The sequence below is a fragment of the Monodon monoceros genome, unplaced genomic scaffold (assembly GCF_005190385.1).
Source record: "Monodon monoceros isolate NGI ecotype Baffin Bay Population unplaced genomic scaffold, NGI_Narwhal_1 Super_Scaffold_11, whole genome shotgun sequence".
Classification (NCBI taxonomy): domain Eukaryota; kingdom Metazoa; phylum Chordata; class Mammalia; order Artiodactyla; family Monodontidae; genus Monodon; species Monodon monoceros.
Genome location: NW_021703767.1, coordinates 65,571,296 through 65,859,653, shown reverse-complemented (window position 1 = coordinate 65,859,653; position 288,358 = coordinate 65,571,296). Strand labels below are relative to the sequence as shown.

At 38.6% G+C, this 288,358-nt stretch overlaps 3 protein-coding genes, 1 non-coding gene and 1 pseudogene across 5 annotated transcripts in view; 2 read left to right on the top strand and 3 right to left on the bottom strand.

The window, feature by feature from the left end:
* Positions 1-98,074, top strand: part of GSK3B (glycogen synthase kinase 3 beta) — a 197,517-nt gene extending 99,443 nt beyond the window's left edge. The window contains exons 4-12 of one of the 2 annotated variants that reach the window (XM_029215532.1): positions 20,198-20,308; positions 22,368-22,498; positions 29,745-29,851; positions 32,609-32,706; positions 56,400-56,495; positions 65,681-65,719; positions 68,487-68,673; positions 83,159-83,257; positions 97,897-98,066. In XM_029215532.1, coding sequence (XP_029071365.1) covers positions 20,198-20,308; positions 22,368-22,498; positions 29,745-29,851; positions 32,609-32,706; positions 56,400-56,495; positions 65,681-65,719; positions 68,487-68,673; positions 83,159-83,257; positions 97,897-97,964 — 936 coding nt within the window. In that variant the 3' untranslated portion in view covers positions 97,965-98,066. Of the gene's footprint in view, positions 1-20,197; positions 20,309-22,367; positions 22,499-29,744; positions 29,852-32,608; positions 32,707-56,399; positions 56,496-65,680; positions 65,720-68,486; positions 68,674-83,158; positions 83,258-97,896 lie in introns of both variants that reach the window. The other variant, XM_029215533.1, reaches the window with a different exon arrangement.
* LOC114891320 lies at positions 4,010-4,831 on the top strand (annotated as a pseudogene).
* An 8,618-nt stretch (positions 98,075-106,692) lies between the features above and the next one.
* On the bottom strand, positions 106,693-113,929 carry NR1I2 (nuclear receptor subfamily 1 group I member 2). Its single transcript, XM_029213717.1, is given in 12 exon segments — positions 106,693-106,837; positions 108,034-108,139; positions 108,499-108,624; positions 108,826-108,959; positions 111,010-111,020; positions 111,022-111,254; positions 111,603-111,633; positions 112,130-112,317; positions 113,547-113,598; positions 113,600-113,646; positions 113,649-113,686; positions 113,790-113,929. Coding segments are annotated over 12 exon segments (1,251 nt in total).
* A 31,114-nt stretch (positions 113,930-145,043) lies between these two features.
* On the bottom strand, positions 145,044-287,996 carry MAATS1 (MYCBP associated and testis expressed 1). The gene is made up of 18 exons (XM_029215154.1): positions 287,774-287,996; positions 274,608-274,684; positions 273,947-274,104; positions 272,891-272,974; positions 271,738-271,794; positions 257,714-257,895; positions 239,619-239,796; positions 236,032-236,189; positions 233,860-234,042; positions 232,813-232,955; positions 196,479-196,595; positions 194,952-195,023; positions 193,620-193,766; positions 190,912-191,133; positions 187,108-187,256; positions 186,461-186,552; positions 166,237-166,389; positions 145,044-146,291 (listed from the first exon to the last, which is right to left on the bottom strand). The coding sequence occupies exons 1-17, from the start codon at positions 287,895-287,897 to the stop codon at positions 166,238-166,240; spliced, it is 2,295 nt and encodes a 764-aa protein (XP_029070987.1). The 5' UTR covers positions 287,898-287,996; the 3' UTR covers positions 145,044-146,291; position 166,237.
* LOC114891357 lies at positions 165,985-166,115 on the bottom strand. The gene has a single exon (XR_003792469.1). It is a non-coding gene; the product is annotated as a small nucleolar RNA SNORA31 (small nucleolar RNA).
* Positions 287,997-288,358: the final 362 nt, after the last annotated feature.

Genomic DNA, 288,358 nt, shown 5'->3' with positions numbered 1-288,358 from the left:
CATCTTCTCTTGATTACTTAATTTATATAGCTTTCCCTGGATAAACAACAAGGTCATATTGTATAGCTCAGGGAACTATATCCAATATCCTGTAATAAACCATAGTGGAAAAGAAAAAATATATATATATATACATATGTGTGTGTGTGTGTATGTATGTATATAGCTTTTCCTGTATGCCAGGCACTGTTTTAGTGCTTTACAAATACTAACTCATTTAATTCTTACGAAGATAAAGAGCAGAAAGGGAAGCACAAAACTTTTGAACAAACCTTTTCAAGACTACCTTTTGTGGTAGCACCTAAAGGCTTACCTGTCTGGTTTTGGTTTGGTGGAAGCCCCCATCACAATCTGCCCTTACCCTTACTTAATCCTGCAGGAGTGACGATGGACTGACTGTTATCTGTGTACCCCAGAGGATGATTTCCTCCCTGCTGCTATTCAGAGCTGCTTATTTATCTTAAATGGTCTTACAGATAAAGAGCAATTGAGAAGTCATTAGGGGAAGATAACCGGAAGGACAATGCACTTCTCTCTATTATAAAAAAGAAATACATATACTTTCTAATATTTCATTTATCTCAGAACTTTCTCTTGAGTGTTGTAAGTTTTCCAAAGTGAAAAAAAAGACCCCTTTTAATCTTGCATAGCTCCATTAAGAGAACAGAAAGAAAGGAAGAAAACTTGTGATGTGTTGCTGAAAATAATGATCCTCCGTTGTCAAAAAAGGGAAAGCTTTCTAAAGATATGCAGAAGTATATAGGTTAAGGAACTTCCATAATCTTCCAGCCACCAAAATGATAATTTCTTCTTCCCCTACTCATGATCTTCACTTCCTTGCTTCTGAATTGTTCTGGCAGGACTAACATCACTCAAGAGACCAGGTAGTAAACTAATATTTCTCATATGAGAAAATGGATTCTGCTCTAGGTTTGAGAGCTCAGGTTTGTTAGTTCTAACTCTCCAAGAGTAGGTTACTGAGAGTGAACTCAGAGCTGCTGTTTAGAAAGGGATCTAAATGTCTTGTGAAGGGCATTATATATTGCCTATGTATATATATTAGAAGAGTTTAGGGGGAGGAAATAATAAAGTAGTAGTTTGAAATGCCTCTGGGATATGCAAATAGAGAGATGCCCAGTAGACATATACATGTAAGACTTCTAGGTGGTGGTGGTGGGACTCTAAGTGGAGAGATGACATTGACAAGGTTGGGCAGATAGGGTGTGTAGTCATGTTGTAGAGCTCTTAGGAGTCAGGAAGGAGGGAGAGGTGATGTTGTTTGAGCAAAGAGCTAGCAGTTTATCAGTATTGCTCTCTTGTCCTAGAATATGTTGAGGGTTGAAAGCAGGCTTCATTTGAGAGAGGTGCAAGGAAACCAGTGCCTTTGGGTTGGATCCAGGTTTTGTCTAGGGCAAGGCAGTGAAAAGAACCCCTCTTTGAAGAGACTGGGGTTTGAAGCTCTGTGAAGAGTTTCTTTTGGGGTTTCAGATCGCTTAGGGGAAGCTCTGAGCAGGAGATCTCTGGTAAGAACATGAGCCTAAAGGAGGTGTGAGGAGGCCATTAGAATGAGTTGACAGCATTGTGAGTATGAGAAAGAGAAGATTTCAGTGTTTCATCATTATAGGCATGAAATTCTTGTTAGGTTCTGTGGATATGTTTAAATATAAATGGGAATATTTTTTAATCCTCTCATCATCTTCATCATCTCTGATTCTCTTTCTTCTCTATGATTTTCAATCACTCTGTTCTCAGCTTTTTATCTCCTTTTCCTTCAGTCTCTGTCCACATTCTGGGTTTCTGGCCCTTTCACTCTGGGCTCTTTGTCTCTTTCTGTCTCTGGGTTTCTATCCCATTCTCTTGGTCTGTGGCACCCCCTCATATTTCTTTCCTCTTTAACTCTGGTGTCTATCTGTCCATCTGTTTCTCTCTCTGTAGGCTACTTCTTTTCAACCTCTTTCTCTGGGTTTCTGTACCCCTAATTCATTGGGTTTCTACCCATCCTACTCTCTTTGAATATTTGATCCTTTCTACATTTTTGTGTGGATTTCCATCTGTCCTGAGCCTTCCTCTTTCACTCTCTTGGTATGTCTTCTCTCTGAGCCTCTACTACTCCTTTTTGGGAATTTTTTAAAAAAGGAAAAATTTTCACTCACTATCCTGGCTTTTGACTTCAGTACTACATATCTTATTCTGTATGTTCATGTTCTACATAGTTGTATGAATAACTATTTTTAACCTTGTTAAGTATTCAAAATCTCATAAAAGCTTTCCCTTTTTGCCTCATAATATTTTTAGTTATTGGTTATGTAATATTCCTCTGGGTTTTTGTACTACATAATACTCTTAACTGTTCCCCTATTGTTATTTTTAATTTTAGAATTGTAGCTAAGCTACCCAAAAGTCTCATCATAATTTTTGTCCATAAGCATTTTCCAGCTCTGGGTTCAAGTAGGATGGCTGTTATATTTGACAGATATGTCCACTGACCACAGTTTGACTGAATGGTTATACCTATTTTGGTGACCTTCTCTTTATTGTACTCCACCCTGCCATTTTAAAGACTGTTTTTCTTTAGGAATTATACATAATCAGCTTTCAGCCTATAATTGTGGAAGAGAGTAGCCAATGTAGCTAGAAGAAGGAGGAATTAGTCAGGACAGGGACTAGAAATGTGACCAAATTAGTCCTAGTCATTAGTCTTCTGGTTGGAATTATTAGTATTTGCTGTAATAACTGGAGCATCATGTAGTCAATTAGTATACTCCAGGTTAACCAATAGATTTTATTAACTCTGATTTAGTTCAGAGTAATTAGTACTCTTTCTCCTTGATCAGAGAGAAATGGAATTTTTTAAAGGTTTTGAACAGTCTGGGCTTATAATAGTTTTGTGAATTCCAAGTATCTTAGAGAATAGTGTTTTTTAGTATTAATATTTAGCAATAGGAACCTTTCTCCCCCTAAATGAAATTTATGAAGAATCCCTGTTCTACAGGTAGAATAGATAAAAAACAAAGTTGTTCTGGTTGAAACTGGGATATGGGACCAGCTGACTTTACCTTCCCTTGAGTTGCGGCTCACCTTTGTAGAACCTTGGGTCTCTGTAGGAGTATGGAAATCATATTTTGTTTTTACAGGAGCCTTCAATTTTATTTAAATCAATTAATAGTTTTCTGTAAGAAATATTTCTCTAAGTAGCCTTACATATAAAAATGTTTTACCTGTGGTTCATCATAGATTGATTACTTGAGTGATAAAGGCTATCTTCCTTAAATAAAACTCTCCATTTGTATGAGAGACAGTTTAAATAGCAAGGTTTGCAAATTGATTTTATTCCTCATACCAGCTTTTCTATTGAGAGTAGCTGTGTGGAGGGCTGTGTTCAGAAAGTGAAGATTGTACCAGTGCTTCTGGGATCAGGGAGAAGAATGCTGTGCTTGATTATGCCTGTTTGTCACTAGCCCTGGAGAGGAAAGGTTGGGGTGAATCCATTCTGAAAAGTAAAGAGCTCTGGCTTTGTGTCCAGAAATATTTGGGTTTGCATCCTATTTGTGCCACTTGATAGCAGTATGACAGGGCAAGATATTTACCTTTGTAAACCCTTTTCAACCCCTGTCATCTGTACAGTAGGGATTTTGTAAGGAAAAAATGTAATAATGTTTACTAAGTGCTTATCATAGCACGTGGCATATAATTAACACATTAACTTACTATTTTACAAATTATTGTTTAATAATAGCAAATATATGTTGCACTTGCTATGCATCCAGACACTTAAACCTCACTGCAACCCAATGAAGAAAGGGTATACTGTTATTATCCCCATTTTATAGAAGAGGAAACTGAGGCAGTCACAGTTAAGTTACCTAAGAGTCCTACAACTACAGAGTGTCAAAGTTAGGAGTCAACTCCAGAGTCTGTGTCTCCAGAGTCTGTGTAATATTGCTATACCATTTAGCATAGAATGTAGATTTCTCTAGAAGCAGTGTGTTAGAAACGTAACACTAAAAATGTCTTAGTAGAGCTGCAGCGTTGGCGGCAGGGAAGAGTGCTCCCGCGGACCACTCTGCTTTCCCGCGCGGTGCCGCTTCCCGCCGCGCCTCTGCCTCCTGCTGGGCCCAGCCATCGGCTTCCTCCTCCCCAGACTGCCCTCAGCCCGCTCGCCGGCCAGCTCCGTTATGGCTCCCCGGAGCCCCAGCGTCGTGATTAGTGATGATGCACCAGGTTATGACCTAGATTTATTCTGTATACCTAATCATTATGCTGAGGATTTGGAAAAGGTGTTTATTCCTCATGGACTAATTATGGACAGGACCGAATGGCTGGCTCGAGATGTGATGAAGGAGATGGGAGGCCATCACATCGTGGCCCTCTGTGTGCTCAATGGGGGCTATAAGTTCTTTGCTGACCTGCTGGATTACATCAAAGCACTGAACAGAAGTAGTGATAGATCTATACCTGTGACTGTAGATTTTATCAGACTGAAGAGCTACCGTAATGACCAGTCAACAGGTGACATAAAAGTAATTGGTGGAGATATCTCTCAACTTTAACTGGAAAGAATGTCTTGATTGTTGAAGATATAATTGACACTGGCAAAACAATGCAGACCTTGCTTTCCTTGGTCAAGCAGCATAATCCAAAGATGGTCAAGGTTACAAGCTTGCTGGTGAAAAGGACTCCTCAATGTGTTGGATATAGACCAGACTTTGTTGGATTTGAAATTCCAGACAAGTTTGTTGTAGGATATGCCCTTGACTATAATGAATACTTCAGGGATTTGAATCATGTTTGTGTCATTAGCAGAACGGGAAAAGCAAAATACAAAGCCTAAGATGAGAGTTCAAGTTGAGTTTGGAAACAGCTAGAGTCCCATTGAAATCATCAGGAAAATTATCAAATGTTCTAGTTCTATGGCCATGTGCTTAGTAGATCTTATTGCATGTATCTTCTTAAGAATTTTATCCGTTTTGTACTTTAGAAAGGTCAGTTGCTGCATTCCTGAACTCTTTATTTGCACTGTGAGCCTATAGACTATCAGTTCCCTTTGGGTGGATTGTTGTTTGATTTGTGAATGAAAAGTCTCTTAAACCACACCACTATTGAATGAAAATATTGAAATTGTATCTGTAAGAAACATTGAAAGAGAAAAATATATTCGTTTTTTAATTGGTATTTTAATTTTTATATATTCAGGGAAGAACAGAAGTGATTGAATATTGTTAATTATACCACTGTGTGTTTAGAAAAGAAGCAGTCAGTTTCATATCGGTGACAGCATTTAGAGGTATCGTTATGTCGGATAAACCATATGTCCTGGAGTTATTTTAGTAAGTTTCAGTAGTATTAACTGTATTTTCCCACTTGTTCAGATTATTTCTGGCGAATCTCTGTCAACAGTTCCTTTTAAATACAGGTCAATAAGTTCTGAAAACCTACCACTTTTTGAAGTCTTCAATGTAAAAATCCTTAAAATAAAGGCTGTCTCTTTAAAAGAAAAAAAATGTCTTAGTAATGATTAACAAGGGGAGATTGTACAGTGTCTACTTTGTAGAACTTTTTTAGAAGAGAATAAATAGCCTTTTGCTGTATGATAGTAATAGTACTAATAGTAAATAGTAATACTAATAGTAAATAGTAATACTAGCCCAAACTTATATGGTGCTTACTATATGACTATAACCTAAACATTTTACTTACTCTTTTGTTTTTTGTTTTCTATTTTTTTGGAAGAGCTTTTGAGAGGATTGTTGTTAATTCTTCTTTAAATGTTTGTTAGAATTTGCCATTGAAACCAGCTGGCTTTGGACTTGTGGGGAAGTTTTTGCTTACTGATTCAATCTCTATTTGTCATACAGGTTTGTTGAGATTTTGTATTTCATCTTGAGTCATTTTAGTGATTGGTGTGTTTCTAGGAATTTATCAGTTTCATCTACATTATCTAATTCGTTGGCACACAGTTTATCGTATTCTGTTTAGTCCTTATTTCTATAAGGTCAGTAGTAATGTCCTCACTTTCACTTCTGATTTAGTTATTTGTGTCTTCTCTCTGTCAGTCTAGCTAAAGGTTTCAACTTTGTTGATCTTTTCAAAGAACCAACTTTTGGTTTTCTTGAATCTATTGTTTTTTTCTGGTCTCTTATTTTATTTCTGGTCTAATCTTTATTATTTTCTTTCTTCTAGTAGTTTAGGTTTAGCTTCCTCTTCTTTTTCTAGTTTTTCAGGATGTAAAGTTAGGTTATTGACTTAAGATCTTCTTAATGTAGGCATTTACAGCTGTAGATTTCCCTGAGTACTGCCTTCACTGCCTCCCATAAGTTTTGGTATGTTGTGTTTTTGTTTTCATTTATCTCTTAAGTATTTTCTAATTTTTCTTGTTTTAGAGTATGTTGTTTAATTTCCTTTGACCTGTTGGTTGTTAACAATGTGTTGTTTAATTTCCACACATTTGTGAATCTTTTGGTTTCCTCTGTTATTGATTTCTAGTTTTATTTCATTGTGGTTGGAGAAGATAACTTTGTATAATTTCAGTCTTTTTAAACTTATTGAGATTTGTCTTGTGACCTAACATATGACATATTCTGGATAACATCCCATGTACACTTGAGAAGAATTTGTATTCTTCTGTTTTGGGGTAGAATATTCTATATTAATCTGTTAGGTCCAGTTGGTTTACAGTGCTGTTCAAGTCCTCTGTTTTTTTTATTGCTCTTCTGTCTAGATGTCCATTATTGGAAGTGGTGTATTAAAGTCTCCCAGCTATTGTTGTAGAATTGCTTATTTCTTCCTTCACTTCTATCAATATTTGTATCATGTATTTGGAACTCTGTTGTTTAGTGGATATATTATATAATAGTTATATCTTCTTGATGAATTGACCCTTATTAAAATATAATGTCTCGAATGCCTTTTATTTCTTTTTCTTGCAACTGCCCTGGCTAGAACCTCCAGCATGATGTTGAGAAGAGATGAAGGCAGACATCCTTGTCTTGTTTCCAATTTTAGAGAGAAAAAGTATTTAGTCCTGCATTTTTAAGTGTGATTTTTAGCTGTGTTTTTTGTAGATGTCATTTATCAGGTTGAGGAGGTTCCTTGCCATTGCTAGTTTGTTGAGCGTTTTTATCATGAAATGTTGTATTTCTTCAAATGGTTTTTCCCCCATCTGTTGGAGTTTTTGTCCTTTATTCTATTAATAAAGTATTTTACATTAATTTTTTGAATGCTAAACCTGCCTTGCATTTCTGGAATTAATAACATTTGGTCATGGTGTATAATTTTTATATGTTGCTGGATAGTATTTTTTAGAGGATTTTTGCATCTGTATTCATAAGGAATATAAATTAGTCATCTTTCTTTCTTTCCCCTTCTTGTGATGTCTTTGTTTGGTTTGGTATCAGGGTAATACTGGTCTCATAGAATGAGTTAGGAAGTGTTTTTGTCTTCTATTTTTTTGAAAATTTTTGTGAAGAATTGGTATTGATTCTTCTTTGAAGGTTTGGTAGGTTTCTCCAGTGAAGCCATTTACAACAGGTCACTTTTTGTGGTAAATTTTAAATTACTAATTCAGTTACTTTACTTGTAATAGGTGTACTTAGATTTTTTTATTTCTTCTTTTGTCCATTTTGGTGATTTGTTCATTTCATCTAAATTATCTTATTTATTGGTATAAAGTTTATACTTTTGTCTTAAAATTCTTTTTGTTTCTTTAAAGTCAGTTGTGATGTCTCGTCTTTCATTCCTGGTTTCAATAATTTGAGTCTTATGTTTCTTGGTCAGTCTAGCTCAAGGCCTGTCAATTTTGTTGATTTTTTTTTTTCAGTGAACCAACTTTTGATTTCATTAAGCTTTTAAAATTGCTTTTGTATTCTCCAGTTTATTTATTTATGTTCTAGTCTTCGTTATTTTCTTCCTGTGGGTTTATTTTGCCTTTTTTTTCCCCTAGTTTTTTAAGCTAGAAGTTAAGCTTATTGATTAGAGATCTTTCCTCTTTTAAATGTCACTTATTGGTCAGAGGCTATGCTTAAAGTCCCATTAGCCAGTTATATTTTTATCCTTTACCATTGGATGTTTGAGTGGCTTGGGTGCTGCTATCATAGTTCAGGGAGTTCATATTTATTTGCCACATGTTGAACCAGGGACTAGTAGCTTGGACTTTCCTCTCTGATTGCTCCTGAGAGGGTACAGCCTTGGGCATTCAGTCTTTTTGACTGCCAGGATGAATGTGATTCTACTTCCTGGGAGTTGCTCTTGAGTCAGTTTATTGTTTAGTCAAATGTTTGGTCAGAGGTTGCTTGTAAGCCCCTTGTGCCAGTGATGCTTCTGCTGTACGTTGATGTATCTGTGTGCAACTTGGGGAATGCTTCAAGTTTGTCCTGCATGCTGCTCAGCTAGCACCTGTACACATTGGGGTTTTTTGGGGGGTTTTTTGGGTTTTTTTTTTTTGCAGTACGCGGGCCTCTCACTGCCGTGGCCTCTCCCGTTGCGGAGCACAGGCTCCGGACGCACAGGCTCAGCGGCCATGGCTCACGGGCCCAGCCGCTCTGCAGCATGTGGTATCTTCCCGGACCGGGGCACGAACCCGTGTCCCCTGCATCGGCAGGCGGACTCTCAACCACTGCGCCACCAGGGAAGCCCTGTACACATTCTTATCGACCTCCAGAGATGACTGTAATCCCAAGTAGGCTCTTCTTGGCTATCTCTGTCCTTGGTTCTATTAAATTTCTGGTGCCTTGCCTTGTTTGTGTCATGAACCTACCAGCCACCTCTTAATTGCTCTCCAAAAAGATCTCCACTGTTTTTAGGCAACGCCTATAGGCTAGAGTTCTTCCTACTATATTGCAAATAGTCTCTTTCAGCAGAGCACTTAGCCTGCCTTTCCCTCTGGACAGAGCCCCTTTTCTACTGCCCTAGAACTGGGGTGAGAACTCACTTTTCCCAGAGTAACATCCCCACTTTATGTAGGGCACTGGAGGAGGCGCAGTGCAATGGCAACCCCTGGTCTTCACAAGTTGGCCCTCTCCAAGTGGGAGATCTTCCCTGTGAGCAGATTGAGAATGAGGCTCTCGGGGCCGTAGCCTACTCTGCCTGGAGTAGGCCTTCTCTGGCTTACTAGTGGGGACTGAGTGGGGGAAGGGAGACACAGTTCTCTTGGCTGGGATAAGTCTTTTGCAACTTGGGATGCAGCTTTTCCCTCCTGGGGTGAAACCATAGTTCCTGATTGGTTGCTGAGCAGAGAGGGTGCTGTCTGGATTGAGAGTGCTGGGTAGACCTTTCCGAACATGGAGGTAGGATGGCAGGGTAAAGGAGCAGGTCTGTGCTGAAATGCCATAGACTCTTGCAGTTCTTACCAAGATTTGCTTCTTCACTTGCTGTGCGCCCTTAGAACAATTTCCAGATACTTTACACGACTGTTTGCTAATCATTTTATCATTTTGCTTTGCTGAGGAGAAAATTTGAACTCCTTGTGCTGCTATTTCAGAAGTCCTGCTCTCCCTCTTACTATTTTCTACACTTTGTGGACTGCTTAGTGAAATTGTTATTCTAGATAGAAAAGATGAATAAAAAGAGGCCTCCAACTATACTGGGTGCATACTGTAGTGTAGAGGGATAGACTAAAAAGTAATGACTGAGCATATGCTAATCGTCTATGTCTGTTTACCTCATTAGCTAAAAAAATTTTACGTAAACACAAAAAATTAGTACCTTTTACTAATACTTTATAAAACATATACCAAAATAAATATTTTAAAACATTAAATAAATATATCCTATATATAATTTTTATCACATTCAAATTCTCAGAGATATTCTTTTGGTTAACTGTAGAATTACATAATGTCTTAAATCGTGAATAAAAATACAAATTTTCTTTTAAAATTTTATGATTTATAAAGTGCTTTTTTTAATGCACTTTTGTCATTTAAGCATCATAACAGTACTCTAGATAGATAATAGTACTATTTCGTTAGTTTTATCATTGGCAATATTGGAGTCTTGTGTGACTAAAGAATTTGTCCAATGTTGTATAGTTAGTTAGTAACCATGGGAACCATTTTCAAACATAGATTCTTCAACTATAAAGTCTGTGTTCTTTCCTACCTCCTATTCTCTTCACATTGTAAAGTTTACTTTATTTCATTTTACTGGCACTGTGTAGTGTTTTAGGTACAAAGTATAAGATCTGTCTAAATGAGTTTGAAGAAGGACAAGAAGAGAAATAATACTGCAAAGTGATACATGGAAAGACAGTTATTTGTACTATGAACAGAAATAGGATGGAGGAAAGTAATAAATTATCCAGAGGAGTCAGCAAAGGAATTACATAGGAGAGGTGATGCTTATTCAGGGTTTTGAAGGCCAAATAGGAGCTATTTTGATAACTAGTGCAGAATAAGTATGTGTCAATTTAGAAGTCCAGGATGTTTGAAAAGTTTATTGCAGTTAAAGAGCATAGTCTGTGTAAGGAGATACAGGTATTTCGAAATTTCAGGTATATGAAGTTAGGGGAGTGTGGGGACAGTAGTGGGAGGTGAAGCTGAGGAAGTAAAAGTGGATTCATAATTGTTTGGGTCAAGGTCAGCCTCCCTATATGAAAAGGATATTTTGTTATGTTGTTGTTTTAAATTAAATGAAACCCTGTTATAGAAATGACATACATATAGAAATGGTATACAAAGTTATAGCTAAGTGTATACATGGCCAAGTTTACAAAATAAACCCCCATCACTTTTTTTTCTCTCACCTTTCTTACTGTGTGAAAATTATTGATAGCAAGGAATTTTATTCACGTAAATAAAGAGGTTGCCTAAATAAGGCCAGTTTTGTATCTTCCTTAAAATTTTATGGTGATTTCTACTAAAGTGGTACATTGATAATCTGGATGAAACTTTTACTGATGAAATGCTGACATTTTTATTGGAGTGTGACCTAGAGAATAAATGTATAGGTAATGTAAAACTCCTGCAGTGGATGAATTGTCAAGACCTCCTCATAAATTATAAATGTTACTAACAGCAATAAGATGCTAACGATCATCTGCTTGAAAATGTTAATCTAGGAGTTTCTTGTTAATGTCAGTTATTACCATGTTTTAATGTTATTTTAATATTTTACTAAAACTAAAATATTATTACATTCATATTATAAAAAAATTGAGGTAACACAGAAGGGCAGTAGACAACAGTAAAATCTTCTTTACCCTAATCCCTAACTCCCCAAATCCCTTTCCACAGAGGTAAATTTCCTATGTGCATTTATGAGCACATATATCATAGGTTAATATAACAGCATAATAATATGGCCTTTATGTCTGTGTGCGTAGACACTGCACCCAGTTTCCTCTGTTGTTAACATCTAATGTTAGTATGGTACATTTATTATAATTAATGAACCAGTATTGATAACATTATTATGTATCCATAGTTTATTCAGATTTCCATAGTTTTTGTCTGTTTGTTTTTTAATATTTATTTACTTATTCGGCTACACTGGCTCTTAGTTGAGGCATGCGAGATCTAGTTCCCTGACCAGGGATCAAACCCAGTGCCCTGCATTGGGAGCACGGAGTGTTAACCACTGGACCACGAGAGAAGTCCCAGATTTCCTTAGTTTTTACCTAATGTCTTTTTTCTCTTCCATGATCCTGTTTAAGCTACCATAGTGCATTTAGTTATTATGTCTCTTAGGCTCCTCTTGGCCCTGGCAATTTCTCAGACTTTCCTTGTTTTTGATGACCTTGACAGTTTTGAGGAATGCTAGGTAGAGATTTTGTGGACTGCCTCACTATTGGAATTCATCTGATGTTTATCTCATAACAAACTAGGGCTATAGGTTATTTGGGAAAAGACCACAGAGTGCTATTTTCATAACATCATATCAAGGGTATGTGCTATCAATAAGAATTGCTATTAATCTTGATTACCTGGCTGACCTTGTATTTTTCAGTTTTCTCCACTGTAAAGCTGCTCTTTTTCCCCCATTTCCATGCTGTATCCTTTGGAAGGAAGTCACTATCCATAGCCCACAGCTAAGAAGAGGGGAGTTATTTTCCTTAAGGGCAAAGTTGCTACATAAACTATTTGGATTTCTTTTGCGTGAAAGATTGTCTCTTCTCCCCCATTTATTAATCTGTTATTTACTTATATCAGTGTGGACTCATGCATATTTATTTTATACTTTGGGTTATAATCTAATACTACTTTATTTTATTAATCAAATTGTTCCTGCTTTGGTTATTGGGAGCTCTTTGCAGTTAGCATCTCTTCTCCTTTGACATACCTCTATTAATGTGGGTCTCAGTTTTGTTTTGGTTTGTGTTTTTGAGCATGTCTACTTTCTGGCATATAGAGTATTTTAAATTTCTTTTCACAAATCTTCAATCATCTTTGTGTGTGTGCATGCACATATACATAAGCGTACACATATGGAATTGTTTTCATAGACTTAGTTCGTAGAAATGGCATTGCTGGGTTGAAATGGGTGTCTGTTCATCTTCACTTTGGGATGAATATATTAGCCCATTGACTTCCCAAAAGATTGCAAGAGTTGGGACATTCACCAGAAGTGTATAATGGTGCATTTTGGACAGTGACACTGTTCCAATACTTAGTTCTCTCAGATTGAATTTTCTTTTCCAATTTGATATATAAGAAATGGTAGCTGATTGTTATTTTTATTGCATTTCTTTAATTATGAATGAGGTTGAGCATCTTTCTGCATTTTTGTTTGCCATTTATATGGCTATATATTTGTGCCCCTTTCCATTTTTTTCTATTAGAATGTTAGTCTTTTGTTATTGACTTATAAGAGCCATTTGCATTTTGTAAATTTATTTTATTTATTTATTTATTTATTTTGGCTGTGTTGGGTCTTCATTGCCACGCGCGGGCTTTCTCTAGTTGCATTGAGCGGGTGCTACTCTTCATTGTGGTGCGCAGGCTTCTCATTGCGGTGGCTTCTCTTGTTGCGGAGCACAGGCTCTAGGCGTGTGGGCTTCAGTAGTTGTGGCTCACGGGCTCTAGAGCGCAGGCTCACTAGTTGCGGCTCATGGGCTTAGCTGCTCCGCGGCAGGTGGGATCTTCCCGGTCCAGGGCTCAAACCCATGTCCCCTGCATTAGCAGGTGGATTATTAACCACTGCGCCACCAGCGAAGTCCCATTTGCATTTTAAACAAAAACAAGTTAGTTCTTTGTCGTGTGTAAGCAAAATTTTTTTCCAAATTGTCGTATTTTTATTTGGTTTGTTCTGTTATTTTTTTAAAGTAGTATAAATATTTTACATTTTTATGTAATCAAATTGGCATTATTTTCCTTAATAGCTTATAAATATTTTGCCCTACAGTATTTGCAAACATCTTTTGTTCTGGTACATTTTTATGTAAATTTGGTATTTATTTTCTTTGAAGGTGTGAGATAAGGATGAAGCTTGCCATAATCATTGTTGTATGCTAGGTTCTCATCTCTTTCCCCATTCTCTCCCTCAGTCTCCCAAGCAAAAGAATGTTTCTCTTTCCTAGCCCACACCCACTTTACTGTTAGTATTATTTCCATCTTTAGCCAGCCTGGCACATTCATCAGGCAACTGCTTTGAAGGCTATTCTGCTAGTGCAAGTTCCCTAAACCCAATTCTGAGGAGAATCCAGGTCTATCATGATACTTTGTTGGATTTTTTTTTTTTTTTTTTTGCGGTACGGGGGCCTCTCACTGTTGTGGCCTCTCCCGTCGCGGAGCACAGGCTCCAGACGCGCAGGCTCAGCGGCCATGGCTCACGGGCCCAGCTGCTCCACGGCCCAGACCGGGCACAAACCCGTGTCCCCTGCATCGGCAGGCGGACTCTCAACCACTGCGCCACCAGGGAAGCCCTGTTGGATGTCTTTTTACTGGGTTCTCTTATATGCTGCTTTGCATCCCATCAAATTTTTAGAATGCTAGCATGGTTCTACTTAAAACTGCAGCTTCAAGCAATTTTGTTTCCCTGACTTGAAAAATTATTTGGGGGTAAGAACATCATAGTAAGTAATGTCTGTCTTCCAATGGATGAAGTTATCACAGCTTTTGCTGAGTTTTTGTTAGGTGTGATCAAAATTTTGTCATTTAAATTTCTTAACTCAGTGAACAGTTTTAGAGTGGAGTTCATAGAGGAGGGATTATCAGCAGTTAGAGAATAGTTTATTAATAAAAATGATAACTGAACCATTGAGAGAAATATTCCCGAAGTTGTACATCATGTAATTTGGAAGCCTAGTAACTGTTCTCTGAAATAGTACTTTCTCATTATGTTAGTAGACTGTTTTCAGAATCTCCAGCTAAATGATACTCTTTATGTTGTATTTTATACTTAGCTTTTACAGTTCACTGCTAATCTGTGAATATTCAGGCATTCTGTTTGATAACTCAAAAGAGAGAGATTACATTAAGAAAACAGCAGGCCTGAGATTTTCCAGAAAATTACAAGTGATAGAAATGCAGAATCCTGATCCTTCTTTCTTCTTGAAATATTAGTGTCCTCAGTCTCATGAATTATCTTTTACGTAAACCTCCAGACAAAGCTACTTTGGAAACGTGAAAATAGTAGTTTCTCTGCTGTGATGACATTTCCTAGGAATGGGCACTTCCCCCTCAGGGATTACTCCTGATGCTGTTAAATTTACAGCAGAACATCTGTAGGTTTAACAAGAGCATTTAAAGAATATGATGTTGAGCCCATTTATTTCAAATTGGCATTGGTGGTATTACTTGTTGTTAGTTTTGGTTTTCAGTCTTAGGACCAGTTGTATATATATATATTTTTAAGTGGATTTGATTTGAATACAAGCACAGAGCCATGAATTGAAGGGTTGTTCAAAGTGCCCTTGAGTATAGACACCTCCAGTGTCTCAGAAAATGAAGATAGTCAAAATGACAACTTTTAAATGTCAGAGAGACAGTTATACTTACAAAATGGACAGACCTCCTCTATGGTGCTAAAGAAAATTGACAAGTTGTTGATTAGTTAATGGAGTGAATAAATAAAATTTATTTGAGCAAAAAGATAAGCTTATATTAATCTGCAAAGTACTGCTCCAAATATAATTTGAGCCTCCATATTTCTCATAGTATAATAAATGAGAACTTTTGACCTATCGCAGACATGGTTTCGATAACCTTCTTTTGATGTGTTTTGTTTTGTTAATATTATGAATAAAATATACTGCCTAAAAATGGATATCATCAGTACATCAAATGAAGCCTGAACTGTACAAAGTAGAGTGGAATTATCTTTGTTGATCTGAACACAATACTTCTGCTGTAAACTAATACTGAATCAAATTTTTTCATTAGCTGCATCTCAATGTTGATAACTTTTGAGCTCTGTTCAGTTACACCTATCATTTATTTTCCAGATGAATTACTAAGTCTTAATCTGTCATTCTACGTAATAAATTGATACTTCGATTTTAATCATAGGGTTTTATATTTATCTTTGTTAAGTTTTATTTTGTGGGTTTGGCTTAGCATTCTAGACTACTAGATATATTTAGTCTTCCATTTTAAGCCATTCTTCCTAGGTTTGTGGCAATATTAGGTGGTTGTGTTAAAGTCAGAAAATTGTAAATTGACTGCCAGATTCATCCTCTGATGTGTTTTATTTTGCAAGCACATTGTTAATTTTTTTTTTTTAATTAGAATGCTTTTAGTTAAGTCTTGTACTATCTGATTTACCAACCACTGCCTCTTACTGCATTATACATTTTGGCTTCACACATTTACATTTGTTGTTTAGCCATTTGCTCTTGCATCCCCTAATGAAGGAAATCATTTACAATAATTTGATTAGGACAAGGGAAGAACAGAGTTTGTAGCCCTACAACTAGAAATCTTCCTTGAACTTAGTATTCATTTTTTAGTCTTTTTATTCTTCACTTTTGGTATGATTATTTAGCAAATGAATTAAATTACCATACATATCTCCAGGTCATTTATAAATATATTGTGATTAACTTTGTCAAGTGATTTATTAAAATCAAGAAACCTTGTAATCAAATAATAGTTAAAAAAGAATAATTTTGGCATCCGTATTAATGATCCTTCCAAAACCCAAGACTTACCATTCCTTGGGTTCTACTTACACAGCAACCCCTTCAACACCAGTTCAGCATTTTCTATTTGTTTATTCTCTTTATCAGACCTCACCTTCACTTGGAACTAATTCTTACCTAAATCTTGATCTTTGAAATTTTCTTCCCTTAGCCCTAAGCATTGCTTTTGCTACCCTCAGTTTTACATATAACCTATCTCTTATTTTACAAGAAATAGGGTCATCAGACATACATTCATTTTATTTATTCTTTCTAACACCTAATCACTTATTTTAGATGTACAGGGGGAAAAAATGTGGTATCGTTCCTTTTTAAAGATGATAAAAGTTAAAATTAAGTATTATGTGCCAGGTAATATGCTTCAAGAACTGTATATGATTATTTCTAATAATCTCATGACAGTCTTTTAAAGTAGGTATCATCATTAGCACTATTTTACAGGAAACTGTGGCTTCAAGAGGTTAAGTAACTTGCTGTGGTCACATAACTTGTAGTAGCAGTGTTGGGACCTCCGTGTAGTTTGTGTGACTCATGCTAACCTTGCCTTTTAATTACTACATGGTATAACTTCTCTGTGTTCTTGTTTTCCTGTTCTTGTGATGTTCAAGAACCTTGTTTCATCAGTTGTCCCTTTTCTTTTGTTTCTTAAAACTTTTCTGTCTTTATCCAGTCAGCATACAAATAAATTTGGGTCTCTTAGCCACTAAAAACTACAAACAAAAAGCACATTTAAAATTTTTCTTTGACTTTTGTTTCCCCTCAAGTTACCAGCTCCCAGCTCTCTCCTTACTTTCACCACTAGAGATTTTGTAAGAACAAACTAAATTAACTGCCTCCTATTTCTTACCTGCCATCTACTCACTCATGAACTCAGTACAGGTTGGTTGCTATTGGCACCATGGTCTGAAACTGCTCTTTCCAACAGCGTCACTGAACCATGGTATACCAGATCCAACAGCCTTTTCAATCCCATCCTTCCTGCCATTGAAACACTTTGCTGTTCCACATCTCGTCATTATTGAAACTCAACTTTCGATCTTTCGATGCTAGTCTTTCCTTGCTCTTTTATGCCTCTTAGTTCTCATTGCTGAGTTGTCCCCTAATGTCTTAAGGGAAATTTCATTCTTAATTTTCAAGGATCTTATGCTCAGTCCTTTCCTCACTCTCTTACTGTGTACACTCTTCTTAGGTGAGTGATTCTTGTTCTTACAGTTTCAGCTATTGCCTAAAGCTCTAGCTATGCTCTACTCTTGTTTTCTGAGTTTGACTTGACCAACCACCTATGTATTTCCAACCACCTATGGAACAAAGCTACTTAAAATGTTCTGATATTCATTAAATAAAAGTTCAGCTTTTTCCCTCACACCTTTTTGCTCTTTTTACATTCCTTGTCTCATTACCTGCCTAGTTGCCCAGGTTTAGAGACTGTTAAATTAATCCAAACTTCTTTGTTTCTCAGGTTCTCTATTACTCTCTTGTTTAGCTAGCCAATATACCTGTCTCCCACCTCCTTTTTTAAAAATCCTTATTACCTATGCCCTAGTCTAGGCTTGGATCCTTGTAGAAGGTTTCCAGCTGCTCACACTGCTTTCATTATCATCTTCCCAACTTCCCCTTCTGCCTTTAAGTCCAGGCTAGTGGATACTAGCCTGGACTTAAAGGCAGAGGTCCCAGGATATATATGAATTTGGGAGTCATCGGTATATAGTAGTACTGAGCCATTAGACTGGATGAGTGGGCTTACACAAAGAACAGAGGTCTGAGGACTGAGCCTTAGGATCCTCTATTCCTTAAGAGATAAAGGAGAATAGAAGGAACCAGAAATAGAGAGCCAGAAGAGCTGTCTTTAAGGTAGGATGAAAACCAGAAGAGTATAGTGTTCTAAAACCCAAGTGAAGCAAGTGTTTCAAAGAAGGGAATGTGATCGACTATGTCAGATGGTAGTGCTAAGTCAAGTAAAAGAGAGGGAAAGATGATGCCTGAAAATTAGCACTGAATACAGCAACAAGGAGATTATTGATCTTGATGAATAATTCTTGTGGAATAGTGGTGGTGAAATTCTATTGGAGTAAGTTTTAGAGAGAATGAGAAGAGCCAGGTATTGGAGAAAGTCAGTTCAGACATCTCTTGAAGAATTTTGCTGTTAAAGGGGCCAGAAAATAGGATGGTGGTGATTAGTGCGATTAGAGAATTTTTTTAACGATGGAAGAAATAACAAGTTTATGTGCTGATTGTAATGCTCTCACACAGAGAGAATAATCGACAGAGAAAGAAAAATTACTGAAGCAATGAGTGTAAATAGGAAAAGCAGAGTAGTTTGTTTACATGCAGCAGAGTTTGCCTTAGAAGGGAGCTTGGTCAGCTTATCTCTAGTTAGAGTAGTGAAGGAAAAGCATCTGGGGGTAGATGCTGGTAAATGGATACATGTAGTGGTACAAGCAAGGTATCAGCTGAGGGTGAGGATGGGAGAAGAGTTTAAAAACAGGCCTTTGCTATTGTTTACTAACTCCCTTGTTAGAGAGTGAGGGTAATGTTAGACCATGGAATTTAAGCTGGATATGGAGGGAAGAGAGGAGAACATGAAAGACTGAGGGAAAGTGAAAAGGTAGTAGTGTCAATGGCATGCTGCCTCACTAAACTGTTTCCTGAGATCTGCTCTGTTCTTTGACCTCACATCCTGTTTTGTTTTTTTTTTAATTTATTTTTGGCTGTGTTGTGTCTTCATTGCTGCGCGCGGGCTTTCTCTAGTTGCGGTGAGTGGGGGCTACTCTTCGTTGCGGTGCGCGGGCTTCTCATTGTCATGGTTTCCCTTGTTGTGGAGCATGGGCTCTAGGCACGCGGGCTTCAGTAGTTGTGGCACGTGGGCTCAGTAGTTGGGGCTCGCGGGCTCTAGAGCGCAGCCTCGGTAGTTGTGGCGCATGGGCTTAGTTGCTCTGCAGCATGTGGGATCTTCCTGGACCAGGGCTCGAACCCGTGTCCCCTGCATCGGCAGGCGGGTTCTTAACCACTGCACCATCAGGAAAGCCTGACCTCACATCTTGAATACAGTTTTCTCTCTGCCTGAAATGCCCCTTTCATACTCAATTTAGATGACATGTCTTTTACCTGCATCCTTACTTCCTCTGCAATGACTACTGACATAGAAAATGCTCAATAAATGCTGAAAATTGAAATTATTCACTTTAGTTTGGCAGGTAAGATGATTTCAAACTGGGAAGATTGTGAAGTTTTACCTGAAGATTTTCCTACTCAGTAGCCAGTTCTAGACTTGAACACAGTGATTCTCAACTTTGTGTTCTGCTTCAGTTTGCTTATCTGATATTATTCACATGAACAGGGTGAGGGTAGCACTCTCTTCTTCTTTCCTACTTGGTACTTAGTTGGAATTCCCTTCTTTCTTTCCACTGATCTTGGATTGGTGTCTTTATGCTGCTGTGAATGGATGTTTAAACATATGACCTGCAGTAAACTTGTGAGTATGGTAACTCGCTGCCTTATAAGTTATTCTTTTTTTTTTTCAGTTAATTGTAGAAGACAAGTGGTTATTTTACTAATTATAGACTAATTAACTAATAGAACTAATCAAATAACCATAGAATCTTTTTTAAGGAGAAATTTTGAAGTCCAACTTTTCATGCTATAGTTGAAGAAATGGAAGCTTAGAGAGATTAAATGGCTTGCATACATCAGTTAGCAGAGCTAGGGCTAGAAATGCACATTTCTTAGCTCCCAGTTCAATACTTATTTTACTACCATGGCACCTTTCCTGATAGGATATAAGGGCAATGATTCTCAAACTAGAAAATATGAAATTTTGTGACAGGTAATATCCTCTAAAATCATATAACCAAAATAACAGTTTAAATATGACTAGGAATCTTAACAGTCTTGAAATGGCTGTGTTTTTCCCATGAAATTGTTAGTAAAAAAAAATGTGGTAGATTTGTTTTTACTATTATGGTTATATTCTGAATTAATTTTGTATAATTAAAATTGAACACATGAATCTTTTCTTTAAAAATCTGAATAAGTGAATGTATAGAGAATTTACTCTAATTTGAATATTTAAAGACTAGTTCTTAATCTTGTTTTTTTGGTTTGTTTGTTTTTAATAAACTCTTTCAGAAAGATGAGGTCTATCTTAATCTGGTGCTGGACTATGTTCCGGAAACAGTATACAGAGTTGCCAGACACTATAGTCGAGCCAAACAGACGCTCCCTGTGATCTATGTTAAGGTATGTAAAAATGGAGCAATTTACCATTTTAGTTATTATGAACAAGCGAGAGTGCTGGGTGTATTTTAACTATATTATTACATCTCATTCTGAGGGGGGAAAGCTGCAAAGTAGGTATTGCTAGAGTTTCATTAAATTTTTGTACAGTTTTAAAGCGTGAAGTCTTCCCTTTTTAAGCTTTCATGACACAGGTGTTAAAGATACTTGTCATCTTTCTGACAAATGAACTTTTTCACAGACAATTATGGGTTTTAATTTTGCTACCTATAGCACCTTTTAATTTAATGTCTTATAATCCTTATTGTGCCACAGGCTGAAATAGGAACAAGCATATCCTATAAAATTATAAAAATATGGTTATAAATATTACCAAATGCAATGTTTCATTGCCATTTATAGATACAGTGTGTCCGTAGCTGAAGTTTAAACTTCTCGTAATTTTAAATATGCACAGACTCTATTAAGGTGTTATTTAATTTTTGGTACCTGATGTCAATGTCATCTTTTTTATTTGATACAACTCATGTTAGAGTGGCTTGCAATTTATCCAACATAATTATAACTGAAGTTGTGGTAGATTATTAGAAACAGATTATTATTTGTTTATGACATTGTGAAAATTAACTAGGAGTTAAGTTTAAAAGTTCAGCTTTCTAAGTATAATTTTTTGCATTTTACCTTTTATACAAATACTCTAGAAAATAAAATGGCATTGATTCTGAATGTTTTGAGTATCGAAGTTTTTACTTAATAGTTATAGTTTTAAGCTTTATAGTAATAAAATGGATTTTGCTGATGGGATTACTATAGTGGTGTTAATATGTTCCTCTGTCCTCAGTATTTCCTGTAAATTGGTGATTCAGTATATTTTTGTAGGAGTCAAGACCACTTCATATGTAGATGATACCTTATGTCAGTGCTTTATCTGACTTTTAACTCTCTTTTTGTTGTTTTTCACCAAGATACTGGTATCTTTGATTTGAATCATTTCAAAAGTTCTTTTCATGGTATATAACTTTGGAGTAGAGGTCAGAAGGTGAGGAGTCAGAAAAATTTATAAGTGAACCAGAACACTGACCTTGGAACAAATAGAAGGTTTAAGATATACTCACTTTCGGGCTTCCCTGGTGGCGCAGTGGTTGAGAGTCCGCCTGCCGATGCAGGGGACACGGGTTCGTGCCCCGGTCCGGGAAGATCCCACATGCCGTGGAGCAGCTGGGCCTGTGAGCCATGGCTGCTGAGCCTGCGCGTCTGGAGCCTGTGCTCCGCAACGGGAGAGGCCACAACAGTGAGAGGCCCGCGTACCACAAAAAAAAAAAGAAAGAAAAGAAAAAGATATACTCACTTTCTTCACAAAGACTGTCTCTTCGCCAGTCAAGAGTCTTAATTCTTTCTTCCACACAGACCCAGTTTCTCACTGTATGTTGTTTTGTAATAAAATTGAAATAAATATTCTTTTAAATTGATGTCAGTAGTCATCTAGGATCTGTTTTTAAATGGCATTTTGAAGTCTACTTAATTCTGAAGGATATTAACAGGAAGAGTGGTGTTGCTATTAATAGATTTACTGATGTCTTGATAGATCGTTGATAACAGATTTTCTCAGTTCACGTGTGAGTTTTCCCAGACCTCTATATCAATAACCTCTGGCCCTGACAAAGGATGATGAAGCCAAGAAGACTTGGCTTCTGGTCTAAACATTGTTACTTGTTAGTCACATGATTTGGAATACCCCTCTGAGTTTTTACATCTGTGTTTAGGGGAAAAAAACAGGTTTGTGGTGAGATGTTAGTAAAATAAAAATTATAAAAGCACATTGTAAATTTTCCTTTTTTAAGTTATTAAAAGATGGTACAAATATAACATTGATTAACTAAGCTATAATTAGCTAATGGATAGAGAAATGACATAAAACTTGTTTAAGAAAGACTGCGTGCAAACAATCCCCAGCTTTTCACTATTCTTTTCTGGAAATCTGTTACTTTGTTTCCTGTGTAAGGACTCTGAATTGTTTGGGATAGAAAGTAAGTATTCAATGAATTTTTACTCTTTATTCCAGTTGTATATGTATCAGCTGTTCCGAAGTTTAGCCTATATCCATTCCTTTGGAATCTGCCATCGGGATATTAAACCACAGAACCTCTTGTTGGATCCTGATACAGCTGTCTTAAAACTCTGTGACTTTGGAAGGTAAGCTAGTTCTCTTTTCTTCTCCCTCCCTTCCCTCCTCTCCAACCCCACCCTCCCACCCTGTATACCCTGTATACTCAGAATTTTAGTCTTTCATCCAGCAATTTAACTCCTAGGAACTGTTCCCTTACAAATACTCACACATTTACAAAATATTGTATATACCAGGATTTTTATCATAGAATTGTATATAAATGTCTGGCAGTAGGAAGATTACCAGATAAATTATGGTACATCATACATATAATGTAATACATGCAGCTGTTAAAAAAAGAAAGGGGAGGCTCTCTATGAATGGAAAGTGAATGATCTCTAAGAAGTATTAAATTCAAAAAAACAAGGTCAAGAATCTATATAGTATGTTCCCTTTTGTATTCTAAAAACACAGAGTATAGGCATATGTACACAGATGCATAGCTTATTTTTGGAATGATATAAATTCATAATATTGATTGCTCCTAGGAGCAGGTCCCATTTGTTTATTTATGGTTTTATTTCCATTACTCTAGGAGGTGGGTCAAAAAAGATCTTGCTGTGGTTTATGTGAAAGAGTGTTTTTCCTACATTTTCCTCTAAGACTTGTATAGTGTCTGGTCTTAACCTTTAGGTCTTTAATCCATTTTGAGTTTATTTTTGTGTATGGTGTTAAGGAGTGTTCTAATTTCATTCTTTTACACGTAGCTGTCCAGTTTTTCCAGCACCACTTATTGAAGAGGCTGTCTTTTCTCCATTGTATGTTCTTGCCTTCTTTGTCATAAATTAGGTGCCCATATGTGCATGGGTTTATCTCTGGGCATTCTATCCTGTACCATTGATCTATATTTCTGTTTTTGTGCCAGTACTATACTGTCTTGATTACTGTAGCTTTGTGGTGTAGTTTGAAGTCAGGGAATCTGATTCCTTCAACTCCATTTTTCTTTGTCAAGATTGCCTTGGATATTCGGGATCTTTTGAGTTTCCATATGAATTGTAAAATTTTTTCTTCTAATTCTGTGAAGAATGCCATTGGTAGTTTGATAGGGATTGCATTGAATCTATAGATTGCTTCGGGTAGTATAGTCATTTTCACAATATTGATTCTTCCAATCCAAGAACATGGTATATTTCTCCATCTGTTTATGTCATCTTTGATTTCTTTCATCAGTGTTTTATAGTTTTCTGAGTACAAGTCTTTCACCTCCTTAAGCAGGTTTATTCCTAGGTATTTTATTCTTTCTGTTGCAGTGGTAAATGGGAGTGTTTCCTTAATTTCTCTTTCTGATTTTTCGTTGTTAGTGTATAGTAATGCCAGAGATTTCTGTGCATTAATTTTTTATCCTGCTACTTTACCAAATTCACTGGTTAGTTCTACTGGTTTTCTGGTGGCGTCTTTAGGATTTTCTATGTATAGTGTATGTCATCTGCAAACAGTGACAGTTTTACTTCTTCTTTTCCAATTTGTATTGCTTTTATTTCTTTTTCTTCTCTGATTGCTGTGGCTAGGACTTGCAAAACTATGTTGAATAAGAGTGGTGAGAGTGGGCATCCTTGTCTTGTTCCTGATCTTAGTGAAAATGCTTTCAGTTTTTCACCATTGAGTATGTTTGCTGTGGATTTGTCATATATAGCCTTTATTATGTTGAGGAAGTTTCCCTCTCTACCCATATTCTGGAGAGCTTTTATCATAAATGTGTGTTGAATTTTGTCAGAAGCTTTTTCTGCATCTATTGAGATGATCATATGGTTTTTATTCCTTAATTTGTTAATGTGGTACATCACATTGATTGATTTGTGTATATTGAAGAATCATTGCATCCCTGGGATAAATCCCACTTGATCATGGTGTATGATCCTTTTAATGTGCTGTTGGATTCTGTATGCTAATATTTTGTTCAGGATTTTTGCATCTGTGTTCATCAGTGATATTGGTCTATAATTTTCTTTTTTTGTGATATCTTTTTCTGGTTGTGGTGACAGTGTGATGGTGGCTTCATAGAATGACTTTGGGAGTGTTTCTCCCTCTGCAATTTTTTGAAAGAGTTTGACAAGGATAGGTGTTAGTTCTTCTGTAAACGTTTGATAGAATTCGCCTGTGAAGCCATCTGGTCCTGAACTTTTGTTTGTTGGAAGATTTTTAATTACGGTTTCAATTTCATTACTTGTGATAGGTCTGTTTATATTTTCTACTTCTTCCTGGTTCAGTCTTGGAAAATTGTACCTTTCCAAGAACTTGTCAGTTTCTTCCAGGTTTGTCCATTTTACTGGCATATAGTTGTTTGTAGTAGTCTCTTTTAATCCTTTGTATTTCTGCAGTGTCAGTTGTGATTTCTCCTTTTTCATTTCTAATTTTATTTATTTGCATCCTCTCCCATTTTTTCTTGATGAATCTGGCTAAGGGTTTATCAATTTTGTTTATCTTCTCAAAGAACCAGCTTTTAGTTTTATTGATCTTTACTATAGATTTCTTCATTTCTGTTTCATTTATTTCTGCTCTGATCTTTATGATTTCTTTCCTTCTACTGACTTTGGGTTTTCTTTGGTCTTCTTTCTCTAGTTGTTTTAAGTGTAGGGTTAGATTGTTTATTTGAGATTATTCTTGTTTCTTGAGGTGAGGTTGAATTGCTGTAAACTTCCCTCTTAGAACTGCTTTTGCTGTGTCCCGTAGGTTTTGGGTCATCATGTTTTCATTGTCATTTGTTTCTATGTATTTTTTAATTTCTTCTTTGATTTCTTCAGTGATCTCTTGGTTATTTAGTAGCACACTGTTTAGCCTCCATGTATTTGTGTTTTTTACAGTTTTTTTTCCTGTAATTGATTTCCAGTCTCATAGTGTTGTGGTCAGAAAAGATGCTTGATACTGTTTCAATTTTCTTAAATCTTCCGAGGCTTGATTTGTGACCCAAGATTTGATCTATCCTGGAGAATGTTCCAGGTGCAGTTGAGAAGAAAGTGTATTCTGCCACTTCTGGGAGGAATGTTCTATAAATATCAGTTAGATCTATCTGGTTTATTGTGTCATTTAAAGCTTGTGTTTCCTTATTTATTTTCTGTTTGGATGATCTGTCCATGGGTGTAAGTGGGGTGTTAAAGTCCCCTACTATGATTGTGTTACTGTCGATTTCTCCTTTCATGGTTGTTAGCATTTGCCTTACGTACTGAGGTGCTCCTATGTTGGGTGCATAAACATTTATAATTGTTATATCTTCTTCTTGGATTGATCCTTTGATCATTACGTAGTGTCCCTCCTTATCTCTTGTAACAGTCTTTATTTTAAAATCTATTTAATCTGATACGAGTATTGTTACTCCAGCTTTCTTTTGATTTCCATTTGCATGGAATATCTTTTTCCATCCCCTCACTTTCAGTCTGTATGTGTCCCTAGGTCTGAAGTGGGTCTCTTGTAGACAGCATATATATAGGTCTTGTTTTTGTATCCATTCAGCCAGTCTGTGTCTTTTGGTTGGGGCATTTAATCCATTTATAGTCAAAGTTATTATCGATATGTATGTTCCTATTACCATTTTCTTAATTTTTTTTTTTTTTTTTTTTTTGCGGTACGCAGGCCTCTCACTGTTGTGGCCTCTCCAGTTGCGGAGCACAGGCTCCGGACGTGCAGGCTCAGCGGCCATGGCTCACGGGCCCAGCCGCTCCACGGCATGTGGGATCTTCCCAGACCGGGGCACGAACCCGTGTCCCCTGCATCGGCAGGCAGACTTTCAACCACTGCACCACCAGGGAAGCCCTTGGGTTTGTTTTTGTGGGTCTTTTTCTTCTCTTGTGTCTCCACTTAGAGAAGTTTCTTTAGCATTTTTTGTAAAGCTGGTTTGGTGGTGCTGAATTCTCTTAGCTTTTGCTTCTCTGAAAAGCTTTTGACTTTTCCATCGAATCCTGCCACTCCCTTCTGGCCTGCAGAGTTTCCGCTGAAAAATCAGCTGATAATGTTATGGGGATTCCTTTGTATGTTATTTTTTGTTTTTCCCTTGCTGCTTTTAATATTTTTTCTTTGAATTTAATTTTTGTTAGTTTGATTAATATGTGTCTTGGTGTGTTTTTCCTAGGGTTTATCCTGTATGGGACTCTCTGTACTTCCTGGACTTGGGTGACTGTTTACTTTCCCATGTTAGGGAAGTTTTCAACTATAATCTCTTCAAATATTTTCTCAGACCCTTTCTTTTTCTCTTCTTCTCCTGGGACCCCCATAATTCGAATGTTGGTGCATTTCGTGTTGTCCCAGAGGTCTTGAGATTGTCTTCAATCTTTTCATTCTTTTTTCTGCTCCTCAGCAATTATTTCCACCATTTTGTCTTCCAGCTCACTTATTCATTTTTCTGCCTCAGTTATTCTGTTATTGATTCCTTCTAGTGTCTTTTTCATTTCAGTATTGTGTTGTTCATCTCTGTTTGTTTGTTCTTTAGTTCTTCTAGATCTTTGTTAACCATTTCTTGTATTTTCTCAGTCCATGCCTCCATTCTATTTCCGAGATTCTGGATCATCTTTACTATCATTACTCTGAATTCTTTTTCAGGTAGATTGCCTATTTCCTCTTCATTTATTTGGTCTTGTAGGTTTTTACCTTGCTCCTTCATTTGTGACATATTTTTTTGCCGTGTCTTTTTTTTTTTTTTTTTTTTTCCCTAATGAGTGGGATTGTGTTTCTGACTTACTGGTTGTTTGACCTGAGACTTCCAACACTGGAGTTTGTAGGCTGTTGGGTAGAGCTGGGTCTTGGTGCTGGGATGAGGAGCTCTGTGAGGTCTCACTCCAGTGAACGTTCCCTGAGGTCTGAGGTTCTCTGTTAGTCCAGTGGTTCAGACTCGGAGCTCCCACTGGAGCTCCCACCGAAGGAATTTTGGCCCAACCCTGGGTTCGTGAACCAAGGTCCGGCAAGTTGCCTGGGGCAGCAAAAAAAACAATAACAAAGTAAAAAATAAACAGATATGTTAGGAAGAATATAAAAATAAAAGTATAGATGAATCAAGAGCCAGAAGGCACATCAGTACCATAATAGTAAAAAAGAGGAGGAGGGAAAAGAAAAAAGAAGAGAAAAGAGGTGGGCGGGGGGAGGCCTTGGCTGTGGAGGGCAGGGCCTAAGCAAGGGTGAGGTTTGGGCGGTGGGCAGGGCTAATGCTCAGGACTGACAGGGCTGGAAAAGGCCCTGGGGACTGTGGGGGGTGGGGCTTAGGCTCAAGGAACAGAAGGGACCCAGGTTTGCCCCCCAGCCCTGGTCTCAGAGGGCGGGGGACCTCACAGGGGAGCCCAACAATCTTCCTGGGCTCTAGTGGGTGGGGCAGTTGCCCTCTGCTCCTCTCCCTCTCTTCCTGGAGGGCCCCTCCTGCCTGCCTCTCCTGTTCTCCCCTAGGCCTCCTTCCTATGCCCCCAAGGACCCACGAGACCTGGAGGGGCCTTTGGAGGGCAGGGGATCGGTCTGGGAGCTCAGCAGGCTGCCCGGGGCCCCAGTGGGTGGGGCAATCACCCTCTGCTTCTCTCCTGTCCCTCCTTGGATGGCTCCTCCCGCCTGCCACTCCTCATCTCCCCAGCCTCCCTCTTATGTCCCCAGGACCCACATGGCCTGGATGGGGCTGTGGAGGTGGGGTACTGGCTTGAGAGCTCAGCAGGCTCCCCAGCCCAAGTGAGCCAGGCGATCACCCTCTGCTCCTCTCCTTCTCTTCCCAGAGAGTCCCTCCCTCGTGCCTCTCCTGATCTCCCTGACCTCAGGGGCACAGATCCTGTCTGACCTCCACTTCTCCTCCCCCCTCAGTCCCCCTACTTCCTACCGGTTTACTTTGGGGTTCCTACTATCTCCTTGGGCGTTAGTGTCCCCCACCAGCAGCTGGCAGGCACACTAGTTGTGGGGAGAAGCTAACTTTGTGTCTTCCCACACCACCATCTTGACTCTGCCTAGTTCACTTTTAATAGCTCTGATAACAAAGCTGCCTTTTTTGTTTTTAACGGCTAGTTTGAGCAAGTAGAGTTTGGGTTACACTTTGAAGGTAGCTCTATCAAGTGGCATTTCTAATATTACCTTCTTTATCACTGAATTTTCTGACTAAATAATTGGAATCCGTCTTGTTAATTTAGAAAATTCTTTATAAGGTAAAAAGGTTTTATCAGTTTTACTGAAAAAGTGTCTTAATTTTCATGCTAAAAACAGGGATTAGTGTTTATCAATTTATGAAATGGCTGCTGTATGTCAAACCTTGGTGAGAATGTTAAAAAATAAACTGCCTCCCACCTTCAAAACTTGTGATGAAGGAAGACCAGGTTATGGTCAGACTTATCATTGACCAGAAATAAATGGAAGAAAAGAAAGCCCAAACTGAAACCTTTGTGACTACTTTCATCTATCTCTACTCTGATTTTCCCGTACCTTTACCTAAAAGTTTTTTTTTTTACCTTTTCTGACTTACTTTTTTACTGTTTTGATTTTGTTGTTTGTATTTATTTCCTGTATTTATCTTTCCTATTATTGTATGTCAAAATGGTTAGCTTCTGTAGCAGTTTATTTATTTTAGTGTGTCTTCAAGTTATCTTGAGAGGTACTTCGAAAGAAACTAATTTTAATATTTAAAATACATGCCACAAAGTATTTGGGAAGGAAAGTTGGATTAAGAGAATGTGTGATTTAACTTACAACAGTGGAATTAGAATTCATGGACTGTGAATTATCTCTGCCCTACAGGAAAGGGCCTATCTTTTTTTATTGGATAACGAATGCTTAGACAGTTAATAAATTGACCAAATGGTGGAAAAACATAAAGTAGATTGGTGCAAGCTTTGGGATACTTACTCTGAGTCAGAAGTCAAATTTTAAGAGAGTGGCCAATTTCTTACCTTTTTCAAAAACATATTGGGTAAGCAGTATTCATTCTTATAATCTATTACTGTGCTTTTTGGTGACGGGAAGTACCGCTCATTTTTCTGCCCTTTCTTCTTTGTATTTTAAAGGTGGAATTCAGGGAACAAGAGCAGAAGAAATTCAACATTTATCATTTTGTGATTTTTTAAAAAATCTTTTTCCTCAGGTGACAGTTAACAAATGCATTCTTTAAAAGTTACTGTTCTTTTTTCAGAGTGATATGTTAAAATTATGTTTGTTTTGTCAGACATAGTTATGGTTCATATTTTCTTTTTCTTATATATTGCATGATTGGAATTATGGGAATCTTAGATAAACATTGTGTTGCGAATGCGAATGATGCAGTTTACGATAGCAATGATACGGTTTAGATTTCATTTAAAGAATTTCTGCTTTTGATTTTTTTATTAGTGCAAAGCAGCTGGTCCGAGGAGAACCCAATGTTTCGTATATCTGTTCTCGGTACTATAGGGCACCAGAGTTGATCTTTGGAGCCACTGATTATACCTCTAGTATAGGTAAGTAATGGACCCAAATATAATGACTTGTAATTATTTATTGCATCTTGTTTTAGTAATTTAGTATTACTGATCTGTTCTTAAATATAAATATACCTTGAAATATATTTCTTCTTAAAGATTGATATGCAAAAATGTATAGAATTTAAGATATATTTATTATTCTACTTTTACGTTTCTTGTATTATAAGCTACTCCTTTGTGATTTCTTTAGGAGTACAGTTATTTTTAACTTAAAATTGTAAATAAATTCTAAGTATACCTTTTCTAACTTAAAAAAAAAATTCCCCTGAAATATTCCCTTCTCAGCTTGATTGCCAGTTGGAGAATTTGCATCAATTAAGTTTATGATTAAAGTGGTAGGATGACCATATTACTGAAACTCCTGCTGTGCTGTCTCAGTTGGTTATTTAAGTCTGCTCAAAAGGAACAATCTGATTTTTTCATTAGTAGTTTGGACAAACCCACCAATTCTGTAGAATTTGTCACCAAAGATCTTTAATGATAGAAGGAATTGAATAGAGACAGTTTGCTTCATTCTTCATTGACCTCCTCTTCTACCTCATTTTAGCCCACTAGTAGTAGTGCACATACAGAGTATGATCAGCTGGACATGAATAGGAAGCTAAGAAAGGAGCAACCTTAGGGTGGCATGCAGGTGGAGGTCAACTTTATTTTATTGTTATATATTGCTTCTGAAGAGAATTCCTTAGTCCAAAAGCATACAAAACAAACAAACAAAAAATAAATAAATGCGGTTTGCCTCTTTTATTTATTTTTTATTAATTTTATTTTTGGCTGCATTGGGTCTTCATTGCTGCATGCGGGCTTTCTTTAGTTGGAGCGAGTAGGGGCTACTCTTCGTTGCAGTGCGTGTGCTTCTCATTGCGGTGGCTTCTCTTGTTGTGGAGCATGGACTTGGTGTGCGGGCTTCAGCAGTTGTGGCATGTGGGCTCTAGAGCGCAGTCTCAGTAGTTGTGGCGCACGGGCTTAGTTGCTCCGTGGCATGTGGGATCTTCCTGGCCCAGGGTTCAAACCCATGTCCCCTGCATTGACAGGCAGTTTCTTAACCACTGCACCTCCCGGGAAGTCCTGGTTTGCTTCTTTTAAAAAAGTCATGATCATATTATGTGACATATTAAGGCATGTTTAACATAAACCTTTAACCCTCTTAAGAGTATATTACTTCTATAAATGTCCATGTCCCTAGCAGTTCTTTGGGAATACTTCTCACAAAAAAGGCCAGTGTAATCTGTTTCCTCTACTAGGAATCAATTTTCTGGATATTATGAGTACCTGCTTTCCAGTAGCCTCCTTTGCATGACTAAAACCAGATTCTGACGTCCTAGGCGTAGGACTCACCATAGGCCACTGATTCAGCTGGGACCTTTTGAACCCTAACAAGCCTAGATTTGGCTTTCCCTTTTAGGTTTAGGATACTTGCTTCTTAAGACTCTGGAAGATTTATAAATAAACAAAAATAAATATATTTAAAAGTGTTCTAATACAAATATATTTTGGAAATATTTTTAACAATGGTATTAAAAGTGAAAGAGTAGCTGGACAAAATCAACTTGAATTTCTTAAATGAATTTTCTGTCATTATTTTTCCAAGCCAGTAAAATGTAGTCATTGGAGCAGGGATTTCTAATTCCTCTTTTTTTTTAATTTAATTTTTATTTTATATTGGAATATAGTTGACTTACAATGTTGTATTAGTTTCCAGTTCCTCTTGTTAGTGCATCTTACCACATCAGACTGATTAAATTATTTGTTGTCCCCATGCCATTCACCATTCTTCTCCTTCCCTACTGGTAGATGGAAAACCCAGCAATGATTTATGTTCATCTCCCTAAAACACTTGTTTGGTGATTCATACAAAACCCAGGAATCCAGAAACTGAAAATTAGCTTTTTCTTGCAGGAAGTCTTAGGTAGTGGGCTCTAAATAGAGTGCCCATATAATTTATCTTCTCATTTGGTAATACTTTTAAGAGAGAAAGGGGATGCTCTTCATAATTATCCCAGGACAGTCATCTAGACCAGGACTATCATGGGTAAGCCAGGATGTACGCTTTATTTTTTTATTTAGTAAATTTATTTATAAATTATTAAAAATTATTAATTAAATTATTTTTTAAAGTTTTCTCTCAAGATTGAGGTTTCTGCTTTGACTTAAAAGTGAATTAAAATTTGTAATTTGTAAAATAAAATGTATTCTTCTCTCTTTGCATTTTAAAATATTCATATATTTAAGCACATTTTTCTGTCATATTACAAGACAAAAGTTTAACCATTTAAAGTATTAAAATTTTTTCTCAGAAATTTTCATTGGCTTACAACCCTGTACATAGGACATTAAACCCTTGCATTCTGCTACTCTGTATAAGTACCTGCCAATGTGAAGAGATTGTATCACTTTGACTTATTTTTAAGTATAATAAGTAAATAATCATGTGCTATGTTTTCATTCTATAATCCCTGTCTTGGTTGTTGAAGACTTTAACATCTGCTATTTGATAATTAAATAGATATTACCCTTTATTAGAATATTCTTATTGTCCTGTTTCCTGTAGTAAGTTTAACACAATTTTTAAATGCATTAAGGATAGTTTGATGACTTTTTCCCTCTGTTTTGGATTATACAATCTTTTCCTTGTGATATTTTTCTGACCAAAGTAAAATTAGAAAATGTATACAATTTAATGCAACTTAAGCTACAGAGTATTAATAAGCTTTTTTTTTCTTTTTTCTTCAGATGTATGGTCTGCAGGCTGTGTGTTGGCTGAGCTGTTGCTAGGACAACCAATATTTCCAGGGGACAGTGGTGTGGATCAATTGGTAGAAATAATCAAGGTGAGAAGATGGGATCAGAATTTTTGAACTGGAAGGAATCTTATTGCTGTTTTCTAAGAATCCATATCTCTCACACACTCATGAAAAACTGAGGAAATGGAGAACGTGATCTAAGATCACATAGCAAGTTCAGCTGTGGAAGAAGTATAAGAACCCAGCTTTTGCTTTCTAATTGAGTTATTCTTTTGTTATGTGATACTAGAAAAGCTATTTTGGCTATCTGATACGAGAAAGGGATATATCTGTTATTTAAAGTACTTAAAAGCAATAGATCACTAAAATGTATATAAACTGAATAAAAACCCAAGCTATGTCTATTTTTGCTCACCATGTGCTCTCTGCTCATAATACTCTGCTGAGCACATAGGAGATGCTTGTATTTAGTCAATATTTAAATATTTATAAAATGAAAAAGTGAGTATATATGACTAGATCACTTGATAGAAGCAGAATTTTTACTTATAATTTAAGGAAGTTTTTATTTATAAATTTACTTATAATTTTATTTATTAGGTCTGTCAACACCTTTATTAACAACATCAGATCCAAAGTATTATTATTTTGGAATTCATACTGTCTCTTAAGAACAGCAGCACTGACATTTTCAAGTTTTTAATATTTGAGATCTTAAATAAGTTCTCACCTCCCCCCCCCTTTAGTAATATCTAGTGTCTCTGTATTTAGACCACTAGATTGGTTGATTCTAAGGTTATAGTTTGTCCAAAGCAACAACACCTACTGTCTATTAGGCTTTATTCTTGATTTTCCAGATGTTTCATGGAAGTGGAAAATTGAAAATCTCCTTAGAGGTTATGTAGTCCAATTCTCTATCCAATGAAAGAAGCTTCTTAGTTACATTCCTGACAGATGATTTTTCAGTGTTTTCTTGAATACTTCCAGCATCAGGTCGCTACTTTGGAATGCAGCCTGTTTTGTATCTGGACAGCTTGAATTTAGTTTTTATTGTGCTGAGCCTCAGCAGCTTATTTATTTATTTATTTATTTATTTTAAAAAATTTTGTATTTTATATTGGAGTATAGTTGATTAACAATGTGTTAGTTTCAAGTGTACAGCAACGTGATTCAGTTATACATATACATTATCTATTTTTCTAAATCTTTTCCCATTTAGGTTATTACAGAGTATTGAGCAGGGTTCCCTGTGCTATTCAGTAGGTCCTTATTGGTTCTCAGTAGCTTTTTGTAGTTATACACAGGATGGTGATTAAGTTATTTTAAAATCCTTGTACTTAATTTATAAGAATGTGTTACTTTTTTTTTTTTTTTTTTTTTTTTTTTGCGGTATGCGGGCCTCTCACTGTTGTGGCCTCTCCCGTTGCGGAGCACAGGCTCCAGACGTGCAGGCTTAGTGGCCATGGCTTACGGGCCCAGCCGCTCCGCGGCATGTGGAATCTTCCCGGACCGGGGCACGAACCCGTGTCCCCTGCATCGGCAGGCAGACTCTCAACCACTGCGCCGCCAGGGAGGCCCAGAATATGTTACTTTTGATAAAATGATTTTGCTAGGTATCAGTGTGTACAAGTGTGGTTGAAAACACCCATGTGTAATCAAGAATCTTCCTTACTATCTATATAATTTCTTATGATTTGCACTTGAGATCACTGGTATTTTGCTGTCTTTTTGTAGTAACCATCTTTTAGTTTCAAATTGAAGCTTTAAACTTAGTTCAACAGATCTACTTCCTTCCTGATTCCCATACTACACTCAGATCTAAGTTCAGATAGTTTGATTTCCTTGTTTCCTAAAAGCCTATGTATTCTTCATTATTATTCAAATTAGTATTCTAATACAGGAGTTGGCAAACTTTCTATAAAGGGCTAGATAAAACATTTTAGGCTTCATGGGCTAAAAGGAAAGTTAGGGATGTCTGAGATATATTGGATTGGGCAAAAAGTTTGTTCAGTTACTAAACACATTGTTCAGTAAAGTTCTTCATGAAAATGAAAAATGTGTCTTTTATTTGTACTTAAAACCGAACGAACTTTTTGGCCAACTCAATATAACAAAAAAATTTCCACATTTTTCATTGATGAAATTCAAGTCTACTAATTAGAGGAATGGATTTCTTTTGAGGGGGCTATAACATTTCTCTTAATTGGGGTTCAAAGTCAGTGTTTTGTATCATCAAATTGATTGCAAATGTTTATCTGTAAAATCAATTCTTAGTTCCTGGGCCCTTCCTACATAAACAGAGATTGGGCCATAGTTTGCTGACCCTTAGTCAGTACAACCGTTCAGCATTTCTTCTATCCCCAGGCTTTCAGTTGTATCTGAGTTTACCATACTACAATTCTCCTGGCGTATTGACATCCTATTTGTCATATATGTTTAGCTTATTAGAACTGCATCATTTCTCTACTGATTATAGTTTAGAACTGTGTGATGGTTTATTCTTTGTCATTAATTTTAATGAATTCATACAGGACACAAACGAAATTGCTTAGGAAGCTAAACTGAATATCTGTGATAAATCCTATATCTCATATCTTATACACCTTTAAGTCCAGAACTTATTTCACCACTTTTTGTCAGTCCTTGTAATTCAGTTTTCTACTAGTATTGGTCTGTGCTTATTTAATTTTAGTAGAAACTGTCAATTTGTTATTGATGGTTTAAGACTTCATTTTCATTTAGGGCTTATTTGTTGCAAGTTTGTCCATGATTAATTTGTTGTAGTAGGCCATCTCTAAAACAAAACACTCTTTTCATTTTTATGTTATCTTGTCATCTTGCATTTATACATAGTCATCACCTACTGAAGTTCCAAGATCACTTTCTATAGATGTTTTGAAGATGATATAATGGAGTTAACATCCCAGGACAGTTTGGGATATCAAGCTTCTCAGTCCCTTTTACAGTTTTAAGCAATACTACCCAGGATAAATGATATATCAGTATTAGTTTACCACCCATTTGGTGACCTAAAGTTATACATTACACTAAGGTTAATTAATAGACATTGTATTGGGGTGTGTGTGTATGTGTGTATAGTATAGCTCTAAATCTTATTGCATGGAGGTTAATAAACTTTGTAGGGATTTTGTGTGTTTAAGTTAGCTCTAAGTCTTGTTGATCCTGTCTGTGTACTTTACATGTTGAATATCTGTGGTGTTTCATTGAAATAAGAACTCTTAACTAATTATGATATAACTGTTCCAGTTTTCCTGATCTAAGTTGTATGTCAGAAAAGAGTTGTATAGGTTAGCTTTCAAAGTTAAATGTATTAAGACATTTTATATTTTAAGCAAATATTGTCATTTCTGCTAATCAGGACTTCAAGAATAGATTTGAGTTTTCCGTGAAAAGTGGTCTCGCAGTTGCCCAACTCAAGTCTCAGTTTTTTTGAGATGTTAGGCATGCACCCTTAGTCCTTTCGGTAACTAGGGAATCTATGTTACTGTTCCTTTCTGCTCTTTCCATTTTCTCTCTTGAAAGCCTCATGGGTATTCCTCTGGAGTAACTGGAGGTAGCTGACGCAGCCCCCCACACCCCTGCCCCCGGTACGATAGGTACTCTTCTCTCTGATTTTGAGTTTATGCAAAAAGTGAACAATCGTACAGCAAACTTCATAAATTATAAATGGTAGAATTACCTAATTATTTTATAAACTTTCTGAGCAGGGACTTTCTTTTATTGTTGTGTTTTAATATCCAAGGACACCAAAATAGTTTTCAGTAAGTGTTTAAATTGAATTAATCTACTAGATCATTGTTCATTCATGAATTTGGAATTACCTGGGAATTAATAAGAAAAGTTAGTGTGATTGTTGTTGTATATGTTGTTTACTAAATTTTATTGGCTTGGACGTCCATGCCAATAATTTACAGAATGAGTAACACAGAGTATTATTTAAACTGAGCTAATTTAGCTTAACCGTAACCTCCCTACTTACCCTCAAATAAGGCTTTTGAAAAATATTTAGAATAAAATTAAAATACATCTTCAGAGTAAGTTAAAAGTGTAAGGCAGAATGGAATAGAAAGTCATGAGAAATCATTTTTAAGCATGAAAAACACTTAGCTTTCTGAAGTTGATTTCATACATAGGATTATCAGATCAGAATCTCATTATGCCGGTTAATCTCTGAGTATCAAAAAGTGCTTGGATTTTCAAAGCATTTGTAAACAGAGAGATTCTGTTTGGGACTTCTCAGATAATAAGATTTTTTTTCTTAAATTCTTCCTTAACAGTACTAGTTAAAATACCCTTAAGGAATATTTGATGTGGTTTCAGATACCTGGATAAAAATAAAACATTTTAGGAGAATATCTGTCAGGAATTTCACAAACCATAGGTTCAGTGATATAGCATTGTCCTTTGACACCTCTGCCATAAGTCATAGCAGTGGGGTTAAAGAGTCTTTTGAAGACTTGGAAAAGGTAGTAGTTTTTAATATGATTACTTTTTTATAATTATATATGCTATAATTTTATATGCTTAATGCAGAAAATATACCCAGACACAAATGCAAAGAAAAGAACAAAAGTAATCACTTTCTATTCTGGTACATCATGAAAAATAACTTCTGTGAATATTTTTATACACTTTTCTATGCATATGTATGTTAAAACAAAAGTGCCATCTGTTTTGTAGACTTTTTTTTACTAAATAATTAAATGTATTTCTCATGTGAAGAAGTGTATGTTGACTAAGTGATTTTTTTAATGACTGCATAGATTCTATTGTAGGTTCTATTCTGAATTACATAATTGATTCTGAAAAGAATAATATAAAGTGATAAACTATTGCTTTTGAAGAGAAATTCCATATTTAGCTTCTCAAAGATTTGATCATTAACTTCCTTATATAAATGACAGATGTCCCCAAAATTCCGCAGATGGATTGAAGTTGAAGCAGTCTAGGAAATTCTGGACCTGGGAATGCTGTAGGTTTTACTAATAGTTTCTTTTCCCCCTCCAAATTTTAAAATGTAAATTTCAAGTAAGGAAAGGCAAGCTTCAGTCCAGAGTTGAATTTTTGGATTAAAATATCACAGAACTTAATATTTGAAAGAAACCAACCATTTTGTAGAATTTCAAGTTTTAAATGTAATAATGTTCCTAGAGATATATTTTGATTTATTCCATAAACATTTACTTATGCTTTGTAATAATATGACCCTTTCTTTCTAATGGAAGAGTTTTAAAGGCAGAAGTAGTTAAGAGTCCACCTCTAGATGATAGAATTTCTCTATAGCTTTCATAACTGTAGTAACTAGCCTTTTAAATTTGGATATATCTCTTTTAGAAAAGCATGGCATTAAACATGTAGATCGTTTTTTCTTTAATTTTTTATTTTTATAGTTGATTTACAACATTGTGTTAGTTTCTGGTGTGCGGCAAAGTGATTCAGGTATACATATATATGCATATCCTTTCATGTTCTTTTCCATTATAGTTTATTACAGGATATTGAATATAGTTCCCTGTGCTATACAGTAGGACCTTGTTTATCTATTTTATATATAGTAGTTCGTATCTGCTAATCACAGACTCGTAATTTCTCTCTCCCCCATTGGTAACCTTACCTCTTTGGTAACCATAAGTTTGTTTTCTGTGTCTGTGAGTCTGTTTCTGTTCGTAAATAAGTTCATTTCTGTCATATTTTAGATTTCACATATAAGTGATATCATATGGTATTTGTCTTTCTCTTTTTGACTTCACTTAGTATGATAATCTCTAGGTCCATCCATGTTGCTGCAAATGGCACTATTTCATTCCTTTTATGGCTGAGTAGTATTCTGTTTTTTGCATGTGTATATACGTACACCATATCTTCCACATCTTTTTTATCAATTTATCTGTTGATTCCATGTCTTGGCTGTTGTAAATAGCCAAGGTTGCTTCCATGTCTTGGCTGTTGTAAATAGTCCTGATATGAACATTGGGGTGCAAAACATACTTAAATAATTTGTTATAAGGCAATTAAAATTACACAATTTCCCTTTTAAAACAACTTTACTAAGCTATTGTTTAATTTTCTCTTAGCAATAATTCAATTTAGATATTTGTGTAGATGGCTCTTACACAGGTAAGAGCTAGTAAAATCTTATCTCTAGCAGAAACTTTAGAAATTTGAAAGTAAAAAACAGATCCAAATAATCTTTTGATTATGTTATTATAGCTAAGTAAGTGGACTTCATTTCTTGTGATGCCTATCAGTAGAAAAAGATTTAGCAGTGGAGAGTGGGATTAAGGAGAGAGAGGGAAAAAAGAGGATTTTCACTTTTTACTGTTCTGTGATGTTGATTTTTTTTTTTAAACAGCTTTTTGAAATCCCAGAAACTATGGAAAAAATAGGTGTTTTCAGTTGTTTTGTGCCAGAATCTTTTGTTAGGAAACAAATAAAAACAGTTACATAGAGTTAAAAGAGCTGCATTTTATTACAAATGTCTGTCTAAATCATTGTTTTCCTGGTCTTCCAGTTTGACTGATGGCTCTTTGCAGTATAATTTATAGACAAATAGATCAGTGATTATCTGGCCCCTCAGAAGTCTACATTTTCTAATATTGGTAAAATACTGCTAATTATAAAAGCTACCACTCAGTGAGAACTTCCTCTGAACCAGGCACTGGGCTAAGCACTTTACATATATTACCACATTTAATCCTTACCTTAATCCTAGAAGGATGATAATGACAAAGATGAGCACCACTACTGTATCTGGGAGGGGTTGGGTGGTAGGAAAATCCTGTCTGATTCATCTTTAGCTAAATTGGTGTCCTCTATTCATGGTATTTTGTAGCTCTGGGGAAAACAATATGATACTTAATGTCAACTTGTTTTCTAGAACCCATTAATTTAGTATATTTTTTAATATATTTATTTATTTTTGGCTGCACTGAGTCTTCGTTGCTGCACGCGGGCTTTCTCTAGTTGTGGCGAGCGGGGGCTACTCTTCGTTAAGGTGTGCAGGCTTCTCATTGCGGTGGCTTCTCTTGCTGCGGAGCATGGGCTCTAGGCGTGCGGGCTTCAGTAGTTGTAGCACGCGGGCTCAGTAGTTGTGGCTCACAGGCTCTAGAGCGCAGGCTCAGTAGTTGTGGCACACGGGTTTAGTTGCCCCGCGGCATGTGGGATCTTCCCGGACCAGGGCTCAAACCCGTGTCCCTTTCATTGGCAGGCGGATTCTTAACCACTGCGCCACCAGGGAAGTCCCTGAATTTAGTATTTTTAAAGTATGACCACAAAATAAAGGAAACAGCCCCTAAATCTTATTGTAATGAATATACGAAATCAGATTGTGATGTCTTTGGACTAGATTCAGTTGTGCTTCATCTAAAGCAATCAAGGTTGTAATAGTGGATTCCTTGCTTTTAAGTACAGCTCAGTGTCATTTTCATCATCTTTGTTTAGCAAATAGTTTAGCTTTCAGTTATCTCCGTATTATGAGTTGTTTAGCACCTGTGTGTGCACTCTCTCCTGGCTTAACATTTTCACCATTAAACAGTCTTTCAGACAGAGGTCTCAGATATTAATAACTAAATCAGAATTTAATGAGTATAAAATACTTCTTTTCCTAAGTTTTTTGACAGCTCCATGACGTATCTTTGCTAACATGCATTTGGAGCTTAATCATATGTTACCTGGTGATATTTCTTGTGCTGTCATATTATAGAGCTTTTGTGTTGTTAACAGACTGCAGGGACAGCATATTAAATTTAGTTCTCTCTCCTTTTTCCACTCTCCGGAACAAGTAAGCACACTCCATTACACATTGTGGTACACATTTTTACTTGTAATGTATCAATATAATATGCAATATATTAAAAAATTTTATTGCTTTTTTCATTCTTGTATTATTTGTTTAAATTTCTGACTAGAGCAGCAACTTTTAGTAGCTTTTGGATCATGGGCCTCTTTGAAAATCTGTTCATAGCAGTGGACTCTCCCCCAGAAAAATGTAGTCATGCCAGAGTTTTGCATATGATATCAGGTGAACTTTGGACTTTCTGAAGCTCATCCAGAATCCCTAGCTTAAATATCCCTATACTAGTACAAGGAACTATGGTTACAGTTTATAGTAACCGCCTGCAGTATAAATATTATGTACATAATGTCAACGTTTTAAAAATAAGTGAATGAGGGCTTCCCTGGTGGCGCAGTGGTTGAGAGTCCACCTGCCGATGCAGGGGACACGGGTTCGTGCCCCGGTCCAGGAAGATCCCACGTGCTGCGGAGCGGCTGGGCCCGTGAGCCATGGCCGCTGAGCCTGCGCGTCCAGAGCCTGTGCTCCGCAACGGGAGAGGCCACAACAGTGAGAGGCCCATGTACTGCAAAAAAAATAAATAAATAAAAAATAAAATAAAAGTAAAAATAAGTGAATGAGTAAATGAGTATTAGAATAATCATTTTAATGTAAAACTCCTCAACTACATCTTTACATTAATATGTTGTACATAGACCAGAAGAAACATCAAGTTTTAAGTAACTACTATGAAATTTTACTGACTCTACAGTAATACTAATACTTGGTTAAATCTCTGTGCGCTTATATGTAAGTGTGCCCAGGCACAGAGAAGCCGTTTTCTGGCAGTGTGGTCTAGTTTAGCTTTTGACTTGAGAATAATGACATCCATTTGAAATCTTTAATTTCCCCAAAACAAACAGTATAAAATGATTTACTAAGTTGCCACGATATGTTTTATTTATGCAAAGAAACTTTTTTCACACAGACCTAAGTTTCATGACATTGTGACCTCAAAATTGTTGTACTGATAATTACATTTTACAACCTGACTCAGAAGACCATGCACAGAATTACTCTTTGTGGGATATAATACACTTCACGTGTCAACTGCAGATTCTTCCACATGGTTGCATTTTTGAGTTCTTTGGTGTGTTTGCTTAATTTCAGGGTCCAATATAAAGAAACACTGGAATCTTGTAGAGGGGCATTTATTTTGTTAAAAGCATACTGATTGATATTTCATATTTATAAAACATAATTTTTATATTATTGATACATATATAATAGAAGGAAAACGAAGAAAATCTTGGCATGTGGTGCTATGAAGAACTATAGTGTTAATGATTCTCAAAAGAAGCAAGAGCTGGGTGATGTGTGTATAAGATGTTTACGTGTCTCAAAGCGGAGTGTGATTTTTAAAAGTTTGGGAAATACAGTGAGGTTTTTTTTTTTTCTTAACCCAAGAGATTCTAATCCCACCCCTAGCCCCTTTTCTGTTTTGTACTCCTACCTTGAGCATACCACTATGGCTGAGATTCACCTAGAAAAAAAAAGGCCTTTGACTCCTGTGAATATGTATTAACCAAGAATGACTTTTTTACTTTATGTTGAATAATTTGCATAATCAAAACAGTAATCACCTTTTTCAGGAGGAAGGAGGGTACTTGTTGCCAAATATAAAATTTTATTCAGGAAGAAAAAATGAGAGTCAAAACAATCTTTAAAAAAAAGAGTAAAGTCATACTTCCCATTTTTGAAACTTACTATACAGCTGCAGCAATCAAGACAGTGCATATACAATGGAATATTATTCAGCCACAAGAAAGAAGGAAATCCTGCCATTTGTGGCAACATGGATGGACCTTAGGGCATTGTACTAAATGAAATAAGCCAGAGAGAGAAAGACAACTACTGCATGGTATTCCATGTATGTAGAATCTAAAAAGAAAAGAGTCAAGTCATAGAAACAGAGAGTAGAAAAGTGGTTACCAGGGACTTAGGGAGGTGGAGGAAATGAGGAGAGGTTGGTAAAAGAGGACAGACTTTATAAGATGAATAAGGTCTGAGGATCTGACGTAAAACATGATGGCTATATTTGATAACACTATTAAATGTTCTCACCAAAAGAAGGAAGGAGGGAAGGAAGGGAAGGAAGTGTGAGGTGATGAATATGTTAATTAACTAGATGGTGGAAATCCTTTATATGTATATAAAATCACCACTGTGTACATTTTGTATGTCTTACAATTTTGTCAGTTAAACCTCAAGAAAGGGTTGGGGGAAGTATAGTACTGACATGAGTGTAGGCATGTAGATCAATGGAGTAGAATTGAGAGTCTAGAAATAAACCTTTACATTTATGGTCCATTGACCTTTGACAAGGGCAGTTCAACAGGGAAACAATAGTCTTTTTAACAAATGATATTTGGGCAACTGGCTATCCATATGCAAAAGAATGAAGTTGGACACCTACCTCTTACACCGTATACAAAAATTAACTCAAAATGGATAGACCTAAACATAAGAGCCAAGACTATAAAACTCTTAGAAAGAAACATGGGTGTAAATCTTTGTGACCTTCAATTAGGCAGTGACTTTTTAGATATGGCACAAAAAGCACAAGTGACAGTAGAAAAAACATACATTGAACTTCATCAAAATTTAAAAATTTGTGTTTCAAAGGACACCATCCAGAAAATTAAAAGACAGCACACAGAATGGGAGAACATTTTTGCAAATCATATATATGATAAAGGACTTGTATCCAGAATAAGGAACTCTTACAACTCAATGATAAAAAGACAACCCAATAGAAAAATGGGCAAAGGATCCGAATAACATTTCTCGAAAGAAGACATACAAATGACCAGTAGGCACACATACACAGAAAAGATGCTCAACATTGTTAGTCATTAGAGAAATGCAAATCAATACCATAATGAATACTACATCACATTCATCAGGATGGCTAAAATAAAGACAGACAATAACTAGTATTGGTAAGGATGTGGAGAAATTGAAATCTTCATACATTGCTGGAGGGATTGTAAAATGGTGTGAACAAAAAATGGTTTGGCACTTCCTCAAAATACTAAACATAGAGTTACCATATGACCCGGCAATTCCATTCATAGGAATGAATTGAAAACATTTATCCACACAAAAACTTGCACATAAATGTTCATAGCAACATTATTTATAGCCAAAAAGTAGAAATGTTTCAAATATCCATCAGTTGATGAATGGATAAAGAAAATGTCAGACACAAAAGACCACATGTTAATGTGATTCCATTTATGTGAAATGTCCAGAATAAGCAGATGTGTAGAGACAGAAAGTAGATTAGTGGTTGCCAGGAATTGGGGAGAGTGGAAATGGGAGTGACTGCTCATGGGTGCAGGGTTTCATTTTGGGGTGATGAACATGTTCTAAAATTAGATAGCAGTTGATGGCTGTACACCTCTGGATATACTAAAAAAAATCAGTTCTATACTTTAAAGGGGTGAATTTCATAATATATGAAGTATATCTGAAAGATTTTTGTTCTGAAGACAAGAGTGACGGCACGTGCCTACAGAACTTTTGATCAGGTCGTGTTGCTGTTTCCACCATATTTTAAGAAAGGCAATAAACTCTGACCATAGTTTTGCAAAGGACTCAGATCAAGTTAAGTGACAGATGGCACAGGATTAAATGGAGTACAGCATGGACACATAAAGGGACCCTCCTGTACTAGTTTATCCCCTCTAGGCTGAGGAAATACTTCAGCCAAATTGTTTAGTTGTGTTCAAATAACATGACAACTTGATGCTCTTTTCTTCACAGATGTTCCTAATGGGATTTTAAGATTTGTATTGCTGCACTTTTTTGCCGGGGAAGGGGTGGGTGGTGGTTCCTTGCCTTTTGGAAGTCAGTGGAGAACCCTGAGAAGGAAACATTGCATACACCACCAAAAAAAAAAAATTCTTATACCAAAATTTCACTCATATATTGTAAGAAAGAGGTAGATGGAAACTGGATAAAATCTGTGTGTGTTGAGAGTTAAGTATTTTGGCTACCTACAGAGGACATAGCATTTTATATCAATCCTGTGGAAGTGAAAATGTGTAGAAATGATTCCAGTGTCAATAGAGTACTAATACTTTGAAATAGAATAGCTCAGTGACATCTTTTCTAGTTTTCTAATTAGAGAAATTTGTTACATTTATGATATAGGCAGCCAACTTGACAGTTATGCAATTTGAATAAACATTTCTTTTATGCAGAAAGGAAATAAAGATGTTTAATTATTCAGCCATGTCACACGTAATCTCTTTTGCTTCTGTGTTACACAGTTTTTATCTGCTTATTTAAAAAGCTTTGATTGAATTCATTATGTATAGCCTGGGTCATGTATCCTTTTAGTCTTTCAGGGTACATACCACTAAATCAACAACATGTTGATTTAGTGAACTATCTGGGCTAGAACATCGAGGGTCTTTGCCCTCAAGGACTTCAGAGACTCATTGAGGGGAGGAAGGGAACAAATGAGGGCAATAAAGTAAGGCAGGTATGATCCCAGAAGTCTGAGCAGAGTACAAAGGCAGGAGCATTCTATTTGGAGGTAAATCCTATCTGGAAAGACTTCATAGAAGAGGTAACTCTTGAGCTGACTCTTGAAACATGGAAAGATATTCACCATTTAGTGAAAGGACGAGAATGGAGGACATACGTGCCAATTTGGACAAGGATGCTTAGTGAAGTCAGGTCTATTGTGTGTTGCTTTATGGTTTGAGCCTAAGGTTCTGAATGGTGGGGATAGAATATGAGTTTACCAGGAGAGAGAAGGCTGGAGCTGTGGGCAGTGGCCAGAACACATTAGTATGTAAGCAGCTGGAAGCCACTGTAGGATTTTAAGCAGAGGAGTAACAGATTTCTAATAGAATTTCTTTTATTTCACGTTTGCTTTAAAGGCTGCACATACAGCTCTATTGCTAAAGTTTGGCGACCTCTGGTGTTGAGCCATTAAAACGCAAAGCTGTGAAAGAAATGTATTTCAGAGCTTTTGTCAGATGATTCTTGGCTGTGTTTTATTTCTTTGAAGACATAAATCGTAATTCCTGACTTGATATTTATTGGTGTTAGCTAAATTTGCAACTAAATGAGTGAAAAAAATGTTAAAACAAGCATGATGGGACCGGGTACAAATGAAATGATTGATTTAATCATAAGGGATGAACAGCATCCCCAAAGGGTTGTGACAGGCTAATCTCTGGTACTTTGAGTCTTTCCACCACCTACTCCACATGATGTTCTAGGACAATGGACTTAAAAAATGCTTTTTTGCAATAAATGGAAAGATCTTATTCTAATAACAGATAACTCAGAGTACACACGTCCCAATGGTGTGATAATTTTGAACGTCCGCCCCTTTTATTGTGTGAGAGATATACTTACAGAAAAGTGCATAAAACGTTACGTGTAGTTTCGTTTCCTTTGAGTTGTGGGGGACTCAGTTTTTAGGAAATCCAGGAATAATAATTATTTTTTAAGTGTACCCTTAGTCTAAAAGTTTTGGGAAAAAATTACTTTTCCACCTCTTAATATTTGGGGAATCCTAAGACTTGTTTTGTGTCTGAAGTGATGAAGTCCACATCAAACATGCTTTTTCTTAATCTGTAAAATGAAAAAGTTTAAGTATATGATTTCAGAGTTTCCAAATATAAATCAGCTGAAATAAATCAGGCGGAAATACACTCTGAACCTAATAGAAACAACATAAAACTTAAAGATATACTCAGAAGTAGAAATGGGATAGTTGATGTATTTAAATGTTTTATATTTGTGGTATTGATTGCAGATGGTGATGCATTCAGAATCTTGCTCTTCATAATCTGTCACTTGTTTACCTTTTAGCCTTTAATGTTGCCATCCATCCATTTTCTAATCCTTATTTTCTGTTAGCACTCAACTGTTAACAGTTATCCAGATCATGCTGTTCTCCACTTGGTACCTAGAGCGCATAGAATGCGCATCTGACTCGCTTGCTTCCTAGATTCCTTAAGTAAAATTAGCTCTTGCCTCTCCTTTCAGGATCCTTTCCTGAATCTTTTCCTTACTTCAGTGCATTGTTAGCACTTTCACCTTACACATTATCTGTGCTTATTTTGTTGTACTGATCTTGGCTATTTGAACTTGATTTATAATGTACAAGTCTCTCTGCCCTAGAGCTCCTTGAGCATAGGAACTTTGTTGAGTGAGTGACTTACGGAGGCTGAAAAAAATTTTTAAATGCCTCTCAATTATGTCTAACCTTTGCATTCTTACATTCCTTTGCATCTTAACTCATACCTTTGCTTTCTTAAAGACTAAACATACTGTATATAAAATAATTCTGATTTTAGGGTTTGACAGACTCTGATAACTTTTAATGCTAGCCTTAATATAGCAACAGAAGAAGGATAAACATATGGTTGTATTTAGGGTAGTAACGTCATCACAAATTACATAATGGTCTGTTTTTTACTTTTTAAATTAATTTCATAGAGATGTTAACTTACATACAATAAAACGTAGCAACTTTAAATGTACAGTTTAATGAGTTTTGACAAACATATAACCACTATCCTGGTCAAGGTTTAGAACATTTACATCACCCCAAAAAATGGGGTGACCAAATGTCCCAGTTTGCCCAGGACTGAGGGATTTGTCAAGAGAGTCCCAGGTAAACTGGGACAGTTGATCACCCTGTTTGTATACCTTTCCTGTCTCCCATCTTCTGTTTCAGGTCACCATAGGTCTGCTTTCTGTCACTGATGATTAGTTTTTCCTATTCCAGAATTTCATATGAATGGAATCTCATAGTATATGTATATTTTTATATCTGGCTTCTTTAGCTCAACATCATGTTTTTGAGACTCATCCATCTTTTTATTTGTATTACCTATTTATTCTGTTTTATGCTTAGTTGTATTCTATGCATATACCACAATTTGTTTATCCATTCACTTGTGGATGGGCATTTGACTTGTTTTTTTGTTTTGGCTATTATGAGTAGAGTTTCTGTGTTTGTTTATAAATATTTCTGCAGACATGTGTTTACATTTCTCTTCAATAAAGAGCTAGGACTGAAATTGCTGGTCATGTGATAAGTGTATGTAAACTTTGTAAGAAATCATCAAACTGTTTTCCAAAGCAGTTTCACTATTTTTCACTCCCACCAGCAGTGTATGAGAGTTCCAGCAGTTTACATTCTTACCAACATACGGTATTCATAATAACTTTAAGTTTAGTCTTAAAATTGCTTTTATCATTAGGAAATGTCCCTCTTTGTTTAATTTCCTTGTCCTGAAGTCTACAATTTTCTGATATTAATGTAATAAGCACTCCATCCTTCTTATGATTAGTGTTTGCATGGTATATCTTTTTGCATCCTTTTACTTTTAATATATGTGTCTTTATATTTAAAGTTCATTTCTTACAGACAGTATATACATAGGTCTTCTTTTTTAAATTGTCTGATAATTTCTGCCTTTAATTGGAGCGTTTAGACCATTTACATTCAATGCAATTATTAATATGCTTGGGTTTAAGTATTCCACCTTGATATTTGTTTTCTTTTTATTGTTCCTTCTCTCTCTCTTCTTCTCTTTTACTGCTACCTTGTGGCTTATAATTGAGTGTTTTTTATTTTCCCTATTGACTTTTTTTTTTTTTTTAATTTATTTTTGGCTGTCTTGGGTCTTCATTGCGGTGCATGGGCTTCTCACTGAGGTGGCTTCTCTTGTTGCAGAGCACAGGCTTTAGGCACGCGGGCTCAGTAGTTGTGGCTCACGGGCTCTAGAGTGCAGGCTCAGTAGTTGTGACGCACGGGCTTAGCTGCTCCGTGGCATGTGGGATCTTCCCGGACCAGGGCTCGAACCCGTGTCCCCTGCATTGGCAGGCGGATTCTTAACCACTGAGCCACCAGGGAAGCCCTCCCTATTGACTTTTTAAGCTATATCACCATGTTGCATTTTTTTTTTAGAGTTTGTTCTAAGATTGAAAATAGGCATCCTACAAATAATAATTTACCACTTTGCATATAAAGTAAGAACCTTACAACAAAGTATTTCCATTTTCCCTTCCTGTCCTTCGTGCTCTTGTCAGACATTTTTTACTCCTACAATACTTTATTATTTTGCTTTAAACAGTTTTCTTCTAAAGCAATTTAAAAGCAAAGGGGAAATGTCATACATATAGCCCATATTTACCAGTTTTGGTGGTCTTTATTCCTTTTTATAGAGAGGAATGTCCATTTGGAATCCTTTTCTGTCATCCTGAAGTATTTTCTTTTAGTGAAAATCTCCTGGTGACAAACTCTCTTAGCTTTTGTTTGCCTAATAATGTCTTTTGAAGGATATTTTCACTGGATATAGAATTTCTTGGTTTCCAGTTTCTTTTATTAGAAAGGTCTCTATTTTCTTCTGGCTTGCATTGTTTCTGCTAAGTCAGCTGTCATTCTTATTGTTGGCTGTATAAAATGTGTCCCTTTGTTTTGGGAAAGATTTTCCCTTTATCAGTAGCTTTTATTAGTTGATTGTGACTTGTTGTGTTATTTTCTTTATTTATACTGCCTAGGTTTCACTGAGATTTTCATCAAATTTGGAAAAATGTTGGCCACTATTTCTTCAAATACTTTTTCTACATCTTTCCCCCCATTACCCTACTCAGACTCCAAACACACATACATATGTTTTTCTAGCCATTTTACCTCTATGCTTCAGCTTTGGTAGTTTCTATTTTTTGTTTTTCTTTTGTTTTTTAAAGTTCACTGATTGTCTTCTGTGGTGTTAGACCTCCAGGGAAGTTTTCATTTCACGTGTCATACTTTTCAACTGTACAATTACTGTGTTGTTGTTTTTTTTTAATCCTCCATGTGTCTCCTCATTATAATAGCTGTCTTATAGTCCTTATTTGTCAATCGTGTCATCTCTGTCATTTTTGGATCTGTACCTGTTGACCAGTTTTTTCCCCCCTCTTCTTTTTGGATCATATTTACCTTTTTCTTTAAAGAGTATTTTGTCAGTTAGTTTTCTAGTTATTTACTCTAGAGAGCAATTCTAGTATCAGTTACTTAATAATGACTAGAAGGAGAAGTCCATGATAATTTTTTTTTTAAATAATGCAAGCCTTTGCCTGACATTCCAAATTTATTGAACTACTGATGCCAGGTTATGCAGAATTGTACTATGTTATATAAGGCTTTTAGTTTACATTAGACCACCTTAAAGTAGTTATGGCTCCCTCCTAGGTGTGCACAATATTTATACCCAAAGCAATTCCATAACAATGGTTTCTGTAACTTAGGCCTTGAGATTAAAAATTCTGAGCAATAGAATTACTTATAATGTGCACATCCATGGGACTTGCCCATCATTTAACATTCCAATCTAAATTCTACATGTGTGAAACAATCACTTACATACAAGGTACTAAACTTATATGTTTGGTATTGCAGATATGCTTAAGCATGAGTAAGCATGGGATTTACAGTGAAAATCTACAGCTAAAGGAGCCTGAAAGTGATTTATCAAGATTGCTCAATTATTAAAAGAATTTTTACAAAACTTTATAAAATAAGTTTGAGATTTGTTACACTTTTTGATCTTGTTTAGCCAAATTGATACCTGTATTTATTCATATTATTCTTCTGTTGCCTAAAATCTATAATCCATAAACATTTCAAGATATTCCTTTTATTAAATTGATATAGTTAGATTTTACCATGATACAGGTAGATTTTATTTAAATCATGTTTTTTTTTAAGTTGTCAAGAAAAGTCCAACTTTTTTGTTTAACTTTTAACTATAGCCTTGTGATCTTATAAAATCTAAATATATTCCACATGACTCCAAAGAATTCAGGTTTTAGTTTATGGTATAACCAATGGAGTTTAAGAAAGTGATTTTTTAAAATTATTATTAGTTTTAAAATAAATTTATTTATTTAATTTATTTAATTTTGGCTGTGTTGGGTCTTTGTTGCTGCACGTGGGCTTTCTCTAGTTGCGGCGAGCAGGGGCTACTCTTTGTTGCAATGGGAGTGCTTTTCATCGTGGTGGCTTCTCTTGTTGTGGAGCACGGGCTCTAGGCACACAGACTTCAGTAGTTGTGGCTTGTGGGCTCTAGAGCACAGGCTCAGTAGTTGTGACGCTTGGGCTTAGTTGCTCCACGGCACGTGGGATCTTCCCGGACCAGGGATCCAACCCATGTCTCCTGCATTGGCAGGTGGATTCTTAACCACTGTGCCACAGGGAAGTCCCTTTAAATTATTTTTTAGAAACCTTTTCTTGTTCCTGCCCTTAATATTAGGTAGACCATTTTAGGGAGTCAACTACACGTGCATTGAATCCCATATTTACTATTGGCAGACTGTAACTCTGAGAAGTCTGTTTACCTCAGTGAACCTTAGGTTTCTCTTAAGTGTGAAATGGGGTAATAGAGTATCTGTAAAGTTTAAACGAGAAAAGAAAATTAATATACCTAGCACAGAGCTCTTAATACTGGTTACTCGGTAAACATTTCTTCTTTTTGTTCTCCCACTTCCCTCACTGATGTACCTTTTAAAAGGAGAACTTATGTGTGCTGTCTTTACTTGCTCATTTCAGATGATTATAGTCTGCTTGCTCTTCTCACGACTAACCTCACCAAGGTCAGAAAGGAAGTCTTCATGGCCAGCATCAGTGAACACCTTTTGGGCTTTGTTTTACCTGGGCTCGTTGTGTCAGATACCCACCTCTCAGTCCTTTAAATGTTCACTTTCCTTGTCCTCCATGGTGTCATCGTCTGTAGGACCTGTTCCAATCTCTTAGGCTTCTGTCTCAACCTTTTTAAATTTCCCTTTTTCCATATATTTGTGTCTTTTGAGTCCCCATCTTTAGCACTCTTCTTCTTCCATCTGCTTTGCCTCTTACTCTCACAACCACCTAGCGTTTGTGCATCAGGTACTACCAAAGGGGTTTTTCCATCCTCAAGCTCACCTCTAAATGATATACTTATATCCATCACTTGGTGGAGAACTCCTCCAGGTTCTTCTTGACTATCTTAAATACTGTTTTCTCCTCCAGCTCTATTCCTTCATGCTTAATAGCATCAAAATTTTTCACAACTACCAACATTAAAAGCTGAAATTGTTTGTCCTCCAACCAAGTCAATAAACAGATTCTTTCATACCATCTCCTAAAATTGGTTTGCCACTGATGAGATTTAAATATTTTTTTTAAGATTTGTCTTTCTTATGTTAGTTTGTTTGTTTAATATTTATTTGGCTGCGCCAGGTCTTATTTGAGGCACACAGGATCTTTAGTTGCAGCATGAGGGATCTAGTTCCCTGACCAGGGATTGAACCCTGCATTGGGAATGTGGAGTCTTAACCACTGGACCACCAGGGAAGTCCCAAGATTTAAATTATGTTCTAGCTCTGCTTCTGATTAGTTCTGACCTCTGAAAAGTTGTTCTTTCTGGGCTTCAGTTTTTCTTATCTCTAAAAATGTTTAGACTAGATTAGAGGTCAGCAACTAGGGCCAGGGACCAAATTAAGTCTGCTGCCTATTTATTTATGGCTGCTTCGTGCTACAGTAGTAGAGCTGACTAGTGACAGAGGCTGTATGGCCCACAAAGCCTAAGGTATTTACTCTCTGGCCCTTTAAAAAAAGTTTGCTAATCCCTGGACTAGTGGATCTCCCATCTACTTTTCATCTCTGTTAGCCAGCCTGGGGAGAATGTGCTTTCAAGATTTAAAAGTGAGAAGAAAAAGAATAGAAAAATTATTATAGTAGTTGAATATTTGGCAAGAGAAATTAAACATAGAACAGACTGTGACATTGGAATTTCGCTTTCCCCATCTAATGGCCTTAGTGATTCAAGGTCATGTGGCAGTAACAAAGGAGTAAGGAGATCTCTGTTGCCACTTTGTGGTAACATGCTAGTTCATTTGCTTAATTGCTTTTAAATAATTGATAGTGAATATGTCAATGATTCCATTTACTAGTTAGTAATTAAGTTTCTTAAAAGTCACAAATATCCACATTTTGAAGGTAAAGAACACAGTTAAACTGACCACTAATCAGAAGTGTAATTAAGAATCTTTTTTATATCATAACTATTCATCAAAGCAGATTATTTCCCGTTGTGATAAAAGATTTTTTTCCACATCCATGCACCTGGTGTATATCGAAGGAGAATTCTAGGTATGTAAAAAATGCTTAGAAGAAAATGCCAGAAATATTGAACCTTAGTTAATTATATGTATGCTGACATGTACTAGTGTCTGCAACTGACTTTCAAATGTATCAGAAAATAAGGTGGATCGATATATGGATTGAGGGGTGGAAATGTGATGAAACAAATATAGTAAAATATTAATCATAGAATCGAGGTAGTATAGATGAGGGCATTTTCACTATTTAAGAAAAGGTGCAACTTTCTCATGTTTGAAATTTTTCATGTATAAAATTTTGGATAAATGTTTAGATCTAAGTGGCTGTGAGACACTAATCCCTGGACTAGTGGATTTAGGGAGAATATGAGAGTGACTATACATATGCACACATATAGTATATCTTCTTGCTTTCACATAAAATAAATTATTAAAATTTGTATGTTAAGCAAACCTTTTGTACATGTCATAAGTTTCTCAGCTGTTTTAGTGTATATTTCACAGATTTTCTTCCCCTGGGAATATTCATAGGCTATAATAAAAACATAAGAATTGAAACTTCAAGGAGCATCCTGCCTTTTAATTATACAGTGTGTAAATATGGGACAGTCAGCCAAATGGCTGATAAGTTCATGTGATCTGTGTTCATACAGTAAAAAAATGTATTTACTAGTGGGTAGCATACAACACTCATTTCTTTTGGCGTTCTTACCAGCTTGTAGGGAGTTAGGACCGTGCCTTGTGTTAACAAAGTATTGAATAAATACAGGGAGACTGCGCAAAAAATACCCACTGATTTGAGAGTGGGCATTTCTTAAGTGTCATTTTGTTTATTGTGAAACGTATCATAATGCAAAAATATATTAAGTTTAAAGCATAATAATAAAGTGGATATCCATGTAAGTACCACTCATATTAAGAATTAGAATTAGAAGAACTACTTAATGCCCATCCCACTCACAGTCCCTCCTCCTACATCCTTTCTAGTAAGCTAAATAATCTATACTTGATTTTTCTAATGAATAGTCCCATGCTTTTGATTTAGTTTTACTATGTAAACTAAAATATAGTTTAGTGTTACCTGTTTTTAAACTTTATATAAGGCAGTTATGCTATATGTATTCATTATTGAGTGAAAACTCACCACTGCATGAGATTCATCCATGAGGTATGTGTAGCTCTAGTTCATTTATTTTCATTGCTAGTTAGTATATCATTGTATGACTATACCACAATTTAATTTATTTATTCTACTTTTGTATTTTTGTTTTTGCCTGCAATATTATATTATTGCAGATTACATATATATATATTACAGACTACATATATATATTACAGACTATATATATATGTGTATATATACATATAAAGAGATTCTCTAGTTAGAGTATATGCCTTAAAATGGAATTAGTGGGTTGTAAAATCATTAAAGGTATGCATTTCATTTTTTTAAAATTATTTATTTATTTGACTGCATTGGGTCTTAGTTGTGGCACACGGGATCTTCGTTGTGGCATGTGGGATCTTTTGTTGTGGCACGTGGGCTTCTCTCTAGTTGTGGCACTTGGGCTCCGGAGTGCGTGAGCTCTGCAGTAGTTTGTGGCACGTGGGCTTAGTTGCCCCGCGGCATGTGGGATCCTAGTTCCCTGACCAGGGATCGAACCTGCATCCCCTGCATTGGGAGGTGGATTCTTTACCACTGGACCACCAGGGAAGTCCCTGAAGGTATGCATTTTAAATACTCATGTTTTTTCAAGTCATTGCTGTTGTTTTTCTTTAGAACTTAAAAAAATCCAGTGGAGTTGCATTTAGGAGGTAGAATTATCGATAAGTTCACTCTCCCTTCTTTTTCACTCTTTTCCCCTTTTCCCAGTACATGTTATACATGTACACCCTTCATCAAGGGTCTAATTTAGAATATAAGTGCTTGCTTTATTATTTAAAAATAAAAACTTTTATTTTTCATATTTTAAGTATGGATAGCTCCTGACTTTTAAATATCTGATAGTTACAACTACAAAGATCAGAGATTTCCCTTCTCAATACACCTTGCTTCTCTCTGTAAAGCTGGAATTCTACTACAAGAAGGAAAGGAAGTTTATAAATATTTATCACCTCTAAAAATTTCCTAGTACCTCTTTGTAATATTTGCCTCCAGCTCCTCATAACCATGGATCTTCTTTCTGTCACTGTAGGCAGAAAATGTTCTAGAATTCCATATGAATTAAATTATACAGTACAGTAGGTACTTTTTTCATCTGCTTTTGCTCAGTATAATTATTCATCCATGTTTTTATTATTATTATTATTACTGAGTAATATTGCATTGTATTAATATACCACTATTTGTTCATTCACCGTGTTGTGGACATTTGAGTTATTTCCACTTTCTGGCAGTGGCAAGAAAGATGCTATGCACATTAGTGTACAAGTCTTTGTATGGACATATGCTTTTAATTATCTTGGGTAACTGCCTAGGAGAGGGAATGATGAGTATAACTTTTTTACAATTCCACCAGCACTGGATGAGAGTTTCACTTGCTCTACATTCTCAACAAGACTTTGTATACATAGTCCTTTTAATTTTAGCCGCCTTAGTAGGTAGTATCTTGTAGTTTTAGTTAGCATTTCCCTAATGATCAGTGATATTGAGCGTCGTTTAATGTGCTTATTTGCCATCTCTGTGTCTTCTGTGAAGTATCTGGTCATATCTTTTGCCCATTTTTATTGTGTTGTCTTTCTGTTTTTGAATTATAAGAGTCCTTGTATATTCGAGATACAAGTCCTTTGAATATGTTTTGCAAATGTTTTCTCTCAGTCTATCTTACCTTTTGTTTTCTTAAGAGTGTCTTTTGAAGAATAAAACTTTTAAATTTTGATTAAGTTCCGCAAGTTTTAATGAAGTCTACAGAAGTAGAAACAACAACAAAAACCTGAAATTCTTACTTTGCTGTGATTATTCGCCACAAATCAAGTACTTATCATTACATTCTACTCCTTCTGCACAACTATCCTTGAATTGTAAATGGCTTAACATTTTATTTTAACAAACTTGTTTTATATCAGGCCCTAGAGTTATAGAGATGGGCAATAAATGTCATCTTTCTTCAAAGTATTCATTTTAGTATTTAGTGTTTCTTCCCCGTCATCTACTTTGTGCACTCAGGTCCATATACTTTCCTTTGTCTGGTGCCTAATACAGCTCTGGAGGCAATGAAGTACTTGATATATTTTCATCTTGTATTATAGTTATACTTTTTTCCACACACAAATAAGTAAGTTTATCATAGCAGGAAATCTCTTGTTCTTTGTATCCTTCATATACCATAGTGTAGTTCCTGGTACACAGAGACACTCACTTAATATTCAGTGATTGAATGGAATTATTGATGACCATGTTTGACTAAGATCCTCCTAAATATCAACAGTTTATTAATAATAAAACCTTTGGCTTACTTTACTAAATGAATAAAAGATACTCTCATTTCAGATGCCATCATTGCAATAGATTGTTTTTCTAGACAGAACGAGGATGCCTGATTTTTACTTGAATATTTTTGAGTGATCTTTCTTTTACAAGCCTGATTTAACATTACTATTATCATAAATGTCTGTATACGGTAGTATAGCATGGGTTCTGTAGTCAGTTAGAAATTAAAGTCTTTTTATAAAGTCTGCTCTATTTAATGAGCTGTGTATTTTATAACTTTGGAATTCCTTTTTCCAGTAAAACCAGTACATTAAGACATAAAGACTATATTTGTAAGTACATAGAAAAATACGGCAATAACTTGCTTTCTTTATCTAGGTCCTGGGGACACCAACAAGGGAGCAAATTAGAGAAATGAACCCAAACTACACAGAATTCAAATTCCCTCAAATTAAGGCACATCCTTGGACTAAGGTGAGTCAAAAGAGTTTTTTAAAAAGCACATTAACCAGTAGTTAACTAGAAGTTGGATTTCTCTTTGTTCTTAAAGTAAACTATTTCGAGACTAGATGGCTGCCAGAGTACAAAGTACAATAGCACTTCTGCACGTAAAGATAATTAGATAGCTGTACTTCAGTGTTTCATTGACCGTATAGTTTCATCCCCACTGACTTCCTATAGAAAGTTTTCGGCCTGGGTTTTTACTTGTAGGATCAGGACAGTACATATACATAGCATTCAAATAAAGAATTTCATTAGGAGCAGGATCTTATATATAAATTTTGACTACTTGAAATTCAGAAGTAATTTCTTTACATAGTTAGAAGTGTTTATTATTCAGTATCATATAGCATATGAAAATATACATTTTATATATTTTTATTTTTTTAACTGTTAATATATAGACCATATTATAGATGATATTTTGTGTTCTTTTGTTTACTTTCCTATTGGTGTTTTGGGAGCAGGAATAAAATGAAGATTTGATCATACTAGTAGTATACATTGAAAGCAATTAATATGTCAATAGCGTGTCACTAGCCGTTGGAAAAGCCTAACCACAACATTTAGACGGAACCAATTCTAAGAGCCATAAGTACTAATTTATGAGAAGACTTTATTTTTTGCTTTGATACTTAATTGAGATGATTCTAGAGAGATTTTATTACGAAGTTGTTTTCGTGTCAGTTTGATTTGTGAGATTGTATGCAGAGGGAAAAGAAAAAAATCTCAATAGAGTTTATAGCTAGAGTGAATCTCTCATTTTATAGATCCTGAAACTCTGGCTAAACATGTCAAATGACTTATCCAAGATTTCATAGGTGGCTGTGACAAAGCCAGGATTAAGCTTCTTCTCGTGTGTGTGTGTGTGTTTAATGCCTGGTCTTTTAAACTTCTAGTTACGTGCTATGCATGCATCGCCCTTCCCAATTTACTTACATTTCATTATATATTTTGTGGGTTGGAAGTTTTCGGCTTTTTAATATATTTCAAGCAGAGACTTTGTATATTTAAAAATGTATATATATAACATGTTTTGATCATTGACAAGTTCATTTAATTGGTTATAGATCTTTTATAGTAAGAGGTGAAGTAATTTAGGGCTAGGTAAAATAATTTACATTTTTAGATTAAAAGTAGGTCTCTTGGGCTTCCCTGGTGGCGCAGTGGTTGAGAGTCCGCCTGCCGATGCAGGGGACACAGGTTCGTGCCCCGGTCCGGGAAGATCCCACATGTCGCGGAGCGGCTGGGCCCGTGAGCCATGGCCGCTGAGCCTGCGCTTCCGGAGCCTGTGCTCCGCAGCGGGAGAGGCCACAACAGTTAGAGGCCCGCGTACCGCAAAAAAAAAAAAAAAAAAAAAGTAGGTCTCTTTCTATAAGTTGTATTATGATTCAAGTTACTTTCCTTCGAGTTAATCACTATCTTCACTTCCCTTCACTTCTCTTCACCTCTCTTCACTTCAGAAAATCCTCTTATTACTTATTATTTAGAATCAAAGACCTCAGTAATATTTTAGTGCCAGAGCTATAGGTTGTAGCTTTCACTGACTAAGATGTTGCCCTCTCCCCCACCCTCTTTTTAAGTTTACAATAAACACTAAATATTCTGAGGTAAATCATTCTTTGGTCTTTGCACTTCAAGTTTATTTTGAATCTGGGTCAGAAGATATTTAGGGTCTCTCACTCATTCTAAACTCAGAGAATCCTAGGTGGCCTGTTTGGATTTAGAAACTGAGTTACAGTTTGAATCCAGCAAAGTTACTCCAAGTTAAATTGTTTGTAACAAGTGATTTCAACCATGTTAAAGAGAAACAAAAAGCAAAGAGAATTCTGTGTATTGAATTAATACAGGGAAATATTCCAAAATGCTAATAGTAGTTAGGGTAAGAAGAGTGTAGGTGATTTTATTTTCTTTGTTCTGCATTTCTATATTTCCATATTTTATTTAATAAGCATGTTATTTTTAGGAAGAAAGAAAAGTAAAATTCTTTTTGGTTGAATCTAATCTAAGTATTCATCACATGTATAGAGTTTCTGACCAATATAATGCTGAAACGAGGTCATGAGATCTTATTTAGTAGTCCTTGTCCTCAATTTTTTTTTTTTAAATCAAGACTGACACCAGTATTAGTGTGTGTCATATTCTGCATTTTTTTCCCCTGGATTATATCTCTTCAAGTATTAGCTGGGATGGTATGTGGGGAAGATTTATTATAATTACCATGCAGGCAATTGAAGATTTGTGGTGAATTTGCATGCTTTACCTTTTGCCTTTTGGATTCTTTTGCCTTTGTGGATTCCTGATGTTTCTATATCTTACACTAATGCTTTTCAAACTTGAATAATCTATACAAAGCCCTTTTACTTGTTTATTTTATTTAGGCTTCCATTCCTGTACCATGTGTAGAATAATAACTCAATTCTCCCACCTATTTTGTCTCTTCAAACTCTTGTGAACTCTTCATTCATATATGTAACATAATTGGGTTCTCACTTGGTACAAATGCATTTATTATGTAATAGTACACTTATGTTAATTTCTTAATAGTGCACACCATTAGGTTGCTGTTATTGTGGGTGTAAACACAAAACCAAATTCAGACATAGAAATTCCATGGCACTACTCTGTCATCCAGGTGATCCAGAATATATTGATTTTTAAAAGTAGATTATTATTGGGGCTTCCCTGGTGGCGCAGTGGTTGAGAGTCCGCCTGCTGATGCAGGGGACATGGGTTCGTGCCCCGGTCTGGGAAGATCCCACATGCCGCGGAGCAGCTGGGCCTGTGAGCCATGGCCGCTGAGCCTGCGCGTCCGGAGCCTGTGCACCGCAACGGGAGAGGCCACAACAGTGAGAGGCCCGCGTACCGCAAAAAAAAAAAAAAAAAAAAAAAAGTAGATCATTATCAACATAATAATACAAAATTTTAAATTTCTAGAGGTAACTCAGTCCCCTCTCCCCTGCCTTGTGATAGTGAACACCAACTTGAGAAATGATCTCTTATGCTAGGCAGCCAATGGAGTTATTTTTTTAAAACATACAAAATGTTCTCTAAAGAGAAGAGCTTTTTGCCTTTGGAGGGCAGGTAAACGGGAGTCTGGAAACAAAACCTGCTTTGCCTTTATTGAGGTCTTCTGTTAAAACCCACTTTAGCCCCATTTCCTGAAGCTGTGAGCATGTAAACCCTCCTTTCCTATGCGGCAGTGTAGTAAAACTATATCCCCAGATCTGGGAGCTCTTGTTCTCAAAAAATGTAGGCAGATAAAAAGATCAAGGGATAAAATGTCTACCGTGGAAACATTGAGGTGAGGGTATTAAGATGTGTAAGAAAGATAGCAAACAGAAGAACAAAACAATGAAATAATCCTAGTGTGATATATAGCGGGAATCTTGAGAATTTAGAAATCCAATAAGATGGCCTTGACTATTACTTAATAGCCATAACAACCTAATTCATTGGATAAGCATTTGAGGCTTAAGTTGGAAAGGAAATATGTTCTAATGTTTTGAAACAGGGACCAATATTGAGAGTGAGGATGGGGAGGATAAATACCTCCCCACTGGTGTATGGTGTACACTTAAAAGAATAAAAGCCAGATGGGAAGCAAAAGGAAGTGATAATAAAAGTAAATTGAAAAAAAAAAAAGGAAAAAAAATAACTTGAGAATTAAACAGAGATGGAGATTGGTTGGAAGAAGACAAGAAGCTGAAATGTTCTGCATTTGGTACATGGAGATTTGGTCAAATGACAGTTCTTTTAGGTATGAAGTAATGATCTAGTTTAAGCACTTCTCCCATTCTTTGTGCTTAAAATTTTTTTGTTTTTGTCTTTTTTGTTTTGTTTTGTTTTGGTAAGATAGCAATTAGCTGTTGTGTCTTTTCTCCAAATTCTTTTGAAAACAAAGTATGCATATAAAGGATTATTTCATTTTAGTTCAGAGTAAATGTAAAGATTGTACCTCCAGTGTAGTTCTGTGATTTGTCCTCTCTATCTCCACTGCCCTGACTTTAGTTTAGCCCATCATCGTATCATAGAATTGTTAAAACAACCTCCTACATCCTAAGTTCCCTCCTTCATATCTTTCACATCCTCATTGCTGTCTAAGTCAGCTTTCTTAAAAGCACATGTGATACTGTCACTCCTATTTAAAATTTTTCTGATTCCTCATTGCCTTTAGGAAAATTTGACATACTATGCACATAAAGACAGGAGTGATCGTGTGTCCCAATTTATGCTTGTCCAGTGAAATTATTAATGCCACGTTCCTTCACACTCTTCACTGTCCTAGTTTGGGTGACAGATTATCCAGTCACTCTGCTCCTAATCATTTCTCCTTTTTCTTTCCAGAAAAACAAGAGATTTAGTTCTTTGTCCTGCTCTTAACCTTTTCTGAGGCATCTAGTCCATTAAACCCAGTCTTTCCCAAGTGCTCCAACTCCTTCACCCTTAAATGCATACAGTTAAGCAATGAATTTAAAAGCTTAGTGTTTAGTTAGGGTAGATTAAGGGTTTCTAATAAGGTTACATTGTAATAGTTATATAAATTTCTTACCTATTTTGAGTAACGTTTTGTTTAAAGTTAAAACAAGTATTCCCCTTTATCCCAGTAATAAGTAATCCTGTGAGGTCAGTTAGATAACACAGATGTCTGTATATTCTTTCAGAGTAATGAAATTCATAAATGATGTATCTGGTTAGTAGAAGGAAGTAGATTAGAATCCCAAGGGCCTTGGTCTCTTTCTGTTGACCTATTGCTGTTTAATATGTTAGCTACATATGACAGTGTTGTCCTCACTTTGAAGGGATCATGCAGTCATGCTGAATTTTTTTGGTCTAATCAAACTGTTCTCCTAATGGTTCCCCAGAGAAGTCACATTCGTTTCTATCGCTTCCTAGTGGACACTTAGAACATTCTTTTTTTCTCTGCTTACCAAGTCTTGACCTTCTGTTAAGACCTCAAATCTCACTTCTCCCGTGAAACATTTTCTAATTATCCAAATTCTACATGATTATTCCTACCACATAACTCCTGTAGTACCTATCAATTCATACCATATGTATTGTAGCAGTTTCTAATTTCTCTTTTGTAATGGTAGTAATAAAATGAATATCTATTCCCTCAAAATGTTTGTTGCTGAGTTTTTGGCATACATGAGTATGTATGCCAAAACTTAATATTAAGTATTAAGTTTACTTAATACTTGATTGTCTTTAGGGTATGTGAGGACCTTGGATCATTGGTTAAGTATCCTAGAAAGCCTTATCTACAAAAATCAATCCTTACATACTTGATTTCTTAGAACACAGTCCACATGCTGTGAAATGAATGAATACTAGTGTTTCCAGCTAGCTAATAGAGTAAGCAGAAAATTGAGGTCATTTCAGCCATCAAGGACTCAGACCGGATGAACTGCTTATTATATGTATTATTCTCTATGCTTAAAGCTAAACCAAAAAGCCCCACTATAATATTTTTTAAAAGACTTTTCTTCATAATGTTGGTTTTTATTCCCTGAGCCTTTGAATACAAGATTTTTCCCTTGGTAAACTTACCTGTTCTAACTAGTTTCACATGTTACCAAAAATGTCTTCAGAGGGTCTTAGTGCAAAACAAAAATTGCTGTCAAACTTTTTTTTTTTTGCAAGTCCACTCTACCTTTTCTGGTCTGTTTGCCTTGTTTTGCTCACATGTATTCCAGAAAGCATAAAACTGTTTTGGGGATTTCTATTGGTTCCTAAGTCTGCCACTTGTCTGTTTTGTTCTATTGCTTAGGTAATCAATTTGTATATTATTACTCAACCCCATCTGCATGCTGACCTCAACTAGTACATTATCAGTTATCTCATAAATATACTACGTTCTCTACTGAATTTTCTACCTACATCACCCATTTTCGTATGTGAATAGACCTCCTCACTTTTCTGTTTATACTGGCTTTACCCCTATTTCTTTGGAAACTTGCACATTAAAATCCAGCTACTAGTGTGGCTAGTCCATATGTGGGAAGAATAATATAAAAAAGAAAGAATGCTAAGACATAAGTTTCAAGATCACTTGTGGGGAGCAGAGGATAGGGTTGAGGGTGGATTGAAAAAGAAGGCAAAAATCTGTTTCTGACTTAATCATTTGTTCTTTAAAACACTTATCTCCTATGTAATCAGTGCTGTGCTGGCTACCATAAAGGATGCAAAAGAGCTAAAATATATAGTCCTCCTCTTTGAAAAACTTAGAGATGATATAACTGACTCAGTTGAAGCAAGTATTGAATAATATATAACCATATACTTGATTATGTACTATTAGTATTCAAAGTTGTTTCACATACTGTAGGTATTATAGGGAAGAGTTCCAGCATGCGTGGTGGAGGGGAAAAGGAAGCCTCCTTTAAGGGTGATAGAAGGGCTAGGGGGAATGAGGGTGGGTACTTTTGAAGGAGGATTTAGATTTGCTTAGGTGTCACTAAAGTTAGGAATTGCTGTAGTTTAGGGGTATATCCCTTAAGATAAGGAGGTGTGGATGAAAAGAAAATATTATATTCTTAGGAAGATCAAGCTGACTATAGTAACCATTTTATGAACAATGAAAGATTAAATTGGATAAGTGGACATTTGGTAATTCACACTTCTATAGTATAGTACTATTTTATCAGTAAATGAGATTAGAGGGAGAAATTTCATTTCATAGTTAAATGCTGATATCAATACACATATGATATTCCTTATGTGTATTAGAGCTCAGGAAAGCTCCATAAGCCTTTTAATTAGTGCAGCTGAAATGTATTGAATACTGGCTCTGCTGTGGCTAAGGAAAGGATGTTTTTGTTTCTTATGAATTATGTACTGCACATGGGCACTTCAGTAGACTTAAGTTCTTTTCTTAATTAACTTGATTAATTAGCATAATTAACTAGTCAACAAATCCATGGCATTGTCTCACTTTTAGTCCTGTATTTAAGGCTTACAAATTGCAAATAATTTTATATATTAGGGCTGCTCTTCAGGAATGTTCATGGTGTATTATCAGTTTTTAGCATTGGATGCTTGTGTATTTTGTGTATGACCAGAGAACAGTGTCGTCTGTATTGTACATTTATCACAATGAAAACTTGGGAGGAGTAGCTGTTCGAAACAGGCACAGTACTTGTTCTGCATTCTACTTAGATTAATTAACATTGCTCATAGGCATTCTTACATTGCTCTGGTTGGCTGTTTAATACAGTGGAATTGTTGAAAGCTGATGCTCTGAGAATCAACCATAGGCCTTGATGTGGTATATATGACCATTTATAAATGATAATTTTAAGGGGCTTATGATTCAGTCATAACAGTTAGCTCCAGGTTGAAATTTGACGTTTGATGGCAAAAGTCTATTCTAGGACATGTAAAGGAGAAAATTACCTCTGTCCTTTCTGAGTTATCCAAATACAAATTTATTTTGAATAATTCTTCTGTTAAGGACTCATTTGCATTTGTTCAGTACCACAGATAATTTATTTTGGAAAAAAATGAATTTTTTCTCTCAGTTTCTTCTATAGACTAGTATTTGTGATGAGAGTTTGTTTCAATTTAAGAAAATGAGTTGCTGCACAGGTGAGGTAGTATTTGAATCACTTAAAAGTTCATGTCAGTGTTTTGGTTCTTTTCAGTTTTTCCTTTCTCTTTTGTTTTCTTTCCTTCTTTTGTTTATTTATTTTTTGCTTTGTTCTGTTTTGTTTTATTTATTTATTTTTGGTTTTAGTTTTTACAGGGGGTGTTTTGGGCTCTTCATGGCCTTGCTGACATTCTTGGCTGGCCATATTTAGTCTGCGCACTAATTATTAGTTGGCCCAGTTGAGTCTTACTTTGTGCTCTCAGTTTTTTTAGTCTGGTTTTCTACTTTTGTCCACCTGGTTGTGTTTTAAGTTCATGAGAGATTTTTATCCTGATGGGCCGGATTTTAATCCGTGTACTAAATTTTAGTCTGCAGACTAAAAATAATCCGCGGATTATTTATTTTTGCAAAATATTTAATTCCCCCACTGGAAACTATCCTAAAAGAATGTTAAATTCTCTTAGAATAGCCAAGGGAATTCACAGCTACTGGTGAGGTCTGCCATTTTTTGTTCTCAATACCTAGACATAATAGACCCTACTACCTCCCTTTTGCATAATTGGCTCCGTTGTGCCTAGGTGTTGGTGTACATTACTATGCATGTCACCTATAACTGTGACTGTCCCTTAGTTGTATTGTTCATTGTATATATTTTTGTTTAGCTTTTGGTGGGTGAATTGGGCATATTTGCAGATGGAACTGTGTTGAATTTGTAGTGCTCAAAGATATAGAATTTTTTTCAGTGAGTTTTTCCAAAAAGAAAGAATGTTCATTATTTTTCCTAAGTAATGGGTGCAAGGGTATCAGGGGGCAAAGCCCACAATAGAAAAAGTAAGTTTATACCCGCACTCCTGAGGTGATATGTCAATTTCCTGAAGAGTCCTCTAAGATAATGAGAATGTCAGTAAACATCTCTTAGCAGGGAAGTCAATCCAAAATGGAGAATAATCCGCGGTGGCCTGATCCTTCTTAGCTCACACAAATTGAAAATATCTGGCTTGAAATCTATAGTAATATAAATTAAATATATTTATTACTTTTCTCTCATCACTAATAATTTAGCAAAAAATGTTTATACTGTGTACTGAAATTCATTAATAGAGAAAATTAGCAAATTGGGAACTTGTATCTTTAAAAGCAGTCTGATATGCCCCCTCCCAAGCCATGTCAATGGACAATGAATCCAGGTCGTAGAAGACCAAACACTTTACTTTGGGAACTTTACTTCTAGATTTCATTTTGATTTTAACTTTTTTTGGTTTTGTATTTTTTTAATAAACGCACTGGCATCGGAACATAATTAACTAAAATTAAAATGTTTCTTTACTGTGCCTCACCATTGCGCAATCAAATTTTTTTTGCATACACTGTGGTGAAATAATTTTTAAAACTTGGACTTGCTACTGTGGAGACTGATGTTTAAAGTTTATAACTGTATAAACATTTTCTATGTCCCCCCCCACACCATGGATTTCTTATAACATTGGATATATTTTTCCTTGCTGGACTATTCTCTTTTGGATTGACTTCCCCTGTTTGGATTATTTCACTGCATTCTCATCTTTAGGATTCGTCAGGAACAGGACATTTCACCTCAGGAGTTCGGGTATGTACTTAATTTTTTTTTCCCAAAATTTCAGGGCAGGTCTATAAAACTAGGGGGAAAACTTTTTTTGAAAGGCTAAATAGTTATTCATTCTTGAAATGTAATAGTAAAAACAAGGTAGGTAGCTGTGATTTCTGTTTTTACTCACTGTATGGTATAGGTTTTGCTTATAGTATATTTAGATTGTCAGTTTCCTGAGTGATTTATTGACATCTAAGCTGAAGTTTAGGAGTTGAGGGGTTTAAAAATTATTATTTTTACAAGAATAAATATTGACAAAGATCCACAGAACCAAAGATTCCGAGTGTTAGGCAATTTAAATGAGTAAGGAATGAAAAGCAGCAGAAACTAGAAGCCAAGGACTTCCATGGCAGTCCAGGGGTTAAGACTTTATTTCCACTGAAGTGGGGATGGGTTCGATCCCTGGTTGGGGAAGTTCGCATGCTGCGCATTGCGGCCAAAAAAAAAAAAAAAAAAAAGAAGCCAAATCTCAATAGTTACTGGTTTCCTTTTCTTTAGACACAGACATAATTCAGAAGAGCTATTTCTAGTTTGGCCTGTAATTTTTGAAAGTTGCATGCTACCACACCCAGTCTTATGGTCAGAAATCTGGACTTTGGGTACACTGGGTTTTGACCCCACATAATTTTCCGCTTAACCTTTATCCATAGATTACTGAACCAAGACTTTTCTCATCAAGAATCTCTCAAGGCGTTTAAATTAATAATGGATACATTTTTGAAAGGCGGGTTAAGTCTTAATTTTAGGCTCTTGGAATGAATTCTTTTCTTTATTGTTTTTAACTCTTTGATACTGTGAGTTAGGCAAGAATAAGCTAATATGTGTCTTAGTACCAACATGGATGGTCACTTGTAGCCAGTAAGAAACCAGAAAGATGTGGATGACTTTTTTTTTTTAATAATCAGAAATAAGCTTACAATACTGATTTATTAATAGCAATAACACAAATTTTTTTTTCATTTAAACTACACTCACTGTGTAGCTACCCTGCATTTGAATGTTAGAAGATATTTATTTCTGCTTTTGGTGGTGGTACTTTTAATTCTACTTATGTGTTACCATATTGGTGCAGAGACATTTTTATTAGACTAGCTAGCAAAATAAGTCCATATGCTGTCAAATGCAAATTGCCCTCAGGGCAATGTCAGTAGTGCTTAATATTTTTATGAAAAATTTTCTAAATATTTCCACTGATTATTTTCTTTCACACTTTGATTATGGTTCTGGCTGGGGAGCAAGAAAGGGGAAAATGACTAAGAACAGTGTAAGATCTAAACATTTCAAATAATACAGTAACTCCTTGACTGAGGCAAGTCAGATTACTCAAAAGAATAAAGATAAAGCAGTTTTTGACCTTAGAGAGAGGGTTTTCTAACAAGCCAAATAAATTAACTAAGGCCTTTAATATTCGGAAATAAATTTCTAATATCCTACCCAAGCCAATCTCTCAATTTCCATGGAAAATATCTTTATTAATAATAAACTTTGTGTAAAAGCAAAAGGAATAAGAAAAGATTTTCAGAGTAGAGTACTCTTATAAATAGTCTCTTATAACCTAAGGAGTCTGTAGTAGTAACCAGTTCTGCTTTCAGCCTAGGTGAATAGACAAATGTTACATGAGCCTTTCTCGTTAGGAAAACTTAAGCCTCCCAGGCTCCTCTGTGCCTTGTCACAATCTACATGTTCTTTCCTCACTTTTAGGTCTATTTCCCTCCATTTTTACACATCTCTTTCTCTTTATGTGTCTGTCCACCTCCACCACTGCCACTACTACACCTTCTATTTGATTCTGTGTTCTTCCTGTCAAGGGGTATATGTTTCATTTTTCTTTAGTTTCAAAGGCTTTCTGTTCGTTTATTTGTTTTTCCCCTTCTGCTTTTATTCTTTAACTGTCCATAATTTAGAACACAGTATATTTTTCATAGTTTCATGTATTTATTAGACATAGATGAGTAGAAAGCTTTCTATTCCTTTAAGCAAATTTATTTATTTGCATTTTGCTTCAGTATAGCTTTCAGTTTACTTTTTCTGTGAATTAATAGCTCTTAATGAAAAATACATTCCTCTATTCCTGATTAAAACCCTAGAATATTTATTCAAATGAGGGTAAACTGGCCGTGTTCACGACAACAGCTACCTGAGAAAACAGTTTTGGACATTTTGCGAAGTTCTGGATATTCAAGAATTTCTTCAAATAATAATAGTCTCTGCTTATTGAAGAATTAATACCAAATCATTAATATTTATAGACTAAGAGTAAAACAGCTTTTCTTTTTTAAAAGATATTAATTGCCAAAATTTGAACAGTGCTGTCCATTATCCATAATCGTTCTGCTAAAAAAATCACACAAAAGAGGCAACGTTTTGTCTATTGCCACAGCAGTCAAAACTTTAAAATTAATTTTGTATTCTCCTAGTTGCGCTTGCCTCCAGAACCCAGGCTTTCTTTTGTGCCTGTCACATTGTGTGTGCATGTTTGATTGTACTGCTTTATGATTAGCATATATAGATTTTTTTCCATTTCCCCTAGTTTTTTCTCTGAGCTTTTCTCATATAGTCTTTAATTAGCAGTTCACATCACTGTGGTAAATCATGTGCAGTTAACTCCTTTCATTCTAGAAGGTTCCTTTCACAAATGCAACCATGTTTTTGTACATGGTGGGAATTAACTCAGTACTCAGAGGATAATTTGCTAAGATTCTTACAAGGAAACATTAATTGTACCTTCTCTTTTTTTATACCGTAGGTCTTCCGACCTCGAACTCCACCAGAGGCGATTGCACTATGTAGCCGTCTGCTGGAATATACCCCAACTGCCCGATTGACACCACTGGAAGCTTGTGCACATTCATTTTTTGATGAATTACGGGACCCAAATGTCAAACTACCAAATGGGCGAGACACACCTGCACTCTTCAACTTCACCACTCAAGGTAACTCCTAACACTTAATTCTTTTTTTTTTGCAGTATGTGGGCCTCTCACTGCTGTGGCCTCTCCCGTTGTGGAGCACAGGCTCTGGACGCGCAGGCTCAGCGGCCATGGCTCACGGGCCCAGCCGCTCCACGGCATGTGGGATCTTCCCGGACCGGAGCACGAACCCGTGTCCCCTGCATCGGCAGGCGGACTCTCAACCACTGCGCCACCAGGGAAGCCCTAACACTTAATTCTTTTACCATTTCTGGGAAAATTACGCATGTGTGTGAAGTGACACTCTGTTAATTAAATCTGTGTAGGATAAAAGTAGGCATATTAAGTACTTACGCAGGTAGGAAGCATCCTATCTAACCACTTATTAGGCTATCACTTGTATGGTTTTGAACAAAATAATGGCAGGCAAAAAGTTTCAAATAGGCGTAGCTTCTCTAATTTTTAGCAGATCATGATAAATCTTGGTACTGGAGAAGTTATATAGAGATTTCACTGAGTGAGGTTTATCACTAGTAAGACTAATGTATAATTTAACCTTCAGCTTTGTATATGAAACTTAGAATATTAAAATTTCTTGCTTCCCAAGGATTTACATCAAGTTTTTTTAACCTGGGAATAAATTGGTGGCTGTATTTTTATAATTTTAGACATTATACAGATGGGGAAAACTAGAGTCCTATAAACCCCTTCTTGGAACTTAATATAACTTTATATATAAGGCATGTAGAAGAGAAATTGTCATCCCTTCTGGGCTTGGCATCATTGCTGCTGAGGAAACACTGATTGGAAAACTAAGTTTGTGCATTGGTGGTTTCTAAAAAGCCCAGGGATAGTAATTTCTTCACCATTTCTGTGTTCATTTTTCATTCATTCATCAACCACACTGCCTCTGATGATATGATTTTCTTCCTAAACTGAACATTAAATGTGTACAATTCCCTATAGATAAAACAAGGAGTAAATAGATTGCTTGTTTTCATTGATTAGTCAAGCTAAAAATATAGAAGGGGGATGGAGAGCTTTCTGTGATCAGGAAATAGATATATTTCCTTTATTATAAAGCCAATTTTCCCCCCATATTTAAACTTTTATAAAACTGATTGTGGAAAAATGTGCTGCTTAAACTTTAGATTTGGAACATCTAAGTTGCTAGTAAAATAGACCTGGATGATTCAGTTGACTGTAATCTTAAGCTGTCACTATTATGTAATGCTGGCAATGCTGACGTAGTCTACGTTCATCTAAGAAAAATGTTCAGGTATCCTGGGACTATTAATTTTGACTAGGGCTGATCAGAAATCACTTGGAATGTTGTTTTAAGTCCTGACTATGCCTCTCTAAGAAGAATGTTAATGAATGCCAGGTAGGGTATACAAAGGAGCAGAATTGGATATAGAGCCTGGAAAAGTGAAGACTTAAGGGACTCCTGAGAAAAATACCTCAAATAAAGACCTCAGCCCCTGGCATAAATAGAGACTAAATAAAATTATTGATGAATCAATAAAGAAGTTTTCAACTGGTAATAATGGAACAAGCTGTTTTCAGAATATTGATCTGTATATCAGGGAAAAGCTGGATGATGTCAAATATTGTAGATAAGATGATTCCGATTTGGCAGAAGTTTAGACTGGGAGACTCTTGGCCTCTTCCAGAACAGAAATTCATTGATTCCATGTCATACAAGTTTTAGACCTCTTGAGAAAATAAATTTTATTTTTAATTCTTACCGCTTTTGTTTTAATCGAGTAATACATGTAGATGGAAGAAAATGTTGAAAATGCAGAGGAGGTAGAGAAAATTAAAATCACAATCCCGAAGTAATTACTTTTAGCCTTCAAAATACACTTTTAGCATTTTATGGTGTAGCTCTTTTCAATCTTTTTTCTAATGCTAAAGCTGTTAATCCTTGAATATAAAGTGATCCTCTATTTTCCCATTTAGAAGATCCCAAAAGGGTTCTTTTTGTTAACTTGAATATATTGAAAATTATATATTATGTAAAGTTAATATTAGGTTAGGAATTTTTTTTACATCTCAAATTTCATAAAACAATTTTTTTCAAACTCTATGCATCTTTTACATCTGTGTCTTTGTTATCAGTAGAGCTACTTTTTGAACCATCTATATAGTTTTTTAGGTTACATCACCTTAAGTTTTTAATATGAAGCACTTTTTGAATCTATCTGAGACGGCCATTGGAAATTCTACATGTATCCATTTACATAGCACGATACATTTTTTTCCTTTTTGTACTGTAGGTATATGTTTATTGTCTGCATAATATAATTATTTAGTGGATTGCTTTTTAAAGTGGTATCTAAAAGGCTTTTGTATACAATGACATCCAGTGGAACTATGGAGTCTTGACATCAGAAACTACTAAGTCAGTGCTAAATTTCTTTACCTCTTTTTTTACCATTTCTGTCAGGTAACTTTAAAGTTTCCCAAATTTTGAAGGGAAACTTGATTGAGTTTTTTCCCATGCTAAGTATCTTCTCCAGCAAGTACTTTGTTTCTCAGAATACACAAATCAAGACAGCCCCTTGTCAAGTGAACAACTTGGTAGAAACTCAAATGCATACAAGGTGATATTTATGATGAATACATTTTGGAGAATAATTCTCCTTAAATTGAGACATATTTTGATACATACTCTTCAATGTGTGTGTGCACCTGTATGTGTTGATTGAAAATGAGATGCTGCTTAAACCTTTCTTTGATCAGATTTTAAAATCCAGGATTCAGTTTCACTGTTCCCATGCACCATTTTTGAAGTAATTACATTTAACTCTTTAGTCACTGGCTAATAATTTTCTATTATTACTAAAGAAAATAAAATTTAAAACAACTAAGTTTGTTATTTTATGAATTTCTAAGCTTTTTAAAAAACTGAGATAAAATTCACATAGCATGAGATGAACCATTTTAAAGTAAACAATCCAGTGGTGTTTAATACATTCACAGTGTTGTGCAGCTATCACCTCTGTCAAATTCCAAAACATTTTCATTGCTCCTGAAGGAAACTCCATACCCTTTAAGCACTCAGTCTCCATTAATCCCTCCTTCAGCCCTTGGTAGCCACCAATCTGCTTTCTGTCTCTATAGATTTCCCTATTCTGGTTATTTCATATGATGGAATCACATAATGTGGGATTCTTTCACTTAGCATGTTTTCAGAGCTCATCCATGTTGTAGCATGTATCAGTATTTCATTCCTTTTCATGGCAGAATAATATTTCATTATATCATGTCTTAATCAGTTCAGGCAACTATAACAAAATACCATAGACTAGGTGGATTAAGCAGCAAACATTTATTTATTTTTTTTAAACATCTTTATTGGAGTATAATTGCCTTACAATGGTGTGTTAGTTTCTGCTGTATAACAAAGTGAATCAGTTATACATATACATATATCCCCATATCTCCTCCCTCTTGCGTCTTCCTCCCACCCTCCCTATCTCACCCCTCTAGGTGGTGACAGAGCACCAAGCTGATCTCCCTGTGCTATCTGGCTGCTTCCCACTAGCTATCTATTTTACATTTGGTAGTATATATAAGTCCATGCCACTCTCTCACTTCGTCCCAGCTTACCCGTCCCCCTCCCCGTGTCCTCAAGTCCATTCTCTATGTCTACATCTTTATTCCTGTCCTGCCCCTAGGCTCTTCAGAACCTTTTTTTTTAGATTCCATATATATGTGTTAGCATACGGTGTTTGTTTTTCTCTTTCATTTCTTTTTATGGCTGAGTAATATTCCATTGTATATATGTGCCACATCTTCTTTATCCATTCATCTGTCGATGGACACTTAGGTTTAAGCAGCAAACATTTATCTCTCACGGTTCTGGAGGTTGGGAACATCAAGATCAAGATGCCGGCAAATTCAGTGTTCGGCAGGGGCCCACCTCCTGGTTTGCAGATGGCTACTTTTTGCTCATATGGTGAAGAGAGATCACCTCTCTTGTGTCGCTTCTTATAAGACCACTAATCCCATTCATGAGGGTTCTACCCTCATGACCAAATTTCCTCCCAAAGGCTCCACTTCCAGATACCATCACATTGTGGATTAGGGCTTCAGCATATGAAGTTTAAGGGGACACAAACCTTCAGTCCATAGCATAGGGATATACCACATTTTGTTTATCCATTCATGTACTGATGGACATTTGGTTTGTTTCTACCTTCTGGCTATTGTGAATAGTGCTGCTCTGACCATTGTGTACAAGTATGAATTTGTTTGAATACTTGTTTTCAGTTTTTTTTGAGTCATATGGTAATTCTATGTTTAATTTCTTGAGGAACTACCAAACCATTTTGCACAATGGCTTGCACCTTTTACATTCCTACCAGGAATGTTACAAGCGTCCCCATTTCTTCACATCCTCACAAATACTTGTCTTCCTTTTTTTTTTAATAGCCGTCTCAGTGGGTGTGAAGTGGAATCTCATTTGATCCTAAGGCTTACTGCAGTATAATGATTTAGAACCTGGTAAATGCTATTTACCTGTTCTCTAGTAAATTGTGTTCATAAGGCAGATTAACATGAAAATAAATTGGCTTAGATTTTAGAATATGGTCTCTAAAATATTGGAAGGACTTTTGTGAGTGGGCAGTTTTCATATTGTCAAATAATAGAATCAACTAAAGTAAAGAAAAGGCTCATTTTAAAGAGTAAATAATTTAATTCAGACTTTGTTCACACATACCTAATTGTTATAAGTTTTAAAAAAGGAATGAAGAATGTTTTATTTTGATATTTCAACTTTTTATATTTGCCCAGGGTATCAAACATAAATATGACTCTGTGTATGTCTGAATGTGCATATGACTTTGAGGAGTTGAAGAATATGTGTGTACATGGATGTGGTATATGTAGACATGGCATGCAATCTCTGTGGCTGTCAGACTCTTTATGTGATTCTGTGGATATCAGTGCAAAGGATGTGCATGAATCTTTGTACCTCTTCAAATGGACCCTGTGAATATATCCTTGAAATGGTTTTTCATAAAACTCAATGTATTAAGTTGAACATGACATCATTTTGTAATATGACCCTTCTTTATTAAAGTTGTTAAATGCTGCCCTGTCTTAGCAGCCATTCTGAAACTAGGCTATGATCACTTAGTAGTACTTTCTCCCTATCCTTCTAGATCACTATTATACTTGAACAGTGTTTCCATATAAGGACACAGCTGTCCAGGAAAGAGGTGCTACTTGATGTCAATAATTTGTGTTATTTCTGTTTGATCCTCCCTGTTCTGATTTTGGAGCAGTTTTTGCAAATAGTCATCTTATTTACTAAGGCAAAGATGTAACTGTTGTGCAGATGCAACTTTAAAGCACATACTAATTAATAGCAGTTAATGGATGATCAGAATAAAACTGGCTAATTCAAGAGAATGAAGAAGGAGAACTAACTTTCCAGTTGGTTGTATAGCTAGAGAGAGTGCAGAGATAGGAAACATGGGGGCAGAGGTAGGGGGGGATGGAGGGTGTCATTAGTGAGGTTCTGCTGTACCCTCCTACATCCTCACAGCAAATTTTCAGTGAAGTCTATACTATTTTCCCCAGATAAACTAAAGGTAATCCCTGATCTACATATAGTAGGTGCTCAATGACTGTTTGAGTGATTGATACCTGCCACTTTAAATACACACAGTATTTATTAATTCATGCAACCTGTACTTATTGGGCATTTCTAATGTTCCCTCTAGTTGTTGGTACTGTTGTTTTAATTAGTAAAGTAAACCTACCATATGAACAGAACTATGAAGATTAGACACTTGAGTAGAATATAGTAAAGCTTATAGCTAACTACAATTTGATGTTTGTTACTGTGCCATGAGTAAATAGCCATAAATGTTAGTTAATATTACTTTCATATAATCAAAACAAGTGTTTCTGTGATCAGCTAGAGGGAGAAGAGAGGTGAACAGATATGGGACAGAAAACTTTGAGATCCTTCTGACCTTCTGGATCCATAACTATTACACCTCTCTTTTTTTCTGGCACTGGGGTTTCTGTGTTCTAGGATCCCCTGACTGACAGTATTACCTGCCTCCAGACATTGGAAACCATGACAGACCTTTAGCATACCATACCCTTCTTTCCCTTTCCCTCAGTTATTGGATCTCAAAGGTTGGACATAACTTAATCAGACCTTAGGAATCAAATAGAATCAGGAAATCCCAACAGAGATCGATATTCTCTTTGTTTACCAATTCCTTACCTGTTCTAAGGCTGGAATATACTGGAAATAGGTAGTTTTGTATGTTTAAAGATGAGTCTCCAGTTAATTCCACCACACACATTCTCCAGTTCCAATTTTCTAGCCTGATTTTATGAGATTTTACCAAGTAAAATTATTTTAGTAAACGTCCCCCTGAGGGCATCGAATAGGATGGGGGTTGGGCAGGTGTAAGTAAAGATTATCAACTATTTACATTAGTGTGACTTAGTTTGAAGAGTCTACTGCTCTACCACTTAGCTGGGTTATCTGAGGGAATGATAGTTTTGTGGGGGAACAAGGAGGAAGAGTGGCTTATTGGTTAGGCCAGAAGAAGGGGGGACTGCTTAAATGAGAGTTAAAACAGGATATTTGGAGCATTCAGAAAACAGCATGCAAACTCAGGCAGACTATGGATGTCTTGGGATACAGGGAAAAGAGTATCTGGACATGAGGAAAACAGTGATGAGACAGCAAAGGGGTTCCTGAAATCAAGTGGAAAAAAAGACAGTAAAAGGAAGAGTAAGAGAAAACCGAAGGGAATGGGGGAAGGATCAGAGAAATATTTTTTTAATGCATTTAGGACTGTGTTAAAGAAAAGGAAGTGATGAAAACAGGGTCTGAGGACAAGTTGGGGGTGGGCAACAAAAGCAAGTGTTACAGAAGGCCAGCTTACCAAAGGGTTATACTTCTTCATCTGAAAGCGGTAGACTACTTATTTATAAAATCTGTTGTAACTCATTATTTTTGATAATTAGGAGGCTCCATATCTTTATAGCAATGATTTTTAAACCAGTTTTTTTGTTATGAAATAGTGATACGCATAAATATGGTCAGCCCACCTGCTTACCTAGCTTTCTATATCCTGGGTATTTTCTTCTAGCCTGTCTTACCCTCAGCCACATCTAAAGTGGACATAGTATATCACAACATTGTTAATCGGCTATACTCCAATATAAAATAAAAAGTTAAAAAAAAGTGGACATAGTATTTCAACCACCTTAATTAAGGTAATGAAGTATCTTGTAATATTCTAACCTTGACTAGGGTCTTTTTGGTTTTAGATTTATTATCATTTACAATAGCAAGAATAAATTTACATAAGATAGGAAATCTTGATTTATATGTAGGATATGAATCAAATCCTAAATAGGAACTCATAAACTGCTCTCATTTGCAGTGCCCCTCTTTTTTTTTTTTTTTTAACTAAAACAGGCTATCCCTGTTTTTCTACTGTGTTCTTCTGGGTGAAAAATGGCTATAAAAGATCTTGATAAATGGACTTGATGAAATTTGGGTATAAATAAAAGGATTATTCTAGTAAATAAATGAGAGATGGAGCTGTTTATACTTATCAAAGGAATTGGTGTCAGAATTATTCTTTAATATTTTATGAATAATTTAGAAGAGTAAAATATCGAGGTAAGGTGTACTCTTCTAGGTATTGAAAGCTAAACCAAGGAAATACACTGCAAGGGAGAGCTTAGGAAATTCGTGAATGCCAGTAAGAGGGGGCAGGTTAGTTTTAATTCAGGCAACTAGAGTACTACTGGCATACAGTATTGGCTGTATTCAGAATTTTAGGATCTAAATTATCAATTATTTATGAGGATTATTTTCCTTTCCCTGAGATTTGAGTGTCTCTGCTGCCTCAACTGTACTATTGGAGAGAATGTGGAATGTTATAGGAACAAACAATGAAAAACTAATGTCTGGACTTAAAGTTCTGTGTGTAGTTTGGACAGATACACTTCCAGGAAGACCAGAATACTGGTGGTATGTGATGTATAACCAAGGCAATAAAGATATGCAGTATTGCATATGGAGTAAGTCAGACCTAAAGTCTCCTTCCCAGTCTCTCTCTAACTAGGTGCAGATCTTGGCCAAGACACTATCTCTGAGTTTACTAATTTAAAAAGATGAGGTAGTTGGATTAAAGGATATTCAAAGACACATACAGCTGAGTAATATTACATTGTATATATGTGCCACATCTTCTTTATCCGTTCATCCGATGATGGACACTTAGGTTGCTTCCATCTCCTGGCTATTGTAAATAGAGCTGCAATGAACATTTTGGTACATGATTCTTTTTGAATTATGGTTTTTTCAGGGTATATGCCCAGTAGTGGGATTACTGGGTCGTATGGTAGTTCTATATATACAATGGAATATTACTCAGCCATAAAAAGAAACGAAATTGAGTTATTTGTAGTGAGGTGGATGGACCTAGAGTCTGTCATATGGAGTGAAGTAAGTCAGAAAGAAAAAAACAAATACCGTATGCTAACACATATATATGGAATCTAAGAAAAAAACAAAGGTCATGAAGAACCTAGGGGTAAGACGGGAATAAAGACACAGACCTACTAGAGAATGGACTTGAGGATATGGGGAGGGGGAAGGGTAAGCTGTGACAAAGTGAGAGAGTGGCATGGACATATATACACTACCAAACGTAAAATAGATAGCTAGTGGGAAGCAGCCGCATAGCACAGGGAGATCAGCTTGGTGGTTTGTGACCACCTAGAGGGGTGGGATAGGGAGAGTGGGAGGGAGGGAGACGCAAGAGGGAAGAGATATGGGAACATATGTATATGTATAACTGATTCACTTTGTTATAAAGCAGAAACTAACACACCATTGTAAAGCAATTATACTCCAATAAAGATGTTTAAAAAAAAAAGATTCTTTTCAAAACTCTGTCAGAAAGAATAAAATAAGAAAGAACGTGTGTTTTAAAAAAAAAAGACACATGCAGCTCCAAAATTCTGATTGTAAAAAATGAGTTGACTCCAGAAAAAGAAAAAATGAGAAATAAAGCTAAAAACATAGAGCATGAAAAAATGAGAAATAAAGCTAAAAACATAGAGCATACATATCTTACATAAGATATGTAAAATCATGGTGTAAATGGACACAAAAAAAACACAAACTGGTTCCTGCAGAATTCAACATAAATGCTATACATTTCATCAAGAATGGAGTTCTAAGATTTTCAGGTTACTAAAGCTTATTCTTTTTAATCACCAGGACTTTAAAAATACTAACATGTTGCTAGATAACTTGTAAATGTATCATTACTATAAATGTAGTACACAAAATGCATTATGTAGTACACAATGCATTACTATAAATGTAGTACACACCTTTTTGGGTGACTAGTATAAATTGTGATGCTCCCTCTTGGGCAGTTCCAAGGCAAAGTAGTCATGGGTTTCTACAGGTATCATGTAGTTTGCGCATGAAACGTTGCTAATATTACCAAGCAGCAGGAGCAAGCCTTGTAATTTGTTTACTATTTGTCTGATCTTCTGATTAGTATTTGTTTACTTTTCTGAATGAGTATGGAGTATGTAGTCAACGTTAGGAACTTGGTCAGAGATTTCCTGGGCACTTTGAAATTGATAGGAGAGAAACAGTTGTAATGGGGTTACTTGTTCATCTAAAAAATATACATCCAAACAAGCAGCATTAGAATTCAGTGTGTAAGATCAAGGTTCACCATCCTAACATTTGAATTACTCCTCAAAAAAAAAGTACCATGCCATTGTTAAGTCATTTTCTGTGAATAGGAAAAAAAAAATAGCAGTTTTAACTATATAGACAACCACGGGCAATTTTCATTTATTCTTTTTTTTTGCGGTACGCGGGCCTCTCACTGTTGTGGCCTCTCCCGTCGTGGAGCACAGGCCCAACGGCCATGGCTCACGGGCCCAGCCGTTCCACGGCATGTGGGATCTTCCCGGACCGGGGCACGAACCCATGTCCCCTGCATCGGCAGGCGGATTCTCAACCACTGCGCCACCAGGGAAGCCCCAATTTTCATTTATTCTTAAGAGACCTGATACACACATGAAAACCTCAAACTACTTATAGAAGATAAAGAAAGTTTGCCTCTTGTAGTGACTCCTTTCTGGGGGTCTGCATGTTGAGCCCTTTCAAAGATAACAAAGAAAGAAGATTTCCTTCTAACTTATGACTGTAAGAGGTCTAGTTAATAAAGGGTTGATCTCTTCCTTCTGGTTTGTACATTGATTACTATTCTCAAACTTATCCTCAGCTTTCACACAACACAGTTTGAACAAACGTATATACCTCTTCCCACCCTTACTCCTATCCCCCACCCCTGCAAATTAAAAAAAACAAAAACCCGCCCTTTCTTATTAATAAATTTGGAAATCTTATATTTGGAAGAAGAGAAACTTTAAGGGAAACTTCAGGTTTCTCCAAAACAACTAGATTTAGGTTCTGTTCTTGTTTTTAACATTTAAAAAGATTGCTTAACTTACAGTGGTCTTTTCATGGGAATTTTTCTTCTATAGTTTTTAGTGTCAACAGTGCAGCAAAATTTATTTAAATGAGTTTGGTTAACCTTTTGGTTGGTTGATACCTTTCTTGGTTGGCTTATTGATAGCTATTTTTAAATTCATTTGCTTTTGTTCGAATTGTGCATTATGTTTTGATGGTGGACCACATAATGATTGATACACCATCAAAACATTCATAATGTTTCCTCATAAACTACTATGTGATTTTTTTTTAATGAGTAGTTTTATGGCATCTTCAATTGGTTGTAGAAATCCTTGTCATGCATGAAGTTTTCTAAAACATTCTGGAACCTGTTGCCATTTTGTTTGAACCATGTCTCTGGAGTAATGCGGTCTCTTATTCTTCCCACCTCTTTTCCATAGCTAGACCCACTTTTATATTATGGGCTTCCTTGTTTCCTTAATAATCTCCCCTGCTCTCAAGCCTCACACATACATTTAGTGAATAAATATTAACTTTTCATTTTCAATCTCTTCTACACTCCATCATATTCTCTGCCTTTAAGAATACATATACTGGGAGTTGCCTGGTGGCACAGTGGTTAAGAATCCACCTGCCAATGAAGGGGACACAGGTTCGAGCCCTGGTCCAGGAAGATCCCACATGCTACGGAGCAGCCAAGCCCATGTGCCACAACTACTGAGGCTGCGCTCTAGAGCCTGTATGCGACAACTGCTGAAGCCCAAGTGCCTAGAGCCCGTGCTCCGCAACAAGAGAAGCCACCGCAATGAGAAGCCCACGCACTGCAACGAAGAGTTGCCCCGCTCACTGCAACTAAAGAAAGCCCACGCGCAGCAATGAAGACCTAACACAGCCAATCAATCAGTCCATAAAATTTAAAGAAAAAAAGAATACATATACTTACCCTGATTCTAAAAATGTCTGTTGCTTTGCTCTTTCTGTCCTCCAAAATGCCATCCTTTTTTTTGCTTTCTTTCAGTGCATTTTGTATGCATACTCATTGCCTCCGTTTCCTTACTATTCAGTGCCATGGGTAGACAGGGAGATTGGGAGTAGGTTGTAATTGTTGCATGCAAAAAAACAAAAAACAAAAATTGCAAGCATTTTGGACTACTTGTGACAGCCCACAGAAGTGCCCATAGTCTCTCCTCACAAAAGGGACAGACTTGTAGTGTAGAAAACAGTGCTGTAATACATGGAGGCTTCCTCATTCACACAAGCAAAAGCTGTGACAGTTAGCAAGCTCTCTGAAGTGGAGAAGAGCTAATGGATGGAAAGCAATGGACCTGAAGGAATACATATAATTAAGGAAGAGGAAAAGGACAATGGTGTATAGAAGTTGGAGAGATAATAGAGCTATATGTGGCTGTCCAGTTTAGAATTTCTTAAGTTTTTGGGTGTGTGACTCAACTTTCACAAAAGTTCTCCCCGCCCCCAAAGGCTATCCACTGTTCACTCTAGGTTAAGAACTTAGTCTTTTAAGTTGTTTCATGAACCTTACTTACCTCTCCCCTGTGTCTTTAGATGTGGCAAAGCCTCCAGTATCCCATAGCTTCCTTTTTTTTGGTTATCGTCGTCTTTCCTTGCTGTTCCCTTTCACTTTCATTAGTTACCCCTCTGCCACCTAGTGAAAAAGAGGATTGTTTTTCTCAAACCCTGCAACTGTGTGTGTGTGTGTGTGTGTGTGTGTGTGTGTGTGTATGCATACATACACCTTAACCAGAATAAGACGCAAAACCACCATTGCCCTCAATTGGACATGCAGGTACCACAAGGATAGGTGATCTGGTAAAAGAGATTGAGTGCATGGGAGAAAATGGACAGCATGTGACCACAGACCACTGATACTCAGTTTATTTTAAAGATTATCTCAATTGTAGCTCTGTCAGAATGTCTTATATTAAAATCTTTGGTCATCTTTTCCTTTTTTGGGTTTTCTTTTAGATGTTGGGCTCATAGTCATAGAGATCTTTTAATTTAAAAGTGTCCCAGTCTCGAATCGATTGAATGCCTTTCTTGCCAGCTTATTTGTGTAATTGTCCTTCCATTTCCTATTTCTGTTGAACAGACAAAGACAACCATCTTTTTATCTGTCTATCCTGGGACCTAACACAATCTTTCATGCTCAGTTTTGTTAGTTGGATGAGGGTGTGGGTGGGTAGATGGATGGGTGGATTTTAAAGAAGCTTTTCTATTTTAGGAGATTTTAATCTTAATTGGGATGGTAAGTCTGACTTTCTTTTGGATTACTGAAGAGTAACTACCACATCTTACATTAATTTTTATTCTTAGAACCATAAACTCATCAGCCATGGCAATTATCAGTGATTCTCTTGTTTTTCTAGGTGTAAGGTTGTGCGTTGAAATTGGACTGATTTGAAGTAAAACTACATTGGCTCTTTCTGCACCTCAGTGAGAACTGAAACAGCTACTAAAGCTGATTATGAGAAAACAGCATCTCTTCAAACCTGATCATTAGGGCAGTGATTTTCCAACTCAGGGAAGGTTATTATTTGATGAGCTGACCTAATAAGTCTTCTCATTTAAGGGGAAAAGATAATGAATAGTCTTCTCTCAGTTTTGAGCTTTTCCTCCCATTCATTTTTCATATATCTTGACGTCAGCATATTGCTTCTTTTTACCAGAACCTGGTTATCATTTAGAATCTGATTTAGTACAAAATTTAGCTACTAAGGCACCGAGTTGAATAAATCAGTATTGCCAGGGGCTTTGTAAAGTACTGCGTTAAAACGATATTTCTCTTACTAGGGGCTGGCGGGAGGGATGAATGGCGAGTAGTTGCTTAAAGGTTTCCCTTTGGGGTGATGAAAATATTTTGAAACTAGGTAGAGGTGATGGTTGTACAACATTGTGAATGTACTAACTTCCACGAATTATACACTTTAAAATGATTAATTTTATATTATGTGAATTTTACTTTAATTTAAAGAAAATACTATTTCCTAACTTTTTTTAGTCCGTGCCGTAACTGTGAATTGCTTGTAGCTCAGAGGATAACATCTTTCTTTAGCTAGTATGGTCATATAATTATTCCTTCAAATTATTGGAATAAGAATTATTAATAGCGACACTTATTAGAGTGGAAATAAGCACTCACTAGTTAAATGCCAGAACTACAAGAATAAACCAGGGTTATCCCAGGCAGACTAGAAGAAGTCGTATTATCGGAAGTTAACACCAGATACTTTTATGTACAAGCTCACCACCATGTCTCGGTAGTTGTTTACATTATTAAGTCCAATATCATCTTTTTCTCAAGATTCATATACAGAACTTAATTCTTTAAAGAAAGCCAGTTTGTATACAGTTGACAGAGAGAAACTTTCCACGTGCAGATAAAAGCGTATTTCAAACTTTTAAAAAGTAATAATCTTACTAAGTTAAAAAGCAAAGTAGAATGCAGTAAAGACATTTTTAATAAAAGCAATGAGAATTTAAACAGATGTTCCTTAAATCCCGTTTCCACTACTGTTTGGATAAATCTTACCTGCTATCGAGTAACTTGGTCTGTGCATGCCGAAGTACAAACTGCAATTATATTCTCTTTTCCGTGACACTGTCACCCTCAATCCCTGCAGTCAAATACTGTCAGAGCACCAAGGGAAAACCTAGTATATTTAAGTTAATAAAAGATGGAAATATATCTTATTATTATGCTTACCCTCAAACTTTTGACCAGTACCTTTCCCCGGCCTATCTTTAGTTCTCAGAGATACCCTAATTTTAGCAGATAGTGCCTTTGTTATGTATCACACCATTTCTGTGGACTTTCTCTATATGTTAATTACTAGCTTATGATTTAGTTTCAGATGTAGGTTTATCGTGTCTTTTTTTTCTGTTAAACCAATGTTTTAATGCTGTATCTTCTGTTAGTGTTACCAATAAAATAGTTTCACATAAAATTTAAGAGTGGATTCTAACACATGCGTCTTACCTTTTCTCTAGAACTGTCAAGTAATCCACCTCTAGCTACCATCCTTATTCCTCCTCATGCTCGGATTCAAGCAGCTGCTTCAACCCCTTCAAATACCACAGCAGCCTCAGGTGAGAATACATAAGTCTCTTCTATAAAAACGTATTTTGTTTTTGTCTTCATTTTATCTCATTTGGTGAATGTGAACATTTAGTGCCTTCCAAGTATCAAAAACATAGCATAGCCAAATGATTAAATGGGAATAAAATGTTGCTTTAATTTCCAAAAAGCATAAAAGGACCCCATAAATGCTTTATATATGAGGTATAAATATCTTATAATAATGTTAAGTGATGTCACCATAATTGTTATTTTAAAAGTCATGCTTTCTGTATAATTTCTTGATTAATATGTCAAGTGAGATGCTTATAGCAGAAAGCAGTCTGTACAAATGTAATATTATTGAAGATAATTCACTTTAATTCCATCACCCTGAATATAAATTATATTAATATACTAGAGAGGCAAATTTTCAAGAAGTATGAATATAGATTGGTGTAATTTAATCATTTGAAAGGGCTAAAACTGCAATGCCAATACATTTAGCTAAGACTTAGATCAGAATATGACTAAATCTTGTCTATCCAAAAAGAAAAGAATGCCCACATGGCCTCCCAGCTTAGAGCTCAGCTACACTGCTGGTCCCATAGCTAGCTAATGTTGGGACCTGATTTAGTGAGAATTACTGTCATTTTACAGATATTCTGAAAATACCCAACCTTGAGTGAATTGAAGGTCCTCGGAAGGTCAGCTAAAATGAAGTTAGAAATATAGTAGGTAGTACAGTTGGGCTCACAAAAAATTTGGTATCTTCCCCTCAACACCCCACTACCACCACCACCACCAAAAACGCAGATGTCAGGAGCTGACTCCATTTTTATTTAATCATCTGTTTCATTGAATTGAGTTGGGTCAGACCCATTTTTGCCAAAGGGCGTTTATGCTCCAAGAGAGAAAATCTTGCATTACTAGTTCTTAGCATTCAGCAGTGAGGTCAAAATCTCTCTCATGTTGTCTGACACAGAGTTGTTTGTTCCTGTCCGATCTTATTCTTTTAGAATGTTGCTAATAAGGATTTAAAACATTTCATTCTAATCTGTGGCCTGTCTTCATTCCAGAAAAAGTTTGGAAAGAAAGATCTTTTTTCTAGTTCTAGTTTCATCAGCACATGTTAACCTTGAGAAAGTCATTTGAACTTTATTAGTTTTAGTAATGTCTTATTAGTTTTCTCAATCTGTAAAATGAGTGGCAGTGCTCTCTTAGAGTAATATGGTACAAATCAATTATGTACTGAAATGTGCTTTGAATTTTTTAAATGTAAAAATATAGAGGTCGTTTTTGGTTTTGTTTTTAACTATGACCTCTATTTAGAAGGAAGACAGAATTACTTAGATGAGCTATTAATAAACTTAATAATTCACTGGCCAACGTTAGATTACACAGATTGTTCAAAACATTAAATAGGCCCTAACCCCGAACTAGTACACTTACTTGTTGATCTAGTTTCTAGGAATTGTTTTAGACTGTGAATAACAATGAGAATTATGATTGGTAAGTTTTGAGTAATTTTAAATGATTTTCTAAATGTGAAATACTAAACTAGTTAATGATTGCAACTAAGGTTTTGGGCAAATTGTCTGCCTGGTAGGATCCTAGTATGTAACCTGATTTTGATGTTGCTTTGATACAGGTTACAGCAGTCCTCAAAAAATATTTTATTGTGGTATATACATTTTATAGCTGTTGAAATCGAATTTCAACATAAATATGGAAACTGACATTAGACTTTGATCCTGAGAATTTACTTTAAAGTTGAAATAGATCAGGGTATGAGGAATTTAATAGAGGAATAGTAGGCTAAGGGCAGAGCTAAAATTAAAGGAATGTATGCCTTGAGTATCTTAATAGTTATCAGAAAGGATTTCACATATTTCTCTGAGCCTCCTAGTGGCTAAAGTAAATAAAGAAATGATATCTGTTAAAAATTTCCATTGGGGCTTCCCTGGTGGCACAGTGGTTGAGAGTCCGCCTGCCGATGCAGGGGACACGGGTTCGTGCCCCGGTCCAGGAAGATCCCACAAGCCGCGGAGTGGCTGGGCCCGTGAGCCATGGCCGCTGAGCCTGCGCGTCCGGAGCCTGTGCTCCGCAACGGGAGAGGCCACAACAGTGAGAGGCCCGTGTACCGCAAAAAAAAAAAAAAAAAAAATTTCCATTGTTCATTAGATTAAAAGCACACTGGTGGCTTAGGAGAAGCAAAGTGTTTCTGACTCTGCTGTTTAGAAATACTAAAAGTATTTCTCCTTTAGGGTCACAGATTTGGTACTATAAGAGATAAGAGTAAATGAAATTCTCAACAATAAAGTTTCAACAATAAATGTAATGGTGAGTTCCATTTGGATACTTTCTTAAGTGCCCTTCATGCCCTTCAGTGTAAGACAAAGGCATACCACCACAGTGTAGTTAAAGGAAAACAGTTTCCTTTGGGGCCAAAGTAATGCGAGCCAAAGTAAATGTCACCAAACATACCTCAGGAAATGCTCATCTAGATGAAGGGATTGACTGTATGACCTTAACGGCCACCTGTATTTATGTAAATATATATGTATGTGCGTGTACACATATTTTAAATAAGAATTTGGTAGTATAAGTTATATTCTTTAGTAACACCTTAAAATATACATGCTCTTTGTTGTCTCTCTTAGCTTCAGTTTCTTTATCCATAAAACAGGAATAGTAAATACCCACTACATATAGTTGTGAGAAGTAAGATATAAAATGTACAAAGTGCTTAACACTTTGCCTGGTCACATGGTAGACTTTCAGTGAAAGGAAACTGCTACACTATTTTTATTATTGTTATTGCCAAGTAAGGACAGATCCAGAAATGTTAAAAACCAGCCATGTGAAAGGCAGGTTGACATCCATCCTCTTATGAAAAAGGATCATTCTTATGAAAGAACCTGTGACTCTCCTCACCTGAATAAATAGACACCCCATCTCTCCACCCAAGCAGTGAGGGAATGAATGCCTGCTGACATGGCTGAAACTTTCCTCACAAAGCATTTCCAGGTCTGTTCCAAGGTATGAAGAAGTAAACTGTTAAGCTACAAAGCTTCAGACCTTGAAGATCTGAACCTGGAAATTTTTCTAATTTAAAATTATCAAAATCAGAATTTCTAATCACCCACCCTAGGTGCAGCACCACAATAGAACCCAATATGTCTTTGGGTGAATTAATTGCAATATGTACTTCTAACTAAACAATTGGCTTACTTAGTTTAAGTCAATTTAATGGAGAATATACATGAAAATAGGGCCACTTTTAGTTTAGGACAAAACCATATCAACAAGAAGCAGAATATCTACTTTGACTAGCCTGAGAATGTGCCTCCTAGTCATCTAACATTGGATTTAGATCACTAAGAAACAACTTCGGAAGAGAAGCATAGCCCTGAAATTATCTTCTGATCTGTTAAAATACCATTTCTGCTGATGCTCCGCACCACTGAAGTTCAGCTTCTGTCACACATGTTTGTATCTTGAGCAAGATCATCAGAATACAGAGGCTCCTAGATGACTGCCTCAGAAGCTTTTGTGTTGTTTATAGCTGGCTTAAATAAGAATGGAGTTCTGTGACATTTATGTTGTTCTGGGAGCAAAGCTAAATCCTAAAGTAGGTAGGATAAAAGCAGAAGAAGAACAAAGTAGAATGATGAAGATGCCATCAACCGTGATCATACTGACTATATTATCATGAAATAAGCTTTAGATTTTAGTCAATTTCTTTTGGTAGCCAAAGTTATTAAATGGTATTCAGATGTTAGGTCTTATTAAATTTTAAATACATTGTAGGCAGAAATCTCAATTTAGTCTCTATATTGCTACTTCTGGAAAAGCAAAGAAAGTAAACCTTTTCTTATCCAGATTGTGGCCTAAAGGTTATTATTCCATGGCCTAAAGGTGAGATTACTCTGGGAATATATGGTTGTTATTCTCTAGCCTCTCCAAAAGAACCTTGATCAGTACAATAGAATATCACAGTAATAGCTATTTTTCTCACCTTTCTTGAAAATAGTAAAGATAGCTTCGATCAGTTTAATGAGATTAATACTGAGGAAACTGTTTTTGCAGATGTTTCAACTACTTTTTCCATGTGTTGTATTCAAGGTTCCGGTAGTGACTGCAGATGAATGGATAAAGACCTGTTGGAAAGCATTACTATGTACAAGAGCTAACACAGCAGCATTCATACTTTTTTATTCACTAATCCCACTTTAGGGATCTTAACTTCAGGGTACATCTAATAGAAGAAAAAAAGCTACCATGTACAGAGATATGAATAGGAATAATTATATAATAACAAAAAAAGAGAGCCAATATGATCTGAATGGTCAACAGTAGGAAAATGTTTCAGTACATTATGAAATCTCCATTTGTATGTAACCATGAAAGACAATTATGAAACTTACATTTGTGGAAATATCTTAATTTATGTGGAGAAAACTTAAAAATCTTATGTACCATGTTGGTAACTGTGCCAAAATATGTATTTGCATGTGGATAGGAACTAGATACAAATATACAGAAATTAAAACAGTTGTGTTAAATTAGTGGGTATGGATGTTGTTAGTGGTGGGGAGTTTTTTTCCCTCAAAAACTTTCATTCTTTTAAATTGTTTTTAGAATACCTCAGTGCCTGGGGGCATTATATCTGATTGTGGCTCTGATTGACACGAGAAACTCCTGAAAAGTATACATACCACTCTCAGTCCATAAAGTATAATTTCTTATTTTGATATTTATACCTGATTTTTCTCCACACCCCCAACAGATCCTCCCAATTATTCCATTTGGGAGACCATTCATCTGGACCATCTAGAGTAATACATCTTGAGGAATTATAGTTTTGCTAATCAAATATGAACCACTTTAGAGATAATCTGATCCAGTGCCACCTGAGTTAAGTGTGAGATGTGGTTGGGAATTTCAGCTAGAGCAGTTTTCTCTCTGCTTTGTATATTAGTCTTCTTCCAGTGCAATAGTTCTGCTATTAAAACAAATTTGAAAACCACTGATTTCACCTTTCTTATTATCTACTGAGAACTAGTGTCTCATGCTTGTGTATATTCAGTAACTGGAATATTCAGTAACACATTCCATCTTTGTATCACTTTGTTAGAAATCCTCTTTCATTCAGTGATCCTACTCTGGGATTATAGAAAACCAACCCAATTCTTACACGCAAAAGTCCTTCAAATTTTAATGATGGCTAGCATCCCCTCCATACTAATGAGGATTTTAAATCCTAATCCTGAATATGTTCTAAAGTATCAGGATGTTAGGTTTTCTATACAATTATTTGTCATCTGCACATTTCATAAACACATCAATTTTTTGCCTCTATCCAAGCAACTAATAGAATATATTAACCAGGACAAGTCAGAGCCTACTAGTTTTTTGTTTTGTTTTGTTTTTTTGCCTTTACTGAAGTTACTGATAAAATAAGTTAAATGGGACTATGCAACGCTTACTAGGGATTATTCTTCTGACAGTCTCTGAATAACTGGTCTCTTAACTACAGACCAACCTTACAATACTCATTTATATAATAATGTTATGAAAACTAAGTTAAATGCTTTGCTGTTGTCAAGAAAACTTTCAGATTTTTTCCATCAAAAAAGAAACTCTGTTAAAGATGGAAATGAAATTTTTTTTTTTTAAGACTTAAGGAAATTTCTAGTGCTTAAATATTTGTAAACTGAATTTCTGTAATCCATTTAAGAATGTGTTTGTTGGACTATAGATTCTGGGTTTAAAGACATTTAAAATGTATAGATTTCCCTCACCTTCCTCGGGCTGCATTTTGTTTATTAGGATTTTTGTTATATCCTTTCCAGGTTGAAAACCCTTCTAACAGAAAAGGGAATCATGATAAGAGTTGGACAAGGTCTGTCTTCTCTGTCTTTTTACCTGGTCAGGGGGCTTAATGTTTTTTGATCTTGCTTTGAAACCCTTTGCTGTTACCTCATTTAAACCAAATCTGGCCTGTTCTGACAAGTGCACATTTTTATTTTCTATTCTTCCTGGGATGTGTGCCCTACTTTTTAAATTATGAGCCCATCAAAGAAAACCCTTTTAGTTGGTTTCTTTGGTTCTTCTCCTTTTACTTTGCATTGAGAGTATGTGCAATTGTTTGGTTGGTCAGAATTTTGATTTTCATAATTTTCTATTTCTTGTCAGTTATTAACCCCTTTTGAAGACTGTAACTACAAAATCATACCTATTTGTTCCCTGAACTTTTTGAAATGCATTTTGCTAAAGTCATGTTTCAGTTTAGCCAGGGCTAGTGATCCCTTTTTCTTACTATTACAGTTATTTTTACCCCAGAATTTCTGTCACCCTGTCACCTTCTACATCACCAGACAGTTTTTTCTAGCTGGGCAGAATTAAACCCAGAGTAATTTCTCCCATTGTTTGTTTCCACTGATTTTGATAAATAAAATGTTAAATTAAGTCAGTGTATCAAATACTTACTTTCCTAAAATAATGGTTACCATCCCTTTATCCCCCCCCACCCCCCCAGGTATGATTATCCTTTGCCTCTGTGGCACTTGTATAGTGTGCTCTGGGAAAGCTGCACCCATACCCTGTCTAGCTGCAGAACCCACAGTGTTGCCCTCAGGTGTTCATCTTCCAAACTCTTTCCTGTCTATTTTCTCTTTGTCTTAACCTAAATGTATGTGGAATTTTATAAAAATATATAACTTTTTTTAAAAACCCAAGGATTTTTCTCTGTTAAAAATACAGTATATAATTATTTTAGAAAATAAGACTCTCCATATTCTCGCTTCCAAAGAAAATCAAAGGTAACACTATTTAATATATTTTAGTCTAGTTATCAGTGGACAGAGATAACTCTGTCCCATTTTTTTAATGGGCTTATGCTATTTGGGGGAAGGGGAGTACATGACTTTAGTATTCAACCAGTATTCTAAGCCTGTACCATAATTTCTTTAACTAATTCCTTATTCTTGGACATTTGGGTTGTGTCCCAGTTTTTAGAAGAATTCCTGAGTCAAAAGATATAAGGAAGTTTTTTTTAATACATATTGTCAAATTGCCTTCCAGAAAGTTTGTCCCAGTCTACAATGGTAATGCACATATTTTTTCACTTCTCTATTACTTCAACACTAGCCAGCCCAGAGTGGGGTGGGGGAGGTGCAGAGTGCATGTGCACACGTGTATTTTTATGCATTACCAACTTAGCAGATGAAAAAGGTGTGTGTAGGTACAGTGCTATACCCATTTCCTCCTATTGGCTCTGTGTTTGAAATACAGACTTCCATCCATATGTGCCAGTTTGACAAATTCACTGACACCAATGAGACTATATCTACCCTCTGTTAGAATTTCAAGTTCACTTAGTGAGTTTGTGTATAGGTACCTAAAGTCAAACCATCTTTGTCGTTATTTTCACCAGAGCAGTGCTAAGTATCACTTCTAGGAAATTGCTTCTTTTTATGTAAAACATGTTCTTTCCTATTAAGTCAAAAATTTTACCTGGGTTTTTCCTCCTTCCTCCAAAAGTAATGTAATAAAACCTTCTTGATTAAGTTGGTGAGTGTCCTATAAGACATTCTTCCCGGTGTTCTTCAGGTGTTCCTCAGTTCCTTACCTGAAGTTACCTGTTTATGTTCATATGCCTTTTCTTATTCTTTGTTCCTAAACTAAGTCTTTTAACTTAAAAGATGAAAATATATCCTGTGTCCCCATCGCCTTCAGTTTTTTTACCCTGAACAAGCCTCTTAATTGAAATGTGCTCTGCCCCTGAACTCACAGCAGCTAAGACCTCTACTGCTGGCACATCAAGTATAAACAGTGTTGTTGATAAGCCCTCCAGGTTTGCTGCTGGATTGATTGGCTCACTAGCACCTGAATTTCAGTTCTATTTTTTAAATGACTGAAGCCACCATGGAGTCTTGTGCCACACCTTTTCCTTGGAATAATATGACGTGAGAGGTGATGGTGCTTTGCTGAGGAGTGTTGCCCCTCCCTCTCCCTCATTATGACACACACAAAATTGTCAAACTCATAGTAGACAGTATAAAGAGAAAAGTGAAAATTGAATCCTTTTCCTTAATAGTGATACTACTTTGATTTCATTAGTGTGGATTATGATTTCGGTTTAAATATAACTTTGGGGTATACCTTTAATTCTCTCTGAGTAATGTTTCATGTGTTGTTTGTTCATGTGTCAGTTAATAACATGAATGTCTGAGACATAGTTTTATAGTAAAGGCATTTCCACTTGGAACAGCTTGAATAGCAACATCCTGAGTTAGCTACACAGTACAAACAGCGTGGCACAGGCCTCCAAAACTTTATCTTTTAGAGGAGTTGACCTGTCATGAGACATTTCTAACTTGCTATAAAAACAGGATAGCTGGCGAATAGAAATACATAATATAGGCTTGGGAGAGCATAATAAAGGAAATAAGGAAATAAAAGTATACTTAAAGTTCCCAAGTATACTTGTAAAGTACATGTAAAGCACAAAAAGCATTTGATATATCTGAAATACGCTCTTCTACTAATATGCCAATAATGATTTTATAGCTTTTGAGAATCTGAAAACGTGTTTAGGGTAAATAAGGAACTACATTTTTATTTTTATTTAATTTCAATTAAATTTAAATAACCATATGTAGCTAGCAGTCATCCTATTAGAGAGTGCAGATAAAACATTTCCATTATTGCTGTTGAGCCAGACAATGAACACTTGTATCAATTAGAAGGTTTTAACTTTTATAGACCCATAGTTCTGGAATACTGAGCAGAGTCTTAGGAACCCCAGCTCCTTTGTTTATTCTCTGTCCTTTCCTCCTGACCTGTTCCCTTGTTTTCTGCTTTTCTATTTAAACCTTTTGGTGACAGTTTGTAAATGTGGGACCTTCCATTCACTCTCCTTCCCCTCCCCATTTACACATTTATCAGACACATTTGGAGGGAGAATGGACAGGACTTGCTGATACATTGGCGGGGGTGGGGGAGTGAAGAATCGAGGTAAGAACTTTTGGTTTACTGCCTGAACAACTAGATGATGCAGTTTCCTCGGAATTGAGACAGCTACCCATCAAATCCATGACTCGATTATGTAGCAACTCTTACAGATCTTTGAGACTCTGAGAATAAAACTGTGAATCCTCTCCTGAAAAATATATGTATCAGATATGGAATTTTGTACATAAAAACTTACTCTAGGACAAAAATCGCAGCCTGGTGGACTCTGTTGGGAACTTAATACCTTAGAGCTTCACCCTTAGTTTCACTATGGGATTGCCCAACTTGTCATTTTTACATCTGAAGTCACACAGAGTAAAATTGGTCTCAATACAGTACATGCACAAATTCCCTTTGCCATATCCAATACAAAAGTCATAGAACCATAGACTCTTCTCAGCATTAGGGAAAAAACAATTGAACATCTGATGCAATCTTTCTTGCTTGTACAGTTTATTAGGAGCATACCTAATTTTGTAGAGGGACTTGGTTCATGGGCTTGTGAACACAAACCCTAACTGGCATTTAAGTTATTTGACCTATATGTATGCATTAGTTATCTGTTGCTGTGTATCAAGAGACCCCAAAATTTAGCAGCTTAAGAGTAAACATTTCGGGCTTCTCTGGTGGCACAGTGGTTAAGAATCCACCTGCCAATGCAGGGGACACGGGTTCAAGCCCTGGGCCGGGAAGATCCCACATGCCACGGAGCAACTAAGCCCGTGCACCACAACTACTGAGCCTGTGCTCTAGAGCCCGCGAGCCACAGCTACTGAAGCCTGAGCACCTAGAGCCCGTGCTCCACAACAAGAGAAGCCACTGCAATGAGAAGCCTGCACACCGCGATGAAGAGTAGCCCCTGCTCGCCACAACTAGAGAAAACCCGCATGCAGCTACGAAGACCCAAAAGTAAAAAAGTAAATAAATTTTTAAAAACGAATAAAAGACAAAAAAGACATTAAAAAAAAAAGAATAAACATTTAGTATCTCACACAGTTTTCATGGGTCAGAAATTCAGAAGCAGCCTAACTGTATAATTCTGGGTCAGGATTTCTCATGAGGTTGTAGCCAAAATGTCAGCCAGGGCTTCAGACATCTGAAGGCTGGTTGCCTGGGGCTGGAAGCTGTACTTCCAGGATGGCTCATTCGTGTGGTTAGTGACTCTGAGCTGGCTGTATGCAGAAGGCCCAGTCCCTCACCACGTGGACCTCTCCGTAGTGCTACTTGAGTATCTCACATTGTGGCAGCTGGCTTCCCCTAGGCCAAGCAATCCAAGGAGGAGAAGGTGGAAGCCACAGTGTCTTTTATGTCCTAACTTTGTAAGTCACGCACCATTATTTCTGCAATATCCTGTTGGTTACACAGGTCAGCCCTATTTACTGGGGGAGGGGACTGCATGAGGGCATGGACATCAAGAGGTGCATGACTCATTGAAGTCATCTTCGAGGGTGGCTACCACAATGTAAAAGAACGGTCTTATACCTTCCTCCCCCAAAACTGATTATTCTCTCCTTTCTCCCTCAAGTCCATTCTTCATTTGGTTTGTTGGTTGGTTGGTTTATTGTGCAGCAGTATCAGAAGGGTGGTAATGAGCATTGGTTTCTAGGAATGTTGGAAGTCAGTGAAATATCAGCTCTATAGTTGTTTCCAAAACACTTGTATCTCTGTATACCCCATAGAGACTGTTTGAAAATTAGATAATAAAATAGCCATCCTCTTAATTCTTCATATTATAAATTCACCTGTTTTAATGTAGTAACTCTTTAGTTAATAGAAATAGACTTCTGGAAATCACACTGGATTATGTAGGGGTTAGGTCTGAATGAAAGTCCTCTCTCTCCCTTTGCTAGGAGATCTTTTCTGCTTGTCTCCTATAGGCATAAAGGTAATCATATTCTTCCTCTGTTCCCTCTGTGCTCAGCTCTCCACTTGTTAGCTCTGTGACCTTAGACACATTATCTCATCGCTTTGTGCATCCATTTTTTCCCATTTGCAAAATGGGTGCAATAATTGTACCTGTTTCTTGCTTTGTAGGCTAAATGACATGCTTGCAACATACTTAGTATGATGTCTAGCACATTGGTAAGCACCCAGATGTCAATAACTGCTACCACTGATACTTACTGTGGTGGTGATGGTGGTTATTGCAGTCACACTAAACTATACATCTGTGTATTTCTAGATGTTTCTTTTACCTTTCCATTTATTGGACAATTACTAAGCACTTCTTAGGCCTTATTACATAGATGGGTGGTATTATCACCATTTTACAGATGGGGAAATTGAGGGTAGAGAGGTTAAATAACTTGTTCCAAAATCACACAGTTATTAAGTTGTACAACTTTGTGAAATTGGATTAGATTTAAGGAAGATATATCACTGTGAACTTCAGAAGAGCATCTCAAGACTGAAAACAAGAGACTATGTAGTCAATCTTTGACTCTTCATAGTTGGATCCTTTATAATCAAAAGATCTTAGTTTAAATCATAATGCCAGGTTGCATCACTTTTACCAGTACATATGTAATGGGAAGGGAATGAAGGAGAGGCAAAATGAGCTTTGCTGCTTTTAAAGAGTTACTGTTTAGACATAGAGAACAGACTTGTGGTTACCAACGGGGAGGGGTGTTGCGGGGGATGGACTGGGAGTTTGGGATTAGCAGATGCAAACTGTTACATATAGAGTGGATAACAGCAAGGTCCTACTGTATAGCACAGGGAAGTGTATTCAATATCCTGTCTGATAAACCGTAACGGAAAAGAATATTTTAAAAAAAGAATGTCAAAAAAAAAGTTACTGTTTTAAATGCTTGAGAAGAAAAGTTACAGAAATTGCAGTAAACATCTAAGTCTAGTGACAGTTTATCAGAATTTTAAATTAATGAACATTTTTATTATAGAGGGTCCATATTAATTCGGATTCAACTCTGTAAAATAAATTTACAGACTTGACAGTGAGATCAAAATAAGCATGTACCAAGAAGAACTTTAAAAACATAGTTTTGCTCATTTAGTAAACCAGGCAGTCTGTTGGAGCTACTATTGAGTTTATGGAGAGTCACGTTTGTTTGTTTTGCTTTTCTCCTCCCTGTGCTTTGTCTCCCTCTGAAAAGCAGAGAACTCTCCTTTCTCAGGAAAGACATGTATAATTTGATTTTAAGTAGAGTTCATTGCACAGGGCATAGGGTTTTTGTTTCTTTGTTTTTGATGAATGAGTCCAGTGCTGTGACTTTATATTATCCTGTGATATCAAGGATAATTGTAATCAAAATAATTAGCTGTTAAAATTTTACTCATTAGGTGATTTGGAAATAATTCAAAGAAAAATAAGAGATCATTAAATTACAAACCTGAGGAATATGAATGTTTTTTATTATTCAGAACGTGATTTTGTTTCTGGTTATATGCCCACTTAAAAGGCTTATGCTTTTTATTATGATCATACAAGCAGCCTTTGAATTTATCCAAGGAAGGGAAGACTAGTTTTGGGAATGTCATAGGCTCATAGGTAATAGCCGCTGAAAGGACAATAGCACATTAGTAGCTAAATAAGATATTGCCAAAGAGTAAATTAATGTAATGGGCTGGCTGGCAATGTAGAGGAGCCTTGGTGAATGTTGGCCAATAGCTAGTGGCTGCTATAGCCAGAGCTGCTAACACTGCTGGTATGTGTGCTGATCTCTTAAGTCCTGAGGAAGACCAGAATGTGACAGTTTTACCTGTCATCTTCACATGTTGAAAATGAGAGGAAAGTGCTGTTTGATGATAATCATGCAGGTTCTGAGTGTCATCCAAAGCATGAGAAATGCTGCAATAATAAGCATGGGTTTGTGAGGAGCATTATAATTCTGAAATATCTCTGTGCCAATATCTCTGTGCCTTCCAGGCTTTCTCAGGAGTGTTGTTTTTAATGTAGCCTGTGCCTAAATTATGAAAATGAACATTTTTCCTGAAAAAGCCTTTATAGGAACCTGTGGCCTGGATAGGAATTGATGTTAGGTTATTGATGCACAGAATTGGGATGATCATTGAGAATAAAACTCCTGCTAAGTAGGGCGTATCCAGGAAAAACCAAGAGTTAATGAATGAAGTATTAGTACAATTACTGACTGATTATTGGGAAAGGCTGTTTGCCTGCCTTTGGAGACTAGGTTATATGCTATATATCATATACCCTCTCTTGCCACCTGTCCATGTGCCATGCAGATAAGTTAACATGATGCCATGCCATGGGCAATATGAAACTAACGCGTGGATCCTGATGTCATAATGTCTGTGCTTATTTTCATGAAAATAGTGCTATAGATGTTTTGAAGGAAGTAAAATGAATTAAACACAACCATTCTTATTAAGAGATATAAACATTTTTTCCCCAAAGGCTGAGTTAAATGTATGTAAGGGTAGATTGTTTTGAGGAACAATTGGGAATTTAGGAAGGAAGTATAGTTTTTAACGAGTGGCTATCAAAATGATAAACTGAATAGCTAATCCTTAAGAGTTCCTTAAGCTACAGTTGCTGTGTATCCTTGGGGTCTTTTGTTTCTTGCTCAATTAAAAAATTCAAAGTAGAAAGATCCAAAGACCAAATGTTGCCTTCAACCATAACATTTACTCTACTCAACATAGGATCCAGGAGAGCTACAGTCTTGAGAGAGAGACAAAACTTCTGTTTTTTGGTGTCCCTAGCCTTGATAGCCAAGGGTGGTGGACTTCTAGGGCGATGGCTCTTGGAAGTTGCCCATCTCAGTCAAGCCACCTCCCTTCTTGCTCAGGGCTTAGTGTGAAGTTTTTGAGAGAAAATTTGCCTAGCAGTATATTCCCAGTCACATGTGTGATGACAGGGATGCCACTTGACAAGCCACTGAAACAGCAGTATCTTGCCTACCCAAGATGGAGAGCCAGTCTGGACACAGTTAAATGTCTGTGTAAATGTTAATGGAGGCTGTGAAATAATAATGGACCTTAAAAAGTGTGAGTGGGGGGGGCAGGGGTTCAAGTTAGTTGTAAAGTTATATGTATTTTTAAAGGATTAGGTAAAGTAAGCTCAAGTGCTAAGACATTTGACTATAAGATGCTTTATTGAATTGAATAAGGGAATTGGTACTACAATGGCTGAAATTTCCTTTTTGCTGGTTGTCTCTTCCATTTGTATGAATAACGAAGGGGGACTGTACCTAGAAAGCAAGCAGCTGAGTTTGATTTATGCTTGGTGCTTCTCCCATCACCACTGACCCATATTACTTTCACTGCCCCACTCATTCACCCACTTAAGCAGATGGCATATTGTAACACCATTCAGAATTTTTAGCAAGTTTTCACAGCTGTACACTGTTCATTTATTTTCAGGTGAGCTAGAGTCCACCTGAGTATTCATGCTCTGCTAATCCCAGCTGTGGCAAGAGCTTTGACAGAAATGGTCTCTGGCTCCCTGAGTCTGTAACTTACTCAAAGATACCGTCTTCTCTGTACCAAGACCTGGCCAACGCACATACTTAACTCTAAGCAGAAGAAAATTCAGATTTCATAGTATTGGCCATATTCAAAACAACGTTCCAGATACAGCTCTCAGCCTGCAGTTGAGGCCACGTACTTTTCTCTCTGGGGTGTTACAGCATTGTTCATGCTCTCTCTTGGGGCTTTTGATTTGCAGATGCTAATGCTGGAGACCGTGGACAGACCAATAACGCCGCTTCCGCATCAGCTTCCAACTCCACCTGAACAGTCCCGAGCAGCCAGCTGCACAGGAAAAACCACCAGTTACTTGAGTGTCACTCAGCAACACTGGTCACATTTGGAAAGAAAATTAAAAAGAGAAAAAAACCTGTTCATTTTAGTGTTCAATTTTTTTATTATTATTGTTGTTCTTATTTAACCTTGTAAAATATCTATAAATACAAACCAATTTCATTGTATTCTCACTTTGAGGGAGACCCAGGGGTTGGGAGGGGTCGTGGGGAGGGGAAAGCGGGGCACTAGAACACACAGTCTCTCTCCCACGACAATCTTTTTTTTATCAAAAGTCTGCTGTTGTATACTTTAAAAACAGGACTCCTGCCTCATGCCCCTTCCACAAAAGAAGAAAACTTTGTTCTGTGCGGAAGTTTTTTTGAACTTTGTTTTCTTTTAAAGTCAAGTGTAAGACTTGGGTATAGTGCACAGCTTGAAATTGGTTGGGAGCTTAGCAGGTGTAACTCAATGGGGACTTAAATGTCACTTGTAAAATTAATCCATATCCTCGGGTACTTGAAGACATGCCTTTGGCATGTTGATGGCAGGTGTGGCAGACAAAAAAGGAAATGTGTGTCATTTGTAACCCTGGAGGTCAATAAAGTTTGAATTTATAAGGGGAAAATTCTTAATTGATTTGTTAAGGTTTTATTTTGCTCTTAATCAGTGCTAGTGGTGAAGAAACTTAACGTAGGAAGCTGTCAAAGGAGGAGCGTGTGTGCTCTGTGTGTGGATCTTTGTTTGCCTGACCAAAGGTTCTCTATAAATCTTAGTACAATTTTAATCTAGTGACCTAGGAGGAGACTAAAAAGGGTGCTGAGCTGGCTCCTCTGACTGCAGAGGTCAAAAGCTGACGAACCTGGAGGAAGGGGACAGGCCAGGGGCAGGTCTCACCACTGTGGATGAATTTGTCCAGATTTTTTCTAAAGTTGCTTCCCTTGGAAAGATACACTTGAGAGGACATCATAGTTAAATAATGTGAACTATAACAGTCTACTGGTTTATTTTTCATATTTTTTAATTGCAAAATGAGCTTGCAGAAAGTGCCACATTCTGCACCTAGTTCTGATTTTAAATCCAAATCTAGAATCTGTATTTAATTTCAGCCTTTTTAACCTCATGCTTTTTAAATTTTATTTATTGACGCATGTGAGATAGACCATTATGATTTTAGATGGTAGGAATATTAAAAACTACACATCAAAATGATATAAACAGTCACTTGTACCTGCTGACTTTATAGGAAAGCTGATTATATAAATGTGTGTATATATGTTATATACATAGATTCAATACTGCCTTTAGTTTTGGGTTTTTTGTTTGTTTGTTTGTTTGTTTGTTTTTGTCCACAGTATCAAAATTGACTGGTTGAAGCATGAGAAGAATGTTTCCCCCCAAACCCAGTTAAAAATTTTTGTTTCTGTTTTTCTTTGTATAATCAGTGAACAGTGTAAGAATCAGTCTCTGTTTTTGAAGAAAAAGCAATATTCCTTGGAAAGCAAGGAGAATTGAAGGATTATGTTGGCAGTGAGGAAATAGATTTTCACAACTAGTTTGGTTTATATGTTTAAGGTTGACATCTTTGCGGGCCTTATATACTCTAAAATGAACCTTAGTCACCTTGGTGCTTATGGGCCATTACTTGACCTAATGAATCTTTAAGGCACAATCAGTTGTACTTTACATTTAAAGATCACTTGAGTGATGGCCGCCTTTCCCGCCTACCTTCCTTCCTTCCCCATACACCTTCCAAGGTTAGCTGATAACTGTAGGGCTGCAGAGCTGAGCCCCAGATTGTGTGTAACCTCCTTTCACCCTCCTTGTTGCCACCTTAGGACATGTTAGGGGTCTCGCCCTCCAGGTGATTTGGAAGTAGAGTGTCTTGGCAGCCCTCACGCAGGTCCCGGCACCCTGTCCTGCTTCTTAACAAAGTGTGTGTGACTCTCCAAGAGAGTCGTACTGCCTGCTGACATGAACCAGTACCCAGAGAGACAACGGTGAGCCATCTTAGTTTTCACTCACTGTCTGGCTAAGCTCTTAAGCCACAGAAGCGTTTCTCAAACCTCTGGTTATATCAGAGTTCATGAGAAGGGAAACACACTCAGTCAAACCAAATCAAATTGAATTTTACTTTGCATAATGAGCTTCCGAGAGCAAATTAAGATTTGAAAGAAGTCTGAATCAAAGTATTTGGCAGCATAATTCCTAAAGGGAATGGCTTTGATAGACCATTTTCAGAAAAGATTTATAAAGAAGCTGGACAGCAGGTCTGTGACAAAGGAATGGACCTACTTTCAGACCAAACTGCCCAGCCAAACATTTGGACACAGACACTACTCTGGACTTGGTATACTTGCTAGAGTCCATAAAAATCTGTGCTTGTTTTAGAAAACACTTTCCCCCCACAAATGGGGTAAGAGAAGAAGAGAGAAAAGTCAGATGCTTTTCTCTTATTTTATTGTGTGTGTGTGTGTGTGTGTGTGAGGGCTGAGGTGCATGATTTTTCTTTCTCAAGGATCATGGCGGGATCACAGAACTCTTTTATACAAGTGAGATCCAGGTCTCTGAATATCTTTTTGTAAATAATAATAATAATAAAAAGCTCCTCACCAAATTCAAGCTTGTACATTATATTTTCTTTCAATGTTTTTAAATTTAAGTTTTATTGTTTTGTATGTAAATATGTGGACCCAGGAACTGTTATTAATGAGCAAAAAGTTACTGTTCAGGGCAGTGATTCTGTTTAATAATCAGACAAATTGTAGACGAGCTTTTTAAAGCCATATAGTTTTAACTCTGTACAGTAGGTACCGGCCTGTATTATTGTAACAATAACTCTAGCAATGTATAGTGTATCTATATAGTTTGGAGTGCCTTCGCTTCCATGTGTTTGTTTTTTTGTTTTTCATTTTGGAAGTTTTAATTGGTTTCTCTATCCATGTCTCCCTGTCCCGCCCCTTTCCCTTTGAAATAATAGCTCACTCATAACACATTATCTTTGCCCCTTCCACAGTTAATTTCAGTGATACCATGCTCAGGAGTGGAAAGAGGAAACCATGTTCATAATCTCATTTCATTTAAGCCCTGCCTTTGATTTGGTTCTGAACATCTGTTTCCTCCTCAGTTGCAGTGACCAGTTTCATTTCACTCGGTCCATCCAGGGACTTAGTGTAGTGCCAGGGAGCCCTAGAGCTGGAGGATATTGAATAGATTAGATTTTGCTCGTCTCTGTCCCCAAAGCCTAACCATGGGTCTTACAAACAGCAGATTCCAGGAGACTTCCACCCTCTCTCTTTCTCTCCTCCTTGTCTACTTCCCTCCCAAATGAGAGAAAGAAATAGAGAATTAGATTTATGAATCAAAGTTTCTTAATGTATCAGTTTTGATACATGAGTGGTCTAAAATGCTGTGGTGCAATTCCTAGTGGCTGCTGCACAATTGCCGCCCGCGTGATGAGGACTGTTGTTTTCGCAAGGGAACTTTCCTCCCTCCTGCCACCTCTACCCCTGTTCAATGAAATGTCATTTTAATTTATCTTTGAAAAAAATCAGTTTAATTCTTACTGTGTGCACATCATGAAGGCCTTTTTCGAAAGAAAAAAAGTCAAATTTGTTTTGCCTCCAAGTACTCCATATGTCTTGAGTAGAATAAAAAAACTTTACCAAACCAAAGGTTGCTATTTTTGAAATATCACGTGTTCATTCCAGCAAGGCAGAAGACTGCACCTTCTTTCCAGCAACGTGCTGTGTCCTTTTTTTTTTAAGTCCTCTTAATTTTTAGACACGTATTTTTGATTTGTGTTTTAACAAAGCCTGCCTAACCAGTCATCTTGTCTGCACCAATGCAAAGGTTTCTGAGAGGACTATTGTATTCTCTATCCCTGTGGATATAAAGACACTGGCATTTCATTTCTTTTTCCCTTTTCTTTTTAAGGGATTTAACTTTGGAATCTTCCAAAGGAAGTTTGGCCAGTGCCAGATTCCCAGAAGTTTGGGGATTTTTCTTTGTTTTAAACCAAAATTGTATCTGATTCTTCTTGTTCATGTTAGTGATCATCTAATCACAGAGTCGAACACTTTCTCCCCTATACAGAAAAATAAACTAAGCATGCTTTACAATAAAATCTGTCTTTTCTGATAGAAACCTGAGCCACTGAAAATAAGAGAAACAACTAGAAGCAGAGTAGAGTCCCAGACTAAGGTCTATGTTTGAGAGGCTTTGAAAGTAATCCCTGGGGTTTGGATTATTTTCACAAGGGTTATGACATTTTATTCAAGTTTGTTGCTCCGTTTTGCACCTCTGCAATAAAAGCAAAATGACAACCAGTACATAAGGGGTTAGCTTGACAAAGTAGACTTCCTTGTGTTAATTTTTAAGTTTTTTTTCTTACTATATCTGTCTACAGGCAGATACAGATAGATGTATGAAAATGTGCTTGCCTGTAAAATTTGCATTCATAAATGTGTTGCCGATGGATCACTTGGGCCTGTACACATACCAATTAGCGTGACCACTTCCATCTTAAAATCAAATCTAAAAAACAAAATTTATTATATATATATATATATATAAAGGACTGTGGGTTGTATACAAACTATTGCAAACACTTGTGCAAATCTGTCTTGATATAAAGGAAAAGCAAAATCTGTATAACATTATTACTACTTGAATGCCTCTGTGACTGATTTTTTTTTCATTTTAAATATAAACTTTTTTGTGAAAAGTATGCTCAATGTTTTTTTTCCCTTTCCCCATTCCCTTGTAAATACATTTCGTTCTATGTGACTTGGTTTGGAAATAGTTAACTGGTACTGTAATTTGCATTAAATAAAAAGTAGGTTAGCCTGGAAATGAAATTAAAATTCACAAGTGTGTGGTCTTTATTTCAGTACCCAACCTTCTTTTCTTCACCCTGCCTATTCTGCCACTGCAATATGTAGACACATCACCACTTCGTTCCTCCAATTAGAGAAACATGAATCTTTGTTATAAAAATCAAGATGTGAACACTAGTTCTCCTTTCAAATGATCTTATTCCATTGTATAGCCCCAACAGGTGTGGCTTCCATCTTGGAAACCTTTGGCTTTGATGTAGAGGAAGCTTTGCAGACACTGCTTTGAAAAGAAAGAATACATCCCTGAAAGGGACGAATTTTTAAAATGTGTATAAGCTGCTGTCTGATTACTGTGTTCATGGTTTGGTGTAGCTGTATTTTCTTTTAACTTTCATCCCATTAGTAATGGTCTTTGGGAGTATCTGTGAATTATATGAACACCACAAACAGTGGGGCTGTACCTCCCAGGTAACCAACACGTTGTGTTTGAGTCTGCTCATTTCCAATACTGGATGATGTATGTAAACATGTTATGTCTCTTAGTGCAAAAAGAAACATCATTTTTTTTTTTAGGGCTGGCTCACTCTGTCAGGCCTAATCTAAAGGCTAGATATAAAGTCATGTGACTGCTGCTTCAATAAAAACAAATTTATATTGGATAAAGTCTGGTCCTCTTTATTTACTTATTATTATGGTGGTGTGCTTAGCTAATATTTGTAAACTAGTTTAACATGTTTACCAGTTGCGGGGATTTGGGGGGAAGGGTGGGGATCAGCACAAATATGCAAGATGTCACTTGTGGGATCGGTCTCCTGATGGCATTGAAGTGCGTTTGTTTGGGATATACTACTATCTTATTTCCTGCTATATTTGAATTGGGATTGAGCAAGATATCTTTTTAACTTAAAAACTCCTGAAAGACTGCATCGTTAATTTCTAAGGTCTTCCAAAATGTTGTGACGAACCAGTCCTTCGGGATCATGTCTCAGGAGAGCAGTGATGCTGGATGCCAGTTGAGAAGGTGCTCTAGAAGTGTAGTTAGGAAAGGGAGCGCTCAGGTTGCAGCTCCCCTTCATGGAGAAGTCTGTGAAAGGAAGGGAACAAAAGTGATGGGGCTGTCACCCCTCTCTCAGGTGCAAAAATACTTCACCCACCCACTAGCACCTTCAGGTCTAGGAGAGCTGCAGTTAAGGGGAAAACTAAAACAGTTGTAGAAGATGGCATGATGAGGCCCACAAGTTGTCAGAAGCTGGGAAGGGATGGTCCATTAAATGTATGTTTCTCTTTACATCCTCTTTTCTCCAGAAAGGAGAGGACACCCTGGGCCTTCCCACAAGAGTTGTTGATGTTAAGGCTTTAACGATCCTTAAAGTCCGGGCCAGGTAGAGATTGGTGGCAGAGGGCTCTAACAGGGCAGCCAGAAGGTAAGCAGTAACTTATTTAGAAGGGCTTTTCTCCTGAGCTTTGGAGACTGACTCCATCCTCACCTGACTGAAGCAAGACCTAGGAAAAGAATGGGGGCCACAGGGATGCCTAGAAACTGACATTTAGTTCAACTGCTCAAGGGCTCAGCGAAGGGAGTATAGGGAAATTCAAATGTTTTGAGAGTAGGAAAGTTGAATCTGGCTCCTAGCCCTACAAACTGGAGATGCACAAAGCTGCCGAAAGGAAGTATCCAGTGTGGGCTCTTTGGTGCATCTAACATTGTATCTTAACTGCGCTTGGACTGCACTTAGTTTTTATAATATATGTAATTCATATGTACATATCAATTCAATGTTTGTGAAACTGCCCAGGTGTCTTTAAAATCAATACTGGGAGATGGGAGTTTACTCTACATCCCACCTTAATCTCACCTTGCTCTCACCTTATCGTAGTCTACGTTTAACAACCATTTCAGGCTCTTGAGTGAATAGCACACTCAAAATTATTTCAATGGGAAAGAAGAGATGTATATATGAATACAGTTAAATGACATTTATATTTCCAAATGAGTATAATTAGACACAATTACTGGGGGCAAAATCTGCATTCATTGTGTTTGGAAAGAGGAGCTCCTTTCCCCTCAGTTTCTTTTCTAAAAATGCGTGCGTTCTATGTCCCCTTGATGCAGAAGAGGCTGGAGGGATGGCAGAGAATATGTTCGTTTGCTTTGATTTATAGTCTCAATGATTTATGTTCTCCAAGTTTGGCCTTCCTGTAAAATGGTAAAAGCTAAGCCAGTATCTGTTTCTTAAAATCCAGTTAACTTGTAGCTTCATTTGCATCAAAATATTAACCATTTAAAATTAATTACTACATTTTAAATCATTCTTTTTATACAGAATAATTATGAGCAAACCAAGTTAAATAATGCATTTTTTCAAAATAAATTTATTTATTTATTTTTGGCTCCGTTGGGTCTTCGTTGCTGCGCACGGGCTTTCTCTAGTTGCGGCAAGCAGGGGATACTCTTTGCTGCGGTGCGCGGGCTTCTCATTGCGGTGGCTTCTCTTGTTGTGGAGCACGGGCTCTAGGCGTGCAGGATTCAGTAGTTGCAGCACACGGGCCCAGTAACTGTGGCACACAGGCTTAGTCACTCCGCGGCATGTGGGATCTTCCCAGACCAGGGCTCGAACCCGTGTCCCCTGCACTGGCAGGCAGATTTTTAACCACTGCGCCACCAGGGAAGCTCAAATAATGCATTTTTATGTTCTCACACCAACAATCTTCAGATATGTAAAGGGCAATAGTAAAATAAGTAAAAATTTAGAAATATATACAAATATATAATATCTCTGTTTCACCACCCCCACATTTCTTTTTTCCCCCAGAAAGGAAGGCCAAAAAAGGCTTAAATCTAGCCAAAAGTTAATTACTGAAGTCCTCTTGCCTTGATTTGACGTTAACCACAGGATCATATTTGCTAAGCCTGGTTCTTAGGTGTGTGATGCCCTATGTAAAGTTAGTTGAAATGTAATTTTCAAAAAATGCAGCAACATTTTTACTCAAAGTGGTTACAAACAAAGCAGACACTTTCATACTCTTCAGCTCTGCAAACAGGTGTGTAAACAGGAACACATTTATTAAGTGCCGTCAGTACAGCCTCGTCACAGAGCCTTCGGCGTTCCAGCCTCAGGAGCCACCCAGCCCCAGGTCGGTTGTGAAGCAAACCTGCACCAAGTCACACACATGTATAACCCCTTCGAGGTCAGGATCCATGTCAGTCAGCATGTATTCCCCACAGCAGGTTGCACATTGTTGGTGCTTAATGATGTGTTTTAATGGATGCAGAGACACAGAATGAGGTGCCCAGAAGGAGGGAAGAATAAACACAGAGACAGGTAATGACAAGCTTGTGACATTTGGTGCAGGCCTTCTGGCCTCTCTCTAAAAGACTCCCTCAGACGCTAATGCACCTGCTGGTGGACACAGGCCTGAAACCCACAGAGCAACTCAGGACAGGAGGCTGTGGGTTGGGAACGGCTGGCGAGTGGGAGACAGGGGTAGCAGACGTAGCAGTGAAAATACCCAAGAAGCTAATGAACTTGGGTGTGGGCATAGACCCTCAGATGCCCCAGCTCCGGGCACCGTATCCCCTATCCCCTCTCCCACCATGATACTAGATCCCCAGACCCAGGGCCTTTTCTAAGGGGAGGGTGCCCTTGCCTCTCGATAGGCCTGACCGAGGGGCCAGCATACTCTTCATGTAAGGCTCTAGGGCTTGGCTCTCCCCAGGCTGAGCTGGGGGCTGAGGAATGCTAGCCTGCCACCCTCACAGCTGTCTTTGTGAGTTCCCTGGAGAGGCAGGACCTGCCCGGCATTGTCAGTGTCTGTCTGTGTGGCCCCAGGAGTGGTGGCTCTGGCTCCCAGGGCTCTGGCTCTGACTGCTGTGGGGCGGCCACTCAGCCATTTGTGATGCTGAACAACTTCTGCGTGAGTGGGGTAGCGAAGGGGTGAATGTCCTGGATGTGCAGCAGCCACTGGGTGCGCTGGACGTTGATGCTGCGGACCTCGGTGAGCATAGCCATGATCTTCAGGAACAGGAACCTGCCGGCCAGTCAGGGGAAGGGTTGGGGGTGTGGCCTGCCCTGCCCCCACCCACCAACACTGGGGCCCCTCTGAAATTGAACACATTTGACGGTTTTCATCTCAGGTTTTCATCTCATCTCACAGGTCAGCCAAGAGACAGGCTTGGCTGAATTCCTTAAGCTTCCCTTTCAGCCTGCAGATGAGGGGGCAGAACAGCCTGGGCCCTGCAGGTGTGCACCCGCCCTTCCCACTCGCACCTCCTCCTCTGGGCTTGAGTCCCTGTACACAGGGACGTCTGTGGGAAAACCAGGCATTGCAGGCACCACGTGAATAGGTCATTCCGGGGGTACATCACTGCCGTGGCTAATGGACGGGGGTCAGGATGGGGTGGAGTAGTTGTGGAGGCACGGGCCGCAGGCAGCAGTCCCTCCCTGGATCTAGCCTGGGATCTGGTGTCTGAGACACACCTCGTGCCTCAGTTTCCCCATGATGCCTCCTGGCTCTGTACAGGGGAGGACTGAGCAAAGCAAGACACGGCCACCCCCAGCATCCCAGGAGGCCAAGCTCAAAAGCCAGCTGCAGCGGAGGCCAAGTAAGGACTTGAGGTTTTATGTTCGCACTAACACACCCAGTGCTGGCCTTCCCCCGTCCAGCCCGGGACCATGGCACCAGGTCACAGGGCTGCTGAGGCCCAGTGAAGGGGGGTAGCCTCTATCTGGTCAAGCCCTGAGCAGCCTTCCTCCTTCGGGTTGTGACCAGAACTAACTAAGGAGTCTCCTACCACGTTATCTGTTGTTTGTCCTGGGAGGTGGTTAGGTAGTTAGTGCTCAAGGGTGTGGGCTGTAGACTTGGCCCGCAAGGATCCATCTCCAGACTCCACCTGCCTGGGGCGGGACCCGGGTCAGTCGCCCGGAACCCCCAGTCCTTTACAGGATATGATGGCACCCACTGCATGGGGCTGTTTTCAAGATGAAAGGTGATATGCATGTAAAACTGCTTGGCACCAGGGCTGGCTCTTCTCAATAAACAGTAGTTGTTCTAGGTCGACTGGGCAGGAGGCCTCAGTGGAGGTCACAAAGCAGGGTCCCAAAGCCCTGATAATTAGAGGCTGCCCCAGGAGCAGCTGTGGTCTGCGCCCCCAGAGAGACCCAGAACAGTCGGGGGCCTGGGGGCAGGGCTCACACCCCCTCACGCCCTCTCTGCTTGCTGCTCACCGGTAGGCGGGCCAGGGCCGGTTGCACTTGATGTAGGCCTTCAGGGTAATAGCAAACCACTCCTGCAGCTGGTCCAGCAAGCGGCACTGCCCCACACCCGGGCGGTCTGGTGGGGAGGAGAAGGTGGTACGGTCCCCGCAAGGCCATGGGGGCTGAGACAAGCTTGGTCCATCCCAGAGGGGACAAATTGCCAACCACCTTCCAGAGCCAGGAATTCCCAGGCGAGGAAGTGAGGGGGGCGCTAAGAGGGCTTTGCATCACCCCTCTGACCCTAGGAGAAAACAGCCAGAGTCCCCATCCTGGCTGAGCAGTGAGTGGAGGGCGAGGCCATCAGTTGGGACCTTCCCTGGGGAAGGCAAAGGAGGGGCTGCTGCCTCCCTCAGCTGAAGCTGATAGGGTGTGAGCAAGCCTGGAGAGGTGGGCGAGGGGCACGGGGAAGCCAGGTAGGACAGGTGGGGTTATCACCTGGAGAGAAGAGGGAGATGGCCTGCATCAGCACATACTCCTCCTTATGCAGGTGCACCTTCTTCCGCATGTAGTGGAATTTCAGTACGGGCTCCAGTAGAAGCTGCTGGAAGCCACCTGTAGGGTGGGTGCAGGCTGGAGGAGTAAATTTCTCAGGAAGCTGACCCAAGACCCAGACTTCCCTCACCAAGGTCTTTTTTCCCATTGCCCAATCTTATGCCCTGCAATCCCAGGACCCATGTAACCTGGCGTGGCTCCTCTCCTCCCTCCACGGCTGTTTCCCACCCTCTGCCGGGGCAGACAGGCATCTCTCGGGCACCTGCAGGGTTTCCAAGCAGTAGGACAGCTGACCACACTCCCAGGTCCTGGTCTCTGCGTTGAACACCGTGTTGAATCTCAGCTGGCACAGCTCAAAAGCGGCCGCCTTCAGCAGGGAGATCTGGTCCTCGATGAGCAGGTCCCTGGCAGCAAAGGATAAGGAAGAGATGCCGCTTCCTAGGAAACTGCCACAGGCCAGCACCCCGTCCCATAGTCCAGAATCAGGGCGGGAGGGTGGTGAAGAGGAGAGGGAGGATGGGCTCCTCCCCCTGCGGATTATTGCAGGTGCCTTCACACTGCCTCCAATCTCTCCCTGTCCCAATCCAGCAAGCAGATTCCTCCTCCCTGCCGTCTTCCTCTGGTCTCCTGCTACCTTCAGGGACTCTCCACTGCTGATGTAGCTTGGTGTCCAGGCCCTTACAGCCTAGCCCCATCACCTCCAGATCCCTGCACAGCCACTGACCCCCCAGCCGATGCCTTGGCTCCTGGTCCTTGGCCTCCTGCTTTCTGCCTCGGTTTCCCCACTTGGAATGAGTACCCCTATAGCTTCACTTAAGTAGACTCTGCTAGTCCTTTGGGCCAAGCTGTCCTTGTGCCTCCTAGAGGTCTTTCCAGACTGCAGTCCTTTTGCAAGTGCCAGTCCTCCAGCATGAGTTCCATGCGGCGGGGCTATTTGCTTCCTGCCGTCTGTTTTGGATTTGCTGTTTCTTCTGTTTCTCTCCAGGCAGCCTGGATGCCCTGAGCTCCACCTGTAGCACTGAGCACAGGCCCAGCCACAGTGGATGCCTCTAGTATTCACAGTTAGACTGACACCCCTCCCAACCTGAGAGGGGCCCCCATCTCCCCACTGATGGAGGCATTCCAACTGAAAACCCAGGAGGGAGCTCTTCAGGAGGACCTTTGCCTGGCTTTGGTCTCCTCGGGAGTTCAGTCCCTTCTTTTAGATCCACAGCGTTGAGCCACCAATGCCGTGAACGTGATCTTTTCCTTCCGTGTGTCCCCGCCGCCGCCCTCACCCCCCGCCCCGCCCAGCTCCCAGCCCAGGACCGGGCAGGGGACCGGCTCTGGAGGCTGTACTCTGCTTCCAAAGCTGGCCCCTCTGATTAGCTGCGATCCCGCACACGTGCCTTAACCTTGGTTTTCTATCTGTGGAATGAAGGTGAGAGCAACTCCTGCCACCTGGGGTGGCTGTACCCCAAACTGGTTGTCATGAGAAATGAGTGGCCTCCCACCCTGGTGGTAGGGTCTGGGTCATGAGATGTTGGTGGGGATCTGCCAGGTCTATGTGTGGAAGGGGGCCTTTCTCCCTGTTCCCTTGACCTACTCTGCCGCCATCTGAACCCCACTCCAGCCTGTGGCCACCGTCACCCCAGTAAATAAGTCCTACGTGTCACCCACAGGGCAACCTGTGGGATCCTGGAAGAGAACCTGCCCTCTGCCTGCAGATGAAATCAGGGCTCCTCAGGTGTGATTCAGCTCCACCTGCCCAGGCCTGGCAAGGCCAGTGGCTGACCCCAGGGAAGACACGCCCAGTGCCATCTCCAGCCCTGACAGGCTCCATATTGTGTGGCTGTGGTTACCACCACACCAGAAGGGTCCAGGGTCTCTCATTCACCCCGGTTGCCCAGTGGTTGCTGCCTTCACGCCTAGCTCTGGGGCGTTCCGGCCCCTTGTCCTCCTTCTCAGCCTTCTCTGGGCAGCAGACTGCCAGTGACCCCGCGTCTGTTCCTGGCCCTTTCCTTCTTCTCCCTCTGGACTTCCTTCCTTTTCCTTCCAACTCTTCCTTTGCTCTGGAACTGTCAACTTGTGATTCCTGCCCCTTTGCGGGGAAATGGGGAGGGGGATTACTTTCTGAACGTCCCCTGTGTATGTGATGAATGCTCTTCCAGATATTTTCTTATTCCACACAACGGCCCTGCAAGGTAGGCATTATTAGCCCCTGTCTAACAGATGAAGAGGCTGAGACACAGGTTAAAGGGCAGGCCACAGTCACAAAGCTAATGAGCCATACAGACAGCGAGGGCTCCTTTCCCCAGCAGGACCAGCAGGACCAGGTGGCCTGGGGGCAGAGGTAAAGGAGGGTCTTTTGGCACCAACGTCCCCCAAATTCAGAGAAATCTACCCCAGACCATTTGAACCTATTGGCCATTTCCTGCTCCTTTCCACACCATCCACCCGGCCCCTGTGTCCTACCTGAAATAGGAGAATGACTTTGGCAAAGTTGATGATGCCTTTGAACACGTAGGTTGACGTGTCAGCCACGTGGGGCAACAGGGAAGAGATCTCTTTCGCACTATTGTCGGCTGCGGGCTTGTAGTTCCAGATGCTGCCGTCTTCCCCCCGCAGCTGCAGGGAGACCTTCACTGAACGTAGATCTTCCCTGATCTTGCACCACTTGGCAGCTTCTTCATTTGACTGAGTCTGCAGAGACTCCAAATCTTGTGGGCACGGCTAAGCACCTCTGGCAGCTGGGACATGAGCCGGGAGGGGGAGAGAAGAGAGGAGAGACGGCATATATTCCCCCAAACAGGTTCTGACACAGGCCCCAGACAGGCACACACAGCCACAGCTACACCCTGAGTGGCTGCACGGTGGCAGGAGTGTACACCCCACCTCCACACACAGCACTTGTTCCTTCTTTTTGGTCTTCTCCTATCAGGTGGATCTATTAATTCATGGTCCCTCACATCCCTGCCTGGTCAGGGGTGTGTCCCAAGCATCCCTGACCTTGCACTCAGGAAACTCAGAGAAAAGGATCTGGGAGCTAAATATGGAAAGAAACAGACTTTGGAGGCCACTGGCTACCAGTTCTCTGAGCTGGACGGGTCACCGAGATACCTGTGAGCACAGGTGGAAGAAGGCACTGGGATCAGACACGGCTACCATTGCTGAGATCACTGGAGTTTATTGGTTCAGTAAAACCAGTTCACAAATGTCATGCCCCCTGCAGGTCCTGCCCCTGTCCTCATAAAGCCCTGAACGCCAGCAACCCTGGGGCAACTCAGCTGTCCATAACTCCATTTATGGCGCAGACTCAATTTCTACCTGCTGCGAAAGGAGAGAGCAGAGTTCCTGACCTGAGCGTGAGTCAGAATCACCTGAGGGGTCTTGTCAAGGCACAGACTGCTGGGCCCCCAACCTCAAAGTTTCTGATTCAGGAGATAGGGGATGATCTGAGATTTTGCCTTTCTTACAAGTTCCCAGATGCTGCTGCTGCTGCAAGTCCGGGGGCCACTCTTTGAGAACCGCTGGGAATGAGATTGGGGTTCTGAGGAGCTAGTGCAGGAGCTGAGCCGTCTCTAAAGCCTCATACCCGGAAATTCTTGAAGTGCGTGAAGATGCCATCAGCGGTTTTCACCTGAGCGATTATCAACTCCCTGATCATCACCTGCTGCTCTTCAGTCAGAGCCTTGGCTCCAGGGGTCTGAGTCCCAATCTGTTCTCTCTTCTTCCTCCTGATAAAGGCCCGCTTCTGCTCCACGGCCGTGTCAGACGTGATCACTGCAGGGATAGCCAGAAGCAGCCTCAGGTGCCTGCAGGGGCTCGGGCAGCAGCAGCAGATGGGGACATGCTCGTGACAAGAAACCTGCCTTTTTCCAGACTCTCAAGGACTCTGGGCTCCTCTGAAGAAACACTTGGGGAAGGACGGGTTCAAGACAACTTCGTGGAGCGATGGGAATTGCTCAGGCTTCTGGATCTTAAGGCACCGGCTTGAGTGACGGTTTTGCCAGTTTCTAGTGGTGACCTTGACAGGCTCCCTAACCTCTCTTGCCTTCAGTTTCCTTCTTGGTAATCTGCAGTGACAGTGCTCACCTCACACTGCTGCGAGGATCAGACACTGCACAGGAAATGCCTAGTACAGCTCCTGGTACATAATAGTTGTTCAATAAATGCACTCGATTATTCTTTTATGGTGGATCAGATACCAACAAGACTCCTCAGAGGCCCCCAAGATCTCTGGGACTCCAAGACCCCAGAGAGCTGGGACTACTGCTTAGCAAGAAATATCGACTCCAGCCACTTCCTATGTAGCCGGTAGCCTTAGGGTCTTCCCTGGATTTCTGGGGCCCACTTGTGTGTGCAGAGCAAAGCTGTGGGAATCCTGGCAGGGAGGGGACGGCAGGGACTGCTGGTCTGCAGGAAAGGCTCTCTGCCCAAACGCCCAAGGAACTTGGCCCCTGAAAGGCTGCCCAGGGTCTCGGGTCCCTCTGCGACTGATGGAGAGAAATACGCTCTGGTAGCTTCCAGCCTTTTCCCCATGCGCTTTAATCTCAGAGTCCCTGGGAGCACAGTTATACCAAAGCTGGACAGGTGAAATGAGAACCCCCCTGTCGCTGGCGGCACACAGTTCCTCGGAGGACGCCGGGTCTGGGCAGCTGGTGGAAGGCGGGGGGTCATAGCACACCACGCGTCTCCAGCTTCCCGTCCCCAATTCACCGCCCCCAATTTGCCTTAAACAACTGTGAAGGGAACAAAATGAATCACACAAGCGCAACAGAGGGGAGAGGCGGGCACGACCCTGGCCAGAGAGAACCTGGCCTCCCAGAGCAGAGAGCGCAGACGCGCTCCTCCCCTCCACCCCTCCAGGAGAGGCAGCTGGCCTCAGGCCGACGCCCGCCCGTCTGCGCACGCGCCCGCACACATCCCGCGGCTGCGCACGCGCCCGCACACATCCTGCGGCCCGAGCCTGCTCGGGCTCACGTGCCCACGCCCGCCTGCGCGGCCTGTACTGTCTTTCCTGCAGCCGCTCTCCAGGAACTTGCGCAGGCGGCAGGCGGCAGGCCCGGCACTGCCGCCGTGTCTTCCGGGTGATCTCGTAGGTGCCTTCTGGACAGGGCACCAGAGCCGGGCGTTGCGTTTCATTGCTGTGCTGCGAGAGGACAAAGAGCAAGAGGTAGGCCGCGTGGGGCACTGGCTCCCAGTCCCCTCCCGACACGGACACTAGCCACACCCTCTGTGGGCCCTGCCTTTGCCTCTGAGTTGGGTCGGGGCCACAGGAGGGGTACAGGTGGACGCTCTTCAGGCGTCTGTCGGTGGGTGTTGGGCTTCCCCAGGGGCCCCGGAGCCGGCTGGAGGAGGGGAGCGGGGGAGGAGACTGTCCTGCAACATTCATGCGGGAGGTGGGCACTGCTTCCAACAGGGCCTGCACCAGAGCCGCTTTCTGGGATGCTTCAGCGCCAGGCCGAGCCTCAGTCTTTCCTGCACCCTGCCCTCTTCCCCCTCACTCCCAGGCGCCCCCAGGTTTCTGTGGAGGCGGCCTCTTCAGGATTTCTCCTTCTTGGAAGAGGGAGCCGGAGGAAACCTGTCCCCAGGAGTATAGAAGCTCCCTACCTTCCCCAGTCCCCATTCTGGACTGGGGGGTCAGGGGCAGCCAGAGGACCAGGTAGACTATGGGAAGCTTTCTACCTCACTGGACAAAGGCTTCCCCCTTGGAAAAGCAGATTCTCCTGATGGACCTAGGGGAACAGAGAGGTTCAGAGGCCCGTAATAGTGGGGTGAGCGTGCACTGCACCCACACGTCCCCGCACAGCTGTGCCAGGAGGGAGACAAGGGGGTAGATGCCTTTTAGAGATCTTAACTGTCTTACGGCCTAACCCGTGTCTCTGTCCCTCTAAGTGTCTACACATGCTGTGTGCGCAGAACTCCTAGCAGAGCCCCGTCAACACACAGGAGCATGACAGAAAATAAAATGGTGGTTGGTTTAATTTGTAAGTTTGGGGGAGGTTTGTTACTTGGCAAGAGATCATGGAAACAGACGGCCTGGAGCTTTGTTAGATGTCGATCTGGACTGGGGTCGATGGGGTGCCAGCCAACACCCCCAGTCTTGATCCTATTCCACTCTTACATCAGCCCTTCTTACAGAATGATGCCCTGTGGGCAGGAAAATGACAGTGACTAGGTGACTGGTATGTGCCAGCCACATCTCTCTTTCATGTGAATTTAATAAGACCAGTTAGCTGTGCAGTTTCAATTCATTCCAGCTGTATTTACTCTGAGGTTTGCACCTGTTCCTCACTGCTTGGGAATGTGTGAAATCTAGCCAGCAGAGGGTAGAAATGATCGCCTCTTAAATTCCATGAAAGTAAAATACTTCTTCAGTGAGGCCTTTGCAAAAATAATTAATTGTAAAATCCAGTATTTAGTCTGAATACCAAAGATGGGAAAAATTCTCAGCAAGGAAGAGCCATCAATAAATGAATGAATAAATTAATAAACAGTGTTTGTATGTGACTGGGGCTTGCTGCCCTGAGTGCACACATCCTCACCCCCTCTGTGGGCGAGTGATCAGTTGACATGGCTTAGCTAGTAGGAGGTGGAGCCAGAATTTGAACCCATGTCAGTCTGACTCCAAAACCTGTGTTCTTTTTTTTTTAATTAATTAATTTATTATTTGGCTGCATTGGGTCTTTGTTGCTGTGCAGGCTTTCTCTAGTTGCGGCGAGCAGGGGCTACTCTGCATTGCAGTACACAGGCTTCTCATTGCGGTGGCTTCCCTTATTGTGGAGCACGGGCTCTAGGCGTGTGGGCTTCAGTAGTTGTGGTGCGAGGGCTCAGCAGTTGTGGCTTGCGGGCTCTAGAGTGCAGGCTCAGTAGTTGTGGTGCACGGGCTTAGTTGCTCCGCCGCGTGTGGGATCTTCCCGGACCAGGGCTCGAACCTATGTCCCCTGCATTGGCAGGTGGATTCTTAACCACTGCACCACCAGGGAAGTCCCAAGACCTGTGTTCTTAATTCAACATTGTGCTGCATCCTTCACAAGACGCGTTTCTGAGTGAGTAAACCATTTATTAAACCTCCTTCGTTTCTGTGCAGACTTGTTCCTAGGCAGTTCATTTCACACAGAGCCCTCCATGTCATGTGAGTCCTTTGGGGTAGCTCTCTGTTCTTGGGCAGAAAGTGATTCCCCAAGGTCCTCAATTCTTGCCATCTCAATGCTGGTTACAGCAGAAGGGACCAAGGAACTTTGCTGTCACTCCAGCCATATCCAGAGGCATCTGGCCCTGCACTCTGGAGAGCTGCGGGTCCTCCCTCTCACAGTCAGAGGAGCATGTGTCAGTCCACTGGCTCTCTTGAGCAGTTCCAGGGAGGCTGCATCTGTGTTCCACATCCTTCACTTTCTAAGCAGAGGCTCATGTGAGCAGATGGCCATACCACTAAAAGGACCTGCAGTTTTTCTGGGGCTGATGCTGCCTGTTTTCTGCAGATTCAGTGGTTCTTAGCCTTTGTATTTTCCTCATTGTTTATGTTGGAGCTTTTTCTTTTGTTTCTCACCAGCCAGGGCCTTTTACTAAGCCCTTTAAAAAAAACAGCTTTGGCAAAGGACCTTTGGAGAGCTTTGGGGTGGCTGCACATTCAGGATGGTTCCACAGTGCGTGCTGCCTAAGAAATCATTGACATTGTTGAAGGCTCAGTCCTGGGTGCATGCAGCAGTGGCCTGACCAGGCTGATGTAAATAAATGCAGTAACTTCGTTTGCTAAAGTTCCAGGTCTCCTATTAAATTAGGGAGAAGGGAGGTCTTCCATGAATGACATACATGGGGGTACACAAGGGAATGACTAACTGTGACCAAATAGGACCCAGCTATCCTACTGTCACCTGAGGTCCGAGGACTTTGGGTTTTGCTCCCTGGGGCTGGAGATGTGGCAGGTACTGTCCTGCTTTCACTGTCAAGAGGGCCTAGCCCCTGCCACTGGCCTTTGACTCTCTCACTAACTTCTCTGGTGCTCAGGCTCCTCATAAATAAATGGAACCTGCTGGAAGAGGCCAACATGGCCTTCAGCATGAAAAGGAAGAGGAGAGTGTGCCTTTCTGGGGATGTTACCAGCTGATCTGTGTCCATCCACAGGCTGATCTGGCAGGGAGAGAAGTGGAGGAGGAACTGTAGAGGCACGTGTCCCTCAGAAGTCGGCCCAGAGGGAACCACTGTGGGTGGAGAGCGTGCTGTTCAGGGAGAAGATTCCAACTTGGGGAGAAAGAAAGGAAGGAGAGTGGTGCATACCGAGACCAGAGGATAAGGGGGTAAATTCTAAAGAAAATGTGAATTGTTTCTGCAGTAGAAGGAACAAGGATCCCCGGGGTGGGGGAGAGCAGAGGAGAGGAACGGAGTGGGGAGGGAGGGGAGAAAGGAGAGTAGCACAGGGTGCTACTTTCATGGGTGAAAAGGGAGCAAGGAAAGGACTGCAGAGGCATCCTCAAGGATGGGAACTAGATGGAACCCAGGGGTGAGCTGGGAGCAACAGAGAAGGATGACAGGTTACAGGAGGCTCACAAAGGGAGCCTGGTGCTGCGAGCGGACTCAGCAATTTCAGGTTCCTAAACTAGGCTGAATGAGACCCTGCTTCAGGACCCGGGATTTCCTGTTGCTCAGGGGATTAGGCTGTGAGATGCAGCACCCTCAGCATGAATGATACGGGATAGGTGGCTGATCTCGACTCCAAACTAGAAAACATCAGAAAAATGTGTGACATGCACGCTCCTCTACTACAGAAGGAACGTGTGGAAGGGAAGGAGTAGAAGGAAGGTGCTGGGAAGACTTTGCCTGGGGGTGGAAATAGGAGGATGGGAAGCCATCAACTAGTGACCTTTGGAGTCAGGTATTTAGAGACCACCGGAATGGTGCTGTGGCTACATCCAGGCCAACGGGCCAGAAATCAGGTATTGACATGGGAATTGGTTGGCTTTAGGTACAAGAAAGAAGATGCCCAGTGAGAGGTCCAAGGTGCTGCCTGTTAGGTTTTGAAATTTAGCAGAGATGTCATTCTGGGCAGCCCTAAGGGCACATCCATGTGCTGCATTTGTTGGGAAAGTGACTCTCCAGGGCCCAGACAGAAGGAGGGTCACTGTGAGACACCAGTCAGCTCCACTTAGCACTCCCTGGCTCCCCTGCTGGCCTGTGAGCCCACGGGTCACTCACCCCGGCCAGCAGTAGACTCTCCCCAGCTGGCAGTGGGAGAGATTCCATCAAGTTCTCAGTTGAGTCAATGGGTGAGTAGAGGTGCCCATGTGTCGGCTTATGTCGGCTCATGTGGGGTCTGAGGCATATACAATTGGAGGAGTCTTATGTGGGGTCTGAGGCTTATACAATTGGAGGAGTCTTCTTCACAAAAAAGAGTACAAAGTTGAAAATACATAATTAGGTACCAAAGAGAATATGTATTTTCTCTCTATGTGAGAAAGAATGAGAAGTGAAATCACAATAAATAACAAATACTAAAAAGGACAAGTAGCAAACATCATGAAATCCAGAAAAATAGCCTAATATTTTAATTAATTAACTCCCTGACACTCCTCTGTGATATCTTGATTGTCTCCTTGTGGGAGACAGAATAATGGCCCCCAAAGACATCCATATCCTAATCCCCGGAACATGTGAATATGTTTCCTTATATTGGCAAAAGGGTCTTTGCAGCTGTGATTGAGGTTGCAGACCTTGAGACGGAATTAGTTACCTCGAGTTATCCAGGTGGGCTCCATCTAATTACCAGAGTTCTCAAAAGGCTTTCCTGGGTTTATTCAGAGAAAGAGATACGATGATATACAGACTGCCAACAAACACATGAAAGAATGCTCAACATCATTAATTATTAGAGAAATGCAAATCAAAACTACAATGAGATATCATCTCACACTGGTCAGAATGGCCACCATCAAAAAATCTAGAAACAGTAAATGCTGGAGAGGGTGTGGAGAAAAGGGAACACTCTTGCACTGCTGGTGGGAATGTGAATTGGTTCAGCCACTATGGAGAACAGTATGGAGGTTCCTTAAAAAAGTACAAATAGAACTACCATATGACCCAGCAATCCCACTACTGGGCATATACCCTGAGAAAACCATAATTCAAAAAGAGTCATGTACCACAATGTTCATTGCAGCTCTATTTACAATAGCCAGGAGATGGAAGCAACCTAAGTGTCCATCATCGGATGAACGGATAAAGAAGATGTGGCACATATATACAATGGAATATTACTCAGCCATTAAAAGAAACGAAATTGAGTTATTTGTAGTGAGGTGGATGGGCCTAGAGTCTGTCATACAGAGTGAAGTAAGTCAGAAAGAGAAAGACAAATACTGTATGCTAACACATATATATGGAATCTAAGAAAAAAACAAAAAAATGTCATGAAGAACCTAGGGGTAAGACGGGAATAAAGACACAGACCTACTAGAGAATGGACTTGAGGATATGGGGAGAGGAAGGGTAAGCTGTGACAAAGAGAGAGGCGTGGACATATATACACTACCAAACGTAAAATAGATAGCTAGTGGGAAGCAGCCGCATAGCACAGGGAGATCAGCTCGGTGCTTTGTGAACACCTAGACGGGTGGGATAGGGAGGGTAGGAGGGGGACACAAGAGGGAGGGGATGTGGGGATATATGTGTACATGTAGCTGATTCACTGTGTTATACAGCAGAAACTAACACCATCGTACAGCAGTTATACTCCAATAAAGATGATTAAAAAAAAAGAACCCCAAATGGGGCTCACATTTGGCTTCTGAGCTGTAGTTTGCGAACCCCTTGTTTAGACTAAGTTTATTATATAACTAAAATGTATTTTAAATAAGTGCTTTTGTTGTATGGGAAAATAATCTTTTGTATTAACCAACTAATTAAATAAGCTGTAGCCCCTGGGGCCTTGCTTAGAATATTTTAGACTCTGGACATATCTTTAGAGACCAAACACCCATCCCAGTGGAGATAATCCATTTACCTTGGCCATCTCGGTGGTGACCATTGGCCTTCCCAGCAGCAGAGTCGCACAGCCATCCATGGGATGGCGGGGATAGTGCCTGCCGCACGTGACTCACTGAGTCAAGGTTCAGTGGCCTCAGAGGTGACTCCTGACCATCCCCAGATGTGGAGTTGCCTTAAAGCAAAGTCTCTGGCCATAGGCTCAGCCAGGCTGGGCTGTGAGGTGGGGAGGAGGGCTTGGTGGTGCTGACACCTGTAGGAGAGGCTCGGTTCTATGGGACAAGGTGCCTCTCCTGGCAAGTGGAGACAGAAAACTCACTGGGGCAAAGCCAGTGCAGCCCCAGGGCTGTGCAGTGTGTGGCAGGCCTAGGAGGGACCCTCACTGAGGACTTGAGGCCCTGTGACTGTCACGCTGCTTTGTCTCAGCCGTGGTCCCAGGGTCTGCCAACGCTAATTCAGCAGGCTGAGCGGAACCAGGGCTGGGATGCTCCTACTGTTTAGCTCCCACAGTCCCCAACCGTGGTATCTTCTGGGTCAGGAGGCTCCAACTGCAACAGAGAGTGGGCTGAGTGTATGTATGACTCATGGCGGTTCATTACGGTTGAGGTTTCCACTGTGATTATTTCTCTAGGAGGCAAGTGCAGGATCAGGAAGCATTATGAATGAGACTCAGTATTAAGTGATTCCCTTCATGATTTTTTCCACCCCAGAAATGTGGAGAGCAGCAAGGCCAACACATACACATCCCACAGCGATGTTGACCTCAAACTTAAGATACATTTGTGTTCCCACACTTCTTTCACATGGAACTGGGGGCAGCAGCAAAAGAGAAAGAAAAACCATACCTGTTAGGTGGTAACTTCTTTGCTGTGACTTCTCCTTTGAGGTCCACTTTGAACAATCAGGAATAAAGGATCAATCAAAACATCAATATCCCTGAAGTAGTTGCCTTGTTAAAGACTGGAGCATTAGCTTAATCTTTTGCTTTTCACAGGAGTGAACAAACACTTCACTTGGGCGAGAGGCTGCCTCTCTTGTCAGGGCAGTGCTTCCTCTTCCCTGTGCTGTAGTCATAGGTTATTATTTCCCAGGATCTGAGCCAATCTTGTCTGTCACCCACATTTCAGTCCAGGTCAGAGGGAGGCTGTAAGTGCCCCCCATCTGGCACTACTAAGTCCCAAGTCCAGTACTTGAACTTGCAAGTGACCAGATTACCGTATTTACTCTCATTATGTGCCCCTGACTTTTTCTCTCGGATGTCTTCACTGTAAAACACAGGAGAAGGGGAGGAATGTTGCTAGTATCTGCTTTGTCTAATTAGTTCTGAGCAAATTTCATGCATCTGAGGGGCTCTGCACTTTAGCCCCCAGGGCAAAGTTAATTCGAACTTAGATCTCCAAACACTTCTTTCTTTGTCTGAGCCACCTTCCTGGATAGGGTTACTTACTTGAAACTGCATGTTTGTGTAAGAGAGAGAAGCAGGCAGGGAGAGGGAAGGAGTCTGAGATGAGGGGTCTGAGCACAGCTCACAAGAGTGTGACCTGTGGCTCTGACCTCAGGACGCTGGCTGACCAGGAGCAGGGAGCATGGAGCGTGGGGAAAGGTTCTCAGGGTTCTTTCCTCCACCAGGCCCTGCCAGCAGCCAGCAGCCCCGCGTTCCTCAGCCTAATCCTTCGGGCTCCCAGCAGCAGCTGCCGATGGCTGTTCTAGCTCTCAAGGGACAAAAGGAGACGGAAGCCCGAAGTGGTGAGTTTCACAGGATATGTTTCTCCCACTTGCTTTGTTCTTAAGGATGCTTTATGGCAGATGTAGGGAGTGGGCTAGATACATGTTTCAGACAACAGTAAGAGGGTTCTGGCCACGGAGAAGGAGGGGGAGAGGAAGGGGAGAAGAACTATTGATTAGATGGTGGTGGTGGTGGGGGGGGGATGCGGGGGAGAGAACTAGGGATTCCCAAAAAATTATTGTGGCAATCTTCGTGTGAAAATTTCAGATTCCTTACACTTATTTTCTGATTTAAATTGTTTTTGTTTTGAATTCATGTCTTAATCCAGCCCTCCTGATGAGAAGAGCAAGAATATCTAAGTATGGTTTTTGTTTGGTTGGTTGGTCTTTAGTTAAATTGGTTTGTCTCTTCTACTCAGTTTGCCCCTCCCAGGGGATAAGGGGGATTTGAGTCTGGGACTTCCTAGGGGTCAACGTTTCTCAAGTGCTTGCTTGCTTTGCTCCTCCCAGCCAAGCGCAGAGAATAGGGCAGCTCACACAGCCCACTGCAAGAGATCTGCAGCAGCAGTGGTGACTGGGACCCCTGGGCATGGAGCTCTTTTCTTTCAGTCAAGATTCTGACTGTCCACGGGGGATTCTGCTAAGACTGGGAAGCACTGAATTATACATCCCACTGGTTGGGAGGTTGACTTGGGCCTTGGACAGGAAGAACCTAGAATAAGTGAAATACTGGATCCTGGTCCCAATGGAAGCAGCCTCTCTAGTGTGCCCTGGGGGCTGCATGCTGGGCCCCGTGGCACCTCTGGTACCCTGATAAGCTATGACCAGAAGGTCATGACCACAGCCACATGGGGTTGGAAGGCTGAAAATGGTTAGGAACTAATCCCAGGAGACTTTATTTCCACGATTCAAAGTAGGTCTTTCTGGGAGCTAAGGAGATAATTAGGGCAGTGAAAATAATCTTGTAGGACACTATAATGGTAGGTACATGTCATTATACATTTATCCAAACCCATAGAATATACACCACCAAGAGTGAACTCTGATGTAAACTCTGGACTCTGGGTGATTATGATGTGTCAATGTAGGTTCATTGATTGTAACAAATGTCCAGTTGTTACCGAGTCCAAGCTCGCTCTGCTGGGTGCACAGCAGGCCAATAAATCGGAGACGAGGTGTTGAGGTGAGGAGTACAACTTTATTCAGAAAGCCAGCAGACGGAGAAGATGGCAGACTAATGTCTCAAAGTAACCATCTTGCCGGGGGTCTGGATGCCAGTTTCTTTTATAGCATAGAGAAGGGGAGGAAATGAGGAAGTAAAGTAAAAAGGCCATAAGTTTTGCAAATATCCCCTGGAATGGCCAGCCTCCGGGAGCGGATGTGTTAATTTCTTCTTTCTTGCAGCCATCCACAGGTGGACAGGGTCAGGATGCCTCCCTGAACAAAGGCACTTTGGTTTAACATTCAGGCAGAGGGGTAGGGTTCCCTGAGGCAGGCCATTGTGTATAGACAGTATCATTTTAGTGAACAAAAGCAATGGGAAGCAAAGGTTAAAGTAGAAGAAACAGATCCAACATGGAGTCAGATTTGGCTCTTCCCTGTTACACCATTTTGGTGGGAGCCTGTGCAAGTGGGGGTCAGAGAGTATATGTGGACTCTGTACCTTTCTTTCAGTTTTGCTGTGAAACTAAAACTGCTCTAAAAAAAACCGAAACTAAAACTGCTCTAAAAAAACCCAAAGTCTTAAAAAAAGTAGGCCCTTTTGTAAAGACAGGCATTTCTGTGTCCAGGAGAAAAAGGCAAATCCCAGCTCAGGTAAGGCAGCTTGCCAGAAGTCCTTGGGTCATGGGTAAAATACATAGCTTTCATCTCTCAGTCCTTCCTGGCTCACAAGGGCCTGGTCTTAGCTCTCTTGTAAAAATAGCAAATTATTTACAGTAAGGAACAGGGAACTAAGAACAGATAATAAAACCACTGAGGCAAAGAAACTATTCTCAGGTTTCTGCAGGGATCTTCTGGATCCCTTTTCCTTTGGGTCTCTTGTGTGGTCAGAAGACAGGAAAAAGGCTGCAGGACTGCCAGGCCTCTTGAGTCTATAAGGGCAGTTTTAACTTTAGGCACAGCTCTAAGCTAAGAAACACCCAGAAACTACACTCTTGTTATTAAGAACAGCACACTGATGTCCCCAGATGAGTCAGCTTCAAGCACAGCTGAAAAGTAGAAGTTTTGAGTCCCCGACCTATATTCTACTCTTTTGCAGCAACCAGAAATGTGAAGCTCTTAAGCTGCTGGTAACAGAAAAGCATATATGATAAACCTAGGGAGTTTCCTTAGTGTGAATCCACTTAATGTTTTACCTCCCTCTGAGGAATATTTGTATTTTAAAGAAGAACAGAGAGAGTCAACTAAAGGAGAAATGTGTGGACAGGGAATGTTGCTCACCATCCCAGGTCTACAAGGATCAGGCCATGAGCCACTGTAGCAGTGCCCCCTGAGGGGAATTCCGGATGGAGAAAGATAGCAAACGTCCTGTGCCCTGGACACTGGCTCTTGATAGTTAAGATGCATATCTAAGGAATAATTTCAATGAGTCTAGACTCTTGCATCTTCCCATACATAGAAAAGCACTAAAATCATTAACTTGATATGTCTGTTCTTTGTGATTCACAGTAATCTTTTGATGTTCGACCACATGTTTGTTTTGTTTTGTTTTGTTTTTCCAGCCCCCAAACTCTTATATATCCTGGCTCCTCACCTACTCTTCAGAGTAGTTTCTCGGAGCATCTGAGAGGCCATCTCCCAGTATATAGTCCTCAGTAAGATCCCCAAATAAAACTTTTCCACTAATGGTATAAATTCAGGTCGAGCCTGAGGAAAATAGATGTTTATCAACTAGATGGGTATCCTTCTCAAAATCTCTTAAGATTCCCCCGGGGTGTACTCTAGGAGACCCCTGGAACAGGGGGCAGCCAGGGCAGGACACATGGAGGTGCAACTCTGACCCACGTGAGGCAATCCTAGAGGCACCCTCTCCCTTTTTGTCCTTGGGTGGAGATAGAAAAGACCCAAGAAGACAAGGAATAGGAACCTTCTCTTTGAATGTGGTCCCATTTTTCATAAGTGGGAGCAGTGCCAAGAATCTTCCCTTCCTAGAAATGGCAGGTTTCAGCAACTGGGGGAGCTACTAAACTTGAGTTTCAGCTGTTCCAGACCCTATAATTGCTCCAAGGCACCATCAGTCATACTTGTGGTTGTGAAGCCGAATCCAGCCTCTGTACCCTGACACTGAATTAAATCTCAGAGACAGAGTTTGGAGTGAAGTAGAAAAGAATAGTCTTATTGCTTTGCCAGGCAAAGGGGGCCACAGTGGGCTAATGCCCTCAAAACTCTGTGTCCCCACCTGGAGGGGGTAGTGAAGAGTTTTATAGTAATGGTTCAAAGAGGGCGTGGTCAGCTCATGGACATTCTTCTGATTGGTTGGTGGTGAGGTAAGTGGGTGGCAGCAGCATCATCCTTCTGGTTCCAAAAGGTCTGGGGTGTATGTGCTTGTGGGCAGCATACCGTTAACTTCTCCCACCTGGTGGGGCTTCCCTATCTGCACAACAGCTCAAAGATATTGTTATGTATATCCCCTGAGGCGGGACCAGGACCCTGCCCCAAGGCTGCACTATTGTTCCTCTTGACTGCTGCTCCCTTGTCTCTGCATCTCCTCCCTTCCCTAATTAGCATCTGTTTGAACCTGCCTGTTGGAACTCAGGGGAGGTCAAGGAGGCTGAATGAAGCCTATTTCCTGTAATTAAGAAATGGCACAGAAAGGCTTTTGTGCCCAGGAGCCCCACAAGTCCTGCTCAGTATCAGTTGAGACCCAGTATCTCTCATCTCAGAGTCTTGGAACACTGGTTTCCCCTCATTCATGAGTTATATTGCAGAATGTGATACCTGTGTCTGATTTTGCTACTAGGTTATAATCTCCCTGAGGGCAGAGCCCCTTACCTGTTTTGTACCACATTCATTTGGTGAATGCTCTGTTCAGTTCAATAATTCTTTTAAAGATGGTCTTTCCTAACACTACTTTAATAAAGTTCTGTTTTGATTGAAAAGGAGAAAAAAAATCAGCTCACAACCACCTTGAAAGAATCTTCCTTGCAGCTCACGATAGCATTGAACGAAACTCATGCTTACTTTTAATTTATTATTAAATGAATTAATATTTAAATGAGTAAAATCTTAAATTTTAATTTTTTAAAACTTATGTACACAATGATGGCAAAAGTCATGATAGAGATAAATTATATTTTGACAGTAAAGAAATACTTGGGTATTAAATATATATGGAATTACCTAAAAACTAAGATATGATTTGGACTTTTAAATTTATTTTTAAATAAATCACTATAATATATAAGAGGGATAAAGGAATTGAGGAAAGAATGTGAAAATCTGCAATCTGGTAACACAACAGTTCCTCTTTCTGGCAGTATTAATGACAATGACCTTCTCTCAACAGCTGTAGTTAGTTTCCTTTAGTCCTTGTCCTTGGTTTTCTTTTATTCTTTGAGTATATTTAAAACAGTTTTTTAAAAGTTTTTGTCTAGTAAGTTCAATATCTGAGCTTCCTCATGGACAGTTTTGTCAGTTCTTGTTTTTTCCTTTGAATGGATCATACTTTACCACTTCTTTGTATGCTCTGTGATTTTTTTTGTTGTTGAAAATTTGACATTCAAATATTATAATGTGTTAACTCTGGAAGCCAGATTCTTCCTGTCCCCCTGGGTTTGCTTTTCTTAATTGTTGAAGGCTTAGCTTATATTCAGTTAGTGTTTGACAGAGATTTCCTTGAAATCCAGGAGCTAAACAAAACAAAACAAACCCCCCACCTTTCCTACTCTTTGTGGAGTGGCTTGTCCTAGGGCACTCCTTTTAACACCTAGCCATTTGCAACTCTCCCTCAGCCCTCACTTCCTGCTTGCGCTGAACTTTGGAGAGCAGCCAACTATAAAAGCTTAGGGTCTTCTCAAGTCTTTTACACTTTTGAATGGTCCTTATTTCCCAAAGAATCTCTCCCTGGCTTTTCCTCCCAGGCCTTAGGCAGTCTGTTGTATGTCTCCACCTGAATCTTTTGTCCCCAGGAAGCTGCGGATTTTTTGTTTGCCTTACAGAGTTCTTGAGCAGTGCTTGTCACACACACACACACACCCTTCCCCGTGTGGGTTACAAGTGAGTCAAAACAGAGAGAGCACTTTACACAGTCCTTCATTTGGCCTCCAGACAGGTTAGGACAGACAAACACAATAATTAGTGAATAAGGTCTGCTCTGCTCCCTCCAGAACCAGGGACCAGGGGTCCACACTGGGAATACAGGCTGCTGATTTCAAGACTGCTGCTGAGCCAGGGAGGGGAGGTAGCAAGAAAAGTAAAACTGCCACAGAGCTTTCCTACCGTTTTTAAGCGGCCTTTTTCTTAATTCAGCATTTGCTTGGTTGACGTAAACTTCTGACTCTTCTCAAGAGTTCTGGCAAAGTTGGTTCTGACAGGTGCTGCTTGTTTGTCAGTGTTTGTGTGGAGGGACAGGAGTTTGGAGCTGCCCATTCTGCCATTTTGCTGACATCAGTGCTCGTGGATGACTCACTTCTTAACTTCTTTGTGTTTGTCTCAGTTCCTTTTTCTGTACAGGAGATGATACAGGGAGCTTATAGTGAGGCCTTCCTTTTGAGAGAAATGATCACTAAAACAAAAAAAACCTATTCCAGAAGTCTGTCAACTGAAAAAAAAATGCACAACCTAAAAGTTGAGAATTATGATTTATTCGAGGATATTACTGAGGATTATAGTGTGTAAACAGCCTCTTAGATAGCTTTGTGGAACTTTCCAAAGAGGTAAGGGAGGAGCCAGGATATAAAGGGGGTTTTGCTGGAAAAAAAAAAAAATGTAGTTGAACATGAAGAGATTACTGCAAATCACAAAAAAATCCAGACATTTCAAGTTAATGATTTTAGTGCCTTTCTGTGTATGGGAAGATGCAAGGGTCTGGGTTCATTGAGATTATTCCTCTGACATGCATCTTAACTGTCTAGGGCCAATAGCCTATTTTTCTCCATCCTGAATGCCCCTCAGGGTGCACTGTTGATGGTAGCTGCAGTGACTGATGGCTTGTGAGGCATTCTTCGTTTACTAAAATGGCAGACAACATTTTTTTTTGTCCACAAGCCCAAGACCTTTTTGTGTTGGGCTTTGCATCCACATTGGCCATAATGGTGAACGACGTCTCCCCAGAAGGAGCTGTAGGCATCCATCAGTTTGTTTTTTAGTTTATGATTAGTACTTTTTGGTTCCTGTGCAGGTAAATCATGAAGATATTCTCCTATGTTTTCTTCTAAGAGGTTTATAGTTTAAGCTTTTAACTTAATTCTGAGATCCATCTCAAATTAGTTGTGTTTGGTGTAATGTGTTAAGATTCATTTTCCTCCCTTTCATTTATTCACTAGTTCCAGCATCATTTGTTGAAAAGACAATCCTTTCCCCATTACACAGCTCTGGCACATTAGTCAAAACTCATTTAACTATATATGCCTGGGCCTAAGCCTGGACCCCCATTTCTGTAACATTTATCTAGTTGTCTATCCTTATGCCAATATCACAGTGTTTTGATGGAAACTTTATAGCAAGTCTTGAATTCAGGTGCATGGACCATTCAACTTTGCTTAAAACTGACCTATGTCCATTACATATAAAATTCAAAATCAACTTATCAAAGTTACTAAAATGCTTGTGGTATTTTGATTGTTATCATTAAATCTATAGATCAATTTGGGGAGAATCAACATCATCATAATGTTGAGTGCTCCAATACGTGAATGTGGTATATCTCTCTATTTATTTAGGTCACTTATTTTTTCACAGTGTTTTGTAATTTTCAGTGCAGAGAGCTTGCATATCTTTTGTTAAATTTATTATTAAGTATTTAGGTTTTTATACTGTTATTATAAATCAAAATTTTTCATCTTCTAATTGTTGCTAACACACACACACACACACACACACACACACACACACACACACACATATTTTTCCTTCCTCTGTATATTGCCCTGTGTCTGGTGACTTTGTTAAATAGCTCCAATAGTTGCTCCTTAGTACTCCTTAGGTTCTTCCATGTTAAAAAAAAAACATGTTTTCTGCGAATAATGACAGTTTTACTTGTTCCTTTCCAATCTTTATGCTTTTTTCTTGCCTTATTGAACCATTTGGAACCATTACTACACAATTGAATAGAAGTGTGGTGGGGTGTATGTCCTTGACTTGTTGCCAGTTTTGAGGTGGGGGGCATCCACTATTTCACCATTGCCTGTGATGCTAGCTTTAGGTTTTTGATAGATGCTTTTGTCAGATTGAGGAAATTTTTTTCTATTCCTAGTTTTTTTGAGAATTTCTGATCATGAATCAGTGGAATTTTGTTGAATTTTTTCTTCAGTTATGGAGATCATAACGATCTCCTTTTTCTCTATTAATATGGTAAATTGTACTGATTTTTTGAATGTTGAACCAACCTTGCATTTTTGGAATAAATCCACTTGGTCCTGATGTATTGTCCAGGTTTTTGTTTTTATAGTGCTGGATTTGATTTGGTCACATTTTGTTAATGACTTTTGCATCTACATTAATGAGAAATACAGATCTGTAAATTTATTTTCTTATCTTTGTCAGGTTTTGGTATCATGGTTATATTGGCCTTTTAAAACATGATAGTTAAGTGTTTTTATTTTCTGAAGGAATTTGTGTAAAATTGGTATTGGTATCTTTATCTGATGAATTCACCATTGAAACCATTTGGTCCTAGAGGTTTCTTTGTGGAAGGTTTTTTGATAACGAATTCATTTTACTTAATAGGTATAGAGCTATTCAGATTTTCTATTTGTTGTCGTATCTGTTTTGGTAAATTCTATATTTCAAGGACATTGTCCATTCCAGCTAAAATAACAAATTTATTGTCTAAGTCCTCAAAATGTTCCCTTGTTAATCTTTTAATGCCTGTATGATCTGTAGTGACATTCTTTCCTTCATTGTAGTGATACCTTCCCCTAGTCTCTTTTTTTTTTTCTGGATGGTAACATTAGGATTTTTTTAACTGAGATATAGTTGATTTACAATATTACATTAGTTTCAGGTGTACAATATAGTGATTCAGTATTTTTATAGATTACACTCCATTTAAAGTTATTACAGAATAATGGCTATATTTTCCTGGGATGTACAATATATTCTTGTTACTTATTTATTTTGTAACATAGTAATTTGTGTCTCTTAATCCCATACCCCACTCGCCCCTCCCCGCATTCCCTCTCTCCACTGGTAACCACTAGTTTCTTCTCTGTATCTGTGAGTCTGTTTCTGTTTTGTTATATACATTCATTTGTTTTATTTTTTAGATTTCACTTATAAGTGATAATGTTGAGTATTTGTCTTTCTCTATTTCACTAAGCATGATATTCTCTAGGTCCATCCATGTTTTTGCAAATGGTAGAATGCAGTTCGTTTGTTTTGGCTGAGTAATATCCCGGTGTGTGTGTGTGTGTGTGTGTGTGTGTATCACACCTTATTTATCCATTCATCTGTTGATGGACATTTAGGTTTTTTCCATATCTTGGCTATTGTAAATAATGCTGCTGTGAATATTGGGGTGCATGTATATTTTTGAATTAGCATTTTCATTTTCTCTGAGTATATACCCAGCAGTGGATTTGCTGGATCATGAGGTAGTGCTACTTTTTGATTTTTAAGGAACCTACATATCGTTTTCCATAGTGGCTATACCAATTTAAAATCTCACCAACAGTATACTAGAGTTCCCTTTTCTGCACATCCTAACCAATGTTTGTTAGTTGTAAACTTTTTGATGATAGCCATTTTAGGCAGGTGTGAGGTAATACCTCATTCTGTTTTTGATTTGCATTTCTCTGATGATTAGTGATATTGAGCATTTTTTTCATGTGCCTGTTGGCCATCTGAATATCTTCTTTGGAAAAATGTCCATTCAGGTTTTCTGCCCATTTTTTAATTGGGTTCTTGGTTTTTTGATACTGAGTTTTATGAGATGTTTATAAATTTTGGACATTAACCATTTATCTGTCATATCATATGCAAATATTTTCTTTGCTTGTAGGTTGTCTTTTCATTTTGTCAGTGGTTTCCTTTGCTGTGCAAAAGCTCTTAAGTTTAACTAGTTCCCATTTGTCTATTTTTGCTTTTTTTTCTTTTGCCTTAGGAGACTGATCCAAAAAAATATTACTACAATTTATGTCAAAGAGTTTTCCATCAATGTTCTCTTCTAGGAGTTTTATTGTTTCAGGTCTTACATTTAGGCCTTTCAGCCATTTTGAGTTTTTTTTTTTTTTTTTTTTTTTTTTTTTTGCGGTAGCGGGCCTCTCACTGCTGCGGCCTCTCCCGTTGTGGAGCACAGGCTCCAGAGGCACAGGCTCAGCAGCCATGGCTCACGGGCCCAGCCGCTCCACGGCATGTGGGATCCTCCTGGACCGGGGCATGAGCCTGTGTCCCCTGCGTCGGCAGACGGACGCTCAACCACTGCACCACCAGGGAAGCCCTTGAGTTTATTTTTGTATATGGTGTGAGGTAATGTTCTAATTACATTGTTTTATGTGTAGCTGTCCAGTTTTCCCAGCCCAACTTGTTGAAGAGACTATCTTTTCTCCATTGTATATTATTGCCTCCTTTGTAGTAGATTAATTGACCATAGATGTGAGGGTTTATGTCTGAGCTCTCTGTGATGTTCCATTGGTCTATGTGTCTGTTTTTATGCCAGTACCATGCTGTTTTGATTACTATAGCTTTGTAGTATAGTCTGAAGTCTGGAAGAGTTATACCTCCAGCTTTGTTCTTTTTTCTCAGGATTACATTGGCAATTTGGGGTCTTTTGTGGTTCCATATACATTTTAGGATTATTATTACTTTATTTATTTATTTATTTTGTTTTTTTGGCTGTGTTGGGTCTTCGCTGCATGCAGGCTTTCTCTAGTTGCGGCGAGCGTGGGCTACTCTTTGTTGCGGTGCATGGGCTTCTCATTGCGGTGGATTCTCTTGTTGTGGAGCATGGGCTCTAGGTGCATGGGCTTCAGTATTTGTGGCACGCGGGCTCAGTAGTTGTGGTGCACGGGCTTTAGAGTGCAGGTTCAGTAGTTGTGGTGCACAGGCTTAGTTGCTCCATGGCATGTGGGATCTTCTTGGACCAGGACCTGAACCTGTGCCCCCTGCATTGGCAGGCGAATTCTTAACCACTGTGCCACCAGGGAAGCTCCAAATTTTAGGATTATTTGTTCAGTTGTGTGAAAAATGTCATGAGTGTTTTGATAGTGGTTGTATTAAATCTGTAGATTGCTTGGGTAGTATGGTCTTTTAAACAATATTAATTCTCCTAATCCAAGAACACAGGCTATCTTTCCATTTCTTTATGTCATTTTCATATTCCTTCATCAATATATTATAGTTTTCAGAATACAGGTGTTTCATCTCTTAGGTGAAGTTTATTGCTAGGTATTTTATTTTTTTGGTGTGATTGTAAATGGAATCACATTTATAATCACACCAAAAAGAATAAAATACCTAGCAATAAACTTCCCTGATTGTTTCCTTAATTTTTCTTTCTGATAGAATTATTTGTGTATACAAAAGCAACAGATTTCTATATGTTAATCTTGTGTCTGGCAAATTTACTGAATTAATTTATTAGTTCTAATAGTTTTTGGTGGAAACTTCAGGGTTTTCTATATATAGTATCATGTCATGTGCAAATAGTGACAGTTTTACTTCTTCCCTTCCAATTTGGATGCCTTTTTTCCTTTTTCTTGTCTAATTGCTTTTGTTAGAACTTCCAATATTATGTTAAATATATGTGGCAGGAGTGGGCATCCTTGTCTTGTTCCTGATTTTAAAGGAAAAGTTTTCAGTTTTTCACTGTTGAATATGATGTTAGCTATGGGTTTGTCATAGATGGCCTTTATTATGTTGAGGTTTGTTCCCTCTATACCCACTTTGATGAGAGTTTTTATCATGAATGGATGTTGAGTTTTGTCAAATGCTTTTCTCTGTCTGTTGTGATAATTGTGTGATTTTTTTCCCTTCCACTTGTTAACGTGGTGTATTACATTGATTGATTTGTGAATATTGAACTGTTCTTGCATCCCTGGAATAAATCCCACTTGATTATAGTTTGTAATCCTTTTTATATACTTTTGGATTCAGTTTGCTAATATATTGTTCAGGATTTTTGCATCTATATTCATAAAGGATATTGGCCTGTAATTTTCTTTTTTGTGGTATCTTTGGTGTTGGTATCAGGGTAATGGTAGCCTCATAGAATCAATTTGGGAGTGTTCCATCTCTTCAATATTTTGGAATAGTTTGAGAGGTATAGCTATTAGCTCTTCTTTATATGTTTGGTAAAATTCCCCTTTGAAGCTGTCTGGTCTTAGACTTTTGTTTGCTGGGATATTTTTATTACAAATTCCATTTTACTATTAGTGATCGGTGTGTTCAGATTGTCTATTTCTTCCTGATTCAGTCTTGGAAGTTTGTAAGTTTCTAGAAATTTGTCCATTTCTTCTAGGTTGTCAAATATGTTGGTGTATAACTTTGTAGTATTCTCTTATTTTTAAAAAAAATTTCTATTTTTTTGGCTGCATCAAGTCCTAGTTGTGGCATGCAGGATCTTCACTGAGGCATGTGGGATCTTTCTTTGTGGTGCACAGCTTCTTCGTTGTGGCATGCGGGCTTCTCTCTAGTTGAGGTGCATGTGCTTTTCTCTAGTTGTGGCGTGAGGGTTTTTTTTCTCTCTGGTCATGGCGCACAGGCTCCAGAACATGTGGAATTTTTCAGTCATAATTTCATTGTATACATTTTCACCCCTTTTTCTCTCTCTTCTCTTTCTGGACCCCTCTATTGCAAATATTGGTACACTTGATGTTATCCAGAAATCCTTTAAACTGGTTTCATTTTTTAAAATTTGTTTATCTTTTTGCCATTCTGATTGGGTGATTTCCATTATTTTTTCCAGATCACTATGAGTTCTGTAATACCTAGTCTGCTACTCATTCCTTCTAGTGTGTTTTTCATTTCAGTTATTGTATAATTCAGTTCTGACTAGATCTTTTTTATATTTTCTAATTCCTCATCAGTATTCTCACTGTGCTCATCTATTCTTTTCCCTAATTCAGTTATCATTCTTATTACTAATGCCTTGAATTCTTTATCTAGATAAAAAATTTATCTAGTAAATTGTTTCATTAGTTGTTTATTTCAGGGGTTTTCTCTTGCTCTTTCAATTGAGATAAATTCCTCTGTCTTCTCATTTTTCTTATGTTTCTCTGTCTCTGAAATTTGTGTAAGTTACACAACATGTGGGCTCTGTAGTTTGTGGCATGCCTCTCTCTCATTAAGGCATGGTAGCTCAGTAGTTGCAGCACATGGACTTAGTTGCCCCATGTCATGTGGGACCTTAGTTCCCCAACCAAGGCTCAAACCTGCATCCCCTGCATTGGAAGGCAGATTCTTTACCACTGGACTACCAGGGAAGTCCCTTCTCTTACGATTTTTTGTATCTCTGTGATACTGGTTGTTATTTCTTATTTTGATAACTCTTTCATTTCCTGTTTTGATTTGGTCCCTCTCTCTTTTCTTCTTGATGAGACTGGCTAAAGGTTTATCAATTTTGTTTATCTTTTCAAAGAACCAGCTCTTGATTTCATTGATCTTTACTATTTTTTCTTTTTTTGGTTTTGGTCTGTATTTTATATATTTCTTCTCTGATCTTTATTGTTTCCTTCCTTCTGCACAGATCCTGACCTGATCACTTGTTTTCCCTTTCTGATTCTGCATGTATCTTTCTTTCAGCCTTGGTTGTACAAGAGTCCTTCTGCAATCTCCACTTAGCTTTCAGTGAGAATTTTTCCACATGTAGATGTATTTTTGATGTGTTTGTGGGGGAAGGTGAGTTCTGCGTCCTCTTACTCCATCTTCTTGATTCAAGTCCCTTCCTCCCATTCTTGACATAGATAATTTGTATTATCTCTTTTTAGAATAAGTATTGCTAGGAGTTTATTCATTTTATTAATAATCTTTTTACGGAATGAAAATTTGATTTTATTACTTTATTGTTTCTAGGTTTTCTGTTTCATTGATTTCTGTTCTTATCAAAATATCCCTCTTACAACTTACTTTGGATTTACTTTGCTTTTCTTTTTATGTCTTCCCTAGGTGGGAAATTAGATAATTGATTTTAAACTTCTTTTCTAATATGAGTAAATAAAGTCGTACATTTCTCTCTAAGCACTGCTTTAGCTGCAGCCCGTAAAATTCAAAGTTGTATTTTCTCAATCATTAAGGTCAAAGTATTTTCCCATTTCCAGTGTGAGTTTTTCTTTGAACCAAAGCTTATTCATAAATGTATTGTTTAACCTCCAAATGTTTGGGGGATTTTTAAATAATTTTTTTTTTTTGCTCCTGATTTCTAATTTAATTATTTCTGTGGCCAGAGAACGTATTCCATAAGATTTCAGTCTTTGGATATTTATTGAGAATTGTTTTATGGCCCAGGATATGGCCCATATTGGTAAATGTCATGTGTACATTTGAAAGCATATGTCCTACAGTGGTTGTGTAGTGTTCTAATTAGTATTAGATCAAGGTGGTGGATAGTGTTTTTCAAATCTTTTATAATTTTACTGATTCCTTGTCTAATTGTTCTGTCATCTATTGAGAAGAAGCTGTTAAATCCCCAACTATGATTTTAGATTTGTCTCTTTCTTTAGTTATGTCAGCTTTGCTTCATGAATTTTGAAGCTCAGTTATTAGGAGCATAAATAATTAAGATTGTTCAGTTTTCTTGATGAATTGATCCTTTTATCATTATAAAATGTCCTTTTTAATCTCTGGTAATACTCCTTGCCTTGAAGCTTTCTTTGCCAGATATAATGAAAGAGCCACTCTAGTTTCCTTGTGTTAAATATTTTCCTGGCATACTTCTTCCATCTGTTTACTCTGATTATTTCTCTTTTTATATTTAAAGGACTTTTGCAAGTATCGTATAGTTGGGTTTTGCATTTTTTAAAAAAAAATCCATTTTGACAATCTGTGCCTTTTATTTGGAGTGCTTATTTAATCCACTTATATTTAATGCATGCTATAGCTGAGTTTAGGTGTGCTATTTTCTTTCTTTTTTTTAAACTTAAAAATAATTAATTAATTTATTTATTTTTGGCTGCATTGGGTCTTCACTTCTGCGCATGGGCTTTCTCTAGTTGCAGCGAGTGGGAACTACCCTTTGTTGCGGTGCACAGGCTTCTCACTGTGGTGGCTTCTCTTGTTGCAGAGCATGGGCTCTAGGTGTGTGGGCTTTAGTAGTTGTGGCTCACAGGCTCTAGAGTGCAGGCTCAGTAGTTGTGGCACACTGGCTTAGTTGCTCTGTGGCATGTGGGATCTTCCCAGACCAGGACTTGAACCCATGTCCCCTGTATTGGCAGGCGGATTCTTAACCACTGCGCCACCAGGGAAGTCCCTGCTGTTTGTTTTCTGTTTGTCCCATCTGTGTTGTAGTCTTCTGTTTTTCCATTCTTTCTCTCATCTGGGTTAATTTTTCGTATTCCCAGTCAAGTAGGGATGCATGGAGAACTTGTCTTAACCCTTCCAGGGTCTCTCCCATTAAATTTCTGGTTGGTCTGCTGCTCATCCCAACTGAGACTACATCTTTGGGCTAACAAAGCTGTGGGTTTTCCCTGTTCACTTCTAAGTTCACTAAGTTTGGCATGTAAAGTCACAAGATTTCTCCCCCACTGCCTACCCTAAATCCATTCTTCCCAGTCTGGCAGCAAAGCTGCTGTGTTAGAAGACTACCATTCTTGTTGACTGAGGTAGGTGAGGCGTTGGGGGTGGGTGGGTACTAGACTTCTGTTGTTCTTACTTGAATCTTCAGCAACTTTTCAATTTGTTGTCCATCTCTGGTAGATTACTGCTGGCCTAAAAATGGGTGTTTTGACAATTTTGTCCAGTTATATACTTTTCTAGTAAGGTGGATTGCTGACCTCTTCTTTCTGTCATAATTGGAAGCTGACTATAATTATGTTTTAATATAATGTCTTTAGCCTTTATTATTTTTTGAAATATATTTATTTATTTATATTTTTATTTTTGGCTGCGTTGGGTCTTTGTTGCTGCACACAGGCTTTCTCTAGTTGCGGTGAACAGGGGCTACTCTTTGTTGTGGTGCATGGGCTTCTCATTGTGGTGGCTTCTCTTGTTGAGGAGCACGGGCTCTAGGTGTGAGGGCTTCAGTAGTTGTGACACGTGGGCTCAGTAGTTGTGGCTCACAGGCTCTAGAGCACAGGCTCCGTAGTTGTGGCGCATGGGCTTAGTTGCTCCGTGGCATGTGGGATCTTCCTGGACCAGGGCTCAAACCCATGTCTCCTGCACTGGCAGGTGGCTTCTTAACCACTGTGCCAGCAGGGAAGTCCTTTAACCTTTATTTAAAATAAAAAACAGTGAGGAGAACATTTCTGCATCTTTTCTAAGTCCTCCATTGGAGGTTTCTTAAGTTGAATGTTGTTTGTGCAACGATAAATGGGGTAAGTCCCTTTCAAGATACAGAAGGCCCTTACTCCCTTTATGACTTACTTGGTTCCTTGATAACATTCACCAGTTGAATCATAAAAAGTTAAATATTATTTACTATAAATTAACGTTATAAATTAGAATTATGTTCTTAACTCATTTTATAATATAAAATACCAAGACATCATAAATGTTTTCCAAAACCACACAAATATTTGCTTCTACAAACGTTAGGTATGTAGAACTTCATTGAATAAATACTTATTGAGAGATTACCATGTGCCAGAGACTGTGCCAGGCACCAGGATATAAACAAATGAACTCAGGAGATGCAGCTCCTGCCCTCCCTTCAGACCTAAGAGGCCAACTGGTAAAAGAGGTGACTCCATAAGCATTTAGGATCAAGTGTGTTATGTGCCATGGCAGAGGAAGTTCAGGTGTTATGATTGTGCCCAGTATCAGTGTTTGCTCCCACATTTTTTCCTTTGGAATCCTTGAGGGTTTAGAAATAAAATATCATTGAAACCTGTATTGAAGACATGTCTTCCATGGTAAATCTCTCTGAATGGTAAACGCTTGGAGAGCGACAGTTTCCTTGGGAAAGTCTTTAATTCTAAAACTTGAACGCACATTAGATCACTTGGAAAAGATACCCTTGCCTTGCTCCTCTTCTAAAGATCTGTCTTGATTGGTCTAGACAGAAGCTGAAGAGCCCCTTTTTTAAAGTACTCAGATGATTTTAACATGCAGCCATGGTTGAGAAGCACCGTGGTTCCCGCTTCCAGTTTTCTTAACATTTGACACCTACAGTAAAGATACCTCCTTCTTCAATGGTTTTTTAAGTTTTCTGGGAAATTCTTCTTCATGATACTTATGGCTTCCTTCTAACTTCTGTGTTGTCTGGTAGCAAGGGACCCCTTATTATCAACACTTAGATTCTGCAGAACAAGGGGCACTCATTCCTCTCACTTCTTCACTTATGACAGCATATCCATATTCTCTCTCTCTCTTACTCTTCTCCAGGTAAGATGGAGAAACTCATCTGATTGGTTAGAGATTGAAACCCACTGGGCTACTTTCCATGTATGCTTGCTGCATAAAAGTATTCCAAGTCTTCCTAGTAGATGCAAGTCTCCTTCCAAGTGTGTGCCATAATCTAGAATTGAGGAGGGGGATGAGAGTCAGTAGTGGGAGCTCCTTCTGAACTAACATATACTCAGACTTTAACTTGTCTGGGAGCTCTGTGCTTCGGGAGTTTGGACTCTCCAACAATTTTGTGCCAGCAGTTTCTCATCCCAAAGCGAACCTTTAGTCACACTACAAACTTCTCCCTTGGATTTTACCTTGTCTGTTCTTAAGCATTTTGAAGAGAGGCAGTGCCTTGGTCAAGAAGCACAAGGATCCACTGTGACTAATTATGCATGCATGCAAAAAACTTTTCCCGCCTCAGAAATCAGTTTTTTGTGACTGTGCATTGCTGCTGACTGTACTACTGTAGCAACCCCAACCCACTACATGGCCCCAGTTGTCATGATCACGTGGCTTTAAACACAAGTTTTGCTCATCACTCAGGATGTTTTCTTTTCAAGAGCAAAGACTTATTAAAGTTGGGGTGTTTCAACTCAAGTCATTATAAGCAGAGGGCTGCCAGCATCAGGAAAAAGTTTTCCTTTCTTGGTAAACTTCAGTTAGCTAATGAGAATTTTGTAATACGTTATAGTGTTCTTTTTGCCTAAACACAAAGCTTAATTTTAGAATACGATACAAGGATAAAGATTTTTTAGAAAATATTCTATTGTAAGTTTCATTATATGTTCTTTATTAGAAGCTGCTTTAAATCCTTTATTGAAGTAGGTATTGATTTTAACTTTAGTTCACTGCTGTATAGCAGGGGTGAGCAAACTATGGCCCATGGACCAAATCTGGCCTGCTACCAGTTTTTGTACCTGAAGTTTTTTTGGAACACAGCCACATTCATTCATTTATGTGTTATCCATTGCTGCTTTCACCCTAAAATGGCAGAGTTGAGTAGTTGCAACAGAGACCATCTTCCCTGCAAAGTCTAAAATGGTTACTATCTGGCTCTTTACAGAAAAAGTCTCCTGTTCCCTGCTGTTCCCTTCCTCCCACCTTCTACCCCATCATCCCTAACCCATGTCTTCTCATTCTGTGTTCCCGATTTTCCATTTCACAAGTGAATAATATAACCTCTACCTAGTTAAGGTTAGCAATTTTAAAGGAACAAAATAAAATTCAATTGCCTCTTACTTGTGCAGTACTTTTCTGTCGGTCAGTGATCCTCAAGGCAAACAAAACAAAAAAACAAAAACGTTGCCCCAATCCTAGTTTTCCTAGGATAAGGTAAAACCTTTCAAGTTTGTATGATCAGGTATTTTTTCAGCTCAGGAAATTTTTTATTATAACTTTGATTATTGTTTCTATTTTATTTGTTTTTGTTTCGTCTGAGAATTCCAACTGCTTGTAGGATTGGTCATCCAGGGCTAACCTCTGTCTGTTCTTATGATTCCCTGCTTCAGTTTTCTAAGAGGCCATTTCTTTTTGCCTCTTATTAAAAACACCAAGCAGTTTCTAAAGGTTGTTTCCTATAGTAATGTTGTTACCACGTCCAAGCTCGCTCTGCCCGCCACACGACAGGCCAATAAATCAGGAGACGAGGTGTTGAGGCAAGGAATAGTTACTTTATTCGGAAAGCAAAGCTGGCAGATGGAGAAGATGGCAGACTAAAGTCTCAAAATAACCATCTTATGGGGGTCTGGATGCCAGTTTCTTTTATAGAACAGAGAGGGGGAGGAGGTGAGGAAGTAAAGTAAAAAGGCCATTAGTTTTGCCTGGCTTGGCCAGCATCGGGGAGGGGATGTATTAATTTCTTCTTTTCTGCAGTCATTCACAGGTGGGCAGGGTCAGATTGTCTCCCAGTGAGCTGAACAAAGGCACTTTAGTTTAACATTCAGGCAGAGGGACCATTATGTATGATTATAACAAAAGTTACAAAAAACAAAGGTTAAAGTCAAAGAAACAGATCCAGCATGGAGTCAAAATTGGCTCTTTCCTGTTACAGTTCCCCACTGTCAATGTCCATTCCACAGTATTATGGGAAAAGGGGTGACGACCATCCTAACTGCTTCATCAGATGGATCTTTCTGGGAGTGTCCACCGGCGGTGCCAGTGTTCCAAATGTTGAGATTTGTCTTCTTTTGTTCCTCTTTGGAAAGTGTCTACTTTACACCTAGAGACTTAAAAAATATTCACAACCTAAAAGTTGAGAGTTATGTTTTATTCAGCAGGAATTATTTTAGGAGTTCAAACCCGGGAGGCAACATCTCAAGTTAAGGAATTTGCGCTTTTCCGTGTATGGGAAGATGCAAGAGTCTGGGCTCACTGAAATCATTCCTTTGATAGGCACCACAGCTATCTGGGGCCTGTATCCTGCTTTTTCACATCCTGAGTTTCCTTAGGGCTCACCATAGGGAGTGGCTGCAGTCTGATGGCTGCTAGATGGCAGGTATTCTTTTCCTTCCTGAGTTCCCTCAGGGTTCACCAGCTCACATTGGAGGGCTGCAATCCCCGATGACTGATGTGGCAGGAAATATTCCATTTCTCAAATCCTCCCCTCTTGGTCAGGAATTTGACCAACGTTTTGGAGACATTTCATGATCAAATTTGTCCCACGGCGCTAGGAGGCTCATCCTAGATCAGGCAAAAATTCTTGATATGCCACTCCAGGTGCTAATTTTTGGATTAGGCCCTACTGATAATTAAAGATTCTCTGGATCCTCTGTCTAATTATGATCCAGGAGACATTTTCCCTTGTTGCTTCTTCCCATACCTAGAATCACACTATTACAATTATTTTATGTTATAAATGTGATCTATTTCCTCAAGATGTTAACCATCATCTATTTTGTTGGAGGCCTAGTTACACACTAGGTACTGTAATAGACAACAATCTTATAAAATAGGATAAAAGTAATGCAGCTAGTAACACGGACAAAGTTATAGGGCAGCAGGGAGACACAAAGCACAAACAGTTTGGAAACAAAGAACAAATTAAAGCAATGATTAGCATAACTAGTTGTAATCCAGCTGCAATAAAATATCAAGTCCACAGGAGAGCCAGCTGGAGAGGCCAAATTCTGGCAGGATCAAGTAGAGAGAAAAAGATAAATGTTTCATCTTTGTTCACAAAGACATACTTTATCAACTTGTCTTAGGTCATAGCATAAGAGAAAAGGTTTTTTTGGAAAACAAAGATTAAAGCATAGTATATTTCCCAAAGTCATAAACCATATTCATCAGTTCATTCAGTCCCATGTAATTAATTCCTGTTTATCTGGATGAAGTAATCAAGTTTCCCATTAGTTTTGTCATTTGTTACCCAGTCCAGTGGTATTATCTAAAGGCTATCAGAAACTTATATTTGTTAAAAAGTTTCTTTTTTATGAATCTCCTTGAAGATATGGCAGTTTTGCAAAGTATTACCTTAGCTGCCTATGAATGATGAAGGTCTTAAAAAGGCAAGGTTAAAGATGTGATTACAATTCTTCTTGACAAAGAAGTTTATCCAAGTTGTTGTGACATACAATATTTTAAGATAACAATTAAAATTATAACATTATACCAGGACATAACAAATTTCAGAAACTTTATATAATCTCTAGAATGTCTATATTAGTAACATTTACCATACAGTATAACCTAAGAAGATTTATTACTCATTTGAAAATACTTCCCGTGTAATTTAACATACCAAATGAACCTATCTTGCTTTGGGGTGCTTCAGGAGCCCTTTGAAGAATCCCAAAGTTATCTAGAGTCCAAAAGGACTTCGTTAGAATTTGATTTAGGAAGTTTTGTCAAAAAACTAGAGAGTCTAGAACACTCAGTCAGATAGGATCACAGGTCACTGTGAAACAATTGTTATTCATTGACCAAAGTAACAATAAAAGATTCTAAAGGTAAATACAGAACTGATCACTTAAAAGGTAAAGAAACTTAAAAATCTGTTATCAAAGGCAGTTCGACATTTTAAGAAAACTTGTCCTATTAACAGAAAAGCCAGATTCAAGATTTGCACCAGCTTTTAAAAATTCATTTACTCAGTTAAGTTTAATCTCAGCCTGACCATGCATAAAACTCCTTTTACTCAAAACATATTTTGCTCTTTCCTCCTGTATAATGAAATGTTTTATTATTTTCAGTAGCTTTAATTACATATTTAAATTAGAATCCCGACTTTCAAAAAGCTTAATTTCTGGTGAAAACCAAGAGGCAAGTAATAGTTACCAAAATCTGGAGAAGCTATTTTAGATAATTTTCAGAACGTAATTATTCCTATAGAGTTTACCTAAAAGCTCTTATTTACATTTACTTTAAAATTTCATCATGTCAAGTTATTTTTCATGCTGACAAGTTTGCAACAGATATAACAAGGTTTTATTTAACTTCTATTAAACCTAGGTGCAGTAAAAGTATTATACTTGGGGCTTCTCTGGTGGCACAGTGGTTGAGAGTCTGCCTGCCGATGCAGGGGGCACGGGTTCGTGCCCCGGTCCGGGAAGATCCCACATGCCGCAGAGCGGCTAGGCCCGTGAGCCATGGCCGCTGAGCCTGCGCGTCCGGAGCCTGTGCTCCGCAACGGGAGAGGCCACAACAGTGAGAGGCCCGCGTACCGCAAAAATAAATAAATAAATAAATAAAGTATTATACTTAATGTTGATGACTCTAAAGACATGTCTATATTAATTAGATCAACAAACTTAAACATTAATACCAGGTATTAATTTTTTTTAAAAGAAGATGTTAGGGGTAGGAGTTTATTAATTAATTAATTAATTAATTTTTGCTGTGTTGGGTCTTCGTTTCTGTGCGAGGGCTTTCTCTAGTTGTGGCAAGTGGGGGCCACTCACTATCGAGGCCTCTCTTGTTGCGGAGCACAGGCTCCAGATGTGCAGGCTCAGTAGTTGTGGTTCACGGGCCTAGTTGCTCCGTGGCATTTGGTATCCTCCCAGACCAGGGCTCGAACCCATGTTCCCTGCATTAGCACTCAACCACTGTGCCACCAGGGAAACCCCTGAGGTTTTAATTTAATACTAAATATTTCCCAGTTCAAGAGAACCTGAAACTCATTTAGCTTAATTTCTCTTGTATTTAGAATTGTTTAGTTTGTAAGCGCTTACCTTTCTTTAAGCCAATTAAATAGAGCTCATTTACAGATTAACCTCAGCAATGTTATCCAAAGACAAAGACATAAACAAACAAACAGAGAGACCTCATAGTTCTCCTTTCAGAATTTCAGCCCTGAGTCAGGTACAGCAATGTAAAACCCATCAGTTTACAAAAGAGGTTGGATTAAAATTGGGTTTCTGGCAGATGGAACAAATCAAGCTCACTTGTCTAAATGGCTCAACCCTTTTTACTTATAGTTAGGGAAAACAAGTCAAGTTCTAAATTACTTTACCCTCTTTTCAAAATTTGCATTTCAAAAAGATGGCAGAGATGAGAGTTCTTGAGAAAACCAGCTAGGACATTTGAATCTCAAAGATACAGGCAAGTTTCTCCTAGGATGACTTTGTTTCCTTCTCTGGGGTTTCCATGAGTGCCATTTGTAGGCTTAAAGAGTGCTCTGGTGGGGCCCTGATGTCAAGCTGTTCTGGTGAAAAAGTTACTTGAGCATTTAATTTACAAAGGAGACTTGTCCCAAAAAAGGGGGGTTGGATACTCTGGCATATATAAGAAGCTATGTTTCAGGGTGAGGTTCCCTAGTTGTCATTCTAAGAGGTTGTAAGAATGAATGGTTTTGTACTTCTCCAGAAATTCCTGTGACCAGGATAGACTGAGATGTTTTCTGTGCCACCTTGGTGTTTACCACATAGTATGTGGCACCATATCTATTAGAAAGTCAATCAACTTGTTCCCTACTGTCAGAGTTACCCAGGGCTCCTGTGGGGAAATTAGAATCAGATGCCTCAAGTCTAAGGGAGTCCCCTGGCCTCTTACAGGATATCAGCACAAGGGAAATTGCCCTGCTGTGGAAGTGGCTCCCAGTCCAAATTGGGTGCCCTGTCGGGTCTTAGATGGTAATATTAAACCACGTCCCTATGCTCCAGGGGTTAATATAGAAACTTCTATTTGATCCCCATGGGTAGGAGAAACAGGAGGCGGTGAATATGTTGGCGGCATGGCGGGGGCAGATGGAACAACTGCCGGTGCAGCCTGCTCGGCCAGTGGGGGGGCTGGATAGGCCGGAGGGGCTTTAGATTTTGAAGTAACATGTCCCCACTCTCATTTTCTCCCTCTTCTTGTAGAACAGGTTTCCCCTTGGGTTTCCTTTCAGACCACTGCACCATAAGGTGGCAGCCCTCTGACTCCTTTTCCTCCTGATGCAATAGCATAAATGCTCCTACATATGGAATCTCATCTCTTTTCTTTGCTCTTTTGCAAAACACTTCTAATTGTGAGATCGTATAATAATTGAGTGAGTCATTCAGGGGCCATTGCTCTTCTGAACTTAACATATATTGGGTCCACACCCTATTACAATAGTATATCATGTCTCTCTTAGTCATGGGTTCACATCTATGTTTTGCCCATTTATTTAATATACACCCCCAAAAGGCTCTCCTTCAGGATAGTTATTTCCCATTTTCATAAGTTTGATGACACCAAAACACAAAAGATGCAAACAAATTCCAACACAAAAAGCACAAATTCCAACATTGACGCACACAAAACCAAAACCAATGAACCCGTTCCCAAATCAGGTAGAGTCCAACAATTCCCCTCTCCAACAGGGTACCCCAACCAAACAAATTAGCTTGTCTTATAAAGGAAAAGCCCAAATTGAGGGGGGAATATGGTCCCGGTGTGCACACCTGAGCAACTTACCCTCCAGAATTGAGTCTGTCGACTCATAGAAGTTTTTCAGTTCCTTGTACCAACTGCCAAGTGCTGGGGTAGCTGGTGCCACTTCAGGGAGTTCTGAAGGAAAGATCCACGGGACAAATGGTCCTGGCAGCTGCTAGGGCCTTGCTCCGATATTCCCTGACGGGGGCTGGCTAGCCACAAGCAGCAAGGCTCCTGGCTGGCTAAGCCAAATTTGTTACCGAGTCCAAGCTCACTCTGCTCACCGCACGACAGGCCAATAAATCAGGAGATGAGGTGTTGAGGCAAGGAATAGTGACTTTATTCGGAAAGCCAGCAGGCCAAGAAGATAGCAGACTAAAGACTCAACATAACCATCTTATCCACGTCTGGATGCCAGTTTCTTTTATAGAACAGAGAGGGGGAGGAGGTGAGGAAGTAAAGTAAAAAGGCCGTTTATCTTGTAAATATCTCCTTGCTTGGCCGCATTGAGGAGGGGATGTGTTAATTTCTTCTTTTCTGCAGCCATTCACAGGTGGACAGGGTCAGAATGTCTCTCTGTGAGCTGAACAAAGGCCACTGTAGTTTAACAGGCAGAGGAGCAGGGTTCCCTGTGGCAGGCCATTAAGCTTACAGTTATAGACAGTGACTCTAGTAACAAAAGCAATGAAAAGCAAAGGTTAAAGTAAAAGAAACAGATCCAACATGGAGCCAGAACTAGCTCTTCCCTATTACAGTAAGATATTTTCTAAGATAAGCTTTTATTGTTTTCCGATAACATACATTTTCTTTTATAAGTTCTTTACATGGGTCCCATGTTGATTTGTTGTGGATGCTTTTGTTTATTTATTGTTTTTCCTATTTACTGATCTTTAAATGAGGAGAGATCCATTCAGCCCTGACACTTGTCAACATGTAGGATGGGCAGATTGCTCTCCAGCAGCACCCTCTCCATGGGTGTTGCATGAATATACTTCTCAGAGCTAAAGCTCAATGGTGACTTGATGTGCCATTGTATGGATATACCAAGGTTTACTTTTCTATTCCTATGTAGATAGACATTTGGGGCCAGCATGAATAGTACTGCTACAGCATTCTTGTCATGCCTGTTGGTGTACATACTCGTGCATTTCTTCCGGAGAATGAAATGTTGTGAGAATGAAATGCTGGGTCATGGGGATTGCATATTTTCAGTCTTAACAGATAATGCCAATGCACTATGAATAGCAAACCAAAACCACTTAAATATCCAGTAACATTTTTTATTTGATTCAACAAGCTGGCATATCTTCATAGTTAACGAAATGTTGAAATGAGACATGAGAAAATTTTCTCTTGAAGTAGAGCCTCTGGGAAACACCAAAGAGAATAAGGCTCCTTCATTTGATTATTATTACTGAAAATCATTTTAAATTATTGGGAGTTTAAAGAAAATAAATCTGTTTTCTCATGCATCACATATTGACAAGCCTGTAAGAGCTGCACATCTTAGGAGAAGCACAGAGGACTGGAATGCTCTATGATGATTTGTACAGCTTCTTTTTAAAAAAGATCATAGTCTGTAAAAAACAACACAAATATTTATGATTACATCATCTTTTTAGAAACAATCATTATCAGATGAACACATCCAAAAGATTACTGTCATACAATTACACAGAGTCCTGGTTTTGAAGTCACACAGCCCCAGACATATCCCAGCTCTGCCGCTTACAGGCCCCATGATCCAAACGTTTCCTAACTCACCTCAGTTAGTCTCAGTTTCCAAATTCTACAACTTGAAAAAAGACTTTACATTAACTGGTATAACTTAAAAATTAATATGTGTATATAGTAAAAAAAAAATTCAAACTACAAAAGGACAGAAACATATGGAAAGTAAGCCTCTTTTCCCCCAGTCTGACTTGCAGTCCTCAGTTTCCATGCCAACAACAACTACTTAACAAGTTCACATTGATCTTTCTAGGATTATTCTGTGTATATTGTAAGCATAATGCATGTATGTACATGTTCATATATCTACATAGGTATTTCTAACTTTTAACTACAGAATATGACACACAAAGGAAAGTACAAAAAAAAATCATTGTACAGCTTAATGAATTAATGTGTACTGTTCATCTCTGTAAATACCACCCAGAGCAAAAAATCCCATAAGCCCTCACTTTGTTCCAATCACAACCCTCTTCTTACCCTCTAAAAGAAATCACTATTCTGATTTTTATTTGATTTTTACAGTAATCACTTCCTTGCTTTTCTTTATATCATTACCTAAGTGTACATTCCTCAACACACAGTTTAGTGCTGATTTTGAAATTTTATATAAATAGACTCATACTGTAGATTTTTTTTTTTTTTTGGATTTGGCTTCTTTCAGTTCTTATTATATTTGTGAGATTCATCCATGTGTTTGTCTTTAGTTCTTTTTCACTCTTTTTATCTGCTGTAGAGTAGGAATTAACAAACTTTTTCTGCAAAGGGCCTGACAGTAAATATTTTAGACTTTGTGGGCCAAAAGACAAAATCAAGCATATTATATAGGTACTAAAATAACAAGAAAGAAAACAAATTTTCACAAATTTTTATTGATGAAATTCAGAAGATAGTAATAATAATTGCCTACAGTTTTTTGTAATACAGGTCTCCTGAAAAAAAGAATGAAACTCTTATTTAGGGGATAACATTTTGCTTAATTGGGGTTCAGGTAGTTTAAAGTGATTGCAAATGTTCATCTGTTAATGGTGATGTGTAATGAGACTTCCCCCCATTGCAGTTTCGAAAATGTCTTTAAGACAAATATTATATGATATCACTTATATGTGGAATCTAAAAAATAGTACAGAACAGAAACAGACTCACAGACATAGAAAACAAACTTATGGTTACCAAAGGGGAAAAGGGCAGGGAGGGAAAAATTAGGAATATATGATTAATAGATACACACTACCATATATAAAATAGATAAACAATAAGGATTTGCTGTATAGCACAGGGAATTATATTCAGTATCTTGTAATAACGTATAATGGAAAAGAATTTTAAAACTGAATCACTTTGCTGTACACCTGAAACCAACAAAATATGTATATCAACTATACTTCAATTTAAAAAAATGTCTTTCACAGATAGGTGCTGGCAATACTGATCTGAATCCATAAGCATGTGCTTTTAATTGTGCATATTTATTGCTTGGAAGGCATTTATAGAAGTCCATTAGATTCTTCTCTTGATATTTGCCTTTTAGCACATCATTATAATGCAGATTAATCACTTCCATGAAGGTTAGATGGACATGCCTCCACTGCACAGTTAAATAACTTTGAAATATAGAAATTTCCTTTGCACTTGTTTCAAGGTCCAAAAAACGCTCCTGGAAGTATAGTTTAAGCTCAGAAAATACATTCACTGCAAATATGCATGGGAGTGGACACCTTGTTTTTTTAGCTTTGGCAGCACAGGAAGTATATAAAGCAGCTTACTGTTACTAGTGATTCAGACAATGTTAGTTGCCATTGAAATGACTTTACCATAATATAAATTCTACATACAGGTTCTGTTTTGCCTTGTAATTTTAGATTGGATTCATTATAAAATATTACCAAGTCTGCAGCAAGAGCTAATTTCCAAAGTCATTCAGTGTTCCATGATGGTGGTTAAGGGTAGTTTTCTTAGAAAAATCTCAATCTTGTTCTAAGCTCAAAAAATCACACAAAAATGTTACCACTGCTAAGCCATCAAACATCACGGTGGTAGGGAAATTCAGGATATTCTGCTCTTTCTGACAAAAAAATATTCATGGAACAATGAATTAACAATGGATAAATCCATGAGGCTGAGTGAGGATCACATTGACACAGCTGGCTAAATGACACATGATAGATTCAAACATCTTTCTACTAATAAAGGGGTTATCTACCAAAAACCTAAAGCTGACATTCTGGGGAAATTTGGCCTTACGTCTGGGGCTCCTCCAGATTCCAACATCATGCTTACTCACACAGTTTTTAAAAGTCTTGCTGGTTTCTGTTTCCCTTAGTAAAGTCTTAGAACCAGATTTGGCCAGTGCCTCAAGGGAAGAAAATGGCCAGTGATCTTAGATCACTTAGGAAGGACTCTTTCCTCTCTAACATTTTAGCTCATCGAGTTCCCCTTTATTGCCAGAGCTCTTCACTGTCTCTGAAAGGTTACGTTTACAATATATCCATAATTTTCTCTAATTGTTGAAGCTACCTACTGTATCTACTTAGAATCAGAAGACATGTCTATTTTGTTTTATTAATTCCTGTTACTTTTGTTTCCTTCCTTTTACTTTTTTTGCATCTAATTTGCCATTCTTTTTCTAAATTCTGGAAAAGGATACTCTTACTTTCACCTTTTCTCTTCTAATAAATGCCTTTAAGCCTACAAATTTCCATCTAAGCACCACATCAGTCCCATTTTACATGTTGGATATATATGTAGCATTTTGGTCATTTTTCAGTTCAAAATATTTTCAAGTTTCTATTCTGGTATTTTCTTTGATGAACAGATTATTTACACCTGAATTTCCTAATTTCCAAACAAATTAGAATTACCTTGTCATTGATTTCTAGTTTCATTACATTTTTATCAGAGAACACACTTTGCCATGATTTCAACTTTGAAATAGTTAACACTTGCTTTATGACACAGTATGTAGTCAGTTTTTGCAAATGTTCTCTGTGTGCTTGAAAATAATTTGCATCCTGGAGTTGTTGGGTATAATATTCTATAAATGTCTATTAGGTGAAGTTTCTTAACTATATGTCTCAAATCTTCTATTTTTTAGTTTTTTCCCTCTGCTTGCCATATCAGTTCCTGATAGAGATTAAAATTCCCAGCATTATTACGGATTTTTCTATTTCTCCTTGCAGCTCTCTTAACCTTTGCTTCATATAGGTTGAGGCTATGTTATTAGATATATTCAAATTGTGACTCATTATACCTTCCCAATGAATTAAACCTTTATCTTTATGAAGTGTCCCTCTTTTGCTCTAGTAAGTGCTTTCTGGCTTAAAGTCTTCTTTGTTTGTCATTAATATAGTTAACATCAGCTTTCCTGTGGATGGTGTTTTCATGGTATCTTTTACTTTCCTTTGACTTGTAACCATTCTGCATATTTAGATCTTACATATAAAAGGCATACAATTGAGTTATTTTTTAAATTCAGTCTGACAAATTCTGACTTTACTTTGAGCATTTAGTCTGTCTACATTTAATGTAAATTAAATGATGAATCAATGATAAACACCTACCATTTTATTCAGTGCTTTCTATTGGTTCTGTTTCCTTTTTCTCTCCTTCTGTCCTCCTTTTGTATTGAGTGTTTTTTATTTATTTCATTTTCTTCTATTAGTTTAGATGTCATACATCTTTTTACTATCCTTTAGGATTTACCCTAAAGGATACAAAACGTTTCCTGAGTTATCAACTGTAATGTTAGGTGATACTTTTATCCTCTTCCTAGACAATGCAAGTGCCTTGGGACAATTTAACCCATCTATGCCCTTTCTGACTTATATACTATTGTTGTTGTATAACTGTACTGCTGCTATTTTTGCTGTTTCTTCTAATTTTGTTATATGCCATCAATAAATATTTATCCACATGTTGATCCTTCATTTATCTCCAACCTTCCAACTGGGATAATTTTCCTTCTGCTTGAAGAACACCCTTTAGTGATTTATTGTAGGGCAAATCTCCTAGTGACAAATTTTCTGTTTCATTTATCTGAAAATGTCTTTTATTGTCATTCTCAAGGATATTTTTGAAAGGTATAGAATCCTATTTTATTATACTATTTAAGCATATTGAAGATATCATTCCAGTATTTTCTGGCTTTGTTTCTGGTGAGAAGTCAACTCTCAGCTTAATTATTGCTCTTATGAAGGTAATTCATCTTTTCTCTCTCAACAGTTTTAAGATTTTCTTTTCTTTTGTTTTCAGTAGTCATATTAAAATGCATCTAGGTATAGATTTCTTTTTATTTTGTCTACTTGGGGTTAAGAAGCCTTCTTAAACGTTGACCCTTTCATTGGTTTTAGAAAATTCATATTTCATATGATTTCCCAACACATGCCTTCTCTTAGAAGTCAGATTTCTTGAATCAACTGTCCATGCCTACTATCCTTTTGTCGCTTCCTAAGGATTAAGTTATACTACATCTATCCTTTTCTTCTGTAGTTTCCAATTCTTTGTCTCTGTGATTCTTTCTAGATAAATTATTCTGATCTTTTAATTTACGAATTTTCTCTTCAGCTGTATATATCCTGTTCTTAAATCTATTCATTGAGTTTCTTATGTTGACTTCTGTATTTTTAAATTCTATTTCTTCAAATCTGCTATATCATTTTTATCATTTCTAGTTCTCTTAAAAATTTCCATATTGACTTTCATTTCTTTGAACATAGTAAGTGTCTTAGCTCAGGATGCCATAACAAAATACCTTAGACTGGGTAGCTTAAGTAACAGAAACATATTTTCTTTTTCTTTTTAAATGAGAACTCAGGATTTACTCTTTTTTATTTTTAAAGAGAAACTTTAAAAAAATATATTTATTATTTATTTATTTTTGGCTGCATTGGGTCTTTGTTGCTGCGTGTGGGCTTTCTCTAGTTGTGGCGAGCGGGGGCTACTCTTCGTTGTGGTGCGCGGGCTTCTCATCGCGGTGGCTTCTCTTGTTGTGGAGCACGGGATCTAGGTGCGTGGGCTTCAGTAGTTGTGGCACGTGGGCTTAGTTGCTCCACTGTATGTGGGATCTTCCTGGACCAGAGCTTGAACCCATGTCCCCTGCATTGGCAGGCGGATTCTTAACCACTGTGCCACCAGGGAAGCCCAGGATTTACTCTCTTAACCACTTTCATATATAACATATAGCAGTGTTCATTATATTTATCATGTTTATTACATCCCCAGTACTAATTTATCTTGTAACTGAAAGTTTATACCTTTTGATTGCCTTTGTCCAATCTCCACTTCTCCCCCCACACCTCTGGTAACCACAAATTGATCTCTTTTTCTGAGTTTGTTTTTGAAGTATAATTGACTTAACAAAACAATGTTAGTTCTTGTTACACAACGTAGTGATTCGATTTTTCTATACATTTCAAAATGATCCCCATGATAAGTCTAGTTATGATCTGTCACCGTGCAAAAATATTACATAATTTTTGACTATATTCCCCAAATTGTACACTTCCTACCCAAGACTCATTTATTTTGCAACTGGAATCTCCCTCACCTATTTCTCTCTTTCATCCACCCCCTCCCCTCTGGAAACCACCTCTTCATCCTCTGTAGCTATGACTCTCTATATGGTTATGATTTTATTTTTTCTTTTGTTTTTAGATTTCACATATAAGTGAAATCATACAGTATTTGTCTCTCTCGGTCTGATTTATTTCACTTAGAATGATATCCTGTAGATCCATCCATGTTATCACAAATGGCAAGGTTTCATTCTTTTTTATGGCTGAGTAATATTCCACTGTGTGTACATGTACCACATCTTCTTTATCCATTCATCTACTGATGGGAACTTAGGTTGCTTCCATATCTTGGCAACTGTAAATAATGCTGCTATGAACATAGGGGTGCACATATCTTTTTTAATTAGTGTTTTCATTTTCTTTGGATAAATACCCAGGAGTGGAATTGCTGGATCACATGGTAGTCCTATTTTTAATTTTTTGAGGAATTTCCGTACTGTTTTCCATTGTAGCTGCACCAATTGACATTCCCACCAACAGTGCACAAGGGTTCCCTTTTCTCCACAGCCTTGCCAACACTTGTTTTTTGTGGTCTTTTTGATAATAGCCATTCTGACAGGTGTGAGGTGATATCTCATTGTGGTTTGTTTTTTTTTTTTTTTGCGGTACACGGGCCTCTCACTGTTGTGCCCTCTCCCGTTGCGGAGCACAGGCTCCAGACGCACAGGCTCAGCGGCCATGGCTCACAGGCCCAGCCACTCCGCGGCATGTGGGATCTTCCAGGACCGGGGCACGAATCTGTATTCCCTGCATTGGCAGGCGGACTCTCAACCACTGTGCCACCAGGGAAGCCCTCATTGTGGTTTTGACTTGCATTTCCCTGATGATCATTGATGTTGAGGATCTTTTCATGTGCCTGTTGGCCATCTGTATGTCTTCTTTGGAAAAAGTCTACTTGGATCCTCTGCCTATTTTTTAAAATTCTTATTATTTATTTGGCTGCATCGGGTCTTAGTTGTGGCATGCGGGATCTTCATTGCAGCATGTGAGATCTTTTGTTGCAGTGCGCGGGCTTCTCTCTAGTTGTGGCATGCGGGCTCCAGAGCGCATGAGCTCAGGTGTTGCGGTGCACAGGCTCTCTAGTTGTGGTGCACAGTCTCAGTAGTTGTGGCGCATGTGCTCTAAAGCATGCGGGCTCAGTAGTTGCGGCACGTGGGCTTAGTTGCCCCGTGGCATGTGGGATTTTAGTTCCCTGATCAGGGATCAAACCTGTGTCCCCTGCATTGGAAGGCGGAGTCTCAACCACTGGACCACCAGGGAGTCCCCCTCTGCCTATTTTTTAATTGAGTTTTTTTTGATGTTGAGTTATGTGAGTTCTTTGTATATTTTGGATATTAACCCCTTACTGTATATATCGTTTGCAAATGTTATCTCCCATTCAGTATGTGGCCTTTTCATTTTGTTGATAGTTTCCTTAACTGTGCAAAAGTTTTTTAGTTTGATATAGTCCTATTTGTTTATTTCTGCTTTGTTTCCCTTGCCTAAGGAGACAAAGCAAGAAAAAATATACTACTATGGCCAGTGTTCAAGAGCATCCTACCTGTGATTTATTATAGAAGTTTTATGGTTTCAGATCTTATATTTAAGTCTTTAATTTACTTTGAATTTACTTTTGTGCATGGTGTGAGAAAGTAATCCAGTTTGATTCTTTTCCATGTAGCTGTCTAGTTTCCCCAACACCATTTATTATAAAGGCTGCATATCCCCATTGTATATTCTTCCCTCCTTTGTCATAGATAACTGCCCATATAAGTGTGGGTTTATTACTGGGCTCTGTTCTGTTCCATTGATCAATTTATCTGTTTCTATGCCAGTATCATACTGTTTTGATTACTATAGCTTTGTAGTATAGTTTGAAATCAGGGCGTATCGTACCTCCAGCGTTGTTCTTCTTTCTCAAGATTGTTTTGGCTATTAGAAATTTATTTTCTCACAGTTCTGGAGGCTAGAAGTCCAAGATCAAGGTGCCATCATGGTCAGCTTCTGGGGAGGACTCTCTTCCAGGCTTGTAGATGGCTGCTTTCTTGCTATGTCCTCACATGGTAGGGAGAGAGAAAGAGAGCAAGCTCTCTGATGTCTCCTCTTATAAGAGCACTATTCCCATCATGAGGGACCCACCCTCATGATATCATCTAATCCTAATTGTATCCCACAGTCCTCATTTCCAAATGCCATCATATTGGAGGTTAGGGCTTCAACATACGAATTTTGGGGGGGGACACAGTTCAGAGCATTGCATTCCATCCTAGCCTCCCCAAATTCATGTCCTTCTCACATGCAGAATACATTCATTCCATCCCAACAGCCCCAAAGTCTTAAGTCATTCAAGCATCAACTCTAAGGTCTGAAGTCCAAATTCTCATCTAAATCAGACGTGGGTGAGACTCAAGGTATGATTCGTCCGGAGGCAATATTCCTCTCCAGCGGTGAACCAGACACATTATGTACTTCCAAAATACAATGGTGGGACAGGCATAGGACAGATATTCCCATTCCAGAAGGGAGAAATCAGAAGGAAGAAAAGAGTAATGGGTCCCAAGCAAGTCCAAAGCCTAGCTAGACAAATTCTATTGGATCTTAAAGCTCAAGATTAATTCCCTTTGGCTCAGTGTCCTGCCTTCCAGGTCCACTGGGATGGCAGCATTACTCCAATGGCTCTGGGGATGGCCCCACCCCTCCAGCTTTGTTGTCCCCCATCCCCACAGCCTCAGTGGGGATCCTGTCGCTGCACCTCTGCCAGGGTAGGGTGCCATAGGTGGTCACATCCTTAAGGTTCTGGACAGAGGCCATCTGACCTGTTGAAACCGAGGAAGTGGTTGATAAGCCTTCAGGATTATTTTTCCCTCTTCTTAAAGAACTGTGCACATTTGAAGCATAATGGCTCTATCATGTCATCCTGTCAAATCCAAGAAGTCTGATGCCTTCCTTCATCTTGTGTCCATTCCTTCATTTCAAACTGGCAGAGTTCCTACTCTTAAAATTCCATAGACTCTTTATCAAATAGCTGTTCAGCCACACCCTTAAGTGTTCTTTTTTAGAATGAATTTTCTCATTTTTTGAAATATGGATAGGCTGAGAATTTTCCAAATGTACAAGTTCTTGTTTGTTTTGCTTAACAATTCCTTCTTCAGTTCATCTCTCTCCTTTCAATCCTATAAAAGCAGTCATGAGGAACCAGGCTGCTCCTTCAACACTTTGCTTAGAAGTCTTCTCAGCTAAATATCCAATTTCATTGCTCAGAAGTTCTGCATTCCACAGAACACTAGAACAAAGTTCAGCCAAGTTCTTTGCCACTTTATAATATGGATTGCCGTTCCTCCAGTTTCCAATAACACATTCCACATTTCCATCTGAGACCTTGTTAGAATTGCCCTTAACACCCATATTCCAAGCATGCATCTCAAAACTCTTCCCACCTCTACACATTATCTAGTTCCAAAGTTGCTTCCACATATTTAGGTATTTGTTACAGCAGCGCTTCACTCTTGGTACCAAAATCTTAGATTGGGCTGCCATAACAAAATACCATAGACCTGGTGGCTTAAACAACAGAAATGTATTTTCTCACAATTCTGGAGACTAGAAGTACATAGCAGTAAGCGTAGTTATTCTAAAACCTGTGTCTAAATAATTCCAATAGCTTAGATCCCTTTAGGTCTGTTTCTATTATCTGTACTTTCTGCTGCTTGTTCAAATTGTCATGTCTCTTCATATACCGGATATCCTTGTAGTGTTCTGGAACTTGTTCATGAAAAATTGTGAAAATAAATTGAGGCCTAGGATGATGCCAACTTTCTTCCAAGGGAATTTAAGTGTTGTCCCTGACAATTTCCTTGAGGCAACAGGAATCAAGGATCTTTTTAAATTTGTTTTATGGGACTGAGGGTTTTTTGGATCATTCAGATGATTAGAAGCTAAACTGTAGTGTATTTGAGGGGTGATTTACTTCCAGTGAACACTTTCTACCAGGGCATAACCTTATGGAGTCGCAGCCCAAATGGAGGAGGTTTACTAGGGACTCAACCTTGACTCCGCAGTTTTTGTCCCTCTAGTTTTGCAAAGCTTGTGAAAGTATTGCTCAGCTTTTCAGCCACATTTACTAGAATTTGCATATTCCCTAAGGAAAAAAGTGGCTCCAAATGCCAGACTCAGCTCAGTGGATTTTTCTACTCGTTAATTTTCCCCCAGAAATGCCTTACTATTTTATTACCTCTGTTGTCTTTAAGCTGATTTAAAAATTTTGTTTTTGATCAGTAGTCCATGCCTACTGACCCTCTCACTAAATATTATTAAATAACCTCACATCTGTCCTTCCCTCTGAGAGAAGGAAGAGGAAGTGATATATACTATGGGGGCAACTAAGCATCATGTTCCAACCATTTAATAAAATATTAAGAAGATACTGTATTAATTTATTGGTTAACCTTCCTTGCTGAGTGTCTGTAGCTAGCCTGGAAACTAGGGTTTTTTTGAAACTATATTTTATAACCACAACATGCTTTACATAGTGAAAGTAAAATACATTTCATTAAAACCTAAGTATAGGGCTTCCCTGGTGGCACGGTGGTTAATAATCTGCTTGCCAATGCAGGGGACACGGGTTCAAGCCCTGGTCCAGGAAGACCCCACATGCCGTGGAGCAACGAAGCCTGTGTGCCACAACTACTGAGCCTGCGCTCTGGAGCCCGTGAGCCACAACTACTGAGCCCACGTGCCACAACTACTGAAGCCCTATAGTGAGAAGCCTGTGCACTGTAATGAAGAGTAGCCTCCACTTGCCACAACTAGAGAAAGCCCACACACAGCAACAAAGACCCAATGCAGCCAAAAATAAATAAATTAAATAAATAAATTTTTAAAAACAAAAAACCTAAGTATAAAAGAAAGAATCATTTTAAAACTCTTATGGCTTGATTTCAAAGATCACCGTAGATGTCATAGAACAGGTGTTATATACTCAGAAGTAAATGCAGATGTATTCAATTCAAACTATGTAAGTTATTACTCTTATTTAATTTGCATGTAAGAAAAATGACTACCCCAACATTAAAGATGATTTATTTTTAACTTTTAATTTATATTGGAGTATAGTTGATTAACAATGTTGTGTTAGTTTGAGGTGTACAGCAAAGTGATTGAGTTATACATATACATGTACCTATTCGTTTTCAAATTCTTTTCCCATTTACATTATTACAGAGTATTGAGCAGAGTTCCCTGTGCTATACAGTAGATCCTTGTTGGCTATCTATTTTAAATATAGGAGTATGTACATGTCAGTCCCAAACTCCCCCCCACCGTTCCCCACTGGTAACCATAAGTTCGTTCTCTAACTCTGTGAGTCTCTGTTTTGTAAATAAGTTCATTTGTATCATCTTTTTAAAAATTCCACATATAAGCGATGTCATATGATATTTGTCTATCTCTGTCTGACTGACTTCACTTAGTATGATAATCTCCAGGTCCATCCATGTTGCTGTAAATGGCATTATTTCATTCTTTTTTATGGCTGAGTAGTATTCCCTTGTATATATGAACCATATTTTCTTTATGCATTCATCTGTCAATGGACATTTACCTTGCTTCCATGTCTTGGCTATTGTAAACAGTGCTGCAATGAACACTGGGATGCATGTATCCTTTTGGAGCATGGTTTTCTGCAGATATATGCCCAGGAGTGGGATTGTGGGATCATATGGTAGTTCTATTTTTAGTTTTTTAAGGAACCTCCATACTGTTTTCTATGTGGCTGCACCAGTTTACATTCCCACCAACAGTGTAAGAGGGTCCCCTTTTCTCCACACCCTCTCCAGCATTTTTTTGGGCAGATTTTTTGATGATGGCCTTTGTGATTGGTGTGAGGTGATATATCATTGTAGTTTTGATTTGCATCTCTCTAATTATTAGCATTGTTGAACATCTTTTCATGTGCCTCTTGGCCATCTGTATGTTTTCTTTGGAGAAATGTCTCCTAAGGTCTTCCGCCCATTTTTTGATTGGATTGTTTGTTTTTTTGATATTGAGCTGCATGAGCTGTTTGTAAATTTTGGAAACTAATCCCTTGTCAGTCGTATCAATTGCAGATATTTTTCCCCCAGTCTGTGGGTTGTATTTTCATTTTGTTTATGGTTTCTTTTGCTGTGCAAAAGCCTTTGAGTTTAATTAGGTCCCATTTGTTTACTTTTGTTTTTATTTCCATTACTCTGGAGATGGGTTGAAAAGGTATTGCTGTGATTTATGTCAGAGTGTTCTGCCTATGTTTTCCTCTAAGAGTTTTATAGTATCTGGTCTTACATTTAGGTCTTTAATACATTTTGAGTTTATTTTTGTGTATGGTGTTAGGGAGTATTCTAATTTCATTCTTTTACATGCAGTCCAGTTTTCCCAGCACCACTTATTGAAGAGGCTGTCTTTTCTCCATTGTAAACTCTTGCCTCCTTTATTGTAGATTAATTGACCATAGGTGCATTTATTTCTGGGCTTTCTATCCTGTTCCGTTGATTTATATTTCTGTTTTTGTGCCAGTACCATACTATCTTGATGACTGTAGCTTTGTAGTATAGTCTGAAGTTTGGGAACCTGATTCCTCCAGCTTCGTTTTTCTTTCTTAGGATTGCTTTGGCTATTTGGGGTCTTTTCTGTTAACACGCAAATTTTAAAATGTTTTATTGTAGTTCTGTGAAAAATGCCATTGGTAATTTGATAGGGGTTGTATTGAATCTGTAGATTGCCTTGGGTAGTATAGTCATTTTGACAATATTGATTCTTCCAATCCAAGAACATGGTATAACTTTGCATCTATTTGTGTCATCTTTGATTTGTTTCATCAGCATCTTATAATTTTCGGAGTACAGGTCTTTTGCCTCCGTAGGTAGGTTTATTCCTAGGTATTTTCCTTTTTTTGATGTGATGATAAGTGGGATTGTTTCTTTAATTTCTCTTTCTGATCTTTTGTTATTAATGTATAGAAATGCAACAGATTTCTGCATATTTATTTTGTATCCTGCAACTTTACCAAATTAACTGATGAGCTCTGGTAGTTTTCTGGTAGCATCTTTTTTTTAATATGTAAATTTATTTATTTTTGGCTGTGTTGGGTCTTCATTGCTGTGAACAGGCTTTCTCTAGTTGCAGCGAGTGGGGGCTACTCTTCGTTGCGGTGTGTGGGTTTCTCATCACGGTGGCTTTTCTTGTTGTGGAGCATGGGCTCTAGGCACGCAGGCTTTAGTAGTTGTGGCACGCGGGCTTAGTAGTTGTGGCTCGCGGGCGCTAGAGTGCATGCTCAGTAGTTGTGGCACATGGGCTTAGTTGCTCCGTGGCATGTGGGATCTTCCTGGACCAAGGTTCAAACCCATGTCCCCTGCATTGGCAGGAAGTTTCTTAACCACTGCACCACCAGAGAAGTCCCTTCTGGTAGCATCTTAAAAAGAGCTTCTATGTATAGTATCATGTCATCTGCAAAGAGTGAGTTTTTCTTCTCCAATTTGGATTCCTGTTATTTCTTTTTCTTCTCTGAATGCCATGGCTAGGACTTTCAAAACTATGTTGAATAAAAGTGGTGAGAGTGGACATCCTTGTTCCTCATCTTAGATAAAATGCTTTCAGCTTTTCAATTTGTGAGTATGATGTTACCTGTAAATTTGTCTTACATGGCCTTTATTCTGTTGAGGTAGGTCCCTCTATGCTCACTTTCTGGGGAGTTTTTATCATAAATGGGTGTTGAAGTTTGTCAAAAGCTTTTTCTGCATCTATTGAGACGATCATATGGTTTTTATTCTTCAATTTCTTAATATGGTGTATCACATTGATTGATTTGCAAATATTAAAGAATCCTTGATCCCTGGATAAATACCACTTGATCATGGTGTATGATCCTTTTAATGTGTTGTTGGATTCTGTCTGCTAGTATTTTGTTGAGGATTTTTGCATCTATGTTCATCTGTGATATTGGCTTGTAAATTTATTTTCTTTCTTTCTTTTCTTGCTTTCTCTTTCTCTCTCTCTCTTTCTTTTCTTTCTTTTTTTGGTGTTATCTTTGTTTGGTTTTGGTATTAGGTTGATGTTGGCCTCATAGAATGAGTTTGGGAGTCTTCCTCCCTCTGCTACATTTTGGAAGAGTTTGAGAAGGATAGGTGTTAGCTCTTCTCTAAATGAGAAGGATAGGTGTTAGTTCTTTTCTAAATGGCTGATAGAATTCACCTGTGACCTGCCATCTAGTCCTAGACTTTTGTTTGTTGTAAGTTTTAAATCGCAGTTTCAATTTCAGTACTTGTGATTGGCCTGTTCATATTTTCTGTTTCTTCTTGGTTCAGTCTTGAAGATTGTATCTTTCTAAGAATTCGTCCGTTTCTACTAGGTTGTCCATTTATTGGCATATAGTTGCCTGTAGTAGTCGCTTATGTTCTTGTGTATTGCTGTGGTGTCCATTGTAACTTCTCCTTTTTCATTTCTAATTTTATTGATTTGAGCCTTCTCCCTCTTTTTCTTGATGAGTCTGGCTAAAGGCTTATCAATTTTGTTTATCTTTTCAAAGAACCAGCTTTTAGTTTCATTGATCTTTTCTGTTGTTTTCTTCATTTCTATTTCATTTATTTCTGCTCTGATCTTTACGATTTCGCTCTTTCTACTAACTTTGGGTTTTGTTTGTTCTTCTTTCTCTAGTTGCTTTAGGTGTATGTTAGGTTGTTTATTTGAGAGTTTTCTTGTTTTCTTGAGGTATGATTGTATTGCTGTAAAATTCCCTCTTAGAACTGCTTTTGCTGCATCCCATAGGTTTTTTTTTAATGTATGTGCATACATGTGTGTGTACAGAAGATTCTTTGAGTCAAAGAACCACTTACTACTCACAGAAAACCTTGTGAGAAGCCAGTTCTCACAGTGGTGATTTGGTGAGGGCTAGATGGCACATGCACATGTTTTGGGGTACAGTATGGATAAGAAACTCCACAGGGGGAAAGACAGACATTATATAGGGCTGCTGGATTCCTGTTCATATGAGAGAGAGACAGAGACAGAGACAGAGAGACAGAGAGAGAGAGAGAGACAGAGAGAGAGAGAAACTTTGCTGTGGAGTACAAGAGAGTATATTCCATTCCAGAGAGGGGGACTGATATTTTACTTTCCTGGGAGACATCCTCTATCTGTGCCATAAAAAAAGCTACCCTCTCTGGATTGAAGTGTTTCATAGGTTTTGGATTGTCATGCTTTTGTTTTCATTTGTCTCTAGGTATTTTTTATTTCCTCTTTGATTTCTTCAGTGATCCATTGGTTGTTTAATTGCATACTTTAGACTCCATGTGTTTGTGTTTTTTATAGCTTTTTTTCTTGTAGTTGATTTTTAATCCCATAGCGTTGTGGTCAGAAAAGATGCTTGATATGATTTCAGTTTTATTAAATTTACTGAGGCTCACTTTGTGGCCCAGCATGTGATCAATCCTGGAGAAGAATGTGCACTTGGGAAGAACGTGTATTCTGCTGCTTTTGAATGGCATGCTCTGTAAATATCAATTAAGCCCACCTGGTCTAATGTGTCATATAAGGCCTGTGGTTCCTTATTGATTTTCTTTCTGGATGATCTGTGCATTGATGAAAGTGGGGTGTTAAAGTCCACCACTATTATTATGTGGGGGATTTCTCCTTTAATGGCTGTTACTATTTGCCTTATATATTGAGGTGCTCCTGTGTTGGGTCCATACATATTTACAATTGTTGTATCTTCTTCTTGGATTAATCCCTTGATCATTATGTAGTGTCCTTTGTCTCTTGTAAATAGTCTTTATTGTAAAGTCTATTTTGTTTGATATGAATATTGCTACTCCAGCTTTCTTTTGATTTCCATTTACATGGAATCCCTTTTTCCATTCCCTCATTTTCAGTCTGTATGTGTCCCTAAATCTGAAATGGGTCTTTTGTAGACAGCATATATATGGGTCTTGTTTTTTGTATCCATTCAGCCAGTCTGTGTCTTTTGGTTGTGGCATATACTCCATTTATTTTTAAGGTAAATATTGATATGTATTACTGCCATTTTGTTTCTTGTTTTGGATTTGTTTTTGTAGGTCTATTTTATTCCCTTCCTCTTTTGTTCTCTTGTGATTTGATGACTGACTTTAGTGTTGTGTTTGGATTTCTTTTCTTTTCTGTGTTTATCTGTTGTAGATTTTTGGTTTGCCATTCCCATGAGGTTTTGATATAGCTGTCTATATATAAATAAAATTGTTTTGAGTTGCTGGTCTTTTAATTTCAAATGCATTTCCAATAGCCTGCATTTGTGCTCTCCTTTTCTTATGATTGCTGGTTTTGATATCCTATTTGTGTGTAGATGATTTCCCACCTTTACCATATGTTTGCCTTTACCTGTGAGTTTTTCCATTCATAATTTTCTTGTTTCTAATGGTGGCCTTTTCTTTTCTGCCTAGAAAATTTCATTCAGCATTTGTTGCAAAGCTGGTCTAGTGGTACTGAATTCTCTTATTAGCTTTTGCTTGTCTGTAGAGCTTTTGATTTCTCCATCGAATCTGAGAGCCTTGCTGGGTAGCTTGTTCTTGGTTATTGGTTCTTCCTTTTCATCACTTTAAATATATCATGTGACTCCCCTCTGGCCTGCAGAGTTTCTGCTGAGAAATCAGCTGATAACCTTGTGAGAATTGCCTTGTATGTTGTTTGTTGCTTTTAAGGTTTTTTCTTTGTCTTTAATTTTGGTCAATTTCATCACTGTGTGTCTTGGTGTATCCCTTCTTGGGTTTATTCTGCCTGGGACTCTGCACTTCCTGAACTTGGGTGACTGTTTCCTTTCCCATGTTAGGTAAGTTTTCAGCTATTATCTCTTCAAATATTTTCGCAGGTCCTTTCTCTCTCTTCTCCTTCTGGGACCCTTATAAAGCAAGTGTTGGTATGTTAAATGTTGTCCCAGGGGTCTCTTATACTGTCCTCATTTCTTCTCATTCTTTTTCCTTTATTCTGTTCCACAGCAGTGATTTCCACCATTCTGTCTTCCAGCTCATTTATCTGTTCTTCAGCCTCAGTTATTCTGTTATTGATTCCTTCTCATATATCTTTCATTTCAGTTATTGTATTGTTCATCTCTGTTATTTAAAGCTTCTAGCTCTTTATTAAACATTTCTTGTATCTTCTCAATCTGTGCCTCCATTCTTTTTCTGAGATCTTGGATCATCTTTACTATCATTACTCTGAATTGTTTTTCAGGTAGACTGCCTATCTCGCCTTCACTTAGTTGTTCTTCTGGAGTTTTATCTTGTTCCTTCATCTGGGACACATTCCTCTACTGTCTCATTTTGTCTTTCTGTAATCGCAGTTTCTGTTCCACAGGCTGCAGGGTTGTAGTTCTTCTTGCTTCTGCTGCCTGCCCCCTGGTGGATGAGGCTAAGAGGCTTGTGTAGGCTTCCTGGTGGGAGGAGCTGGCTCTTGTCCCTCTGATGGGCAGGGCCATGTCAAGGGGTATGTTTATCAGGCAGCTGGGTGCTCAGGAAGACTTTAAGCAGCCTGTCTGTTGATGGGTGGGGCTGTGTTCCCACCCTGTTGGTTGTTTGGCCTGAGGTGCCCCAGCAGTGGAGCCTACAGGCTGTTGGGTGGGGCCAGGTCTTGGTGAGAAAACGGTGGCCTCCAGGAGGGCTCACGCCAATGAGTACTCGCCAGAACTATTGCCACCAGTGTTCTTGTCCTTGCAGTGAGCCACAGGTGCATGCCTCCACAGGAGACCCTCCAATACTAGCAGGTAAGACTACCCAGTCTCTTATGAGGTTACTGCTTTTCCCCCTGGTTCATGGTGCACACGAGACACTGTGTGCATCCTCCAAGAGTGGAGTTTCCCCCAGTCCCGTGGAATTCCTGTGATCAAACCCTGATGGCCTTCAAAGCCAGATTCTCTGGGGGCTCCTCCTCCCATTGCCAGACCCCCAGGCTGGGGAGCCTGACATAGGGCTCAGAGCCTTCATTCCTGTGGGTGAACTTCTGTGGTAAAATTGTTTTCCAGGTTGTGGGTCACCCACCTGGCATGTATGGGATTTGATTTTATCATGCTCCTCCTACCATCTCGTTGTGGCTTTTTCTTTGTCTTTGGATGTAGCGTATCTTTTTTGGTAAGTTTCAGCGTTTTTTTGTCAGTTGTTGTTCAGCAGTTAGTTGTGACTTCAGTGTTTCCACAAGAAGAGGTGAGCTCATGTCCTTCTACTCTTGACATCTTGTCTCAGCTGTGTGTCTAGGCTCATTGTTATAATTTTTATTATTGGCTTAAGTTAGCCCTCATCATCTCCTGTCTTCCACCAGAAAGCTGGGTCTGTTTGTTTATATGTCCAGAGAATGCTGTGATGATATGCTGTCCAGATCAGTTTCAGGACCAAGGCACTCAATTCTTCATCTGCTTGGAGAATTGGCTAGCAATGCCTTGCACCTGAGCTCTTCCCAGTGCATGCTCTCAGCTTCCTTCCCTCACTCTCCAACATCAACCAGATAGGGAGAGACCCAAGGGACCTGACAGAGGAATTGGATTTCTAAGGCTGATTTTTAACAATAAGATAGATAGGCAAAAGGCTTTGATCCTTGAATTTATATTATATAGAATAGTATATAACATTATATGTAAATACATGGCTTATATCTTCAGTGATTTCAGAGGTTATTTCATTACTAATGAAAAACAAAGGATTTTCTGCTGTAATTTACAGCCATAGTTTGTTATTTAAGAATTATCAGTTTTCCCTCTACTCTCTTTCTTAACTGCCCCCTCATCTGAAACTTCCTTCCATGTGCCTCTCTGAGACTTAAGGTCCCAATAGATTTCCCTGCAGAAGGTCTCTTGGTCACATGTTCATGGGTAAACCTCAAGTGAAGCGAAATTATTTGTATAAGATTATATGGTTAGAGGTAGAGCTACCAACACCCAAACCTTCTCAATGCCAGGTGCAAATTTCCGCCTAAAGCCTTAGTGCCTTCCCTAGCCTGAGAGCACACCCTCAAGGCCGAAAGAGCAGACGATGTGCCTCTACCGTGGGGGGTTAAGGGACAAGGGAGAGGCAAAAGGTTCACTCCGTTTCCCCTTCTCATGAGAATTTTACTTTGAACTGACCCTCTAGCTCTGTTTTCCAGGAATGTGATAAGGTGGTACGTGTCAACTGTGTTACTAAGCAACACTACTTAAGGTAAAAACGACCCCTGATTGGAACTAGCATCTGACTTGGAGGAATTATAAATAAGTTATTAATACCTAACAGGAAACTGTAACTTGTAACTTTCAGGTTTCCTGAGTGTGCTGACTTTTGTAACTGGGCAAATCCATTGGGCGGCGGGGGTGGGGGTGGGGGCCTGGAAACTGTGCTGATGGAATTATTACAAGAGATACTGGTCCAGGAGCATGGTAACCAGGGAAGCTCCTGCACCCACCCAATGCACCTGGTCTCTTTTCCTTGCACCTGAGCTTTGTAACCTGGGGGCTAAAGGAAACAGCTATGTGGTCTTCTGTGTGGATTCAGTGAGAGCTCCCACAGGAAGAGAAACACCTGATGCTGCCCTGCTGGAAGCTGTGGGTCCTGTATTATATCTGTCTTTCTGAGTAGATTGATACTCAGATCATACCAAATATGGCCTATGTTAGTCTTGTGAGTATGAATGTTCAGTTGCACCTAAGACCAGGCCCCTGGTTGATACCGCAGAGGGCATCAGGGCTAGAATTGGGCAGGCTGTGCCTCATGCCGTGTTTATAGCTAGAACAGTGCGATGTGGAGTTAGACAACGTACCCCCTAAGAACAAGCTTTTTTTTTTTTAAATAACACTGACACATTTTGTAGCTTTATCTGTGATGGCATACAGTCATATGCTAAAAGAACCTATAAAAGTAATTTTGAGTCCTGTTTTCTGGTCACAAGAGTCCAGCTTCTGTCATATCAACTCTGTTCTCTAACACTTTCAATAGCAGATTCCATAACCCAGATGAAATGCACTAATTTTTTCCCCTGTATTCCCCCATTCAATCTGGGCTGCCACAATCAGACAGACAGAAAGCATGAGGACGCTTTTTCCTTGACTCTGTAGTGGAAACCTTAGCAAACAGTAACTGCTTCAGGCCTGTCAAATAGATGCATGAAATGCACCAGTTTAAGTGGGAATGCTTCATTTTCCACATTATGATTGTTAGAGTACAGCGCAGAGCTGAATGAGGCTGCTTGTCCTCCTCTCTACTTCCAGATGAAAAATCAAACTCACCTTAGCTGTTTTGCTCATTTTCAGTTTCTCCCTCAAGTAGCTCAGTGTCTGATGCTTGCTGTTGCTCAACACAGTGCTTCTGGAGCATGTCTTCCGTGTGCCTGTGGATGACCTGATGGGCCGCGAGGATGTGCTTCTGCTGTGCATTCCTCACTGTGCCAAAGGGACAGAAGACTTATTACTCTGGAAGTCGGAACATATCATTCCCAAAGATTCTCAAGAGAGTAGTGACAGAAATGATAACTTTGCAAACCACATATTCTCTTACTTAAGGCTGACTGGATTAAAGAAAAATGACCTGCTGTCTGTTTTGGAAGGATACATTCCAAAGGTAACTCAACCCAAATCTTATTATTGCTGCCCCTGTTCCACTCTCTGCTCAGTCCAGTCATGCTCTTCCCCACCAGGTTTGCCTCCATTCTGCTGCTTAGCAGCTTCCCTCACCTGGAATGCCTGCATTCTAAATCCTGCCCTTCTGCAAAGCCCAGCGCAAGTCCCAGCTCCTCCAGGAAGTCTCCTTTGACGGAGTCAGCCCACATTTACCGTGACCACACTTGAGTTTGTACAGACCTGTTCAGCACTGAAGTACTTCATGTGAGTTACATTTTGTTTACCTAGATTGTTAATGACATAAAGGTAAAGACCTTGTTTCATACTCCTCTTTGAGCCTTAGTCCCTAATATGAAGGGTACTTGTTGAATGATGAGTTTCTGAGCTCATGGATTTAAAAGCTGGTCCTAGTTCCACATTCTAAGAATATTTATTACCAAGACTTAGTACATTAAGCATCCTGTTCGCCTTGGCAAGAGGTAACTGTGATGATGATGACGACAGCAGTTAGCATTTGTCCTTACTTTGTGCCAGGCACTGTTTTAAGCAGTTGGCATATACTTATTCATTTAAGCCACCCACAACCCTAAAAGAGAGTAGTATTAATATCCCCATTTTCAGATGCGGCAACTGAGACACAGAGAGATTAGGTAATTTGCCTAAAGTCATACAGCTAGTAGAGCATAATAAGCAGTACTGTGGATTCTATGCTGTTGAGGTGTCAGCTAGTTTATATAGGGTAAATCACATAGCAACTTACAACACTTCAGAGCAGTATGGTTGAAAGAATGGGGACTTTGGAGCCACACAGACCATGGTACAACCTGCATACTGTATAATGTCTCTAAGCACCAATTTCCTTAACTGAAATATGAGAACACATCTATAGATGTTGTAAGAAATTTAAGTAAGGTATTTCTAAAAATGCTTCGTACATTGTCTGGAACTTAGTATGCATTTAAACCTTGGTAGTTACTATTATTTTCATCTGAATAAAGATCTTCAAGGTCATTCCCCTCCATGAACTTTTAGAAGAATGAGAGTTGGTGGATTAGGAAGACCCTGAGCTCACCTCCTCTCACACCAAAATTACTATTTACAGAGAAACTATTGATGAGAAAGATCAAAACCTACCAGAAAAGACCTCTACAACTAAAGATATAAAGAAAGAACCACAATAAGATGGGTAGGATGAGTGGAGTTGTGGTATAGTCAAGAGCCGTACCCCTGGTAGGCAACCTACAAACAGGAAAATAACTAGAATTGAAGAGGTTCTCCCCAAGGAGTGAGGGGTCTGAACCCCACATTGGGCTCCACAGCCCAGGGTTCCTGCACTGGAAAGATGAGTACCCACAATATTTGGCTTTGAAGGCTAGTGGGGCTTTCTTTCAGGAAACCCTGTGGGCTGTGGTATATAGAGATTCCACTCTTTTTTTTTTTTTTTTTTTTGCGGTACGCAGGCTTCTCACTGTTGTGGACTCTCCCGTTGCAGAGCACAGGCTTCGGACACTCAGGCTTGGCGGCCGTGGCTCATGGGCCCGGCCGCTCCGTGGCATGTGGGATCTTCCCGGACCAGGGCAGGAACCCGTGTCCCCTGCATCAGCAGGCAGACTCTCAACCACTGCGCCACCAGGGAAGCCCAAGACTCCACTCTTAAAAGGTACACACAAAATCTTACACATTGTGGCACCCAGGGCAGAAGCAGTAATTTGAAAGGACCCTGGGTCAGACCCACCCACTGATCTTGGCGAGTTTCCTGGGGTGGTAGGAGGCAACTGGACCTCACCCTGAGGACACAGACACTCATGGTAACCATTTTGGGGAGCTTTTTCTACCACATGGAAACTGGTGCTGGTGAGCACCATTTTGTGAAATGGTGCTCTAGCTCATCAGCCTCAGGACCCAGTACCACCCACACCCACCAGCCTGTAGGCACCAGTACTGGAATGCCTCAGGCCAAGCGACTAGCTGGGCAGGGACACAGCCCCACCCACCAGTGGGCAGGTTGCCTTAAAACACCCTGAGCCCACAGCCACTCATGGACATGGCCCTGTCCACCAGAGCACTAGAACTGGGACCCCCAGGGCCTGCAGCAAGAGACCTTGGGACCTGGCTCAACCTATCAGTAGGCTGGCACCAACCCCAGACCTGCTGGGCCCCAGCCCCACCCACCAGCAGGCCAATACCAGCTCTGAGACACTTTGGGCCCCCCAGCCAGCCTCAGCAGAATCTGGACCCACTCACCAGACATGGAATGGATAAACAACAAGGTCCTACTGTAAAGCATAGAGAACTATATTCAATATCCTGTGATAAACCATAATGGAAAAGAATATAAAAAGAGAATGTATATATATGTATAACTGAATCACTTTGCTGTACAGCAGAAATTAACACAACAACACTGTAAATCAACTATCCTTCAATAAAAAAATAAGGCAGAACAGCAACAAAAAAAGGAACTCTAGAGAACGCATGAACAGAGGGAGAGGTTAGAAGGTTTTAACAAAGAGTTAGAAAATATAAAGAACCAAACAGATGAAAATATAATAAATGAAAAATACACTAGAAGGAATCAACAGTAGATTAAGTAATACAGAGGAATGGATCAGCAAGCTGTAAGACAGATTAGTGGAAATCATTCAAGCTGAATAGAAAAAAAGGATAGAAATGAGGACAGTTTTTTAAGAGACCTCTGGGAAAACATCAACACATACATTTACATTACAGGGGTCCCAGAAGGAGAAGACAGAGAAAGGGACGGAGAACATATTTGAAGCCAAAACAGCTGCAAACTTCCCTAACCTGTGAAATGAAACAAATATGCAAGTCTAGGAAGCACGGAGAGTCCCAAACATGATCAACCCAAAGAGGACCACACCAAAACACTCTGTAATTAAAATGGCAAAAATCAAACATAAAGGGATATTATTAAAAGTAGCAAGGGAAAAGCAACAAGTTGTGTACTAGGGAGCTCCCATAAGGCTATCAGATGACTTTTCAGCAGAAACTCTGCAGGCCAGAAAAGAGTGGCAAGATATAGCTGAAGTGATGAAAGGGAAAACCCACCAAGAATACTCTACTTGGCAAGTCTTTCATTCAGATTTGATGAAGAGATCAAAAGTTTTACAGACAGGCAAAAGCTAAAAGAGTTCAGTACCACCAAATCAGCTTTATAAGAAATGTTAAAGGGACTTCTCTAAGTGAAAAAGAAAAGGCCACAACTAGAAACATGAAAATTATGAAAAGAAAAAGCTCATTGGTAAAGGTAAGTATAAGGTAGTAAAGTTAAGGTAGTAAATCAACCACATACAAAGCTAGTAGGAAGGTTAAAAGACAAAAGTAGTAAAATCACCTATATCCACAATAAGCCATTAAGGGATACATAAAACTAGATATAAAATACAATGACAAAAACAGTAATTGCAAAAAGGGAGGGGAGTAAAAATGCAGAGTTGTTAAAATGTGTTTGAAATTAAGAGATAAGCATTTAAAATAATCATATATAGATAGAGATAGACCTGTCTACGTCTATGTATAAACCTAATGGTAACCATAAACCAAAAATCTATGATAGATAGATACACACAAAAAAGGAGACAGGAAGCCAAACAACACTGAAAACAGTCATCAAATCACAAGGGAAGAGAAGGAAAGAAGAAAAGAACAAAAAAGAGTTACAGAAAACAACCCCAAAGCAATTAAAAAATGGAAATACCTACCTGTCCATAATTACTTTAAATGTAAATGGAATAAATTCTCTAATCAAAAGACATAGTGACTGAATGTATACAAAAATAAAAGCCATATATATACTGCCTACAAGAGACTCAGTTGAGATCTAAAGACACAGACTGAGAGTGAGAGGATGGAAAAAGGTATTACATGCAAAAAGAAATCAACAAGAAGGAGGGGTGCAATACTTAGATAAAACAGACATTAAAACAAAGACTGTTAGAGCCAAAGAAGGAGACATTACATAATAATCAAGGGATTAATCCAAGAAGAAAATGTAATAGTTGTAAATATATATGCACCCAACATAGGAACATATATTAACAGACATAAAGGGAGAAAATCAACAGTAGCACATAATACTAGGAACTTTGTGTGTGTGTGTGTGTGTGTGTTAAAGAATTTACTAATTTATTTAACAACAAGACCTATAATATGGGTCCCTCTGTCACGGGCAATGAAAACAGGCAATCCCTACTGAGGAATGAAATTATTCAGAAATTTGTCTGCAACGAAATACAAACAGATTTTCTGTAAGAATAGTTTTCATCTAGAAATTTACATGTTTATAGAAAATCCACAGACATTTTAATCTTTGCTCTCTCTTTTGACTCCATCCAGGTTTCCAATACAGTCCCCTACATGTGAACCTTCAAGTTGCAAACTTTCAAAGATGCGAAAATGCCCCTGTGTGCCAATTGTTGTACACCTCTACTGTACTTTTTTTTTTTTTTTGTGGTATGCGGGCCTCTCACTGTTGTGGCCTCTCCCGTTGCGGAGCACAGGGTCCGGATGCACAGGCTCAGCAGCCATGGCTCACGGGCCCAGCGACTCCACAGCACATGGGATCCTCCTGGACCGGGGCACGAACCCACGTCCCCTGCATCAGCAGGCAGACTCTCAGCCACTGCGCTACCAGGGAAGCCCTTCTACTGTACTTTTTGAAGTACTGTACTGTAAGATTAAAAATGTTTTCTATACTTTTTGTGTTTTTTATGTATAATTTGTGTGAAAAGCATTATAAACCTATTACAATACAGTACTATATAGCTGATTGTGTTAGTTGGGTAACTAGGCTAACTTTGTTGGACTTAAGGAACAAATTGGACTTATGAATGTGCTCTCGGAAGGGAACTCGTTTGTATGTAGGAGACTTACTGTACTAGGGACTTTAATACCCCACTTACGTCAATGGACAGATCATCCACACAGAAAATTAATAAGGAAACAATGGCCTAAAGGACACACTAGACCAGATGGACTTAATAGATGTTTATATAGAACACGCATTCCAAAAGCAACAGAATACACATTCTTTGCAAGTGCACATGGAACATTGTCCAGGATAAATTACATGCTAGGCCACAAAACAAGTCTCAGTAAATTTAAGAAAACTGAAACCTTATCAAGCATCTTTTCTGATCACAGCTCTATGAGACTAGAAACCAAGTACAAGAAAAAGCAGCAAAAAAACATGTGGAGGCCAAACAATATGGCACTAAACAACCAATGGATCACTGAAGGGATCATTGAAGAAATCAAAGAAGAAATTTTAAAAAAATACATGGAGACAAATGAAATAAAAAATGCAGTGATCTGAAATCTCTGGGATGCAGCAAAAGCAGCTCTAAGAGGACAGTTTATAGTGTGGTACAAGACTACTTCAGGAAAGAAAAGTCTCAAATAAAGAATCTAACCTTAAACCTAAAGCAACTAGAAAAAGAAGAACAAACAAAAGTTAGTAGAAGGAAAGAAATTATAAACATCCATGCAGTAATAAATAAAATAGAGCCTATTTCTAAAAAAGTAGAAAAGATTAATGAAACTAAGAGCTGTTTCTTTGAAAAGATAAAATTGATAGATCCTTTATTCAGCTCATCAAGAAAAAAAGAGAAAGGGCCCAAGTAAATAACATCAGAAATGAAAAAGGGAAGCAACTATGTGCCAATAAAATGGACAACCTGGAAGAAATGGACAGATTCTTGGAAAGGGATAACCTTCCGAGACTTTAACCAGGAAGAAATAGAAAATATAAACAGACCAATCACAAGTAATGAAATTGAAAATTAAGAAACAAAAGTCCAGGACCAGATGGCTTCACAGGTGAATTCTATCAAATATTTAGAGAAGAGATAACACCTATCCTTCTCAAACTCTTCCAAAAATTGCAGAGGGAGAAACACTCCCAAGATTATTCTACAAGGCCACCATCACCCTGATACCAAAACCAGACAAAGATGTCACACACACAAAAAAATTACAGACCACTGTCACTGATGAACAAAGATGAAAAATTCTCAACAAAATACTAGGAAACAGAATCCAACAACACATTAAAAGGATCATACACAATGATCAAGTGGTATTTATCACAGGGAAACAAGGATTCTTCAATATTATGAAAATCAATCAGTGTGATATACCATATTAACAAATTAAAGAATAAAAACCGTATGATCATCTTCATAGATGTAGAAAAAGCTTTTGACAAAATTCAACACCATTTATGATAAAAACTCTCCAGAAAATGGGCATAGAGGGAACCTATCTCAACATAATAAAGGCCATATATGACAGACCCACAGCAAACATTCTCAATGGTGAAAAACTGAAAGCATTTCCTCTAAAATCAGGAACAAGGATGTCCACTCTCACCACTATTATTCAACATAGTTTTGGAAGTCCTAGCCACCATGGCCATCAGAGAAAAAAAATAAAAGCAATACATATTGAAAAAGTAAAACTGTCACTGTTTGCAGATGACATGATAATATACCTAAAAAATCCTAAAGATGCCACCAGAAAATGGTTAGAGCTAATCAATGAATTTGGTAAAGTTACAGGATACAAAATTAATACACAGAAATCTCTTGCATTCCTATACACTAACAATGAATGATCAGAAAGAGAAATTAAGGAAACAATTGCATTTACCATTGCTACAAAAAAGAATAAAATACCTAGGAATAAACCTACCTAAGGAGGCAAAAGACCTGTACACAGACAACTATCAAACACTGATGAAAAAAAATCAAAAAGATAACACAAACAGATGGAGAGATATACCATGTTCTTGGATTGGAAGAATCAATACTGTGAAAATGACTGTACTATCGAAAGCAATCTACAGATTCAATGCAATCCTTATCAAATTACCAACGGCATTTTTCACAGAATTAGAACAAAAAATTTTACAATTTGTGTGGAAACACAGACCCTGAATAGTCAAAGCAATCCTGAGAACGAAAAACAAAGCTGGAGGAATCAGGCTCCCCAACTTCAGACTATACTACAAAGCTACAGTAATCAAGACAATATGGTACTGGCACAAAAACAGAAATATAGATCAATGGAACAGGATAGAAAGCCCAGAGATAAACCCAGGCACTCATGGTCAATTAATCAATGACACAGGAGGCAAGGATATACAATGGAGAAAAGACAGTCTGTTCAATAAGTGGTGTTGTGAAAACTGGACAACTACATGTAAAAGAATGAAATTAGAACATTCTCTAACACCATACACAAGAATAAACTCAAAATGGATTAAAGACCCAGAATGTAAGAGCGAATACTATAAAACTCCTACAGAAAAACAAGCAGAACACTCTTTGACATAAATCACAGCAATATCTTTTTGGATCCACATCCTAGATTAATGAAAATAAAAACAAACATTAAAAAATGGGACATAATTAAACTCAAAAGCTTTTGCTTTTTGAGCAAAGGAAACCATAAAAAAAAAAAAAAAAGACAACCCACAGACTGGGAGAAAGTATTTGCAAACGAAGCAAATGACAAGGGATTAATCTCCAAAATATACAAACAGCTCATGCAGCTCAATATTAAAAAAAACAACCCAATCAAAAAATGGGCAGAAGATCTAAATAGACATTTCTCCAAAGAAGACATATAGATGGCCAACAGGTAGATGAAAATATGCTCAACATCACTAATTATTAGAGAAATGCAAATCAAACAAACAATGAGAGCTCGGGGAAGACGGCAGAAGAGTAAGATGTGGAGATCACCTTCCTCCCCACAGATATATCAGAAATACATCTACACGTGGAACACCTCCTACAGAACACCTACTGAACGCTGGCAGAAGACCTCAGACCTCCCAAAAGGCAAGAAACTCCCCACGTACCTGGGTAGGGAAAAAGAAAAAAGAAAAAACAGAGACAAAAGAATAGGGACGGGACCTGCACCAGTGGGAGGGAGCTGTGAAGGCGGAAAGGTTTCCACACACTAGGAAGCCCCTCGGGGGCGGAGACTGCAGGTGGCGGAGGGGGGAAACTTTGGAGCCATGGAGGAGAGTGCAGCAACAGGGGTGTGGGGGGCAAAGCGGAGAGATTCCCGCACAGAGGATCGGTGCCAACCAGCATTCACCAGCCCGAGAGGCTTGTCTTCTTACCTGCTGGGGCAGACGGGGGCTGGGAGCTGAGGGTCCAGCTTCAGAGCTTAGATCCCAGCTTCGGAGCTTAGATCCCAGGGAGAGGACTGGGGTTGGCTGCGTGAACACAGCCTGAAGGGTTAGTGCACCACAGCTAGCCGGGAGGGAGGCCAGGGAAAAGTCTGGACCTAACGAAGAGGCAAGAGACTTTTTCTTCCCTCTTTGCTTCCTGGTGCGCGAGGAGAGGGATTAAGGGCGCTGCTTAAAGGAGCTCCAGAAACAGGCACGAGCCATGGCGATCAGCTTGGACCCGAGACGGGCATGAGACGCGAAGGCTGCTGCTGCCGCCACCAAGAAGCCTGTGTGCAAGCACAGGTCACTATCCACACCACCCCTCCCGGGAGCTTGTGCAGGCTGCCACTGCCAGGGTCCCGGGATCCAGGGACAACTTCCCCAGGGAGAATGCACGGCGCGCCTGACCCTGGTGCAACGTCGTGCTGGCCTCTGCCGCCGCAGGCTCGCCCCACCTCCGTACCCCTCCCCCCCCCGGGCCTGAGTGAGCCAGAGCCCCCGAATCAGCGGCTCCTTTAACCCCATCCTGTCTGAGCGAAGAACAGACGCCCTCCGGCGACCTACACGCAGAGGCGGGGCCAAATACAAATCTGAAACTCAGGAGCTGTGAGAACAAACAAGAGAAAGGAAAATCTTTCCCAGCAGCCTCAGGAGCAGTGGATTAAATCTCCACAATCAACTTGATGTACCCTGCATCTGTGGAATACCTGAATAGACAACGAATCATTGCAAACTGAGGAGGTGGACTTTGAGAGCAAGATTTATTATTTTTTTCCCTTTTCCTCTTTTTGTGAGTGTGTATGTGTACGCGTCTGTGTGAGACTTTGTCTCTAGCTTTGCTTTCACCATTTGTCCTAGGGTTCTGTCCATCCGTTTTTTTTGTTTTACTTTTAAAAAAAATTTTTTTTAATTTTTATTTTAATAACTTTATTTTACCTTACTTCATTTTATTTTAGTTTATCCTCTTTCTTTCCTTCTTTCTTTCTACGTTTTCTCCCTCTTACTCTGAGCCGTGTGGATTAAAGCCTCTTGATGCTGCAGCCAGGAGTCAGTGCTGTGCCTCTGAGGTGGGAGAGCCAACTTCAGGACACTGGTCAACAAGACACCTCCCAGCTCCATGTAATATCAAACGGCAAAAATCTTCCAGAGATCTCCATCTCAACACCAACACCCAGCTTCACTCAACGACCAGCAAGCTACAGTGCTGAACATCCTATGCCAAACAACTAGCAAGACAGGAACACAACCCCACCCATTAGCAGAGAGGCTGCCTAAAATCATAATAAGGCCACAGACACCCCAAAACACACCACCAGACATGGACCTGCCCACCAGAAAGACAAGATTCAGCCTCATCCACCAGAACACAGGCACTAGTCCCCTCCACCAGGAAGCCTACACAACGCACTGAACCAACCTTAGCCACTGGGGACAGACACCAAAAACAACGGGAACTACGAACCTGCAGCCTGCAAAAAGGAGACCCCAAACACAGTAAGATAAGCAAAATGAGAAGACAGAAAAACACACAGCAGATGAAGGAGCAAGATAAAAACCCACCAGACCTAATGAAGAGGAAATAGGCAGTCTACCTGAAAAAGAATTCAGAATAATGATAGTAAAGATGATCCAAAATCTTGGAAGTAGAATAGACAAAATGCAAGAAACATTTAACAAGGACCTAGAAGAACTAAGATGAAACAAGCAACGATGAACAACACAATAAATGAAATTAAAAATACTCTAGAAGGGATCAATAGCAGAATAACTGAGGCAGAAGAACAGATAAGTGACCTGGAAGATTAAATAGTGGAAATAAATACTGCAGAGCAGAATAAAGAAAAAGAATGAAAAGAGCTGAGGACAGTCTCAGAGACCTCTGGAACAACATTAAACGCACCAACATTCAAATTATAGGGGTCCCAGAAGAAGAAGAGAAAAAGAAAAGGACTGAGAAAATATTTGAAGAGATTATAGTTGAAAACTTCCCTAATATGGGAAAGGAAATAGTCAAGTCCAGGAAGCACAGAGTCCCTTACAGGATAAAACCATGGAGAAACATGCCAAGACACATATTAATCAAACTGTCAAAATTAAATACAAAGAAAACATATTAAAAGCAGCAAGGGAAAAACAACAAATAACACACAAGGGAATCCCCATAAGGTTAAAAGCTGATCTTTCAGCAGAAACTCTGCAAGCCAGAGGGACTGGCAGGACATATTTAGAGTGATGAAGGAGAAAAACCTACAACCAAGATTACTCTACCCAGCAAGATTCTCATTCAGATTTGATGGAGAAATTAAAACCTTTACAGACAAGCAAAAGCTGAGAGAGTTCAGCACTACCAAACCAGCTTTACAACAAATGCTAAAGGAACTTCTCTAGGCAAGAAACACAAGAGAAGGAAAAGACCTACAATAACGAGCCCAAAACAACCTAGAAAATGGGAATAGGAACATACATATTGATAATTACCTTAAATGTAAATGGATTAAATGCTCCCACCAAAAGACACAGACTGGCTGAATGGATACAAAAACAAGACCCATATATATGCTGTCTACAAGAGACCCACTTCAGACCTAGAGACACATACAGACTGAAAGTATGGGGATGGAAAAAGATACTCCATGCAAATGGAAACCAAAAGAAAGCTGGAGTAGCAATTCTCATATCAGACAAAATAGACTTTAAAATAAAGACTATTAGAAGAGACAAAGAAGGACACTACATAATGATCAAGGGATCGATCCAAGAAGAAGATATAACAATTGTAAATATTTATGCACCCAACATAGGAGCACCTCAATACATAAGGCAAATACTAACAGCCATAAATGGGGAAATTGACAGTAACACAATCATAGTAGGGGATTTTATCACCCCACTTTCACCCATGGACAGATCATCCAAGATGAAAATAAAGAAACACAAGCTTTAAATGATACATTAAACAAGATGGACTTAATTGATATTTATAGGACATTCCACCCAAAAACAACAGAATACACATTTTTCTCAAGTGCTCATGGAACATTCTCCAGCATAGATCATATCTTGGGTCACAAATCAAGCCTTGGTAAATTTAAGAAAATTGAAATTGTATCAAGTATCTTTTCTGACCACAACGTTATGAGACTAGATATCAATTACAGGAAAAGATCTGTAAAAAATACAAACACATGGAGGCTAAACAATACACTACTTAATAACGAAGTGATCACTGAAGAAATCAAAGAGGAAATCAAAAAATACCTAGAAACAAATGACAATGGAGACACAATGACCCAAAACCTATGGGATGCAGCAAAAGCAGTTCTAAGAGGGAAGTTTATAGCAATACAATCCTACGTTAAGAAACAGGAAAAATCTCGAATAAACAACCTAATCTTGCACCTAAAGCAATTAGAGAAAGAAGAACAAAAACACCCCAAAGTTAGCAGAAGGAAAGAAATCATAAAGATCAGATGAGAAATAAATGAAAAAGAAATGAAGCAAACAATGGCAAAGATCAATAAAACTAAAAGCTGGTTCTTTGAGAAGATTAACAAAATAGATAACCCATTAGCCAGACTCATCAAGAAAAAAAGGGGGAAGACTCAAATCAATAGAATTAGAAATGAAAAAAGAGAAGTAACAACTGACAGTGCAGAAATACAAAAGATCATGAGAGATTACTACAAGCAACTCTATGCCAATTAAATGGACAACCTGAAAGAAATGGACAAATTCTTAGAAATGCACAACCTGCCAAGGCTGAATCAGGAAGAAATAGAAACTATGAACAGACCAATCACAAGCGCTGAAATTGAAATTCTGATTAAAAACCTTCCAACAAACAAAAGCCCAGGGCCAGATGGCTTCACAGGCAAATTCTATCAAACATTTAGAGAAGAGCTAACACCTATCCTCCTCAAACTCTTCCAAAATATAGCAGAGGGAGGAACACTCCCAAACTCATTCTACAAGGCCACCATCACCCTGATACCAAAACCAGACAAGGATGTCACAAAGCAAGAAAACTACAGGCCAATATCACTGATGAACATAGATGCAAAAATCCTCAACAAAATACTAGCAAAGAGAATCCAACAGCACATTAAAGGGATCATACACCATGATCAAGTGGGGCTTATTCCAGGAATGCAAGGATTCTTCAATATATGCAAATCAATAAACGTGATATACCATATTAACAAATTGAAGGAGAAAAACCATATGATCATCTCAATAGATGCAGAGAAAGGTTTCGACAAAATTCATCACCCATTTATGATGAAAACCCTGCAGAAAGTAGGCATAGAGGGACTTTCCTCAACATAATAAAGGCCATATATGACAAACCACAGCCAAAATCCTCTTCAATGGTGAAAACCTGAAAGCATTTCCACTAAGATCAGGAACAAGACAAGGTTACCCACTCCCACCACTCTTATTCAACATAGTTTTGGAACTGTTAGCCACAGCAATCAGAGAAGAGAAGGAAATAAAAGGAATCCAAATTGGAAAAGAAAAAGTAAAGCTGTCACTGTTTGCAGATGACATGATACTATACATAGAAAATCCTAAAAATGCTACCAGAAAACTATTAGAGCTAATCAATGAATTTGTTAAAGTAGTAGGATACAAAATTAATGCACAGAAATCTCTGGCACTCCTATACACTAATGATGAAAAATCTGAAAGTGAAATTAAGAAAACACTCCCATTTACCACTGCAACAAAAAGAATAAAATATCTAGGAATAAACGTACCTAAGGAGACAAAAGACCTGTATGCAGAAAATTATAAGACACTGATGAAAGAAATTAAAGATGATACAAATCGATGGAGAGGTATACCATGTTCTTGGATTGGAAGAATCAACATTGTGAAAATGACTCTACAACCCAAAGCAATCTACAGATTCAATGCAATCCCTGTCAAAGTACCACTGGCATTTTTCACAGAATTAGAACAAAAAATCTCACAATTTGTATGGAAACACAAAAGACCCCGAATAGCCAAAACAATCTTGAGACTGAAAAATGGAGCCGGAGGAATCTGGCTCCCTGACTGCAGACTATACTACAAAGCTACCGTAATCAAGACAGTATGGTACTGGCACAAAAACAGAAATATAGATCAATGGAACAGGATAGAAAGCCCAGAGATAAACCCACACATATATGGTCACCTTATCTTTGATAAAGGAGGCAGGAATGTACAGTGGATGAAGGACAGCCTCTTCAATAAGTGGTGCTGGGAAAACTGGACAGGTACATATAAAAGTATGAGATTAGAACACTCCCTAATACCGTACACAAAAATAAGCTCAAAATGGATTAAAGACCTAAATGTAAGGCCAGAAACTATCAAACTCTTAGAGGAAAACAGGCAGAACACTCTATGACATAAATCACAGCAAGATCCTTTTTGACCCACCTCCTAGAGAAATGGAAATAAAAACAAACAATTGGGGCCTAATGAAACTTCAAAGGTTTTGCACAGCAAAGGAAACCATAAATAAGACCAAAAGACAACCCTCAGAATGGCAGAAAACATTTGCAAATGAAGCAACTGACAAAGGATTCATCTCCAAAATTTATAAGCAGCTCATGCAGCTCAATAACAAAAAAACAACCCAATCCAAAAATGGGCAGAAGACCTAAATAGACATTTCTCCAAAGAAGGTATACAGACTGCCAACAAACACATGAAAGAATGCTCAACATCACTAATCATTAGAGAAATGCAAATCAAAACTACAATGAGGTATCTCACACCAGTCAGAATGGCCATCATCAAAAATCTATAAACAATAAATGCTGGAGAGGGTGTGGAGAAAAGGGAACACTCTTGCACTGCTGGTGGGAATGTGACTTGGTACAGGCACTATGGAGAACGGTATGGAGGTTCCTTAAAGAACTACAAAGAGAACTACCATATGACCCAGCAATCCCACTACTGGGCATATACCCTGAGAAAACCATAATTCAAAAAGAGTCATGTAAAAAAAAAAAAAAAAAAAGAAAGAGTCATGTACCAAAATGTTCCTTGCAGCTCTATTTACAATAGCCCGGAGATGGAAACAACCTAAGTGCCCATCATCGGATGAATGGATAAAGAAGATGAGGCACATATATACAATGGAATATTACTCAGCCATATAAAGAAACGAAACTGAGCTATTTGTAATGAGGTGGATGGACCTAGAGTCTGTCATACAGAGTGAAGTAAGTCAGAAATAGAAAGACAAATACCGTATGCTAACACATATATATGGAATTTAAGGGAATAAAATGTCATGAAGAACCTAGGGGTAAGACAGGAATAAAGACACAGACCTACTAGAGAATGGACCTGAGGATATGGGGAGGGGGAAGAGTTAGCTGTGACAAAGTGAGAGAGTGGCATGGACATATATACACTACCAAACGTAAAATAGATAGCTAGTGGGAAGCAGCCACATAGCACAGGTAGATCAGCTCAGTGCTTTGTGACAACCTAGAGGGGTGGGATAGGGAGGGTGGGAGAGAGGGAGACACAAGAGGGAAGAGATATGAGAATATATGTATATGTATAACTGATTCACTTTGTTATAAAGCAGAAAGTAACACACCATTGTAAAGCAATTATACTCCAATAAAAATGTTAAAAAAATCTATAATGAGGTACCTCCTCACACCAGAATGGCCAGAATGTCTGTCATCAAAAAGTCTATGAACAATAAATGCTGGAGAGGGTGTGGAGAAAAGGGAACCCTCCTACACTGATGGTGGGAATGTAAATTGGTACAACCACTATGGAGAACAGTATGGAGGTTCCTTAAAAAACTAAAAATAGCACTACCATATGACCCAGCAATCCCACTCCTGGGCATATATCTGGAGACAAGCACAATTCAAGAAGATACATGCACCCCAAGTTCATTGCAACACTATTTACAACAGTGAAGACACCGAAGCAACCTAAATGTCCATCAACAGAGGAATGGATAAAGAACATGTGGTACATATATACAACGGAATACTACTCAGCCATTAAAAATTAATGCCGTATTCAGAAACATGGCATTATGATACTAACTGAAGATTATCATACTAACTGAAGTCAGACAAAAGACAAATATCATATGATATCCCCTATATGTGGAATATAAAAAAAAATGATACAAATGAACTTCTTTACAAAACGGAAAGAGGCTCAAACTTCAAAAACAAAGTTATGGTTACCAAAGGGAAAAGATGGTGGGGGGGGATAAATTAGGAGTTTGGGATTAACACACTACTATATATAAAATAGCTAACCAACAAGGACCTACTGTATAGCACAGGGAAATCTACTCAATATTCTGTAATAACCTATATGGGGAAAGAATCTGAAAAAGAATGGGTATATGTATATGTATAACTAAATCACCTTGGTGTACACCTGAAACTAACACAACATTGTAAATCAACTATATTCTAATATAAAATAAAAATTAAATTTAAAAAACAAACTGAAGAATAAAAGCCATATGATCATCACAATAGATGCAGAAAAAGCTTTTGACAAAATTCAACATCCATTTATGATAAAACGTCTCCTCCACAAAGTGGGTGTAGAGGGAACATACATCAACATAATAAAGGCCATATATGAATTAAATGAAAAATGAATTAAACACCTAAATGTAAGAGCAGAAAGCATAAAACTCCTAGAAGAAAACACAGGCAGAACACACTGACATAAATTGTAGCAATATTTTTTGGCTCTGTCTCCTAAGGCAAAGGAAAGAAAAGCAAAAATAAATAAATGGGACCTAAGTAAACTTAAAAGCTTTTGCACAACAAAGGAAATCATTGACAAAATGAAAAGACAACCTACTGAATGGGAGAAATATTTGCAAATAATAAGACCAATAAAGGATTATTATCCAAAATATATAAATAGCTCATACAACTCAATATCAGAAAAACAAACCCAATTTAAAATGGACAGACGACTTGAATAAACATTTTTTTTTGGCCGTGGCATGTGAGATCTTAGTTCACCTACCAGGGATCAAACCCACACCCCCTGCAGTGGGAGTGCAGAGTCTTAATCACTGGACTGCCAGGGAAGTCCCTTGAATAAACATTTTTTTTAAAAAGAAGACATACAGATTGGCCAACAGGCACATGTAAAGATGCTCAACATTGCTAATCATCAGAGAAATGCAAATCAAACCCACAGTGAGATATCACCTCACACCTGTCAGAAGGGCTATCATCAAAAAGACCACAAATAACAAATGTTCGAGAGGGTATGGAGAAAAGGGAACCCTCATGCAATGTCAGTGGGAATTTAAATTGATGCAACCAGTTTGGAGAACAGTATGGAGGTTCCTCAAAAAAGTAAAAATAGAACTACTATATGATCCAGCAGTCCCACTCCTGGGTATGTATCTGAAGAAATGAAAATACTAATTGGAAAAGATACATGTACCCCAATGTTCATAGCAGCATTATTTACAATAGCCAAGAAATGCAAGCAACTTAAGTGTCCATTAATAGAGGAACGGATAAAAAGACATGGTGTGTGTGTGTACACACACACACACACACAATGGAATACTACCTAGCCATAAAAAGAATGAAATTTTGCCATTTACAACAACATGGATCAACCTGGAAGGTATTATGCTTTGTGAAGTAAGTCAGACAAAGACAAATACTGTATGTTTTCACTACACGTAGAATCCAGAAAAATCAAACAAACAAATGAATTTAACAAAACAGAAACAGATCTTCAAATATAGAGAACAAACTAGTGGTTACCAGTGAGGAAAGAGGAAGTTGGGAGGGGCAAGATAGGGGTAGGAGATTAAGAAGTACAAACTACCACATATAAAATAAATAAGCTACAAGGATATATTGTAGAGCACAGGGAAAATAGCCAATATTTTATGATAACTTTAAATGGAGTATAATTTATAAAATTTTAAATCGCTGTGTTGTACACCTGAAACTAATATAATGTTATAAATCAACTAGACCTCAATAAAAAAAATTTTTTTAATTCATCCAAATAAAAATTAATAATGAGATATCTCAAACGGTCTGTATGTAATATTACTTAATTTGGGGTAAAGAGTATAACACATGGATGTCTTACTTGGAACGAGAAACAAAAGGCCCTAGTGTGTGCTCCCTGTCCAGGTGGCTTTCTTCGTTTGGGCTACATCCACACAAAGGGAAGAAGTTAGGACTTGCCCAGCTTGCCCACAGACAAGTCCCACTGATTCCTTTACATCTCGTGCCCCCTCCAGCTCCTTCCCCTCAGAGCCAGGAGAAGCTGGGGAGGGGGGTCACAAACTATTAACTATTAAACAGAGGATTTCCCCCCCTCCTTCAGTTCCCTCAGGTGGAATTGATCTGAAGCAGGTTGGCCTCACCTTGGACAGAGGAGAAGGAGCAAGGAGTTGCATATTTTCTTAAGGATCTAGAAAACATAAGATCCCTTTTATAATATAAGGTGATAGAAAAATATTATTTAATTTAACAAAATTAAATTTTGTTGGTAGAGGCACTATCATACACTGTTGATGGGAGTATGAATTAGAACAATCTTTTTGTGGGGGCAGTTTGGTGGTATCTATCAAAATATACAACACACATACCTTATTTCCAGCACTGTACTGCTAGGAGTTTACTCTCAGAAGCATGACCAGGGTGTTCACTGCTATTTATAGGAAAACACACTGGGAACAAACTAGATGCTTATTGCTGGGGTGGGTACTGGTTTAAAAAAGTACAATCATGTAATGGGAAAACAAGATATTTCTTTGTTCTCGTCCAATGCATTAGAACTACGATTCCTTTCTCACTGGTTACGTGATCTTAAATATTAACACTTCTCTTAAACCTGTCTAGAATTCCCCTGCAAACTCTAAAGCCTCCCAAGCTCTTATTTCACTTAAATATTTTTTTAACATTTTTATTGGGGTATAATTGCTTTACAATGGTGTGTTAGTTTCTGCTTTATAACAAAGTGAATCAGTTATACATATACATATGTTCCCATATCTCTTCCCTCTTGCGTCTCCCTCCGTCCCTCCCTCCCTATCACTTAAATATTAATCTTATGGTTGCATCCTTCCCTCTGGGATCAGGACTGTCACCAATAGTCTGAAAGCTCCGGAAGAACACTGTTTTTAAAAACACATATTTTTTCTCCTTCTCTATCGACTAAAAGCATCAATCTTTAAAAACATGCCACTTTTGGCAAACGATAAGCAAGGATATTTATACTGAGATCAGTCCTGGCAGGAACAGGAGATATTGTGACTCACGCAGAGCTGCAGAGTCAATTTAGGTCTGTCAGGCTTCTCAGCTTTTCAACACCTGCCTTGCACATGCCCTGCCTGCAAAAGGCTACTACAGTTGGAAAACCCTGTATATTCTCAACATTTGCTTTACATTGAAAAAAAATCAAATTACAAAATACAGACTTATGGTTACCAAAGGGGAAAGAGGTGGGGGAGGGATAAATTAGGAGTATAGGATTAACATATACACGCAAGTATATATAAAACAGATAAACAACAATTCACTGTATAGCCTGGGGAACAAAATTCAGTATCTTGTAATAACCTACAGTGGAAAAGAATTAGAAGATATATATATAAACTGAATCACTTTGCTGTACACCTGAAACTAACATAATATTGTAAATCAACTATATTTCAATAAAAACCAAACCAAAACAACAACCACCACCAAAATACACCTCTTCTGGGAATTTGGGAACTGCCTCTTTTTTTTTTTAATTGGAGTATAGTTGCTTTACAATGGTGTGTTAGTTTCTGCTGTAGACAAAGTGAATCAGCTGTACGTATACATACATCCCCTCCCTCTCGAGCCTCCCCCCCCCCACCAACCCTCCATCCCACCCCTCGGGAATTGCCTCTTCAAGAAGGTTTGGATTTTGACACTCCATCAAACTTATTATAACTGCACCCATCCATACTGGAGGTGATTATATTCTGCAGTCAGACAGCATCGAGGGAACCTGACCTCTGAAATAAGAAAATGCAGTGATTCTCCTTCAGAATTTTCCCCATACCTCTGCTCAGTTTTAAATCTCTGGAATATTGAAAATATTTTCTACCTTTAAAAAGATCATCACGGGCTTCCCTGGTGGCGCAGTGGTTGAGAATCCGCCTGCCAATGCAGGAGACACGGGTTCAAGCCCTGGTCCGGGAAGATCCCACATGCCGTGGAGCAACTAGGCCCGTGAGCCACAACTACTGAGCCTGCGCGTCTGGAGCCTGTGCTCCGCAACAAGAGAGGCCGCGACAGGGAGGGGCCCGCGCACTGCGATGAAGAGTGGCCCCCGCTCGCCGCAACTAGAGAAAGCGCTCGCACAGAAACGAAGACCCAACACAGCCAAAAATGAATGAATAGGGTTTCCCTGGTGGCGCAGTGGTTGAGAGTCCGCCTGCCGATGCAGGGGACACGGGTTCGTGCCCCAGTCTGGGAAGATCCCACATGCCACGGAGCGGCTGGGCCTGTGAGCCATGGCCACTGAGCCTGCGCGTCCGGAGCCTGTGCTCCGCAACGGGAGAGGCCACAACAGGGAGAGGCCCGTGTACCGCAAAAAGAAAAAAAAAAAAAAAGAATGAATAAATAAATAAAATTTAAAAAAAACAGATCATCATGTGGAACATTTGCATTGGCTTACCTTTTTCTTTGACAAAGTCCTTTTGCAACTCTGGGATCAGGAAACTATAAACCAACTCGGCAACGATCTCCTCTGACTGAAGCTGAGTTCGACTAAAAAGTAAAAAACAAACGAGTATTTCCTTTGTTGCCTTACTTGAGCTGCCGATTTATACTTGGATCCTCCTTGTTTGTGTAAGGAACTCCACTGCTCAAATCCCACCACTGCCTTTTCCTTAAGTGAGCTGAAGTAGCACATTCCTGGTGAGTTTGGTTAACTCCATGGAAAATCCAAATTTGTCCTTCACTTAGCCTGCCTACCAGGACGGGAGTGTTAGAGATACAACTTACAAATGGAAGCCAGAAACCCTGCAGTGATGTCCAAGTAAAATTGGACATAGTTAATCACATTGCTTTCATGCTTTGTGATATTCTAAAAGTAAGAAATATGAAAGTGCTCCAGACTGCAGAGGATAACTGAAAATTCTATTCCCAATGCTCTTACCATACAAAGGTACAGGCCTGCTGGCTGCTGCTAAAACAATGCATACTGAAGCATGAGTTAATATATTTGTTTCTCCTTGGTGGTAAAATCTTAAGCTCTTGAAAAATACATATGAGTAACAGCAAAAGGCTGTCCATCCCACCATCTGTCCCCTTGGTACACACCGGCTTTCCATTTCATAAGCAATGTCATTGATTTCCTGAGCCATCTTCTCTATTTCTGCCCTGGCTTGTTCTTCTGCAGTATTCTCTTCAGTGTTCAGTATTATATCCTCCAGATAGGAAGTTACAGTACTTTGGTGAACTTTAATTACCTGCAAAACCCCAAAATACTCCAGTTACTCAGAATAGGAATGCTACTACTGTACACAAGAAAAATGCATGAATATTGGTTGACTTTTTTAGCACATCTACTTCATTCATAGTAGTCCCCTCATTCATTATTCTTTTTTTTTTTTAAACTATAGATAGTCTGTTTCTAATCCACCTATCTACCCACTCTGGGAAGCCCCTACCTATCTGGCTCATTTTAGAATTATGGGGTGGGCGATACAACACTGCAGAAAGATCATGGGCTTGAGTCAATAACTCTGTTTTGGATCCTGGCTTTGTTCTTACCAGCAGTGTAATTTGGTCAAGCTACCTAACTGTGGCAGAGACTAAGATGTATTACACAATGTCCTTTCTTTATTCCTCTTAAAGGATTCTTACAGGGAAAGACGTAGCTTTTTTTTTTTTTTTTTTTTCTCTTTTCATTTCTCATTTCATGGGGACGAAATGCAGGAGCACCAGTCATCTTAAACTGCCATGAGGGTCACACCCAAGGGACAGAAAAGCAGGAAGCTAGAAGGATCCTGGGTCTCTGGTGAATTTTTTTAACTATCTTCTCAGCCCTGGACTGCTTCTTTTTAAAGCTTTCTTGAAAGAATATAGACTATACATTTAGAAAAGTGCAGAGCACATAAATGTACAGTGCAATGAATGAGGGTCAAGCCACTGCTAGGATCCCAGAGGTCACTGTGAGTTCTACCTGACGACAGACCCTTCCCACTCTCATGAGTTTATGGTAAAGACTTCCTATTCTTTAGGGCTGTGCTCCCTAAGTATGCAACCATAAATAATACAGTTTAGTTTTACCTGTTTTACAGATGGATACCAAGGAAGTATCACAAGCATCAAGGGTGTCATACTTAGTTTTGTATGCATTCTGTCTCAACAGATTTTGAGCTTTGGGGGAAGGGCACTTTTTATTTAATGTGTGTGTATTTCTTTGTGTCTGAGATAATGCTTGGGACTTAGTAACAACTCAGTACCTGCTTCTTGACTGGCACTGCAGCAGGACTCTGAATATGAAATGTTTACTGAATATCTACCTGTAAAACACCAAGTCCATAACCTTGAATCCCTATGCCTTCCTTATGGGAGAGACCCAATGACCAGTTTAATACAGTTCAACCGAACAACCAACCAACCAACCAAAATATATTTTCTTAAAGTCTGTTATGTACAGAGGGCTATGCTGGTGCTGTGGAAGGCATGTGCCTGCTCCCATGGAGACCACAGACTTATTCAGGAAACAAGTCACACCTAGATGGAACGATTAGACAGTTGAGTCTTGTAATAGTTCAGAGGTGGAAAGTTTAATTTGGTTCACCTCTAGTAATACACGTACTTGTGTGTTTACATATATCTTTATAAATGTGTATGTTTCTGGACACATTTGTGCTTGTAGGTGCGTAAGTGAATAAGGAAATGTATGGGTGGCTATATGTGTGTACCTCCCATCTCTGCTAATATTGTGCATGTGGGCTTATGTTTGTGAGTGTATCTTAACTTATAGATGTGCAAAAGTATGTGTGTTTAAAATATGAGTCTATGCCTTTCTGTATCTGTGTTTCTCAATGTCTACATGTTATTTTTCTGGAAATTTACTCGTGTACATTTCTTGGTTTTGGTATATTTATGTGCAAGCATATTTATCTTTAAGAGGGTCATATGATGGGAGATAGGGAATTTAAATGATGCTGGGGTCCAGAGATGGATACATTTTTTACATAAATGTTCCTTAAATCAGGCTGGAAGGGTCATCTTAACCCTTTCTTGCCCCTCCTAGACATGCTGACATTTCCTGGGATTATTCCCACTTAAGAGATACCTTCCTAGAAGCCTTTCACCAGCTTCTTCCTTTCCGTGTTTCTGAGTATAGTGGTTCCTCTGTCTCTTTCCTTTTATTCTCACTCCCAACTGGTTCTTCCCATCCCAGCTGGTTTTTCCTTAGTGATATTAGGTAGAGGATAGTAAATTCTGGTTTGCTAAAAATTTCTACATTTCAGTAACTTTTTTTTTTTGCAGTACGCGGGCCTCTCACTGCTGTGGCCTCTCCCGTTGCGGAGCACAGGCTCCGGATGCACAGGCGCAGCAGCCATATCTCACGGGCCCAGCCGCTCCGCGGCATGTGGGGTCTTCCCGGACCGGGGCACGAACCCGTGTCCCCTGCATCGGCAGGCGGACTCTCAACCACTGCACCGCCAGGGAAGCCCTCAGTAACTCTTTTTAAGGAAAAATGTGTTAGGATGGTAGGAAGCTAGAATATGAATTATTATTATAGGCTGTATGACACTATAGTTAAAAAGCTTTAACCCAAAACTTTTTAAAGCTGTGTAGAGGATGGGAAGTCTGTTTAATTTTAATCAATTTCTTATCTGAAAAAACACATACCAAATACTATTCAGGGGTCAATCCTAATTCCATGGGAATTGGGTAAATCCTTTGAATCCCAGATCAAATAAGAAGACCCCAACTTGACATAGCATTTTTTTTTTTTTAACCTGAGGAGCTCAAAACTATCCACATATATTAATACAATTCAGACAGCCTCTTAGATAGGAATTTTTTTAAGTTCCAGGTTGGCTCTTTCTGCCTTTCCCATCTGGCCCGCATCTGCGCAAGGGAAACTCACACAGCCTTTGCCTTAGCATATTCTGGGTGTGCTGGCCGCCCATGCAGCCTCTTCTGTGCCCACCTCCCCTCAGCCTGCCCAGCTTCCTCCTCTCCATTCCGGGGGTGAGACGCCCTAACTGAAAGCATACACATCAAGCTCTCCAAGAAAGGGGAAGTACTCGTCGCCACCTCTGGGTGTGATTTTTGGGGGAATTAGTCACAGCACAGCTCCCTTTAAAGAAATCTTCCTCACAAATCCCCTCCCATTTTAACACTTGAGCTTTTGTATACTTGATGAGGGTGAGAGTGCTTTGAGATATTACTGGTTCCTCAGATTTCCTCTGAGTTTGCATCTTGGTCACTTTGGAATTTCACATCTATTGGGTCTTGGTCAGAATTCGAACTTACCAGCCTGGCATTCCTAATTCCCAAGATTGTATCTTTAGTCAAAATCTCTCTTTGAAACTCTATCTTGTATATCCATCTGCTGAAATGACACCTCCACTAAGATGTCTCAAACTTAATATAAATCAAACTCTTCATTCCACCCCTGCCCCTAAACCTATTCCACCCTCAGCTTTCCCGCCTTAGAAAATAGAACCGTCACCTCCCCACTCACTGACACCGGAAACTGGACATCATACTTGACTTTACCCCATTTCTCACTCTGGCCTGAGTTACTTCATCAGTCTCCTTCCAGGTCTCTTTGTTTCCACCCTGTCCTCCCCTACAACCTGTTCACACAGCAAAGCAGAGTGACTTCTTCAAAATATGTCACCGGGCCCCATTTGTTTCCTTCATGAAACTTAACACATTTTCTGATCCTACACTTATTCGCCTGTTATATAGGATTTAAGCACCAGGAGAGAAGGGGCCACACCCGGTTTTTCCCTCCAAAGTAGCCCACAATGCCTTTGCACAGTGCTGGGCATACCATAGGAACTCAATACATTATTTGTTGAAGACAATGAAAAACAAAAAACGGAAGCCATTTCATATCATGAGTTTCCTGGCAACGTCCCCACTTGCCTCCTTAAATATCTGGTCCTCCTCCTGCAGGCGCCTCTCTTCCACCTGGCGCCGGCCACTCTCTTCGGCTTCACGCATCCTGCGTTGCCGCTCGGCCAGCATGGACAGGGCGTGGACCCTCCTCTCCTCCTGCAGTCTCACCAGCTCTTTGGACAGGAAGTCAAACATGTCTGCCAGCACCCATCCTTCCAGCCCAGCCAAATGGTTTTCAACCAGTGACACCTTAGAAATAATAATATAACTATGAGGATACAAATTCCACTAAGAATGGTGATTTATGAGGAGGGATGCTGGATTATCCTTGACAGTCACTTCACTTTCAGAGTGCACTTAGTTTTTATTAGGAATATTATCTCCAGACTGGCCCCATCCCAAGGGTTTTACTAGGAAAACTTATGATACAAACTTAGACTTGAGAAAGTAGATTGCTCAGTCAGTCACTGATGGATGATCGTCTTCAAATTATAAAGAGGATTTAGCAAAACATTTGTTAGTGTCCACACAGAATTTTTTTTTCTTTCAATTTTATCCAGAAGGTAAAGTGCTTGGGTCTCCCCAGACGTGAAGGGAAATGTCAAGGTTTTTATTAAAAGATAATGTTGGAGTTCAAAAAATAGAATCTCTTAAAAATTCACTCATGATACCTTTTAATTTTTCAATGCTTTGTCCTTTAACACAAGTTTGGGGAATTTTAAGATCTTCAGTAACATGAAAGTAGAAAACCTTAGTACTGTTTATTCATTTAAATAATTTCAAAGTCATTAAGAACTATCTTTGAAACAGAGCAGGAAACAAGCCTACATGTCTGTGTAATCACTGAGGTAAAATAAGGGCTAGGGGCCTAGAGTTCTTGGCCAGGAGTAAGCCACAGTATCTATTTATGGATCTCTCTGTGCTGGCTTTGGCACAGGGGGGAACAAAAGTGTTTGAGAAGATTGTACTGTGCTCCTGCTCCTATCCTCAGGGATAAGGGGAAAAGGCTCTTCTCCCAGGCACTTGCTGCTCTCACACTGACGGTTCTCCCTCAATATGAGAGAAGGAGAAAATGAGAGGATCGGCATTGCTGTAGGTACCCATGGGGTGCCCACTCCCCCAGATGCCTGCATCTTACTGGTGTATCCAGGAACAGCTGAAGGCAAGCAGGGTGAGTCTGTGGCTATGTGACAGTTCCTCCCATTAATTCCTCCCTTAGCTCTTAGCTGTCATGATGTCTATCAAGTATTTATCCACTAAATGAGGTAGATGGGTTGAAAATCCTGGATTGTCTTAGCTGTAGCTGCTAAAGTCTATAATCAGAAACCTTGAAGGGGCCAAGAAGGGCATTTTTCCGTCCAGGTCCTGGGTATTCTGCTGCCAGGGCATTCTGCTCCCTATCTGAACAGAAGTGCAGCCCGTCTCCATCATCCCCAGGGCTCCAGGATGCCCAGATTTAGAGACTCCAGTGTCTGCATTCTCCTCTTCTTTCTCTGGTTCCTCTGCTGGGTCTCACAGTCTGTGGCTTTCTTCCTCCCTCCCTGCAAACCAGCTCCCATCACTCAGAGACCATCCCCAGTCCTGCTGTCATGTAAAAGGAATAAAGTGGTGCTCGTTTCCAGGCTGCTTAACATTTGTGCCTAATTCACAGCACAAGAGTTACGTTTGTTACTAAAGGTGGGTCATGTTAGCTTTGCTGTAAGTTTACTTTCTTTTTGTTTGGCTGTACTGCGCGGCATGTGGGATCTTAGTTCCCCAACCAGGGATCGAACCCACGCCCCCCTGCATTGGAAATGCGGAGTCTTAACCACTGCACCGCCAGGGAAGTCCCAAGTTTACTTTCTTGTAACACTAAACTCTGTGCAAATTGGTTCTTTTTCATTTTGATTCACAGATAAGTGGGACAGATAGTAAAAGTGTATCTACACTGTAGTCAACAACATTAAATACTATGTGTCTATAGACAAATGCCAGAAGAAAGTAGGAAACACATTTACAGTTGTCAGGTTAGAGCTGCAATTAGCAGCTATTGTCAGTCACACAGAGCTCAGACGACCCGGTGAAAGTCACAGAATATCATATTAACATATTTAATATGCAGTTTAAGGAGTATGAGCTAGGTACAGCTCCAAAACTCATAAATGACTGTGGATAGTTTTTAAAATCTCATTTCTCACTTTTTTCTTATTGCTTTAATTACTTATTCATTCTGCTAAGCTCCCACTGAAATATATTAGAGTCACCAAATATTTAAGAAAGATTGGAAGAGAAAACCTTTCAAGATTGTGGGGGTTTCTTCTTTTCTTTTTGCAAATAAAAAACTAAGAGCAGGGGCTTCCCTGGTGGCGCAGTGGTTGAGAGTCCACCTGCCGATGCAGGGGACACGGGTTCGTGCCCTGGTCTGGGAAGATCCCACATGCCGCGGAGCGGCTGGGCCCGTGAGCCACAGCCGCTGAGCCTGCGCGTCCAGAGCCTGTGCTCCACAACAGGAGAGGCCACAACAGTGAGAGGCCTGCGTATCGCAAAAAAACCCCACAAAAACTAAGAGCAGACTCAATTCAGGGAGGGCACAGCCCGTTCAAATTCTGGACTGCAGCACCACTGATGAAAAACGCTGGGCTTGTGGGGGGTGTTTCTTTTTCATCACGTCATTTATTGTTACTATAGTGTTGCTTGTATTATAATAAAAACCGAGGGCGAAAATGGGACAAGAAAAGGAGAGGAAAGGAAAGAACCTTGTGCTCGTGCAAGTTCCTCTGTCGCTGCAAGGCCAGGGTCACCTGCTTCTCGGCTTTCTTCACCAGCCTGTCCTCTTCTTGCAGTGCATGGCTGGTGCGCAGCTCCTGGATCAACTCCAGTCGCTTCTCTTTCCCTTCAAACATCTGTGTCAAGTCAGATCAGAGAGAGACTTTCAAATCAGTATCCGTTGTGCCAGGCACGAGGCCTCGCAGACAGTGACTTGTGAGGCACTTGTCAACAGAGGGTTCTGTTCTGCCTTTCGGGGCCACAGAGCAGGTGTGTGCCACAGAGCTAGCGGTCAGCCCTCTTTTCTGCACCTTCAGCTGCTCAGGCAGAGAAGGAGCTTAGCTATAGGTTAGTTAGTTATTGACTCAGTTTCTTAAAATGCCTCTCAAAGACAAGGTGACAACTATAGGGTCATGTTAAGAAACTAGAGCCTTCTCCTCATTTCCTCTGCTCCTTCCCTAAGAAGCCTGGGAGTGGTATTTTTCATGGTCATATTTTCTTTTCCGAGAGATTCGCCCCTCATCTGGAATACAGGATCTGCTGTCTGAACTTAACTGCCGTGTTTCTCCTGGGGAAATACTGGCAGGGGAATAGAGAATAATGCTGAACACAGGATGCTCATCCAGCCTCCCTGAACTTACTCACCATAACTGAGTCTCTTAAGAGTTACAGCTGTCTGGGGAGAAAAAATGTTTCAGCTGAGGCTTTATATCAGTCCATTTTTAAACTGAAGCGTGAGCTTGCTCTAGTGGCACAAATAATCTGGCTAAAGCTTTTAGTCAGGAAGACCGGAGTTGAATTTGGCAGTTAACATAATCCCCCTCAGACTCATATTACTCGCCTGTAAAATGGGTAATTGATACAAAAAAAGAAAAAGAGCTGATATATGTAGAGCAAAGAATATATAATGTGAGCATGTGGTAAGAGTTCAAAACTGTAGTTATTACTTAGCTATTTCATTTATTATTCAGGTATTGATAGCTATATACAAACGCAGATAATGGTATTACAACTTTGTGGAAAATTAGAGAATCTACTTGTGATGTTTAGGGTCAAAATTCAGGTATGAAAATTGCTGGATTTATCAATTCCAAGGAAGACATTAGCTTCACACTGCCTTGGGTACACTACAGCAAACAGCAGGCGGTCCTTTCTTGCCTTGTTACTGTGCCACTCGGGCAAACTATGGCAACTCAAGAGCACAGTACCATAGGACAGCAGGGTGCAAGAGGCAATTCACCCCAAGGAACCAAGCACATATGCGTTCTGTAAATCTATTCTCAAAGGAGAAGAACAGGGCCAGTGGTTGTAACCCTACACACCATGTTCTGAACGACTCTGCCCCGGAGTAACTTTTGAAGGTAGATCACAGCCATTTCTATATCTTCTTCTTCCTAAAAGAACAAAGGGAGAACCAAGCAGCTTGAGAACAGCAGCAGTCAGCATCAAATACTTTTTTGAAGATTTATATCAAGCAAAAGATTTATATCTAGCAAAAAGCTAGATGCCAGAAGGATTTAAAGAGAATAAAACATCATCCCTCTTTGAACATATAGGACTTTAAGTGTTACTTACTGTATTGTTAAAATTCATTATTTTTTCATTATAAATAAGATATCATTAATAAATTCCATCAGAAGCAAAAAATTCACCCACTGTCATGGTATCCTTACAAATTAAGCCATTTTCATTTTTTCTATATTCCTTTCCAACAAAATCTTTCTTGAAGAAGTAAGTATTGCTAATAAATCCCTTTTGCAATAGTATTTTCATGTTTGATCATGCGTAGACAAAGAATACAGCTGGTCTATATCAGAGTCGAAAATGAGGTGCTTTTCACAAGAATTTAGCTAAACTGGTAAAATAAGAATATAATGGATAAGATCAGCTATCTATAAAAATCACCTTAAATAAGTGTATGTCAAAAGCAGAAAGATCAGAGTCTGCAAATTTACTTAAAGCCCCTCTGAATGCAAAAGTAATCAACAGTGGAATCAATGGCATTAACACTCGTGAATGACAATGTGTTAACCACAGGCAGTGGTCGGCACAAAGTCTAGAAAAGGGGACACTGCCCAGAGGCACATCGTGTCCAGTCAGCGGGAGCATTCCAGTCCCTCCAGAGACATCAGAGCCATCGGAGGTGCTAGTGAGATCTCCCGTCAACTCCCCTCCCTCTGACAAAGCACAACAACCTTCTGTACAATTTGGCTTCTTGTGAGAACTGCCCTGTATTGGGAGATAACAAGCTGACCTCCCAAGAGCAATATCCTGATATACCAGGCAGTTATATTTCTCTCCATAAAGTAACAAATTTGCATTGTGGCATCTCCAGCAGTTTCTTGTAGGTTTAGTCTGAGTCAGTCCTTTAAATCCAAACCAACTATGGAATGTTGACCAAACTGAGCCTGGGGCCCTGCAAAGGTGAGGTACGGCCCTGGTCAGGGTGAACTCTCTGAGCCAGTCTTGATGTCACCTCTGGTATTGCATTCCTCTCTAATTCCAGCTGTCATCAGCCACTTCCTCATGTGGGAGGACAGTTACAGTAAATGATCATAATTCCATCTTCTTTTTTTTTTATTTGATGTACATCAGAATTACCTTCTGATGCCAATTTTTCTTGGGAAGATTTTCTTCTTTGTGTTTTTATTCTTGAAAAGGATTGACTTTAGATTTCATTTCATTTTGCTTGTTTTTGTGTGTGCATTTGAAACATAAGGATAAAGGCAACGTAAGTCAGATCTTGGGAAATGAACACTTACGTTAGGTTTGTTTTTAACCCAAACTATCTGGAGAATAAACAGCAATACTGAATTTAGCTTTTCAAATAAAAGAACCTTCAAACTTACATTGGAATTCATCTCCAAAGTTGGAGTTGGAAGTCGAGGTTGAGGTATTGGCTTTCTTTGAAGAAAACGCATTGGTTTCTTTGCTTCGAGGCCCTTATTCTTCTTTTCCAACAGTGCCTGAAATAACACACCAGTGAGTGTCATTTCTTACCTTTGTATTTTTTTCCCACTACCAGATCTAGGCCACAGATCTGAATATCAGTCAGAAAGAATTTTCTCTATGGCCATGCTAGGACGGTTTGAGAAAGTCCAAACCAGGGTGCACCTATGATATTCCCATGCATAAGTTAACCACTGAACAAACATGAAACATATTCTAGGTGTATCCATTTTAATCGAAAGTTTTGGAGACTTTAAACATTTTTTTTTTTGAGTTTTTGAAAGGTTCTGTCATGTGTATATGCAAGCAAAACCCCCAACTCCTACTGTTCCACATGAGCTAATTTGCTGTTTTAAATGACTGCCTGGGCAATAGAAAATTGTCCTGTGTAGTAAACGACTGAAATATTTAGTATGTTTTGTTGTTATGGGGGAACTAAGGGGCATTAAATGGCAATTATCTCAAAGTGAAGAGAGCTTTACTTTGGGCTTGAAATCCTACACATCAAGATTTTTGAATATGGTTCCTTGTGGAAGAGTGTATGTGTTTCTGTTTAAACATGCACTTTATTTTCTTACTTTTGATCATCAAAAATCCTGCCAAAATTATACATAAGATTTTGTTCATCAGTTCCATTTTCAGACATAAGGGGATACTTTTTAACTTAAAAGTATCAAAAATTCTGATCTCTGTGATTTTAAAATCACACTTTCATTACTTTTTCATCACATAATTTTTATATTATTTTTTCCATAAAAACACAAGTAAGTGATAAAACACTTAAATAAGTGATAAAGCACTAAGCCAAGACTTGAAATTAATAAAAATATGAAAATTATGAGTAAAATTTGGAACCACATCCAATTATTGTGGTTGTAACAGAGCATCCGAGTTTCCTGAAAATAAATCTGATGGCAAATATATATAATAGCTCTATGATAATCCAAACTAATGAATCAACAGGAAGCAGCAGCAGTTTAAAAGTACAGTTTGCCCTTGAACAACATAGGTTTGAACTGCATGGATCCACTTATACGTAGATTTTTTTCAATAAATATATTAGAAAAATTTGGGGACATTTTTGACAATTTTTAAAAACTTGCAGACAAACCACATAGCCCAGAAATATTTTAAAAAGTTAGGTATGTCATGAATGCATAAAGTAAATGTAGATATTAGTCTATTTTATCATTTACTACCATAAAATACACAAAATCTATAAAAAGTTAAAATTTATCAAAACTTATGCACATAAACACTTACAGACCAAACATGGTGTTATTCAAAGTCAAAAGAAATGTAAACAAATGTAAAGATGCAGTGTTAAATCATAACTGCATAAAAGTAACTGTAGTAGATACTATACTACTGTAATAATTTCATGACTACCTCTTATTGCTTCTGCTGTGAGCTCAAGTGTTGCTAGTATCCACTTAAAATGTAGGGTGACACTAATCATGTATGAGTGAACAGTTCATCTCTCCAGTAAATTGCATGTCATGGTAACAAGTGATCTCTAGCAGTTCTTGTATATTCTTCGTTGTGTTCAGTGCAATACTGTAAACACTGAGTAACACTATGGGAGCCATACGAAGTGCCACTAGTGACGGTGGGAGTGCTCCCAAGAAGCAGAGAAAAGTCATGACATTACAAGAAAAAGTTGAATTGCTTGATATGCACCGTAAATTGAGGTCTGCAGCTGCAGTTGCCCACCATTTCAAGATAAATGAATCCAGCGTAAGGACCATTGTGAAAAAAGACAAAGAAATTCATGAAGCCATCACTGTAGCTACACCAGCAGATGTGAAAACCTCGCAATCTTTGCAAAATACCTTTTTATCGCATGTTGAAAATGCAGCTTTCATGTGGGTGCAGGATGAAAGGCATACCTATAGACTGTAATATGATTCAAGAAAAAGTGAAGTCATTATAGGAGAGCTTAAAGTAAAAGGATGGTGAAGGATCTAAAGCTGGAGAATTTAATGCCAGCAAAGGATGGTTTGATGGTTTTAGAAGGAGGTTTGGCTTAAAGCAAGATAACAGGAGAAGCAGCTTCTGCTGACCAAGAGGCAGAAGATACGTTCCCAGACACCACTAAGAAAATCATTGAGGAGAAAGGATATCTGCCTGAACAGGTTTTTTTTTTTTTTTTTTCTTTTTTGCAGTACGTGGGCCTCTCACTGTTGTGGCCTCTCCCGTTGCAGAGCACAGTCTCCGGACGCGCATGCTCAGCGGCCATGACTGACGGGCCCAGCCGCTCCGCGGCACGTGGGATCCTCCCGGACCGGGGCATGAACCTGTATCCCCTGCATCAGCAGGCGGACTCTCAACCACTGCGCCACCAGGGAAGCCCCTGAACAGGTTTTTAATGCAGATAAAAGTACTGTGTTCTGAAGACATGTGGAAGTGTTTCCAATGATCACCTGGGTGACTACAGTGGTTTTGGCTCCACTAGATACACCAGAAATACATCTACACGTGGAACACCTCCTACAGAACACCTACTGAACACTGGCAGAAGACCTCATACCTCCCAAAAGGCAAGAAACTCCCCACATACCTGGGTAGGGCAAAAGAAAAAACAGAGACAAAAGAATAGGGATGGGACCTGCACCAGTGGGAGGGAGCTGTGAAGGAGGAAAGGTTTCCACACACTAGGAAGCCCCTTCGCGGGCGGAGACTGTGGGTGGCAGAGGGGGAAAGCTTCGGAGCCGCGGAGGAGAGCGCAGCAACAGGGGTATGGAGGGCAAAGCGGGGAGATTGCTGCACAGAGGATTGGTGCCGACCAGCACTCACCAGCCCAAGAGGCTTGTCTGCTCACCCGCCGGGGCGGGTGGGGCTGCAAGCTGAGGCTCGGGCTTTGGTCGGAGCGCAAGGAGAGGACTGGGGTTGGCGGCGTGAACACAGCCTGAAGAGGTTAGTGCACCACAGCTAGCCGGGAGGGAGGCCAGGGAAAAGTCTGGACCTGCCAAAGAGGCAAGAGACTTTTCTTCCCTCTTTGTTTCCTGGTGCGCGAGGAGAGGGGATTAAGAGCCCTGCTTAAAGGAGCTCCAGAGACGGGCGTGAGCCATGGCTAAAAGTTCGGACCCCAGAGACGGGCAAGAGACACTGGGGCTGCTGCTGCCACTACCAGGAAGCCTGTGTGCAAGCACAGGTCACTATCCACACCTCCCTTCCGGGGAGCCTGTGCAGCCTGCCACTGCCAGGTTCCCGGGATCCAGGGACAACTTCCCCGGGAGAGTGCACGGCGAGCCTCAGGCTGGTGCAATGTCACGCTGGCCCCTGCCGCCGCAGGCCCGCCCCGCACTCCGTGACCCTCCCTACCCCCGGCCTGAGTGAGCCAGAACCCCCGAATCAGCGGCTCCTTTAACCCCGTCCTGTCTGAGCGGAAAAACAGACACCCTCCGGCAACCTACACACAGAGGCGGGGCCAAAGCCAAAGCTGAGCCCCTGGGAGCTGTGAGGACAAAGAAGAGAAAGGGAAATCTCTCCCAGCAGCCTCAGAAGCAGCGGATTAAAGCTCCACAATCAACTTGATGTACCCTGCATCCGTGGAATGCATGAATAGACAACGAATCATCCCAAATTGAGGAGGTGGACTTTGAGAGCAAGATTTGGGATTTTTTTCCCCTTTTCCTCTTTTTCTGAGTGTGTATGTGTATGCTTCTGGGTGAGATTTTGTCTGTATAGCTTTGCTTCCACCATTTGTCCTAGGGTTCTATCCGTCCGGTTTTTTTTTCTTAATAATTTTAATAACTTTATTTTATTTTACTTTATCTTCTTTCTTTCCCTCCTTCCCTCCTTTAGACAACGAATCATCCCAAATTAAGGAGGCGGACTTTGAGAGCAAGATTTATGATTTTTTTCCCCTTTTCCTCTTTTTGTGAGTGTGTATGTGTATGCTTCTGTATAAGATTTTGTCTGTATAGCTTTGCTTGCACCATTTGTCCTAAGGTTCTATCTGTCAGTATTTTTTTTTAAATTTTTTTCTTAATTATTTTTTAATTTAATAACTTTATTATATTTTACTTTATTTTACTTTATCTTCTTTCTTTCTTTTTTCCTTCCTTCCCTCTTCCTTCCTTCCTCCCACCGTCCCTCCCTCCCTCCCTCCTTTCTTTCCTTCTTTCTTTCTTTTCTTTTTTCTTCCTTCCTTCCTTCCTTCCTTTCTTTCTTTCTTCCTACTTGTACTAATTCTTTCTCTCTACTTTTTCTCCCTTTTATTCTGAGCCGTGTGGATGAAAGGCTCTTGGTGCTGCAGCCAGGAATCAGTGCTGTGCCTCTGAGGTGGGAGAGCCAACTTCAGGACACTGGTCAACAAGACACCTCCCAGCTCCAAATAATATCAAACGGCGAAAATCTCCCAGAGATCTCCATCTCAACGTCAGCACCCAGCTTCACTCAACGACCAGCAAGCTACAGTGCTGAACACCCTATACCAAACAACTAGCAAAACAGGAACACAACCCCACCCATTAGCAGAGAGGCTGCCTAAAATCATAATAAGGCCACAGACACCACAAAACACACCAGCAGACGTGGACCTGCCCACCAGAGAGACAAGATCCAGCCTCATCCACCAGAACACAGGAACTAGTCCCCTCCACCAGGAAGCCTACACAACCTACTGAACCAACCTTAGCCACTGAGGACAGACACCAAAAACAACGGGAACTACGAACCTGCAGCCTGCAATAAGGAGACCCCAAACACAGTAAGATAAGCAAAATGAGAAGACAGAAAAACACACAGCAGATGAAGGAGCAAGATGAAAACCCACCAGACCTAACAAATGAAGAGGAAATAGGCAGTCTACCTGAAAAAGAATTCAGAATAATGATAGTAAAGATGATCCAAAATCTTGGAAATAGAATAGACAAAATGCAAGAAACATTTAACAAGGACCTAGAAGAACTAAAGATGAAACAAACAACAATGAACAACACAATAAATGAAATGAAAAATACTCTAGATGGGATCAATGGCAGAATAACTGAGGCAGAAGAACGGATAAGTGACCTGGAAGATAAAATAGTGGAAATAACTACTGCAGAGCACAATAAAGAAAAAAGAATGAAAAGAACTGAGGACAGTCTCAGAGACCTCTGGGACAACATTAAACCCACCAACATTCAAATTATAAGAGTCCCAGAAGAAGAAGAGAAAAAGAAAGGGACTGAGAAAATATTTGAAGAGATTATAGTTGAAAACATCCCTAATATGGGAAAGGAAATAGTTAATCAAGTCCAGGAAGCACAGAGAGTCCCATACAGGATAAATCCAAGGAGAAATACGCCAACACACATATTAATCAAACTGTCAAAAATTAAATACAAAGAAAGCATATTAAAAGCAGCAAGGGAAAAACAACAAATAACACACAAGGTAATCCCCATAAGGTTAAAAGCTGATCTTTCAGCAGAAACTCTGCAATCCAGAAGGGAGTGGCAGGACATATTTAAAGTGATGAAGGAGAAAAACCTGCAACCAAGATTACTCCACCCAGCAAGGATCTCATTCAGATTTGATGGAGAAATTCAAACCTTTACAGACAAGCAAAAGCTGAGAGAGTTCAGCACCACCAAACCAGCTTTACAGCAAATGCTAAAGGAACTTCTCTAGTCAAGAAACACAAGAGAAGGAAAAGACCTACAATAACGAGCCCAAAACAACCTAGAAAATGGGAATAGGAACATACATATCGATAATTACCTTAAATGTAAATGGACTAAATGCTCCCACCAAAAGACACAGATTGGCTGAATGGATATAAAAACAAGACCCATATATATGCTGTCTACAAGAGACCCACTTCAGACCTAGAGACACATACAGACTGAAAGTACGGGGATGGAAAAAGATATTCCATGCAAATGGAAACCAAAAGAAAGCTGGAGTAGCAATTCTCATATCAGACAAAATAGACTTTAAAATAAAGACTATTAGAAGAGACAAAGAAGGACACTACATAATGATCAAGGGATCAATCCAAGAAGAAGATATAACAATTGTAAATATTTATGCACCCAACATAGGAGCACCTCAATACATAAGGCAAATACTAAAAGCCATAAAAGGGGAAATCAACAGTAACACATTCATAGTAGGGGACTTTAACACCCCACTTTCACCAATGGACAGATTATCCAAAATGAAAATAAATAAGGAAACACAAGCTTTAAATGATATATTAAACAAGATGGACTTAATTGACATTTACAAGACACTCCATCCAAAAACAACAGAATACACATTTTTCTCAAGTGCTCATGGAACATTCTCCAGCATAGATCATATCTTGGGTCACAAATCAAGCCTTGGTAAATTTAAGAAAATTGAAATTGTATCAAGTACCTTTTCTGACCACATCGCTAGGAGACTAGATATCAATTACAGGAAAAGATCTGTAAAAAATACAAACACATGGAGGCTAAACAATACACTACTTAATAACGAAGTGATCACTGAAGAAATCAAAGAGGAAATCAAAAAATACCTAGAAACAAATGACAATGGAGACACAATGACCCAAAACCTATGGGATGCAGCAAAAGCAGTTCTAAGAGGGAAGTTTATAGCAATACAAGCCCACCTTAAGAAACAGGAAACATCTCGAATAAGCAACCTAACCTTGCACCTAAAGCAATTAGAGAAAGAAGAATAAAAAAACCCAAAGTTAGCAGAAGGAAAGAAATCATAAAAATCAGATCAGAAATAAAAGAAATGAAGGAAACGATAGCAAAGATCAATAAAACTAAAAGCTGGTTCTTTGAGAAGATAAACAAAATAGATAACCCATTAGCCAGACTCATCAAGAAAAAAAGGGAGAAGACTGAAATCAATAGAATTAGAAATGAAAAAGGAGAAGTAACAACTGACAGTGCAGAAATACAAAAGATCATGAGAGATTACTACAAGCAACTCTATGCCAATCAAATGGACAACCTGGAAGAAATGGACAAATTCTTAGAAATGCACAACCTGCCAAGACTGAATCAGGAAGAAATAGAAACTATGAACAGACCAATCACAAGCACTGAAATTGAAACTCTGGTTAAAAACCTTCCAACAAACAAAAGCCCAGGACCAGATGGCTTCACAGGCGAATTCTATCAAACATTTAGAGAAGAGCTAACACCTATCCTTCTCAAACTCTTCCAAAATATAGCAGAGGGAGGAACACTCCCAAATTCATTCTACGAGGCCACCATCACCTTGATACCAAAACCAGAAAAGGATGTCACAAAGCAAGAAAACTACAGGGCAATATCACTGATGAACATAGATGCAAAAATCCTCAACAAAATACTAGCAAAGAGAATCCAACAGCACATTAAAAGGATCATACACCATGATCAAGTGGGGTTTATTCCAGGAATTCAAGGATTCTTCAATATACGGATATCAATCAATGTGATACACCATATTAACAAATTGAAGGAGAAAAACCATATGGTCATCTCAATAGATGCAGAGAAAGCTTTTGACAGAATTCAACACCCATTTATGATAAAAACCCTGCAGAAAGTAGGCATAGAGGGAACTTTCCTCAACATAATAAAGGCCATATATGACAAACCCACAGTCAACATCATCCTCAATGGTGAAAAACTGAAAGCATTTCCACTAAGATCAGGAACAAGACAAGGTTGCCCACTCTTATTCAGCATAATTTTGGAAGTTTTAGCCACAGCAATCAGAGAAGAAAAGGAAATAAAAGGAACCAAATTGGAAAAGAAGAAGTAAAGCTGTCACTGTTTGCAGATGACATGATACTATACATAGAGAATCCTAAAGATGTTACCAAAAAACTACTAGAGCTAATCAATGAATTTTGTAAAGTAGCAGGGTACAAAGTTAATGCACAGAAATCTCTGGCATTCCTATACACTAATGAAAAATCTGAAAGTGAAATCAAGAAAACACTCCCATTTACCACTGCAACAAAAAGAATAAAATATCTAGGAATAAACCTACCTAAGGAGACAAAAGACCTGTATGCAGAAAATTATAAGACACTGATGAAAGAAATTAAAGATGATACAACTAGATGGAGAGATATACCATGTTCATGGATTCGAAAAATCAACATTGTGAAAATGACTCTACTACCTAAAGCAATCTACAGATTCAATGCAATCCCTATCAAACTACCACTGGCATTTTTCACAGAACTAAAACAAAAAATTTCACAATTTGTATGGAAACACAAAAGACCCCGAATAGCCAAAGCAATCTTGAGAATGAAAAACGGAACTGGAAAGATCAGACTCCCTGATTTCAGACTATACTACAAAGCTACAGTAATCAAGACAGTATGGTACCGGCATAAAAACAGAAAGATAGATCAATGGAACAGGATAGAAAGCCCAGAGATAAACCCACGCACATATGGTCACCTTATCTTTGATAAAGGAGGCAGGAATGTACAGTGGAGAAAGGACAGCCTCTTCAATAAGTGGTGCTGGGAAAACTGGACAGGTACATGTAAAAGTATGAGATTAGATCACTCCCTAACACCATACACAAAAATAAGCTCAAAATGGATTAAAGACCTAAATGTAAGGCCAGAAACTACGAAACTCTTAGAGGAAACCATAGGCAGAACACTCTATGACATAAATCACAGCAAGATCCTTTTTGACCCACCTCCTAGAGAAATGGAAATAAAAACAAAAATAAACAAATGGGACCTAATGAAACTTCAAAGCTTTTGCACAGCAAGGGAAACCATAAACAAGACCAAAAGACAACCCTGAGAATGGGAGAAAATATTTGCTAATGAAGCAACTGACAAAGGATTCATCTCCAACATTTATAAACAGCTCATGCAGCTCAATAACAGAAAAACAAACAACCCAATCCAAAAATGGGCAGAAGACCTAAATAGACATTTCTCCAAAGAAGATATACAGACTGCCAACAAACACATGAAAGAATGCTCAACATCATTAATCATTAGAGAAATGCAAATCAAAACTACAATGAGATATCATCTCACACCAGTCAGAATGGCCATCATCAAAAATCTATAAACAATAAATGCTGGAGAGGGTGTGGAGAAAAGGGAACACTCTTGCACTGCTGGTGGGAATGTGAATTGGTTCAGCCAGTATGGAGAACAGTATGGAGGTTCCTTAAAAAACTACAAATAGAATTACCATATGACCCAGCAATCCCACTACTGGGCATATGCCCTGAGAAAACCATAATTCAAAGAGTCATGTACCAAAATATTCATTGCAGCTCTATTTACAATAGCCCGGAGATGGAAACAACCTAAGTGCCCATCATCGGATGAATGGATAAAGAAGATGTGGCACATATATACAATGGAATATTACTCAGCCATAAAAAGAAACGAAATTGAGCTATTTGTAATGAGATGGATAGACCTAGAGTCTGTCATACAGAGTGAAGTAAGTCAGAAAGAGAAAGACAAATACCGTATGCTAACACATATATATGGAATTTAAGAAAAAAAAAATGTCATGAAGAACCTAGGGGCAAGACGAGAATAAAGACACAGACCTACTAGAGTATGGACTTGAGGATATGGGGAGGGGGAAGGGTGAGCTGTGACAAAGCGAGAGAGAGGCCTGAACATATATACACTACCAAACGTAAGGTAGATAGCTAGTGGGATGCAGCTGCATAGCACAGGGAGATCAGCTCGGTGCTTTGTGACCGCCTGGAGGGGTGGGATAGGGAGGGTGGGAGGGAGGTAGACGCAAGAGGGAAGAGATATGGGAACGTGTGTGTATGTATAGCTGATTCACTTTGTTGTGGGGCAGAAACTAACACACCATTGTAAAGCAATTTTACCCCAATAAAGATGTTAAAAAAAAAAAAAGTACTCTGTTCTGGAAAACAATGCCACAAAAGACATTTATTAGTAAGGAGGAGAAGCGAGCACCAGGATTCAAGGCAGGAAGTGACAGGCTTACTCCACTGTTCTGTGCAAATGCAGTTGGGTTCTTCTCAGGACTGCCCTTATCTACAAAGCTGCTCACCCTCCAGCCTTGAAGGGAAAAGATAATCACCAGCTGCCAATGTTTTGGCTGTAAAAGAAGGCCTGGATGTAAAAGAGGCCCTTTTTCTGGATTGGTTCCATTAATGCGTTGTCCCTGAAGTCAGGAAGTTCCTTGCCGGTAAGGACTGCCTTTTAAAGTTCTTTTGCTATTGGACAACATCCCTGGCCACCCAGAACCCTGTGAGTTCAACACCAAAGGTGTCAAAGTGATCTACTTGCCCCCAAATGCAATGGCTGTAATTTAGCCTGTAGATCAGGGGGTGATAAGGACCTTTATGGCTCATTACACATGGTACTCTGTGGAAAGGATTGTCAATGCTATGGAAGAGAACCCTGATAGAACACCACAAAAGTCCAGAAGGATTACACCATTGAAGATGCCATCATTGTTACAGAAAAAATCTGTGAGAGCCATTAAGCCCCAAACAATAAATTCCTGCTGGAGAAAACTGTGTCTAGATGTTACGCATGACTTTACAGGATTTGTGACAATGTCAATCAAAGAAATCATGAAATAGATTCTGGGCATGACAGAAAAGATGGGGGTGGTGAAGGGTTTCAAGACATGGATCTTGGAGAAATTCAAGAGCTAAAAGATAGCATACCAGAGGGATGAACAGAAGACGACTTGATGGAGGTGCATGCTCCCTAACCAGTGACACACAATGCGGATGAGGATGTCGAAGAAGCAGTGCCAGAATACAGGTGACATTACAGGATCTGGGAGAACAATTTCAATTATTCAAGGCTGCTTTTGACTTCCTTTTATGAAACGGACCCTTCTATGATATGGGCACTGAAACTAAAGCAAATGATGGAAGAAGGATTGGTACCATACAGAAACATTTTTAGAGAAATGAAAAAGCAAAAAAAGTCAGACAGAAATTACAATGTATTTCTGTAAAGCGTGCCTGCCTCTCCTGCCTCCCCTTCCACCTCCTCTACCTCTTCCACCTCTGCCACCCCTGAGACAGCAAGACCAACCCCTCATCTTCCTCCTTCTCTTCAGTCTACTCAACGTGGAGACCACAAAGATGAAGACCATTATGGTGATCCACTTCCACCTAATGAATGGTAAATAATCATTGTGCCATACAGTTAATAAACTACTTATCTGTTGTGTATGTGTGTGTCTTTGTGTAAAAATCTGATAACTATACAAGATGTTTTCATGTCATGATGTTCATTATCGCCTAAGTATTCACTGTGTAGAACATTGTGTCCAAGACTTGTATTGAGTTCAGTGAAGTAAGATCAAACAAGAGAGCTGTGTTACAGATTTCAACTGAAGAAACTGTTTCAAGAAGGAGAGAGTAACCAGTCAAGTACTGCAGAGAGAAGAGAATTGACCGCTGTGTGGTAGTTAGCAATGTGGAGGGCACTGTTGACAATAGCAGATTCATTGGAGAGTCTTTGTTTTAAAGTCTGTTTTGTCTGGAGAAGATCAAGATTGTGGAGTAGGACACAGAACTCACCCCCCCCACACACAAAGAGTACATCAAAAATACATCTACATGTAGAACAATTCTAATTAAAAACTAACTGGAGACTCACAGAAAGACTCTTGCACAACCAAGGCTGTAAGAAAGATCCACATGAAACTGGGTAAGTAGAGAAGAGAAATGATCAAGTCACAACCTCCCAGGGGATTCAGAAGAGGAGGGGGTTAAACACAGGCAGAGATCCTCCCTAGGGAGTGAGCAGTTTGAGTCACATATTGGGCACCACACTCCTGGGGTCTGACACAGGGACGACAAATCCCCTTGGCTGGTTAGAGGGACAGCAGGAGTAACAGGAGGACTGTGGGAGCCTGTACTCTGCTTGTAAGGAGCATGTGCATGCTTGCTTGCTCACAAAGCAGGGCAAAGAGGGTGGACTGAAAATTGCATGGGTGGCTGGCTGGTTTCCCATGAATGCCTCAGCGTGTGCACCAGCCTGAGCTAAGAGAATGCTCCAGCCCCGCTTAAAAGCTTGGCTGTGCGACACAGAAGTGGTTCAGACATAAAGCAGCATCTGAGCAGGGTGGGGACAGCCATTGCTGGTGCTTACACAGGCAGGGCATCAGGGACAGTCCAGATCTCTGGCCCCAGCCAGACTACCATGATCTGTGCCAAGGCCCGTGCTCCAATCCATGCCAAGTACTCTATACCAGCCCCTCTTGCTGCAGCATTGCTCTCATCTGGGGTAAGGGTGCCAGTGCTGGGAATGGGGAGAGTGCACACTTGGAAGGAATGGAGCCAGCCCAGACCTGACCCTCAGGGCTTCTGCTACATCAACGTGGTATAGGAAACCACCCTCAATAGGGCGGTGATGGTCACTGAGCAGAGGGGAAGCCCTGCGTTACAACAGGCTTTGGCCCTAGCACCTCCATCTCCAGCCCCACCTTCTACCAAGGTGAGAGTTGCCAACATGCCCTGAGAAAACGTGACTTGTGTTCATGTCAAATCCAGCTCTCCCACCAAAGCCACTGGGTACAGACAGACTGTATAGGGATGCTCCCCCATAAGATCAAGATCACTATAGATAACTGTTTCATCTAATTTCATAGAAACAAACAAAAGCAAAATAAGAAGACAGAGGAATTTGTCTCAATTGAAAGAGCAAGACAAAACTCCTGAAAAAAACAACCAATTAAACAGAAATAAACAATTTACCAGGTAAAGAATTCAAAGCATTAGTAATAAGTATGATTTCTGAATTAGGAAAAAAGGATAGATGAATACAGAGAGAATTTTAATAAGGAACTAGAAAATATAAAAAAGGACAGGTCAGAACACTGAAGAAGACAATAGCTGAAATGAAAACACATTAGAAAGAATGAATAGGAGATTGGTGATAAGGAAGAACACATAAGTGATCTGGAAGATAGAATAATGGAAATCACCCAATCAGAACAAGAAAAGAAAAACAAAAAATGAGAACAGTTTAATGGATCTATGGAACAACATCAAGGATATCAACATTTACATTATAAGGGTCCCAGAAGGAGAAAAGAGAGAGTAGGGGGTCAAAATGTATTTGATGAAATTATGGCTGAAACTTTCCGAACTTGAAGAAAGAAACATATCCAGGTACTATACAGGAAGCACAGAGTGTCCCAAACAAGGTGAACCCAAACAGACCCACACCAAGACATATCATAATTAAAATAGCACAAGTTAAAAATAAAGCATGGGGCTTCCCTGGTGGCGCAGTGGTTGAGTCCACCTGCAGATGCAGGGGATACAGGTTCGTGCCCTGGTCTGGGAGGATCCTGCATGCCGCAGGGCAACTGGGCCCGTGGGCCATGGCCGCTGGGCCTGCGCGCCCGGAGCCTGTGCTCCGCAACAGGAGAGGCCACAGCAGTGAGAGGCCCGCATGCCGCAAAAAAAAAAAAAAAAAAAAAAAAAAAAAAAGATAAAGCATGAATTCTAAAAGCAGCAAGAGAAAAACAAAGAATCATATACAAGGGAACCACCATAAAGCTATCAGCTGATTTTTCTGCAGAAACTTTGCAGGCCAGAGGGCCATGATATATCTGAAGTTTTCAAAGGGAAAAATCTGTAACCTAGCAAGATTATCATTTAGAATTCAAGGAGAGACAAAGAACTCAGACAAGCAAAAACTAAATAAGAGTTCATCAGTACTAAATCTACACTAAAATAAATGTTAAAGGGTCTTCTCTGAGTTTAAAAAAAAGCCTATGACAAGGAGTAAGAAACTATGGTAAAGGAAAAATCCCACTAGGAAAGGAAAATATATAGTAAAGGCTGAGGATCAAGCACTTAAATAAACGAGTACAAAGGTAAAAGACAAAAACTGTAAAGGCAAATATAACTACACACGTAGTGAAGGTATAAACATGAAGACATAAAATAGGACATCAAAACACAAGATGTGGGGGAAGGGAGCAAAAAAGGTAGATCTTTTACAATGTGTTTGAATTTAAATTACTACCAGTTTAAAAGAAGTAGATTTAGTTATAGATCAACATATATGAATCCCGTGGTAACCACAAATCAAAAACCTACAGTAGTTACACAAAAATGGAGAAGAAAGGAACATAAGCATACTACTAAAGAAAATCATCAAACTAAAAGAGAAGAAGCAAAAAGAAGAAATGAACAGAGAAAAACTACAAAAACAACCAGAAAACAAGTAATAATAATAAGTACAAACCTCTCAATAATTACTTTAAATATCAGTGGACTAAAAGGTCCAATCAAAAGACATGGGGTGGGTGACTGGATAAGAAAGACAAGACAAGAAAGCAGGGGTAAAGTGTTTTGTTTGGCTAATTGAAACTTTGGCTCTCATACGCCAATGCCCAAGCTCTTGAGCCTAATATTCCTTCCTCAACCAGTAGCCTTGATAAAACTTACAAAACTCTATTTGAAGAGTTTATACTTTATTGCTCCTTTTCTCAAACCAGGGAGAGGGTCCTAAGGTAAAAGGAAATGTCTTGTATCTGGATTGTGTGGAGCTGACTTAGGGATATGTATTTTTGAACTCATCCAACTCTATATGCAACTATGTGTATTTTCTTGTATGTAAATTATACTTCAGTCAAGCTGATTGAAAATATTCAGATAAATGTGTACACACACACACACACAGCATGGTATTAAAATATTACCCCTTTAAAAAAAAGAAAAGCAGGGGTAGCAATACTCATATCAGATAAAATAGACTTTTAAAAAGCCTATAGCAAAAGATAAAGAAGAGCTTTATGTAATGATAAAGGGATCAATAAAGATGAGGATATTACACTCGTTAACATATATGCACCCATTACAGGAACACCTAAATATATAAATCAAATATTAACAGACATAAAGGGAGAAGTTGATAATAATACAATAATAGTAGGGGACTTTAAATCTGACTTATATCAATGGACAGATCATCCAGACAGAATATCAATTAGGCAACACTGGTCTTAAACAATACAATAAACCAGCTGGGCTTAATAGATATCTACAGGACAAAAACAGCAGAATATACTTTGTTTTCAAGTGCACATGGAACATTATCCAGGATGGATCACATGCTAGGCCACAAGTCTCAACAAATTTAAGAAAATAGAAATTGTGTCAAGCATTTTTTTTCTACCACAATTGTATGAAACTAAAAATCAGTTACAGAAAAAAAAAGGGAAAAGCACAAACACGTGGAGACTAAACAACATGTTACTAAAAAAAACCAATAGGTCAGTGAAGATATCAAAGAGGAAATACCTCAAGACAAATGAAAATGGAAACACAACTTTCCAAAATTGGTGGAATGCAGCAAAAGCAGTCCTAAGAGGAAAGTTTATAGTGATACAGGCCTACCTCAAGAAACAAACAAAAAATCTCAAATAACCTAATGTTGCATTGAAAGTAATTAGAAAAAGAAGACCAAACAAAGCCCAAAGTCAGTAGAAAACACGAAATAATAAAGATCAGAGAGGACATAAATAAAAATGACCAAATAAATAATAAAAAAGATCAATGAAACTAAGGGCTGGTTTTTGAAAAGATAAACACAGTTGACAAACCTTTAGCCAGGCTCCTCAAGAGGAAAAGAGAGAGGACCTAAATCAACAAAATGAGAAATGAAAGAGGAGAAATAACAACCGATATCACAGAGATACAAAAAATAAGGAAATACTATGAACAGTTATATGACAACAAATTGGACAATCTAGAAGAAATGGACAAACTTCTAGAAACATATAACCTTCTAAGACTGAATCAGGAAGAAATAGACAATCTGAACAGACAGATCACTGTTAGTGACTTGTATCTGTAAAAAACAAAACAAACAAAAAAACCCTAAACAAAACACAACAAAAACAAACAAAAGACCCTCCCAGCAAATGGAAATCCAGAACAAGACAGCTTCACGAGGGAATTCTACCAACCTAGCCTTAACTTTTCCAAAAAATGGAAGAGGATGGAGCACTCCCAAAATAATTCTATGAGGCCACAATTACCCTGATACCAAAACTAGATAAAGACACTGCAAAAAAAGAAAATAACAGGCCAATATCTTTCATGAATATATATACAAAAATCCTCACAAAATATCTGCAAACCCAATCCAACAATATATAAAAAGGATCATACACCATGATCAAGTGGGATTTATTTGAGGGATGTGAAGATGGTTCGCATCAATCAATATGATACACCAAATTAACAAAAGGAAAGGCAAAAATCATATAATCATCTCAACATAGGCAGAAAAAGCATTTGACAAAATTCAACATCCATTCATGATAAAAATTCTCATCCAAGTGGATATAGAGGGAACATATCTCAACATAATAAAAACCACTTATGACAGAGCCACAGCTAACATCATACTCAATGGTGAAAAGCTGAAAGCTTTTCCTCCAAAATGAGGAATAAGACAAGAATGCCCACTCTTGCCACGTCTATTTAACATAGAGTTCGAAGTCCTCATCACAGTAATCGGACAACAAAAAACAAAAAGCCACATCCAAATTGGAAGGGAAGAAGTAGAACTGTCACTATTTGCAAATGACATGATACTATATATAGAAAACCCTAAATTTTCCACAAAAGAAACTATTAGAACCAATAAATTAATTCAGAAAGTTACAGGATATGTGCTTTTCTATATACTAATAATGAACTATCATAAAGAGAAAGCAAGGAAACAATCCCATTTAAAGTCACATCAAAAATAATAAAATACCTAAGGAATAAACTTACCAAGGAGGTCAAAGACCTCTACTCTGAAACTATAAAACATTGATGAAGGAATTTGAAAATGATACAAAGAAATGGAAATATATCCTGTGTTCTTGAATTGGAAGAATTAATATTGTTAACATGTCCATACTACCCAAAGCAATCTACACATTTAATGCAATCCCTGTCAAAATATCCATGACATTTTCAACAGAACCAAAACAAATAACCCTAAAATTTATATGTACCACAAAAGACCCTGAATTACTAAAGCAATCTTAAGAAAAAAGAAAAAAGCTTGAGGTAACATGCTCCCTGGATTTGGACTATACTACAAAGCTCCAGTAATCAAAACAGCATGGTACTGCCATAAAAAGACACATAGATCAACTGAACAGAATAAAGAGCTCAGAAATAAACCCATGCACTTATTTTCAATTATTCTTTGGCAAAGGATGCAAGAATATACAGTGGAGATAAGACAGTCTCTTCAATAAGTGGTGCTGGGAATACTGGACAGCTACATGTAAAAGAATAATATTAGAAACTTTCCTCATACCGTATACAAAAATAAACTCAAATGGATTAAAGACCTACATGTAAGAATGGAGACCATAAAACTCCTAGTAAAGAAGATAGGCAGAAAACTCTTGGACATAAATTGTAGCAATATTTTTTATGGATCTGTCTCCTAAGGCAAAAGAAACAAAAGTAAAAATGAACAAATAGGACCTAATTAAACTTGAGCTTTTGCATAGCAAAGGAAACCATCAACAAAATGAAAACACAACCTACTGAATGGAATAAAATATATGCATATAATATGACTGATAAAGGGTTATTATCCACAGTGTACAAACAACTCATACAACTCAGTATCAGAAAAACAAACCCGATTAAAAAATTAAAAACCCAATTAAAATGACCCAATTAAAAAATGGGCAGAAGACTTGAATAGACACTTTTCCAAAGAATACATACAGATGGCCAATAGGCACATGAAAAGATGTTTAAGATAGATAATCATCAAAGAATGCAAATCAAAACCACAATGAGAGAGTGGCTGTCACACTCACACCTGTCAGAGTGGCTATCATCAAAAAGACCACAAATTATAAATGTTGGTGAGTATGTGGAGAAAGCGGAACCCTTGTATACTGTTGGTAGGAATGTAACTTGGTGCTGCTACTTTGGAAGTCAGTATGGAAGTTCCTCAAAAAAAAAAAAAAAAGAAAAAATGAAACTACCATGTGATCCAGAAATTCTACTCGTGGATATATATCCAAAGAAAACAAAAATACTAATTTGAAAAGATACGTGTACCTCCATGTTCAAAGGATCATTATTTACATTTGCTAAGACATGGAAGCAACCAAAGTGTCCATCAACAGAAAAATTCATAAAGGAGATGTGGTGTATATATACAATGGAATATTACTCAGCCATAAAAATGAATAAAGTTCTGCCATTTGCAACAACATGGATGGATCTAGAGTACTATGCTCAGTGAAGTAAGTCAGACTGAGAAAGACAAAGACTGATGTTATCACTTATATGTAGAATCTAAAAAATTAAACAAACAAATGTATATAACAAAACAGAAACAGATCCACAGATACTGACAACAAACTAGTGGTAACCAGTGGGGAGAGGGGAGCGGAGAGGGGCAAGATAGGGATAGGGGTGAGATTAAGAGATATAAACTACTGTGTATAAAATAGATAAGCAACAAGGATATATTGTATAGCTCAGGGAAATACTACCATTGTTTTGTAACAACTTTACAGTACAATCTATAAAAATCTTGAATCACTGTGTTGTACACTTGAAACTAATAAAATAATGTAAATCAACTGTACTTTAATAAGAAAAAAGATTGTATTGGAGTGGATAGTCTATCTTAACGTAGGCACAAGGTGAGTGATATTTAATATAAAATTAATAATGTGTTAGTTTTATTATTGGTTTATAACTTTGCTTTCAAAGAATTACATTACCATACCGAATGCTTCTCTCTCTCATAATTTGATATGCGTATCACCCTATTACCACAAGTAAGTGACTTTTTACAAAAGTGTAACGGTGTTTCCAAGTCTGTATTATGAATATGACTGTAATACTATATGCTATTAAAATTTTATAATTCATTCATTAGTGTATGGGCTAGGCTATGTGAAGAAATTGTATTGATTACAGTAGGCTACCATTAAGCAATCATATTGCCACTTCTTTGTTATCAATGCATGAATCATTATTCCTGTAAGTAAAAATAAATTTTTTTACCTAAGTTTTTCATTTTTAATGTTGGTGTTAGTAGTACATATAACTTCTACTGTATTTTGTATCATATAATGCAATATTGACAATATTGATATAGGTAGGTACTGACTGACAGAGGATTCACCTTGTCAACAGATGACATAAACTTATGGTATCAATAAATACAGTACATTACTGTAGATGTATTTCCTCTTCCTTATGATTTTCTTAATCTTTTCTCTTCTCCTTATTGTAAGAATATAGTATATACTACATGTACAAAATACGTGTTGATTGACTGTTTCTGTTACCAGTAAGGGTTCTTGTCAACAATAGTCTATTAGTAGTTGGATTTAGGGGGAGTCAAAAGTTTTAAACAGGAGTCAAGATGGTGCAGTAGGTGGACACAAGGTTTGTGTCTCCTCACAAGTAGGGCATCTACTAGGCACTGGTGGGGGACCTTAGACACCTAAGGGGATGGGAGGAATCCCCGTGCAACCAGGTAGGATGTGGGAGGGGGAAGAAAAGTGGAGGTGGGATGGGACCAATGCCCCTGAGGGGGAGTTGGGGGAGGGGAGAGAGTCCCACACTTGGAGTGGCCCACTCATGGCATGGGGATTGGTGGGGATGGAGAGGGACCTTTGGAGGGTCGGGGGATCAGGAGGGAACATGGCTAGTGTCTCTCCCATGCCCTCAGACCCTGGAAAGCCTGCTGGGGTCCTGAGCCTGAGCCCCCCACCCCCAGGGCCCCCTGCAGCTGACTGGGACCTGGGTTTGAGCCCTGCCCCCCCAAACCAAGGTATATTCTGGCAGTGTGGGTCCTGGGCCTAAGGGCCCACACACACACACTAAGGCCTCTCTGGCTCTTTTTTTTTTTAACTTTTATCTTTTTTTTAATTTTATTTTTTCATTTAATCTTTATGTTTTTGCTGTGCTGGTTCTGTTTTGCTTTGTTGTTGTGGTTTAATTTTAATTTTTCTAATTTTATTTTCTTTTTTATTCTTTATTTTTCTATTCTTTTTTATTCGTTGCCCTTTTATTTCTTTTGCCATGCCACATGGCTTGTGGGGTCTTGGTTCCCAGGCTGGGGTTGGGCCTGAGCTCCTGTGGAGGGAGTGCTAAGTCCAAACCACTGGACTAACAGAGAACCCCAGGCCCCAGAGACTATTAATAGGTGTGAGTTCTCCCAGAGGTCCTCATCTTGGCACTTAGACCTTAATAGGTGTGAGTTCTCCCAGAGGTCTTCATCTTGGCACTTAGACCTGTCTCCAACCAACTGCCTGCAAACCCCAGTGCTGGACACCTCAGGCCAAACAGCCAGTAAGACAGGAACACAGCCCCACCCATTAAAAAAAATGAGATGACAAAAAAATACATTAGAGATGAAGGAGGAAGGTAAAAACCTACAAGACCAAATAAATGAAGAGGAAATAGGCAACTTACCTGAAAAAGAATTAAGAGTAATGACAGTAAAGATGATCCAGAATCTCAGAAATAGAATGGAGGCATGGATCAAGAAAATACAAGAAATGTTTAACAAGGATACAGAAGAACTAAAAAAAAAAACAGTGATGAACAACACAATAAATGAAATGAAAAATACACTAGAAGGAATCAACAGCCCAATAACTGAGGCAGAAGACTGAATAAGTGAGCTGGAAGATAGAATGGTAGAAATAACTGCCAAGGAGCAGAAAAAAGAAAAAAGAATGAAAAGAAGGGAGGACACTCTCAGAGACCTCTGGGACAATATTAAATGCACAAACATTCAAATTATAGGTGTTCTAGAGGAAGAAGAGAAAGAGAAAGGGTCTGAGAAAATATTTGAAGAGATTATAGTCAAAAACTTCCCTAAAATGGGAAAGGAAATAGCCACACAAGTCCAAGAAGCACAGAGAGTTCCATGCAGGATAAACCCAAGGAGAAAAACTCTGAGACACATATTAATCAAACTAACAAAAATTGAATTCAAAGAAAAAATACTAAAAACAGCAAGAGAAAAGCAACAAATAACATACAAGGGAATCCCCAAAAGGTTAAGAGATGATCTTTCAGCAGAAACTCTGCAGGCCAGAAGGGAGTGGCAAGGATACATTTAAAGTGATGAAACAGTAAAACCTACAACCAAGATTACTGTACCCAGCAAGGATCTCATTTAGATTCGACGGAGAAATCAAAAGCTTTACAGAAAAGCAAAAGCTATGAGAATTCAGCACCACCAAACCAGCTTTACAACAAATGCTAAAGGAACTTCTCTAGGCGGGAAACACAAGAGAAGAGAAAGACCCACAAAAATAAACCCAAAACAATTAAGAAAATGGTAATAGGAACATAACATATCGATAATTACCTTGAATGTAAATGAATTAAATGCTCCAACCAAAAGACACAAACAGGCTCAATGGATACAAAAACAAAACCTGTTTGGGACTTCCTTGGTGGTCCAGTGGTTAAGACTCTGTGCTACCAATGCAGGGGGTGTGGGTTTGATCCCTGGTCAGGGAACTAGATCCTCCATGCTGGAGCTAAAGATCCTGTGTGCCACAGCTAAGACCCAGCACAGCCAAATAAATAATAAAAGAAACAAACAAAAAAACAAGACCTGTTTATATGCTATCTACAAGAGACCCACTTCAGACCTAGGAACACATAAAGACCAAAACTAAGGGAATGGAAAAGATATTCTGTGCAAATGGAAATCAAAAGAAAGCTTGAGTAGCAATACTCATGTCAGATAAAATAGACTTTAAAATAAAGACTGTTACAAGAGACAAGAAGGGCACTACATAATGATCAAGGGCTCAATCAAAGAACAAGATATAACTATTATATTTAGGCACCCAATATAGGAGCACCTCCTCAATACATAAGGCAAATGCTAAAAACCATAAAAGGGGAAATCGCCAGTAACATAATAATAGTGGGGGACTTTAACACCCCACTTACACCAATGGACAGATCATCCAGACACAAAATAAATAAGGAAACACAAGCTTTAAATGACACAAAAGACCAGACAGACTTAATTGATATTGATAGGACATTCCACCCGAAAGACACTTTCTTCTCAAGTGCACACGGAACATTCTCCAGGACAGATCACATCTTTGGTCACAAATCAAGCCTTGGTAAGGTTAACAAAACTGACATTGTATCAAGCATCTTTTCTGACCACAACACTATGAGATTAGACATCAGTTCATGAAAAAAACTGTAAAAAACACAAACACCTGAAGGCTAAACAATACACTACTAACTACCCAAGAGATCACTGAAGAAATCAAAGAGGAAATCAAAAAATATCTAGAGACAAAAAAAAAAAAAAATAGAGACAAAAAACAATGAAAACACGATGATCCAAAACCTATGGGATGCAGCAAAAGCAGTTCTAACAGGGAAGTTTATACCAATTCAATCTCACCTCAAGAAACAAGAAAAATCTCAAATAAACACTCTAACCGTACACCTAAAGCAACTAGACAAAGAACAAAAAAACTCGCTGAAGTGAGTATAAGGAAATAAATCATAAAGATCAGAGCAGAAATAAATGAAATCAAAACGAAGAAAACAATAGCAAAGATCAATAAAACTAAAAGTTGGTTCTTTGAGAAGATAAACAAAATTGATAATCCCTTAGCCAGACTCACCAAGAAAAAAACGGAGAGGGTTAGGACCCACGCAGAAGGGGAGAGGCACCACATGGAAAAGAGGGCCTCTGGAGTGTGGAGTTCCCGAGTTTGGAGCTTCAAGATGGCAGAGGAGTAAGACGTGGAGATCACCTTCCTCCTCAGAAATACATTAAAAATACATATACATGTGGAAAAGCTCATACAGAGCACCTACTGAACACTGGCAGAGGACCTCAGACTTCCCAAAAGCCAGGTGGCTGACAGAGTCTTGCTGCTCCAGCCGGTTGTCAGGCCTGAACCTCTGAGGTGGGAGAGCCAAGTTCAGGACATTGGTCCACCAGAGACCTACCGGCCCCCCATAATAGCAAACGGCAAAAGCTCTCTCAGAGATCTCCATCTCAATGCTAAAACGCAGCTCCACTCAACGACCAGCAAGCTACAGTGCTGGACACCCTATGCCAAACAAATAGCAAGACAGGAACACAACCCCACCCATTAGCAGAGAGGCTGCCTAAAATCATAATAAGTCCACAGACACCCCAAAATACACCACCAGACGTGGACCTGCCCACCAGAAAGACAAGATCCAGCCTCATCCACCAGAACACACACACCAGTCCCCTCCACCAGGAAGCCTCCACAGCCCACTGAACCAACCTTACCCACTGGGGGCACACACCAAAAACAACAGGAACTACGAACCTGCAGCTTGCAGAAAGGAGACCCCAAACACAATAAGTTAAGCAAAATGGGAAGACAGAGAAATACACAGCAGAAGGAGCAACGTAAAAACCCACCAGACAAAACAAATGAGGAAATAGGCAGTCTACCTGATAAAGAATTCAGAGTAATGATAGTAAAGATGATCCAAAATCTTGGAAATAGAATAGAGAAAATGCAAGAAACATTTAACAAGGACCTAGAAGAACTAAACATGAAACAAGCAATCATGAACAGCACAATAAATGAAATTAAAAATACTCTAGAAGGGATCAATACCAAATAGCTGAGGGAGAAGAATGGATAAGTGACCTGGAAGATAAAATAGTGGAAATACCTACTGCAGAGCAGAATAAAGAAAAAAGAACGAAAAGAACTGAGGACAGTCTCAGAGGCCTCTGGGACAACATTAAACCCACCAACATTCAAATTATAGGGGTCCCAAAAGAAGAAGAGAAAAAGAAAGGGACTGAGAAAATACTTCAAGAGATTATAGTTGAAAACTTCCCTAATATGGGAAAGGAAATAGTTAACAAGTCCAGGAAACAGAGTTCCATACAGGATAAATCCAAGGAGAAACATGCCGAGACACATATTAATCAAACTGTCAAAAATTAAATACAAAGAAAACATATTATAAGTAGCAAGGGAAAAACAACAAATAACAAACAAGGGAATCCCCATAAGGTTAAGAGGTGATCTTTCAGCAGAAACTCTGCAAACCAGAAGGGACTGGCAGGACATATTTAAAGTGATAAAGGAGAAAAACTGACAACCAAGATTACTCTACCCAGCAAGGATCTCACTCAGTTTTGATGGAGAAATTAAAACCTTTACAGAGAAGTAAAAGCTGGGAGAGTTCAGAACCACCAAACCAGCTTTACAACAAATGCTAAAGGATCTTCTCTAGTCAAGAAACACAAGAGAAGGAAAAGACCTACAATAACAACACAAAACAATTAAGAAAATGGGAATAGGAACATACATATTGATAATTACCTTAAATGTAAATGGACTAAATGCTCCCACCAAAAGACACAGACTGGCTGAATGGATACAAAAACAAGACCCATATATATGCTGTCTACAAGAGACCCACTTCAGACCTAGGGACACATACAGGCTGATAGTGAGGGGATGGAAAAAGATATGCCATGCGAATGGAAACCAAAAGAAAGCTGGAGTAGCCATTCTCATATCAGACAAAATAGACTTTAAAATAAAGACTATTAGAAGAGACAAAGAAGGACACTACATAATGATCAAGGGATTGATCCAAGAAGAAGATATAACCATTGTAAATATTTATGCACCCAACATAGGAGCACCTCAATACATAAGGCAAATACTAACAGCCATAATAAAAGGGGAAATTGACAGTAACACATTCATCGTAGGGGACTTTAACACCCCACTTTCACCAAAGGACAAATCATCCAAAATGAAAATAAATAAGGAAACACAAGCTTTAAATGATACATTAAACAAGATGGACTTAATTGATATTTATAGGACATTCCACCCAAAAACAACAGAATACACATTTTTCTCCAGTGCTCATGGAGCATTCTCCAGGATAGATCATATCTTGGGTCACAAATCAAGCCCTGGTAAATTTAAGAAAATTGAAATTGTATCAAGTATCTTTTCTGACCACAACGCTATGAGACTAGATATCAATTACAGGAAAAGATCTGTAAAAAATACAAACACATGGAGGCAAAACAATACACTACTTAATAACGAAGTGATCACTGTAGAAATCAAAGAGGAAATCAAAAAATACCTGGAAACAAATGACAATGGAGACACAACGACCCAAAACCTATGGGTTGCAGCAAAAGCAGTTCTAAGAGGGAAGTTTATAGCAATACAATCCTACCTTAAGAAACAGGAAAAATCTCGAATAAACAACCTAATCTTGCACCTAAAGCAATTAGAGAAAGAAGAACAAAAACACCCCAAAGTTAGCAGAAGGAAAGAAATCATAAAGATCAGATGAGAAATAAATGAAAAAGAAATGAAGGGAACGATAGCAAAGACCAATAAAACTAAAAGCTGGTTCTTTGAGAAGATAAACAAAATTGATAAACCATTAGCCAGACTCATCAAGAAAAAAGGGAAGAAGACTCAAATCAATAGAATTAGAAATGAAAAAGAGAAGTAACAACTGACACTGCAGAAATACAAAAGATCATGAGAGATTAGTACAAGCAATTCTATGCCAATGAAATGGACAACCTGGAGGAAATGGACAAATTCTTAGAAATGCACAACCTGTCAAGACTGAATCAGGAAGAAATAGAAACTATGAACAGACCAATCACAAGCACTGAAATTGAAACTCTGATTAAAAACCTTCCAACAAACAAAAGCCCAGGACCAGATGGCTTCACAGGCAAATTCTATCAAACATTTAGAGAAGACCTAACACCTATCCTTCTCAAACTCTTCCAAAATATAGCAGAGGGAGGAACACTCCCAAACACATTCTACCAGGCCACCATCACCCTGATACCAAAACCAGACAAGGATGTCACAAAGGAAGAAAACTACAGACCAATATCACTGATTAACACAGATGCAAAAATCCTCAACAAAATACTAGCAAACAGAATCCAACAGCACATTAAGAGGATCATACACCATGATCAAGTGGGGTTTATTCCTGGAATGCAAGGATTCTTCAATATACACAAATCAATGTGATACACCATATTAACAAATTGAAGGAGAAAAACCATATGGTCATCTCAATAGATGCAGAGAAAGCTTTTGACAAAATTCAACACCCATTTATGATAAAAACCCTGCAGAAAGTAGACATAGAGGGAACATTCCTCAATATAATAAAGGCCATATATGACAAACCCACAGCCAACATCGTCCTCAATGGTAAAAAACTGAAAGCATTTCCACTAAGATCAGGAACAAGACAAGGTTGCCCACTCTCACCACTCTTATTCAACATAGTTTTGGAAGTTTTAGCCACAGCAATCAGAGACAAAAAGGAAATAAAAGGAATCCTAATCGGAAAAGAAGAAGTAAAGCTGTCACTGTTTGCAGACGACATGATACTATACATAGAGAATCCTAAAAATGCTGCCAGAAAACTACTAGAGCTAATCAATGAATTTGGTAAAGTAGCAGGATACAAAATTAATGCACAGAAATCTCTGGCATTTCTACACACTAATGAAAAATCTGAAAATGAAATCAAGAAAACACTCCCATTTACCATTTCAACAACAAGAATAAACTATCTAGGAATAAAACTACCTAAGGAGACAAAAGACCTGTATGCAGAAAATTATAAGACACTGATGAAAGAAATTACAGATGATACAAATAGATGGAGAGATATACCATGTTCTTGGATTGGAAGAATCAACATTGTGAAAATGACAGTACTACTCAAAGCAATCTACAGATTCAATGCAATCCCTATCAAACTACCACTGGCGTTTTTCACAGAAATAGAACAAAAAATTTCACAATTTGTATGGAAACACAAAAGACCCCCGAATAGCCAAAGGAACCTTGAGAACGAAAAATGGAGCTGGAGGGATCAGGCTCCCTGACTTCAGACTATACTACAAAGCTACAGTAATCAAGACAGTATGGTACTGGCACAAAAACAGAGATATAGATCAATGGAACAGGATAGAAAGCCCAGAGATAAACCCACGCACTTATGGTCACCTTATCTTTGATAAAGGAGGCAGGAATGTACAGTGGAGAAAGGACAGCTGCTTCAATAAGTGGTGCTGGGAAAACTGGATGGCTACATGTAAAAGTATGAGATTAGAACACTCCCTAACACCATACACAAAAATAAACTCAAAATGGATTAAAGACCTAAATGTAAGGCCAGAAACTATCAAACTCTTAGAGGAAAACATAGGCAGAACACTCTATGACATAAATCACAGGAAGATCCTTTCTGACCCACCTCCCAGAGAAATGGAAAAAACAAAAATAAACAAATGGGACCTAATGAAACTTCAAAGCTTTTGCACAGCAAAGGAAACCATAAACAAGACCAAAAGACAACCCTCAGAATGGAAGAAAATATTTGCAAATGAAGCAAGTGACAAAGGATTAATCTCCAAAATTTACAAGCAGCTCATGCAGCTCAATAACAAAAAAACAAACAACCCAATCCAAAAATGGGCAGAAGACCTAAATAGACATTTCTCCAAAGAAAATATACAGATTGCCAACAAACACATGAAAGAATGTTCAACATCATTAATCATTAGAGAAATGGAAATCAAAACTACAATGATATATCATCTCACACCGGTCAGAATGGCCATCATCAAAAAAATCTATAAACATAAATGCTGGAGAGGGTGTGGAGAAAAGGGAACACTCTTGCACTGCTGGTGGGAATGTGAATTGGTACAGCCACTATGGAGAACAGTATGGAGGTTCCTTAAAAAACTACAAATAGAGCTACCATATGACCCAGCTATCCCACTACTGGACATATACCCTAAGAAAACCATAATTCAAAAAGAGTCATGTACCAAAATGTTCACTGCAGCTCTATTTACAATAGCCAGGAGATGGAAGCAACCTAAGTGTCCATCATAGGATGAATGGATAAAGAAGATGTGGCACATACATACAATGGAATATTACTCAGCCATATAAAGAAACAAAACTGAGCTATTTGTAATGAGTTGGATGGACCTAGAGTCTGTCATACAGAGTGAAGTAAGTCAGAAAGAGAAAGACAAATACCGTGTGCTGACACATATATATGGAATCTAAGAAAAAAAAATGTCATGAATAACCTAGGGGTAAGACAGGAATAAGGACACAGACCTACTAGAGAATGGACTTGAGGATATGGGGAGGGGGAAGGGTAAGCTGTGACAAAGTGAGAGAGTGGCATGGACATATATGCACTACCAAACGTAAAATAGACAGCTAGTGGGAAGCAGCCGCATAGCACAGGGAGATCAGCTCGGTGCTTTGTGACGACCTAGAGGGGTGTGATAAGGAGGGTGGGAGGGAGGGAGAGGCAAGAGGGAAGAGATATGGGAACACATGTATATGTATAACTGATTAACTTTGTTATAAAGCAGAAACTAACACACCATTATAAAGCAACTGTACTCCAATAAAGATGAAAAAGAAAAAAAAAAAGAAAGGGAAGAACCTACAACCAAGATTACTCTACCCAGCAAGGATCTCATTCAGATTCGTTGGAGAAATCAAAAGCTTTACAGACAAGCAAAAGCTTAAGAGAATTCAGCACCACCAAACCAGTTCTAGAACAAATACTAAAGGAACTTCTCTAAGTGGGAAACACAAGAGGAGAAAAGGACCTACAAAAACAAACCCAAAACAATTAAGAAAATGATCATAGGAATATACATATCGATAATTACCTTAAACATGAATGGATTAAATGCTCCAACCAAAAGACACAAGCTTGCTGAATGGATACAAAAACAAGACCCTTATATATGTTGTCTACAAGAGACCCACTTCGGACCTAGGGACACATACAGACTGAAAGTGAGGGGATGGAAAAAGATATTCCAGGCAAATGGAAATCAAAAGAAAGCTGGAGTAGCAATACTCGTATAAGACAAAATAGACTTTAAAATAAAGAATGTTACAAGAGATAAGGAGTGACACTATGTAATGATCAAGGGGTCAATCCAAGAAGATGATATAACAATTATAAATATATATGCACCCAACATCAGAGCACCTCAATACATAAGGCAACTGCTAACAGCTATAAAAGAGGAAATCAACAGGAACACAACAATAGTGGGGGACTTTAACACCTCACTTACACCAATGGACAGATCATCTAAAGTGAAAATAAGGAAACAGAAGCTTTAAATGACACAATAGACCAGATCGATTTAATTGATATTTATAGGACATTCCATCCAAAAGCAGCAGATTACTGTTTCTTCTCAAGTGCGCACGGAACATTCTCCAGGATAGATCACATCTTGTGTCACTGATCAAGCCACAGTAAATTTCAGAAAATTGAAATCATATCAAGCATCTTTTCTGACGACAACACTATGAGATTAGAAATGAATTACGGAAAAAACGCAAAAACCACAAACACATGCAGGCTAAACAATACACTACTAAATAGTCAAGAGATCACTGAAGAAATCAAAGAGGAAATCAAAAATTACCTGGAGACAAATGACAATGAAAACATGACAATCCAAATCCTATGGGATGAAGCAAAAGCAGTTCTAAGAAGGAAGTTTATAGCTATACACGCCTACCTCAAGAAACAAGAAAAATCTCAAATAAATAATCTAACCTTACAGCTAAAGGAACTAGAGAAAGAAGAACAAACAAAACCCAAAGTTAGCAGAAGGAAAGAAATCATAAAGATCAGAGCAGAAATGAATGAAATAGAAACAAAGAAAACAATAGCAAAGGTCAATAAAACTAAAAGCTGGTTCTTTGAGAAGATAAACAAAACTGATAAACCACTGGCCAGACTCATGAAGAAAAAGATGGAGAGGACTCAAATCAATAAAAATAGAAATGAAAAAGGAAAAGTTAAAACAGACACTGCAGAAATACAAAGCATTCTAAGAGACTACTACAAGCAACTCTATGCCAATAAACTGGACAACCTGGAAGAAACGGACAAATTCTTAGAAAGGTATAACCACCCAAGACTGAACCAGGAAGAAATAGAAAATATGAACAGACCAATCACAAGTAATGAAATTGAAACTGTGATTAAAAGTCTTCCAACAAACAAAAGTCCAGGACCAGATGGCTTCACAGGTGAATTCTATCAAACACTTAGAGAAGAGCTAACACCCATCCTTCTCAAACTCTTCCAAAAATTGCAGAGGAAGGAACACTCCCAAACTCATTCTATGAGGCCACCATTACCCTGATACCAAAACCAGAAAAAGATACTACAAAAGAAGAAAATTACAGACCAATATCACTGATGAATATAGATGCAAAACTCAACAAAATACTAGCAAACAGAATCCGGCAACACATTAAAAGGATCATACACCATGATCAAGTGGGATTTATCCCAGGGATGCAAGGATTCTTCAATATACGCACATCAATCAATGTGATAAACCATGTTAATGAATTGAAGAAGAAAAACCATATTATCATCTCAATAGATGCAGAAAAAGCTTTCGACAAAATTCAACACCTATTTATGATAAAAACTCTCCGGAAAATAGGCATAGAGGGAACTTACCTCAACATAATAAAGGCCATATATGACAAACTCACCACCAACATTGTTCTCAATGGTGAAAAACTGAAACCATTTCCACTAGGATCAGGAACAAAACAAGGTTGTCCGTTCTCACCACTATTATTCAACATAGTTTTGCAAGTTTCAGCCACAGCCATCAGAGAAGAAAAAGAAATAAAAGGAATCCAAGTTGGAAAAGAAGAAGTAAAACTGTCACTGTTTGCAGATGACATGATACTATACACAGAGAATCCTAAAGATGCCACCAGAAAACTACTAGAGCTAATCAATGAATTTGGTAAAGTTGCAGGATACAAAATTAACGCACAGAAATCTCTTGCATTCCTATATACTAATGATGAAAAATCTGAAAGAGAAATTAAGGAAACACTGCCATTGACCACTGCGACAAAAAGAACAAAATACCTAGGAATAAACCTACCTAGGGAGACAAAAGACCTGTATGCAGAAAAGTATAAGACACTGATGAAAGGAATTAAAGATGATACCAACAGATGGAGAGATATATCATGTTTTTGGACTGGAATAATCAATATTGTGGAAATGACTATACTACCCCAAATAATCTACAGATTCAATGCAATCCTTACCAAATTACCTATGGCATTTTTTTACAGAACTAGAACAAAAAAATCTTAAAATTTGTATGGAGACACAAAAGACCCCGAATAGCCAAAGCAGTCTTGAGGGAAAAAAGCAGAGCTGAACGAATCACACTCCCTGACTTCAGACTATACTACAAAGCTACAGTAATCAAGACAGTATGGTACTGGCACAAAAACAGAAATATAGATCAATGGAACAAGATAGAAAGCCCAGAGATAAACCCACGCACCTATGGTCAACTAATCTATGACAAAGGAGGCAAGGATATACAATGGAGAAAAGACAGTGTCTTCAATAAGTGGTGCTGGGAAAACTGGACGGCTACATGTAAAAGAATGAAATTAGAACAGTCCCTAACACCATACTCAAAAATAAACTCATAATGGATTAGAGACCTACATGTAAGACCGGACACTATAAAACTCTTAGAGGAAAACATAGGAAGAACACTCTTTGACATAAATCACAGCAAGATCTTTTTTGATCCATCTCCTAGAGTAATGGAAATAAAAACAAAAATAAAGAAATGGGACCTAATGAAACTTCAAAACTTTTGCACAGCAAAGGTAACCATAAACAAGATGAAAAGAAAACCCTCAGAATGGGAGAAAATATTTGCAAATGAATCAACAAAGGATTAATCTCCAAAATATATAAACAGCTCATGCAGCTCAATATTAAAGAAACAAACAACCCAATCCAAAAATGGGCAGAAGACCTAAATAGACATTTCTCCAAAGAAGACATACAGATGGCCAAGAACATTAAAAGCTGCTCAACATCACTAATTATTAGAGAAATGCAAATCAAAACTACAATGAAGTATCACCTCACACCAGTTAGAATGGGCATCATCAGAAAATCTACAAACAACAAATGCTGGAGAGGGTGTGGAGAAAAGGGATCCCTCTTGCACTGTTGGTGGGAATGTAAATTGATACAGCCACTATGGAGAACAGTATGGACGTTCCTTAAAAAACTAAAAATAGAATTACCATATGACCCAGCCATCCCACTACTGTGCATACACCCAGAGAAAACCATAATTCAAAAAGACACATGCACCCCAATGTTCATTGCAGCACTCTTTACAATAGCCAGGTCATGGAGGCAACCTAAATACCCATCAACAGATGAATGGATAAAGAAGATGTGGTACATATATACAATGGAATATTACTCTGCCATAAAAAGGAACGAAATTGGGTCATTTGTAGAGACGTGGATGAATCTAGAGACTGTCATAATGAAGTAAGTCAGAAAGAGAAAAACATCGCATATTAACACATATATGTGGAATCTAGAAAAATGGTACAGATGAACTGGTTTGCAGGACAGAAATTGAGACACAGATGTAGAGAACAAATGTATGGACACCAAGAGGGGAAAGTGGCCGGGGGGTTGGGGTGGTGGTGTGATGAATTGGGAGATTGGGTTTGACATGTACACTGATGTATATAAAATTGATGACTAATAAGAACCTGCTGTATAAAAAAATATATACAATTAAAATTTTTTAAAAACCAATACAAACATTAAAAATAGTGTTTATGATAAACAATAAAAAGAAACCCAATTAAAAAATAAGCAGAGTATCTGAATAGACATTTCTCCAAAAAAGATATACAAATAACATGAAAAGGTGACAAAATTCATTAATTATTAGACAAATACAAATCAAATCCACAGTGATATATCCCCTCACACACTCTAGGATGGCTACAATAAGAAAGATGGAAAATAACAAGAGATGGAAAAGATGTGCAAAAATTGGAACACTCATACATTGCTGGTGGGAATGTAAAATAGTGCAGCCACTTTTAACAGTCTGGCAGTTCCTCAAAAAGTATAATATAGAGTTACCATGTGACGCAGAAATTACTCCTAGGTATAGACCCAAGAAAACTAAAAAACATGTACATGAATGTGCATATCAGCATTATTTATACAAAAACAGACAAAAAGTAGAAACAACTCAAATTTCCATCAACTGATACGTAGATTAACAAAATGTGGTATATCCACACAATGGAATATTATGCAAGTATAAAAAGTAAGTAAATACTGAGACATGCTCCAACATGGATGAACTTTGAAGACATTATGCTACATGAAAGAAGCCAAACACAAAAGGCCATATGTTGTATCGTTCTATTTATATGAAATGTACAGAATAGGCAAATCCATAAAAAGAAAGTAAATTAGTGGTTGCCAGGTGGTACGGGGAAGAGGGTAATTGGGTGTGACTGCTAATGGGTATGGGGTTTCTTTTGAGGACGATGAGAATATTCTGGAATTAGACAGTGTTGATGGTAGAACAATCTTATAAGTATGCTACAAATAACTGAATTGTATACAAGGGTTAACTTTATGGTATATGAATTATATCTCAAAAAAAGTAAATGATTCATACAGACTTTCTGAGACAAATAAAAACTGAAGGAGTTCATTTCCAGCAGAACTGCCCTGTAATAAATGGTAAAACAAGTTCTTCAGGCAGGAGAAAAATGACATACGTCAGAAACTTGGATCTATATAAGAAAGGAAGAGTGGAAAAGATGGAATAAATAAAGGTAAAATGAAATATTTTTTCTTATTTTTAATTGATCTAAAGGATAACTGTTAAATCATAGTGATAGTAAAATGTATTGATAGTAAATGATATGATAGTAAAAATGTATTGGGTGATTATAGCATATGGATCAATGAAATGAATGAGCAATGTCACAGGGACAGTAGGGAGGAATTGGGAATAATCTACTATAAGGTATCTGCATGACACGTGTAGTTATAGTATTATTTGAAGGTGGATTTAGATTATTTTATATGTAAAATCACATATACTATACTAGTTCACAAAGCAAGCCTCACTAAATTTCAAAGAATAGGTATCATACAGGCTAAGATCTCTGACGATAGAGCAATTGAGAAATTCATTAGAAAATTAGTTACAATTCCTGCATATTTGGAAATTTTAAACACACTGTTAAATACTCACAGGTCCAAAAATCACAATGGATGTTTTAAAAAATTAGATATTAATGATAATGCCAAACTATATGTCAAAACTAATGGGATGTACCAAAATCAGTATTTTGAAGGAAATGGTTAGCTTTAAATATTATATAAAACTGATGAGTGCCTGAAAATTAATGAGCTACATATCTATTTTAAGTTAGGAAAAGAAGCACAAAACTAACCCAAAGAAAGTAGAAAGAAAGATAAAATAAATATGAGTGGGAATTAATGTACCTGAAAAAAATTTACATAGAGAAAATCAACAAAATCAAAAGTTCAAATGTTTGAAAAAAATACCAAGAAAATAAACAAGCCTCCAGTAAAATTGATTAAGGAAAAAGAGTTAAAGCACAAATAAATAATATTATGAATGAAAAGAGTGGGCATGATTATAGATAAACACTAAAAAGATTTTAAAGTATCGATAATACTATCAACAACCATATGGAAAAAAATCTGAAAAGTTAGGTGAAACGGAATTTGTAAAGAAAATATAATTTACCAAAATGCTGCAGAAAGTTCTGTAAGTTGTAAGGAAATTGAAGGAGTGCTTACAATTTTTCCCATGAAGAAAACATCCGTCTCAGATAATTTTATATGAATATTCTACCAAACTGAAGAAAAAGATCATCTCAAACTTATTTAAACTCTTTTCAAAGTAGGAAAGAAGGAATACTCCCCAATTCATTTCAGAAGACCTGTATAACTCTGACACCGACGCCACATATAGTCAAACTGAGAAAGAAAAATAAGGCCATTTCACTCATGAATACAGAATAAAAATTCTGAACAAAATATCAGTAAATCAAATCCAATAACGTATAAAAATAATACATCCTGACCAAGTTATGTTCCTAATAAGTATGTGAGGACAGATTAATATCTGTAAAAAACTATAAATATTCCTATTACAATAATAATTTTTTAAAGAAAAAATATATAATTATCTCAATAGATACAGACAAAACATTTGATAAAAATCAACATAAACACATGATTAAAAAGCTTCAGTGAATTAGGAATAAAAGGGAACTTCCATACTCTAATAAAGAATATCTACCAAAAATCTTACAGAAAGTGAGAAAATGATAAACATAGAATTCAGAATCGGTAAATGGAGATGGGGATAATGTGGGAAAGAACCACACAGATATAAGTAAATGATTATCAAGGTCCTAATTTTTATCTTGAGTGTGGGCTCCCATGGATCTTTATGCTATTACTAACTGAACAAACAAACATACATGGACCAGTGATGAGGGTATGTCTTAAATCAGTGAGTCTCAAAGTGTGGTTCCTGCAGCATCAGCATTCCCTAGAAACTTGCAAAAAATGCAAGTAATCCAGCCCCACCCCTACTGAATCAGAAACTTTGGGGGTGAGGCCCAGCAACATGTGTTTTAACAAGCCCTCCAGGTGATTCTGATGCAGGCTAAAGATAGAGCACCACTGTCATATACTAAGGATTCAAATGTATCCAAGTGTGAACACCTATAGTCCAATTAACAAAAGAGAAAGCGAAGCTGACAGATGAAGCTATACAGCTGGCTCATGGGAGATGACCGTCAAACTTTCTCATTTAGTTGAGTTTAAACTAGATGAGTGGGATGCTGAACATGACTCCCTTTCTTCATGAGGCCCTGGTAACAAATCTAAAAGGGAGAAAATGAGGCCTATTACACTATTAAAATCAACAGTAATCCTGAACCCTAGAAACTTGTTACACCTCAGTGTTGTGTCACATTTTATTGTGTAGATCCAAAGTCAGAACAACTTTTAGAAAGTAGCGTGACTTCTGCAAATGGGGAGAATAACCTCTAAGAGGTTTTCCTACAGTTTGAAATGAGGGGGAAAAGCACTGATCGGCACAGCACAGGTAACTGGTAGAAAAGTCTAGAGAGGAGAAAGAATGTAGGCTTGTGTGTTGAGAACTACTGGACATTGCTGCCCAAGACAAAGTACAATTTTTGGAGTGTAGTATATCTCTGTAAAAGTCACACTAGAAGCATCTTGTCTTCCAGATAAGAATTATACCTTATGAACCTCTGCCAACTCATGGTCCATCCTTGCAGCCCTCTTTAGAAAACCATCTTTGGTGGTAGTGACTTTTGGTTCTGGAGGTCTGATTCGGGGTTGTGTCACAAAATCTGGGAGACATGACTCAAGTTCGACTAATCCTGTAGGAAGGAAGTACATGTTTAGAATCTGGTGCTTAAATACATCATTTGAAAGCATGCTGTTAATTTTAGTAGCTGTTTGCCAAGTGGTTTCATTTAGAATTATTGATAAGGTGTATCTCATATAATTGAATTGTCCCTGAAATATAAAGGAAATTTCTATAAAATTAACTTATATTCTTGGTGACTTAGATTATAAAATAAGAAATGCATTCTAAAATGAAAACATTGCCCTACAAAAATGTAACATTCCACAATAATAGACAGAAGATTATTGATCATATGAAACATGGCACCACCATTCTAAAGTGGATGTACACCAGGTTATCATATTCAGCTCTGGAGATGGTCAGCAGAGGTGCAAGTTCACTTGTGTGACCATCAACTCATGATCTTGGCCATGTGATACTCCAACCTCTCAAATGAAATTTAAATAGTTTTAAAAAGCCTCTCTTGGACTTTATAACAGGTATAACCCTCTCCACTAATTTATCCCCTACTTATCCATTCCCTTGCCCACTAGTTTTCTGGCATTTCTTCATAAAGAGCTGATTTCATTACATATTTCTTGTTTGCTTCACAAACCTGGTATAAAATCTTTTTCTATTTCATTTTTGCAAAACTTTGATTTTACTGACATTAAACATGTTTAAATATTTAGTAGTTTACTGACTTTACTCCTTAATAAATTGTTGCATAGTGTATCCATTTATTTATTTGGGTCTTAGAAGTTTTTATTGGTTTCTATGAACTCATATTATTAATAATACTAAACATGTAACTGCTATTTCTTGCAAATATTTTAATTTTTGATTAGCTTTTAATCTAAACTGCTATATTTTATATATTTATATTTCTAAGATAATCCTCTTATACTAGACTTGTAATTATGTGAATTGCTTACCTTCATAAGTGTTGAGATAGTGGTTTTTTACTACAAAGTCCTCTGAGTTGTTGTCTGTGAAACGACCAAGGCGAGATAGAGGTCCATAGACCTGTGATGCATAATCAGAATAATCCTTGATGATATTTCTTCTCTCCAACTTCCCTTCTATATTCTTTCCCTTTCCCAAAAGTTTTCTGATTGCTAAAATAAAACATACCTCCATGACTATCTCCAAAATATTGTTCTGAATGGTCCAAATGCAGACTAGTAAACCATAGTTTTATTCACAGGAAGGCTACTGAACTGAATGAATTTCATTATGATCACTCACTGCAGCCAGAACACTTAAAACATAGATCTGACATCTGTGTGATCCAGATTGTCATGAGACAGGTGGCCATGACAGAAGCTGAATCAGCTAGTGTTCTCAATTGGTACTCATCAAAAATCTTTTATAACTGCATTCTAAGCTCTGGGCCAGAAAGAGGTATTCAATGAAAGTTTGTCAAATGAATGAAAGAAACTCAAAGTAACTGAAAACTACATGTTCAATAGAGACTGAGGGAATTATTCTCTCCTAAGAGAATAATTAAAAGGGAAGGAAGACTACAGGTTCTTCAAAAATTTCTGTCCATCTTGGCTAACACCAGAATAAATCAGAATATATCCAAGCTTATAGATTTCAGAATTGTTTGGCAGTCTCAGCTGTACACTGTAGTTTACTCATCTAAGGAGTCAGGCTTACTACTTCCACCTGTTCCTTTTCTTTCAATCCCATCACAGACCCATCCCCTTTTGAAGGCTCTACATCATGCACTCTCAATGGGTGTAAAACAATATGAGATTTTGAAGTCACAATTGAAAGAGGTGGTTGCACTTGCCACTGCTGCCTTTTGGATGTTATTTATATTTGATCCTCAGTGCTTCTGTGTGTGACTTGGGATTTCATAATTACATAAAAATAGTTTACATTTTAATAGTCATTTATAAAAATTAGTCAACCCATCATTGGTTATATCTAGTATTGAAAAGAAAAAACTGTTGACCATATCTAAATGCATACCTAGCACCTAGTTAAGTAAAAAGTCATTTTCTCACACACACACAAAAATTCAGGGGCATATAACAGTGAGAACAGATAACAGGGACCTGACTTATCTGGGGGTGGGGGTCCTTGAACGTCTCCCCTGAGGAAGTGACATTTGAGTTGTGCCTTAGCCTGGGTTCCCCCACAGGCAGAACCTGAGACAAAGGCATGCGTACAGGTAGTTTGTTTGGGAAGGTGATCCCAGGGGGCAAGAGAGAGGGACAGGAGGAGTAAAAAAAAGAAAGTAAGTCAACCCATCACTAGTTATGTCAACTACTGAAAAGAAAAAATGTTGACAGTATCTAAATGCATAGGTGCAGCTAGTTAAGTTAAAAGTTATTTTCTCACATCAAGAAAAAGTTTAAAAGTTCACTAAAAATAACTTTTAAGGGATTAACTTAATTTTTTGTAATTGTTTTGCTAGGAAAAATATTTTGAATAATTTTTAATGTGATTACATTGCTATTATGTGCATAAACTGCTAATTTGCATATATAAGCGATGCGTTACAATTTTTATAAGTAAATTAATTATATTAAAAGTCACTCAGCAAGTATAGCAAATAAAGCTAAATGCTAATAAGTTAAATTTTCTTAATTTAAATTTAAATTTTTTATTTAGTTATTCTTAATCCTCCACTGACTCCTCTTTTTATGTATAAAGTACAGATATATTTATAGTACATAAACAGATATACAGTATACCTGTGGTATTAAAATTTCATGGCAGGGGGATGAATTGGAAAAAAGATGTCTGAATGTCTTTTTTAGTGGAAACAATGAAAAAAAGGTTGAGAAACAGGGCTCTCTATCCAGGGCCTCAGCCCATGAATATGGGGAGCCTAACACCTACACACACAAACACACACACGCCCCATAATGTCAATAACTTGACTACCTGTTAGAACATAATTACTTGATTTTCTTAGTGAGGAATTTTCCTCCACCCTTCTACTTTTGAGAAATAACTCATCTCCTGTTCCTTATCTATTAACTAACACTAGGACCAAAAAAGAATTATATCACAGTTAAATCAGGTTTGGTCAAAGACCCAAAGCAGAGCCAACTTTTCCATTCTCCTCACGGTTCATACTGCACCATCACCTGATACATGTGTGTGGTGAATCTGTGCCAACTTTGCCTCCTTCACCTCCTGCAGTTTAGACCACTGGGCATTCAAGCACGCCATGTTTACTTCATTTTGATTCTCATCACGCTTCTTCAGCAGCTCTTTTAGAACCTCCAGGCGAATCTCCTGCAGTCTTCAAGTAAATCACAAAACATAAAGAAGTCTACAATCTCTCAAATAGGGTGCTCTACTACAGAGAAAGGGAACACTTGCCATAAACAGAAGCTTCTCTTTGGGCTGGTATCATATTCATGTATCTTAAAAAGACCACTCTGGCAAAAGTGTGACAAATGAATTGGGGGTTTGGGGTGGCAACTCAATAGTGAGTCTCTGTATAAGAGGAATATGTATGGGTGTAGTTCTGAAGGACAAAAAAGAGTTTGCTAGGTAGATGGGGTAAAAAAGGGTTCTCCAGGCAGATGGGCCTAAGTGAACAGCGAATGTTTGTGCATAGTTCCAGGTCGACTGGTATTGCTGGAGGGTTAAGTAATAGGAGGAGTGAGAGAAAATGAGGTTGTGGCATGCAGCCTTAAGGGGTGAATGTGAAAATGCCAGCAGCTGACACATATAGATAATTATTCTTCGCTTCCCTTCCCTTCACCTTCACCTTGTTCTCCCAGGACTACCTTGCTTATGTGTACATATGACTTCAAAATTTGTACTTCAGACCAGGTATTTCTGAACCAGAACTTCTATCTACTTGAATCTCCAGCTATATCCCCTGACAACCTCAAAAAAACCTCACTCATTCTATTCCCCCAGAAATCTACCCCTTCTCTTACCTTCTTCCCTCCTCTAATGATTCCTTCTCTAAAACACTTCTTGTATCTGTTCCCTAGCCCATGTCTTTGTCACCTCTCTCCTGACTTGGACTCTGGTTGTTAGTCTAGTCTTTCCCCCTTCCAATCTTTGTTCCACATAGTGGTCAACATTTTCCTTTCTAAAATGGAGATTTGAATATTTTGCTCTTACTTAAAAATTTACACAGTAATTTATTCAGTCATTCATTTGTCAAATATTTATGCCAGGCAGGGAATAAACAATGGTGAACAAGATAAAATACGTTGTCTCAAGAAGCACTGTTCTAGTGGAATAGACATATAAACCAACATTTACAACACAGGGAGATACATACCAGGCCAAAAGAATGAAAAGACTCCTGTGGGAGAAGAAATGGCAGAGTGCCTCTTCTAGCACCATTCCCAGTTGATCAAAGGGAAGGAGGGGGATGGTGGGGAAGCCTTCCTTCAGGAGCCATTAACTCAGCACTTGAGGATAAACAAGGGTTGAGATTTGCCACATTGACAAGGGAGAACTGCGGCCTCAGCAGAGAGAGCTGAATATTCTACTCAAAAGGACTAGAGACAGGGCTTCCCTGGTGGCGCAGTGGTTGAGAGTCCGCCTGCCAATGCAGGGGACACGGGTTCGTGCCCCAGTCTGGGAGGATCCCACATGCCGCGGAGCGGCTGGGCCTGTGGACCACGGCCGCTGAGCCTGCGCGTCCGGAGCGCGTGCTCCGCGACGGGAGAGGCCACAGCAGTGAGAGGCCCGCGTACCGCAAAAAAAAAAAAAAATGACTAGAGACAGAGCAAACATGTTATACTGGTGGAGGTTCTCAAAGTGAATATGCATGGGAGAGTAGGGAAACAGTGACAAGTAAATACAGGGAGGTAGGCGTTTTTAAAAATAAGCACACACCAACAGTCCCCTTTCTTTCTAGAGTTGGAAATCCTAGGTTCAATTCTCAACTTCATCACTTACCTCAGCCTCTTCAATCATAAAATGGACATAATAATAGTATCCATCCCCTAAGGTTGTTGTGAACGTTAAATGAGTGAATGTACACAGCATGCTAGAACAGTTCTCAAACTTGAGCATACATCAGATAACCTGGAGGACTTGCTATGACACAAATTGCTGTGCCCCGCCCCCTGATTCAGTAGGTCTGAGATGGAACCTGAGAATTTGCATTTCTAACAAGTTCCCAGGTAAGTGCTGGTGCTACTCATCTGTGGACCACACTCTGAGCACTACTGGCTTAGAACTTAACTCAAGCATGAAATAAGCACTCTGTAGGTGTTGAATGCTTTATGAATATCATCATTATCATCTCCATCACCACCATCATCAATATTATCATCTACCTGATAGCTTTTTACTCATCCTTCTGCATACAGCTCAGAGGCTACCTCATCTCAGTAATTTTCCCAAATACCTACTAAATATCTGTTAGTTCTCAAACAGAACTAACTGTTCTCCTGCCTGGGCTCCCCTAGCTCTTTTTGTATAGAGCAGCACATCTCCTGAAGATCCTGCCTGTGAGTTATTGGTTTTAAGGTCTTTCACTCCATCCCCACCCACCTGCCCCCCTTCCACCCCTCACCCCCTGTTCCAATGGTCCATAAGGAGCTCTGTCAGGGTAAAGCAGTTTCCTGTTTCCAGTCCTGAGGAGGGACTCAAAATATATTTATTAAAATTAACCTCAGTTTAACCAAAGTACTCATGTTCTCAGGTGATATCTTCATTCTGGCCAGATACATTTTTAATATTCTTAATGTCCTTCTGACAAGAATATTCCTCTTCAAATTGCAGCAATAAATTTAAATTTCTGCAGACCGGATTGAGTATGTGACACCTACTCTGCCCCAAACACTATTTTCTATTAAATTGCAAGCTTTTAACCAAACATCACAGTCTGCATTCAGGGTTAATCAGAAGGTGTTGCAAAAAGATAAACATATTTTGAATTCAGAACCACACTGAATCCCTAACTCTATTGGCCCCTAGCTTGCTTGCGTGTAAGCACACTGTCAGGGGCTTGGTAGTACTTCTGTGAGCAATGAAGTACCTCAGCACAGCCTGGAACAGATGGCACCCTCAAACTTCCTTTCCTTTCCTTCTTGCTAGGGAGCTGTAATTTTTTGGTCCTCATCATTTCTACATATTCCAGAGACAACCACATTACTGAAAATACATCAGTTAAAATGACTGAAAATTCAACGAGAAATACCTTAGCATATTATTACTTATGTACTATGAGCTCATCTCTTAATTGAAAAGTTCCACTGTTTGTCTTTTAAACAGAAAAATGCCTCATTGGCTATAGCTAGAACCCAAGGTGTACTGACGGTGAATCCAGTACCGGGGGAAAGAGATGGGGTCAGCCAAGAGGCTGTTTGATGGATAGGAAGAGGGCCAAAGTCTAGGGACCGTGGCACTGGGAATGAACAGAAAAGGACAGTTTGAAAGACATTTTGCAGAAATCAGTGGGATTCTAGGTAAGACCCTAAAGAGAAAAGGGAAGAGAAGAATCAGAGATGCCTTGAGGAATTGTTTAAATTTGGGTTCCACACTGAACTACACACAAAAAGAAGGCATTATACATTTTTATATTATTGGGGAGAAAATTATAGAGCTATTGCTCCTGAAGCCCAATTTCCTAACTCTACAGATTAAGGATTGCTTTTAAACCCATACATTTGGGTAAACTCTCTATAGGTTAAAAGTATTAACATTAATCCCATCTGTGCAGAAGCAATTATCTGGGTGATTAAGAACCTACTTTTCGATCTCCTGCTCTCTGAAGGCCCACTCCTTCCTCTCCATGGCATTCATCCTCCTCCTCCTCTTCTCAAACTGGGAGGTGTCACTCAGAGGGGGGAGAGTGGCTTCCCAAGCACGCTTCTCCCGGGCACGTTCTATCATCTCTACCTCAGCTTGTCCTGCCGGGAGACCTCGACCTGGAAGATGAAGCAGAACACTTTAGAAACACACAGACAAACTCATGTACCTACCAGTATTTAATTTACTCCCTTTCAGTTCCTGTCCTCTTTAAATTCAAGGGTTATGACAGGATGAAATGATATCAGGATACATCTCCAGATGTGCCTCAGAGTTTATTATCTGCCCTGCACTGTCTCTTGTTAACAATTCAGCCAGAAGACATTTTAGTTACATGTAAGATGCTAGAAAGTATTTGAAGACATTAGGTGATTATGAAATAATCACACCTTGGAATGTCCTCTATTGGAAAAATCCATATTTTGAAATACAAAGAAATATCAAAATAACTTGCAGAAAGGTCATAGTTAGTATGTGGTGAAACTCAGAATTTGCAAATGGCAATCTGACCCTTATGGTCTTTTGTATTACACTATACTCCCTCTCTAATAAAAACAAACATGAACTATACAGACAAGCCCACAGCTAATATCACACTCAACAGTGAAAGGCTAAAAGCTTTTCCTCTAAGATCAGGAAAAAGAAAATGGTGCACTCTCTCACCACTCCTATTTACATAATACTGGAAGCCCTAGCCAGAGAAATCAAGCAAAAAAAAAAAAAGAAAAAGGCATGCAAATCAGAAAGGAAGAAGTAAAATCATCTCCATTTGCAGATGACATGATCTTATGTAGAGAAAACTCTAAAGACTCTATCAAAAAACTGTTAGAACTAATAAATAAATAAAGTTGCAGGATACAAAATCAATACATGAATATCAGTTGTATTTATACACACTAACAATATCTATAAAAGAAATAAAACTATTCCATTTACAATAGTATCAAAAACAATAAAATTCTTAGGAGTAAATTTAACCAAGGAGGTGAAAAATCTATACGGTGAAAACTATTAAAACGTTGATGAAAAAAATTGAAGAAGACACAAGTAAAAAACATATATATATCCCATGTTCATGGATTGGAAGAACTAATATTTTTAAAATGCCCCTACTACGCAAAGCCATCCATAGATACATCCCTATCAAGATTCTAGTGGTGTTTTTCACAGAAATAGAAAAAACAATCCTAAAATTTATACGTAACCATAAAAGACCCATATAGCCAAAGCAATGTTAAGAAAGAACAAAATTGGAAGAAACACACTTCCTGATTTCAAACTATATTACAAAGCTACAGTAATCAGAACAGTATAGTACTGGCATAAAAACAGACACACAGAGCAATGGAACAGAATAAAGAGCCAGAAGTAAACCCATGCATGCGTAGTCAACTAATATTTGACAAGGGAGTCAAAAATAGTCAATAGGGAAAAGACAGTCTCTTCAATAAGTGGTGCTAGGAAAATTGGGTATTCACATGCAGAAGAATGAAACTGGATCCTTATCTTACATTTTTCACAAAAATTAACTTGAATGGATTAAAGACTTAAATGTAAAACGCTTAGAAGAAAAGATAAGGGAAAAGCTCCTTGATATTAGTCTTGGCAATGATATTTTGGATATGACACAAAAAGCACAAGCAACAAAAACAAAAATAAACAAATTGGACTACATCAAACCAAAAATCTTCTACACAGCAAAAGAAACAATCAACAAAATGAAAAAGCAACCTATGAAATGGGCAAAAACATTTGCAAACCATATATCTGATAAGGGGTTATATTCTAAATATATTAGGAACAGATATTACTCAAAACAAAAAACAATGTGATTTTAAAATGGGCAAAAGACCTGAATAGACACTTTCCCAAAAAAGATATAGAGATGGCTAACAGGTACATGAAAAGGTGTTCAACATCACTAATCATCAGGGAATTGCAAATCAAAACTACAGTGAGATATCACCTCATGCCTGTTAGAATGGCTATTATCAAATAGAAGAAAGAGGACGCTCTCCTCTTCCAAGATGGACTGCATTCTGCCTATGGAATGTGTATCTCTGCTTTCATTTTACTATGGTTTAATTCTTTCTCGTGAGAAGCCACAGACCCTCACTTGGTGGCCTGTCCCAGGAACTCACCCAAGACCTGGGACATGACCACCCTCTTCAAGCCCCATTTTCTTGTAACCTCTTTACAAAAGATATTAATAAATCCACTTCTTACCCCCCCCCCCAAAAAAAAAGACAAGCAATAACAAGTGCTGGCAAGGATGTGGAGAAAAGGAAACCCTTGTGCACTGTTGGGGGGAATGTAAATTGGTACAGTCATTATGGCAAATAGTTCCATAAGAATTCCATAGAGGTTCCTCAAAAAATTAAAAATAGAACGACCATATGATCTAGCAATTTCCCTTCTGGGTATATAGCTGAAGGAAATGAAATCACTACATCAAAGAGGTATCTGCACCCCATGTTCATTGCAGCATTATTTACAATAGTCAAGACATGGAAACAGCTGAAGTGTCTATCGGCAGATTAATGGATAAATAAAGTGATATATATAAGGCAATATATATATATATATATAGTGATATATATATATTCATTCACAAAAAAAGAAGAGAATCCTGCCATTTGTGATGACATGGATGAAACTTGAGGGCATTATGCTAAGCAAAATAAGTCAGTCAGAAACAGATAAATACTGTATAATCTCATTATATCTGGAATCTAAAAAACTGAATTCATAGAAACAGAGAGTACACTGGTGGTTGCCAGGGGCAAAGTGGTGGGAGAAATGGGTGAAAGTGGTCAAAGGGTACAAACTTTCAGTTATAAGGTGAATAAATTCTGGAGAGCTAATGTACAGCATGCTGACTACACTTGACAAAACTGTATTGTATACTTGAACGTTGGTAAGACTGAATCTTAAATGCTCTCACCACACACACACATACACACACACACACACACACACAGTAAATATGTGGGGTGATGGATGTGTTAACTACCCTTATTGTGGTAATCATTTTGCAATATATATGTGTACCAAATCATCATGTAGTACATCTTAAACTTACACAATGTTACGTGTCAATTATGTCTAAATGAAGCTAGGAAAAAGAACTATACATAAAGAAAATATAGTATTATTTTTAATTTAATATTTACATATGTGATATTTTACTATAAATATTCTGTTACTTGCTTTTTTTATTCAGCTTTGTTTTGGGAATCTGGCCACGCTGATATATAGAGACGTAATTTCACTCTTCCATTGTAGGACTCTACCACAATTTAAGCTATCTGCTCAAATTGACATTTAGATTGATTCTAATTTTTTTTTTTTGTGGTACGCGGTCCTCTCACTGTTGCGGCCTCTCCCGCTGTGGAGCACAGGCTCCGGACGCACAGGCTCAGCGGCCATGGCTCACAGGCCCAGCCGCTCCGCGGCATGTGGGATCTTCCCAGACCAGGGCACGAACCCGTGTCCCCTGCATCGGCAGGCAGACTTTCAACCACTGCGCCACCAGGGAAGCCCTGGTTCTAATTTTTTGATTACACATAATAATGCTGCAACAAACATCTAATACTGGTCTCATTATGCCCATGTATGAATTTCTCTAGGAACCTTAGAAGGATCTAGAGCCTAGCAACTAATCACAAAATACAATCATTTAAAATATTTCTGAATATTGCCAAATTTGCCTCCACAAAGCATATTTTTTCTCAAGCTTTCTGAGATTCTCCTGACCCTCTTCCACAGTCCATGCTACCTAGTCTCAGCTGCTTTTCACAGTCCTTACAAGTATTTAGTGGTTCAAAGACTCATATATATGTGAGTTTCACTGAGAATGGAATTTGTTCTTGGGAGTTGTTCTTTTAGAGTTGTGCTTGTTGCTTTTATATAATTTCTGGGAAGAGAAAAGATGCTGATTTACATACATGGTTACACTGCGAGTAGAGATTTGGATTAGAATTGCTTGAAGATATAAAATACTTGTGAGAGAAATAATACCTATTCAAGCATGAGTCTTCCCATTTATAAACACGATGTTCCTTCTTTTTTTTCTGTCAAATCTTTGTGTATGTGCTTAAAGAACAATTTATATTTTTCTCCATAAATGCCTTGTGCATGTTTTATTAAGTGCTTTCCTGGGACTTTGTTATTTGTTGCTATTAAAAATATGATTTCCCAATAATATTTTTTTTTTTGCGGTACGCGGGCCTCTCACTGCTGTGGCCTCTCCCGTTGCGGAGCACAGGCTTTGGATGCGCAGGCTCAGCGGCCATGGCTCACGGGCCCAGCCGCTCCACGGCATGTGGGGTCTTCCCGGACCAGGGCGCAAAGCCGTGTCCCCTGCATCGGCAGGCAGACTCTCAACCACTGCACCACCAGGGAAGCCCTCAATAATATTTCTAATTACATATTGCTCATACATACAAAAATTACTGATATTTGTATGTTGGTTTCATAATAGGATACCTTATTAAACTGAGGTTCTTAGTTCTGATAACTTATTTCATTTGATTTTTCTATATGAGTACATTGTCTGCAAATATAGTTTTGCTTTTTCTTTCTAATCCTCATACCTAATTCTTCTTCTCTTATCTTACTACACTGACTCAATTATTTCTCTATCAGGATGCTATTACTGTCATATTGGGCAAACAATTAATTGTTGGATGAAACTGCCCCATGCAGGGCAGAATGTTTAGTATCCATGCCAGCCTACCTCCCCCAAACCCAACCCATTTGTCTCATCATTATTACATACAAAAATGCCACCCAGGTTTCCAAATGTCCCTAGGGGTGGTGGGTCATAGCCTAGTTTAATAAGCTCTGGGCTAGGATCTTCTCTGCATTGCTAAATAATAGTGGTGATGAAGGAATCACTGTCTTTTTCTTTATTTTAAGGGTAAAGCTTCTCAAGTCTCACCTTCAGTATATGTTTATCGAAGATAACCTTTATTAAGTTACCAAAATTCCCTTCTGATCTCAGCTTACTTAGAGTTTATAACATGAATGCATGTTGAATGTTATCAAACAGTACTTTTCCTGCACCTATAAAAGCATTTTTCTGACATTTTCTGTTAAAATGGTAAAATGCATTGGTTAGTTTTCTGATATTGTACTAAACTTGAATTTGTACAATTAACCCATTTGGTTATGACAAGTCATCTTTTTAAAATACTACAAGAGGGCTTCCCTGGTGGCAAAGTGGTTAAGAATCCACCTGCCAATGCGGGGGACACAGGTTCGAGCCCTGGTCTGGGAATATCCCACATGCCGTGGAGCAACTAAGCCTGTGTGCCACAACTACTGAGCCTGCACTCTACAGCCCGCAAGCCACAACTACTGAGCCCACGTGCCACAACTACTGAAGCCTGTGCACCTAGAGCCCATGCTCCACCACAAGAGAAGCCACGACAATGAGAAGCCCGCACACGGCAACAAACTGTAGCCCCCGCTCACTGCAACTAGAGAAAGCCCGCGCACAGCAACGAAGACCCAACACAGCCATAAATAAATAAATAATAAAGCGTACAATTCAGTGGTGTTTATAAATAAATAAATAAATAAATAAATAAATAAAATACTACAAGATTTGATTGCTGAACCTAGGGTTTCTGCTCCAGCAACTTGGGAGATGACCCTGCCCCAATAGGGCAGTGATGGCCACTGAGCAGAGAGGAAGGCCTGCCTCACACCTGGCTATGGCCCTACCCCCTCCATCTCCAACCCTACCTCCTACCAAGTTGATAGCTGGCAGCACACCCTGAGTAAACAAATGACTTCTGTTCACGTCAAATCTAGCTCTCCCACCAAAAGCACTGGGCACATGCAGACTATATATAGGGACACTTGTACCTAAGCCCACCCATTAAAGATTGCTGTAGGTAACTGTTTCACCTAAATTCACAGAGACAGAGAAAGTTAAGCAAAATGAAAAGACACAGGAATGCATCTCAATTGAAAGAGCAAGAAAAAAACCCTGGTAAAAATAATGAAACAGAAATAATTTATAAGATAAAAAATTCAAAGCATTAGTAATAAGAATGCGAGCTGAATTAGGGAAAGAATAGAATAAGCAGAGTGAGAATTTTAACAAGGAACTAGAAAATATAAAAAAGAACCAGTCAGAACTGAAGAATACAATAACTGACATCAAAAACACCCTAGAAGGGGTACTTTCCTGGTGGCTCAGTTGTTAAGAATCTGCCTGCCAATGCAGGGGACATGGGTTCGAGCCCTGGTCTGGGAAGATCCCACATGCCGTGGAGCAACTAAGCCTGTGCGCCACAACTACTGAGCCTGCACTCTAGAGCCCACAAGCCACAACTACTGAGCCCACGTGCCACAACTACTGAAGCCTGTGTGCCTAGAGCCTGTGCTCCACAACAAGAAGCCACTGCAATGAGAAGACTGTGCACCGCAACTAAGAGTAGCCCCCACTCACCACAACTAGAGAAAGCCCGCATGCAGCAACAAAGACTCAACACAGCCAAAAATAAATAAAAATAAATAAATTAATTAATTTAAAAGATGATGAATAAAAGCTTGTCTTAAAAAAAAAACACACACTAGAAGGAATGAATAGCAACTAAGTGATAAAGAAGAATGCATACGTGATCTGGAAGATGGAATAATGGAAATCACCCAATCAATGCAGTAAAAAGAAAAACAAACTTTAAAAAATGAGAATAGTTTAAGAGATCTCTGGGATAACATCAACTGTACCAACATTCCCATTATAGGGGTTTCAGAAGGAGAAGAGAGAGAAAGGTTGTGAAATGTATTTGAAGAAATTATGACTGAAAACTTCTGGAACCTGAAGAAGGAAGCAAATATCCAAGTACAGGAAGCAAAGAAAGTTCCAAACAAGATGAACCAAAACAGACCCACATCAAGATAAATCATAATGAAATTGGTAAAAATTAAAGAGAGAATTCTGAAGGCAGCAAGAAAAAAACAAAGAGTCATTTACAAAGGAATACCCATAAGGCTATCAGCCGATGTCTCTGCAGAGACTCTGCAGGCCAGAGAGAGTGACATGATATATTCAAAGTGCTAAAAGAGAAAAATCTGCAACCTAGGATACTCTATCCAGCAGGATTATCATTTAGAATTGAAGGGGAGATAAAGAACTTCTCAGACAAGCAAAAAACTAATAGAGCTCATCAATACTAAACCTACCCTAAAAGAAATGTTAAAGGGTCTTCTGTAAGTGGAAAGAAAAGGCTATAATAAAAGGTAAGAATCTATGTGGAGGAGGGGAGTAAAAAGGTAGATATTTTGAATGGGTGTGAACTTAAATTACTACCATTTAAAACAAGTAGATGTAGTTATAGGTCATAATATAGGAATTCCACAGTAACCACAAATCAAAAATCTACAACAGATACACAAAAATGGAGAGGAAAGGAACATAAGCATACTAGTAAAGAAAATCATCAAACCACAAAGGAAGAAAAAGAAACTAAAAGAAGAAGAAAAGAACAGGAAAGACCTACAAAAACAACCAGAAAACAAGTAACAAAATGGCAATAAGTACATAACTATCAACAATTAATTTAAGAAAAAAAATGTCATGAAGAACCTAGGGGCAAGACAGGAATAAAGACACAGACCTACTAGAGAATGGACTTGAGGATATGAGGAGGGGGAAGGGTAAGCTGTGACAAAGCGAGAGAGAGGCATGGACATATATACACTACCAAACTTCCCGCCATGCGGGAAGCATCCACATAGCACAGGGAGATCAGCTCGGTGCTTTGTGACCACCTGGAGGGGTGGGATAGGGAGGGTGGGAGGGAGGGAGATGCAAGAGGGAAGACATATGGGAACATATGTATATGTATAACTGATTCACTTTGTTATAAAGCAGAAACTAACACACCATTGTAAAGCAATTATACTCCAATAAAGATGTAAAAAAAAAAATGTCAATGAACTAAATGCTCCAATCAAAAGACATAGGGTGGCTAAATGGATAAAAACGCAAGACCCATCTCTAGGCTGCTTACAAAAGATGCACTTCAGAACTAAAGACACACAGAGACAAAGTGAGAGGATGGAAAAAGATATTTCATGAAACAGAAATGACAAGAAAACGAGGGTAGCAATACTCATATCAGACAAAATATACTTTAAAACAAAGGCTATAAAGAAAGACAGAGAAGGGCATTATATAATGATAAAGAGATCAATAGAAGAGAGGATATTATACTCGTTAACATATATGCACCCAGTACTGGAGCACCTAAATATATAAATCGAATATTAACAGACAAAAGGGAGAAATTGACAGTAATATAACAATAGTAGAGGACTTTAACACCCTACTTATATCTGTGGACAGATCATCCAGATAGAAAATCAATAAGGCATTAGTGGTCTTAAATGACACAATAGACCATACGTTGGACTTAATAGATATCTACAGGACATCTATCCAAAAACAGCAGAATACACATTCTTTTCAAGTGCATATGGAATATTCTCCAGGATCACATACTAGGCCATAAAACAAGTCTCAACAAATCTAAGAGAACAGAAATTATATCAAGCATTTTTTCTGACCACAACAGTATGAAACTAAAAATCAATTATGGCAAGAAAAATGGGAAAAGCACACACATGTAGAGATTAAACAACATGCTACTAAAAACCAGAGGATCGATGAAGAAATCAAAGAGAAAATCAGAAAATATCTTGACAAATGAAAATGGAAACACAACCTTCCAAAAATTTATGGGATGCAGCAAAAGCAGTTCTAGAAGGGAATTTTGTAGCAATACAGGCCTTCCTCAAGAAACAAGAAAAATCTCAAATAAACAACCTAACCTACCACCTAAAGGAATTAGAAAAAGAAGAGTGAAGCCCAAAGTCAGCAGAAGGAAGGAAATAATAAAAATCACAGAGGAAATAAATAGAGCAAAAAAAAATTAGAAAAGATCAATGAAACCAAGAACTGGTTCTTTGAAAAGATAAACAAAATTGATAAAACTTTAGCTAGGCTAACAAGAAAAGAGAGAGGACCCAGGTAAACAAAATAAGAATCAAAAGAGGAGAAGTAACAACCAATAACACAGAGATTTACAAACTCATAACAAAGTATTACTAACAGTTATAAGCCAACTAATTGGACAACCTAGAAGAAATGGAGAAATTTCTAGAAACATACAAATTTCCAAGACTGAATGAGGAAGAAAAAGATCATTTCAACAGACAGATCACTAGTAGTGAAATTGAATTTGTAATTAAAAAAACTCCTAACAAACAAAAATCCGTGACCAGTCATCTTCACAGGGGAATTTTACCAAACTTATAAAGAAGAGCTAATAATATCTTTCTCTAATCCAAACACTTGAAGAGAATGAAACACTCCCAAATTCATTCTATGTGGCTACCACTGCCCTGATATCAAAACCAGACAAAGACACTGCAAAAAAAGATTACAGGCTGGGCTTCCATGGTGGTTCAGTAGTTGAGAGTCTGCCTGCCAAAGCAGAGGACACGGGTTCGTGCCCCGGTCTGGGAAGATCCCACATGCCATGAAGCAGCTAGGCCCGTGAGCCATGGCCTCTGAGCCTGCATGTCCAGAGCCTGTGCTCCGCAACGGGAGAGGCTGCAACAGTGAGAGGCCCGCGTACCGCAAAAAAAAAAAAAAAAAAAAAAAAGACTACAGGCCAATATCTTTGATGAATATAGATACAAAAATCCTCAACAAAATATTAGCAAACTGAATCCAACAATATATAAAAAGGATCATACACCATGATCAAGTGAGATTTATTTGAGGGATGCAAGGATGGTTCAGTATTTGCAAATCAATCAATGAGATACACCACAGTAACAAAAGGAAGGAGAAGAATCACACAATCATTTCAATAGATACAGAAAAAGCATTTGACAAAATTCAAAATCCAGTCATGATAAAAACTATCATCAACATTGGTATAGAGAGAACATATCTCAGCATAATAAAGGCCATTTATGACAAACTCACAGCTAACATCATACTAAAAGGTGAAAAGCTTTCAGTCTTTACTCTAAAATAAGAAAAAGACAAGGATGCCCACTCTCACCACTTCTATTTAATGTAGTATTGGAAGTTCTAGTCACAGCAATCAGACAAGAAAAAAAATGCATCCAAATAGAAGGGAAGAAGTAAAACTATCACTCTTCGTGTATGACATGATACTATATATAGAAAACCCAAAGTTGTGACATGATACTATATATAGAAAACCCAAAGTCTAATACCCAAAAAGGTATTAGAACTAAAAATGAATTCAGCAAAGTTGCAGGATACAAGATTAATATACAGAAATATTTTACTTTTCTATATACTAACAAAGAACTATCAGAAAGAGAAAGCAAAACAGAAAAAAATCCCATTTAAAATCCCATCAAAAAGAGTAAAATACTAAGAATAAACTTAACCAAGGAGGTGAGAGACCTATACTCTAAAAACTATAAAACATTGATGAAGGAATTTAGAAATGATACCAAGAAATGGAAAAATATCCTGTGTTTTGGATTGGAAGAATTAATATTGTTAAAATGTCCATACCACCCAAAGCAATCTACAGATTTAATTCAATCCCTAACAAAATACCCATGGCATTTCAACAGAACTAGAGTAATCCTAAAATCCATATGAAACCACAAAAGACTCCAAATTGCTAAAGTAATTTGAGAAAAAAGAACAAAGCTGGATGTATCATGCTCCCTGACTTCAGACTATACTACAAAGCTACAGTAATGAAAACAGCATGGTACTGGCACAAAAACAGATATAGAGATCAATGGAACAGAATAGAGAACTCAGAAACTCATACTCCTATGATCAATTAATCTATGACAAAGGAGGCAAGAATATACAATGGAGAAAATACAGTCTCTTCAATAAATGATACTGGGAAAATGGGACAGATACATGTAAAAGAATGAAATTAGAACATTCTCTCACAACATATACAAAATAAACTCAAAATGGACTAAAGACCTAAGTATAAGACCTGAAACCATAAAATTCCTAGAAGAAAACATAGGCAGAATACTCTGACATAAATCATAGCCATATTCTTCTGGATCTGTCTCCTAAGGCAAAGGAAACAAAACCAAAAATAAACAAATGGGACCTAATTAAACTCAAAAGCTTTTGCACAGCAAATCATTGACAAAATGAAAAGACAACCTACTGAAAGGGAGAAAATATTTGCAAGTGATGTAACTGACAAGTGGTTAATATCAAAATATATAAACAGCTCATACAACTCAATATCTAAAAAACCAAACAACCCAATTAAAAAAATGGACAAAAGAGCTGAAGAGACATTTTTCCAAATAAGACATACAGATGGCCAACAGGCACATGAAAAGATGCTCAACATCACTAATCATCAGAGAAATGTAAACCACAATCAGATGTCACCTCACACCTGTCAGAATGGCTATCACCGAAAAGTCTACAAATAACAAACATTGGGAAGGATGTAGAGAAATGGGAACCCTTGTACACTGCTGGTAGAAATTAAAATTGATGCAGCCACTATGGAAAACAGGAGGTCCCTCAAAAAACTAAAAATAGAACTACCATATGATGCAGCAATTCCACTCCTGGGTATATATCCCCCCCACAAAAAAAAACGACCCCAAAACACTAACTTGAAAAGATACATGCACCCCAATGTTCATAGCAGCATTACTTACAGTAGCCAAGAAATGGAACCAACCCAAGAATCCATCAACAGGTGAATGGATTAAGAAGATGTGGTGTATATATACAATGGAATTTACTCAGCCATAAAAAAGGAATAAATTTCTGCCATTTGCAACAACATAGATGGTTCTAGAGCATATTATCCTCAGTGAAATAAGCCAGACAGAGAAAGACATAGTGTATGTTATCAGTTACATGTGGAATCTAAAAAATAAAACAAAGGAGCGTATATAACAAAACAGAAACAACCTCACAGATATAGAAAACAAACTAGTGGATACCAATGAGGAGAGGGAAGGGGTGGGAGGGTGAGACAGGGGTACGGGATTAAGAGATACAAACTACTATGTATAAAATAGATAAGCAATGATGATATATTATACAGCACATGGACATACAGCCATTATTTTGTAATAACTTTAACTGGAGTATAATCTATTAAAAAATCACTATGCTGTATACATGAAACTAATATAATCTTAGTTTTTAAATGTAGGGCAATAGTGATGCATAGTGTTCTCTTATTGTCCCTAAATCGTTTAGTCTATAGTATGTCGCTCTTCCAATTCTAATACTCTTTATTTGCAACTTCTGTCTTTGGTCTTGATGTTTCCCACAAGAAGTTTCAGTATATTATTAATCTTTATCCAAAAAATTTATGATCGTAATGACCAATTCTTTTGCCTTTTTAAGGTTTCTTATTGGTTTCTGATTTAAAATGTATTATTTACTTAACTTGTGAAGATTAAATAAGTTAAAAACATAAAGCACTTGGAACAGTTCTTGGCACATAGCACTCGATTTTTTTCTTAGTGCTTTCAGTGTCAACCTTTTACTGTGTCATTATTTTTCACTTATTTTTATGCAAACATTCTACTAATGTATAATATATACACAGAAAGGTACACAAAGGAACATCCCAAATAACCAGCACTCAGATCAAGGAACAGAATTTACCAGAACCCTAGATTGCCCATCATACTCCCTCCCAGTCTCTACTTGCCTCAAGGATAGCCACCAGCCTGATTCCTAACATATTAATTTAGTTCTGATAGGTTTTGAGCTTTAGATAAATGAAATCAAAATGTAGGTATTCTTTAGTGTCTTACTTCTTTTGCTCAGCAATATCTATGTGAGATTCACCCATGTGGTTATGTGTAGCTGTACTTTCATTCTCGTTACTATATAGTATTTCACTGTGTGAACATACTACAGTTTATTCATCCATTCTATGGTTGATGGACATCTGGGTTGTTTTCAGTTCAGAGTTACTATGAATAGCGCTGCTATGAACATTCTTGCACTTGTCTCTTGGTGAAAGTCATATATGCATTTCTTACAGTAGAGCTAAGTACTCACTTTTCTTGGGTATATAGTGAGGGATGACGTTCCTGGGTTGTAGGTATTGTGTCAGCTTTAGAAGATACTATCAGTTTCCAAAGAATGGTTGCAATATATACATGCAGTATATGAAATTCTCTTTGCTTCAAATCCTTATCATCACTTAGTAATATCAATCTTTTTAACATTAGCTATTCTGGTATATCTGTAGTATCAAACTGAGATTTTAATTTGCATTTCCCTGATGACTAATCAGGTTGAACACTGTTTCATATGTTGACTGGCCATTTGAAAACCCATTTTATCAAGTGACGGCTCACATCATTTGCTAACTTTTCTCTTGGGTCGTCTTTTTCTTGTTGATTTGTAGGATTTCTTTATGTGTTCTAGATATGAGTCTTCTGTCATATGTAGGTATTGCAAATATCTTCTCCCAATATGTGGCTTGCCTTTTCACTATCTTAATGTATTTTGGTGAACAGAGGTTCTTAATTTTAATGTGATCTAATTTCTTAATTTTCCCTTTATGGTTAGCAATTTTGTTCTATTTAATAAAATGTGTACCTACCCAAGATCATGAAAATATTCTCTTATGTTTCCTTCTAAATTTTTGTTTCACCTTTCACATTTAGACATCTGGGATTGGTTCAGTTTATGGTGTGAACTAGGAATCGAGTCACTGTTTTCAAGATGACTATCTAATTGATTCAGCACTATTTATTGAAAAGATCATTTTTTTTCTAGTGTACTGTAGTATCATCTTTGTCTTAAGTCAGATGATATCTACTTGTGGGTTAATTTCTGGACTCCCTATTCTGTAACAATGATCTATTTGTGTACCTTTGAGAATATACCACACTGTGTAATTACTGCAGCTTTAAAGTAAGTCTTTGTATCTCATAGTGTATACTGTTCTGTTTCTTCACATTTGCCTTGGCTACTTTTGACCCTTTCACATTTCCATATTAACTTTAGAATCAGGTTATCAATTTACACACACACACACACACACACACACACACACACACGTTGGTTTTTTTGTTTGTTTGTTTTTCCCAGTACTGCCTGGAGGTAGAAATCAGAATCAAAGTTCACTTTTGCACATGGATATCTAATTGTTTCATCAACATTTATTGAAAAGACCTCCTTTTTCCCACTGAATATAGTGGCATCTTTCTCATAAATCAAATGACTATAAATGTGGAGTGAGAAATCTGCCAGTTCAAAGGAGCCCAGAACCATAATTATCTCCTTGAAATGCTACAGCCAAGTTATTCCCACATTTTCTTAATGCATAATCAGATCTATAGCAGGTGTCCCCATGGCTTACCACATGCAAAGTCTTTTATGTGAAATACGTTAATCATCTTGTTCAAATCACCTAAATCCTAACTTTTGATAGCTTAATCTGAAAGAGGAGCATTAAAAAATCTTCCACTGTGAATAGGAATTTGTCCATTTCTCCTTGTGATTCAATCAGTTTTGCTTTATATTTTGAGTCTATGCAGAGTAAATTCAAATTCATAACAGATATAACTTCTGGTGGGTTTTTCCTTTTATAACGATTTCATGTTCTTCATTATCCCTTTTACTGTTTTCTGATTAACTTTGGTCTAATATTAACATTGTTACACCAGCTTTCTTTGGGTCAGCTTTCAGTATATTTTCCACTCCTTTATTTTCAAAGTTATAATGCTATTTTATAAATAGCAAGCTGTTTTTGCTGGGTTTTAATGAATTCAATCCCAGAATTTTTTAATAGGCAAGTTTAAGTCACTTTTATTATATATTTTGATTATTAAAATATTTGAACATTTTCCCTACACTTTACTATGCATTTTCTATTTATTGTGTTTTTTCTTTGCGTTTTCCCCCATTTCTACTGTTATTTCCTCCTTTGCCCCTTTACCAATTGTGAAATGATATATTTTTTCTCTTTTTTCCAGAGGTTACACATAAATTTTTTAACCTAGAAATTTCCACTCATAGTTTTCTAATAAAGTCTAAAGCTAATTAATATTGCTCTCTCTCCAAAAGAAAACAGAATTTTCGCATGCTTTATTCTTATTTCTTCTTAACTCCAGTACTCAGCGTGGTTCTTAAACCAGCAGTAGCAGCAGCATCTGAGAGCTTGGTAGAAATGCAAATTCTCCACCCTTTCTCAGACCTAGTAAATCAGAATCTCTGGGATGGGGCCAGGAATCAGTGTTTTAACAAGCTCACCAGATGATTCTTATTCATGCAAAAGTCTGAAAAGGACTGATCTAGAGCAGAGGTCATCAAACTTTCTCTGTGAAAGGCCAGTGAGTAAATATATGAGGCTTTGTGGGCCTCACAGTCTCTTTCAGTTACTCAATTCTGCATGGCAGTGCAAAAGCAGGCAAGGACACTACGTAACAAATAAGTTTGGCTGTATTCCAATAAAACCTTTTTAGGGTCACTGGAATTTTAATTTCATATTATTTTCACAAGTCACAAAACAGTACAAATAATTTTCACATGTCGCATAATAGGTTTTTTTCATCCATTTTTAAATGTAAAAATCCTTAACTTGCAGGCCATATAAAAAAAGGCAATAGGCCAAACTGGCCTATGGACCATAGTTTGCTAATCCTGATCTAGAGTTTTAGTACTTGCTTCATTCTTTTTTATTTTTTTTTAAGTATCATTTTTAAAAACTCAACACTTTAAATTTTTAATTACATATTTTTCTCTTTTTTTGCTCATCATATTCTTAAACACTGCTTCTTCCTTTTGGGCTTATTTTTCTTCTTGTTGAAGTATGTCCTTTTCTTCCTTTTCAGATTAATAGCTAACATGTATAGAAAGCTTATTTACATACTAAGCACTGGTCTAAGCACATTACATAAATGAATTTAAATTAATCTTTACAATATCCTATGAGATAGGCCTATGAAATGTCCTATCCTGTGAAAGTGTCCTTATTTCACCTTCACTGAATAACAGGTTGGCTGGTATAAGAATTCTAGATTTGAAATTATTTTCCCACAGCACTTTAAAGATAATACTACAAAATGCCCACCTGGAGTACTCCTGCTCTTAGAGGGCCTGGAATTCCATGCATAAATTGCCCCAAGCCCACTTCCAAAACCTACATGGGCCCCTTCCCAGGATTCAGACTCCTGAGGGCAGACTATATGCTGCTGTTTGTTCACCCTTAAGCCCAAGGCATAGCCAAGTGGCAGCTGTTTGCAAGGATGTGTAAACAGAAAATGGAGAAGCAAGGTGGGGCAATCATATACATGCATGACAGGCCCCTTGTGATGTTGAACAGAGCCAGAGAAAAGGGCAGGCCACTAGGCAGCCTCTCCCATTGCTGCCACATTCCAGCATGCAATCCCAAAGAGTCTAAGAATTTTAAATGTACATTTATCTTTTCAACTTTTTAGAAAGATTTATTTGTGAAAAATATAGAACGTACTTTATCTAACAGATAGTGGCTTGATTTATAATTTTTAAACATCTATGCATATATCAATAGTATATGGGCCTCTATTTGAACCTCTCGGCCCAGGGCCTCACCAATGAGGAGGTAGGCCTAACTCATGGAGGTTTTTATTGATACTTCAACCCCAGAGCTGCCAGTGGCAGGACTCCAGATTAGGCCTTTTACCAAGTGAAGCACTTCTGAGCCCCTGCCCGGATTTCTTGTTTTAGATGTCCTGGTTCTGGTCCTCCTGCAGCTCAACGCTAAGCCCTTGTCACACCAAGAGGTAAAGCCCAAGGCCCCAGATAGGAGCACTTGGCTTAGACCGGCAGGCACTGGGCTTCAATCCTATCTGTGGGCAGGAGAAAAGTTTCTGTCTCCTTTAGTTTAAGCAGGTAACTCAGATCTGCTCCCCACCATTCAGAGTCCCTGCTTACCATCACAGGTTCCCAGCTATTTCTTTCTTTTAGGAAGAAGTCTCCACTTCTAGACTATGGAAATTTTCTTCCTTGCTTTTAAGTGTGGTTATTAATCTTTATAATATGTCTTTTATGTGCTGAGGGCAGAGGGAAAGATTTCAGCATACTTTTAACCTGTCATCTAGGCCTGAAATTAGAGCCTCTGGTTTAAAGTGTGGGTGTCAAGAATGCTTAATCTGGATTCATAAAGTGGGCCAGGAAACAAGAATCAAAACTAGAACTCAGATATGAACATCTTCTTTGCCTGTGACGCAGAATTGATCACAGCAATTAATTACATTGGGGAAACAAAAGTAATCTCATTTTAATAAAAATCATTACAGTGTACCAACTATCTCCATGACCTTAGAGGAGTCAGCCTCTCTGGTTCTCAGTTTCCCAGCTACAATCAAGTGAGTTCAATAAGCTACATGAGTTCTAAAGGTCCCTTCTCTTATTAATTTTTATAGTTTCACATAATAAGGGCCTAGACCGGAGTGAATTTCTATACTCTGAGAGTGAATTTCTGAGCCTGGAAGATATTAGCATTTCAGAGATAATATCAAAAGAAATCATCCAAATCATCAAATAAAGTATATAAGAGAGCCTTGATAAATTGCAGGATAGTTTAGCAAAGAAAGATAATATTATTACATATGTTGGAATAGGCATTCAGTATTATACACTCAAGAAAGGTTTATGTGTAAAGAAGGAGTATGAATGCCTCAGTGAAAAAGAACTGATTCACTGGGAGAAACAGTGAGAAGAGGGAGGGGAGTCGTCAGTAAAGTAACCACAAAATTAAGCCGAAATATAACTTCAGCTTCAGGGGAAAAGAACAATAAGCCTCCTTACAGTGAAAAGGGCGTAAATACCTTTGAACAAATTTATCAGAAAATGTATGAGTCTACGAAGTAGCTCTACTGAGCAAGACGCTTTAAATAGCAATACTTTAAACCACAGTTGCCTCTATGTGTGTCATTTCCAAGAACTCAATAGCACGTGTGGTTATCAGGACTGTCATCTGCAAATATTCAAAAGAATTACCAACTCACCCCAAGTGAGAGTAGCCAGGGTCAGCAGTTCAGGGATGGAATCCTGACATACTATGTATTCTGGAGAATACGGGTCTGTTTGAACTTCGGCATCGCGATAATCAGTCTGAGTGCCCACAGTATACTTTGAAGGAATGGGGAGGTACTTAGTGGAAGGAGGAGGAAAAGTATATGGCTCTGCCCTAAAAGAGGAAATCATTTTAAAAATTAAAACCTGATACAATCACTTTATACCTATCAATAGGTTTTGAAACATATGTGATAGTTAAACAGTCTTTCTATATAAAATGCCCTTGTGAATCAATAAGACAGTTAAATAGCCACAGAGAAATGGGTAAAGGACAGTCCAGAAAACAAAAAGTAAAACTTCTACCAATCATATGAAAAGATAATGAACATAACTAGTAATCTAAGAAAAGTAAATTAAAACAGCAAGATGCTATTTTATTATATAATGTAAGCAATGATTTAAAAGTGTGAAAGTACCTAGCATCAATGAAGTTGTGAAGAAACAGACATTCTCATAAACTGTTGATGGAAATACAAATAGGTGCAACCTAACTAACAGGTAACTTATCAATATATATCAAACCCTTAAAATACCCTTTTGCCCCAGCAATTGTACTCCTAGGAATTTATTGTAGGAAATAATTCAATGAGTGTGCAAAGATATATGCAGACATGTTTATAAAGTCTCATAAGAGTAAAAAACTTTTTTTAATGGCCAGTTTTATTTTTAAAACATGGTTATACCTGGAGTCATTAGGCATCAACCTTGGACCCATTATTTTCACCCTTGTTTTTTTCATTCTATTTTTAAATACAAAAAAACTTTTTAATTCACTTAAACATATGCCCGCCCTTACACATAATTTCTTAAACAATAAGTATGACAGCACATATGGTTTAATGTTTTAGTGCAGTGTTTTCTTGTGCTTTTGAGTTTGCATCCCTCAATCCCTTTTTCTTCCTTATCCACTTGTAGCAGTGCCTTCTCTATATATCCAATATCTAGGGTATGTATCTCAGTTGTATCCTTGAATTATATCTTCCATATTTTTTGGCACACTTATTTTCTACACTGACACAAATATACACAAATATAGTGTTATTTTATCATTTGACTAACATGAAATCATACTATAAATACGTTTTTGCATCTTGCTTTTTTGACTAAACAACACTCCATGGAAACCCTTCCCAATCTACTCATGTGACTCTTTAAAAAAAAATATTACAAACTTAATCACCAACAGTAGAAAAATTGTTTTTTAAAAAATGGCACATCCATAATGGAATTTATCCAGCTATTAAAAGTTACAATGTAATCTACATTTATGAATGAACAAAAATGTCTATGATCCAAAGTAAAGTAGAAAAAAGAACACTATAAAGCAGTATGTACATTAGGAATACATTTTTATGTTTTTAAAGACTGTGTTATTAGGCACATAAAAATGCCTAGATGGATACACAATAATAAAAGCAATTATTTCTGGATAGTAGGGTTATAGAGAGAATTTTTTTCATGTTTATAGTCTTCCGAATTTTCTAACTTTTTTTTAACCTGTATATATACTACTTATAAAATAAGAAAAAAATATATAACCATTTCCATTTAAAAGATATCATTTTGAAGAATTGGTTAAATTACACAAACAATAAATAATGGAAAAAAAGAGAGAGATTTCCATTATGAAAAAGTCAAAGGCAAGGGGAGGTGCTTATACATGAGCACAGCATGTAAAGCTTAACTCAAAGAAAAATGCATTTCAAGCCAATTAGAAAGAAGTGTCTATTTGGCATTTCGACCTGTGATGGAACAGTACTTTAAATTGTTTTTAATGCTGAATTCTAACAGGCATTGAAATCATTTTTCAGCAGTTGCTATTAATTTCTAACACATGTAGACAATATAAGTACGTACATATATTTTCTTAAGTTTTCAGCAGAAAGTATGCTACTATAAAAATTCTACTTGAGGAAATAACTTCAAATTAGCTTTATCATCACAGATCATGTGAATATTATAACACCGTAAGCTTGAATCGAGAGAATAAATTATTGTTTTCTAAATTAAATAATTTCACATTTGACCCATCTGATCAAATGTTCTAGGATTATGGTAAAGCCTGAGGAATCCCTCTGACTAAGCTTTCTGCTGACTTGGGACCCTTCTAGGTGGGTCTGAGGGTAGGATGCAAAGGAGGAATGCTACTTTGACAAAAGTCCTATGCAACTTAATGGTACAGTTTCTTTCCCAACCAACTTGTTATTTTTCTCCAACCTATTCTTTTTCTCTCCATTTCAGTTGGTTTTAGAGGAGAGCAAAATGTGAATAAGAAAGAGTAAAAATCTCTTTCCCACCTCTGCCCAACCTCGATCGGGACCCAATGCCAGAAAGACTCCATATCTGCTTCCTACTTGGCTTGAGCCCTGCCTTGTCCTGGATCCCATCCTCAGCCTTACTTAGTCTGGCTTTGGTATCTTTACAGAAGCCACTGCTGCTCTATTCCCTCCATCCAGGCCCCTCCTCCTCTACTACGGGCCACTACCAGGAACATGTACTGTCTGCCAAACCTACAGTCTTCTAGATTTTCCCTTCCAGCCCCAGCTGAACTGCACACAAAGAGGAGCTTCACGAAGCTAGCAAATCTTGTTTTGTTATTATGAACTCTATTGAATGTCTGCATTTTTTAAAGGCAATTTTTTAGAGCAATCTTAGGTTCATAGCAAAATTGAGAAGGAGGTACAGAAACTTCCCATATACCCCCTGCCCCACACATGCATAGCCCAACACATTATCAACATGACTCACCAGAGTGGTAGCTTTGTTACAATTGATGAACCTCCACTGACACTTCACAGTCTCCCAAAGTCCACAGTTTACATTAAGGTTCACTCTTGGTGTTGTACATTATATGGGTATGGACAAATCCTTGTATGTCTATGTATACATGTATAATAACATGTATCCATCATTATAGTAACATACAGAGTATTTCCCCTACCCTTAAAATCCTCTGTGCTCCTATTCATCCTTTCCCCATTCCCCCCAACCCCCTGGCAACCAATGATCTTTTTATAATCTCCATAGTTTTGCCTTTTCCAGAATGTCATATAGCTGGAATCATACAGTATGTAACCTTTTCAGATTGGCTTCCTTCTCTTAACTATATGCATTTAAGATTCTTCCATGTCTTTTCATGACTTGATAAGCTCATTTCTTTTTAGTGCTGAGTAATATTATATTGTCTCAATGTACCATAGTTTATTTATCCATTCACCTACTGAAGGACATCTTGGTTACTTCCAAGTTTTGGCAATTATGAATAAAACTGCTATATACACCTGTGAGCAGGTTCTTCTGTAGAGATAAGTTTTCAGCCTCTTTGGGTAAATACCAAGGAGCAGGATTGCCAAATCATATGGTAAGAGTATGTTTAGTCTTGTAAGAAACTGCCAGACTGTCTTCTGAAGCAGCTATAGCATTCCGCATTCCCACCAAAAATGAAAGGTCCTGCTGCTCCACATTTGGTGGTGTTAGTGTTCCAGATTTTGTCCATTCTAACAGGTGTATAGCGGAATTTCATTTTAATTTGCATTTCCCTGATGACATCATGTGGAGCATCTTTTCATATCCTTATTTGCCACCTGTATATCTTCTTTGGTGAGGTATTTGTTAAGGTCTTTGACCTTTTTTAAAATCAGGTTTTTTGTTTTCTTACTGTTGAGTTTCAGACTTCTTTGATTATTTTGGATAACAGTCCTTTATCAGATATGTCTTTTGCAAATATTTTCTCCTAGTCTGTGACTTGTCTTCTCATTCTACTGACATTGTCTTCTGTAGAGCAGAAGTTTTAAATTTCAATGAAGTCCAGATTTTCCATTATTTCTTTAATGGATCATGACTTTGGTGTTGTATCTAAAAAGTAATCACCATACCCAAGGTCATCTAGGTTTTTTTCCTATGTAATCTTTTAAGAGTTTTATGTTTTTGTATTCTACATTTAAGTCTGTGATCATTTTGAGTTAATTTTGTGAAGGGTGTAAGGCTTATGCCTAAATTCATTTTTTTGCATGTAGATGTCCAGTTGTTCCAGCATCATTTGTTTAAAAAGACTCCATTGTATTGTCTGTTCTTTTTGTCAAAGATTAGTTGATTATATTTATGTGGGTCTATTTCTGGGCTCTCTATTCTCTTTCATTCATCTATTTGTCTGTTCTTTCCATAATACCACACTTTCATGATTATAAAAGTTTTACAGTAGGTCTTGAAGTCAGGTCGTGTCAGTCCTCCAACTTTGTTCTTCTCCTTCAATATTGTGCTGCTTATTCTGAGTTTTTTGCCTCTTCATATAAGCTTTAGAATCACTTTATCAATATCCACAAAATAACTTGCAGGGATTTTGATTGAGATTACATGGACTCTGTAAATCAAATTGGGAAGAACTGACATATTGACACTATTGAGTCTTCCTATCCATGAACATGGAATATTTCTTCATTTATTTAGTTGTTCTTTGATTTCTTTCATCAAAGTTTTGCAGTTTTCCTCAAATAGATCTTGTGTATATTTTATTAAATTTATATTTAAGTATTTCATTTGTTGATGCTAATGTAAATGGCTCTGTGTTTTATATTTCAAATTCCCCTTGTTCCATATAGGTATATAGGAAAGCAGCTGACTTTTGTATACTAACCTTATATCCTACAACCTTGCTATAATCACTTATTAGTTCCAGGAGAGGTTTTCTTTTTTTTTCAGTAATTTCTTTTAGATTTTCTACATAGATGAATATGTCTCCTGCTAAAAGACAGTTTTATTTCTTCCTTTCCAAACTGTATACCTTTTTTTTTTTTTTTTGCGGTATGCAGGCCTCTCACTGTTGTGGCCTCTCCCGTTGCGGAGCACAGGCTCCAGACGCGCAGGCTCCGCAGCCATGGCTCATGGGCCCAGCCGCTCCGCGGCATGTGGGATCTTCCCGGACCAGGGCACGAACCTGTGTCCCCTGCATCTGCAGGCGGGCTCTCAACCACTGCGCCACCAGGAAAGCCAAACTGTATACCTTTTATTTCTTCTTCTTGTCTTATTGAATTAGCTAGGACTTCCAGTATGATATTGAAAGGGAGTGATGAGAGGGGACATCCTCGCCTTTTTCCTGATCTTAGTGGAAAAGCTTTGAGTTTCTCACCATTAAGTGTGATGTAAGTTTTTGGTACACATTCTTTATAAAGTTGAGGACATTCCTTTCTAATCCAAGTTAACTGAGAGTTTTAATCATGAATGAGTATTGGATATTGTCAAATACTTTTTCTGGCCTCTAGTGATATGATCATGTGATTTTTCTTTTTCAGCCTGTTGATGTGATGCATAATATTAACTGATTTTCAAATGCAGAATCAGCCTTGCATACCTGGGATAAATCCCACTTCGTTGTGGTGTATAACTCTTTTCATACATTGTTGGATTTGATTTGCTAATATTCTGTTGAGGATTTTCATGCCTACATTCATGAGAGATATTGGTTTGTAGTTTTCTTTTAATGTCTTTGCCTGGTTTTGGTATGAGAGTAATGCTGGCCTCAAAGAATGAGTTAGCTTCTATTATCTGAAAGAGACTGCAGAGAATGGTATAATTTCTTCCTTAAACGTTTGGTAGAATTCACCAGCAGACCCATCTGGGCCTGGTGCTTTATGTTTTAGAAAGTTATTAATTACTGATTCAAAAATTTGTTAATAACAATATAGGCCTTTTCAGATTTTCTTCTTGTGTGAGCTCTGGCAAATTGCCTTTCAAGTAATTAGTCCTTTTCATCTAGAATATCAAATTTGTAGGCACAGAGTTATTCACAATATTCCTTAATTATCTTTTTAATGCCATGGGATCTGCAGTGATCCTTTTTCATTTCTGAAAAGGGGATCCTTTTTCATATCTGATATTAATAATTTGTGTCCTCTCTTTTTTTCTTAGTTAGCCTCACTTGAGGCTTATCAGTTTTAGTGATCTTTTCAAGGAAATTTGTGGTTTCACTTATTTTCTCTATCAATTTCCTTGATCAATTCTGTTGATTTATGGGACTTCCCTGGTGGCACAGTGGTTGAGAATCCACCTCCCAATGCAGGGGATGTAGGTCCGATCCCTGGTCGGGGAACTAGATTCCACATGCATGCCACAACTAAGAGTTCGCATGCCATAACTAAGGACCCTGCAAGAAACAACTAAGGAGCCCACAAGCTGCAACTAAGACCCGGCACAACCAAAATAAATAAATAAAAATTTTTAAGAAAGTACATGGCGTATACTCTCCATACACTTGAAAAAAAATTCCATTGATTTATGTTCTAATTCTTATTACTGCTTTTCTTTTGCTTGCTTTGGATATAATTTGCTCTTCTTTTTCTAGTTTCTCAAGGTGGAAGCTTAGATGATTGATTTAGATCTTTCTTCTTTTGTAATACATGCATTCAATGCTATAAATTTCCCACTAAGCACTGCTTCCATTGCATTGCACAAATTTTTATAATTTATATTGTCATTTTCATTTAGTTTAAAATATTTTAAAATTTCCCATATCTTTTTTGATCCATATGTTATTTAGAAATATATTGTTTAATATCCATATATTTGGGGATTTTCAGTTCTCTCTCTGTTCTTAATTTCCAGTTTAATACCACTATGGTCTGAGAGCAGACATTGTATTATTTCTATGCTTTTACATTTATTAAAGTGTGTTTTATGGCCCAGAATGTGGCTATCTTGGTGAATGTTTCATGTGAACTTGAGAAGAATGTGTATTCTGCTGTTGTTGAATAAGTAGTCTATAGATACCAATTATATACAACTGATTAATGGCATTGTTAAGTTCAACTAGGGCCTTACTGATTTTCTGTCTGCTAGATGTATCCATTTCCAACAGGAGGTGATAGTGGATTCATCTACTTCTCCTTGTAATTCTATTACTTTTTGCCACATGTAGTTTCACACTGTCATCAGGCACATATACATTAAGGATTATTATGTCTTCTTGGAGAACTGACCTCTGTATCATTATGTAATGCCTGTCTTTATCCCTGATAATTTTCCTTGCTTTGAAGTCTGCTCTGTCTGAAATTATTATAGCTACTGTTGCTTTCTTTCAGTGTTAGCATGCTATAGTTTTCTCTATCCGTTTACTTCTGTTCTTTCTTTTTACATTTTTTAATTGAAGCGTAGTTGATGTGTAATATTATATGTTACAGGTGTTATATACAGTATTTCACAAATTTTAAAGGTTATACTCCATTTATAGTTATTATAAAATATTGGCTATATTCCGTGTTGTACAATATATACTTGTAGCTTATTTTATACATAATGGTTTATACCTCTTAATCCCTTATTCCTATATTGCCCCTCCCCCTTTCCTTCTCCCCACTGGTAACCACTAGCTTGGTCTCTATATCTGTGAGTCTGTTTCTTTTTTCTTAAATTGACTAGTTTGTTGTATTTTTTAGATTCCACACATAAGTGATATTATACAGTATTTCTCTTTCTCTGTCTGACTAACTTCACTTAGGATAATACCCTCCAAGTCCATGCATGTTGTTGCAAGTGGTAATTTTCATTCTTTTTTATGGCTGAGTAGTATTCCATTGTGTATGTATATATATATATATATATATATATACACCACATTTTCTTTATCCATTCATCTGTTGATGGATGCTTGAATTGCTTCCATATTTTGGCAATTGTAAGCAATGCTGCTATAAACATTGGGGTGCATGTACCTTTTCAAAATAGTGATTTTGTTTTTTTCGGATATATACCCAGGAGTGGAATTGCCGGGTCATAAGGTGGTTCTATTTTTAGTTTTTTGAGAAACCTCCCTACTGTTTTCCACAGTGGCTGCACCAATTTACATTCCCACTAACAGTGTAGGAGGGTTCCCTTTTCTCCACTTTGCTAACGTTTGTTATTTGTGCTCTTTTTGATGATAGCCATTCTGACAGGTATGAGATAATATCTCATCGTGGTTTTGATTTGCATTTTCCTGATGATTAGCAATGTTGAACATCTTTTCACGTTCATGTTGACCATCTGCATGTCCTCTTTGGAGAAATAGACATTCAGGTCTTTTGCACATTTTTAATTGGGTTGCTTGGGTTTTTTTGATGTTGAGTTGTATGGGCTGTTTATATATTTTGGATATTAACCCCTTATCGGTCATATCAATTGCAAATATTTTCTCCCATTCAGTAGGCTATCTTTTCATTTTGTTGATGGTTTTCCTTGCTGTGCAAAAGCTTTTAAGTTTAATTAGGTCCCATTTGTTTATTTTTGCTTTTATTTCCTTTGCTTTAGGAGACTGCTCCAAAAAAATATTGCTACAATTTATGTCAAAGAGTGTTCTTCCTATGTTTTCTTCTAGGAGTTTTATGGCTTCAGGTCTTATATTTAGGTCTATGAGTTTATTTTCGTATATGGTGTTGGAGAATGTTCTGATTTCATTCTTTTACATGTAGCTGTCCAGTATTCCCAGCACCACTTACTGAAGAGGCTGTCTTTTCTACATTGTATATTCTTGCCTCCTTTGTCATAGATTAACTGACCATAAACACATGAGTTTTTTTCTGGGCTCTCTATTCTGTTCTAATCTATCCATTTACTTTTAATCTATATGTGTCTTTATACTTAAAGTAGGTTTTTTATTGACAACATATAATTGGTTCTTGTTTTTTGATCCACTTTAACAATAGCTGTCTTTTAATTGGTTCATTTAGACCCCTGATGGCCAAAGTGATTATTGATAGTTGGATTAATATCTACCATATCTATTTGTTGCACTTGGTCTTTGTTCCTATTTTATCTTCCACCCTTTTTCTGTCTTTTTGTAGTTTTAACCACGTTTTATATGATTCCATTTTCTCTTCTTTATTAGCATATCAGTTATACTTCCCTTTATTTTTTACTTTTTTAGTGATTGTCCCAGAGTTTACATTTACAACTAATCCAAGTCCACTTTTAAATAACACTATATCACTTCTCAAGCAGTGTAAGTACCTTATAATAACAAAATAATCCTCATTCCTCCCTTTCATCTTTTGTTATTGCTGTCATTCATTTCACTTATATATAAGCATATACATGATATATTCATGAGCATAATCAAATACATTGTTGCTCTTATTATTATTAATTTTTTTTCCGAATAGGCTCCTTTAATAATTAGTCAAAGAGGAAAAACAAACTGCCCACCATGTGTCTTCCATTGTCTTCCTTTTTTTTTTAATTGGAGTATAATTGCTTTACAATGTTGTGTTAGTTTCTGCTGTACAACAAAGTAAATCAGCTATGTGTATACATATATCCCCTCCCTCTTGGACCTCCCTCCTACCTCCCCCCATGCCGCCCATCTAGGTCATCACAGAGCACTGAGCTGAGCTCCCTGTACTATACTGCAGGTTCCCACTAGCTATCTGTTTCACATATGGCAGTGTATTTATGTCAAACCTAATCTCCCAATTCATCCTACCCTCCCCTTCCCCCCTGTGTCCACATATCCATTTTCTACATCTGTGTCTCTATTTCTGCCCTGGTGGTCTTATTATTTTGAATAAACTGTTAAAAAATAAAAGTTTTTATTTCACCTTCATTTATTCTGTCTTTGATGCCCTTCTTTTCTTTATGTAGATCCAAGTTTCTGACCTATATTATTTCCCTTCTCTCTAAAGAACTTCTAACATTTCTTGCAACAAATGGCAAGATTCCCTCAATTTTTGTTTGTCGGAGAAGGTCTTTATTTCGCTTTCATTTCTGAAGGATAATTTTGCAGGATACAGAATTCTAGGTTGATTTTTTTTCTCTCAACACTTTAAATTTTCACTTCTCTCTCTTCTTGCTTGCATGGTTTCTGAGAAGTCAGATGTAATTCTTATTTTTGCTCCTCTATAGGTGAGGTAATTTTGTACTCTGGCTTCTGTCAGAATTTATTCTTTATCTCTGATTTTCTTTAGTTTGAATATAATATGCCTTGGTGTAGCTTTTTTGACATTTATCCTGCTTGATGTTCTGAGCTTCCTGACTCTGTAGTTTGATATCTGACATTAATTTGGATAAATTTTCAGTCATTATTGTTTCAAATATTTCTTCTGTTCCTTTCTTTCTTCTCCTTCTGGTACTCCCATTATACATATGCTACACCTTTGTATTTGTCCACAGGTTTTGGATATTCTGTTTTTTTTTCAGTCTTTGTTCTCTCTGCTTTTCAATTTTAGAAGTTTGTATGGATATCCTCTAGATCACAAATTCTTTCCTCAGCTATGTCCAGTCTATTAACAAGCCTATCAAAGGAATTCTTCATTTCTGTTTCAGTGTTTTTGATCTCTAGCATTTTATTTTTTTAGTTCTTTCTTAGAATTTGCATCTCTTTGCTTACATTGCCTATTTGATCTTGCTTGAAGTCTACTTCACTCATCAGAGCCCTTAGCATGTTCATCACAGTTGTTTTAAATTCCTTTTCTGATAATTCCAACATCCCTGCCATGTCTGGCTCTGATGCTTATGCTGTCTCTTCAAATTGTGGTTTTGCCTTTCAGTGTGCCTTGTAATTTTTTTTCTTACAGCTACACATGATGTACTGAGTAAGAAAAACTGTAAATAGGTCTTTAGTAATTTGGTGGTAAGGTGTGGGGGGAGGGGAAAGTATTCTATTTTCATATATTAGGCCTTTCTTTCAGTGAGCCTATGCATCTGGACTATGAGCTTCATAAGTGTTTTTCAGTTTTTCTTCCCCCTTAGGTGGGGCAGGATGGCAAAAGGGGACTGAAGTTGGGTATTTCCTTCCCCTCTCAGTTAGGCTCTGATAATACCCCAGCAGGTTAGGCTCTGGTTCACTAGTTTCTCCTGACAGCTGGCCTTGTTAAGACAGAGTGCTCTAGCATATTTCAAAGTGGTTCCGTTTTCCCTCCTCCTGCCAGAAGCATGGGGGGATTTTTCTCCAATATTTACTGTGAGAACCTGGTTGAGTTCCTGGAGGTAAATCACAAAATTGTGGGAGCCCCCATGACTGGGTCCTCCTGGAGTTTTTCATTCTCAGAGTTTTCCACACTGAATCTCCGGCAACTTGTCAATTATAGTTCAGGTTTTCCTACCTAGGAATGGTTCTCAGGGCAGTTTCTACCCATGAATCTCTGTTCTGGGTAGCTATTACTCCCTGTAGTTGCCTGTTTTTAAAATCTTCAGTTAATAGCAACTTCCAAGCACCTTATATGTGGAACTGGAAACCACTATTGAACATTTTAAAAATATTACTTTTTATCCTCTTCACCAAGACGCCTACATAGAGTCCAAAGTAAAGGCTCCAACAGCTAGCCATGGAAAGGGTGTGGCTGGAGAAGGCCAGCTGTCCCCAGACAAGTCCATACTTGCTAACATAAGTCAGAATTATCCTCACCACTCAGAAACTCAACGCTGCCAGAATTCCAGAGTTGACTTCACAGACGGTTACTGATTCATTCTTTAAAACTTCTGAGAGAGAAAGAAACTTTCTAGAATGTCAACTGTCGTGCTTTAACTCTCAAAGGAAATCTTTATCCCTTACATCACAATTAGTTAGGAAGGAGTGGAGGGGCCCAGTGTTCATCACTGTAGACCTGAGAACTCCCCACAATCAACTGAACAATTTTTAGACCTAATGTGATTATGACCTCCAAAGCAGGAGATCCAGTGAGCCTGCTTTTAAAGAATTACCAAAGGTATCTATAGGGAGATACCTGTCTTATAGCTTCTCTTTTGCTCATACAAAGCATTTCATAGAAAACAAGTCTGCAGTTGTCCCCAGGTAAAGTGACAATACACAAAGCTGCTCTGTCTAGAAGGACAGCAGAGGATCTTTCCTCCATCCATGTAAGAGCCAAAGGTATCCATATATAGTCTTAAAAAATTAGAGGGGAACTGGGATCATAATTGGCACTTATGTCATAGAGTGTTCTGCCTATGTTCTCCTCTAAGAGTTTGATAGTTTCTTAGAGGAAAACATAGGCAGAACACTCTATGACATAAATCACAGCAAGATCCTTTTTGACCCACCTCCTAGAGAAATGGAAATAAAAACAAAAATAAACAAATGGGACCTAATGAAACTTCAAAGCTTTTGCACAGCAAAGGAAACCATAAACAAGACCAAAAGACAACCCTCAGAATGGGAGAAAATATTTGCAAATGAAGCAACTGACAAAGGATTCATTTCCAAAATTTACAAGCAGCTCATGTAGCTCAATAACAGAAAAACAAACAACCCAATCCAAAAATGGGCAGAAGACCTAAATAGACATTTCTCCAAAGAAGATACACAGACTGCCAACAAACACATGAAAGAATGCTCAACATCATTAATCATTAGAGAAATGCAAATCAAAACTACAATGAGGTATCATCTCACACCAGTCAGAATGGCCATCATCAAAAAATCTAGAAACAATAAATGCTGGAGAGGGTGTGGAGAAAAGGGAACACTCTTGCACTGCTGGTGGGAATGTGAGCTGGTTCAGCCACTATGGAGAACAGTATGGAGGTTCCTTAAAAAACTACAAATAGAGCTACCATATGACCCAGCAATCCCACTACTGGGCATATACCCTGAGAAAACCATAATTCAAAAAGAGTCATGTACCAAAATGTTCATTGCAGCTCTATTTACAATAGCCCAGAGATGGAAACAACCTAAGTGCCCATCATCGGATGAATGGATATAGAAGATGTGACACATATATACAATGGAATATTACTCAGCCATAAAAAGAAACAAAATTGAACTATTTGTAATGAGGTGGACGGACCTAGAGTCTGTCATACAGAGTGAAGTAAGTCAGAAAGAGAAAGACAAATACCGTATGCTAACACATATATATGGAATTTAAGAAAAAAAAAATGTCATGAAGAACCCAGGGGTAAGACAGGAATAAAGACACAGACCTACTGGAGAACGGACTTGAGGTTATGGGGAGGGGGAAGGGTGAGCTGTGACAGGGCGAGAGAGAGGCATGGACATATATACACTAACAAACGTAAGGTAGATAGCTAGTGGGAAGCAGCCGCATGGCACAGGGATATCGGCTCGGTGCTTTGTGACCGCCTAGAGGGGTGGGATAGGGAGGGTGGGAGGGAGGGAGACGCAAGAGGGAAGAGGTATGGGAACATATGTATATGTATAACTGATTCACTTTGTTATAAAGCAGAAACTAACACACCATTGTAAAGCAATTATACCCCAATAAAGATGTTAAAAAAATAATAATAATAATTGGCACTTATATTGAGGATTACAGACCTTTGATAACATATATCCTATTCATAAGATGCTATATCATTAAGAGTAACCATATCCTTTAAATGCATGTTTGAAAGTTAAGCCCTATCTAACTTTCTATTCAGAAATCTGAGACCTTAAAAAAGGGTTCTTTTCCATTTCATTTCAAGAATACCTTGGATTTTTTTCTCCTATAGAAATTTTAAGTTATATTGACATGGGAAAGTGTATAGCAAAAATTAGATGAGCATATGTATGTATCTATTCAAAACAAAAGTTATAAGCAAAAAACAACTACCCTCAGGCTTCCCTGGTGGCGCAGTGGTTGAGAGTCCGCCTGCTGATGCAGGGGACACGGGTTCGTGCCCCAGTCCGGGAAGATCCCACATGCCGCGGAGCGGCTGGGCCCGTGAGCCATGGCCACTAGGCCTGCGCATCCAGAGCCTGTGCTCCGCAACGGGAGAGGCCACAACAGTGAGAGGCCTGCGTACCGCAAAAAAAAAAAACAAAAAAACAAAAAAACCTACCCTCAATATGTCTGATGCTCTTGGTTATTTTCTATTCTATTTTGTTTTTTAAAATGCTGCTCATGACCCACTAGAAGACCTTCTAATGGTTAGTGATCCAAAGTTTAAAATATTGATTTAGTCAACTATCCTCTGGAAACAAATATGGAAGCAAATAATAAATAAAATAAACCGGAAAAAAAGTTTTAAAATAATGGTTACTTACCTGGTTGATGCAAAAACAACATTGAATGGCATCTGTTGATAAAATGGAAGGAAAGGCCTGGGGGAGAAAGGAAAACACAAATGTGTGGTACTTTTGCATTGTGTGCTCTCTGAGCTTTCTTCCATTGTTAATATTTGTCCCTTGAAATCAGTGAGTTTGAATACTTCATATATCAGTAATTCTCAAACTTTGGCATACACAAAAATCACTGGGGAGTGGGAAGATTCTTGTTTAAAATTCAAATTCCCAGGTCTAGCCCAGGAGATTCAGTAGATACAAGGTAGAGCCAGTGAATCTGCATTTTTAATAAACATCCCAGTGTGTTCTCTGAAGATGGGAAACAAGCCACACTCTGAGAAACTGCCCTATACTTGGGCTTCAGCTGGTCATTAGTCCCCAGCAACTTCTCAAGTTCCCTGAGATATTCTGAAATTCCCAATGATTTACTTTAAAAAGTTTCCCCCCAAAAGTCTAGGAATTGAGTATAGGATGTTAAGAATTTAACATTTCTCTGAAAAAATCAGCATAATGTGGACTACAAGTTTACTTTTCTCAAATGAGTTTATGTAGATATAACATCAAGACTATTTTGCTAACTCAGATAGGACCTATAGGGAAATCCTCATCTTACTTTAATCTGATCTGAGTGTATGATTATCACATGAGTATTACTCACAAATGAAACAAAGTGAATCTTTTGACCATGTTGGTTTTGGCAACATTCACACAAAGAGAGCAAATTTCACCTATTTGCCCTCTTTTAACACTTTCCCCTGCACTATGGCTGTCATGGTGTCTTTGCTCTATCTCACTTCATTTGATAACTTCATTTTGTTCTCAAATATACATTCTTATTTGCAATTAGTACCTCTAATGCCAGGCAGACTTAGTTGGAACCACAACTCTACCACTTGCTAATTTATGTGACCTTGAGCAATTTATTTCTCCTCTCTTGGTCTCAGCTTCCTTACTGGTAAAATGGGGATAATATATCTTATCCTATATTTCTGTTCTGAAAATTGATATTATATGTAAAGCACTTATAAAGTGATGCCTGGCACACTGCATGCACTTAAAAATGAGAGCTGCTATCATTATTACAAAGTGGTCTCTAACAATACTAGGGCTCATATTCACAGTAACTATTTTCTACCTTTCAAAATATTTATAGCGATTCTTTCCAGTAACATCGGGATCTTCATAAACTTCTTTAGGCATCGGAAAAGAAGTGTCAGTTCTAAAACGAAGCAGGAAAACATTATTCAAGTCTAACATATAATTTCCAATTCATATTTATATGTCTATAAAGTAGGGAATACACAGGGTAGCTCATACTGAAAGCAAAGTCTTCTATAACATGCATCTTACTGTTCTACATCTCAGACTAGAATAGTTACTTTCCCTGAGCCAGGAAACCAGGAGCCAACAAGTGGAACTGAAAGCTAATAAATGAGTAGACTTACGAAATCTCACATACGAAACTACTCACTTTTAGTTAATAGCACATGAGAATTACAAAATTTTAAAAAATGAAGTTTTATGTCTAGGCTGTAAGGTAGCATTTTAAAAGAAATTTACTAGGTATGAATTTGTAAATATTCCTTAAAAGAATAAGCAATTCAAGAGATCTGTCTCTGAAGGTGCCTTGGCTGCAAGTGTCCAAAAAGTGTATTTGGATACTAGCAGAAAAGTACACTTGCAATTTCTAAGATGAATCAAAGAAACAACAAACGCATTCACTTCTACTATTAAGTCATCACTTAATATACATATGCACTCCAACCTTTGGAGAACATCTACTAACCAATAAACCTATAACCATTGCTCCTGAATCAGGCTTGTTCTGGTCAAAGGGCTTAAGAAAGAGAATTTGAGCTCAATTGGTCTAGGTATAACATCACAACTGTACATTTTTTTTTAAAGATTTTTTTTTTGATGTGGACCATTTTTAAAGTCTTTATTGAATTTGTTACAATATTGCTTCTGTTTTATGTTTTGGTTTTTTAGCCACGAAGCATGTGGGATCTTAGTTCCCTGACCAGGGATTGAACCTGCACCCCCTGCATTGGAAGGCGAAGTCTTATCCACTGGACCACCAGGGAAGTCCCTGTATATTTTAAAATAATACAGAATGAATAAATAAAATTTTTAAGAAGAAAAATGCATTCATTAAAAACATGAGTAGCAGCTGAAGCTACCTGACACTTACACAGCAAGTTTCCGGAGGGCTTCTTTGTGTCTCTCCTCATGTCCCTTCCAGTCCCGACTGATGAATGATGGAACAGGATCTGCCTTGCTCCAATATACAGAATATCTTGGATAATGAAACAGGCTACTGAACATGGTTCTATACCTGGGAACCCTTCTCTAATGTTAGGACAGGAAGGCAGGGGAAAAAAGGACAAAATTATATCATCAGATTTTCTGAAGTATTTTACTACTGCAAACTTTTTAAAGGCACAAAACAGTGTATATGACATCGGCTATTGGTATATGCATAGACTATCTCTAGAAGGGTACTCAAGAAACTGATGCTAATGGATGATTATGTGAAGAGGGCTAAGGGTAGCATTTACTTTATACCATATAAGCTTTTGTACTATTTGAACTCTTTCAACACAGGCATATATTACTTTTCCCATTGAAATAACTTAGGTTATAATGGGACCTTTATTCACTATTAGTTAGTTAATCCTCACACTGGGCCACAAGTATTAAGATACTTTGTCCCCTGGTAATCGTGGCAAAGTAATCTCTGCAGAACATAAAATCCAGTGGAGAGTTGGTGATTAGTCAATCTGATCAGCGCAGTTAGCCAAACTAGATGGTTCAGGTCCATTAGGCTACCTTAGTGGATGAATAAGACCTACCAGTCTGCTTCGAATCAGGGTGGCCTGAATATTTGCCTGGTTGTGGTCTTTCTCACTTGACATGATAAACAATGGATCTGTGAAATAAACAATAAGGTAGTATAAGGAATAGAACATATCTACTCCTAGGCAGAGAATAATAGTAAAGAAATATAATTTCTTAATTGGAAAACAAATTAGAAAACTTAGATATTGCCTAGCTCTGCAGAAGCTCATAGCCTTATTACTCTACCACCAGTGAGGGTCTATGAGATGCATTTATTTTCTGTGTATTCCAACGTCAGTTAATAGAATCAGAATGCAAAAAGAAGGCTGAACATGTTTTCAAGCACCATAGCCTAAATAGGCTCTCTTCTCTCCTACGAACAAACCACCTTCTGGGTCTGGATAGTCCTGGAAATACTGCAAGAAGAAAGACCATGTATATACACACAACACTCATTTCCGAGGGAAAGAAACAATAACTTTGGGCACTATCTCCTATATTCAGTTCACAGGAGAGATACAAACTCTTAACAGTGTATCACCCATAACTGGTAGACAGGGTAAGAAAATGTCATTCTCTAATCAGAGATAAAGAAGATGAGCTATTTTTAGAATTCACCTCTTAAGATGGGACTAAGTTATTTCTCCCAGTTCAAAAAAAGATTGCCCTGCTGCTATAAGTATGGGTTTGTTAGATATATCTCTAAAGTGACAAAGAATATTCATGACTGATTATACTATCCCTTAAAATCAAACAATTTGACATTAAGTTCACAAGCAATCTTCAGATACAGACTTGATTTATCAAGTAGACATCTCTTGAGAAACAAATACCCTGACCAACTAGTCTAGACATCTTGGTAACATATATTTCTCCACAGAAATTATTAAATTGGTATTGTGATTTAGAAATAAATCTCTTTTGAATTTAGATGAGGTAAGTCAATTTCCAGAACCTAATGACTCCTCAGTTACCCAGTTGTAGACGAACAGCACAACTGCAACCACTGACCCAGTGATTTCTTTTAAATCATTTAAAATAAGAGTATGTAGAAATTTCACTTTGTCTTATACTGTTTCCAGTATATCAGAGATGTTGAAGCTATAGTCTTTCTTCTGTTTAAACAGGTGCATTCATTCTGTCTTCAAATTCAGTAGCCTATAATCTGAGGCCATAAAATGTGGTCTCTTCATTCCTAATCAGCCCAGTCTCCATCACTTCTCAACTCGATATCACTGGGTCAGTGGTTGCAATTGTGCTGGTCAACTGAAATTAATTTAACCCACATTTCTCCTAAGTCTGAATAATAAATAATAAACCATTCTCCTCTTATTTCCAAAAGGAGTGTGAAGACATGATATCTACAGGAACATTTTTACATCTATAAAAGATAATGACACAATACTCTATGATTTGTGACTACACATTCTACAACATAGCCTAAAACAGTGCTCAAATGGCAGTGGAGAGGCCTCTGAGATGCCCAAGTAACAGCAGTCACCAGGTCATTACTTGCTTACTCCTAGACAGTTATTAAGTGCTTTATGTGCAATATTCCGTTTAATCCTCAAAAAACCCAATGAGGTCGGCACTAGGCCTCCATTTTATAGAAAAGGAAACCAAGGCTTCAAGAAGTCAGCAACTGAGGGGATCAAAATGGTGGAGTAGGAGGACATGGAGCTCATCTCCCCCCATAAACACATCAAAAATATATCTACATGTGGGACAGTTCTCAATGAAAACTAACTGGAAACTGGCAGAAGAACTGCTATACAACCAAAGCTGCAATAAAGATCTCCATGTAACTGGGTATGATGGGAAAAAAAGGTACCAGATCAGGACCTGCATCCCTGGGAGGGATCTGAAAGGAAGAAAAGGTCCACATGGGTGGACCTTCACTCTGGGGAGTGAGCAGATCAAGCCACAGTTTGGGCATCCAATTCCTGGGATTCCTGCACAGAGGAGTAAAGCCCCCTTGCCTGCTGGGAAATTCACTGAGACAGACAGAAAGAGTGAAGAAGTCTAGACTCTACTCGATAGGACTGCACGTGTGCTGGCTTGCTAACAATCAGGGATGAGACAGTCTTGCACTGGTGGCTGCCACCTCACTGCACTTCCCAATCCAAATGGGCGGATGCCCGAGCCCCACTCAGTCCACACCACAGCTTGGCACGAGATCTGGGCAGAGACCTGGCCTAGCTATGCAGAGACAGACCAGAGGGCCTGGGAGGTTATCGGGGTTGGGGGGCCCTGCAGAGCCCATTATAAGTGCACGCACAGGGGCAGTGGGTCTAGCTGGGCAGAAATTGTCAGCGTGTGTACCTGGTGGCACCACAAGAGTGTGAAGGGGCTAAGTACTGAATCTCGGGCAGACAGGCCCTGGGCAGGGGTATGCGGCAGTTCATTTGCCAGCAAGAGAGCCCAGGCTCCGCCCACTCCACACCACAGCTTAGCACTACGTCTGGGGAATAACGGTCCTGGGAAAAGACTGCCACAGAGGCAGCCCAGATCTCAGGCAGCAAAGCAGCCAGCTCAACTCCTGCAACCACAACCTGACCGCCAGCCCCAGCCTAGCAAATGCCCTAGCCCCACCCACTCCACACCACAGCCCTGCACTAGATCTGGGATGAACACCACAGAGAAAGGGACGTGAACTTAGACTGCTTCTGAGTGGAACCACGGATGCCCACACAGGTGGTGTACAGGTCTTCTGTGACCACACGGGCCTCATTTGCTTCAGGATTTACCTCCCTTGGGGCAGGGTGCACACTCAAGGGCTACGGAGCTTGATCGAACCCAATCCTCAGGCCATCTATTCCAACAACTGGGGAGCAGGCCCCACCCCCAAAAGTACGGTGACAGCCACGGAGCAGAGAGGAAGCCCTGCCTCACATCCAGCACAGGCTCTAGATATGACAACACCAAGCACACCCCCTATCAAGGGGGTAACGACCAGCACACCCTGAGGAAAAATGTGGCTGGCATCCATACCAAAACCAGCCCTTGCACCAAAAATACTGGAGACATACCGTCTTTGCAGGGTCAATCCCACATAAAAACACCCCTTCAAGACCACAGTAGACAGCTGTTTCTCCTAAATTCATAGACAGAGAAAATTAAGTAAAATTAAAAAGCATAGGAACTATTTCCAATCAACAGAACAAGAGAAATCCCCTGAAAGAACAAATAATGAAACAGACCTCACCAGTCTACTAGACCTTGAGTTCAAAAAGAAGGTAATAAAAATGCTAAAGGAATTAAGAAAGATTATCAATAGAAATGCAGATCGCTGTAACAAGGAACTAGAAACTATAAAGATGAACCAATCAAAATTAGACAATTCAATTGCTGAGATAAAAACCAATCTAGAATCAATGAATAGCAGACTAAATGACACAGAAGAATGAGTAAGTGATCTGGAAGATAGAATAATGGAAATTATTCAATCAGAACAGCAGACAGAAAGACAAATGAAAAAAATAAAGGCAACATACAAGATCTATGGGATAATATGAAGTATGCCAACCTACACATAATAGGGGTTCTAGAAGGAGAAGAGAGAGAGAGAGAGAAGGGGATCAAGAATATATTTGAAGAAATTATGGCTGAAAAGTTCCCAAACATAAATAAGGAAATAGATATCCAGGTACAGGAAGCAAAGAGGGTCCCAAACAAAATGAACACAAACAGACCCACACCAAGACATATCATAATTAAAACAACAAAAGTTAAAGATAAACAGAGAATTCTAAATGCAGCAAAAAAACAAAGAGTTAGTTACAAGGAAAACCTCATAAGGCTATCAGCTGATTTCTCTACAGAAACTTTGCAGGCCAGAAGGGAGGGCCATGGTATATTCAAAGTCCTGAAACGGGAAAAACTGCAACCCAGGATACTCTACCCAGCAAGATTATCATTTAGAATAGAAGGAGAGGTTTAAAAATATCTCAGGGGCTTCCCTGGTGGCGCAGTGGTTGAGAGTCCACCTGCCAACGCAGGGGACACGGGTTTGAGCCCTGGTCCAGGAAGATCCCACATGCCATGGGGCAACTAAGCCCATGCGCCACAACTACTGAGCCTGCGCTCTACAGCCCACAAGCCACAACTACTGAGCCCACGTGCCACAACTACTGAAGCCCGTGAGCCTAGAGCCCGTGCTCCACAACAAGAGAAGTCACCGCAGTGAGAAACCCAAGCACTGCAATGAAGAGTAGCCCCCACTCGCCTCAACTAGAGAAAGCCTGCATGCAGCAATGAAAATAAAAATAAATAAATAAAAAGAATAAAATAAATAAATTAAAAAACAAAAGATACTAGCAAACTGATTCCAACAATACATTAAAAGGATCATACACCATGATCAAGTAGGATTTATCCCAGAGATGCAAGGATTTTTCAATATCCGCAAATCAATCAGCGGGATACACCCTTAACAAACTGAAGAATAAAAGCCATATGAAAATCTCAATAGGTACAGAAAAAGCTTTTGATAAAATTCAACATCCATTTATGATTAAAAAAACTCTTCAGAAAGTGGACACAGAGGGAACCAACCTCAACATAATAAAGGCCATATATGACAAACCCACAGCTAATATCATACTCAGTGATGGAAAGCAGAAAGTATTTCCTCTAAGATCAGGAAGAAGACAAGGATGTCCACTGTCACCACTTTTATTGAACAGTTTTGGAAGTCCTAGCCACAGTAATCAGAGAAGAAAAATAAATAAAAGGAATCCAAATTAAAAAGAATAAGTAAAACTGTCATTGTTTGCACATGACATGATGCTATACATAGAAAATCCTAAAGACGCTATCAGAAAACTACTAGAGCTCATCAGTGAATTTGGTAAAGTTGCTAGATACAAAATTAATGTACAGAAAACGGTTGCATTTCTATACACTAACAAAGCAATATCAGAAAGAGAAATTAAGGAAACAATCCTGCTTACATTATATCAAAAAGAATAAAACACCTAGAAATAAATCTACCTAAGGAGGCAAAAGACCTCTACTCTGAAAACTATAAGACACTGATGAAAGAAACTGAAGATGACACAAACAGATGGAAAGAATGAAACAGATGGAAAAACCATGTTCTTGAATTGGAAGAATCCATATTGTTAAAATGACCATACTACCCAAGGCAATCTACAGATTCAATGAAATCCCTATCAAATTACCAATGGCATTTTCACAGAACTAGAAAAAAAATTTTTTTAATTTGGATGGAAACACAAAAGACCCCGAATAGCCAAAACAATCTTGAGAAAGAAGAACAGAGCTGGAGGAATCACACTCTCTGACTTCACACTATACTACAAAGCTACAATAATCAAAACAGTATGGTACTGGCACAAAAACAGACATACAGATCAATGGAACAGAATAGAGAGCCCAGAAATAAACCCATACACCCACAGGCAATTAATCTATGACAAAGGAGGCAAGAAAATACAATGGAGAAGAGACAATCTCTTCAATAAGTAGTGCTGGGAAAACTGGACAGCTACATGTAAAAGAATGAAATTAGAACATTCTCTAACACCATATACAAAAATAAACTCAAGATGGATTAAAGACCTAAGTGTAAGACCAGATACTATAAAACTCCTAGAGGAAACCATAGGCAGAAGACTCTGACATAAATCATAGCAATAATTTTTTTGGATCCATCTCCTAGAGTAATGGAAACAAAACCAAAAATAAACAAATGGGACCTAATTAAACTTAAAAGCTTTTGCATAGCAAAGGAAACCATAAACAAAACAAAAAGACAACCTACAAAGTGGGAAAAAATATTTGCAAATGATGCTACCAACAAGGGATTAATTTCCAAAATACACCAACAGCTCATATACTTTAATACCAAAAAAACAAAGAGCCCAATAAAAAGTGACCAGAATACCTAAATAGATATTTCTCCAAGAAGGCATATAGATGCCCAACAGGCACATGAAAAGGTGTTCGATATTGCTAATTATTAGAGAAATGCAAATCAAAACTACAATGAGGTATCACCTCACATCAGAATGGCCATCATTAACAAGTCTACAAATAATAAATACTGGAGAGAGTGTGGAGAAAAAGGAACCCTCCTACACTGTTGGTGGGAATGTAAATTGGTGCAGCCACTATGGAGAACAGCATGGAGGTTCTTTAAAAACCTAAAAATAGAGTTACCGTATGATCCGGGCATTTATCTGGAGAACACTCTAATTTGAAGATACATGCACCCCAAAGTTCATAGCAGCACTATTTACAATAGCCAAGACCTGGAAGCAACCTAAATGAACATCAACAGATGAACGGATAAAGAAGATGCTGTGTGTGTATGTATGTATGTATGTGTATGTATATATATATATATATATATATATACCCCACATATATATATGTATATACAATGGACTATTACTCAGCCATAAAAAAGAATGAAATAATGACATTTGCAGCAACATGGACAGGGCTTCCCTGGTGGCACAGTGGTTGAGAGTCCACCTGCCGATGCAGGGAACACGGGTTCGTGCCCCGGTCCGGGAGGATCCCACGTGCCGTGGAGCGGCTGGGCCCGTGAGCCATGGCCGCTGAGCCTGCGTGTCCAGAGCCTGTGCTCCGCAATGGGAGAGGCCACAACAGTGAGAGGCCCGTGTACCGCAAAAAAAAAAAAAAAAAATGATACAAATGAACTTATTTACAAAACAGAAACAGACTCACAGACGTAGAAAACAAACTTATGGTTACCAAAGGGGATAATGAGGGGGGAGAGATAAATTAGGAGTTTGGGATTAACATATACGCACTACTATACGTAAAACAGATAAACAAAAAAGACCTACTGTATTGCACAGGAAACTATATCCAATATCTTATAATAACCTATAAAAGAAAAGAATCTGAAAAAGTATATTATACGTGTGTGTATATATATATATGTATCTGAATCACTTTGTTGTACATCTGAAACTAACACAACATTGTAAATTAATTCTACTTAAATTTTTTAAATGGTTAAAAATTTTAATTAAAAAAATTTTTTTAAGAAAAGATGAAAAGAATATTTTACTAAATACGAGAAGAAAGAGCTAAAAAGAATTGAAAGTTTTCCCTCTGGGAGGTAATAATCAAAAGGGCAGGAGAGTGTGGGGAAGAGAAGTGCTGTTTTGTTTGGTTCTGGCTTTGGTATGTTTGGATCAGCCACTTCATTTACATGATTTCATAAACTTATAATTTGCAGATGTCTGGAGCTCTTGCCAACTTGTTTCCTACCAACTAACCAGAGCAACAATTTCTGTTTTGGCTCAACCAAGTTGCAGTCCAAGCAGCAGGCACAGCCCAGTGTCTCTTTACCTCATGTCTGCACCAAGTGTCCCTCACCTTCCCCTTAGTTTTTCTCTGTGACCTGGAGACGTGAAAATCCATGGGAAATGCATATCACCTTCACATGTCTCTTACTGAGGATACATAAAGCAAAGTTTTAACCAAAGAGAAACAGAAGCCAGCAGGTAAATTCTCCTTCCACTCCAGGGCTGGATTATCGATAGGCAAAGTAACACATACTGCTTCTCAGAAAAATGGTTTTACTTTTACTTGATACAAACTTTGTGGTAATCACCTTGGTAACACATGGTTTTATTTTCTCTCTGACATTCCCTGTCTCAGTCACATTTCCCTATCTCTGGTTTCTTTTGGATTGTACTTCTTAATAAAGCAGTATCCTATGAACGTTTACCTCAAGGTCTGCTTTTGGAAAAGCCCACAGGAAAACAGCTGACATCGGGGAAAAAAAAAATAGAAAAAGAAGAACAAACAAAACCCAAAGTCAGAAGAAGGAAGGAAATAATAAAGATCAGCGAGGAAATAAGATAGAGATAAAATAATCATAGAAAAGATCAATAAAACCAAGTGCTATTTTTGTTTTTTTTTTAAAAAGAGGAACAAAATTGCCAAACCTCTAGCCAGGCTCACCAAGAAGAAAAGAGAGAGGACCCAAATAAATAAAATAAGAAATGAAAGAGGCGAAATAACAACTGACACCACATAAATACAAAAACTCATAAGACAATACTGTGAACAGTTATATGCCAACAAATTGGACAACCTAGAAGAAATGAACAAGTTTCTAGCAACATACAGCCTGCCAAAACTGAGCCAAGAAGAAACAGATAATTCGAACAGACCAATCTTTGAGGTGAAATAGAATCTGTAAGTAAAAAAAAAAAAAAAACTCCCTCCACATTGTAAGTTAACTCTACTTAAAAAACAAAATGAAACAAAACTCCCTACAAAGAAAAGTCCAGGTCAGGATGACTTCACTCGGGAATTTACCAAACTTACAAAGAAGAATTTATACCTATCCTGCTCAAACTATTCCAAAAAATTAAGAGGAGGGAACACTCCCAAAGTCATTCTGTGAAGCTACCATCACCCTGATAGCAAAACCAGACAAAGCCACTACCAAAAAAGAAAATTACAGGCCAATATCTTTGATGAATATAGATACAAAAATCCTCAACAAAATATTAGCAAACCAAATCCAACAATACATAAAAAGGATCGTACACCACGATCAAGTTGGATTCATTCCAGGGTAGCAAGGATGGTTCAACATACACAAATCAACCAATGTGATACACCACATTAACAGAAGGAAAGACAAAAACCATATGACCATCTCAATACACACAGAAAAAGCATTTGACCAAATTCAACATCCATTCATGATAAAAACTCTCACCAAAGTGGGTATAGAGGGAACATAACTGAACATAATAAACCACAAACCCACAGCCAACATAAAAGTCAATGGTGAAGAGCTGAAAGCCTTCTAACTAAATTCAGAACAAGAAAAGGATGTCCACTCTCACCACCTCTATTCAACATAGTATTGAAAGCCCTAGCCATAGCAATGAGACAAGAAAAAGAAATAAAAAAGTATCCAAATTGGAAGGGAAGAAGTAAAACTGTCACTATTTGCAGATGGCATGCGACTCTATATAGAAGACACTAAACTATCCATACAAAAACTATTAGAACTAATAAATGAATTCAGCAAGGTAGCAGGATACAAGATTAATATACAGAAATTTGTTGCATTTTTTATACTAACAATTAAATATCAGAAAGTTAAAAAAAAATCCCATTTAAAATTACATCAATAAAAAAATATCTAGGAATAAACCTAACCAAGAAGTAAAAGACCTGTATGCTGGAAACTATAAAACATTGATAAAGGAAACTGAAGATGATTCAAAGAAATGGAAAGATATCCCATGCTCTTAGAGTCGAACAATCAGTATTGTTAAAATGGCCATACTACCCAAAGCAATCTACAGATTTAATACAATCCCTATCAAAATACCCATAACATTTTTTACACAACTAGAACAAATAATCCTAAAATTTATATGGAACAACAAAAGACCCAGAATTGTCAAAGCAATCCTGAGGAAAAAGAACAAAACTGGAAACATAACCCTTCCAGACCTCAAACTATTCTACAAAGCTATAGTAATCAAAACAGCATGGTATTGGCACAAAAACAGACATATAGATCAACAGAACAGAGAGCCCAGCAATAAACCCATGTACCTATGGTCAATTAATCTATAACAAAGGAGGCAAGAATATACAATGGAGGAAAGACAGTCTCTTCAACAAGTGGTACTGGGAAAGTTGGACAGCTAGCTACATGTAAATTAATGCAATTAGAACACTCCCTCAAACCATTTACAAAAATAAACTCAAAATGAGTTAAAGACCTAAATATAAGACATGAAACCATAAAACTCCTAGAAGAGAACATAGGGAAAACATCCTCTGACATAAATTGTAGCAATATTTTCTTAGATCAGTCTCCCAAGGCAAAAGAGATAAAAGCAAAAATAAACAAATGGCACTAATCCAACTTAAAAGATTTTGCACAGTAAAGCAAACCATCAACAAACTGAAAAAACCTATGGAATGGGAGAAAATATTTGCAAACAATGTGACCAACAAAGGGTTCATAACCAAAATATACAAACAGCTCACACAACTCAATATCAAAAACACACAGGGACTTCCCTGGTGGTGCAGTGGTTAAGAATCCACCTGCCAATGCAGGGGACACGGGTTTGATCCCTGGTCCAGGGAAGAGCCCACATGCCGCGGAGCAACTAAGCCCGTGTGCCACAACTACTGAGCCTGCACTCTAGAGCCCACGAGTCACAACTACAAAGCCCATGTGCCACAGCCACTGAAGCCCACATGCCCTAAAGCCTGCGTGCCACAACTACTGAGCCCACGTGCTGCAACTACTGAAGCCCGCGCACTCTAGGGCCCATGTGCCACGACTACTGAGCCCACATTCTGCAACTACTGAAGCCCGCAAGCAAAGAGCCCATGTTCCGCAACAAGAGAAGCCAACGCAATGAGAAGCCTGCACACCGCAACAAAGAGTAGCCCCTGCTCGCTGCAAAGAGAGAAAGCCCGCACGCAGCAACAAAGACCCAACGTGGCAATAAATAAATAAATAGATAGATAGATAAATAAATACCCAATCAAAAAATGGGCAGAAGACCTAAATAGACATTTTCCAAAGAAGACATACAGATGGCCAAGAAGCATATGAGAAATTGCTCAACATGACTACTTATTAAAGAAATGCAAATCAAAACCACCATGAGGTATCACTACACAGTGGTCAAAATGGCTATCATGAAAAAGTCTATAAATAATAAATTCCTAAGAGGGTGTGGAAAAAAGGGAACCCTCCTACACTGTTGGTGGGAATGTATAAATTGGTGCAGCCACTATGGAAAACAGTATGGAGGTTCCTTAAAAAAAACTAGAGCTAACATATGATCCACTAATCCCACTCCTGGGTATATGTCTGTAAAAAATGAAAACTCTAATTTGTAAAGATACCTGTACCCCAATGTTCATAGCAGCAGTATTTACAATAGCCAAAATATGGAAGCAACCCAGTGCCCATTAGCAGATGATTGGCTTAAGAAGATGTGGTATATATATATATATATACACATACACATATATATATATACACACACACACACAATGGACTATTACTCATCCATAGAAAAAGAATGAAATATTGCCATTTGCAGCAACATGTATGAACCTAGAGAATATTATACTTGGCGAAGTAAGTCAGACAAAGACAAATATTACACAATATCACTTATATGGGGAATCTGAAAAATAATACAAATGAATCTACATACAAAACAGACTCACAGACATAGAGAATAAACTTATGGTTACCAAAGGGGAAAGGGAGGTGGGAGGGATAAATTAGGAGTATGGGATTAACAGATACAAACTACTACACATAAAATAGAAAAGCAACAAGGATTTACTGTAAATTAAATATAATAACCTACAATGGAAAATAATCTGAACTATATATATAAATAACTGAATTACTTTGCTGTATACCTGAAACTAACACAGTATTGTAAATCAACCATACTTCAAAAAAATTTATTAAAAAATAAAAAAGTTGGCAACTTATTGATTGGCAGTTGATTCGAACACCAATCCTTTCAGCTCCCAGGCCTAATGTTATCAAAAGCCCATGAATTTAATGGGGGAAATTTTTCCATGGAAATCATGAAAGAGCCCCTCAGCCAATTTACCCATATTGTAAAAATAATTCTAAGAAGCACAGGAAGTTGTCACAACCAAGTAATGGTGACGATGAGGAAGTGTTTCAAACCCCAAAATATGATGATTACTTTTTGGGAAAACTATAATAAATTGCAGATTCTGGGGGGAAAGAAAGGAGGAAAGAGCTCTTGATAAACCCAGGAAGTATTATAAAATATTTTTGGAAGCTGGGAAAAATATATCATATTTAAAAGACTTGAATTAGCAGGGCATTAGTGTAGCTACTAATCCATCAACAAATGTAGATTCAGGGAAGTGACAAAGTATTGTGGGCACTTCGAGTGAGGCACTTGAGAGATACAAAGGATTAAAGTCAAGTTAAATGCAAAATGGTATATAAATGAGGTAAGATTTATAAAAGAATGGTGTTAACTGTAAAGTACTATACAAATGTAAGCAATCATTACACATTCCCAACACCAGGAAATAGCTACCCTAAAGATTCCCATCCAAAGGAGACCCTGGGATTCCCAGAGGAGATACCACGTGGTTAAAAGTAGGGTGACAGGGCAAAACTGGAAAAAATCATGCTTTACTGATTATAATTATTGTAGTAGTAAATTCAATTCAATAATTCATAATAAATTACATAGCACCTAACATATGTACCAGCACTGGAATAAGTGCTGAGAAGGCTACAAAAATGTATAGAACAAGAACTTAAAGAACTCAGGGAACTTATGGTCCAGTAGAAGAGACAGAACATAAATGAACAATCAGGTCATTAAAATAAACTGGGGCTTTTACTGGCCCAAAGGCCCTAGTGGACCTAGTTTATAAGCAACACTTTGATGGATAAGAATAAGCTTAAATAAAAAGAGAAACCTGGGGCTTCCCTGGTGGCGCAGTGGTTGGGGGTCCGCCTGCCGATGCAGGGGGCGCGGGTTCGTGCCCCGGTCCGGGGGGATCCCGCATGCCGCGGAGCGGCTGGGCCCGTGAGCCGTGGCCGCTGAGCCTGCGCGTCCAGAGCCTGTGCTCCTCAACGGGAGAGGCCACAGCAGTGGGAGGCCCGCGTACCGCAAAAAAAAAAAGAGAAACCTGAAAACAAAGATGAGATAAACTGGCCCTTCTTTACCTAGAATGCCAAATTTGGAGTTGCCCAGGGAATGGGAGCAGGAAGGTCATTCTCTTTGGGCATTTTATGCAGTTTGCACGCGGGAGTGTTGAGTGAATCTCCAAGTCAGAACGCCAGGAACAGGATTCAGGACGATTGCTTAAGGCTGTGCAAATTATCAGAAAAAGAGGGTGGAGAAGAGTCAGGTGTTCCCGCTCAGTGCTCTGCGATGCAGAGCGCACCTGTGGTCTCCGAGACACCTTCCCCACCCCCGCGAGAGCGCCACCACCTCGGAGGCTTGGAGCTGCCCCCACCCAACAGAAGAGGACCGCGGGCAAAGGATCCGTCCTGAGGCTCGTCTTTTGTCCGCCGCGCCCCCGGCCAGGTCCCACCGTCTCAAAGCCCACCTGGCCCAGGAGTCGGCAACTCAGGAGGGAGGTCTGGAGCCGCCCTTACCGTATAGGAAATCATATGTTCGATTGGCAGAGACTTTGCCCCAGGCCCCCGACCTCCCTCCGCACCGGGTTTGAGACACCTGCGGCTTGGCCTGGGGCTCTTCGATGGTCACTACGTGACTCATGGTGCCGGCTCTTCCCTGCGGCCAGCCAGAACCGACTAGGGAGACCGAGATGCGGTGTGCAACGTAGCTATGGTAACCCCCGCAAGGAGCGAGGGCTGAGCGGGGACACACAGCTAATCCAGAAGAGAGGGGCGGGACTCGCGTGTGAGAGGAGGAGCCGAGTGACGACAAGGAAGGGGCGGGGCGAGGAGCAGGAGAGGCGGGGCTGAGCGAAGATACGGGGCGGGGCTCGTGAAGGGAGGGGCGGGGCTGGCTGGGGGAGGAGGAGCCGAGTGATGACAAGGGAGGGGTGGGGCGAGGCGCAGGAGCGGAAGGTCCGGAAAGTGCGCAGAGGAGAGGAGCGTGAGGGGTGGAGGAAGAAGGGGGAAGAAAGGAGGAAAGAAGGGCAGGCCTGGGGAGGGGAGGAGGGAAGGGAGAGGGACGGCCTCGCTTTCCACTTCACTCCGGTGACCAAGCCACGA

Bases quoted from the DNA above. Each gene is read 5' to 3' on its own strand.
- MAATS1 (XM_029215154.1), bottom strand. From the start codon at position 287,897: ATGAGTCACGTAGTGACCATCGAAGAGCCCCAGGCCAAGCCGCAGGTG. The intron at 234,043-236,031 runs GTGATGGTGCAG...GTTTTATTTTAG, and splicing joins TCACCACACACATGTATCAG to CAATCAGAAAACTTTTGGGA. The intron at 232,956-233,859 runs GTAAGCAATTCA...TCCTTCCTACAG, and splicing joins CTATCTCAACACTTATGAAG to GATTAGTCGAACTTGAGTCA.